Below are 288,358 nucleotides of genomic sequence, written 5' to 3'. Positions count from 1 at the left end.
AGTCTGCAAGTTGCCAGAAGTCAGTTTCCGGGACCGGGGGCGCGCGTGTAACGTCATGATGTCACGTCGCAACATGATGTCATTATGTCACATGCATGGGCACCCATAACCTGGGGCCCAAGTTGGTTCCCCTGGCTGTGGCTATGGGAGAAGCGAGACCTTCTTGGGGTGTTAATGCTGTGAACCCCTCCATTGTAGTCTCAGGTTGTAGATATGTGTAAAAAAATCCATATTATCATAAAGACACCACAGTCTCTGCTGTCCCTCATTCCAAAAGAAACACAAGCCCTGGGTTAGTGGCTGTAACCTCTGGAATATCACATCGCTCAGAGATTGGCATGATGTGCAAGAGTATTTATTCCATTGTGTGACAAAAGGAAAGGAAAAACCCATACAATAAAGTGGTAAAAAAAAATACTTCACAAGAATTCCGGTTTAAAGTAGGAGTCTCTTCTTAACGAGACAGTTGTTTGCTGTTGTGAATTAGGAGATGATCGACACAAGGCAGCTCTTCTTTATAAATGCCTCTCTCGCCATGCCAGGATCTCCTGGGAATAACATGGGCGACAAGAATGTCAGGCAAGAACTATGTAAAAGCAGAATAAAAGGCTGGGCTTTCTTATAGACTATAAAGTAGAGCCTTTTGTGCAATAGGATTGTAAATAAGCCAGATGCAGAGTAGGTAAAGGTGGTATCAAAAGAAATCTGTTTCTGCCTCATTGTCTCGATTTGCAGGCATTTGTAGCTTCAGCCCACCCATCTGAACATGTCAAGGCTGCTGTCCATGGTGACTACTTTATATTCACAACAGCCCATCCGGAAGAACAATGCGAATTTGCAACTAAGGGAATATTTCAATGGCACAATGACCCAGACTAATTGTTCTCTCTCACTCTTTCTTTTTAAATAGGTCATCTTTTAATCAAATCTGTTAGTGGCAAAGAGAAAGCAGGTGTGCAGTTATTATCACCCTGGATTTCTTTTTTATACCAGCCCCAGAAGACTCAAAAGATTTACATACTTTTACTATCAAAGTACAGGCCTGACCTCGCAAAATACAGAGGGAAAAGAGAAGTGCCAGATGAAATTTCTCTCTTGTGATGACTCACAAAGATGAGTGCATACTGTTAATGCAGGATACGGCCAACTTTTAAAGAGAAATGGGTCTTTGCTCCTAAAGTGATTTCCAATAGGCTCTCCCGTCTGTAAATGTGAATATGTGACCCAGGCAACTGTATGAAACTAAATCCCTATGTGTGTGAAGGGGGCTTGCCCCCAATTATGCTCTATCCCACCAACCTGAAAAGAGGTACCTGCAAGCATTTTTGCATGCATGCATAGGTGCCCCATATGATTTTTTTTTTTTAAAAAAATATGATTTTCAGGTTTAAACATTTCGATGATTTTACGGTCATTTTAACATTTCAAAACTTGACTTCCTTCCCCCTCTTTCTGCGGTTCCTTAAATTTATTTTTAATATTTTCTGCATATCCAATTTAACTTAATTTGTTCATTTATTCATCTACTTTTAATGTAAACTCTTATGCAGGTTGTTACAGTAATCCTGCCAGTGTTCTTATCTGTTTACAATTTGTCTGTAAAAATTCAATGAACAATTTCCATTCTTTTATAAAAAGTTTGTTATCTTGATTTCTTATTTTTTCAGTAAGTTTTGCCATTTCTGCAATATTCCAAAAGTTTTTGTATCCATTCTTCTTTTACTGGGACTTCTACTTCTTTCCATTCGGGGGCAAGTAACATTCTTGCTGCTGTAATAATAATAATAATAATAATAATAATAATAATAATAATAATATTTATTTATATCCCGCCCTCCCCAGCCGAAGCCGGGCTCAGGGCGGCTAACAGCAATAAAATAATACAACATTCTTAAATCATTTCATTATATAATTAATTCAAATCAAATTGATGGCAACCATTGGGCTAGAGTTCTGTGAAGATTGCCAAAGGAGGGAGTCAGACTGTGCCCTGGCCAAAGGCATACATGAATAAGCTTCTGTATAGTTTGGGTAGTTCTGTTCCTGTAATTTACAAAAGGAAAGCTTCTGGGTTGTTGTTTTTTACAAATGTTCTTTTAAACATATTTTTCAATTCATTATATATCATTTCCCAGTAAGCTTTAATCTTACTAAAAAGAACCCCATAGAATTGGGATACCCAATTGCACAGTGGCCACAGCCGTATGCCCAGGACTATAGCATGGGGAAAAGAGGGGTTAGTCATCTCAGACCCAATGATCATCAAGCGAGGCCTTGTTGGTGGCACTACCACTGGGGACTTCCTGGTTGATGCTGAACTGTGACAGGGCCTTTTCAGTGATGGTTCTCAGGTTGTGGGATGCCCTCCCTAGTGAGGAAGAATCTGAAAACATTCCTTTTCGCACAAGCATTTGGTGGCTGAAGAATACCGTTCCTGGTGACCCCATGATCATTGGATGGAATAACGTTTTTAACGGTAATTGCTCTTACGATGTTTGTAACTGAAACTGCTTTCAGATGTTTTTGATTGCAATTGATTTTATAAAGTTTTAACTGTTTTGAAATGTTTTCTGCTTTTGTTTTTAAACTGGTTACCCGTTTGCCACCTGGGATCCTTGGGGAGAAGGAGGGCAGGGTATAAATTCAAAAAATGGTAATACAGTGGTGCCTCGGGTTCTTAACCTGAAACTGTACTTAACCTGAAGCACCACTTTAGCTAATGGGGCCTCCCACTGCCGCTGCCCCACCGGAGCACAATTTTTGTTCTCATCCTGAAGCAAAGTTCTTAACCCGAGGTACTATTTCTGGGTTAGCAGAGTCTGTAACCTGAAGCATCTGTAACCTGAAGCGTATGTAACCTGAGGTACCACTATAATAAACTCTTCACTCCAATTGCAGCCCCCATTGGAATCACTCCCTGCCTGCTATTCACAATGGGAGGTCACATCTGAAGTACATGACACCAAATTATGTGCCAAAAGTTCGGTCCTGAGTCTATGAGGACATTTTGTGGAACTGGGCACATACACACCCCAAAATCCTAATACATCATATTGTGCCCTCACTTTCCCCTTGATCCTCACAAATGGATTTAAATGCATTTGATTTGTTACATTGTTGGTTAAAACACAGGTGTGTAATCAATTAAAAACATCTCACTTGGTTGGCAGCCCGTGGCAAACCACCTGAGAATCTTCTGTCAGTGTTCTCCTGCCTTACAGAAAGGGGACAAACACGTAGGCTGTTTGAGGGTCAGGACTTACTTTCACAACTCCCTTCTAATGAGTGTACAAAACAACCCTTTACTTATTCCTTCTACAAGGTTCAGGAACTAGAGGGGGTGTGGTTAGTAATCAGGGTCAAACATGGATTTCCTCAGCGATAACATTATGGCATCCTCCTGCGTAAGAACCGCTGTGCCCAGACTCTTGCCAACTCCACCCTCGGCCCACACCCTTGATTAATGAGTCACTCTTCCAAAAGGTATTTGCATTAGCTAACCTGTGCTTCTGATAAACCATAAAGTCACCCCTCTCAGTACTTGCTGCAAAAAGGGCAAATGCAAGGAAATTCTTAGCAGCGTTATTAATATTCTAATGGGCAATGACAAAAACATTGGAACTCAGACAAACCCCGGTTGGTTCCAGCTGTACTGTGTAATGGTGAAGAGACTCACTGACCTGACCTGCTATTCCTGCAAATTGAATAAGGATGTGTGTTTGGGGAGGGGGGCTCTGTGTTGCCAGAATCATTACTATCAGGTTCACTCCTGTTCTGGCAGCTTATAAAAGGGCCACAGGAAGCCTGCAATGCACACCAGCGCTATGCTAAACACTGAAGCAGAGAAGAGTGAGAGATTGGGGGGGGGGGATCTCCACCTTTTAGAGCCTGATGTAATATTTCCGAATCGGTGGAAAAAATGATGCAAGCAGAGATCGCCAATTGCAGCTCATGGGCTGGACGCAGTCCCATGTCCACCCTCCGCTACCGCTGCAACTTTATCTGGTCCTGGTAGTCCTGCCAAATTTTAATCAAGGTGTGGTTTAAAAATACAGCTCCACTTATAAGGAAAAGGAGCAACGTGTCCTCCTGGGTATTTCATTTGCATTTTATTGTATGGCTATTTCGTCGACATTCTGGAAAGGCAACAGACCGCTGCTGGCCATCTGCCTCCGGAAAGCATCATTCAGGAAGCAGGGTTGCATCTTGCAAATGCACACGCCCCAGATCAATCATCATTACATCTGGGGGGCATTTTTAGGGAGGGCAGACTTTAGCTGGGGGGGGGGCTGGGGGTAAGTTGTGTTACTAGGGAGCAGCACAGTTACTTTTGGATCTTAATTTCCACATCATGTGGTAGGAGTCCTATGCATTTTTATTCACAAGGAAATCCGACTGTGCTCAGCGCAGGTGGTGGTGATTTGCTCACCACTTTATACACAGCCTCTCAAAGCAACTTACAAAATGATTAGAATATGGGGAAACTTATCAAACATTTGAAACCCGAGACACAGAACAAAACATGAGAGTAATAAAAGTGTTCATCCATCAACAAAAATTAAAAGGTTGAATCCTATCCCATTGAAAGGGGAACACCAAAACAGACCAGAATCATACAATTTATCCATAGTATCTGAATGTGTGTGAGAGAGAAAGAGAGAGAGACTTGGGTTGTTTTCTGCCCCTAGACTGCTACCTGCAGAATACAGTGGTCCCAAGCAGTGGAGGTTCAATCATTATCATCATCATCTTGGGACGCGGGTGGCGCTGTGGGTTAAACCAGTGTTTCCCAACCTTGTGCCTCCAGCTGTTCTTGGACTACAATTCCCATCATCCCTTGCCACTGGTCTTGCTAGTCAGGGATGATGGGAGTTGTAGTTCAAAAACAGCTGGAGGCACAAGGTTGGGAAACACTGGGTTAAACCACAGAGCCTAGGACTTGCCGATCAGAAGGTCGGTGGTTCGAATCCCCACAACGGGGTGAGCTCCCGTTGCTCAGTCCCTGCTCCTGCCAACCTAGCAGTTCAAAAGCAAAGTGCAAGTAGATAAATAGGTACTGCTCCAGCGGGAAGGTAAACGGCGTTTCCATGTGCTGCTCTGGTTCGCCAGAAGAGGCTTAGTCATGCTGGCCACATGACCCAGAAGCTGTACACCGGCTCCCTCAGCCAATAAAGCGAGATGAGCACCGCAACCCCAGAGTCGGTCATGACTGGACCTAATGGTCAGGGGGCCCTTTACCTTTACCTTAATAATAATAATAATAATAATAATAATAATAATAATAATAATAATAATTGTACCCCGCCCACCTGACAGGGTTGCCCCAGCCACTGTTCCAGCACATACAAAAACATAATAAAACATTAAACATTAAAAACTTACGGCAACTGAGCCACTGCCCCACCAACCTGCCCATAGCCAGGTCCCTATTTGTATGCCTTCTTACTTCAATCATCCAATGGGGCAGCTATGATTGTATTTGGCTCTGGGTCCACCTATTGTTTGTCTCTCTGCGTTCTGCTCTGCTAGTCCTAAAGGGCACACGCCACCACTGCCTCCAAAAGTGCATACCCCAGAGGTAAAGTATTGAAACTTCATCCTTTTTCAGAAGCAGTTCCAAGTCTGAGCCCCTCTTAAGCTGCCTCCTACACTGATGCTTCCCTAGTAGGCTTACCAAGTTGTTGTGAGCTATCTGCCAGACTCCCAATGGAGTGTTGCTCTGGGATAATTGTCGGTAATTAAAACAGTGAGCAGCTCACAGACCCAACCAACCAAGGGTGTGCGGGTGCAAGGCCAGCATCAGCAGTGGGCCCTGCCAGGGTGGTGTGACCCCAGCTTCCTGCAGATGCCTGAGGATGCCAGGTGCTGATGTTGGTTCCATCTTCCAGCACCAGGAAACCTCAGTGTTCCATGTGCTATTTCTCCCTCGTTTTGTAGGAGCAAATGGCTCCCTGGCAATGGCTAAAGGAGACCATCCCAGCAGAACTGCTTTAATATGGAAGACGGTTTGGAAACTTCAGCTAGTGCAGAATTCAGCGGCCAGGTTGCTCACTGGAGCAAGACAGTTTGAGCATATTACACTGATCCTGGTCTGACTGCACTGGATACCAATAAGTTTCCAGGCCCAATTCAAAGTCCTGGTTTTGACCTATAAAGCCTTAAACGGCCCAGGATCACAATACCTCAAGAACCACCTCTTTCCATATGAACCTACCCAGACCCTGAGATCATCTTCCGAGGCCCTCCTTTGTGTGCCTCCTCCTCGAGAGCTCTGGAGGGTGGTAACACGAGAACAGGCCTTCTCTGCAGTGGCTCCCCTTCTGTGGAATGCTCTTCCCAGGGAAGTTTGCCTGGTGCCTTCATTATACACCATGGGTAGGCAAACTAAGGCCCGGGGGCCAGATCCGGCCCAATCACCTTTTAAATCCAGCCCACGGATGGTCCAGGAATCAGTGTGCTTTTACATGAGTAGAATATGTGCTTTTATTTAAAATGCATCTCTGGGTTTATTGTGGGGCATAGGAATTGGTTCTTTTAAATATATATATATATATAGTCTGGCCCCCCCACAAGGTCTGAGGGACAGCGGACCGGCCCCCTGCTGAAAAAGCTTGCTGACCCCTGTTATACACCTTTAGGTGCCAGGCAAAAACGTTCCTTTTTAACCAGGCCTTTGGTTGATCTGTTTGACAGCCAATACCCTTTTAAAATGCGGCTCTTTTCGGGTGGGGGAGGGTGTTATTGGGTTGTTGTTTTTATTCTGATTATATATGTTGTGATTTTTTTCTGTGAACCGCCCTGAGACCTCTGGGTATAGGGCGGTACATAAATTCAATAACTAATAATAATAAATAATATGGCAGGCATTTTACACAGTGCCTTGGGTGTTACTAGGGAGAGCGTCGTTGCATGTGGCTGCTGGGTTCACTCTCCCTGCAGTATGCAGCAGTTCCCATACCGGAATTGGATAATGGTCAACTTGTCCAAATGCTCTGTCTTTTTCAGTGGCTTGGACAGGATGCTCGGAGGAAAGGAAACACCCTCCCCCGCCCCTCTGGTGATGCACATGGCCAGCTGTACAATATTCAGCAATGCTGACTCGGGGATTTCTGCAAAAAACTTATCCTATGAGCTGTTTATAACATGTAGGACATCCCTGCCCTGGCTGAAATAAGTGAAGATGCTTCTTCTTATTCACACATCTACATATCTGTACTGTTAGGCAGGTAGCTTCCAAGAACTGGCTTGGATAGAGGGAACTAACAGTACTCAAGTTGCATAGACTGAGGTAGGCCTCTCTAAGGAGAAGAAGAAGAAGAGTTTGGATTTGATATCCTGCTTTATCACTACCCGAAGGAGTCTCAAAGCGGCTAACATTCTCCTTTCCCTTCCTCCCCCACAACAAACACTCTGTGAGGTGAGTGGGGCTGAGAGACTTCAGAGAAGTGTGACTGGCCCTAGGTCACCCAGAAGCTGCACATGGAGGAGCGAGGAAGCGAACCCGGTTCACCAGATTACAAGTCTGCCGCTTTTAACCACTACCCCACATTGGCTGCAGGAAATTGCTAACAGAACCATGAATTTCACCCATTCCAGGTCTTTTAATGAGAATATTACCTTGACTGGTCAAGGAAGCTGTGCACGTCCTAACAGTGAGGTGTGAATCAACAGCAACTGCTTCTGATAATTGGGAGTGCTGTTAACAAACAGGATTATCTTTCATAAATTTATTGCCATTCCCCCCCCCCTTGGGATCTCATTTCCAAGTACCTCTTTGGCCCGGTTCAAACCTTTTGCTTTGTTCTCTACCTTAGCTACAGTTGGGAGTGCCAGTCTAGAGGTATTGCCCACCTCCTGCAGCAGTTTTATCAACTACACTGACTGCCTGTTGACTCCTGAGTCAAATAACTGTAGAATTGTAGAGTTAGAAGGGACCACAAGGGTCATCTAGTCCAACCCTCTGCAATGCAGGAATCTTTCGCCCAACATGGGGTTTGAACTCACAACTCTGATATTAAGAGCCTCATGCTGCACTGACTGAGCTTAGTTCAAGGCATCCATTTTTACCTGTATAAGATCCTTTATAGCCTTGACTGAGCCAAGGGATTTCTAAAGTAAGGAGAACCATACAAATGCCTCATTTTACAACAAAGGGTAGTATTGTGGTAAAGCTGGAATAGAAAATAATTGTGTGATGGATCTGGAGCATTGCTCACCCCAGATTGTGTAAAAGGGTTTGGCTGTGGGTTGGTTTTTTATTTTATTTTAAGGCAAGCTTCCATTGAATGTAAAACAAAAAATAAAAATATGGATCTTTCCCGACTATAACACCTGCCTTAAGACATCACTGAAGCAGGAAGCAGAAGATGGTGCTCGAAACAAGCAGCTTTTTAACCAAAAAGTTGACAAAACTGTATCTATTTCCAGGCAATCTTCCCGAAGGAGAGGCTGTTGACAGACCAAACTGAAGTGGTAATGACAGCAGTTCATCAACTCAAAACAGACATATGAAAGCAGGAGGGTGTGTGTGTGATTTTACAACCTTTTTTTGAATAACATTATTGTTTTGTACATGGGCTTTGTTTTGTTTCTGAAAAAAACACCACAAAGTATCATGTGACTTATAATTTAGTAGCAGGGCAAACTATACAAGCCTAGACAAAGGCAAATTGATATTTGCTACATTCGTAGCACATATCTGAAAGCTTGACATGAATTTTTGGATATTTTGGCCTCCCAAGGTTAACCTAAAGACTGAGAGTTCTAATCCAAATATTATTGTTTTATTAATATTTATTAGCTGTTGATGATGCACAATGAACATTACAATGTGATGTCTTTTGACACAAAATGACATGAAAATCCTGTCTGTGGTATTTAACTGTGGTGGCTCATTTACGGGTTCATGTCACCATGTGATGCTGTGCCCATGAAATCACAAGCTTGCAGGTATGCAACCATCCACAGAATAGGTGACATGATGTATTTATATTAGTGGGTTGAATGTCTACAAGGTTTCAAAGACATTCTACCTAAAAACCAGGGTTTTGTCTGCTATAAAATCCATGGGCAGCATCCAACTAAACAGATCCACCAATGCAAGGAGTTTTAGCTGCACCACGGAAATTTCCTACCCTGTCCTCTTCCCACACACCACCTTGTTCTTTGTAAACCTGTCCTGAAGAGTTGGGGGAACCCCCAGAACAAAGATAGGGGCCATGTCAGGGGCGTGGTGGTGAGAGGAGAGGGTGAGGAAGTTCCATTGTGCAGCTGTAATTCCTTGTGCTAGCTGAATTGTTTGGCTGGATCTTGCCCGTGTCTATTCTAGACCAGGCCTGCACAGTTGCTGGAGCTCAAATCCAGAGCCTATGACTAAAGTCAACCTTAGCCACTTTTGTTTTCATGCACATGTCTCCAATTTCAGAACATTACAAAAGTGACTTGGGCATCTTTCACATGTAGCAGAAGAGACTCCTCAAGGGCAGAAATTGACCAATCAAGGAAGCTCAGTTTAACGGCACTTCCAAGCCATCACACAAATTCAGGTTATGCAATGAAAGTCGATTTGCTGCTTTTGCACAACGAACCCATTCTCCTGGAAATTCAGGATTTTTTGTGATAAGGAAAGTTATGAGAAAGTGCCCTGGAAAGTGAGGGGTGGCAATTGCTTGATGCAGAATCATATAGCTTCCCCCACAAATAAATGAGAATGAATGCTCAATGAATAGCCAATACCATCTAATCTCCCTGAAAACTTTGTGCAAAAATCAGGATGAAGGCAACCAAAGCTGAGTTCCTTATTTTCTGTGCTAATTCAAATTACATGTATTTTGAGTGTCAAACCATGTGTGAGCCCAGAAAGGATTAAAAGTAATCTTTATCTGTCTGGGGGAATCTCACAGTGTTAAGAATATCTAAATATGACTGAGCAGCAATTAGTAATTTGTTGTAAATACGATGGAACAGGGGAGCTAGGTTATGTTTTCTAAGAAACAAGTTTAAAATATGCCTTATAAATAGGACTCCTGAAAATAGAATACGGTGCCTTTAAATGGTAGTCCGTCATGTCTTGTGGGTCTAATATTACTAATCAGGAACATCACACCCTTGTAGGTCTATCTGAGCTTAGCTGATTCCTTGTAAGGCAGCTACAACAGTTAATTATTTTGATTTTATTAGTAAGCAGGCAATTAATTTGAGAAGACCCTTTAAATAAACTGATCTTGCACAAAGCAGTTGTTTGCTTTGGACTCCTAGACCAATTTTGCAGATTCCAAAAGATCTGAGACACTTAGTCTTGCGGCTAAATTATCTAAGCTGAATTTCAGAGGTACATCCATCACTAGTTTGTTTGTTCTTTCTCTAATGACAAAAACAAGGCAAAACACTGAAACACATCTGCTGTGGATATGATCTTAGAAAAGAAGACATTCCCAGGCTCTGATCCTGAGCCACTTACTTAAAAATAATTAGGTCTATTGAAGTAAAGTATGCAATTCCTTCCAATTGTTAGGATCAGAACCCCTCAGTGCCAAGCTGCCCTGGCTTTACCCTCCGCCCTTTTAACCGGATGAGGCAGCCATAAATGAAACTCCATTGCACTCTGTAGGTCTTCCCTGAATACACTGTGCTACAAGGAGAACCCCACTGATTCAGAGCAGGGCAAATGATCAGAAATACCAACGGTCAGAAACACAGAGCTGCTTCCAAAAATGGCACCAGCAGGTTTCATGCATAGCTGTCAACTTTTCCCTTTTCTTGCAAGGAATCCTATTCGGAATAAGGGAATTTCCCTTAAAAAAGGGGAAACGTTGACAGCTATGGTTTTATGTCACATGGGAGAAAGGGCAAAACCATGGCTCTCAGCTCCCATGTTTCCCAACAGTCTGCGTTAAGCATAGCACATTTCCTAGTTCTGACCCTAGCAGAAGTTTTTGCAAGTCTTTGCTTGGTTCATTGGGATTCAGCAGGCAGAAGAAAGAAAAACAAACTGTTTTCTTTTCTCCCCCCCCCCCGAACCCCTCGTGCTAAGCTCCTGTACTTTTCTTTTCTTTTTTAATGCCTGTGGAGGAACTGATCTCTCTACCAGTACAGCTCCCCTAGCAAGCGAAAGCCATTTCAAAGAAAGCATCGCAATACCCCCATTGATATCTCGGAGGCAATAAATCACACACCCTGCTCTTGTTTCATTGGAAAGCGAAAGGTGCTTGGTTTTATTAGGCCTTTGCTTGTCATCCTGACTTGTGATTTGCAGTCCACCGGCCAGACTTATTTTCCTCCCTGCTCTCCCTCCTGCCCCAAGATCACATTACATTAGACAGCAAGGTCTGCAGGGTCGCAACCCTGGCCACTGTTGCCTATTTCCCATTTCCTGTGGTCTCCGTACATGGGGATGTTTCCTCTCTTCCCCTCCCCGCTTTCATTTTCTACCTTCTGAAAGGTGGTCAGGGGGCTTTGCCTAGTCCAAGGAAACCTCGCAAGGATGCTTAATGCACATGGGCATACAAGGTTATCAGTCAGGAAGGAGAAAGGTGATGAGGAGAGGGCAAGCTCATCACTTACGCCTGCAAAATGCATTTTGAGCTCCACTTCCAATGGTCTTTCCGGTGGATGATGGGCCTTATAGCAAGGCTGCTACACATCCAGCTAAGTCTGACCAATGTGGAAGTTTTCTCAACCGGAAACGGCTACGTCATAAACCATAGAAAAGGGCAAGAAAACCAAACCAAACAGAGAAGCAAGGTGGTAACAGAAGGCCTCTGTTGTACTTGATGGGACAAATATAATTGATGGTAACTTTAAACGGCCTGCATACAGGATCTGTTCTCACCCCACACACCTGAGCGACCTTGTCAAAGTCAGGTGGGGAATGTCTGTAGCCAGAAACAGAATCTGATTCTGGTGCTTTAAAGCAGATTCTCTTACCACCACACACACCCCGACCCATTTTGGGTGAACAGCTTTAAAAGGGGCAGTGAAGTGAATTTTGTTCCCTCCTGTTTTAACCATAGCCCCTGGGTCTGTATGGAGAGTCAGAGACCTGACATCTATCTCCCTACAGTGTAATTTGCGTAAGCAAAAACTATGTAGAAGGAACTACATTCTTTTGTTGAAGGGGGGGGGGGAACCACCCAACCAGGAGGGAATGCACAGGAAGCTATTCCAGTCTTTAATCTTAACTGTGAGCAGGGGGTTGAGTGAGCATCAATAAGTCATTAAATCTTCAATTTTCTGCCCTTCCTTGAGGCTTCCCCTCATTTCCCCTGGGATTTCCTTTCAAATGCTCAAATCACTGTAGAGAAAAGAGCAGTGTGGTAGGCCTGATCTTGTCCTCGCACACAAAGCCAGTTCAGCTAGCACAGGCTCTGCAAAACTCAGCTGTTCATTTTTTCTCACATGGGGTGAAGAATTTAGCAAAGTGTTCCATCTTATAAATAATACCTCTTGACAGTGTTTCTTGCCCACACCATTTTCTGCCTTCTCCCTAACAGCCTACTCCATGAACAAAGGCTACGAAGGCCACAATCCAACCGAGTGTTGTGTGTTCCTAAACTCATAGAAGGCAACAGTCAATAGGTCCACATTTCTCTCATCTGAAGTAAAGAGAAGGTCATATTCAGAATCACTGGCAGAGGGAAGATATGGAAGATACCCCATAAGTGTTTTTATTGGGAGTGGGGCTCAAGGCAGTAGAATATTAAAATACAACTTAAATTCACAAGGGATGCCAACTGTACTGGGGACTGTACTGTTCATGCATATTATACAACAGAAGATGTGCTAGGAGCTCACGGTCAGTTGCTGGCTTCTAGAAAACTGGCTGCACCTCTCCCTCTTCTATCAGTTATCCTTGACTACAAGAGCAGACCTTTATTTTATTTTGCCTCATCTTCCAGGGCAGGGTCAGTTCCCTCCTTTCCCAATCTGAGGTGGGATTCCAGCCTCCTCTGCCCTTGAGGAGCCTCAGCTGTTCAGGTGGGCTGTCAGGTGGTCAGGGATTGCACCTCCAGAGGACAGTGGTGCAGTTAGGTAACACAGGATGCCCACAACTTATGTGAATTTAACTTGCGTGTATTCAGCTTGGCAAAGAAAAAATCTTAATGAAAAAGGAGTTGGGCATCCGGGGGGGGGGGGAAGACTTTGGCAGTTCCACCTGCTATTGCAACCAATGTGTTTTGACTATATGAGATTTTGGTTTTAGGCATGATCCCTAGAATGCAACCCCCATGTAAGTTGAAGGCTTACTGTATTCAATTCTGGATCTACTGGACTTAAGCCCCACCCCTTTCTTTAGATGGCTTCTCCACTCCCAGACCACGCCTGAAAAATGACCAGAAGGCAGTGCACATTCCATACTTTTCTTGCTTTCAAAACTGCCTTTGCTAGCCTTGGTGTTGTTTAGTCGTTTAGTCATGTCCGACTCTTCATAACCCCATGGACCAGAGCACGCCAGGCACTCCTGTCTCCACTGCCTCCCGCAGTTTGGTCAAAATCATGCTGGTAGCTTCGAGAACACTGTCCAACCATCTCGTCCTCTGTTGTCCCCTTCTCCTTGTGCCCTCCATCTTTCCCAACATCAGGGTCTTTTCCAGGGAGTCTTTTCTTCTCATGAGGTAGCCAAAGTATTGGAGCCTCAGCTTCAGGATCTGTTCTTCCAGTGCTCTCCAGATGTTTTGGGCTACAACTCCCATTAGCACTTGCCAGCACTTACTATTTTCTATAATTTCTATAGGGCTTTCTCCAAATGTTCAGAGTGCTTCACGCATATTGCCTGAATGATGCTTACAACAGCCCTTTATGGTAGTCCCATATCACCATCACCATCATATTGCATATGGGTGGGCTGAGACTGACAGGCAACGGCTTGGCTAAGGCCAGCAGGTGGGTTCATAGCTGGGGTAAGATTTGAACTAGGGCCTTCTTGGTTCACCACTCACAGTCAGTTACTTTCATTGTAGGCTTACAATCATGAATGCTGCTTTAAATTGCATCTCCATCCCTAACGAGGCCTGCAACTGATCAACCTGCATCCTTTTAAGGAAGCTGACTTTGCAAACAACAGTGTGTTAATGGATTACTGCCTGGGCAAGTGTGAACTCATGCATATTCTTCTGCAGTTAGCCAAGCTGTTAATACTCACACCATTTAAGAAAACATTCATTCAGGCATTTCAAGTAGTTAGGAGAAAGCCAGAAAGTCAGTCGACAGTTCTCTCCACCGGTGCTACAATAATCCACCGTGCAAGGCAGGGTTAAGTTTTCTCTTTCATCACATGCCAGTCACTCCAAGTGTTTCTAATGTCTGAAATCAAATCTGAGTGTCTCCTCCCAGCTAACATGATGCTGCCCCCCCCTCTTGTTGGCATTGATAGCCCATCCCCACAAGAAGCTGTCATCACATTAAGGATGTATTATTGAACTCAGCCCATAGAAGAACCAGAGGCATGTGTGTTCTGCATTAGTGAGTGTGTGTTCTCAGGTAGATTTTCACTATGCATGGTTCTCTCTTGTCCTGTGTGACCCACTGTCTGAAAGGCAGAATCATGACCACCACATAAGCATCTGACTATATTCTTATTACTCTCTCTCTGTTTTGTCAATTTCTCCTCTTTGTTTTCATACACAGGAGAGGATTACTTTTAGACCAGGGATCAGCAAACTTTTTCAGCAGGGGGCTGGTCCACTGTCCCTCAGGCCTTGTGGGGGGCTGGACTATATATTTGGGGGTGTGTGAACGAATTCCTATGCCCCACAAATAACCCAGAGATACATTTTAAATAAAATCACACATCCTGCTCATGTAAAAACACCAGGCAGGGCCCACAAATAACCCAGAGATGCATTTTAAATAAAAGGGCACATTCTAATTATGTAAAAACACGCTGATTCCTGGACCATCTGTGGGCCAGATTTAAAAGGTGATTGGGCCGGATCCTCCCCCCAGGCCTTAGTTTGCCTACCCAGTGGAGTTAAATGATTGACTCTAACACAGCACAAAGTGTGAGATGTACTGGTATGTGTGCACGCATATGCGCACAAACATATATATGGAAGAACTCGGTGTGTCTTAGTGGCCATTTCTCAGACATGGTTGCCAGAAATTATCGGCATACTGAGTTCCTCTGAAATGGAAAAAAAATAATATAAATTGTACATTTTTAAAAGATTTAAAAATCTAAAGTGTTCTATGTTGATTTTTAACAATTTTTAGAATTTATTCTAGGCAAAGCTGGAACTGAAACAGAAAATTAGGTTGTTTGATGTGGAACATGGTTCACACATGGTTTACTAGATCAAGAGCAAAAAGTGTGTCTGAACTCCTTCTCCTTTCTTCTATTGCATGTCTTAATGCAGGATTTCCTGTTTTCTGCATTGGGTAGCTGTGGTTCAGTCCGTCATCACAAATCAGGATTGCAAACCATGGGCTGATTCTTGTTTGCAAGCAAGGATTGCATGTAGTGGGAGTTGAACGTAAAATTTCCCAATGTAGACATCCCAGCAAACTGTGCTTTAACAAACTGCATTAAGGTGTGAGACAGTGGGGAGAAATGAGAGAGTATGTGGGCACAACTCTCATTCACAATTTGATAAACAAGTTTAGGTTCCTGCATTTCAGTGGGTCTACTCTGCGTAAAACTGAGTTAAATGCCACCCACAGAATATTCATCCATGTCAGATTGGCAGATGGTGGCTAGCTTATTTTTGCATTATATTTCTCCCCAACTCTCCACCCTCCTCCTGTTGTGGGTAGTTTGGCCCACTTGCTAAGTCTTTTCTAAACATTTTAATGAAATCTGAGGAGCAACATTTCAAAACCAAGGAAATTTTGAAATCATTTGGGGGAATGAACAAATGCCTCAGACCACTATTGTCAAATGGCAAGAGCTGGATAAAGGATAGAATTTCACTCTCTGCTGCTCATTTACACTAATATCCTTGGTTGAGTGAAGCATTACCATCCTGTGAACTGATCCGTGTGTGGTTCCTTCACTTTTCCCTTGGATATTAAAGTTTACACTTCCTCTTTAATGATTCCCTAAAAAAACTATTCCCTTCTCACCTCTGAAGGGGAACAGAATCCACTGTGGCAGGAATAAGAGCATCCATTTGACAAATGACCTTAGGTCAACTTAATAAACAAATGGTAAAAATTAGCTGTAATGCAGATTTTCTCACCATCTTCCTTGTACAATTAATTCGTTCTGGAGGTCCATTCTTAACCTGAAACTGTTCTTAACCTGAGGTACCACTTTAGCTAATGGGGCCTCCTGCTGCCGCAGTGCTGCCATTGCGCGATTTCTGTTCTCATCCTGAAGCAAAGTTCTTAACCTGAGGTACTATTTCTGGGTTAGCGGTGTCTGTAACCTGAAGCATCTGTAACCCAAGGTACCACTGTACTCTCCAGGCAGCCCTTTCCTTCCAAGAACTGCCTTATACTCTGAAATATACTATAGGACTGGGGTGGAAAACCTCAAGCCCAGGGACCAGATGTGGCTTCCCTGTGTGGCCCCTGCAACTCTATCCAGGACACTTTCTCCCCCCTCCAAGATCACATCCCTCACAGGCTTGGCTCACATCCTCCACCAGTGATTTTACCTGGCTTGAATGTGTCCTTGAACTGTCATAATCAAAGGCATACGTAATGACTGGCGAAAATGGCCCCTGCCAAGGGCACAGCACCCCCCATTCACCTATAAGACATTAGACTCCTCCCACAATACCTGAAGCACCCCACCACCACCACCTGGGTCAGCACTCCAGACCTGCTTTGCCTGCAGAAGGAATCTGCCAGGATCTCCTAGCATGAAAAGCTGCTACTGCTGCAGGAGGGAACAGAAAGGGGTCCTTGGAGTGGCTTCTAGGCAGGCAGTGGCATGGGCATTCCATCCAGCCCCAAGGAGGTATATTCCTCCTGTCTAGGCAACCTCACCTGCTTCTCAGATTATTATTATTTTTTGGGAGGGGGGCACCAATACAGCTCCTTGCCAAAGGTGCAAGGGACCCTAGGTATGCCTCTGGAGATAATGCCCCTTGTTACTCACCCACCCCTGTTCTAGAGAGTCTAGAACATTTAACATCTAAAGTAAATAGGGGGGGGGGGAGAGAGAGAGAGAATGGCTATACAGCAAGCCCACAACTTATACTCATTTACCTTGTCTGCATTCAGCTTTATTTTGACCGAATGTGGCAAAAATGGGGGTAAATGCCTGGTGAATATCTCCTTTGCTCTTTCTTCAACTAAAAGTGTTGGGCTTTTTTATTTTTAAAGGAATAAAATTCTCTACATGAAATAAATTCTCTACATGGCATTTCAACACCACAGGTTGCTTCATCAATATGGCTAACCATTCTGTTGTATTTTGTTTTGTTTTTGCAAGCCTAGCCAGTTGTTCTTTTTTTTTTTTTAAGGTTATTTTATCAAAGAAATGTAAGCACCTGACCAGGGTAATTTCACTACCCAGATAAACATTGACACACCAGCTGAACTCTGAGCGTGCCTCCAGTTTTAGCAATGTTATAACAGCAATCTAAGTGCATTCAGTATTTGGTAAAGTTATAAGTACCATCCAAGTTGATTATTAAATGAGGAAATGTTTAACAGGACTATTACAATTTCTATTAAGTGTTAAAGCCTAACACTGTGAGTTCTGATCCTTGAAATTGGATGGCCTTAAAAAGATAGATTTGCTGACACTCCTTTTATTCATGAGCAAGAATTTTAAGTGTGAAATTTTATAGAGAGCTGTGTTCATGGTCTAGGGATTGCTGTGCTTATATGCCCATGCCAGGGCCTTGTCTGGCTGATGCTCATTATAACTGTCATTTCCACCAACCATCACATCCTAAGAAAGCCAAGGATAGTTCACATTATAGCCAATGGGCCATGTTAACTTCCTGTTATGAGTAACTACCGATGTAGCTGCACTATACAAACAAAAGTCTACTAGTACTTCGCTCTGAGCACATCAAGCTATGGAAGCTGGAAAAGGACTACTGCCACTGCAATAACGAAGGGAAAGTCAATCACATATTGTACATTGCCTAAGTATGTAGACAAAGCAGATGTGTCATTTCTGATGCAACCATCCGTTAAGAATGAATTAAGATCACAATGAAACAAATGCCATTTGGCCTTCCAAACATGCGGTAGCGAACTATCATGTAAGCCACCAGTTCCTGGACTCTTTCCAATATTCTGAAGTCTTGTTATGATTTACTGGACACAACAATGTCAGGCAAATCTATTATCTCTCCAGTGACTGTTTATCTCAAGCCTAGTCTCCAGACCTCAGCCTTTTTTCTTTTTTTCAAGCCGTGAAGCTTTATCTTGAATTCACAGTGACTGACCTGTGTGACTCCTGAAAGAATACACTATGGTTACTTTCCAAACTATTCGCAAATAAATATATGCATATATGAAAGAATAAAGAAAACACCCTGCAGCAGGGTCTTTAAATACACACACCATTAGTAAATTCTACCCAGCAAAATAAAATCAACATGTAAGAATGTTTTCCAATTATTAAAAATGTGAGGCGTGCTTTTTCTCTTCAGTTGCAATCCTATGGCTACACAAATCCCATTGATTCAGAGGCAATTAGATATACCTAATGAAGGGCTTATCCACACTTACCTTTTGCCCTGTTCCAGGAATAGGTCCACACTTTTAACACCCCAAGGTTTTCTCGTGAAAACCCGCTCTTTAAAGCTCAATCAGAGCAAACATCAGTTTGGGTATTCCGCAGATTGACATTTGCTCTGATTGAGCTTTAAAGATTGGCGGGGGGGGGGGTTACGGGAAAAACTTCAGAGCAAAAAAGAAGGGCACTCGGACATGGACTTTTAAATAATGAACCATGCCAAGAAAGAGCAGAGAGAAGGTAAATGTGGCTATGACCTAAATGTAGGATTGCATTTAAATGTATCATTATTTAGGTGACAATCCAGCATAATTCAGCATACTTGAGCCTACTAAGTATGGAGCCAGGATAAGCCAGTTGCAATAGTATCCCATTGAAACCAGTGTGAAAAGTGTGATATGGTGGGTGGCTTTTAAATGAAAACCAATCACTTCAGATACAGCTTAGAGTAGGGACTCAAAGAGGCAAATAGTCCCTCAGTCAGCAGGGCACCAGCTTTTAACTTGAACAGCCAAAATGTACAGGTTAGATGTGTTGCTGCACAAACCACTACAGTGCATTAGTTCTGAACTTGGACCAGGGTAGGGATGGGTGAATCTGTCACTTTTGGTTTCTCTCAGTTTCTCATTTTTTCCAGTCTTAGTTCTCAAGGAGCCCTTCCTCCAAACCAGGCATGGGGAGGGTACTCCAGAGAGTCTCGCCTTCTATAGGTCTTTTTACAATAGCAGTGGTGAGCAAGAGGCCGCAGCAGTGGGCCACTGGACCACATTGCCATGTTGGTGGGCATGCTTCCTCATCTGCCTCCTGAACTACAGGACTCAGTGTGACCCACAGTAGGGTCCTCTCTGCACATATACGATAGTGTTTCATTTCTCCCTTGTTTCCTATGACTGATGCTCACTTCAACCCCAGGGGAGAAAATAGATAAAGAAATAAGTTTATTCACATCAGGAATCCTAGGTGTGTGTCCTTCTGATCTGAGCTCCTTGGAGGAATGACAGGATGTAAATATAAATAATTCCCAAAATGGGTTCTCTCTCTGTGTGTGTTAATAGAAAATAACAATTCCTTGTATAAGGGTTCAGAAACATATGTTTGTGCAAACCTTTATCAACTTCTTGCCTTCCCTGCAACTGGTCCTTCCCACAACCCTCCAAAGAGATGTCTGTGTGTGTGTGTGTGTGTGTGTGTGAACACTGTGTAGCTGAAGAGCCTTTCTTTTCTGAAGCATCCTGTTATGCAAGGACCCAAGACCTTTGGCTGCAATCCAAACCATATTGGGGCCCTCATAAGCATCTCTTTTACAGCTCAGGCTTTACCAACAGACACCGGGCCTCTGTTTCCTAACAACAGCTTTCTATAAATAAACTTTCTTGTGCAGTGATGACTATGGGTAAGTCTGTGGTGTGAGGGGGCTATAATAAATCATTGTCCCACTCAGCCTTCGGGTAGAGAGCTATAAGGGCATTATTCTCTCTCTCCTAGCATGTGGGAGGTATAATACAGGGGATATTCACTTCTCAGTGGTGTTTCATTGCATTTCTCATGTTAAAATGTTCTTAATTGCTTTGTAGACTTTGTAACAGGTACCGCAAGCAACCATATAAAAAGTAGGGCTGGCTACACTCCGTTGCCCTCAAAAACAGATAAGTAGGCTGGGCTCTGTTGTGTGTTTCAGGTTCAGTAAGGCAAAGATTTGCTTAACAAGTTCTTAAGTGAGCAGAAGCAGTGGAAGGGAGGAAGGTATATGGCAAGTAGGGCAGACCCTCCAAGTGTCTCTGTTTCCCAGGGACAGTCCTGGATTTAAAGAAGCCATTCCAGTTTCTGATTTGATCCCAGCATGTCCCACTTTTCTTTAAAGGTAAAGGGACCCCTGACCATTAGGTCCAGTCGTGACTGACTCTGGGCTTGTGGCGCTCATCTCGCTTTACTGGCCGAGGGAGCCGGTGTACAGCTTCCGGGTCATGTGGCCAGCATGACTAAGCTGCTTCTGGCGAACCAGAGCAGCGCACAGAAACGCTGTTTACCTTCCCGCCGGAGCGGTACCTATTTATCTACTTGCACTTTGAGGTGCTTTTGAACTGCTAGGTTGGCGAGAATGGGGACCGAGCAACGGGAGCTCACCCCGTCACAGGGATTCGAACCGCCGACCTTCTGATCGGCAAGCCCTAGGCCCTGTGGTTTAATCCACAGCACCACCCGCGTCCCACTCACTTTTCTTTAGGATGTCCCTATTTTCATAGGAGAAATCTTGGAGGGCATGGAATTATGCGACCCCTGAGCCAAGGAGTTAAGTAACTATACAACCTTTAGAAGACATCTCAAAGAAGCCTTGTATAGGGAAGTTTAATGTTTTATTATTATTATTATATGTTGGAAACCACCCAGAGTGGCTGGGGCCACCCAGTCAGATTGGCAGGGTATAAATAATAAAATTATTATTATGGAATAAGACATCCCTATTTTCATAAGAGAAATGTTGGAGGGTATGACGGGGGCTGTTGAGAACTGAAGAGCAGCCAAGGTCATATTCACACCATACATTTACAATACCATGATACCACTTTCAACAGTCATGTCTTAACCCAAAGAATTCTAGTTGTAGTTTGCTAAGGGTTCAGAGAGTTGTTAGGAAACCCTTACTCCCCCTCACAGAGTTACAGTTCCCAGAGTTCCTTACGAAGAGCAGCTTTCTGAGGGAAATCATGGGAACTGTAGTTTGTTGATGGTGAGAGTCCTGCTGAGAGTTCTAACAACTCTCAGCACCCTTGACAAACTACAGTACCCATGATTCTTTGGGGGAAGTGATGACTGTTTAAAATGGTATTATAGTGCTTTAAATGTATGGTGTGAATGTGGCCCAGATGCCATTTCATAGGTGAACTGTTGCATTAGTTGGGCTGGGCTCATAATCTGTATAGAAAGCAGAGGTAGGGGAGAATTTTGGTTCAGTTTATGAACCTACTAATTTGCTCTTCCCAAAATAGTATATTTGGGGTGGGTAATCTTAGGGCTGGGAGCCAAATGCAGCCATCAATGCCCCTCTGTCTGGCCCTTGGTCATGCCACTTACTGGTTTTTGTCTGGCTAGAATGTGTCTTTGAACTCTAATCATGCCTTTTACTTGTCTGGATGGAAGATAAAGGTGGTGAATGTTTGCAGAAACTAGCGTACGGTACAAAAGTTAAGTGCTAAGGGATCTGCACTGCCTGCCTTTTAGCCACCAAGTCAGTTTTAAAGTACTGCTGCTTACATACATAACCCTAAACAACTCTGGACCAGGTTACGGGGGGGGGGGGAGAGAATCTGAGCCTCCAGTGCCCAGTAACACTATTAAAATCAGCAAATAAAAAGTGACTGGTTTTGCCATGGCCTGCTGACTGTCAGCTTGTGATAACACGGAGGTGGGGTTTTTCCACTGGTGGCACCAGCACTGTGAAATGCCCTCCCTGCTGAAATATAAGACGCTCCATCTGTATTGGCATTCCGCCGGATCTTGGAGGCACAATTGTTGGCAAGCTTTCCCTTGAGCTTCAGCTTCTTGATCCAAGTGTGCGGATTGCTCTTTTAACTCTTTTATTAGTAACACTTTTGAATGGGCTTGTTTTATTGTGTATTTTCACTATGTGTTGATTTTTTAACTGGTTTTATGCTGGTAAACCACTTAGAAGTCATTAAGTGGTAAGTTCCCATTGTTCGGTCCCAGGTCCTGCCAACCTAGCAGTTCGAAATCATGTTAAAGTGCAAGTAGATAAATAGGTACCACTCCGGCAGGAAGATAAAACGGCGTTTCCATGCACTGCTCTGGTTCGCCAGAAACAGCTTAGTCATGCTGGCCACATGACCCAGAAGCTGTATGCCGGCTCCCTCGGCCAGTAAAGCGAGATGAGCGCCATAACCCCAGAGTTGTCCACAACTGGACCTAATGGTCAGGGGTCCCATTACCTTTAAGTAAGTAAGTAAGTAAGTACGGAAAGTAAGTAAGTAAAAAAAATCCCATTGTTGCTCCTGCTGCTTTTGGCTCTGGGTCCACCCACCACTAGGATGTGGCCCCAAAACATTGACCAGAAGGGAATGTGTCCCTCAGCTTACTCACTGCTGTTCTATGGTATTAGGAAGTTGGTGAGGAAAATAGACTAGAAATACAACTGTCTCTGCATATTTCTATGTGTACATTGAAGGCCAGGTGAGGCTGTGGTGAAGGGGTCTGAATGTTAGTTTTGTGACTCAGCTGTGGAAGGTATTTATGTAAGGTACAACTGGCAAAATGGACCTGCTTTGGGCTTCAGTATCTCAGAATCTATTGGGAGCTTTAGAGTGCACCGTGTCTCCCCTGGAATATTTTCAAGGTCTTCTGTACTCTTCTGAAACCTTCTTGTAAATGGTCTTAGTCACAATTGCATTACATCAAAGAATGTTTGCTATGGTTAGAAGCCTGTTTGGGTTATAACCAAGAAAAATGTAAAATTGGCATATTATGCTAATAAACGCTCTCCCACTTTAGCACACCACATTATGGGGAGGGATATAAAGTGTACTTATAGTTCAGCTTTCTACCAACCTATTCTGTCCTTAGTCAGCAGTTTGTAAAGAAAGGGGGGAAATGAACAGGATCTTCCATAAGTTTCCTTTTCTACATTACAATAAAATCTCTAAAATTTCCGTTATACAATCCTTTCTCCCATCCATTTATTTATTTAATGAATTTGTAATCTGCCTTTCAATAAGTCTTTCTAGGGCAGATCACAATGAAAAGATATAAAGTAATAAATACTGTGTACATCATGAAACAACCTATCTTAAAAAAACAAAACAAAAACAGAATCAAATCCTCAGCAGCATAATGTATATTAACATGTTTAAAAGCCTGGTGGGATCAAAAGTTATTTAAATAGGGGCGGGAATTATGCGGGAACCAGACAACAAGCCTGCATGGAAAGAAAATCCTATAAGCGGGTGTGGCAATCACACAGGGTCCCTGGACATTTCACCGTCTATTGATCCCTGTGCCACCATTTTATTTCTTGCTGTCACCACCCGGGCCCTACCTGGTGCAATACTGAGTCCAGTCAGGGTTAAATTGGAACATAAACTTTTGTTTATTTATTGCAGTTTAACAAGCGTGTGGTTTCATAAACGGTATCAGTCAATTACAATCATGGGGTGCCTATCCAGACCTATAACTTCCGCTACCTGCTCTCACTCACTAAACCACCTCTCAGATATTTACTTGTCTTCCTAGCCCCTAACTATTCCTGACACAGCTTATTTTGCTACACTAACTCAACCTACCCACAGACTCTATCCCAATTCCAACCAACCACCCAACTCCAAACAACTCCTCCCTTTGCCCCCCCCCAGCTGGTTTTATAGTCCCTCTGACTCCACCCACCTGGGTCCTGATTGGGTAACCTGTTTAACTATTTCACCTCCAGCACTCTCATGTTAACATCACCACAGGGTCCCTGTCTCAGGACCCCACCAGACTTTCTTTCTAGTGCACATTAATGATGATTTGTCCTCATACTGCTATCAGAGCAGTCACACATAATTCTGCTTTCAATACTGTTAAGCAGTATTTTTTTCCTAGGGCGACGCAGGTGTACGCATACCCCTAAACATTTTGTGAATCTAAGTTTGGCCTCAATGAGGGGCAGTATTTCAATATGAGTAGGAAAATGAGAGTACCCCTAAACATTTATGCTTCATGTCCAACCAGCACAGATCCTGTAAGTTGCTACTGAAATTCTGAAAGTTTTTTTTTTGTGTGTGTGTGTTTTTGCCACAAATGATAGAGAGAGTGGGGGAGAGTACAGTGGTACCTCGGGTTAAGTACTTAATTCATTCCAGAGGTCCGTTCTTAACCTGAAACTATTCTTAACCTGAAGCACCACTTTAGCTAATGGGGCCTCCTGCTGCCGCCACGCCACCAGAGCACGATTTCTGTTCTCATCCTGAAGCAAAGTTCTTAACCTGAAGCACTATTTCTGGGTTAGCGGAGTGTGTAACCTGAACCGTATGTAACCTGAGGTACCACTGTCTCTATACTTTAAAAAAACACAAAAAACTTTCTCCATTCTTTCAGATTTGGCTTGAAGGTAGACCCTGAGCCTGAAATAGCTGAATATTAGTGATCTCCACAGTGTTAAACAACAACAGCAGTTCTAAGTACAGTGGTACCTCAGGTTACAGACGCTTCAGGTTAAATACGCTTCAGGTTAAAGATTCCGCTAACCCAGAAATAGTACCTTGGGTTAAGAACTTTGCTTCAGGATGAGAGCAGTGCTTCAGGCAGCGGGAAGTCCCATTAGCTGAAGTGGTGCTTCAGGTTAAGAACAGTTTCAGGTTAAGAACGGACCTCCAGAACGAATTAAGTTCTTAACCCGAGGTACCACTGTATATGTGTTCTTTCACCCTGTATCCTACAGGTATTCTCAAAATGCTCAGAAACACAAGTGCAATTCTGACACGACAAGCATCTATGTAAGAACTCCTAACAGACTTTAAAGTCTTGTGCCTATTTCCCTTGTAGGTCAGTAGGCTTCTTTTCTTTTCTTTTTTGGCACCCATCTGGACCTTCTTCAGAGTGAACTCTCCCTCCTCCGTCATCCCCCGTCCCTTACACAACCATGTTTCACTGCACAATTTGTCACGGTGTGTCTGCCAGGCAGGCTGGAGGGGCACAAGAGTTGCCACGTGTGACCCTACAGTGTGACAACCTGACTGGTGGGGAGGGGAGGCGGGGAGGGTTCCAAGCGGAGTTGCTCCTGAAGTCAGTTCAAATCAATGTAATTGTTAAAGTTGAGAGGAGAGAGAGGAAGCAGGTCTCCGGCTAACACTGTGTGGCTAATGGAACCAGAAGTGATAAAGTACAACCTTGTAGCCTGCTGTGTAGCAAGTCCAGGGGAGATTAGAAAGTTATTGAGTGAGAGGACAATTAAACTGATTTGTAATTAACTCTGCAGAGAGTGAAACAGCAGAGTTAATGGAAGCCTAAAATGCCACTTGCTGTGTTTGTCCCGCTGAAATTGTTTCTGTTCCTTACCCTTCTTCCCTCCCTGCCTCATAATAACCCTGAAGGGTTGGCAAGACAGGATTTTGGGGGGTAGCTGGCTTCATTCTGGGTGGCTGCATAATTAACACCTTCATTGCTGGTGATGTTGCTTATTAAATAGATTGAAATGTGTGCTTACTAGACAACTCCTATGCACCAAATGCTTACATGAAAACAAACAGATATTACTTCTGTCGCTTCCCATGTACGTGTAAATGACCACAAACATCTCAGGCAGAAGCTCCTTCACGGCCCTTGACTCTTGATCCTTTTAACTACATTTGGCAAGGACAGAACCTAGAGCTTTCTGCATGTGCAAGGATACTTCTAATTGAGTCTTCACGATCTATTCCTGAGTGCCTAAGAAGGCTGCTGGAGTAGTGGGGTGCTGATTACAGTCTGAGGTTGGTGGGACAGTGCCCCATTCATGCTAATGGACCAGCCTCCCTCAAATAATGATCTGTTTTCCTAATACTAAGATGTGTTGTGATAAAAGTGGGAGGATTCCTTCGTATTTATGAGGCTGCAACTAGGCATTCATCAGTAAACACCCAGTTTCCAGTTGCATACTTGCCTCCAACAGACAAAGCATTTGCACAGGGGATGTGGCAGTGAGAGGGGATGCTTAACCCTTCCCGTTCTTCCTTTCCCAGTCCTTTTCTTCACTTGATCAGGAAACACAGTCTGAGAACCAGGATAGTGGGAATGTGGCCAGGATTGGGGAAAGTTGCATGAAAAGAACGAGGGGTTGGGACAATACCCAGCATCTCCATGTAGGGCTGGGAACATCCCCTGCCTGAAACCTTGGACAGTCACTGTCAGTCAGTGTAGATGAGCCAGTGGTTGGACTTGGGGCGCATCCACACCTCTGCTTGTCTCATGCCTAGGAAGGATCGGTTGGAGCAGTTTTCCACTTGCCCCATGTTTTCTAGGCATGGGTGTGAATGGTTTTGCATTTGCCCTGCTACTTTCCCCTGGAAAACATGCTCTTGATCGACGAATTGAACAGATGGGAATCTGCAGAATACCCCATTGATGTTTGGTCCAATTCAGCAGTAAACCACAGGTTTTCCTGGGGGAAAGCAGAAAGGCAAACAGAGGTGTGGAGGCAAGCCCTTGGTATAAGGCGGCTTCCTCAGTTCCTAAGCACTCCCGTTCAACCCCTGCAAATGCTCTCCCACCCCAAGAATAGTAGAGTCAGTCTTTAAATCCTTGCAGAATTTCATATTTGTGTGTTCAGGGCTAGAGAGGAGAAAGAAGCTTGTGAATAATAATATAATATAATATAATATAATATAATATAATATAATATAATAAAATATTATAATATAATATAATATAATATAATATAATATAATATAATATAATATAATATTATAATATTATAATATAATATAATATAATATAATATAATATAATATAATGATATGATATAATATAATATTTATAATAATAATAATAATAATAATAATAATAATAATAATAATAATAATATATAAAATAAAAGAATCACCTAGTGCTATTATTTGGAAATAAGCTTCCAGGTTTTTCTTCTTTTCATCTGCTCCTGATTCACTTTGTTAGAAACGTGACAAGTTTGAGTTTCACAAATGAATGTATGGTTCTCTTTAAAGCACGATTCTATCTCTGGAACAAAAAATTAGTGTGTGACTGTGATCCCTTAGATGGAAGTCAAGTGTTGCTCTTTCTGCGAGGATCTCTCCGTCCTTCCCTCCTCCCTTCCACCATTCAGCATACTCTCCACCCACCCTGTTAGCTAAAAACAAGAACCTCTCTGCCTCCTTTTTTTTTTTTTTTTACAAAGATTGCAAAGGAGTTCATTTAGTGCCACTGGGGTAAGTGGCTTCAATAATGTGGACACCTGTTCCCTGAAAAGGGAATCAAGTCCAATTTGGCACGGTTCACAAATAAGCTTCAGCAACAGCTACAAATTGCTTTTCCAAAAGCCCAAGCAGCTTTGTTTTTCAACTGCTATACACAGTCTGAAGGTTTAATGATGAGAGTACACAAGTAACATCATAAGGATAAGGGAGCTTGCTACATATACCTGCCAGGCTGTTGTTAAGGTTGCTGTTGTGTAACTGAATGATAAAGCTGCAAACAAATATGATCATAGGGCACATATTTACATTTTCTTCAGAGGACATTCCATCAGAAGCTAGAGGCTTGCTGCATGTTGACTAGATGGTGTCAATATATTAAACCCAGCTCTTTCCTGCTATCTTTTGACAGTTGTTGAGATGGACAATACACTGGACTGTGGTCAAGGAAGAAGCTGCACACCATGGATAACTTTCCTTTCTATGCAGTGGTACCTTCAAGGTCTAAATATGGCAGTCCTGTGCCTCTTTGGTTTCCGTGAGCCTCCAAAATTCCCTTACCTTCACTTTCTTGGTGCCAATTACATGTTGACAGTGCAATCCTAGCAAGTTCTATTGAATTCACTGAGGCTTACTCCCAGGTAACTGGGATGAGGATTGCAGCCCTAGTCACTCTGCCCATCCTGCCTGCCTGCAGCTGTATTCAGTCCTGGGAGCATTCCTGCTTGCTGGCTGAAGTCTTCTTGCAAACTAGTCCCATTTATCTCATGTTTGTTTTCCTCCTCCAGGATCAGGCACTTGCGTTAGTTTGGAGACCGGCAACAAACAACTTAGAAGCCCATTGGGTAACATGCCTTTGCACATCAGCTGAGATCCATTGGCCTTCCTCTCAATTAAGTGTGATTAGGATTGCTGCTTTATAAATTAAGTTAGGAAGTCCAACTCCTGCTCGTGTTTCCTTGGAGGTGTGATAATACCAACAAACCTTTCACAAACACAATACTGTTGAAGGACAGAAAATCTATATCTATTTGTCGCAAATCTGCAGCAGAAAAATTTCATGAAGTAACTAATTTGTGGAATTTAAGGCAACCGAAAGCATAGTAAAGGTAAGGGGACCCCTGACCATTAGGTCCAGTCGTGACGGACTCTGGGGCTGTGGCGCTCATCTTGCTTTATTGGCCGAGGGAGCTGGCATACAGCTTCTGGGCCATGTGGCCAGCATGACTAAGCCGCTTCTGGTGAACCAGAGCAGCACACGGAAACGCCGTTTACCTTCCTGCCGGAGCGGTACCTATTTATCTACTTGCACTTTGACGTGCTTTCGAACTGCTAGGTTGGCAGGAGCAGGGACCGAGCAACGGGAGCTCACCCCGCCGCGGGGATTCGAACCACCAACCTTCTGATCGGCAAGTCCTAGGCTCTGTGGTTTAACCCACAGTGCCACCCGCGTCCCTAACCGAAAGCATAGGGTTGTATCAAATGAAGTCGTCCAGTTAGTGCAAGAACTTCTGCCTGCACAACAGGACTTCCTCTCCCTGTTGTCTTCCCTCACTTCCTCCATCTGCTTCAGAGAATTGGAAGGCAATTTTCAGAACATATATGAAGGTGCAGGGAGAGGAGACAAGAAGAGAGGAAGTCCTGTTGCGCAAGCAGAAGTCCTTGTGCTAATGGGATGAATTTGTTGGATACAACCAAAAATCTTCTAAACGAGAAGGGAGGTATGAAGGGAGCATGGATAACTGTATCAGAACTGGCTGGCCAGAGGATTCCCCTCTCCTCATCCTTTCTAGTTCCTAAGTGGAAGTGACTGGCAGGCCCAGCTGATGTTGCTGCTGCTTGTCAGGCCTCATCCAATGCTCCTGGCAGATGTTTTAATCTACTGTTTGAAGAATGACTTCTGCACAGCTCTGCTGTTCGAACATCTGTTTCTGTTTAGATAGACAGAGGCATTTCAAACTGCACCGGCTATGCCACACACTGGGAATTGTTTAAACGGCAGCCTAAGGTTGCTTACATTACTCCATTACGGCAAGAAATGGATTTACTGCAGCAAAGCTTGACATATCTTTAAGCCCTGTAAGAAAGATAATTCATGAAAAAAGACAGTTTAACTTCCTAAATGCATCCTTTTTTTGGGGGGGGGAGCTGTTTAAAACTCTAACCTATAAAGACATCTTTAAGAGAGAGGGGTCTCAAATCTACATGTGATCAGATCACATCTAGCAGAACATTAGTTTCATTCCTAACCTTGCCTTTTCTAAATTACTAGGGCTAAAAAGAAAACCCATTTGATTATTAGCAGTGGCTTGGGGTTGACATTTTTTTCTATCTTAATAGGAATTAGCAGTGTAACACCATATGCTGTAGGGCAGGGATACTTGTTTTCTTCCTTACTAAAATTTGATATGATTCAGAACGTTGAATTAATCAGTATGTGGTGTCTCCAGATTTTTCTTGTGAGACTCAATATGAGAGCATGTATTTTGCAGAATATTCAACACTAAGCAAAATAAACAAATGGATGAATAATGAGGGTTTTTGGTTTAATTGAAAGATCATTTTGCAAGATCATCTGAACAAAACCTGTTCGGCATTCTTGAATTAATCCAAATTACATTGATGAACACTGAAAACATTTCCACATGGAATGCTCAGAAGTGTATTTGAGCCTCTAGGACACAGGGGAATGATTTGTGGCCCTCAGGTCATTGATGGTCTCTAACTCCTATCAGTCCCACAGGTGGTCAGGGATGATGGGAGTTGTAGTCCAACAACATGTGAAGCACCACAGATTAGCCACTCCTGCTCTAGGAGGGTCCCTCGAGCTATGTTAATGTGAGAAAGATTGTAGAGGAGAAATCAAGGGAGAAAAGCAGTCATATAGTTCTTCTGTTCCTAGGTCATCACAGCACTCACAGCAATCCAGAAAGGCTCTCAAAGTGACAAATAAAGTCACATGGCCAGTGAAATGTACTATTCCCAAATTATGATCTCCAATTATATAAATTGGGGTTTGGAAATGATAACCAGAAAATAAACCAAATGGAGAGATCTTATATTAAACGGTCATCAGAATAAGAAAATATGTTGGATTTAACACATTTGCTTCTTTTCTTTTTTTCTGTCATAGCAGCAAGTCAAGATGTTCTATAGGCACAGTGTAATGGGTTCTATCCAAAACTATGGCACACTCAAAGGAGACCTATTTAAATCAATGGACTTAAGTCAATGACTAACTTAAGTCCATTGATTTTGATGGGTCAGATCTGGGACAGAAAACATGTCTTCCCCAAATCGATCTCATGACAGGTGTGAAAATAAAAGCTGGACAAGACTCTATCTGAGAGCAAGATGTAATAAACAAGTTCCTTGGAGCTTCTCTACTGATGTACAGAAATCGGCAACCAATATAAGTTTTACATTCAGATTATAGTGGACGAAAGGAGAAACCCATTGAAGCATCCTACTTAAAAATGTCCCAAGGTCTTTTGTTAAAGGCCGAGAAACTTTAAAGCTGCTCTTGTCTAAAATGCCTGCAAAAATAACCAGCATTCCCCTATAGAAGAGTTAAGTTCTTTAAAAAAGAACTGGACCATATTTTGTTTTTGCATGTCAGCTTCTGCAAAAGCCATTTTGCTTATTGGACTTGTCAACCGCATTGTTTAAGGCAGCTTTCCCCAACTTAATGCTCCCCAAAAATGTTGTTTAGCCCCAACTCCCAAGAGATCCAGCGACTAGCATGGCCACTGGTTAAGGAGTTGGGGTCCAAAATATCTGGAGGACAGATTGGAAAAGGCTGGTTTGGAGAGAGAGAAAATCAAAATCAGCAGCGCCTACTTTTCACATAGCTGCTGCAATCACCATGCATGGAGGTTTTAAGCAATTACTATAGTTTACAGTCATCCCAGGCAACCCCTCTGAACGCCCAGCAACAGACTGGCTAACTTCCTCCATATCTTCCCAAGCAAATGCAGTTTCATGGATCTAATAATAAATGGTATAGCGCAATATGGTGTTTATTAGATGGCTACATTTGTTGGGGAAACACTTGGCACTGTTTGTCTGCGATATAAATATTTTACATCACTTTTGCTAACCAAGGCTGGTGTGTGTACATTAGACTGTGTACTCAGCTATCCAGCTTAAGAAGAGCAGCGGATGCAAATTGTCCAAACAATCCTCCGCTGATTTGATTGTCATCATTCATATCCTGCTTGCCCCTATGATCTCTTTTTTGTATAAATGGAGCTGGCTGGAGCACACCATGGTTCTAGATGAAGGTGTTAGTGGAGAGTTGTCCATGCTACAGAACAGATCCAGCTTGGGACAGTGCTTCAGAAAATGAAACAAACTTGCACACGACTATAGAAAACTGAGTCAGATCACTGCCCCATCCTGCTCTGTATTTTCTATACCAACCAGGAGCTGCTCACCACAATTTTAGATAGGGGTGTCACTTAAGGTCCATTCTACAGATATAGCAAAAAGCTAGGTAAATAGTGCTATACTACATCGAATTACAGGTGAGGAATCACATTTCTAAATTGTGCCCTATGCATAAAACAAATAAACCAAAAGAGTGGCCGGGGACACCCAGCCAGAAATTATTATTATTATTATTAGGCAAATAGTAAACTAGCACAGAATGGATGAGTAGGAGTAGAATCTTTTTCTTCATATGCTAGATTTTGTCTGCAACAATGTTCCACACACACCCCTTTTTACATAGGTTTTTTTAAAAATAAAAAAAATGGAACTGCCAGCTGAAAGCTGAAATAGTACAACCTAAGGAGATTGCATCTTTCCCACTCAATTCTGCTGCAAGTATAGAACATGCCTTATGTCTTCAGGGAGAAACCACATCAAGATGGAAGTGTCACACGAAAAAAGGATCTAGTTGTCTTAGCAGACCATAAGCTCTACATGAGTCAACAGTGTGATGCAGCAGCGAAGAAAAGCTAATGTTATTCTAGGCTGCATCATCAGATATATAGAGCCTTGGTCATGCTCCACCTAGAGTACCAATACACTAAAAGAATTGAATCAGTGCAAATACACTAAAAGAATCTTCCATTCCTCGGCTGTGATGAGAAAATGGAACTCAAATTTGCCTGGCCCCATGGATGGCCTTGGGGACATTGGAAATGATATGTTGGATGCATGAAGCATATTGACCCCAATACATAGCTCCACCGTCAACCATGATACTACAAGCCCTGAATGTTTGCCACATGGATATTCAGCCATTCATTTCTATTTCAAAGGTTCATGTATGCATATGTGAGTATTTTATATAAAAAGAGAGGTGTGAATAAGGCCATTTATGATAGAAAGTCACTATGTGGTAACTTCCTCCTACCATTCTCTTATTAATAAGGTTTCCCAATTCCTCTCTGCCTCAGTTCCATTGCCTTCATAGTGTGCCAAATTTGCTCTTGCACTAATATTATCCTAGGCCAGCAGCAGGGTACCTCTGGTCTTCCAGATGTTGTTGGGCTCCAACTTACATCAGCCCCAGCCAGCCTGGTCAGTGGTCAAGGATGATGGGAGCTAGATTTCAGCACTTCTGTTCCCCTGCTTTGTGCTAGAGATTCCAGAGCTGGCCTATTAGCGAGAATTTACACATGTAGTGTGTGTGCGTGTGTAAGAGAAATGACCATTACAGCCATGCACCCCAAACATAGCTTTCCTATTGCCCACACCTCAATACTTTTCAATAAAGTTCATAAACTTTATGTCTGAGTGACAAAACACCAATTCATGCTGTAACATCAAAGGACGCTTAAGCACATGTAAAGAAGAAGAAGGAAGAGGAGGAGGAGGAGGTGGTGGTGGTGGAGGAGGAAGAAAGTATAGTCCAAACTTATGGGGTTTGGAGTTGACTTGAGGCCTCCATGATCCCCACAATGATTAACCTCTGAACTGACAAAATCTGAGAAGGACTGGAGTTGGTACACAACTACATTTAACTATTTAAAGAAGGGCAAATTTCCTCATTTCGGTTTACAGGAACGAATGTAGCCCAAAGCCCAGAAACAAACATATCGGGGCTCACCTGTGAGCAGAGCTTGCCATTTTCTCTTCTACAAGCCTACCGTCAGGTCCAGGGTCAGCATTTGGCATCATCAGGCAGCTACTGGAGGCCCAGTGCCCTAACAAGGTCCACATCTGATGGCTGCCTGGCTGACCCCCTTTGGGTATCCTTTAAGCATCCCCCACCCTGTCTCTGAACTTCTTTGTTTTCTGGTTTTCCAATGTGATGCATACTAGGCAGGGCCGTCTTAAGCATATCTGGAGCCGTGGTGCAAAGAACCCTCTGGTGCCCCCCCCAACTCCAAAAGAAGGGTGGGCGTGGTGGAAAATGTCCTCTGCCTCCCCCACCACCCCGATCCCCGGCGTGGTGGCGGCGATCAAGCAGGAAAACGTGCTGGCGGACGTGCTTTCCGGTGTCAGGGTGCCCGAGAAGGCAGCCTGGGAATGCTGCACGCCGCCTTTCACCAGGAAGCAGGAGGAGGATAACGACCGGGAGCAGGGTCGTCTTTAGCAGATGCAGAGGCTTGGGAGTGAAGCTGCACGCCCGCCAGCCGTATACAGTGGTACCTCTGGTTACGTACTTAATTCATTCCGGAGGTCCATTCTTAACCTGAAACTGTTCTTAACCTGAAGCACCACTTTAGCTAATGGGGCCTCCCGCTGCCACCGCGCCGCCACCACGCGATTTCTGTTCTCATCCTGAAGCAAAGTTCTTAATCTGAGGTACTATTTCTGGGTTAGCGGAGTCTGTAACCTGAAGCGTATGTAACCTGAGGTACCACTGTAGTTGGTGGGGCGCAGCTGGCGGGTATGCAGAGAAAGGGGAGGCTGCCGGCAAAGCCGCACAGCTCTCCCACTCGCTAGGGCATCTCTGAGAGGCCGGCACCCTGGCGCAACGAACCACTAAGACCAATGGGAAAGACGGCTCTGATACTAGGTTGGGTCTAGCTGAGGCACCATTTTAATTCCCATTGTTTCCCCCATATGATGCTACACATTGTAGCTTCCCCAGATTAGCTGGTGCTCATTGCAACATGGGAATCTGCTATTTGATCCACCTCGATCAGTATTGCCTGCACAGATTGGCAGCGGCTCTCCAGGACTGCTGACAGGGTTCTGTCCTGGAGATGCCGGTGAATGAACCTGGGGACTTTTGCGTACAAAGCCGGTACCCTGGCATTCAGCTATGGCCCTTCCCTGTTTGAGTGCTTCTGCCACCAGCTACACTGGTGGGCCCACCAAGAGGTACTTTGCCTAGGGCCCTCTCAGCCCTGGAGCAGACCCTGCCTATCGTCATCTTTGGGTGAATGGGCTTTGTCAGCTGCTCTGCTTTCATACATACTGTTCCAAACGATCTCTCTGCAGGCATTCGTCTTAACACCTGTCTGTTCAAAATTTCAGCTGTAAGGAACACTATAACATCACACAGTGTCTGGGCTGCTGGTGCTGGCAAATTATATTCTGTGATCTGAAATAGGGGCATTCCTTTTGAAACAGGCAATAATGTGGCAGCTGTCTTTGTTTTCATTTGCACCACGGGAGTTTATTGAACAATTTTTTTAAAAGTATAACCCATATGTAGAATGGGGGGGGAAATCAACAAGGCTATTGTGAATGAAGATCTCTTTAAGGCTAGAACAAAATAATCAATAGCATTTATAGTCTCTGACTAAAAGCAGTTTGGGGGACTGATCTTATATTCAGGGCAGTAGGGGAAAAATTCAGATTTTTCCTTTTAAAGATTTAAACTTTTACACACTCACATAATTTCCCACTAACAGCTGAATCCTAACCCTATGCATGTACACTTATCAGGGAGTAAGCCATAGGCTTGAGATGTCAATTGTTTATCCCAGATTAGTTAAAACAGAATAGCAAATTTATTCAGGTTCACATGGAAGCAATTCTCCAGTGCTACTATTAACATTCTGTGTCCTTGCCCAATCATCTCTTATTCCTTAACAGTTTTTATCATTGTGGCCGTGAATGCAAATTGTGTTTGATATTTTATACTAGCCTTTACCTCTTTTGCCAGAAAGCAACTCTGCAAATTTTGCATTCACACAAATGGCACAGGATTGTAGCAGCTGTTGAGCTTTTTATTAACATCTAGATGGAAGGTTCTCAACTGAACTGCGTTTGACAATTCATCAGCTAGAGAATTCAGTTTGAAAAAGAAGTTGGGGGGTGTGCATAGGAGGGAGGATCTCATTCACTTACAGTGCTAGCCTTCCAAGTTAAGGCCTCTCTCGCTTGACAGCAGCAAGTGGCAAACTTAAGGAAGCAATGGGTCATGGGAAAGGTCCCATTAGATCAGTGGGAGCACACACTAAACAAATACAGCCACATGGATGCGCACATTTAAATGCTGCCCAGGGGAATATGTAGACATATGTTCAGTGTGGCTGACAGAGGAAGGCTTGGGGCCTCAAGAATGCTATGTTAAAAAAAAAATCCATCAATCAGTCTCTGGGTCTGTAGTGCAGGATGGTAAAAACAGCAAAAGAAACATGTGCTCGGTTCTCTTCACCTGCTGCTCTGTGAAAGCATCATTGCCTAAGAAATACTGTGATTTCAATTCCAGGCCATTTAGGCCATGAGGGAAAGGGGAGGGGTGGATAGGGCAGGAGGGCAGAAAAGGAGGCAAATATCACTTAGCTTTATGGAGACACCTCCCCAAGCAGGGCTAAGGCTATGCTGCTGCCTTGACCATCTTTCTTTCCTAGAGCGCTGGCAGGGTTCCTCCCACTTGAATGAAGACGCTGCCTTTTCAATGCTGAGTGGTTGAAACCAGTGTCTGGCAGCCCCAGTGTGCCAACCCAGCAGGATGGCACCAAGGCTTTATCATGCCATCTGGGCTCGGAGGCATAAGATGCAATCAAATTGAAATAATTATATCTCACAGCTGTTCATTTGTCAGGATAGAGCTTGTGCATGCAGTTGCCACCAGATTAAAAGAACAAGGAATGGATCAATAAAAATCAACGGCTGCTGGTGAGGCTGTGGTGCTGTGTAGCGCAGGACTGCTGGTTGCCCAGGGGGCTACATCAAGGTGATGGGACTTGTGACACTGGCTTGCAATGCTGTGAATAAATCCTAAGGTGATATTTGAAAGCCCTCTTAACTGCTGATTCTGTTGTGGTAAAAGTTGCATGTAACTTTTAACTTCTCATTTTCAGGTGAGGTTTTTCTGTGGAAAAACTCCAAAGCCATTAGGTCAGGGGAAAAAAGCAACGTGTTAATTTGTGATTTTTTATTATTACATTAATACAGTTATACCTTGGTTTTCGAACAGAATGCGTTTCAGAAGTCTGTTCAACTTCTAAAACGTTCAGAAACCAAGGCGTGGCTTCCTATTGGCTGCAGGACACTACTGCAGCCAATCGGAAGCTGCGGAAGCCGTGCCAGATGTTCAACTTCCGAGGCAAAGTTTGCAAACCAGAACACCTACTTCCAGGTTTACGATGTTCGAGTTCCAAGTTGCTCATGAACTAAGCTGTTCGAAAACCAAGGTACAACTGTGTTGTTGTTGTTGTTGTTATTATTATTATTATTATTATTATTATTATTATTATTATTATAACATTTCAAAACTCACTCCATTTTAAATGAGTGATTCAATGTAAGCAAAGGGAGTCATATGGGGACAAACAATCCTAATTCAAAATATACACTGATAGGGTCTGAATTAATCATCATCAACAACAAGAACAACAATAGATAGCTCGGTGGAGATGTTGACCCAACATGCAGCAGCTGTGAAAAGGGTGAATTCCATGTTAGGGATCATGAGGAAAGGGACTAAAAACAAAGCTGCCAATATCATAATGCCATTACTCAAAGCTAAGGTGAGACCACACTTAAAATACTGTGTAACATTCTGGCCACCACACCTCAAGAAGGATATTGCAGAGCTGGAAAAGGTTCAGAAAAGGGCAACAAAAATAATAAAATGGTTGGAGCAAACCCCTGTGAGGAAAGGTTATAACATTTGGGCCTTTTTAGGTTAGAAAAGAGGCAAGTAAGGTGGTGGTTAGAGATGTGATAGAGGTGTATAAATCAGTATAAGAAAAGGCATGACATGCTGAAGGATGTTATCATCAGATCCAGTTCTGTTGGTTTTCTGACCTGCCTCAAATCACATTATATATCTGGGACAGAATGAAACACTCCCATCCCCATGGCTTTAAAAAGTTGCAGATGCTCCCCACCTTGCACTGTTAAGTATAGTTTATACAACGCGCAGCCACAAAAGAGAGACAGGGTTCACACCAGGGCAAATTTCATTGGGGCCCCACTCGTACCTAGCTGCTATATCCAGTGCTGGATCTTTTTCTAGCCTCACTTCAAACCATCGTTCAATACCCACACACAAACACCGGCCTTGCATTATTATTTGTTTTAGAACCTGTGTCTTGGTGCTGGTGCCTCGGTGGCTCCTGGGGGCACTGAGCAACGGTCAAAATTCCCTTACTCACGCTGAACTACAGACCACGGCTGTAATGAAGAAGCCACCCCTGGGCCGAGTAACTATAGAAACGCCCACAATAATTACAGAGGCAGCAAAGAGGTGTACAGAAATAGATGGCAAACCGCATTTAAGAGCGTTTGATAATAAGTACCCAGGGACTGGATTCAAGGGAGGAACACACACCGCAAGCACATAGCAAGAGGTGATAATCTCCTCCCTCCTTGGTAAACGTGGTGTTTGCTGCAAAACCACTGGCAGCTGTGGTTTTACGATGTGTCCCACAGAGGAGACAAATCACAGTGGTTAAATGGTCTCGCTCCATGTTACTTATTCTTGCCCTGCGCTTGCAGAAGGGAGATATGGAAGGAGGTTATTTGAACTTACTATGCAAATTCTCTGCATAGTCCCATTTCAGTGCAGCTCTATGAAAATGTCTCATTTACCCAAACTTCAAATTGGTTGTGGATGTCTCACAAACTTTTCAGATAAGTAGGATTCATCTAGTATTTGTGCAGCTGAGAGGCTCCAGCAGCAGATACATTCCTCCTGCCAACTTCTCCCACCATAAGCTTACATTTCCATTAATTTCTTCTTCTGAACTTTCTTCTAAAAAACCAAAACAAAACAGCTGTGTATTTGACACAGCCTTCTGCTTCCTGCTCTCACAATTGTTTATCTTTTCACAAACCTCTTCTCCTCCCCTCTCCTCTCTACAGCTCCAAGGGCTATTTCTTCTCAGTCTTTCACCGTCTTTCTTTTGATGATGAAACTTCATCTGTCCTTCTTTTTGTGTGTCCTTCCTCTCCTCCTCTTCTTCCTCCTCCAAAACCTTTTAATGTTCCCTTCAATTTCTGCTTTTTCACCTTTTAAAATGCTGCTTCTCCTTATCTTCAGTTGATAAGTCCAGTTCCTATACCTCTCTGTCTAATTTCTCTCTCTCTCTCTCTCTTGCTTATTCTCTTCTTTGTTCTTTGGTTCACATTTTTAATTCGGCAGCAACTTCCAACACTTTTTCTTTAAACTTAAGCAAGATACTGTCCCACACAGTACTACAAACCAAGAACTACTTTGTCACTGGACTAATGGCCATATTCTTTCTCTTATTTCCTTTCTTTCAAAGCTCGTCAAGTGTTCAATCCACACTCCAAGTAGAACACCACATTGTGAGGAAAAATACCAGTTTCCCTTTCCTTCGACCTGAGGAGAAAAAGGAAAATAGATGGCTGCAGGGCAGGTAAAGGACCCACTTCCAATTCTCATTGCCAAATGTGTCCACTATCATGTAGCATTTGCATCATGACAGTGAATGTGAGTTTGAAATATGTATTTGCTAAGCTTACACATAGTTCTGCCCTCAGCGTCTCAGTTTTCTTTCTGAAAATTCTCTTTTTGATATATTCCATTGTAGATTTTGCCCTTTCTGTTCAAGCAAGGTTGTTCTGACAAAAGTATATAATGACCTTCTTGCTAAATTCAAAGGCCCTTATTCTGTTCTCCTGCTTCTTGATCTTTCTTCCACCTCTAGACACAGCTCACGACATAATCCTCCATTCTTCTATTCACAGCCAGGGCTTTCATGGATCTGTCTTTGCTTGATTTCATTTCTGTCTTTTTAATCTTTCTCTAAGGCTCTTTGTTAACAGTTCTCTTTCTTCTCCTCTTTCACTATCAGCCATTTCCACAGAGTGCAAATACACCAGAGTTCACCAATTCATTTCAGTGCCATACTCTTTAGTAACACCCTATGTATCGCTTGTGAACTGAGGTATAAGTTTACTGACTTGCCAAGATCTGTAATTATTTGCACAGTGTGTTCCCTTCCCTCTTTCATTTGACCTGCTGTGGTGGTGAGTTGGTGTTGCTATAAGCCTGAAGGGGATGAGACAGAGAAAGGCCTCCCCACCCCCCCAAGAGTAGGGATAGCCAATATGGTGCCCTCCAGGTGCCATTGAACTACATCTCCCACCATCCCTGAGCACTGGCCATGTTGGCTGGCACTGATGGGAGTTGTGGTCCAGCAATATCTGGAGAGCACCACATTGGCTATCCCTTACTAACAAGAATTCACAGGCCTTTCTCCCCTTATCCTGCTTTGTTCATTTAAGGTCAGGGTGGTTCCCCTCAGTCTAGGTGTTAAGGGGGCAAATGGTCCCCCAAATTCTTGATAATCACCATCAGCCTGTGTTGAGGAACACACATTTGGCTTAGCTCAGTGAAGCAGCTCAGTGAAGCAGTATGTAGGACTCAGGGATCGGAAGAGTGTCCCCACTACTCATTCTTTTATTCAAATTACGTAATTAAATGTGCTTTATTCACATTTCGACATCAACATCATGAAAGCAAGTGGTGGGTTCAGGCCTGCCTGGTGCTATCTGCATAACCCTGCCTCTCCGTCTCCATAACCCACCCATCATTTTAGCACACATAACATGGATAAAGGACATTTCAGGTTTACGTAGAGCCAACATAAATATTTGCACAGAAGCCAATTGGCTAGTTTCCCATTCAATTCTTTTAATGAAACTTTACAGTTTGGATGTTTGAGTGTTTTAAAAAACCACCCTCGAAACATGAATGTTTTAGTATGTGTTAGATTCTCTTGATTATTTTGATATGAAATTCTATAAGCTGCTATGTCTTAAAATGGTCAATGCACTGTGAAGTATCATATGTTGTCAAATGATCTTCCTAGGTTCTTTAGAAGAATATCAGGGGTTCCTCCATGAGAAAGCGAAATATAGCTTTCCCACCACTAGTCACCTTCCTCTTCAAGATGCAGTCAATGTGGAATGCTGGGCACATTCTAGGACAACTTGTGAAGCTCCAGCATTGCCCAAGGTGAACCAATTATGCACCTTAGAAAATGCCCCAGTGCAGGGTTCTGTGGGAGACAAGTCGGGTTCATTTCCTGTTGAATTGGAAACCTTGCCCTCAAGGTAGAAAGTTTGAAAACCATTGTGATGTGCCACTGAATATGAGCTATTAATAATGTCTTTTGAGAAGACATATATAAACGGTCGGATCAAATGTTAAAAGTCAAAATATCATTAAGGGCTTTCAAAACAGCAACCCTCATCTATCAAATATCCAGACAACACATGTGAACCGCCCTGAGACCTTCGGGTATAAGGCAGTATAGAAATCAAATAAATAAATAAAAATAAAGAACAATCTCAGAGTATAAGAAGCATCTGCTGGATACGGCCAATGGGACATCTCACCCACCATCCTGGTCTCATAATGGCCAACCAGATTCCTGTGTGACGTCCTTAAGCAGGATCTGGGCGCAACAGTGCTTTCCCCATCTGAGATTTCCAGTAACACAAATTCAAAGGCATCCTGCCTCTGACAATGTAAATCAACGTTATGGCCAAATGAAGTGACAATGAAGTTTTTAGACTACAACAAGGTACCCTGCCCTTAACCCTCTTCTTTCAGCTCCATAGGCACTGGGACCCTGCTGCCTTCCTCTCTGCCTCTGGTTAGCTGAAGGATGAGGAGTGGGCTTCTAGACAGGTAGTCCAACTGTCCCTATTTTCCAGGACAGTCCCAGAATTACGAAAGCTATTCCGGCTCCTGATGTGATCCTGGGATGTCCCTATTTCCCTCGCTAGTGCTGCTGCCCCAAGCTCAGGGAGGAGGATCAGCTGACACTTGTCCCAAGAAGTGACAGTAGTGAGGGAACCTCCCATGCCTCTCCATGGCCGCTGCTGCTGGCCTTCTCCCTTGGGTAGCTTGCAGTAGCTGCTGGAGAGGAGGAGTAGAGGCTCCTGCTGCCAAGGCCCGGCCCGGCCCAGGCCCAGGGCCTCCTCAGTAGTGGCGCCTGCCCTGTGGAACGCCCTCTCATCAGATGTCAAGAAAATAAACAACTATCTGACTTTTAGAAAACATCTGAAGGCCTGTTTAAGGAAGTTTTTTAATGTTTGATGTTTTATTGTATTTTTAATATTTTGTTGGAAGCCGCCCAGAGTGGCTGGGGAAACCCAGACAGATGGGCAGGGTATAAATAAATAAATTGTTATTATTGTTATTATTACTGTGTGATATGTCAGCTGTGAGGGGTAGGCAGAGGGCAGGACTGCCCTGGATGGGTAGCATGGAAGAGGAGAGCACAAGGAGTCTTGGATTGTTTTAAAAACAAAACAAAAAACAAAACACACACAAGAAGAAGAAGAAGAAGAAGAAGAAGAAGAAGAAGAAGAAGAAGAAGAAGAAGAAGAACTACTACTACTACTACTACTACTATTACTACTACTATTACTACTACTATTATTACTACTATTATTACTACTACTACTACTATTACTACTACTACTATTACTACTACCTTCTGCAACTAATCTTGCCACTTTCTAAAATATATTTCTTGGTGTGTGTTTTTCTTTCTGTGAATCTACCAAAGAACAAAATAAAATCAAGATTAAGGAGTGGAGGGCATGTGTGCTGTGTTACATTGTTGAAGTGGTGGCGGCACTTGCCTTCTTCTGATAGGAAATGCTCTGGAGGGGGGAGGGACCCAAAATGGGGGGGGGGTGTTTGAGAAGGATCAGTTGGGGGGAGTGAGAAATGTCCCTATTTTTATCTGAGGAATGTTGGAGGGTATGCTCTCTTCTCCATTTCCCCACTAGAAGTGACTGCATTTCGGCAACTGGCGTAGAGGGACACACTTGGACACACAGACAGGCAGGCAGGCAGACAGACACACACACAGAGAGAGAGAGAGAGAGAGAGAGAGAGGAGAGAGAGAGAATGAATCTGATAGGGCTCTGAGAGAGCCACAGGCTCTACTATACAGTACTTAAGGCTCTTCCTCCTTTGCCTTGCACCTTGATCTTACACATCAGCCCGTGCGAAGCAGAAAATGAAAGGAAAACTGCCTTCGATATCCCCAGCGCCAAAGTGTAAGGAGAAATGGAGGGGGTGGGTGGGATGAGGGAGCAGGCACAGACCAAAAAACACAAAACCAGCCCACAACCAAAGATTTGTCTTCAAATAGCAGCACTTAAATGCTAAGCTCCAACCCTGGCAGGTGTTTGCAATCCTTGATGAGCAGGTGCAGCAAGCGGGCCATTGGGGCTGGTGATGCCCTGCAGCCAGATTAGAGCATTCATTCAGTGAAAGAAAAGGAATGCGCAAAGCCATCGGGGAGCTGGCCAAACACCGGGTAACTCTTATGAAGAAGGCCACTGCCTGTAATGAGCCCCAAGGCCATAATAATTGGAGCCTCCACTTTTGCTCCCTGCTTTGCATCTGTCGCACTATCTCTCACAAAGAGTCAGGGCATTCAAGCTGTGCGGGAGAAGAAGAAGAAGAAGAAGAAGAAGAAGAAGAAGAAGAAGAAGAAGAAGAAGAAGAAGAAGAAGAAGAAGAAAGTGGGGAGGAAGCAGGGAGGGGGAGATGCATTTTTGCAAGACATGCCATGGAGCGGATCGGCATCACCACCACTGATGACAAACAAACAGTCCTCTAAACACTCTGCTTAAGTATAGTGCTGCTGGTCGCTCAGAAAAAAGAGAGAGCAGAACAGAGGTTTTTCGGGACAGGAACCAATAAATGGCTGCCAACCTTTTCATCTGGGTTCTGTAGTTCTGCCTTGAGGTGTAAGCATCGTAGGCACTGATGTTTACCTCTGCACCTTGTAAAGCTTCACCCTGTGATTTCTGCATATTGATGTGGTTAGGGGCAGAAGAGCAAACCAGGCTGCTATCACCCTGGTCACTTGGCAACCCTGTACTCTGACTCTGATGAATGTAGTCCCATCTGCCCCGAGGCAATGCAAATAAGTACACATTAAGCCCACATTAACTGGAACCATTGATTAATTTGTCATCTTCAAATTGAAACATATAAGCCTAAATTACAGATTTACAGCCCCATTCCCCAGTAATGTTGCTATTTGGATATATATAAAAAACCCACTATCTCAAACAGCACTGCATGTTAGCTCTGTGTCACAGGCATTTCCCAGGTTTCTAGGTTTCTAGGGCTCGTGTCTGTTCTCCCATTCTAGCCAACATACTATTAGACAAAGTGACCTTCATGCCAACATCTGCACCATACATTTGAAACACTATTATAAAACTTTAACAGTTGTGGCTTCCCCCCAGGAATCCTGCAAACTGTAGGTTTTTTAAGAGTATTGAATTGTTAATATCATCACCATCATCATTTTATTTGTATACCGCCTTTCCATAGTTAAAACAATGCTCAAGGCATGACAACATGACAAGATTTACATATTTACCAACATAACAAAAGTCAAAAACAATAAATAAAACACATCAAAAAGTACACAACCAAATGGAAAACAATTTGCACCACTTTGGAAACTCCCCATTCACCCATGCAAGGTAAAAAAGGTAGAGGACCTCTGGACCGTTAAATCCAATCAAAGGCGACTCAGGAGTTGCGGAACTCATTTCACTTTCAGGTTGAGGGAGTCGGCGTTTGTCCACAGACAGCTTTCCGGGTCATGTAGCCAGCATAACTAAACTGATTCTGGTGCAATGGAACACCGTGATGGAAGCCAGAGTGCACAGAAACGTTGTTTACCTTCCCGCGTTACCTATTTATCTACTTGCACTGGTATGCTTTCAAACTGCTAGGTTGGCAGGAGCTGGGACAGAGTAATGGGAGCTCACCCCATCATGTGGATTTGAACCGCTGACCTTCTGATCAGCAAGCCCAAGAGGCTCAGTGGTTTAGATCACAACGTCAAACATACACCCACACAAACATACTCCAACTGACAAGAACACCAACAGACACATTCACTCATCATTTACCCTCAATTTATTCATATTTGTGCCACAGTTTTAATCCACTAATATCCACCCGCTTCTGTTGACTGGCTTCCAAAGGTGAATTTCAAACAAATTGCATCCACAAACACCAGCCTGCTTCAACCATGAGACATCCAGCAGCTTCAGGATGTAAACTCTACTGGCTTCCACCCACCAACATTTGCCAGCTTCTGTGAGGTCCATCACTAGACTCCAACCAGCTTCTGACCATGGATTCCAGCAGCCTTCAAGCCACCATCCCACTCAGCAAGTGAACTTGCCTTATTATTGCCCCATAGCATCCTGCTACTGGATGATTGCCTCCTTCCATTTGCCAATGTGCTTCCTCCAAGTGGAGGAAAACTGGACACTGCTGAATGTCACAGTTGCTGCCAGCTGTATCCTGCTGGGGAACAGAAAAGGGCTTTCTCCTTGGCCTGCCTTTGTAGCCACTCACCTGCCAAGTGCTTTTGTGACATCACAAGCAGTCCTCTGCCAATGGCAACAGCTGGGGAGGCATCATCTTCCTCTCTTTAGGCCTCACAATTGTGGGTATACCTTGGCAGTGATTTAATTGTGTACTTGTTCAATACGTAAAATAATTACGGCCCACTTTTGGATGAGGGGGACATCATAAAACTGGTGTGGGGGACGTTTTCCAACACAACGCCTTCATTCCTTGCAGGGAACCTTCCAGAGTCTGTATGCCAGCGTTGGGCAGGGTCAGAGGCATGGGGAAGTGGAGCGATGAATGTGGCTCTTGTTTTTGTACTGTGGGATCCATTCCAGCTGTGCAAAAGCCAGATTTCTACTCCCTCCCTCATCTCTCAATCCAGTTGAGCAAGAAGTATCATCACGATTCAAGGAAACTTTCCAACCAGACAAAAGTATTCCAGAGTGCAAGGCAAGGCTGGCATGGAGCCAGACAGAGATGTCAAGGGGGGGCTGCATTTGGCCCACAGGGTAGAAGTTCTCTACCTCTGGCAAAAATAAAATAACTGTAGCTTGTTCAGGGAGCTGAGAGTTGTTAGGAGACACTCTTTCCTCTTACAGAGCTACGTTTCCCAGAGCTCCCTGTGAAGAGGGATTGTTAAGCCACTCTGAGAATGCAGCTGTGTGACCTAACATTTTATTAGGCAAAGTGACACCCGTGCTGATTTTTTATTTGGCTTGAAAGATCAGTTCAGAGCTGTACATATATGCCTGGAAAGACTGAAGTGACTTTTGCTTACCAGGTGTTCCATGACAGGGGCTGGAGAGGGGCAAGGGTCAGCATTGAAATCAGTGTTTTGCCTCCCTCAAGATGACAACAGTTTAAGAGTCCAGCATTTTGTGATGAGAAATATGGATTTTGCTTTATCACATCTCTGTGAAAGTGAGGTGGTAGAAAGGACACATGTAGCCTGCCAGCTGAAAGCCAACTAAAATGATCAAAAGGGGGCAGAAATAGTTGATGCGGGACCAATACGAATGTTTAATCTTGACAAAGCAATCTGGGTCAATACATGCCCTGCAAACTCTAGTGCAGCAGTCTATTCATAAGAAGAAAGCAATTATTAATATTCTCCCCTAAATCCAGTTTACAAGTCTCCTACCTTCCCACCTCTTTCTTAAAAGCAGCGATTATCATACCTCTCTGACCCTTCTTCAGCTAGTAAGCAAACAGCTTACACCAAGTGCTTGAAGGCAGCAGGTAAAAGTAAAGGTAAAGGACCTCTGGACAGTTAAGTCCAGTTCAAGGCAACTATGGGGTTGAGGTGCTCATCTCGCTTTCTGTCTGAGGGAGCCAGCATTTGTCCACAGACAGCTTTCCGGATCATGTGGCTAGCATGACTAAACCGCTTCTGACACAACAGAACACCATGACGGAAACCAGACGGAAACCAAACGGAAAAGGCCGTTTACCTTCTCGCCACAGCGGTACCTATTTATCTACTTGAACTGGTGTGCTTTTGAACTGCTAGGTTGGCAGAAGCTGGGACTGAGCAACAGGAGCTCACCCTGTCGTGGGGATTCGAACCGCCGACCTTCTGATCAGCAAGCCCAAGAGGCTCAGTGGTTTAGACCACAGCGCCACCCACAACATTTGGAAGGCAGCAGCAAGCGCAAGAGTCACACTGGTGGTTGGCTGGCTTGTTTTTTTTCAGTATGTATGTGATTGTACTAATGCCAAGAAAGAATAAATCCCTTGGCAAAGGGACAGGATCCTTGCACGCCAGACCTATCATCTCCACTGTGGTTATTAGAGGAGACATCTCATTAAGAGCTTGTAGTGAGCATCAGTAAACCATGTGCTAGTAAATAATAAATATATGGTGGTTATCTGATATGGCAATTACAAGCCCACAGCTGACGGTGGGGGCTGTTCTCTTCTGGAATATTATTTCCAAGTGCAATCTTTAGCCAGATTTCAATAGCAAAGGTTTTCATTTCCTCAGGCTCCTGGCCTTTACAGCTAATCCCATGTGCCATTCCTTTTAGATTCCCTACACTGTGCTCTCTAATATCATCTCCCCATGGAATGGGTGACAAACAGTACACTGAATACAGAGTGGACTATTTTCTGCAATCTCAGTTATGTATCTTGATACCAATATCTAAACCTCATCCCTTACATGGTCAATCCCAAACTGGGGTCTATATCTAAAAGCAATTAACAGAGAATCCTGTGTTTATTCAATGGGGATGCAAACTAAGGCCTGGGGGCCTGATCCGGCCCAATTGCTTTCTAAATCCAGCCCGTGGACGGTCCAGGAATCAGTGTGTTTTTACACGAGTAGAATGTGTGCTTTTATTTAAAATGCATCTCTGGGCTATTTGTGGGGCATAGGAATTCGTTCATTCCCCCCCCCCCAATATAGTCCTGTCCCCCACAAGGTCTGAGGGACATTGGACCGGCCCCCTGCAGAAAAAGTTTGCTGACCCCTGGTTTATTCAATTCAGTTTGCATTTAAAGCCAAATGTATCAAACTTGTACTAAAACAATATGAGATCTGAAGCAAAGTTATTCTTTGCAATTCACACTTATCTGAATTTTGTGATGCAGTTCTCCAACCAATCTTTCAAAAAAATGCATAGATTAGGGGAAGGTGAGCATTCAAATGGGTATTCTTGCATGCCACCCCAAACTCTGAGCAGTGTGAGATTCCAAGTGTTCCAGGTGCTTCACCCAGGGTCTGTGTTTCCTCTTGGAAAGGAGGCATAGTGGAGACTGTGGTGTCTTTATGATAGATAGATGTGAGCCTACGATGGAGGGGCTCACAGCATGACACTCCAAGAGGGTCTTGCTTCTCCCACAGGCACAGCCTAGGATCCAAACAGACATCAGCCATTGTGCCCTGCCTGCTGCCTTTCTGCTTCCCTGTCACATAACTCCTCCCCAAGCTTCTAATTCACATCATTTTAACTGTGTGCTCCTAATGGCCCATCCCCAGCCTTTAACACATGCTGCTTCCATAGAAATTGCATTGTCTAGCACACAACTTACCACACATGGGTCCGGAATGATATAGATGAGTCTAATACATAGGGACTGGCTATTTGCTGTTTTCAACACACCAGTCATTGATTAAATTATAACACCTATTAGACCCAGGAATTTCAGGTGTCTAGCACTCACTAACTCATAACAGTATGTTGGTGAAATGAACAAGACTCAGAACTGAAGTCCTAACCCACTTGCCAGGCATTCAGCAACATTTGATTCAATGGGACTTACTTCTGAGTAGACAAGGTTAGGACTGCAGCCTTAGTTTTGAGTCAACACAATTAGAAGGCAAAAGTGGCAGGCAGCAGGCAGGTAGGAATGCTCCTCTGCAACACAAACACATGCTGCTGGCATCAGACACATAGGAGAATTCCCAGGAGGACAGGCAAATGATTCAATTGTACACACTGGGGATTCACAGCATATTGAGTAAACCTGCAGTTCACAACCTGAGTGAAGCTAGCATGGGAAAACTGCATCAAAATGCAGTATTTCAGAAAAAGTTTTAAGATACCTGTGGGTAGTAGGCATGCTCTCTGTTCGGAATTCCAGCTGCTCCATTCCAACCTCTGTCCTTCCAGTTTTCCATGCCACCAACAGCCCGTCAACATTCAGTGGCCACTGAGCACACTGTGCTCTTTGCACTGTTTTTGGGATCCCACCCCAACCCTAAAAGGGATTGTTTGTACATCTGCAAATCTCAGGGTTCCTACTGTAGTGCTGTTTCGGCAATGTAAGAGCCAGTATTCAGAGAAGTGAGGTTGCTGTTAGACTTAGGATTGTTACGGAGTGCCAACACAGTGCAGCCAAAAGCAGACATTCAAGCCTGTATTCCCCCAGATGGTTAGCCCAGCCCTCATTATGATTTGAATGTATGCTTAGGTCTTGCATCAACACCAGGGTGCTGAAATTTTGCTGAGCTTGATGCGTCATGACCAGCCCCTATTTCACTCCAATCATAAGAAAACAGTAATTTGCATTCAAGCCAAACAATGATGCAACAAAACTCAGCTGGTAGAGCATGAGACTCTCAATTTCAGGGTTGTGGGTTTGAGCCACATGTTCGGCAAAATGACTTCTGCATTACAGGGGGTTGGACAAAGTGGCCCTTGTAGTCTCTTCCATCTCTGAAATTCCATGATTCTGTGAACCTCCTCTGGATTTGAAGGACCATGACACAATGAGAGGGTTTTTTTTTTTTTTATAAACATTTTTTATTGCTTTTTAAAAATACAGAAAAAAGAATAAAGAGTGGTTATAAGAAGATAGGGTATAAGTAACAAGTTTCCATATTCTTTTTCCATCTATTCTATAGGACTTCCCCACATCCTCCGAACCCTGCGTTCTCTGTCTTATAAAGCATCAGCAATTTGTTAACTTATTTCAAAACTTATTGTAACTTCCATTTTATCATGTTCCCTATTTTCAATTTTACTGTAGCTCAATTCTTATATATTTTGTATTAAACACAATAAAGTTGTTTCATTATTTTACCTCTGAATTCTTGTGTCTTAATTTTCATATCATTAACTTACATTTGCTGAAGCTAGAATTTCCTGAAAGGTGCATTTTTTAACATTCATACAGCTTATAATGTTTTTTCAAATAGTCCTTAAACTTTTCCCAGTCCTCCTCAGTTGTTTCTTCTCCCGCGTCTCGGATTCTGCCAGTCATTTCAGCCAGTTCCATATAGTCCATCAACTGCGATTGCCATTCCTCCAGCGTGGGTAAATCTTGTGTCTTCCAATATTTTGCAATCAGGATCCTTGCTGCTGTGGTAGCATACATAAAAAAGATTCTGTCCTTCTTAAACACTCTCTGGTCCACCATGCCCAGAAGGAAGGCCTCTGGTTTTTTAGGTAAGGTAAATCTCAGTACCTTTTTTAGTTCATTATGGATCATTTCCCAGAAGGCCTTCACTTTCGGGCAGGTCCACCAGAGATGAAAGAATGTCCCTTCCGCCTCTCCACATTTCCAACATTTGTTGTCAGACAGATGATATATCTTAGCTAACTTGACTGGGGTCATGTACCACCGGTATACCATTTTCATAATATTTTCCTTCAAGGCAGTGCAAGCCGTGAATTTCAAACCGGTGTTCCATAACCTTTCCCAGTCTGCAAACATAATGTTATGCCCCACATCCTGAGCCCATTTTATCATGGCGGATTTGACTGTCTCATCCTGTGTATTCCACTTAAGCAGCAAGTTATACATTCTCGAAAGTAGTTTACTTTTTGGCTCTAACAATTCAATCTCCAGTTTCGATTTTTCCACCTGGAATCCAACTTTTTTATCTATTTTGAATACCTCTTGAATTTGCGCATAGTGCAGCCAATCTCGTACCTTAGTTTTCAATTTCTCCAAACTTAGCAGCCTCCAATTGTCTCCAATTTTTTCAATTATTTCCCAATATTTAGGCCAATGGGCCTCCATGTTGGGTCTCTTACGTGCCTTGGCCTCCACCGGTGAGAGCCACCTCGGAGTTTTACTCTCTAATAAGTCTTTGTATTTTATCCAGACCCTCCAAATTGCTCTTCTGACAATATGGTTTTTAAACAATTTGTGCACTTTAACCTTGTCATACCACAAATATGCATGCCAACCAAACGCATTGTCAAACCCTTCCAGATCCAGGACGTCAGTGTTCTCCAATAAAATCCAATCTTTCAACCAGCAGAAGGCTGCAGATTCATAATATAACCTCAAGTCCGGCAGGGCAAATCCCCCTCTTTCTTTCACATCAGTTAATATTTTAAACTTTATTCGGGGCTTTTTGCCCTGCCAAACAAACTTAGAAATATCCTTCTGCCACTTTCCAAAACATTCCACCTTGTCCACGATCTGTAGGGCCTGAAACAAAAATAACATTTTCGGCAATACATTCATCTTTACAGCAGCTATTCGGCCTAACAAGGAAAGTTTCAATCTTGACCATATTTCCAAGTCTCTTTTGATTTCTGACCAACATTTCTCATAATTGTCTTTAAACAAATTCAAATTTTTGGAGGTCAAGTACACCCCTAGGTATTTTACTTTTTTAACCACATTCAGCTCCATTTCTTTAGAAAACTCATCTGTTTCTGTAACTGTCAAATTTTTTGCTAAAACCTTAGTTTTTTGCTTATTTAACTTAAACCCCGCCACCCGACCAAAATCAGAAATTAATTCTAACACTCTTTTAGTGCTAGAGACTGGTTCCTGAAGTGTTAATACCAAGTCATCTGCAAATGCTTTCAATTTGTATTGTTTCACTCCGACCTCGATTCCCTGAACCAACCGGTCCTTTCTAATCATATTTAGCAATACCTCCAGAACTGAAATGAACAATAGGGGGGATAGAGGGCACCCCTGGCGTGTCCCTTTTTCAATTTTAAACTCCTCTGTCACCACATTATTTACAATTAATTTAGCTTTTTGTTCTGTATAGATTGCTTCTATACCATTTTCGAACCCCCGCCCCACTCCCATCCCTTCCAAATTTTTCTTCATAAACATCCAAGAAACATTATCAAAGGCCTTCTCTGCGTCAACAAAAATCAAAACCGCTCTGGTATTCAGATTTGTTTGTAGAAGTTCCATAATGTCAATAATGTTTCTTGTATTGTCAAACAAATGCCTACCAGGGAGAAAGCCAGCCTGGTCCTTGTGAATCACTTCATTTAGTACTTTTTTAAGTCTATTTGCCAAAATATCAGCAAAAATTTTGTAATCCACATTTAGGAGTGAAATGGGGCGGTAGTTCTTAAGTTGGGTCTTTTCAGTCTCTGATTTAGGTATCAATGTGATGAAAGCTTCTTTCCACGTTTCCGGTGCCTTCCTTCCCTCCATTATCTGGTTGCAAACCTCCATCAAAGGTTGTGTCAAATAGTCCTTTAAAACTTTATAGTATTTGGAGGTTAGGCCGTCCGGACCTGGGGACTTGCCAAGTTGGAGATTTTGAATGGCACTTTCAATTTCTTGCTGTGTAATGTTACAATTCAGGTTTGTTCTCATTTCCAGGGGTATTTTTTGTAATCCATTGATTTTAAGAAATTGATCCACCTCTGAGGCTTTTTGCGGCCCTTGTGTATAAAGTTCTTTGAAGTACCTCTGGAAGCATTTTCTGATTTCCTCGGGTTTCTGAACCATTCTCCCTTCGATCTCTAGGTTTGTAACCGTATTAAGCTTTTGTCTCTTTTTCAACTGCCAGGCTAGCAGTTTCCCACACTTATTCGCCGATTCGAAGGATCTTTGTTTCATTTGTTTAATTTTCCATTCCACCTCTTGGTTTATCAATTTTGAGTATTGCGCCTGGAAAAATTTCACTTCTCTTAACACATCCTTCGACTTAGGCCTGGATCTCAATTTTTTCTCTCCTTCTCTTATTTTCTCCAATATCTTCTCCTTCTTTTCATTCCAGAGCCTTTTCTTAATCGTATTTTGTTGTATTAGAAACCCTCTCATGACTGCCTTACTTGCGTCCCAGATTGTTCTTTTTTCCACGGTGGTATTCAAATTTATCTCAAAATAGTCCTTTAAGGTTTTTTGGGCCTTCTTCACAATCTCCTGATCTCTTAATAAGGTGTCATTCATTTTCCATCTAAAGGTACCGGTTGTGTTAAGTCTCAATTCCACTTTCAAAGCATTATGGTCGGAGCAGGTTTTTGGGCAGATTTCCACTTTTCTAGTCTTAGGTGCCAGTCCTCTAGTTGTCCAGATTTGGTCGATTCGTGTCCATGTCAGATGAGCTTCAGAGAAGAAGGTCCCTTCTTTCCCTAGCGGGTTCTTAACCCTCCAAATATCAACTAAGTCCATATTGTCTGTCATTTCAAAAAAAGTTTTGGGTAGTCTGCCGTCTTTCGATATGTTAGCACTTTGTGACTTATCCATATGTACAGACACGACCCCATTCATATCACCCAGCATAATGATGTTGCTATAGTCCAAATAATCCAGCATGGTCTCGTGCAGCTTCCTGAAGAATTCCGACTTTCCCTCATTTGGAGCATATATTCCTAATATCAAAATTTTTTCTCCTTGCGTCTGTATTTCAATCGCCAAAATTCGGCCATATTCATCTTTAAATAAAAATTTCGGTGACAGGCTCTCCTTTGCATAAATCACCACTCCTCTCTTCTTAACTTTGTCCGAAGAAATAAATTCTTGGCCTAGTCTTTTGTTAATTAACACTTTTCTATGGAGCCTTGTCACATGTGTTTCCTGTAGGCAGATAACGTCCAATTGTTCCTTTTTCAAAATGTGAAAGACTTTCCTTCTTTTTTCCGGGGAGTTTCCGCCATTTATATTCCAACTAAGAAGCTGCAGAGACATCCTGAATCAGTTGACGGGTTCTACAATGGGGTATCTAAGCTTCCTCCCGATCCCGGGGGAGGTAATGCTGGTCCTGGTCCTGGTGGTATAACTCTTGGAGATGGTCCCGGTGGTGGTGGAGGCCAAGAAGCTGCGGCTCCTTTTTGCAGGTCCTCCTCGTGGTCGTGTAGGAACTTCTGCTGGTCTTCAGGTGATTTAATCTTTATTTTCCTTCCTTTGTAAGTAAATGAAAGTCCTTGTGGAAACTCCCACCTGTAAGGAATTCCGTTATGTCTCAACAATTTGGTCAAATCTATATAGGTAGTCCTAAGTTCCAAGAGATATTTGGGTATATCTCTGTAAATTTCGGCCCTTTTACCTTCTACCTCCAAAGATTTCTTAAAATGTAGGCCTAGTATCTTATCCCTTTCTTCTCTTGATCTCAGAGCAACCAAACAGTCTCTGGGCTTATCTTTCTTTACTGATTTTCCCAGTCTAAAGGCTGTCACAATTTTAAAGTCCTTTTCTTCCTCAATTTCCCAGAATTTGGTGAACAAAAGTGTCAAAAATCCCTCTAGATTATTCTGTTCCAATTCCGGGATAGCCCTTATCCTGAGATTACTATCTTTACTTTTCAGTTCAACCAATGCCAGGTAGGCTTGTTGTTCCCCTACCTGCCTTCTCAAAGGTCTTACCTCTCCTTTAATTTCATCCACCTTTAGGTTCGCCTGTTCTGCTTTTTGGTTGGCTTCCACAGCTAATTTAAAGTTTTCAGCCGTAGCTCCTTGCAATTTCTCAATTGCCTGGGTGTGCTGCGAAACCTGTTCAGTTAATTTGCCAATAGAGGATGTAGCTTGGTCAATCTTTGATGTTTGATTGTCCACTTTTTGGTTTAAGACTGCCAATTGTTCCAAAATTTGTTTTAAAACTGTTTCAGATCCTCCAGTTGCCATGTCTTCTGCAGCAGGCTGCACTAGTTCCACCTCCTGTGCTGTCAGCACAGTTGGGACAGATGATCTGCGGTGATGAGTTAAAGTTGTTTGCAAAAGTTGCCCAGATTTTTTCTCTTTTTCTTTATCTTTAGCTTTAGCTGCTCTTGTTCTCCCTGTGCCGCTCATTCCACACCTGCCTCTGTTCAAGGTCAAATGGTCTTTTGTCCCATGGGAAAAACAAGTCCCAAATATAAATAAAAAGAACCACAAAAGGTTTCAATAAAGTTCAGTTCCCATGCAACTATGTTTCCACAGTCCTATAGGGGGAGTATTTCGAAGCTTCAAAAAAGAAAGGAACTATTTTCCGCCATTGAAGTTCCTCAATTCCCCATATTGAGTTTAATAATTCCCAAACACAAAAGGAAGGTTTCCAGAACTTCTAGTCTTTTAAAATCCAGCCATAAAGTATCAATACGGGTCCATGCAACAATGTTTAATATTTGTATCTCAGTCTATGCAACAATTTCAATCTCTGCAACGATGTCATCAGTTTGACAGCAGTTTGACAGTTCTTTTCTATGCACTGGCAGCCCGGTGACGGGGTTATCTCTTTCAGCCCCGTTTAGCTCAGAAATTGGAGGATAGTTCTAAAGAATAAAAGTCTATACAACCCACAGTTCTTTCCTTTTTGTCTTCAAAATACAGAGTCTCTCAATGCACCCTTTCTTCCACTTTGACAATCCCTTTTTAAATACTTCAGCTCGTTTCCGAGCCCTTGCTTTGATCTAATTAGCAGAGTCGGGAGGCTGACTTCCTGTTACTCGCCTCCCGCTTTCGGCCGAATTTCTTCAATTTAGTTAGAAAATTTAGGACCCTTACTCACGGGTATGTTGCTCCAATTCCGATACTTTCAAGAAGAAAGGTCAGCGCTCATCAGCAGCAGCAGCGCGGCTTTGCTTCCACGAAAAGAGCGATGAACTCACAGCGCCGCTCCCCCTTTCACGTTCCGGAGCCTCTTACGAGGCTCCTTCCCCGCTTCTGGGGGGGCTCCAGGCGCCCGCCGAGTCCCACGGCCGCAGGCTCACTCTGCCTGCGGTTTTTCTTGATGGGTCTCCGCTTTGCCGCAGCGGACGACCCTTTTTCGCGGAGCCCCTCTTCACAGCGCAAAGAGGACCGCCATTGCTGTTTCGCGCCGCCTCCGGAAGTCCTACACAATGAGAGGGTTTTGAGAAAGAACAGGGGCCTCAGGCAGGCTAAAACCTGCATTATATACAGACAAAAATTATATCACTGTAACTGTTATGGCTTTTCCCCCAAAGAATCATGGGAATTATAGTTTGGTGAGGAGATTTTGCTATTAGAGATTCCTCCTTCCGCCCACCGGAAACTACAATTACCATTTTGCTTAGAAGAGAGTCTTAGAAAAGAATTATGGTCTGAATACACATGAGTTTAACACCTTGTTGATGCTAAGGAGATCTGGGCTTCATCAGTGGCTGAATGGAGGATTGCCTGGGAACCACCTTTATGTCACTATTCCATTATGGAAGAAATGCATTACATAAATGTAAGAAAATAAATCAAAAGTTTATAGCAGAGCTTTCCAAACTTTTCGTGTTGGTGACACACTTTTGAGACGTGCATCATTTCGCGACACAGTAATTCATTTTTACTAGCAAACCGGACATTAAACTAATCCCTTTCCAGCCCCAGGAGGAGCGCAGGGAGCATTCGTGTGACACACTTATACACTGCAGCTGACACACTAATGTGGACACACAGTTTGGAAAGCTCTGGTCTATAGGGTAGTTAGTCCTCTGCTGCTTCACCAGGCACTGAAGTATCAGGTTTGAAGGCAGGTTGATAAACCACTCTGTCATCATCATTACATGGGAGTCAGAGAGTTGCTCAATGTTGGTACAATAAAGTGTAAGTCCACACTTACAGTACAAGACTTGGGCACATGGCGAAGGATGTTCACTGGCCTAGTTTGCACATAATGTTAAACCATAGTTTAGCAAACTATACTAAACCATGGCTTAGTGTTATATACACATTCTGCCCAACAATTAAAGTATGGTTTGTTTACTGCCAACAAACCATGATCTGAAGCCATAGCTTGTTGCTTATTATAATAATAATTTATTATTTATACCCCACCCATCTGGCTGGGCTTCCCCAACCATTCTGGGAGGCTTCCAACAAAACATTAAAATACAATAATTCATCAGCTATTAAAAGCTTCCCTAAACAGGGCTGCCTTCCTTATAAACTTATAAGCTTATAGACTTGATAGCCTTCCTTAAGTGATTTGTTTGGCCACCCTAGCCCAGATGCTCACCAGGTCACAAAGGCATAAGTACAGCTGGTAAAGAAAAGAAAAAAAGAACGGTTGTTTGTGAGACAATTCATCGCTAATTGTGGCTTGTTAAGCAAACCCTCAGGTTAAACAAACCACGACTTAGTGTTATGCACGAACCAGATCACTGTATGCAAAGCTCCGCTTCCATTTGTTTAGTGGACATTCCAGCTCCCCAAAGTCCACATTTCAGGATTGTGAACCAGCGCACATGGGAATCTTTGAAGTCTTTACTCTAAAGTGCTCCCCCTAAGGAAGCAGGAAGTTCCATAAAAGAAATCCAAACACTTAAAACAAAGGTGGTGGCACAAGCTAATCATAAAACTGACATGGTTTGGGTTGTCACCAGCTCTCATTTCCTGTTGCTTCAGCAAGCAAATGGGAAACATTTAATGTTCCTTTTGAGGAGGTTTATATTATTTATGAACTTTGGGATGAACCTCTGGCCAGGCAAGTCTCCTTTCGTAAGCGTGGACCATCTCTTCTCTGCTTACTTGCCCTTTCAAGTTGCTTATGTGCCCTTTGAAGTGTTGTCTAAGGACAGTTTTGTTGATGAGCTTCCTACAATGTGCTCACTTTTAAATTCCTCGGAATTTTTTCAGCACTTGCTGGGAAGTTGCCATTTCCTCTACGGACACTCCCCCTACCCTGCCCTCCCTGCCCCCTGCTCCATGGTCTCTTGTCGTTGGCTTAACTAGCTGCTAGTTCTGCAGACACAGGCTTTGTCCAAGTTCTCCTCCCAGCTCTCCCAGTAACCTTTACAGGAAAAAGCATCCCATTAAATGGTAGGTGTTCACTGCTCTCCTGACCACATATTCCAAGATGTTTCCTGCCTATATTTCAGGAGCAGCCTTGAATGCCGCAACCCCCATAGGGGCCATTCTGTCAGTCCAGGCATTTAATTAGCTAATTACAACCTGCTGACATGAATACACCAAATATGGAGTTTGGAGAGCAATTTCTTTTTCTTTTCTTTTTCTTTTTCTTTTTGCAGTTCATTTATTATTAACCCCCCAGTAAACATCTGATATGCTCTTCCCTTAGGGGACAGAGTGGTAATTGGTCCCTTGAACACTAAGTTCTCTTACTAATCTGCCTGAGCTGGAACTGAGTGTCGCCATCTGTCCATATTTACACATACACCCCACCGTGCGTTTCACATTCTGGAAAAGAAAGCGAGAGGGAGAGAGAGAATGGGAAGGAGTCTCAGAGAAGTATTTTTAATTCAGTCAGGAACAGCCGCCTTTGTGTAGCACATTTCAAACATATGTGCCCAGCCCAGGAGATGATAGATGATAGATAGATAGATAGATAGATAGATAGATAGATAGATAAGATAGATAGATGATAGAGATAGATGATAGATAGATGATAGATGATAGATTATAGATAGATAGATAGATAGATAGATAGATAGATAGATAGATAGATAGAGATAGATAGATAGATAGATAGATAGATAGATGATAGATAGATAGATAGTTAGATAGATGATAGATAGATGATAGATAGATGATAGAAGATAGATAGATAGATGATAGATGGATAGATAGATAGATAGATGATAGATAGATAGATAGATAGATAGATAGATAGATAGATAGATAGATAGATAGATATAGACAGATGATATAGATAGGTAGATAGATAATATAAATAATAAAAATAATAATGACCTGGCTATAATGTAGTTTCATTTCCCTCCTCCATTTCTAGTCTTGTGAAACATGTAAATGTGGAAATGATTAAGTGCCCTAATGGCAGAATCATAGAACTGTAGAGTTGGAAGAGACCATGAGGGTAATCTACAGTAGTGCTTGCCTTGCTTTTGAAGGGAAAAGTGGGCCTTGGAAGTGTGACTTGGTCAAGGAGTGAAAATCAGGCAGACAGAATTAAAAGATTCCCATCCCAAATTAAGCCCCTTGGACAATCTGTTTGTGCATCACCTACTAGCCAATACAGCACAACTGCTTTAGTTCTGAATTGTGGGGGGGGGGGGAGAGAACTGAATTAAAATGTGGGGGATGGACTAGCCAAATCAATAATTCAGAAGGGTGGGTAAATAGCATGCAGTTCACATAATGCTACACCATTAATCAAGTCATACAATTAAACTATGGCAGCATATTGAATTTTTTAAATTATTATTAAATTGGACCACACAGTTTTAGGGGTTGCCTATCAACAAGAAAGGGAAACCCATAGCCTGCTCTTCTTCTCGTTACAGTAGTCTGAGCAACAGAAACCAGAAGCTTTTCGAGCATAATGGATATACAGTGCTACCTTGGTTCTCAAACTTAATCCATTCCGGAAGTCCGTTCCAAAACCAAAGCATTCCAAAACCAAAGCGGGCTTTCCCCTAGAAAGTAAGGCAAAATGGATTAATCCATTCCAGACTTTTCAAAACAACCCCTAAAACAGCAATTTAACATGAATTTTACTATCTAACGAGACCATTGATCCATAAAATGGAAGCAATAAACAATGTACTAAAGTCACACAATCAATCAATCAATCAATCAATCAGTAGCTCAACTGGGTTTCACACAGTCACAAAAACAAACCAAAAAAGCCACAAAAACGCAAAAGAAATAGCAAAAACAGACAGACCTCAGCGTAACACTCAAAACAGAAGTGTGGCACTCAAAACGGAAGCGTGGCACTCAAAATGGAGCACGTTCGGCTTCCAAAAAAAAGTTCACAAACCAGAACACTTACTTCTGGGTTTGCAGTGTTTGAGTTTGAGAAGGCGTTTGAGAACCAAGGTACCACTGTATGCAATACATGCTTCTAAAGTTTACTGAGCACATTATTATTAAAGGCATATAAGCTGGTACAAACGGATAATGCTGGCAGCCTTAAGAAGATCCAAGTCTAATATGTGCTGAAGGAGGCATTCAACTGCTTCATCTGTTGTCCAGCTTAACACTCAACCCACATGCACCACATTTTGTGGTGGGCGGCAAAATAATAAAATAAAATAAAAGCAATATTTCTGGGGCTGCCCTCTGGCTTCTTGGGCAATAACTAAGTCCAGGTAAGAGCTAGAAGGAAATCTGAGTGTCACCTGGTCCAACCTGCTTCTCAATGCTAGAACTTCAATACAGGATGCAATCCCCCTGGCAGATGTTCCCATTCAGCCTCTGCTTAAAGGAGACCTCACCATCTCCAGAGACAGTCTGTTACACTGCTGGGCAACAGCTCTTACAATTAGAATGTTAACCATTAGGATGCTGCTGCTGTGGTAAGTACACTTTTTTGCACAAGCTCAGAGACACTCTCCTTTCTGCTGTTGACAGACTGAGCCTGACTGACATCAAGCTTTGTGGCAAGTCTACATCAGGGGTCAGCAAACTTTTTCAGCAGGGGGCTGTTCCACTGTCCCTCAGACCTTGTGGAGGGCCGGACTATATTTTGAAAAAAAATATATGAATGAATTCCTATGCCCCACAAATAACCCAGAGATGCATTTTAAATAAAAGCACATGTTCTACTCAGGTAAAAACACGTTGATTCCCAGACCATCCACGGGCCGGATTTAGAAGGCGATTGGGCTGGATCCGGCCCCCGGGCCTTAGTTTGCCTACCCATGATCTACATAGTCAGATCTTTATTTAGTCTTCAAATAAGAGTCAGTCTTAAATGCTACAGCAATGGCCCTGCTTCTCCACCCGCCTATCCCTTAATCGAGGGCATGTGGTGCAGTGTTGCTAGCGGTATCCTAAAAGTACTTAAGCTGGTTCCACCTCTAACGGAAAAACAAATGTGTGCCCCCCCACCCCCCTCAAAGCTATTTCCTGTTGTTCCATTATAATGGTTACATTCAAACAGGTCAGTTTCTGAAAGCTGAGCTCAAGATGGCAAGGGCAGGGCTGTTTTTGTTGAGGGTTTTTTGAAAACAAAAAAACTATATATATCATGAATTAATTATTTTCTGCCATGCTTGGCTGTATCAATTACCAGATCCTCAATAGGAGAGCTGCCACAGCTCTGTTACCATGTACGCAGTAATAGCTCACTCTCCCGTTGTTCCCTTTGATCAGACACAGGTGGATGACAAGCCTAATACTTGTCTGTTGAAATAGGTGCGCATTGTTGTCAGGGTGATTATATCTAATTACGTCCCCGTTAATTATCAAACATGATTAATTATAGCAGAGCCACTTTACTTTAAAGACGGGCGCATCTTCCAGATGTCACACTGCTGCTTGCATGGCACAGTTTTCAAAGGGTATGTTGGTTTTGTTTTGTTTTTGCAGTGTACCCATCGGAGAGAAATAGAAGAACGCATGATAAACAGCAAAAGAATTCACTGTTGTTCCTTTCTACGTCTTTCCCACCATTATAGGCCACAGGGGAAGTGGGTTTTTCTAAGATTAAAAATTGCAATAAAAGACCCCTAGGTGAAACTCCTAGGCTGCCAGAATGTGCAGGGGTTTGATTTACACGAAACAGTTCGATGTTCTGCATGATCAGAAGTATTACGTAATCCAAATGTCAGTACGTTCCTGCAACGATAATTTTAGGCAAGGTGATGCTAATTTATTTTATCACTAAAATGTGTGCCTACTGCAACCATAATTTTCTACAATGCAAGTTTTTCACAATATGTACCCTTTAAGAAGCACCTTTGGCAAGGAAGGGAAGGATAGAGATTTACTAATTAATTAATTAATTCTGTCCACACAACTGAATCATCTGGCAACTGATTGGCTATGAAGCAAATTGCAGGGCTCACTGAATTATTTTTTTTTTTTGGGGGGGGGGTGTTTAATCCTTCTGTTGCTACTGCTGGTCAGAGCCAGGCCTCATTTTATTCCATTGTATTCCTCCCTACCGCAACTTTAAAAGTAGAGACATCATCTTGCCGACAAAGGTCTGTATAGTTAAAGCTATGGTTTTCCTAGTAGTGATGTATGGAAGTGAGAGCTGGACCATAAATAAGGCTGATTGCCAACGAATTGATGCTTTTGAATTATGGTGCTGGAGGAGACTCTTGAGAGTCCCATGGACTGCAAGAAGATCAAACCGATCCATTCTGAAGGAAATCAGCCCTGAGTGCTCACTGGAAGGACAGATCCTGAAGCTGAGGCTCCAATACTTTGGCCACCTCATAAGAAGAGAAGACTCCCTGGAAAAGACCCTGATGTTGAGAAAGATGGAGGGCACAAGGAGAAGGGGACGACAGAGGACAAGATGGTTGGATAGTGTTCTTGAAGCTACCAGCTTGAGTTTGACCAAACTGCGGGAGGCAGTGGAGGTTATGTTTTATGTTAGAGCCATCACAGATTGCTCACTTCAGTGGTGAAGAAGATGAGATACAGGGCCTGAACAGCTTAGAATTGTAGAGTTGGAAGGGACCAGACGGGTCATCTAGACCAATCCCCTGCAATCCAGGAATGTTTTGCCCAGTGTATGGCTCCAACCCACAACCCTGAGATCAAGAGTCTCATGCTCTACTGAAAGAAAAGCTCCTAGAAGGAAGTCTAATAACTCATTGGGGTTTATTTGGATAATCCTTGCCCTTCAGTGTTCAACTTGAAGATGCAATTATGGAGATATAGATTTTTTAAAAAAATAAATAAATAAGAGTATACGGTATCTTTCCTCTTTAAAATCAGTCATGCAATCTCACCTGGCAGGAATGGTGGTACTTACTCTGGTTAAAGGAGGAGTTTGTAGCAGTGGGCTTTGTGTTTTGGCATTAACTGTTTTTTTATAAAGCAAGAAATACAGAACTGAGGCTTAAACCAGCAGCGGATCTTCTTTTTCAGTCCAGGAGCCACATATTCTTGTGGGCAACCTTTGGGGAGGGGTGTGCGACACATGTCGGGGGCGGGAGAGGTAAAATTGGACAGAGCAACAGACACGACTCTTACCTTTGAACAGTAGGCTAGTGTCAAGAGATTTCTGCACACAGGCACACTCTGTTTCTCCCACAAGGCGAGCAAGAGGCATTCCCATAGTTCGAGGACACATTCCAGCTGGGCCAAAACTCTCAAGGAAGTTATGGAGCAGGACCAACAAGAAGGACAGTTTTGAGGGCCAGACAGACATGCTTGGGAGCCTGCAATTGGCCTCTGGATGTGAGCTTGACCTAACCCTGACTATCTTTGGACATGCGACATTATGGTGGTGGCCCAAAGGGCCACAATAAATGTGAAAATGTGTGCTCCTGGAAATCCTTGAGTGCGCTTCTAATAGAGAAGTTATGGTAACCTGTTGCTTTATGAAACTGATGATTTTGCAAGTTGCTGCCTCCAGTTGGGGCAGGAATACAGCTAATATGTGAATCACAAAGATACAGCTGAAAGCTAGAACATAATTTGCTACATGGTGCAAATGGCTACATGTAACACAGGTTCCCAACATGCATACTAACACAATGTAACAGAACGGTGGGAATCAGAACTGAATCAGCATAGATTGCCAGCGCTTATTGCGCATGTGTATTAAACATGAAATGTGGTAATGATGTATATGATTGGTGAAAATTGAAATGCTTTGTTTGAAACTTTATAAATACCACTGCCTGAACCATCGGGTGGCGTTGCAGTTTTGCAGAATGATTCAATTGTAACCCATTGCTTTTCAATAACCAATGTTGGACTCCTAAATCCTCATTTTTCTGAGTTTTATTGGCATAGACTCAGGAGATACGCCATTTTGGCTTACAACAACATGACAAATAATTTGGCAGACAGAACAACAAAGCAGGCATGGAGGAGGCCTCTTGTTTCTTGTCATCAATGTTGTCATGAGACCATTTAACAGTCATCTTCTAGCTGAAGATTTCCCGCTAAAGATGGCACACTAAGGCTGTCTGTACCTTTAAAGCACATTTGAAGTGCATTCCCCCCACCCCCGGACCTCAGAGAATTCTGGGCATTGTAGTTTACTCCTCATAAAGTTACATTTCCCAGCAGTCTTTGACAAACCACAGGCCCCAGAATTTGCTTCAAATGTGTTTGGAAGCTATAGGATGGGATTCAACTAGAGTCCCGTCTGAGGAAGGCCTGCACAAGGACTTCTGCTCGCACAGTGGGACTATCCCCTTCTCCTCCTCTTATGCCCCCTCAGCCCAATAATCGGCTCTGAAGGGGAGGAGAAGTGGACATTATTCCACCTGGCAAGCCTAAATGCTTGTCCTGGCACAATACATGCCTTAGCACAACATTGAATTCTTCTCACAACATGCATGCAGACTGAGTAAGGCATCAAACGTTAAGGGGGTATTTTGGTGAGAGTGCTGATTTCCTCCTTCCTGCAGCTTGCACATCCTACCTGAAGAAATCACACTCCAGCCCTGCCCCCACCCCCCGATAACAGTTTGGAGTACTGGAAAACTGTGATTTTCCCCACAGTGAATAATGTGCAAGCTGCCAGAAAGAGGTTTGCACCGCCCTCCATGGCACCCTGGAGGGGGTGGGGGGACATTTTGCTATTTTGCAACCACCACCAAGCGAGGCTCGTGCGTTGCACTACTTGTGCAAATGGCAGCCGACAGCAAAAGGGCCTTCCTTTATTTTCTTCTCGCTTTTGAGAGATGAAAGGCACCCAGCTTGCCACTGCCCATCAGACGCAAAACATGGCACAATGCAGAAAGATGGGGAAGGCGCCAAGTCTGCATTCAGCCTGCCTTTGGCTGGAACAAAGCTGCCTGATGCAGATGTGTATGGGGACATAAAGAAGCCAGTGATGATTCCACCGAATTAATTTCCCCCGAATGAAAACGGCAACCAAGGAGAAAAGACAAGGCAAATTACCAACACTAATCACAGTCTCTTGCTTTTGCTTTCTTCCCCTTTCTCTTGTATGATAATTATGATAATTAACAAGCTAACAAGCTCCTAGTAAAAACAGTTCCTGGTTCTCAATGTATAATTAATATTTACGTTCATAACAAGCTTCCATTTATAGTATACTTAAGAGAGAAATCCCCTCAGAGGACGCACATTACAAATGCTACTCACATGCTTGATGCATTTATTATTTTAGAAGGAGAAGAGCTGGTCTGATCTGCCAGTTTTCAGCATTTTCAAGAACACACAAACCCTTTCTCTTGATGTCATTGCATTAAAGCATTAGCATAGTTAATACATTAATTATTATTATTATTTATTAAATTTCCATACCACCCTTTATCTGAGGATCACAGGGCAGTTTACAAAATAAAAACACAAAATATAGTAAACATAACAATAACCCCCAAGGCCATCGATTGTTTATTTAGCCAAAGGCCAGGGAGAAGAGGAATGCTTTGTCCTGGCACCTAAAGATATGTAATGAAGGTGCCAGGCGAGCCTCTCTGAGGAGAGCATTCTACATATGGGGAGCCAGCAAAGCTTCTGCCCAGCTTAGAGAGGGAGGTGCGAAGCTCTGATGGGCTCAAGATCCATCCTGTCATCCTCCCAAAGCCCACCTGGCTTTCAGAAGGAGACAGGAGGGCTCCAACATCCTGTCAGAGTCCTGGCACCTCCTTCACAAAGCTTGGGAAGCTTCTGACCAGCCTAGGGAGGCCAATGTCCATGTGCGTGACATCAGGACGTCACAATGTCACATGCATGACATCACCCCACCCCCCTCGCAAGCTGGCGCCTCTGGCCCGAACTGTCCCCCTATGAAAACTTTCACTGCACACCACTGCTGACACTTCTCTATCCAATAAAAAGAAGTTATCCTACCTTTCTAAAATTGAAGTGTGGCAATCCAATGAAGCTGAATGTGGGTGGGGGAATCCAGGACAGGCAAAAATCATTCATTCATACAGAACTATGGCATTCACTGCCACAAGGTGTGAGGATGGTCACCAACTTGGATTGTGCATACGTTACCAGCTGTAAAACACAGGTAGGCCGTTCTTTTTCTCAATTCCACTGAAGCTATTTTTTTGACGGGAATGCAGTTTTTCACACAAGATAGATGTGGATTGTGGCTAACACGGGATGTAGAGTAAATGAGGTGTGTACTCAGCTTTGAAAGGCTTGGAAAGTAGGTTAGATAAGTTCATGGAGGGTAAAGCTGTCAGTGTGTACCAGCCACCCTGGCTGTACTAGTTCCTGGAGATCCGCAGTGATAGAGGGTTATTGTGGTCATGCCTTGCTCACAGGCTCCCCATGGGCATCTATTAGCCCACTGTAGGAAGCAAGGGATGCGGGTGGTGCTGTGGGTTAAACCACAGAGCCTAGGACTTGCTGATCAGAAGGTCGGTGGTTCAAATCCCCACGACGGGGTGAGCTCCTGTTGCTCTGTCCCTGCTCCTGCCAACCTAGCAGTTTGAAAGCATGTCAAAGTACAAGTAGATAAATAGGTACCGCTCCGGCAGGAAGGTAAACAGTGTTTCCGTGCACTGCTCTGGTTCGCCAGAAGCAGCTTAGTCATGCTGCCCACATGACCCGGAAGCTGTATGCCGGCTCCCTCGGCCAATAAAGCGAGATGAGCGCCGCAACCCCAGAGTTGTCTGCGACTGGACCTAATGGTCAGCCTTTACCTAGGAAGCAAGACTCTGGATCAGGGTGGGCTTTGTTCAACTCCAGCAGGGCGATTCTCATGTTCTCAAGTGATTTAAAGCAATAAGGAGAATAATATCATGGTCAAAATGGGAAGTAAAGTCCTCCTTCTAATGCTGGTTAATAACATTAGGTGAAATATCTTCTTGTGTTAAATGCTGGTATATAAATCTCAGTCTTGTCAGGAGAAAAAGGACCAGCTGTTCCTTTACTCCTTCAAAGGCATCAAGAAGTCCCCTGCCTATAGTGGGAAAGGTAATCAATAAATCAGCCCATGCAAGGCCAAGATGCTTTTTCAAGTGTGCTTTTGTGTGCGAGAAAAATGGGATTAACTTTCTTCACCAAGTGAAAGCAATACCTTTGTCTAAACGTAAGCATAATTTGTAAAGTAGACCTATGGAAAAATAACTCAGATCAGATGCAAAGCCCACCTAGTTGTGTTATTAAATGATTTGTCCTTGCTTAGAAAACGACTTTTTAATAAGAAGAAGGTAGAGCACTAACGTGCAGATAAATTCTCTGCAATGATTAAAAGGATGTTGAGAAGGGGCAGCAGGTGAACAGATGATAGTGCTGCGAGTTATGGTACTGTACACATAGTGGCGCACCATCCTAGGCAGTTTATCCAGCAGGCTATTGTGTACACAGCAAGCCAAAAAGAGAAACATTAACTAAATTGCAAGATTTGGATCATTTGTCTTATCGGCAGATGGGGGAATAGGTTATCTTTTGAGCAGGGCACACCTGCTCTCCTTTGTAAAACTGTAATCATGCCATTACAGGATGCATTGTGGTTTCTTGTTTAAACGTTCTGTGGAGCGTGCGCACACACACGGCATCATGTCAGCACAGGGCAGGGCACACACTTAGCAGTGGTGAGGAGGGAGAGGAATCTCTCTATTTAAGTTTAAGATGGGGTAAGGAAGAAGTAAACATGGTCCATTGTTTGTTTATAGGCTAGCTAGCCTTAGGGGTTCCTAAAGTGTGGTCCATCAGGGTCACTCAGTTGGTCTGTGGTGAAAAGTTTTGATATTTTGAAACACCCTTCAGCATCTAGCCTGATAAACAGGTAGAAAAATTGTTAAGTGTTCCACTGAGATCCTCAGTAATTTTAAAGTTATGGGGTAGGCAGGACTTTGGGAACCACTGGGCTGGTTCCACATCTTCCTAGGAGTAGGCCCCATTGAACTCAATAGGACTTACAACTGAGTAGACATGGTTAGGCTAGCTCTGTTTGCTATATTTTCATGGGACGAGAAAGTAGGAAGTGAAATGGAATAGCCAAGAGGGGATTTGAAGGAGTGAAGATCTCAGTGGGGTTGGGTTCGTATGGCCATATTCCCCTGTGAGGGTTTTTTTAAATTGAATATACATTCTAATTTATTTAATGGTATACTGAACTCTGATGATGCCTCTGTCTTGTCTGCATGATTGATAGAGAGGGGTGTGTCTGCATTTAGATAGTATCCTGCTATATGAAAGCAAAAATTTACATATATTTCTCTGCCCACTGGCATGTGGTCCCCAGAAGGCTGCCTAGCTGGGAACCTGGCCCTTAGGGAGAAAAAGGTTACCTGACAGCAGCCGTCCAGGATTTTAGGAGAAATCCTTTCACAGCCCTACATGGGGGTGCTGGGGATTGAACCGGGAACCTCAGGTACCCTACCACAGAGTTATGGTCATTTCCTCCCGTGAATAGGCCTCAGTCCACCACATGGAAAACATTGCCCCAGAAAAAATGTCAGTCTGCCTTCTGGTATTAGCACAATGACTGATGGTTTCGCCAGAGGCCTGGCTCAGGAAGTTATTTCAGAGATGGATACATTTTTATCAATGGTTTTATTTTCTTTTTACAGTTATAACCTACCTCCTCCCATTTGCCTGAGGCAGCTTGCAATCAATAAAACAATAAAGTGCACAATAAAAGCCAAACAGTGTCATTAGAGAGTAAGAATTCCAACAATATCTACAGCCTTTCCTCTCCCCTCCCCCTTTTTTCTTTTGCTGTTCTAACAGCTGCCTTGAGCGTATTGAAATGGCAATGTTGTATTTGTTCAGTATTGCAGTTTGACTATGGGTGCTGTTCCATTTGCTGTAATGCATCTGATGTGCAATTTTCTCCTGGAAAGGTGGTACATGAATAAATAGGTGACTGGATCTCATTCCCTTTAGAGAAGAGAAGCTTAGAAATGAAGGTCTAATGGTCCAGGCTTTGTTTTTAAAAAATCTTATAAAATAGCAAAGTTCAGAGTTTCAATTCTCCAACCTCCTAGCTAGGGTTTTCTTGATCAAGGGGCCAGTGATTAGTCTGAATTCAAATCAGCCTCCGATGGCAAGAGGACTATACAAGCACCTTACTCAATCCTAAATCTAGGGAGACAAGGCAGGGGCTGAGCCACATCTGCACATTGTAATCATTACTTATTCCCCCCACACAAGCCATTATTCATCCCATGAAATATACCCCATCCGTATTTTTTTTTTACAACATACGACTCAAGAGGCCAGAGACATGCCATCAATTTAATGGCTATCACTTCTGTAATTGTCCCTCAGCTGGCTCCCCAGAGATGTTTATCATCAGAGTCATATATATATATTTAAGACAAATAAATGGTTGAGTCTTCAGTGTTGGTTCACCCATTTGCCTCATCACAATAACATACATAATACACCCAACATGGAGGCAGAGGCTGACAATCCCAAGGACATTTATTGTTCCCCCTCATTTGCTTGCCACCCTCTGAAGAACACATTTTCATTTAAAACATGAGGGTGGCATCTTTTAATACACCCCACACCGTGACTGGCTGAAAGCAAAGTGTTATTCCAGGTGATGGTAATAATAATAATAATAATATAATTTATTATTTATACCCCACCCATCTGGCTGGGTTTCCCCAGCCACTCTGGGTGGCTCCCAACTGAATATTAAAAACAATACAGCATTAGACATTAAAAACATCCCTAAACAAGGCCGCCTTCAGTTGTCTTTTAAAAGTAAAATAGTTGCTTATTGCCTTGACATCTGCTGGGAGGGCGTTCCACAGGGCAGGCGCCACTACCGAGAAGGCCCTCTGCCTGGTGGTGGGAAGACAGAAGCACAGATAAAGCAAAACTGAAGCCTAAAAATTAATGGTGTAAACTGTTCAAAAAGTTTTCACTGGGGTTGTTTTTGTTTTTGTTTGGCTCACAACTCTGAGCGGCTCCGAGTCCCACGCTATCCCTGCATGACTTTCATTCATTCTCACAGCCTGCTTAGTCTTCATTTCATTTTACTTTTTAATAGTTTTCAAACATAAGATTCAAGGGCAGTAAAATAGCTCATCGCCGCCGTGAATTGGTCTATCAATCTGTTATTGCTTTTGATTTCATCTGATCTTCTGTACAGCAGATTGAGCAGATCTGCCACCCAAGCTCAAGGGTGGGAGGCAATGACCTTTTTCTGCTAGGACAAGAGGGAGAAATAGGCATGCTTTCTGCAAACCATGGATGATGCGAGCCAGGGCAGTCCATCACAAATACTGATGCTAAGAACAAAAACAAAACAAATACTGCTGCTTGAAGCTAGACACATCACTGTGCAACCACCACATTAGCTTGCTGTTGGGATCCAGCCGTGCTGTAAGGATTAAATAACACAATTCTGTGCTGATGAACAGCCAGCGCAAAACCAGGGATTTCCTTTGGACTAACTGCACTGAATATACAGCCAGAGTGTTTCCTAAAAATAGTATCCACTTGCAAAAATAGGGACCAATTTTTTGCTGCTTTATTTGTTGTGTTTGGGGTTTAGGAATGGAACGAGAAGCGAAAAAGAGAGACTTCGCTAGAATTTTTGAGAAGCTTTGCTGCTTATGTTACGGTGTCTCACCTGGAAGTACGGCTGGTGGGAAGCTGTGGATTGGGGCAGATTTTGGTTTCAAAGTCTGGCACTCTCCCACCTGTTACTTTCTGTTCTCCTCAATTCACTACGTCATAGCAGCAATGCCCTTCAGGAATCCCTAGGCCATGGGTAGGCAAACTAAGGCCTGGGGGCAGATCCTGCCCAATCGCCTTCTAAATTTAAGGACCTACATTGACTCCCAGTACGTTTCCGGGCACAATTCAAAGTGTTGGTGCTAATCTTTAAAGCCCTAAATGGCCTCAGTCCAGTATACCTGAAGGAGCATCTCCACCCTCATAGTTCCGCCCGGCCACTGAGGCCCAGCACCAAGGCCTTCAGGTGGTTCCCCCCTGCGAAAAGCCAAGTTACAGGTAACCAGGCAGAGGGCCTTCTCAGTAGTGGTGCCTGCCCTGTGGAACGCCCTCCCACCAGATGTCAAAGAGAACAACTACCAGACTTTTAGAAGACATCTGAAGGCAGCCCTGTTTAGGGAATCTTTTAATGTTTGACGCACTATTATATTTTAATATTTTGTTGGAAGCGACCCAGAGAGGCTGGGGAAACCCAGCCAGATGGGTGGGGTATGTATGTATGTATGTATAAATAAATAAATAATCCAGCCCACGGACCAGGAATCAGTATGTTTTTACAGTTTTTACATGAGTAGAATGTGTCCTTTTGTTTAAAATGCATCTCTGGGTTATTTGTGGGGCATAGGAATTTGTTCATTCCCCCCAAAAATATATATAGTCCGCGCCCCCCCAATGTCTGAGGGACAGTAGACCAGCTCCCTTTGAACAAGTTTGCTGACCCCTGCCCTAGGCTCAGCAGCCTAGTGCCTCAGAACCAGTCGTGCTGCCCTAAATTTGCTTTTGCTGTGGAGGAAGCCTTGGACCTATGTGAGTATTGCAGGGCTTTTTCAAAAACAAGCAACGGGAAGAGAAAACGCTTGGCCACTTCATAATCTCAAGTGGCAACACCGTGAATATTTCAGACACGTTTCTCCCTTGCACACCACATTTTTCCAGGAGGGTTTTGCCCTCAAACACCTGAGTGGTTGAAAAATGTTTTGAATTCTTAGCGCAGCTTTGGCAAAAAGGGCTCGTGTGTGGGCTTCCGTCACCTTCACATTTGTTATTTACCACCACACCTTTCCTCAGGAAAACGGTTCCTCAATGAAGGAGAGCAACCAATATCAAAACAGTGAGTTTATTTGCTTATTATCTTCTACCTGGGCACTAGCATGTTGCTTCTCCACCTGAAAGGGGAGGACAAACCCTTAGAGAACACAGGACATCAGCTGAGGAGGAAGATTCAGAATTATTATTTTTTATACCTGTGAAGGCTTCAAGAGCCTTAAAAAAAAGTGTGGGGTGGCAAAAAACCCTGGTGGGATTGCTGAAAGGAGGCATGTAATACTTGCCACAGAGATGAAGCAGGAGAGGTTTGTGTTGGAGCCAGGTGGAAGAACAACATGGCTGTGTATTCAACTGAGTTTCACTGAGAGGAAACCCACTGAAATTAATGGACACAACTAAATTAGGTCATTTAAGTTCAATAGGTCTGTGCTAAGCAAAACATAGTTGAATACCAACCATACGAGTTTGACCACGAGGGGGACAGGAGCTAGACATGTATAACTGGGTTTGTTTGCTGGGAGGTTATATGATGTGACGAATCATTATCCCACACTTCCCCTCCATGTCACTTTCCTTAATGGAAAAAGGTCTGGTCTTTGGGTGAAAGTAAATTTGTTGCACAAGGCCTCCCAGACTACTGTAATTGTGCAACCTGAATTTGATTGAATTCCACCAAAACACCGCTACCATCTGGAAGCACCCCCACTTAGCTTTGTATATTTGGGAATAGGCATGGGGGAATCTAGTATTTTAAGACAGTGGAGGGGGGGAGAGAAAAACTGCTTCATAAAGTCTGAGAAATGCTTGATTAGCACTTTGTTAGAAAATCAGATCTTGATTAAGTGAATATTAGCAAATCATCTAAGTCAGGTTGACACATTTATTTCTATTTCAGCTTTCCTCTAAATTGCCCATGGTGGTGAACATAGTTCTTCACCCCCTCCCCATTTTATTCACCAAACAACCTTGTAAGATAGTTTAAGTTGAGAGAATATTGTAGAATATAAATTTCTGGCGGGGGAAAGTAAAAAATGTTTGAGAGAGAAACATGACTTGATTTCTTCCAGCACAAGAAAACAAAAGAAATTGAACATAGTGGTATTCCATTTTAAATTTGCAGGGGGGTGGGAAACATCCCTGTGAGGAAGGTCTATAGAATGTGAAGAAGCATTTGTCACCATTTGGGCAGGAACAGATGCAAAGGTGAAAAACTGCGATGTTATTTAAGTTATGCAACACTGCCACCTTGTGCTTATTCCTGTTAATTGCAGCTGTACCTTAATAGGCAAGATATATGACAAAGCAGGATTCACAAGGCTAGCTGTCAACAGATGCTGTAGAAGAGTGAACCTTTCCTTTGGTCAACAGGAATTAAACTAATATTGAATTTTAAAAATACAAAATCAATTTTTTATATACTAATCAAACAGTGGAAAAAGCAAAGAGGGACAGCATATGTCATGTTTGCCTTCTGGTGGTACTTTGTTTCTCTCAACTCATCCACTCCAAAGGCAAGATAAAAAACAAAATCAAGGGAGTTCATTAAGAGAAATTTTAAAATGTGTCTTACACTCCTCTGAGTTGGCAGAATACATTCAAGTTATTATAAAATACATTGCAGAGCAAATGAACAGTACTGTGAAAAAGGAGGAGTCAGGCTGATTCCCAGTTCTGGCTCGGTTAACATGTTCTTGGTCCACAAAATGTGATTATTCATCCTAATGGGAAAAAGACATGGTGTGATGGCCTGGGAATCCGATTCAGAGGCTGAACCGCAGGAATCCGAGCCTGCACATGAGTCCCCGCCTCCAGGGCCGGCTGAACTGGGGCAGGGCCTTGGATCTGAAGCACCTGCACCTGTGCCGGATCCTCAGGAGCAGGCACCAGGTGATTCCACTCTAGCTCCAGAGGTGATTAAGGACACAGTGCCTACAGGTGCACCTCTCCCGGCCCTGCCAGAGGCAGGTGAGTCTCCCCCTGGGTCCAGTAACTCCCCAGCCTCTCCTGAGCTGCAGAGGCTCAGGGCAGAGAGGCGGAGGGAACTGGTTTCTCCCAGGAGGAGTGCTCGCCTTAAGGCCAGGAGAGGCGGGTCTCCTGGGGGCCGGGACCGCCCCTGGCCTCAGAGAAGATAAAGGCCAGTCAGCCCGGTCCCAGGTTGTGGGAGCAATGTCGTTGAGTACCTGCTCCTGCCCGGACCCAGACCTGACCCTCCAGTGTTCCTGTCCCCGCCCGGCTTCCTGCTTCGGACCTCGCCCCGCTCCTTGTGGACTGTTTCCAGGCTAGTGACCCAGGACCGGACTTTGACTATGTCAACGGTAACCTTCCCCCCGGGACCAGCAGACACCTCCTGCAGACTGCTGCTGGTTGTTAACTTTGGGCAATGTGAACTCGGGGCAGGTGTAGAATCTGGTCAGACATGTCCATTAACCTTAAAGTTGTAAAGGTCTAATGAGGCATTACATTCATTAGGAATTAGCCAACTGCACAAGCAACTGCTGCTTCCCTAAGAAAGTTCTGATTTTTAGCAAAGCGTTCTGCGTAAGCTCTGTCGCTTCTTCCCATTTATTTTTTTCCGGGCTTGTGTAAGTCACCAGATTCTCCGTGTACTTCAAGATCACCTTTAGAAACCTGTGTGGAAGAGGAAATACAATTATGACACCAAAAAGGAAAGCCCTTTTCAAAAACCACCAGACATTAAAATATATTGTCAAACAGATGCTTTCCCTGGAAATGCCATCATTGCATCGCTTTTGCAGTTGCAGAAAGACAATTCTGAACCACACTGCCCCCTTCCAGGGGCTGCAATTTGTAAAGGCGGGGAGGAAACACCCAGTCATGTTAAATGCAGTCACGCATTTAAAGCAACATCTTTATTCCAGGTCCTTTTGGAAGCCCGAACAACAACTAAGAGGTGTAGTGTACTGAGATACTGGTGGTACCACCTTCTTCCTGCTCCAGAATGCTGAAAGGTGTAGTGAAGAGTGCTGCCAACTCATTCTTCATATTGCAGCTGATTAAGGAATGTCAAGGATTACAAATCACTAGGTGGAAACAGTCAGATAATAATCAGTGGTTGAAAGGAGCTTTGTGTATTACTTGACTAAAGCTAGAATGTACTCACTTTAGGTAATGTTGATATCCAGGAGTGTTCTGTTCACCAGCAGTATGGACATGGATTAGTTCCAGCGTAATCAAGATTAAAATTAGTTGCAAGACTGGAGATAGAAATTTAATACTAGAAGAAGAAAAAATATTTGAAAACAAAAGCCTTAGGAACAATTAAGCCAATGAGAAAACATATTGCTATACTGTTCTTCTTGCTGTTTTTAATTCACTGCCCCATGAGGAGTCTCCAAGCAGCGTACAAATTTTAAGAAAGTAACAAATGCAATAAAAACTATAAAACTCTATAAAGCAGTGACAAGCATATAAGTTATACTTTTTATGTGGTGCTGGAAGGATGTTAATGTCAAATAGGTTAAATGGATTAAGTGAAGGTTATGTTAGCCTGCAACACCTGGATCAAGCCACTCAGCCAGGAGAGATTTTCTGCTGTTTGCTAACTGACAATCTCTCTTTCTTTCCCCTCAGATCTCTGCCTCCTTGTATCCTTTTAGTTAGGACGCAGGTGGCGCTGTGGGTTAAAGCCTCAGCGCCTAGGACTTGCCGATCAAAAGGTCGGCGGTTCGAATCCCTGCGGCAGGGTGTGCTCCCGCTGCTCGGTCCCAGCGCCTGCCAACCTAGCAGTTCGAAAGCACCTCCCGGTGCAAGTAGATAAATAGGGACCGCTTACCAGTGGGAAGGTAAACGGCGTTTCCGTGTGCTGCGCTGGCTCACCAGATGCAGCTTTGTCACGCTGGCCACGTGACCCGGAAGTGTCTCCGGACAGCGCTGGCCCCTGGCCTCTTAAGTGAGATGGGCGCACAACCCCAGAGTCTGTCAAGACTGGCCCATACGGGCAGGGGTACCTTTACCTTTACCTATCTGCCCTGGAGATACTTTCAGCATCAGTCAGAAACACAGAGAATTCTTGCAGAACGCAAGCTTCATTTATTAGCTTATCTCTGTGTTACATTTATTGTATAGGAATCTAGACTACATCAGTTGCATTTAGGCCCCATCAAAATCACGTCCCACTTTCATTTTCAGCAAGATTAAGCAAGTCTGGATGTAGTCTTTGCGATATATATATATGCACATGTGTATATGAATACAGATCTAGAATATTACACACACTCATTCTGTCTATTTCTCTCTCTCTTGTAATACTTGAGATCTGTTTAACAAATTGTTTATTTTGAAAATATTTTCAATTACATATTCACTCCCATTCCTTCAAAAGTAAAGAAGAAACCCCACCTCCTTCTCATGCGCAGATAGTTGTGCCTCTGGCGTGATCTCAGCGATTTGTTTGTCCACTGCTTGTACCTGGTTTCACAAGTGGAAATGACTTGACATGACACTTGTTGGCACTGGTTGCTTATCTGACGAAGCACCACGACAATCTCCAGGACAGATCGTGGACAAAAGAGGACATGAAGATGCTTGCTGCAGAGATCAGCCAATAACCTAAATAAAAAAATATATCATTTCTTCAGTGATCTTTTAGCTGCTGTAAAACAGAACTAATGTTCAGCCTGATTGCCATAAATGCAAGCTAATTCTAGTGCAAACTACATCCATGGGCTATAAAAAGAGGCAAACCGATTGTTTCTTACAAATTAAAGAAATTTGAAGAAATAATCACATTTGCCTCTTTTATAATAAATGGGTACTGTTTGCCATCGATGCCAGCTAATTCCACCTGCATGATCTATTCCATCTATATAATCAGATAGAATGTTGGGACTTGAAGGACATGCTAAGCTGTGGCTAATCTAAAAGGGTCATGGGAGCTTCCAATCCCCTCCTTGTGGCTATGCTGTGGAGGAGGAGAAGGAAGGGGGACCATGCAAGCTCAGGGATGCTGGGCTTATTCTTGTAATGCTAGACTGTGGTTTACTGTCATATATGAATGTAGCCAAACCATAGTTTACAATCTTTGTTTGGAGGGATCATTAAAGCCAGTTTGCTGGTCCAGTTGCTATGGCAAACCCTGACACACCAAGAAGAGTTCTTGTAAGCTCTGCATCTGAGGCATGTGCAGGAAAGGACGGAGCATGTGCTTGAAAGACTGGAGAACAGAGCATCTGAACATGGGCATTATGGCTCAAACTTATCTCATGAGGCAGTCCCTATATTTAATAGACATGGAACTCCAGAGCTGACAAAATGTATCACCACAAAGGTAAGTCATAGGACTACGGTGTATTTTCAGATTTGACAAAAAGCAGTGAAGGTGTTACAGAACTTACTTCTCAGTTATAACCTCCTCCACAGGATCACCTAGAAGTCCGATACTGCGAGACAAGTAGGGTTGTAGCTGAGATAAAATATCGGTAGTCGCAAACATACAAGGAACATCATCAGTATCTTTTTCTGACCTTAAAAACAAAAGAAAACCAAGATATTAATGACCACTCTCAGAATCTTATTTGAGAGCTCTTCAAATATATATTGCTTAGAACAAAAAGAGCTATCGAATAAATAGTAATTCTATTTTTGCGTGACCTCAAATCAACCAATATATTCTTGGGTGTGTTATCCTTGGTTATCTCCCAAATTCTAAGATGATGAAATGCTAGACTGTGATGCTGATTGAGGTGGTGGCCTGGTTTTTTGTTTTGTTTTGTTTTGTTTTGTTTTGTTTTAAAAAGGTTATACAGTCTTGCTGCTTTAACTCACTCAAGATTTCCCTACCATGGTCACAGACAGGAGTGTCTTTCAGCATGACAGGTTGGGAACTCCAAAGGTTCTAAATGTTTGGATGCATTGTCTGTTGATACAATCACTTGCTTTCACAGTGATCTGCCATGAGCCCTCAAGATAAGATGGGACAGACAACCTAAACGCATACATATATTCAAACTAACCAAATGTCTTGCTCATCAGTTACCTCCACATTTGAATCTTTGTACAGCAGTCTAGAATTATGTAAAAAGGAAGAAGGGTTTGCAAGAAAGCGTAGACTGACACCCCAACATACACCTCTAACCATAAAAAGGAGCAGGAGAAACAGGCATTACCATCCAATTTCTTGAACTTGCTCTTCAGGCATTATAGGAAGAACAGACCATGAATGAATGCTTTTTATGCACTTCAGTACCTAGAAAGTGAAAAAGAGATCTATAAATAATTCCCCTCCCTTCTGACAGAAGTAGATGAAATTTGCAGGTCTATTAGCCCAAAGGCTACAGTTTTCATTGCTCCTGCCCCCCCCCCCCCCCATTCCACATCTCCACAAAAGGTCCCCTGATCTTCAGGACTGGCTTTTTAGGTAATGTTGAGGCATACAGTATGAAGAGATCAGAAAGCCTCATTCTGAGAGTTTTGGTTCTTAGAATTCAGCCCAACGCTTTTATTTGCCATTGACTTTTTAGCAGACCTTCCTAACCTGAAGTCACATGTGATATGAATCCATTCCTGATTAAACTTCTCTGACAGTCTATAACTTTCAACTGGGCTCTTTTGGTGTTGTCAAACAGTGATTTAGCACACAAACCTATTCTGTATGCACATGTTTGAGTTTCCTACTAACTTTGACAGGACGGATGAAAGTGCATCTTCCCCCCTCCCCCGCCCCAAAATATGGAACTGTACTTTACCCATCACAGAGCTCTAATCCCCAGGACTGGGGGAAGCAATGTGCTTTAATTGCATGGTGTGGATGTGACCAATGGCTATTTTTCAGTCTATTTAAAAGCTCAAGAGAGATAAACTCACTAATGAACGACAAAGAGGATGATAAAGGCAATATACCTGCTTCTTAAGTTGGGCTATTGGATGAAATTGGGAACAATAGCAATCTGCACAGCTCATAAGTGGTTTTAGGAATGAGTGTTCCTGGTTTGAAAATAAATTAAAATTCATGGTTAAAATGTAAATATATTTTGAATTATTTTCTGTAGATAGTACTGCAATCAATTCCACTGAGGCTAACTGTACTGTACTTAACAATGGTAAGGTATTGGATGAAGTTGGATCCAGACTTGTGCTCACTGGAGTTCTGCTTTTGCTGGAGGAAATGAGGGGTGAGAAGTGACCTTTGTTGATTCCTCCTTTCCCCTGCAGACCCCTGTACCCCAGAAAAGCATGGAAGGCGATGTCAAGAATCAATGAAAACTGCTCCTCTTCCTCCAGTGAGAAGCCTTTGCTAGATCCCAGTTCTCTCCATGGATACAGGAGCCTTTCCTGTCAGAGGGAGCAAGTCTGGATCCAACCTAGGATGCTTTATATACAAAAATATATAAGAAAATAAAGGTATCAATTACTATGCACTGCCCTGGATTCTGATGAAACCTACACATGCAGATGAGTGGTTTCCAACACGAAACTACTCCTTCCTGTGGATCAACCATGTTTGGAACAAAAATGGGCATAATGCATCTGTGACTGGATCTCCCATGTTTGGTTTTGAAATAACCTTTCAAGTAGGTATGGGTGGGTTAAGATTTTGGGCAGACTAAGGCTGTTGGGAATAGTTAACCCTTTCCCTCCATTTTCCCCAATCTAAATCATCCTTTGTTTTCACTGCGGAAGGGCTAATAGCTTGGGGAGGGGCAGCATGAGTGAAAAGGGTTAAAGATCCCATATCCCAGGCCCATTTTGATCATAGATCTGTTTCAGTATTTACAGATCTAGTAATATAAGCCAGAATGAATGGATGAAGAGCAAGCTGAAAAACCCTGCATGCTAAAGAATAAAAGAAATAAAAACCATTTGACAGAAATATTAGGACGGCAGAACAGGGATGGCTCCTATCTTTCCAATGTTAAGATAGCTTACATAATGTAAGCTATCTACAGCATGGTCATCCTCAATTTGCTGCCCTCCAGATGTTTTGGAGTACAGTTCCCATCAGGCCACTGGCCTCGAATGGTAGCAGCTGTAGTCCAAAATATGTGGATGGCCCCAGGTTCGGGAAGGTTGGTCTATACTACAGCTGTAGCTCATTGGCCACAATCCAAAGAGGCCCATGCATTTCTTTAGGGAAGGCTTCCTCAAACTCGGCCCTCCAGATGTTTTTGGCCTACAACTCCCATAGTGGGACCAGTGGTCAGGGATGATGGGAACTGTAGTCTCAAAACATCTGGAGGTCCGAGTTTGAGGAAGCCTGCTTTAAGGACACAGAGGGATTGCCAAGTTTCTCTTCTGGAAGTAGCTCCTCATACAAAATCAGAATCTACTCAGGAGGGTCTCCTGACCTTCCGAAGTAACATTTTAGGGAATGTGACAGACGAGTTGTAAAAAGTGGAACCATGCATGGTACTTTGGATCCTGCTCACTCTGCCCATAAAAGAAATGCCTGTAAGTCATATGATAGAGGGATAAGATAGTCTTCAAATCCAGATTTTTCCGGATTTTGGGTATAAGGAAGCATCGGTTTAACATAAATAGGTCTTGCTGCACCAAAACTGGCCCCTACCTTGACTGCAGCTATGTCACCTTTGGAAAATCTCCACAGGAGGGTAATAGAAAATGCAAGAATCGAATTGGCTATTTCTCTCGGGAAGACATTCAAGCTGCTCTCTCCATGGCTCAGATGATCTCTGACACGTGGGCCTTCTTGGTGGTTCAAGAAATCCCAAAGAAATTCCTACAAAAAACAAGACAAGTAGTGTGAAATGTAAAAAGAAAAGAAAAAGCCCTTCTATGTAGGCAAGGTGCTTTTGATATGTAGAAAAGCGTTTCTAGATCCAATCCAGAGAGGGTGGAAATAAAACCAGAGCAAACATTTGTTTGCTTCCCTTCGACAAGAGCAAAATCCTACTGGAAGTTAAGTTTCTGATATGATGATTATGAAAATCTGCTCATTTGAGAACTCATTATTTCTCATTGTTCAATTGCTTAGAGCTGCCAGAGCACATGCCAACTTGTTTGCAGATCTGCAAATGGAGAATAGTCTCTTATACAACATTAATCCCTTTTAATATTAGGATGCAACATACAAAATCCCTGTTGAATAGTTTCAAAACCAGTATTGGTTTTGAATACCTGTCAGTATTGCTGACTTCATTATCATCATTTAATGTATTTTTTCCATACTAAAGCATTCTAATGATCTTTTAATTCTATCCATGCTGCAAATATTCAGCACTGAACTGCTTACTTCATAGAGAATATAAGTTTAGGTACTTGAGTCCTACAGTATTTAAAGAGTTACTTATACCTTAGCGCTGCATGAATTAACATAATACTGAATTAACATTATAAAAATTAACATTGTGCTCACCCAAGATTGCCCAGCCGTGTTGGAAGTGTGAGTTGCCTTATTACAAAATACCCACAAGTGCAGTCCTATGCAATGTCAACTCAGAAGTAAGCTCTACTGGCACTTATTAGTCAATAATTGAGGCCTAGAAAGCTATGGGCTTTTCATTTTAAATTCAATAAGCCAAAATCCATCATCTTACCATTGCTGATTCACCAAGAACTAAAGGAAGCTGATTGGCTTCTTCATTATGCAACTGTTTTGCTAGCATCTAGATATAAAAAATAGAATCAAATGTCAAATAACCCAAAGCACTGAAGACTGCCAGACTATTTTGTTAATATAAAGCTTTATAACTAAGACATCCTGCATTTAAAAAAATAATCTTTTTTTTTTTAATAATTAGAACGTCATTTTCTTAAAAACCTTGCTACTTCAACCAACCAACTATAGTATCATGTCTAAAGGTAAATGGTAAAGGACCCCTGGACAGTTAAGTTCAGTCAAAGGTTGCAGTGCTCATCTCACTTTCAGGCCGAGGGAGCCGGTGTTTGTCCAGACAGCTTTCTGGGTCATGTGGCCAGCAGGACTAAACCACATCTGGCACACAGAAGACCATGACAAGTGTCAGAGCGCATGGAAATGCTGTTTACCTTCCTGCCACAGCAGTACCTATTTATCTACTTGCACTGGTGTGCTTTTGAACTTCTAGGTTAGTAGGAGCTGGGACAGAGCAACAGGAGCTCACCCCATTGCGGGGATTCAAACCACCGACCTTCTGATTGGCAAGCTCAAGAGGCTCAGTGGTTTAGACCACAGTGCCATCCGCATCCCTAGTATCATGTCACGTACTCCAATGAACCACATGGTCAACTTACCTCATCGAAAGTGGTATAAAGAGAAGATGACTAGAAAAGAGAAAATAAAAATGTCACTGCTGTTTAATTTCTGGAGGGAAAATACAAGTTGATTTAAATTAAGTCATACTCTGGCAACATTCACACAATAATTTAAAGTGCTATGATACCACTTTAAACAGTTGTAGCGTCGCCCAAAGAATTCTGGGAGCTGTAGTTCATTAAGCGTGATGAGAGTTGCTGCGAGACCCCTATTCCCCTCCAAGACAATTTCCACAAGACTCTTAATAATGAACAAATCAAAATAAAATTGCTCACTATCCCAGCGCTCAGCTGATTTTTACCCTCTATTAAGGGGAAACTGTGGTTCAAGCTAACCAGAATCTGTGCACTGAGGAAGGGGCTAGGCAGGGTGTGTGATCTCATCCTTCATTCCTGGCTGCCAAACTACGGTTTATCAAGCTGGGAACTGTACAATCAAACTGGACCATTATGTGGTACCAGTTAATAACAGATGTGACTAGAGGTGGGTTTTTTTTAGAAGTGACCAACAAGGGGGGGGGGGGGGGAATTACCTCAGCCGTCATTGTAAACAATTAAAATTATTAGTAGGACTGGAATGACACTTGTAGTTTAATGTTGGACTATGGTTGTAATGGAGATTTAATAGAATTGAATTAATAGAGAAGATGCAGAAAGAAAAAAGTTAACATAAGGACCCACAAAGGTGAGGAGGGAAGTCCTTAGGAATTTATGGAATTCTCTTTTGGTTTTGGTTGTGTGACAATTGTTTGTAAATTTTAAAATCTGAAAATTAAATGGTTTTTTTAAAAAAGAAAAAGGAAAAATTACCTCAGCCGTCATTAGTCTGCTAGGACATTTATTAACTTTTGTGAAAAGCAACCTAAGTCCACTCTCCAGCTGAGGTAGTAACAGTATAACACAGTCTGCATATCTGAAAGAAATATTACAGCGAGATTTATTTCCACTACACATTTCTCTTCTTTCATGAAAATATGAACTTAACAAGCCTGATTCAGGCTGGATATTGTTGTCTCAGATATTTGAAATAAAGGCACAAGGAGCGGAAGCAGTATGCAATCACAGGGATAGGGGGTGAGTGAGTGAACAGCAGTGTTTACTCATTTCTACAGCTATTTTATGAGGGTTCCCATTCTTTGGGGGGCACATTTTCCCATAGCAAACATTTAGTGAGACCACCTTAAGACTTCCTCTTGACAAAATTCCAAATGTGTTCATCAGCCCCCAAAGACTGGGAACCCCTGCTATAGCCTTTGGTTTCAGAGAAGCCTAGAAGGCTGGGCAGTGCCGGATTTACGTATAAACTAAACAAGCTATAACTTAGGGCCCCACTCTCTTGGCCCCCCCCAAAAAAAAAATTAAAGGAAAAAACCACTGGATGTACATTTGCAAAATATAAGATAAAAAACAAATAAAATAAAAACTACAAAAGTATTTTGTGTTGTGTAGGCTCCTATGATGTAAGTAATGGGCCCTGCCTGCTAGCCTGCTCCCTTAAATATCACAGGTTTGCTCATTTCTATATATATGATGCCTGCATTCTGCATGGACTGGTTGCATGGCAACATGTGCAAATGGCTTTAGATGCCTATTAGGTCCATAAATTACCATACAGCATACATTCAACACAAAAAACAGTGACAATTTGTTGTTGACAAAGGACAGCTGGACATATAAAGGGCCCCATTAACTTCAGTAGCTTAGGGCCTCATCAAACCTAAATCCAGCTCTGAGCCTGGGGCATCCAAGCGGCTGCTTGAGGAAATGGGGAAACTCTTTGCCTCTGCACTCTGTCCCTGGGCACTCTGGACTTAAATATCAAGGGAGCATTTTTACATCAAAGTATTTCAAAGGAGACCTTGATGGTGCAGAACCCTGTGCGACCTCTTTGTGGAAAGCAAGAGCTGCTTTCATGATAGCACTGAAGCTCAGTGGTATAGCATTTGCTTCGCAGGTAGGAGGTTTGAGACTGTCCTCCGACATCCCTAGGTAGTGCTGAGAAGGGCTCTCCCTTGGAAACCCTTGAGAGCTGCTTCAGGGCAGTGTAGACATGAGAAAGCTAGATGGCCCAATCTTCTGACTCAGTAGTAGGCAGATTCCTATGTTCCCATAGTAGGGTAGTCATAGCTCTTACATATCACGTTTCATTGCTTGGGATACTTGAATGTGGCAACCGATGACAAACAGGCAAACAAAGCCTGCAAATTGAACAGATGGTGCCCAGGATCCTAAAATAAATAAATCCAGTGCTTTTTTTCCTATAAAAAAACAATGTTTAGGGGTACTCTCATTTTCCTACTCATATTGAAATACTGCCCCTCAATGAAGCCAAACTTAGGTTCACAAAATGTTTAGGGGTATGCGTACCCCTGCCTCCCCCCAGAAAAAAGCCCTGAATAAATCTGTGCTTTAACTGGTTTTATAGATATTTCAAAAAAGAAAACTAGGAAAAAATGCTACACTTCTTACCTGCATTGTCTAAATGACGATAGTGCAGTAATCCAAAAAGGCAACATTGTTCTTAATACAATATTTGATTTGATTACTAATTCATCAGCCAAGGACAACAATTCATGATTAAGATCTACAAGCAACAGAAAAGAACTTGGGGTATAAAACTTTGTCACCTTGGATGGGAGTAACAAGACGTGTTAAATTTGACCTTGGATGAAGAGGAAATTTGCTGAAGTGAATTTAAGACTGAAAAAAAGAAGAAACGAAGACAAACCATTTCTTCCTAGACCTCAACCACCAGAGAAAGATCTGTAGCCTAACAGCTTTTCAGTTAAATATGTAGAAACATTTCAAAGTTAAATGGTGAGCTCTAATATTGCTGCTCAGTGAGGCCCATAGCAAAGAAACGAGAAGTGGCACCTTACCGCTGCATTAATGATGCATATATATTAGTGAAAATAACCTACAAAAAAGCCTATTAGTGGAGTCTGCCTTTACAAAGTGCACTGAAATGCTGCTGATTTAAAAAAAACCAAACTCTTTGCAAACTGAAACAAAAATGGAGAACTGAACTTAAGAATGGAATAATGAAAAATTGAGAGGAACTGAAATAGACAGATTCATCCATCTGTAGGCTTAGATGGTTCCCAAGCTTAAATGGTCACTAGATCTTAAAAATGCATGCTAGAACAGCATGGTTTTTAAATGTCTGAGGTTTTCTTAAATCTGGACAGGACTGTGTCAGGTGCACACTGGCATTTTCCTTACAACAGATTTCTTAACACCCAGTACCCAACTTGCACCCATAAACCTGGTTTTCCACAAAGACTGAAGTCTCTGGATCTGGGCAAAACAGAAAATGTTCAAAAAGCATAATACATCCGAGTAAACCTTTACAAATGGTGAGCTGCAACAAACATGCTCACCTGGAAAAACGTGCAGCTCTTTCAAGTTGCTGAAAGATACGTAAGGTCGATGAACTAAAGTAGACTGAGTTTGCTGGAGGTAAGTCTTTAGCAGTTGTCCCAATCCTGCCGTTAAACAAAGCAGCATAGAGGAATATCTAGGCAAATTATGATATACAATAAAATTAGAAACGTCCAGAACAGGCTTTGCCAACCTAGTGCCCCTCCAGATGTTGATGGACTACAACTTCCCTTAGCCCCAGACAGCACACAGGTGGGCGAAGGCTGATCTAGAAACACACTGTTAAAACATCTCCCAAGCAATAGTGTGTAGGAAACTTAAAGAGTAAGGCTGCAATCCTGCTCTCAGTTCAGGTGCTTTGTATCTTCAATGGGATATGAGCAGCCTAATCCTCTGCAGGACAGCGGACTCATCCAGCATTCTTCCAGCGGTGCAACTGTGTTCCTGCTATGACCAGTAAGAAAGAAACAACTCACCCCACAAAAAATCCCATCCACAAATAAATAACTTGCAGCCTTACTTCACAGGAATTTCCTGGGGTGAAGCAAATCCATGCCACAGAATATTACGAAGATTGAGACCATCTGGAGATCCAACAAACACTCTGAGAACATTCATCTAATTTTAACAAAATATAAATAATAATAATAATAATAATAATAATAATAATAATAATAATTTTTTATTTATACCCCGCCCTCCCCAGCCAAGGCCGGGCTCAGAGCGGCTTACAAGCAATAATAAAAACAAGATGAATGGTTACAACTTAAAAACAAAAATAAAATACATTAAAATAATGGAACATTAAAATATTAAAATGTAGCCTCATCGCAGGAGGAGAAGGAAAAGAAAGGGGGAAAAAAGAGAGAGAGGGGGAGGGAATCAAATTGGCTCCAAGCCAAAGGCCAGGCGGAACAACTCTGTCTTACAGGCCCTGCGGAAAGAAATCAGATCCTGCAGGGCCCTGGTCTCATGAGGCAGAGCGTTCCACCAGGCCGGAACCAGAGTTGAAAAGGCCCTGGCTCTGGTCAAAGCCAATCTAACTTCCTTAGGGCCTGGGACCACTAGGGTGTTGTTATTTATGGACCTTGAGGCTCTCCGTGGGGCATACCAGGAGAGGCGGTCCCATAGGTACGAGGGTCCTAGGCCGTGAAGGGCTTTAAAGGTCAAAAGCAGCACCTTAAATCTGACCCTGTACTCCACCGGGAGCCAGTGCAGCTTGAAAAGCACTGGGTGAATATGCTCCCATGGCAGAGACCCCGTGAGGAGCCTCGCTGCAGCATTCTGTACCCGCTGGAGTTTCTGGGACAGCTTCAAGGGCAGCCCCGCATAGAGCGAATTACAGTAGTCAAGCCTGGAGATGACCGTCGCATGGATCACTGTGGCCAGGTCGGGGCGGGAAAGGTAAGGGACCAACTGCTTGATGCGGCGAAGGTGGAAAAATGTCGCCTTGGCTGTTGCTGTAACTTGCGCCTCCATGGAAAGGGAGGCATCAAGGATTACACCCAAACTCTTAACGGAAGGCAATGGCACTAATTGGGCCCCCGCAAGAGAAGGGAGTTGGTCCCTCATCCCCATGCCATCCCGACCTAGCCATATAGGAAACGGATTCAAACTTTGACATAACATCAGTGTCATGGATTGGAGGAGAGGGGCTGCTCTGGACATACAAACAGCTCTAGATTTTTAAGGACCTTGGACAGGCTATTGCTGGTGTGCATGCCGCCCCCAGAGAGCTGAATGAGACAAATAGATGCTGTCACTTTGGCCTCCAAGTGGTGGTACTACTGCAGCCTCCAATTTGCATTTGTTCCCATCTGAGCACAAAGGCATGGGGCAGCCACCAGTCTCCCTCTCACCTAAGGACTTATATGGCAGTAACAGGGCTGTAATGAGCTGGATTTTGGCCCATCATAGCACTGCTGCCGCTGCGTAACCATTGCTACTTGCTCAGTGTTGCTGTGACAAGCTGGGCTTGCAACTCATTGCAGCTGGGCCACTCCACTGTTGAAGTGGAGGCCGGTGGGTGGGGGAAACGGTAAGGCATCAGCCCTGGCAGGCCCTAGCAAATGTCAGGTGCTGATGTTGGGTTTCAGCACACCCACAGCTCCTGCCCTCTAAAACCTCTTCACTGGGCACGAAGTAGTAGAAAAGAAGAGCATCATAGGCTCCTAGAAACAATACCAGTCAAAAGGTCTGGAGCTCTCTGCATTCCATAGTAATTTAAGTAGCAAGGACACCGAGAGTCTTAAAACTCAAAATGGACAAAAATTAAAAGCTTGTGAATGAAAATAAACACCACATGCAAGACACTCACCACTGATTGCCCAAAGACTGTGGCAAGTTCCTGAGACACAAGCAAGTCTCGCAGGAGAAAAGGACAGTCTTTGCCAATTAATAAGAACACCTGGAAATCAAAACAAAAGAACACATTTTGCCTTCTCAAAACATGCAAACAAGTAAATTGTTTAAAGCATTGTGCAAAACTTTTCTCTCTTTTCTGTTTAAAAGAATAATCTCAAGTTAAGGCAACTCTGGAAAACAGTCAGTCCCTGGCGTCTCCAGGCAGGGCTGCAAATATCCCAGGTCTAAAATCCTGGAGAGCCATCGCCAGTCAACACAGACAATACTGAACTAGGTGGACCAAGGGCCTGACTCGGTCAGAGAAAGGACAAAGGGAACCTATGTAAACCTTGATTTTATCTGTCAGGAAAGAAGATGTGAATCCTACCCAAGCATCTCTAGCACCAGTCCAAGATTACTGAACATCAATGGATTAAGAACGTACGACTGATGTTCTTGACAAAGGGACAAGTAATGGAAAAGCGGGGAGGGGACATGTAATGCAATCCTAAACAGATTTACTAGTCCCACCGAAACTGGTGGAACTTATTCATTAGTAAAAATGCAATTCTGATGCTCAGTGGCTTTTGCCCAGTCCACAAGTAGTGTAGAGCAGGACTGGGTAAGGAGCATCATCATACATCATCATACATAAAGACAAGGGTCCATTAAACAGTACTTGGCTGAGGATATTCCACAGACATGCTACTTAGTTACCCAGTAGAATCATTAAAAACAAAATCTACAAACCAGGGATCCCAGGTTTTAGTTTTCCATGTCTTGCTGACAAGTTGATCAAAATGAAATTCTTGATGAAGTATGCAGGGATTTTCCATAAGCAACCAAAAGTCTCTCTTTCTTGAACACTCTTTCACACACATGCCCAGACCTTGACTACCAGGGAATGAGTTTAACAATACAGCAAAAAATAAAAACATCCCATCAATCTGAGAGTAGGACATAAAATTAGCAATAGGAGCTTTTGCTTACAGAGCAATATGAAGAAAAAGGACTGAACTGAAACTCAGGAATGTTTCTGAACAAACAAACAAAAAACAAAAAAAAACCCAGCTATTAGCACAGGAAAATAGAAAGAAAAGCAAGATGATTTTAATCTCTTAAAACTTACGAGAAGGGCTCCTTTAAGTGAGTTACTTTTTAATAATCAGAATAGTCCAGCATCCTGTTCTCAAAGTGACCAACCATTCATTGGGTGAAGATGTGGGTTCAGATAGGTAGTCATGTTGGTCTGATGCAGTCAAAATAAAAAATTAAAAAATAGTCCAGTAGCACCTTAGAGACCAACTAAGTTAGTTCTGGGTATAAGTTTTTGTGTGCATGCATGGTATCTGAAGAAGTGTGCATGCACACGAAAGCTTATACCCAGATCTAACTTGGTTGGTTTCTAAGGTGCTACTGGACTATTGTGTAAAGATGTGTTATCTTTTGCCCGTCCTGAATATCTCAACATTGGATGTCTACAAGTTCTAATGCTGTAAGTCCCCAAAGCTGAAACCTTCCTTCAAAGGGGAGTTGCTCCACCCCCTTGATCATTTTGGCTGCCCTTTCCGGAACCATTCATGGAGGCTCTGCACAGGGCAAGCAAAGGGTGTGGGGAGGAAGGGAAATGAGAGGCTAGATATCTCCTCCCTCTGCCCCACCACTGTCAGGAGCTCAGCATACACTTGAGTAGGACCCTGGCAGAGACACATGCCCGACTGGCTTGTTCTCTCCTTTCTGGTCAATTGTTCGAGAGCTTCAAAAGCTTTCTTCAGCCCGAACATCACAGCGACAGATGCCAACCGACAACGGCACACTTAGGGATCCACAGAGTTTGCACATCATGTGTAACAGATCTCGGCAACTCAGCATTTTGGCTAATCTACTTTATTTACATATAAACACACACGGAGCACTGCAACATGGCTCCCTCTCTCTCTAGCATCAGACAGCAATGAGAAAAAGAACAAAGGACAATAGTCCCACTTCACCAAACACAGTACCACAAACATCCTGTCTCCGTCACTTCCCACTCTGTGGAGTCAAAACATATACCATCATGTGATAGACAAAAATCCCATGACTGCAATCATGGAGCAGGAATTCTAACAACCACATCCCCTTTCTTCCAATGTAGCAATCCTAGCCTATTATTCAGAGTACTAAGGGAGGGAATGGGGGAAAGAGGCTGGTCCAGCATCTTCCCTCCACCCCTTGGGTTCACAGTTGCTCCTCCTCATCATGACAGCTAATGTCCCAGGCCCCACTAGCTCCTGCTTCTGGAAGACACAGTGCGATTGGCATGCACCACTGGCATACACATTGCTGCTTATCCAAGATGGTAGGATCCCTTGCTCACATAGGCAACAAGTGACATCCTTGGTTCTTTCTGCAGACACTTCTACAGGTCTGTTTTGCATGTCCCTTTAAGCCACAGTTACACTAAACTATGGTTTAAAAATGTGAATGTGCACAAAACCGCAGCTTCTTACTGTGCTGCCAGCAGCTAAGGTTTGTTCTTGGCTTATCGCTCATGGTTTCTCTGGGCAGAAACAAAGCATGAGCCCCAGTTAATATGTAAAGTTAAGCCATATCATTACTAAGCTGCCAGCAGAATAGCAGGAGAAAGGGAGGAGCGAAGCATCTGTGATTTCAGCAGTGTGTACCAGCAGGTTCACATTTAAACCAGTTTAGTTCAACTATGGTTTAGTGACATGTGAACAAGGTCACAGTAAACATCTGCAAGCAAGCATCTCACAACACTTAAATGTGGAAACCAGCTGGAAATTATATTCAATCTGCAACCTTAAAATTATCAGAGAAAGAAGGGAGACAATGTTCCTTTCAGTGCAAAAAGACCGCATTAACCTAAAGCTTGGCAAAGCCGAAGATTTTAGCACTTACATCACCCAAGGCTCGTTCCAAACATGCTGTAAGCTTCATTAAGCTCAGTGCAATGGCTGTAGCATGTGGACTCTTTATAGCGTCAAACGTTTCAAGAAATACCTACCGTTTGGGAGAAAGGAAAACCAAGGGTATCATGTGGCACAACACGTTTAAAGCGAGATAACAGAACAGCTATGTAAACTTACAAATGCAGTTTAGGTTAATAACAAAAATTCACAAGCATTTCTTTATTACCATTTCAAGTATTACAAAAGGAAAGAGTATTCCCACTCCATAAAGAATAAATTATTTGTATCCTAGCTTAATCTACCCTTTGGAGTTCCCACGCCTTGAAAATTAAACAGGCACCAACACAGTTGAGTTTTTGGCACCTACTGAAGACCTTCCTCTTTTAAGGACCTTTTGAGACAAGATCTTTCCCAGTCTGTATTTGTATTGAGATGTTTTTAAGATGTTATTTACTGCCCTTTGAGAAAGAGGGCAAGATCTAAATTAAATAAATTATCTGTAAATCTCATGTGGAGAGCTACTAAGTTCCACTACAGCAGGCTTCCTCAACCTTGGCCCTCCAGATGTTTTGAGACTACAATTCCCATCATCCCTGACCACTGGTCCTGCTAGCTAGGGATCATGGGAGTTGTAGGCCAAAAAATCTGGAGGGCCAAGGTTGAGGAAGCCTGCACCAAAGCACCACCACAAAAGAGAGTCCAAAAATACATGCAGCTGTGTTGGTCCATGCACATACACACAAGAGGGACAGAAAAAGAGAGGTAAGTAAGAGTCTCTATCTAGCCCTCTGGACTCTTATGTCATACCTCTGAGCAGTTTGTCCACTGGAACCAGATCACAAACTGGCCTTCAAATTGCTCCCTGGTAAGGGATTGTAGATGTGAGTGAAGAGATTCACACAAAGGTCCTAAAGATCTCACACTTTTTACATAATCCACAGTTTGATCTGAAAAACAAAAAAGGAGTGCCTGGTCAAGGAGAGCATCAATAAACTCATGTTCTTATGAAGTATGAACATCCAAAATAAAAGTTTTCCCCTGAATAATTAGTCTCTTCCTTTAAATTCCTGGGAGTTTACCTTAGTGAAGACCTCTCTTGGAAAAATAATATAACTCAGGTGGTTAGGAAGGCCCAACAGAGACTCCATTTTCTCAGGGTCTTGCAAAAGAGCAATGTTAAACAACAATTGATGACCTCCTTCCACAACAGAAACTGTCCTCTCATATTGCATCACAGTGTGGTACGTTGGCTTGACAGCCACGGACAGAAAGTCTTTACAGAGGGTGGTGAACACAGCACATGATATCATGGGCTGTCCCCTGAGCCCGGTAGATGACATTGCAAGGAATCGTTGCCTTTGAAGAGCAAGAAAAATTCTCAGGGATGATTCACACCCCAGCCAGCACCTCTTTAATCTTCTACCCTCGGGCAGGAGATATAGAAGCAGTCATACCAACAGGCTAAAAAACAGTTTCTATCTGTGGGCTGTTAGGCTGCTGAACGGAAAATACTGACTTTGAGGGTTGGTGTGTTGTAAGATTGAGTGTTTGTGGGGGGAGAGGGAGGCTCGGTTAATTTCACTGTACACAGGTTGTACATTGACAATAAAGGTATTATTATTATTATTATTATTATTAATTTTCTAAAGCAGCATCTGTGTAAAAGGAGGACATATTTGTTTGCTATGGTTATATTAACCCTTAATTCCATTAAATTAGCCCAAAATGATTGCCTGAAAACATGTAGATAAGCTCTAGGATCTGCAGTGCAATCCTCTGCATGTGTTTAATTCAAAAGTAAGTTTCACTGTGTCTAATGGGGCCTACACCACAAAACTGTACTTAGGAATTGCAACCTTAGCTAACCAATCCACACACCATTTTAACGCATACCTGGTTCTCCATACTGTATGCGTTCTGTGATTGTTCTCCAGTGTATCTCACCTTTGTCGGACACAATGCTACTAATAGAAAGGTTTGCTTTTATCTCAAATCCAGCTTCACAAACCATATAGTGCACTGTAGGGGAAAGGCAAGTAGAGACTGGATCAACAAGCAGCATCTGAAATGAGAAGTGAAAAATAGTGAAAGTAGTATAAAACAACACAACTACTGTAGTACTCTCTTAAATAGACCCACAACAGGCACAGCTACAACACACCGTAGAACATCAGTATTGTAAATATAAGTTTTTTAAATTGGCATATGGCCAAAATTGCTGCCTTCAGGGGCGGCTAATCTGTGGTCCTCCTGAACTTGTTGCATCCCAACTCCCATCAGCCCCAGCCAGCATGGCAAGTAGTCAAAAATGATGAGAGTTGTAGTCCAGCAATATATGACGGGACAAAGGTTGGCTATCCTACTTTATACCACATTTATGTACTGTCAAACCTCAGCTCCTGAACGCCTCCGTTTTGGAACGTTTCGGCTCCTGAACGCCAAAAACCCAGAAGTGTTCCCGTTTTCGAACATTTTTCAGAAGCCAAACGTCCAACATGGTTTCTGCTTGAGTGCAGGAAGCTCCTGCAGCCAATCGGAAGCCATGCCTCAGTTCTCGAACATTTCAGAAGCCAAATGGGCTTCTGGAACGGATTATGTTTGACAACCAAGGTTTGACTGTACCAACTGTATATGACCACCTTAGAGCACAGTGGGGTTGTCATTCTCCCTGGTTTGTTTGACAGCTCTTGCCGCCGGCTGTTCCAATTCATTTCTGTCTGTGTACGCAGCAGTGGGTGTTGATGGAGCCGAAATCTCTTTACCCTATGCAACTGTTCACAACTTGACTAGAGACTGGATTAGGAACAGCTTAAGAACTGCAGTCGGGACACGGATGGTGCTGTGGGTTAAACCACAGAGCCTAGGACTTGCCGATCAGAAGGTCAAATCCCCATGACGGGGTGAGCTCCCGTTGATCGGTCCCTGCTCCTGCCAACCTAGCAGTTCAAAAGCACGTCAAAGTGCAAGTAGATAAATAGGTACTGCTCTGGCGGGAAGGTAAACGGCGTTTCCGTGCGCTGCTCTGGTTCGCCAGAAGCGACTTAGTCCTGCTGGCCACATGACCCGGAAGCTGAACGCCGGCTCCCTCGGCCAATAAAGCGAGATGAGCCCCGCAACTCCAGAGTCGTCCACGACTGGACCTAATGGTCAGGGGTCCCTTTACCTTTACCTTTAAGAACTGCAGTCAGTCAGTCAGTCAGTCAGTGTGAAGCTGGTTTGAGAAACAACACATCAAACAGTAGCATTTTATAATGAAGTACAAGATGCAGACGCATTTTGCGTAACGTGAGCATGTATTAAAAGTCCAGCCCTGGAAATGCGGTGAGCCACATTTGTGACCCTGGCTTACATCAGCCCTGCAGTGCAGTCCAGTATTATGAGCCCTGCTTTGTAGGAGTCTGTGCTTGGTGTATGTGTGTGTGAACAGCCACCTACTATGCTGATCTCCACACCTGTCAGAAGAAAGCAACTCTGCAGGCAGAGGCAGCTATATACGCCCTCGCCCCTCAGGTGGAGCGCTACAGGTTGCAGCAAGGGGATCGCGAGTTAAATATCCGCCCTCCCGCCCTTGCGCTCTCTTCCCGGACGGAGGGTACGACTCTTCATTTTCTAGCTCTACACACTTACCTCCATTCCTTTCAGCTTCTCTTAGCTCCCGGTCGCTTCTGTCGCGGTTGGTGACGTCACCGAGGAAAGGGAAACCCTTCGAGTAACGCTCGTCCTATCAGGCGGTTTGGTCGGAAAGCTTGTGAGCGGCTGCCGCCCTCCGCCCCGCCCCGTTTTGCCTGAGCGAATACGGACAAAGCCATGGACAAACACAGGAAAAGGCTGAGTAGTACCCCTTCTCACCACTCGGGGGCGTCGAGGAAGCATAGTGAACTGAGTCGGGTAAGCGGCGGGGAGCGCGGCTATCCAAAGTGCGCATGCGCCCTGATTGGTTGAGCTTTCCCGGGCGGAACGTTCTGCCCTGTTCCGCACAATGAGCTTTCCTTGCACTTTCCCTACTGCCATATTTATTGATTGCATTGATTGATCGATTGATCTCACTTTTCGTACATAGTTTTCCTCAGTAAGCCCTGAGATCATCCAGTGAGCTTCATGGCTAAGTGGTGATTTGAGTCCTGATCGACCCACACGCTAACACGTGTTTATTGTGGCGTCAGTGAGATGCTAGCTAGCAGTATTGAGACGCCACAGGTTCTGTCTTTCATGCAACGTGCAGCTTCCCTATACACGACTGCCTTTAGATGGCTCGGGGGTTGGATAATTCCATACCCTCCAACATTTCTCTGATGAGTTTGACCAAACTGCGGGAGGCAGTGGAAGACAAGAGTGCCTGGCGTGCTCTGGTCCATGGGGTCACGAAGAGTCAGACACGACTAAACGACTAAACAACAACAAGGAAAAGCAGGTCATTCCGGGATCAAATCAGAAGCTGAAATGGCTTCTGTAAATACACGATTGTCCCTGGCAAATTAGAGACACTTGGAGGGTCTGGGTGTGCATGCAGCCTCAGTCTACCTCTGCCTGCTACAAACAAAGCTCCCCATTGATTTCAGTGTTGAAAACTGTGGATAAATATGAACATAAACTTTCGCTAAGAAGTTAAGAGTTGACAGTGAATGCCAACTGGACAATTTTGTTACCTTGCCTTATTATTTGATAATGCTTATAACTTTATTATTATTATTATTATTTTGAAGCCTAAAAGTGTGATAACGTGATTCCTAAATTAATTACGGGGCATTCCAGCCTTCACAGATTGGGAGACACAGAGCTTCGAGCCATGAGATTCCAGGTTTTGACCCAGATGATGAGTCTATTACAGATATGACAAGAAATGAGCTCTTGGCGTTCAAGGCTAGTTTTGCAAGACCAAAATATGCGAACACATACAGAATGGAACCCTATAGAAAATGTGAGGCTCATGTAATAAGGAAGAAAGCTGAAGAGATCTTAAAGGTAGAGTTAAGATTTGTTATGACGCACTGGTTCTGCTTCTAAACTTTATACACGGTATACAAACTCACTACTAGCAGTTGCTCAATGCCTCAAAATTTATTTGAGCATGCAAACTGGTGTATAATAGACTATTGTTTACTATAGTAAAGGTATCAGTCTCAGTTTTTTTATTATCTGTTAATATGATGCATTTTGATTTTAAGGAACAATTCAAATGGTCTTGGTTTATGTACAACCTTTGTACTCAAAGAGAATATTTACATGAATTTGAAAACCAGGGCAGGTTACAAAATGCCCTCTTCTGGGCCACCACCACCAGAACTTCTGAGGGCTGTGGAACTACCAAGAGACTTCCCTCTGCTGATCTTAATACCTGAAAGGGTGCAGGAGGTGGTAGTGGACTTTTCCATTTAAAATAAAAGTCTTTGTGCATAAAAATCTGAAGTACACCTTCTAGGAAGAACACTTTGCTTAAGATAGTTTCACTGACTGAGCTAAACAAAATATTTGAATACTGTGTTTGCAAAAATGTACAATATTTAGGATGTGAGTGTTCACTTATGAATATTACAAAAAGAATTTGTAAAATTCATTAGCAGGAGAACTATTGTTATATATATTTGTTAAAGTGAGTGTAAAATTTCAACAGAGGTGTTTTTTATATGAATACCGGCAACTCTGTGTTTAATTCTCAATAGAGCAAACTTCAAGATTTTAAATATGGTGGTCAGAATGGCTCCCTGATATGTATAAGTCTCACCGAAGATTTATTAGCAGCTGTCAAGGATTTGAACTATGACCGTTACAAGTATGTGGTCCAAGTATTTCTTGTGGAAAAGACTGGTCAGTCAATAAATGTGAGTAAAGAAATACACTTGTAACAACCCCTTCCCAAAACCTAACTGCTTAAGAAATCCTTCATTCCTCTGCACCGTAGCTGTGTCGAATAGTGCATCTCAGACGAGAGCTCATCAGGACTACCTGTCTCCTTATGCTCCCTTATGCTCAGGTATTCTGATCACCTTTGGTGTTCCTCCCCCCCCCCCCATGGACACGGGTGGCACTGTGGGTTAAACCACAGAGCCTAGGACTTGCTGATCGGAAGGTTGGCGGTTCGAATCCCTGCGACAGGGTGAGCTCCCGTTGCTCGGTCCCTGCTCCTGCCAACCTAGCAGTTCAAAAGCATGTCAAAGTGCAAGTAGATAAATAGGTACTGCTCCGGCGGGAAGGTAAACGGCGTTTCTGTGCACTGCTCTGGTTCGCCAGAAGCGGCTTAGTCTTGCTGGCCACATGACCAAGCTGTACGCCGGCTCCCTTGGCCAATAAAGCGAGATGAGCGCCGCAACCCCAGAGTCGGGCACGACTGGACCTAATTGTCAGGGGTCCCTTTACCTTTACTATTCTGATCACCTTTGGTGTTCCTCCCCCCCCCCCATGCCCCGATGGCTTTTACCAGGCACTGAGCCTTTCGTGCAGCAGGCTCTGCCTTGTGGGGCTCTTGCCAATAGAGGTTCAGCAGGAGTCATTTTTGCTTGCTTGTAGATGTCTTCTAAAAATTGTATAATTCAGACAGGCCTTTCAAACCCAAGGCTCATTGCCAAGCAGCTCTTACTGATGTGCTTGGCATTTATATTGAAATACTGTGGTTTTTGGTTTGCATACCGCCTTGTAATATTCTATATGAATGTGTGGTTTGTAAAGAAATAAACAATAAACATAAGATAAGTGTTTTTTATAAAATTGCCACCATTTCACCAAAAGAATCAAAGTGGTTTACATCACATACACACACCAAAAACCACCTAAAACATTTAAAACAGATCACCTGTTGATATGCTCTAGTTATATAGAAATATTAAGTTACTTTACTTGATTAGTAAAGCCCATCTAGTCCAGCATTTCGTTTCCAATAGGAGCTAGCTAGATGTATCTGGGAGTTTGCATTCAGATGGTGGCCAGTCTCTGCTGCTTGCTCATTAGTAGCCCCCAGGAATTTGTATTGTATATATTTTAAAGCCATCCCCACATCTTGCAGCGATTCTAGAAATAAATTCCATTCATTACATGCTATATGGAAAAATACTTCCACATTACAGGAGGAAAACATCTCCATGGTCACATCCGTACCATACACATGGTTTCCTGCAGAGATAAACCAGTGTTCCCAGGATTCTTTGGGGGAAGTGATGTGATCTAAATGCATGGTGTGGCTGGGACCCACATCCACCCTCTGTACTGTTACTCTTTCCATAAACGTCTATCAATGTGTCTTTCCCCTGTGTTTTTCTAAATTACCCTAACGTAACTGTGTGATATGTGCCCTTTCCTTTATCTAATTTGTTACAGCAGAAGCTATGAGCCAGAGGTGCACATTGGATCAATTCTTCAAGTTAATGTAAGGCCCATTAGGGCAAATGATTGTATATGGAAACCAAGACATTCATGTATTTTGAGTGCATGTTGCAAAATAATTCCATGAATCTGTGATCAGAATTTAAGATTGTTTGGGCTATTAAAACTACTTTAGCTTGATTTTGGAAATGTATATTAATGCCCATCTGCAAGTGAAATTATTCAAGATCCCTTCTGAAATGCTGGTGCTTGTAATTCACAGATAATTTTGTAAAAAAAAAAAAAAAATTGTCCGTAAAGGAGTTGATCCTTTGTGCAAGATCTCCTGCTGCAAGAAAGGTATTTGTTTTCAAATTTTTGTTGAGCTAATTGGTCAATTATTTTCTCTTTCCCCCACTCTAGATTGCCAGCAGATGGGTCTGGAATGTTGCAAGGGACACCTGGGTTCAAGCTCAACATGAAACTGAGGATTTTGTTATAATAGCTCTGATCATTGCTTGCTATTATGAGTGACTTATCGCAAACAACCACTGTAATAAGAGAACACTCCTGTGGCTCTATACAATCATATGCTATATTTTGCTCAAATAAATGTCATATTGGTTATTCCCCACCCTCCAGACATGCTGCTTGAGTGACTTTAATTCACAGGAGGGTGTTATAACAACTTGGATACTGTTGCATGTCACCCCAATCTCTTGAGTGGTACAAGATTCCAGGGGTTCCAGGCACTTACCCAGGGTTTGATTTCTTTGGCATGAGAGATAGCATGCACTGTGGTGTCTTTATGATATATAGTTTATTTACACATCTATACAACCTGAGCCTAAGATGGAGGGGCTCACAGCACTCACACCCCAAAAGGTCTTGCTTCTCCCAGTCACAGCCTTGGCTTCCAGCAGAAATAGATAGATAGATAGATTCTTTATTGTCATTACACAAGTGCAACATTGCACAAGTGCAACGAAATTGGATAAAATCAAAAATCAAGCATGGATGTGTTGTCTTCTGCCTGCTCCTAGCTCTCAGCTCACAAACAACTGCCCTGGTTACTGTTGTGCACTTTTTATGCTGACTCCTCTTGCATGGTTTGTATACATTTTTCGATTTTTAAAAAAAACCTATTTATGTTCTTCATTTGCTTTATTGTGCAATTTGTCGTGAGAAATGACTGTAACTATCCCATGCACCTATACGGTGCAAACCACTATAGTAGACAAAGAGTCTGAACTGGTGCCAAATTAGTCACATATTTAACTAATATTGCTTTCTAGGCTTATGCTAGAAAACATTTCATAGGTTTTTAAGGTGCCAAAATACTTTTTGTTGCTTTTGCTGCAACAAAGTAACATGAAAGTGTGTCAAGAGTTATGCACAGGAATATGTCATTTTAAAAATTTATACAAATGTTTATATACAACTTGGATAGAAACTATACAGCAAATATAAAATCATAAGGACCTGGCCAACGACATCAAAATACCTGGAGACCCTAGAAATGGTCTCTAGAAATATGGACACAAGATTTTCCATGGGGAGGGCATTCCATGTTGTAGGACCGGCCGCACTAAATGCTTGATTTCCAGTCGATACCATGAGTGCCCCATCCACTCTGGTGACACTAAACAGCATACCTCCTGCAAATCTCTGTCATTGAGCTGGGATATAAGGGCCAATTTTTGCCACCTGTCCAATATAACAACATAAAATAAGTAGGTTCCTGAGAAATGAGGGGCTGTCGAAATAGAATTCCCTGCACCACCTTCTCTCCCCTGGCCAGTCCTCCAGAAAAAGCTCCCCCAAAAGTTGGGGGCCCCTTCCAGATGGTGGGGGTCGTGGCTGGGTGGGAGGTGTGAGAAAGGGAAGGAGGGAACTCCTACGCCAGAATTGGGCCATAGCAAGCCAGGATTGTACACATGTATTTCTGGATCCAAACTAACAACATCAACAACAGTTTGGAGAAAAGGGTTGTAAGTGCTAAGGAAGCAGTGAAATAAAATCAATGCAAACATTGGGACGAGGGAGATCCTAACTATGGGGTTGGACTATGGGGTTGGCTCCCTTCCAACTTTACAATTCTGTGATTCTAAGATTCAACTCTGCACCCTTGTCCAATAACCAACGGCAGAGGCGGCCAAGGGAGCGTATCTGCTTCACAGGCTCCGCCCCCAAGAGCCAAGAGAACGGGGGCGAGGCTGCTGTCACGACGGCGGCTGCGCTACCACCTCCAAGCGGGCAGGTGGCGCTGTCCTTCGGCGCGGCAGGACTCCAGGAAAAAAACGGAGGGGGGGCGGGGACAAAGAGCCTTTCTAGCCGCGCCAGTCCGTCCGTGGCCGGCGGCGGCGGCGTTGTTGGTGGTGATGGCGGCCGTCCTGTCCCCGCGGGTGTGTGACAGCGACCCGGCCACGCCTGGAGCCCAGTCTCTCAAGGTGAGCGGGGCAGCAATAGCAGGAGGAGGCGGCCGTCCTCTCTCAGGCGACTCGGCCTGCCGGGGCGGGAGAATAAACAAATAAATAACGGGCGACCTCCGGCGAGAAAAGGCAGGTTGTGAAGGACTCTCGGCAGGGACCTACCGAGCGGCCCTATTGCCTCGGCCGCCTCCCCGCCCCCGGGCTCATCCCTGAGGAAACGAAAGGAGCCTCCGCCCCTGCCGTTGCCTTGGAGACGAGGCTCCCAAAAGCCTCCGCGCCCCCGCCCCCCCCTCCAAGGCTGATGGGCAGGAGCGCTTTCCTTGAAGTTGCCGCTTCGCTCTCCCCTTCGCTTTGTGTTTATTTCGCCCCTGCAGAGGGGAATCCAGTGGTTCTTGTATCCAGGATCCCATTGGATCTGAAGCTGCTCGGTTCCTTCATCATCCTTTTCGTGAGCCTATAGGCTGTACTGTTGCTGGGACTAAAAGTTGATGCTGCGCATATGACTACATCACTAGGGATGGGGAACCTGCGATCCTCCGAATGGCGTTGGGCTCCCATCATTCCTGACCATTGGCCAAGCTGGCTGGGGCTAATGGAAGGCGGAGTCCCAACAACACGTGGAGGGCCACAGGTTCCCTGCCCACCCTTGGTCTATCCGCATTACAACCCCTCCGTGACATTTACATTTCGCTCGCAAGATGTTCTGATGGAAGATTGTGTGTGTGTGTGTGTGTGTGTGTGTGTGTGTGTGTGTGAAAAAGTGGACATATATTGCAAAGGATCTACGGCAGTGGCATAGAGCGCACCCTCCACCATAGGATCCTTCTGTGGGATTCCTGTTAGGATTCCGCGGCGGCAGTGTCAAAATAGGTTTTGCCTTCAACAGTATCGCAAATCCAGTGCTTTATTTTCCCCTACAGGAGTGAATGGCCGTGTTCACTTAGAAGAAATTAAAGGGTCTTTGGGGGGACACCATGGGGTGGCAGATAAATTTGCTTCTGGTGGTAACCCCTCCTCCCCACTTCAAGCACCCAACCTACCTGTTCATCTGCATAGCCCTATCCTGAGTTTTGTTTCTTGGTCTCTCTAGTGTTGGTAATTCACTTTCATATATATAGTAGATTCTCTTGTTGCTGTCTTTCCCATATGGTTATCTACCTCGGCAAGCCTGTTTACTGGAAGTAAGTCCCACTAATGGGATTCTTTTCCAGCTTGTATATTTAGGATTTTAGTCTTACTGAAACATCATATAGCATTCCCTTTGGGGGCAGCATGATACTTTCAGAATATTTTCAGCTTCTGCAAATAATTATATCTCACACTGTCAGTGATATATGCTGTAGTCTGATCCCATAAAATGCATTTAATCCAAGAAGTCCCTCTTACCCCAGCATCCCTTGTTATATTATCACAGATTCTTGAACAGTGGTTTCCAAACTTCTTTCCCTACTTGAAAATTGCTGGTGGGCTTGGCAGACCACATAATGATTTTTCTGTTTCTTGCAGTGATTGTAATTCCATAGAATACAAATTGTAATACAAATAACATATAAATTGTTGGACTTGGAGAGCATTTCAAAACTGAATTCTGAACTTTTAAAATTGTGTTTCAGTTGTTTAATCTATTACTATTTTCATAGTTTTGTACTGTACTTTAATATTTGGTTTCGTCTTTGTGAGCTAGCTAGAGAGCATCTGTTATGGCTTTACAAATTCAGTAAATAAATAAAACAAATAATCAGATCCTAAACTAATTAAAGCAGAAGCCAGGAAACCTTTTTCTCTCTTTGCCAAGGGCTTCATTTCAAGGGTGGGGTGGTGGTGGTAATCTGTTGGAAACCACTTTCTGGTGATGGGTAGGGCCACCCTGCCTCTCTCCACCATCCCAGCTTCAGGAACTGCTGCTTCAAATTGCTCAGGGCCATGAAGTGGCAGTTCTCAGTTGAGCTTGCTTCCTGAACATTTCTGTCAGAAAAAGGGAGAGGAAGCATCAGGAGACACCCACTGATGTAGGCCAGGGAGGAGGGGTTGAGGCTGTGGAGAGGATGCAGACTGGATGGGGATGTATGCCATGGGCAGGTCCTCAATCTTGATTTAGGGTCTTAAAATCCAGAATAATTATATTCTAGGTCTCTGATGAATATGTGTTGTAAGTCCTGGGAGCTCTGTTTTTCAACATTTGTCACATTGCTCTTTATGTAGGATGATACAGAAGAGAATTCAAACGATGGCAGCCAACCATCAAAAAGACGACGCATGGGCTCAGGGGACAGTTCCCGAAGTTGTGAAACTTCAAGTCAGGACCTTAGGTATTATCATGCATTATGATTTTTTCTTCTCTAGATGCATATGGTATCTAACTTTTCCCAATATGTTCCAGATTGTTTAAATAGAGATAGGAAATATATGTCTGACCCTCACTTGTTTACCCTCAAGCTAGTTAGGGTAACTCCAATGAACTACAGCTCTGAAATTTTGTACTCGTGGAGTCAGAGATGGTCACGATAGGAATTTGAAAATAGATTGTAAGTACTTTTCTTTCTCAAAAAGGTACACTGGAACTGTGCCTCTTATTATTTAGTTGCCTCACTCTACCTAGAAAGTCGAAATTTGGGGTTTTCTTTTTTTTATAAAAAGAAGCAGCATATTATAGGACACCATTACTAACCCGCAAATGGGGCATTTTAACATCTAACAGTTGGAACATAGTCCATGAAATAAAGGGCAGTTTTTAAAATTTATATTCTAAAAATAAAAATTCCACCTGAAGCGTGTCCAGGTGGTTAACAATTTAAGTAAATAAACAAATAATCCTTCTATGGAGCAAGTGAAATGGTATGTGGGATACAATGATGGACGGTGGACTGCAGGGTTATTGGTTTGCTTGTTTTTTTGTTCTTGTTTTCATTATGTATTTCATTTTTATCTTGTAGTTTTATGTTGTGAACTGCTCTGAGATCTATGGGTGAAGGACGTATAATTAAATTATTATAAATTTAAGAAGTAATTAATTAATTAATTAAATACTGATTGTTTCAAGCTTGATCTTTATGTGTTTAGCTTTAGCTACTTTCCAGCTGAAAACCTGATAGAGTACAAATGGCCACCTGATGAAACTGGAGAATACTATATGCTTCAAGAGCAAGTCAGTGAATACTTGGGCGTGACCTCCTTTAAGCGAAAATATCCAGGTATTAATGTTAGAAATCCTTATGTGAAGTGTTACAAATCAAATGTGCATCCATGAGGATGTATGAATGTGTTTTCATCTAGGACTATTGAGGCTCCTATTATTTTGCTCTTGACTACAGAATTCCTCAGCTTCCTTTGGGAATGTATTATATGAGAATGGCACATTTGGTTTTTGTCTCTTTTTTCATTGATATCTATGAAAACATGATTGACATTTTAAAATGTTATTTTTGTGATTTTTGTCTGTGTCTTGAGTGCCTGACTTGGGGTACTTTGAAAAGATGAGGCTTTAAAGCAATTCTGTTCATTTTTTAAACCCTTTAATAAAAAAAGAATTGAAATAATATTTTATTCGTTATCCACAGTAATGAACATTTCAGTTGTTTGGTTTCCGCAGATTGTTGCTGGTAGTCTTGAGCCAGTTACTGTCATTCAACCTCAGGTTCCCTCTGTGTCAATAAGGGAACAATGAGGACATTCCTCTCAACATGACTGTGAGCATGAAGGATAAACAGCAACAAAGGAAGCAAAAGTGATTGTAATTCCTGTGCAATTGTGGAATCACACATCTACTTTATGATCAGATGTGGGAGTACCACGTATTCTTGGAACTTGTGCATTCTGCTGCATAGATGATGGATGGGTCCATGCTTCATACTTTGCAGAAAAAGCACAACAAATAAATGGGCAAGTCACTTACATCTCTTCTGTTGCAACTTGTTTGAATGCCTGTAGCTACCTTTAATTTGAGCAGGGGGCTTATTACAGCACATTCTCATTTTTTGTGTATAAGTAGACTTACCCCTGTTTTTGACTTGGTGAAAAGGTGGGCTAGGGGAAGCAGTGGTGACTTCCCTTCCCCCGGCCCAACATGCTTGTCAGGTTTGGTAAAGGCAAAAAGCATAATATTCCCTGCATGGGTTATCTTATTATTGTTTCCTGTGACTGAAGCAGTAACTTTCTATTATAAGTACCTGAGTGAAATTTAACTACAACACAGCTATATTTATTTTGTACTTTTGGAGAGGTTGCAAAAATCCTTTACACTTTCTTTTTTACTACTTTTCCTCCCTTTTCCTGGAGATTTAGAAAGACGAGATCTATCTCACAAAGAGAAACTCTACCTCAGAGAGTTAAACGTCATTACAGAAACACAGTGTACCTTAGGTAAGGACAAAAAGGGCATTTTTTCCTTTTAAAAAAATGAAGTATGTAAACATTTCCAAGAGAGTAAAATGTAGGAGAGATTATTCAGTTTTTACTTTTTTAGCAATAAACTTGTGAAGATGTGGAAACTGTTATTCAAAAGATTATTACTTCATTGCTCCTTAAAGTGGATTGGGAATAAACTGAAAATATGTAATATGTTTATTTATTAATTTATGTAACTGCTTAAGACCAGTAGTTTACAAAGCAGTTTACAAACTATAAAAATCAGTTACGCTAATATAAAATGTAAAAATCCATAATTAAAATAGACAATAAAACAATACAGCATTTGGAGCAGGAGATGTCAGAACTTGATTCCGAAATTCTGTGGGGTGAATCATTGTGCAGTTGTCACACACACTTTGCACTGCACTGATGCTCTAAGTTAGGATGGCTACAAATCTTTAAAAAGAACTAAAACCCCCAAAGCCCTTAATTATTTTGTAATGAAATTGCACAAGTGACTTTTTGATGTAACTTAGGTCTCACAGCCTTACGCAGTGATGAAGTAATTGATCTGATGATTAAAGAATACCCGGCGAAACATGCTGAGTACTCTGTCATACTTCAAGAAAAAGAACGCCAACGAATAACCGATCACTATAAAGAGTATTCTGTAAGTTCTGTCTCCAAATTTATTTGTGAAGATGTTTACAATCTTGGAACGTATTAAATGTCTATTGGGATAGATAGCTTCTGCAGCTTGTGAACTAATGGGAAAAAAATCTGTTTCAGCAAATGCAACAGCAGAACACACAGAAAGTTGAAGCAAGTAAAGTTCCAGAATACATTAAGAAAGCTGCCAAGAAAGCTGCCGAGTTCAACAGCAACTTAAACCGGGAACGAATGGAAGAAAGAAGGGCCTATTTTGATTTACAGACACATGTAGGATGGCTTAACTTTTTTGCTCAAATGACTATAGGTAGCTTCTTGTTACCTATAGTAAAGATGCCAGATTGGGGGAGGGGGAGGGGGGAGGTGTTGGAAAATATAGCATTTTATTTAAACCTCAGTAGATATTTTTCAGGAGAGAGAATACAGTTGGAAGTTATTTATCCAGTTTTTTTCTTGATTGAGCAGGGAACTGCCTTTCTCAGATCTTGCCACTGCCCTCTGGAGTAGCCCAATAGTCACCACTGGTTTACAACAGTGAAACATTATTTTGATTGGGTTTTGAATTACTCCAGACTGAAATCACTGTGAGCTCACCCTCTTTTACTCTTGATGCTTTGAGATGCACAACAAGGTTTTGCCATCCCTATATTGCTTCACTTCCAGTACAACTGCTCCCTTTTTGTTTATAAAAAGAAATATGAAAATGGAATAATCAGTGTTTCAGATCACAAATGCATTTTAGCAATATTCATTCTTTATGTTTTATTTTGTATTCTGTTCTGATGGAAAAGATAAGGAATTTTATTTTATTTTATGGGAGCACATAGGAAAACTGCCACTTCAGGTGTGTTTCTTGAACGTTAATTCTGTACACAGAGTGGGGAACTTGGACCATGTTCTTTTGCCTCTCCCTGCCCCTCAGCCACAGTGTAAAGCGATTAGGAGTATGGATCTGCTTGCCCTAATCCCCTCTTAGGCTGATTGATGCAATTACACAGCAAAATTCTGGGATGTGGAATGGAGGGTCACACTACAGATATTCCTACACAATATGCATATGCCATACCATTGTGATCCAGAAAACACATAAATATATGTAGATACATGCAGCCTAGGTCACATTATTTAACATGTACCTGGGGGTGCACGCAATACTAATGCTTCACCATCTGTACAGAATTTTTAATCAGTAGCTGCGTGATCCACTCCTTGGGATGTGATCCACTCCTTGGGGTATGGAAGATCTGGTAATTTTATCCAATCTATTGGAACTGAATCTCAGGTTACATGATGCATTATGCATTAGGGCGAGTTGGCCACAGAAATTTCATAGTTCCAATGAATCTAGCTAAATGATCATTTGGAAAAGCAAGCCACTTCATTAAATGTAGGAAATGAGCTCCTTATTTTTTCTGTTAACAATCCAGGTTATCCAGGTGCCTCAAGGAAAATATAAAATCTTACCTACAGAAAGGACAAAGGTTAGTCCTTATCCAGTGTCTCTCATACCAGGCCAGTTTCAGGAGTACTATAAAAGGTAATTGTAAAAATAATGAAATAACATTTGTTCTGCTGTAGCTGATTGTTTTATTTCTTGAAAGCATTTTACTGTGCTGTTCAGCCAGTGGGGAGGAAAGGCTGTCAGAGCAGCTTGCAAATATCAGTAATGAAACAGTCCCTGCCTTTAGGCTTGTAATCTAAAAGTCGCAACACAAAAGGAAAAGTTCTTGCAAAAGTGGCGGGAAAAGCAAACAAGCACTAATTCTTTATTGCTTTAGGAAAATGTAGCTTGTAGAAATAAAAACCCCCAAATATATATAAGGGAATGACATACTTTTAAAGGGCAAGCTTGGCAAACCTGGCTTAGTTACCTCTCTATATAAATATAAAATAACTAAATATAAGAATTGCCTTGTTCAGCATGTACTTTAGATTGGATTCAGAAGATCAGGATTTTAACAAATGAGAAAACATTCCTGTGTCACTCCAAATTGCATGGCAATGGTGTACAGTACGTAGGGTCTACAAAACATATCTCTTTATATACAGTGCTTTCACACATTTTACTTGCAGGAATTCTGTTATACACGCGGTTGCCATCCTGGGGATGGTTGCAGTGGAGGAGGGGGAGAGACTAAGGTAGAAGGGCAGAGAGGCTGACAGAGGCAGAAGACACCTGAAAGATGAGCAGGGAAGCAGATGGAGGAAGAAGAAACCCTGGCTCCCTGGGTTGTGGAATGGAGCAGAGGTGGACAGAGAGAGATGTAGGCAGAATAAAAATGCTGGAGTGGATCTGAGATGAAGTTGCAGCTTCTGCCTGCCTCTTGCCCTGTCTACCTTTCCTCTCCCTTCTGCAGCGGAGGAAACCAGGTTTCTTCTTCCTTTTTCTGCCTCTACCGCTTCCCTGCTTATCTTTCCTCCAAGGGAGCAAGATTTCTTCTTCCCCCATATGCCTTCACTGCTTCCTTGCTGTTTCTTCCTCTGGCAGTGGAGACACAGGGAGGTCCTGCATGTGTGGGCTCCCCCACTTCCAGCCAGAAGCTTTTGACTATGTGGCGATTTTGCATATGCATGAAATCGAACTGTATATACAATTGTTTTATTGTTACCTTTCAGATACAAATTTATTCATCATAGTTGAATCACTGAAAAGTAGATTTTGAAGTCCAAGCTGTTTGTATTATCCCTTATTGCCATACAGTGTATACATAGTGTATCAAAAGATGGTACTGAAAATAATTACTTTTTCACTTCAGGTACTCTCCAGATGAGCTTCGATATTTGCCGCTCAATACAGCTCTTTATGAGCCTCCCTTAGATCCAGAGCTGCCTGCACTGGATAGTGATGGAGATTCTGATGATGCAGAAGAGCGTGGTGATGAAAAGAGGAAAATCAAAGGCAATTCGGTGAGCTAAAGCAGTGTTTGCCTATGTATGTGTGCTTTCATATATAGCTAGATAAACAAAAACTTCAGAAAATACAGAGGATAAATACCCTATTATCATCCAAGTGTTTTGTAAGAATAAAGCACTAGAGATATTTTTGAATTGTATTCTTGTCTATATACCTATTGTTGTTTCTGGTTGAGGTCTAATCATTTAACCTTGTGCCATTCTTAAGACTTGTTAAATGTGATCCCTAGCACTCCATCAACAGAGCGCTGGATTGAAGGGCCAGGCTATTAGTTATTTCATTGGGTACCTCTGTGGTGAATAACTGCCCTATTCTTCAGAGTAAAGAAAGCGAAGTTTGACGTTTAGAAAGAGATCATTTTTTCCTTTGTCCACTCCAAGCAAACCAATAAAATGATGGTGCTTTTGTTATAGGACAACTCATCTGGCAATGTGTCTGAAGGTGAATGCCCCCCTGAAAACCAGGAGGAACCTATTCAGGGAAGACAAAAAACAAGAGAGAAAAACTCTACACCAAGAAAAGAGGGTTCCAAACGATCTGTATCCAAGTCAGTTCCTGGGTACAAGGTAGAAGAAAAAAGCCCCTGACTCAGCTTCTTTACTGACCAGCCTCTCTCCCTGAAACATTTAACTTTGTTTTTTCAAAAATATGGAACTTCTGCTTACTATACTTGGCTAGCTGCTCTCCTGTTATGCATTCCTGTTCGCTTCTTTACTTCCTGTTGCTTTATTTTACTTGGGGCCTTACTGTTTGTTACCCTGGCTGTGGAGTGGCTTCTATTTTCTATACTTAAATTGGTTCCTAAGCAACTGCAGCATGAAACCCCATTATAAATGAAGTTCCCCCTCTCGTTTTGCAGGGTGGGGGGGGTGTTCTGTTCTTTTATTGTCATTATAAGGTAGATGGTTACATATCAAATATCCCGTTGGGGTTGAATTAAAATACCTTGCTCATGTGTGGACTGGACTGTAAAAATGTTGCAAAAACTTTGCACATATATTTTCTTAACTCTTTACAGGTCAAAAGCATTTTAATTGTTTAGAAAGTGATTTGGTAATAGTAATCTTAACATTTCTCTAGAATGTAGGATGCTGGGAACCTAGATTTGATTTGAGCAGCACTGCACTGTTGTTTGCAGGGGGAAATATTCAGTTAACCTTGTAAGAAACCATTTAGACAATACGTTTTCACCCTTACCTCTATGGGCAGTGAGGGTCAGGAGCTGCTCTTGGGACTCACATGCTTCCTCTGTGCCCCTTCTCCTAATTGTGTGAATAATGACTAAACTTGAAGGTCTCCACTTTTGAATGTGAGCATCTCCCTAACCTTGCCAGTATATAGATATCCGACTCTGTAATTTAGAAAATGGTTCCGTATCATAGGGTAGGGGAGATTGTGGACTAAAAAATGGGATCTCCTGCTGCAGTCACATTGTGTGTTCAATTATGGGGGGTGGGGTAGAGAGAAAGTATGCGATCCTGAGATTGCCTGTGATATCATTGCACAGAAAGTTGAGTGGGGAAGCGGTAGTATCTGAACAGGTCCAGAATCTCAGAACCTTATCTTAAACTTGTCATGTTTGAACAGTGATGATTACATCCAGTTTTGTAATTATCAACGGATGGATTTCAGTTTAGGATTAAAAGTATTTTTCATATTTCAGCGGAAATTCATATTTAGTGTTAAGGAAAATAAAAAGCAAGCTATTTGGTTTCCATTGAAACCAAGGGGATATTTGCTTTATACTATAGTTGGAAGAAGATAAGGCATGTGGATTAGAAAGGGTACAGGAAGAAAGTTAAGGATGGTAATTCTGAGCTGCCAGCATGATTGTTAAACAATATCTAGCCTGAGAAGTTGTGTAGCACAAGTAACCTAATTTTAAAGTTCTGCAAACTGTTACCAAACTGCATCATTTATTTTAATTGCTTATTCCCCCGCCCCCCCAAATCAAACTGTTCACTTTCCAGTTTGCATTGCGCAGCTTCTGTTGGAAAAGACTTGCAGGAATATTGTTTTAACAGGATAAATACCTTTAGACTATATTACAGAAATGTTATATGTCATCTATATCTCATTTCAGGAATAATTTTACATGATGCAAATAAGAGATTTAAACTTTTGCAGAACATGTCTATTTTTACATATTTGCATTGCAAAATGTTTACTTTATTGCAGACTTAAACTCATGCCAGTAATGTAATTTTATGAAATCCAAAGATGAAGCTTGAAAGGCTTAGTAGCATTTTTGAACTTTTAAGTATTATGTGAACAAAGTCCATAAGATTCAGCAAATGTTTGGCTAGCCTTTCATTGTGAAGGGATAGCATAAAGAAGTGATTGGCGAGGCTTGTGACTGCTAAAGATAAAACTATCTTTTTTCAGTACTTGGATTCAAAAATGGATCCCAGTGATTGCTGGTCACTGGTTCAAAAGCATATTCTAGTAAGTCTAGATGAATCACAGGAAAGCTCTATGCAAGATCTCCTGTTGTGAATGCTTATTGTGCTCTTGCTGCTGCCATTCATTTCAATGGTGCTGCTGTTGGAGTCTTTCCTGGTGCATTGGACCCCAAGAAGATAGCAGAAACTACTTTGAAAACACAATGATGCCAACAACCCACCCACTCTCCCCCACAGTTTATGGCTATTCTCACTATAACTTACACTTCCCCAAATGTAAGGCCAGGATGATTTTAAACACATGATAGATTTTATGGAGCTTATTAAAACATGACAGATAGATAGAGAACTATCTATAACAGGTATTTCTTTTATACATTATGTGCTGAAAATGGGACTTCAACTAATGTCCCAGGAATATATAATGATTTTATTATGCAACATGCACTATCCATTTATCATCCTTTACCAGTCTTTAAATTACAATATTCACTCTAAAACTAAAATTCAAGCTTAAGAAGATTTACAATATCCAGGCATACTATTGTTATGCTACAGAAAGCAAATGTTAAGAGTTTTTCTCCTTTTAACTTCTGTTTAACTTTTACTATTTTTAAACTATTGAAACATTTTTTTCCTCCTCATGATATACCATTCCTTTATAGCCATTAATTTTTACTGCAATTGATGAAGGACTGGCTGTTATAATTGCACATGCAGTATTCTTTTCTCAGAATAAGGGAGATTTGCACATATGTTGAGCATGTAGCAAGAGACTGACTTGCCCTTTCCCCCATCCCAGAATTTTTCAATTTACATTCCGTTACTATGAAAACAGGAAGAACTTATTTTCCGGCAAAGTAATTTTCGGAAACATGGTGTGCTTGTAAACTATTTTTGATTTAGCTACAGTTTAGCTGCTGAAATTCCATTGGTCTTGTTCAAGTGTCACATTTCTGGTCCAAGAAACCATGGTTTTGGAGTGGGAGCAAGCAAAGAGTTTGAGCTCTCCATCTTCCCCATCCGTCATCTGCCAAACCTGGAAACTGTAGTTTAACCCACCAGGAAAACTTCATGGAATCTGCAAAGCATTGAAATAAATGCACTTAATTTATTTCTGTGGATCCATTCCTGGTATGACTAGGTCAGATATAATCCCAAGGGGTGATAGTCAACTAAGTTTTACTCACAGCAACCTTTTGAAATTAATGGACCTAATCTTGTCATGTTCGTTAATTTCAATGAGTCTACTCTGAGTAAGATTTAGTTAGATTAAACCCTGGACCAGGGATGCTACATATGAACCAGGCCAGTGTTTTCAATGGGATTTAATCAGCTTGTGTCTGGATTGCAGCCTTTGTCATAAAACCAATTTTGGGAGCAGCAAGCCAGGAACTCTTTTTTCCCCTCATCTCTTTTGTCGAGTGGAATATGATTAGGAGAACAGTAGGTCAAACAGTGTTTTCCAATGTTCCCGCAAAGCCATTTTTATTTTTCTGTTTTCACTTAAAATTGCTTTGAAATGTGAACAGGCTTTCCCTTCTATTTCATTTTGATAGGGGAACACTCCAATGTCTTTGGAGGGTCTTTAACTAGCACGCTGTGACTGTTTCACTCCTAGTTTTGTGGAACTAGGACTAGGGGGAAACGTTATTAATAACTGCACCTTCACCAGTGTTTTCGCATTTAAGTATCATAGTATTAACTGCACATACCACAGCACAGATCTAGTGACTCAAAGGTTGTTCTGCTTTGGGTGACTGAAAGAGAGGTTGCTACTGTGTACCACTTCAGTAGAATATACATACGGTAAAGAGAATTAGAGAAGTGCACTTGCTGTTTTGTTTTATATTGATATAACTTAAAACACAAACATTACTCATAGAATGTAGCAATACAAGAGGGAGATCACTGCAGGAATGAGGTTTAATATTTTGTTGGTAGGCGCAGGGTATAAAAAGGTATAACAGTAGGAGTAGAATAGGTAATAGAAAATTTTTATATGTATGTTTTCTCTTTCGTGGTATTTATTATTTTGTAGAGACATTTGTGAATGTTAGTCTCCTTTTATCATTCAATTATATTTATGTATAAAACAGGTGGACTATGCTTTTTTAAAAAATAAATAAGCAAAAAATTATTCATGAATGCTTCTGTCATCTTTTGGAAAACAAGCTGTTTATAAATGCCTTGTGGGTATTTAAACAAACCTCTGGAGGCCAGGCTAGTTAAAGTGCTCTGAAGCCCTAGTTTAATTTAGATATTCAAATATTCTAGGAAATCAGACTAAGGATTATTAGTATGTACTTCTCTGCAGTTTAGAAATTATTAGGAAATACTGGGTTAAAATTTTAAAAAAATCAGTGTTAAGGTTTGATTTTTCACTTTTATTTTGCTTATACAGTAAGTTCTACAGAACCTACAGTGGTACCTCGGGTTAAGTACTTAATTCGTTCCGGAGGTCCGTTCTTAACCTGAAACTGTTCGTAACCTGAAGCACCACTTTAGCTAATGGGGCTTCCCGCTGCCGTCACGCCACCAGAGCACGATTTCTGTTCTCATCCTGAAGCAAAGTTCTTAACCCGAGGTACTATTTCTGGGTTAGCGGAGTCTGTAACCTGAAGCGTATGTAACCCGAAGCGTATGTAACCCGAAGTACCACTGTAGATTTCTGCATTTGATAAGCAAAGTTTTTATAAACCAGTACTTTTCATTACTTAACAGCAATCAGAACACCTCAAATCTATGCTGCTTCTCTCAGCAGAACCAAAACAATACTGACAGGGATGTGTATTTAGCAAGGGTAGCTGTTAACATTTCATTGTCCGAATGTTTAGAAAACTAGCATGAGAGACCATTCCACATTAATTTGTTTAAAGCTCCACCTCCTTTCCTTATTGGCTTTGCAAAGTTCTACCTGCTCACACTTCTCACTCTTTCAAAGCTGGGGATATGTTCAGATGTTTTGGTGCTTGTTTTGCTAAGCAAATATGGTTCTTCTTCAAAGCAAAAACTTCTAGTTATACCAAATATGCAAGTTCACACCTGGAGGTTCCCATTCTGCTAGCGTAACATGACAAGGTGTTTCAGGTATAGATACATACAGTATCTCTTAATGCCAGCAGAAGCTACCCTTGTATGTAGACAACAATTAATACTGTATGCAAACTCAATTGCATAAGGGATAGAATTGGTAACTACCCTGTTCAAGGGTGGTATGAGCTAGAGTTCCATCTCTTTGTCACATAACGACAAAGAATAACAGGGGACAGTGTTTTGCACATTGAAAGTGCAGACAATTGTCAGGACGAACCAAACTGGCTGCAGTCTGTGGGACTAAGTTGGCTATATATTTATAACCTGCTCTCTGTTTCTGATCTTATATTTGCTAGCGACGGGGTCAGATCTTGTTTCACATGCCCATAGCTAAGTGTCCAATTGCAGCTTGCTTCATTTCGGCATTGGCTTCAACTGATAAACATGAGATAACCTAGCAGGCTTCAATCAGCAAGACTCAGCTGTGCTGGGAAACATTTCTGCCTATGGCTTTGCTGAAGTTCAAGTCTCTAGATTCAAGATCTGCCTTTCAGGAGCGAAAATACTAGGCTGGCTGGGTCATTTGTTTGAGTTGATGTTAAGACAGCACCTTTATACTACTATGAATTATTCTATACTGTATAGTGAATCATCTCACTGGTCTTAATAACATTGTTGCCAGTGGCTCTTTGCAAGACTTTAGCATTAAGGCAACACACAACACTATGAACTGCTAATTAATTCAGTTCAGAATGTTTTGCCAAATCTCTTTGTAGAAGGCAAAAAGCATCATATATGATTTAGCATATATATTTTATATTTATAGTTCAAATAATATGAATTGCATTTCAAGAGACGTTCCCACATTACTGATTTTCATGCATCATGTGCAGACTATAGACAATCTGTAATATTATTAGAAATTATCAACATTTTTCTTTGTAAAATTCATATTCATTGTGTAATTTGATCATTTGATTGACATTTTTAAATGAAAGAGTTTTAATTACATACGCTTTCTTTGGCTGGGATACATTTTGTAAACTATACATGTACATGTTTTGAATAGTGTGTTCATTTCTGTATCCAGTATAATCAATGCTTGCCAATTTTTAATCATTCCCTTTGATCCACACCACTCACAAGGTTCATTAATTTATAAAGGTTAAAATAAGTACATTTTTTTAAAAAAACGAAAACCTGTTCTCAATTCTTCTGGAATGAATTTATAGCCCTCTTCTACCCTTCCAGCCAAAGGCCATTCCAAATGCTATATGTGGAATTTGTCTGAAGGGTAAGGAGTCCAACAAGAAAGGGAAGGCTGAAGCACTAATACACTGCTCCCAGTGTGATAACAGTGGTAAGTAACAGAATCTGCTTTGAATAAATCTCTAAATATTTAAAGTGATGACCCATTTTAAAGAACAACCTGCAATGCAGAATCAAACTAATGCTTTTGCAATTTTTAAAAAAAGTTAATTTAGCATATCTAACATGCCGAAATGAACTCAAAATGTTCTGTGAAATAAACCATTTTAATTATTCTCATTCAAGATGCTTCATTTGACCATTCTAGTAACGTTGCTGGTTTTGATCTAGGCCACCCATCCTGTCTGGATATGTCTGCAGAGCTTGTTGCAATAATTAAGACCTACCCTTGGCAATGTATGGAGTGTAAAACATGCATTATATGTGGGCAACCTCACCATGAGGAAGAAATGATGTTCTGTGATGTGTGTGACCGTGGCTATCATACGTTTTGTGTGGGGCTTGGTGCTATTCCAACAGGTAATTATATAAGTTATTCTTGTTCAGAGATTGAATCAAGATCCAAGATTAATGAAGCACAATCTTGCTTCACTCCTTTCAGAAAAGCTCAGATCTCAACATTTTGTATGTCATTTGTATCTATTTTAGTGAAATCTTGGAGGCAGCTATTTCTTACACACTTCATTTACTCTCTCAATTCTTGTTCATAAAAAGTGTTTGCAATTTAGGATTTAACAGTATGATAATAAACATTGAAAGAAGTAAAAAGATTGGAGATGGGAAGTCGGATGTCAGAAACTTAACTAGAGAGAAGCTGACATCTGATGAAAATTATTCCCAATGGGTTTGGCAGTGCTGTTGTTTCATTGAACTGACACCTTCTCTTCCCCCCTCCTCCAATCCCACACCCAGTGTGTAGTTTAAGTTTATGTGACTTTAATCAAGTAGAAATGGTCAGTGTTGTAAGCCACTGAAAGCTTTTCAGAAACACATCGTAAATCAAACAGGTTTTTGAAGCTAGCGAAAAATGTAGGTGGTTCTTTATCAAACAGCAGATGTTATACCCATTCAGGCATGTAATTATACTTAACAAACTGTTTTCTTCATTGGACAAAGGACATTAAAGCTAACCCAATCCCACTGTGCCTCATTCACCATTTTGCTCTTTTCCTATAGCACACTGAATGAGTACCTACCTAAATTTACCTAGGGAAAATAATTAAGTAGGGTACTGCTGTCCCTACTTTCAAGCTTACTGAAATGAACAATAATGTGCTGTTTCAGTCTCAGAGGGAATCATTCTCAGTGTTGGAGCATGAATATTAAGTGATGCACTGACATTTAAGTAAACAAACTGAAGAGGCTCAGCACATACTTCTTGAACAATTCACATGACTTGAGTGTCACCGGTATATCCAACCCTGAATAGCTTTCAGCATATCATATAAAGAATTGAGAAGCAAGCACAGTTTCTTCCCACCACTGCATCTGTTTACCTGCCTGTGGGGAAGGAGGAAAAAATCTTCAAGGTCCCTGAAATTTAAGTTGCATGAAATTCAAAAATAACAGCCAAATTAAAAGCAAGTTTCATTGGGACACAGTACCAAGAAAGTGGACATATGATTGCAATCTTATTAACATTTGTGTCCTTCCGTACTCTGCTCCCCAAAAGCACTTGAAGTGAGTGACGATTTTATAGTAGCAGATGTTTGCTCTACTGTTAACTGACAATTCTAATTTTGTAGGTCGCTGGATTTGTGACTGTTGCGAAAGACAACCTCCAATACCCAGAGGCAGAGGAAGAAGAGGGAAGAACAGCAAAGAAGGCTAAAATCAATATTTACACTCTTTATATATAACTGCACAAAAACAAGTGCTAAGCTTGGTGCTATTTACCTACCACTCTGTATAAGGAAAAATACCACTCAAAATGTTTTTCACCAAATAAAGTTTTTAATTTTAGGAGGACAGGGAAGGATACATTCTATTCCAGTAGTTTTGCTTGAAAATCCCATGCAAAGGGAAAGTGCCCAGTTGAAATTCTGTAAATCTATCAATTGTTTCATGGATACAGTGCTGCTGCATAGCAGTCATTGCACAACAGACTTTATTTATTGCATAGCAATCAATTGTGTTCTCTGTACAGCTCAAAGAAAAGGACTGAATCACTAGTTGGCAATTACTGTTTTCTGATGGGAGTTGCCTTTAAGCAGAGTACTAATGCCTGACAAGAAAAAAAAATCCATCAAGTGGTACAAATCTCCTATGATATAATGAATTTAGGTTTACAGCAAAAAATCATGTAGACCTTATATTGGTCATGCCAAATTATGTCTGTTAAATCAATGCTTCTCCCTTCAAACCACAAGAAAAGGAGGATAATTCATATTTTCTTTTTTAGGATCTTATATCGTATGAAAGCAGCCTTAGTTAAATGGCTTTCATGTTCCAAAAGCTGCTAGCATTTTAAAAATGGTATTTGCTCCTAGTGTATTCATACAGAAGAGGTTAAAGTATTTATAATTGAAATGTGCTGAAATACTGTATGGAAATTAGTCTTTTTACTATTCTTAAAATCTTTGTATAGAAAATCAGTTTTATTCAAAGTCACAGTGAACTGTAATATTCATATTTGACCCTGATCAGTTAAGAGAAAACTTATACAAATACTGTGCCTGTTGCAGTGTACCTGTGGGAAAAGTTTACAATACAAAATTAGTTATGGCTTTATTTCCCCCTCCCTGGCAAAGAAAGTATCAGTTAGTACTAATGCTCACATAATAGCATTCATTCAATTGTCTATATTGTTCACATGTGAAGACCAGTTGTCTAGCTCTGAATCTAAAACAGAATTTCAAGTATTAATTTTAATATTCCAATTAGTATAGTCCAGAAGACTGATTCTTCATCCTGAGACTCATCTTCTCTTGCATGAAACTGCTTCTGGTTCAAATCTGTATCTTCTGGATTGTAGGAGCCACCACCAAATGGAGATTCCACAACTGTTTGATCATAGTACACTTTCATTTCAAATTCACTTTCCAGATGAGAGGGATGGCCATAAATCCCTATTCCCACTGGACGGCGGAAGTGCGCTGGCACATAAACGACATCTTGACCACAAGTTACTGACTGCAATTCATAATCATCAAAACTGGGGTGAAGGGTCACATCAGATACGTACAAGTCTGCATCCCCTTTTAAACTCTGCATCTGAAGCACTATCTTCCCTTCGTGATTTAACCTTAAGTAGCTGTAGTTTCCAGCACCAATCTGACCTTGAACCACATGAAGGAGAATCCATTCTTCAGGTATGTCTTCTTCCTCATTATAAGCAGTTGCTATTAGAAGTCCTTGAAAAGCAAGCAGTATTACTAGGACCCTCTTGCAGTAGACTGCCATAACACCTGTGTTGGATATAGAAAAATCTTGTTCTGTCACTTGAAATTATACTGTCAAATAATAAGATTCCGTTTCTCCGAGAGTAGCTATGAATATTTGTAGACGGTCAACATACTGTCACATTGTAAGCTGTAATAATTTGTGCTCTCTTAGCAATCACTACTACTCTCACATAACAGTTTGCACAGGTACACCAATGCAAGACAGTCGGTAAAGTTAACAAGGTAATCCAAATGGCACAAAGAGCCAAGCTACACATAATGCAAATATACTAAATACAACACAGTGAGCAATCTTAACTGCAGCCAGCACAGTGCAATCAACACCTCATCCAAAGCCCTGCCACTCATGGAAAGGTAGTAGGAGGAGCAGGAAAAACTCTGCTATGCCAGCCAGAAGCACACATCGCAACCAGGTCTGATACTGTAAGGTACAGTGGTGCCCCGCAAGACGAATGCCTCGCTAAACGAAAAACCCGCAAGACGAAAGGGTTTTCCAATTTTTAGCGGCTTCGCAAGACGAATTTCCCTATGGGCTTGCTTCACAAGACGAAAGCCCATAGGGAAATATCCGGGGACAGCGGGGAAGCGCAGCGCGCCTTCTCCTCTGTTCCCGGACCTGTCCTGAAGGCTTGCGGTGGGAGGTCCGGGAACAGAGTAGAAGGCGCGCAGCGCTTCTCCTCTGTTCCCGGGGTTTGCGGTGGGAGGAGGGTTTTTCCTCCCCACCGCCAACATTCAGAACAGCATTCTGAATGTTGGCGGTGGGGAGGAAAGCCCTCCTCCCACCGCAAGCCTTCAGGACAGGTCTGGGAACAGAGGGGAAGGCGCGCAGCGTCCCCACCGCCAACATTCAGAAGGCTGTTCTGAAGGCTGGCGGTGGGAAGAAAAGCCCTTCTCCCCCGCCAGCCTTCAGAAGAGTTCCCCGCAGGGCTCTCCAAGCTGCGGATAGCAGCCTGCTGCCCCTATCCACAACTTGGAGAGCCCTGCGGGGAAGTCCTGCAGGGCTCCCCAAGCTGCGAATGTCTGCCCAGCGCGAGGGGCGCTCTGAAGAAGAGCGCCCCTCGCGTGGGGCAGCAGGCTGCTATCCGCAGCTTGGAGAGCCCTGCAGGGAAGTCGTGCAGGGCTCCCCAAGCTGCAGATGTCTGCCCCACGCGAGGGGCGCTCTGCTTCAGAGCGCCCTGCGCGCTGGGCAGCAGGCTGCTATCCGCAGCCTAGGCAGCCCTGCGGGAACTCTTCTGAAGGCTGGCGGCGGGAGAAGGGCTTTTCTTCCCACCGCCAGCCTTCAGAAGGCTGTTCTGAAGGCTGGCGGTGGGGAGAAAAGTCCTCCCCCCGTCAGCCTTCAGAGGAGGTCCGGGGACAAACTGTCCCCGGACCTGGTCTGAAGGCGGTCTCCCTAGGAACGCATTAATTGATTTTCAATGCATTCCTATGGGAAACCATGCTTCGCAAGACGAAAAACTCGCAAGAAGAAAAAACTTGCGGAACGAATTAATTTCGTCTTGCGAGGCACCACTGTAATGGCAGTGGGTGTGGTTCAGAATTCATTGGATTCTAGGCTGGCTCAGTCTCTTTCTCTCTCTCCCCTCCCACTGCCCCAGAGCCCTATTTTGCAGCCTCTGCATTAACTCTGAAGCTACCATGAGTGCAGAGAATACTACACAAGATATTGATCAGGTTTTGCATTGGTGTCATAGGCTAGTCCTACATAAAGGCTAAAACCCATTAAATTCTGAATAGCAAAAATACATGCCAATGTTATGAGAAGCACAAAAAGTGGGAAATAAGGACACAGGCCAGAATACTACAAGTATACAACAGCTTCAATAAGAAACAAAATTGCCTTTCATCATGAGGTCCCAGCCAGGCAGTTTATGAAAACGCCCCAAGTCATACAATAAATCCACAAAACTAACCAATAACACAATTAACAAAACGGCAGCACAGGACAGCAACATAGTAGGTGGGAAGTCCTCCACTTGGCTAAAAGGCCTGGATAAAGAAGTGCATCTTGACCAAAAATCCCAAAGCATATAATGATGCCACAAGACACACCTTGGTGAGGAAGTTATTCCACAACCTGGAGGCTACACCTGGCCAGGTCGATGTGGGAGCTGGCAGGCACTCCTTCAGATCTTTGGGGCCCAAGTCAAAAAGGCTTTTCAACACCAGCACATGCAGTGGGTAGGAGCTGTCATTCTGACACCATTGTTGCTGCTGCTTATCCGGACAAGAGCCCCTCGAGGTCACCAGCCCCCCAACCCTGTCCAGAGAAGCAGCAGCAACACCGGTTGTCACTGGCAGCTCCGCAACTCTGCCCCACCACACCCATGTTTTGGCACCTTCAACTGGGCACGACAACCTGTGCAAATCTTCCCCGAGGCGGACGAAGTCCGGGACGCCCACCAGCAGCCTCGCTTTCCCTGGAAAGAGTTGCACCCAGTCTCGAAAGAGAAGCAGAGACAGCGGTGCTTCGACCCCACCTGTGGAACTCTGTACACAAATCTACCCGAACTTTCCGATTCCGAAAAGGAATTCGGTCGGGGGGGGGGCAAGAAAGAGAGAGAGAAGGGAGGCATTGTGGGCGGGAATCTCAAGGGGCGGGGAGAACGTGGAGCTCACTTTTAAGAGAAGACTTTGCCCCCCCCCGCCGCCTCCCTCGCATTCTGCCTCCCTCACATATCTCTCGGGGGGTCGGGAGGAAGAGCCCCCCTTCTTCCCCGGCCTTTAGCTGTCCCAGAAGCAGCGGGGCGAGGGGGGGGGAGTAAACGAAAAGCTTCCCCGCCCCCTACACTCAGGCGCTGCTGCTGCAAAAAGTGCCAAGCTGAGGAAGGGGAAGCCCACTGACTGCTGAAGCGTCCTCCCCACCGCCGACCTCCCCACCCGAGCCCGCCGCCGAGCCCGCGCTCACCCTAGCGCCGCACCCCAGCTCACTCCGCTCGCCCACCGCCCACCATCGAAGAGGCCGCCGGAGCCTCTGACAGAGAGTCGAGCGCAGCTCCGCCCGCCTGCCCGCGCGCGCGCGAGACGCACGCAGCGATGTAACACCGCGAGATTTGAGGCTGGAAACTCCCCGGCCTATTTCTAGATTTGCTGGTTTTCGTTCCGCCGAGACTGGCAAGTGGGGCGGGGCAAGTGAAAGGAGGGGGAGCGCGACGTTGCCTCTTGCTGTCGCCATGGCAACCGGGCCCCGAAGGGACGCAACGTGGGTGGATTCAGCTGTGCGGGATTCTTTCAAAAATATGTGAAACCTTGAGAATAGCCCGTGCGCTGTGTGTTTTATTTATTTATAAAAGTATTTATACGCCGCTGTTAGTAACAATGAAAATCAGAGCTGTTTACCACAATTATACGTAAAACTACATAATAAATGCCTTATACAAATGCAACCCGTTTAGATACATGTGATTTGTTTCCGATGTGCTTGGCACCACGGGCTTCTGCCATTAGCTGGCGACTTTATTTTTTCTCAAACACAGAAATCGCATTGCTGTTGCAAAGAAAGCAAGAACTAATAGCAGGCCTGGGCCAGGATGAAAAAGACCAGTGAAATACATCACGTCCGGTATAAGAGCATAAACAACTTTTAGACGAAAGCAAAAGTCTTCCCACATACTACCAGCAATGCAAAAAAAAAAAAAGGGGGGGGGGAAGTTATCCAAAAGCAGTAACAAAAACGTTAAGGGATGTCATGATTCAGTAGTGGGACTTCAAACTGACAATGTTGCACAGAAAAACTTTATTAAAAACTTTAATATGAAACCTTAATAACTACAACCCAGAGACCCATATTCAGTATGTCCCCATGTCAGGTATATTTTTATTTGCACTGCATCTCCATGGCAGATGACTGCAAGTCACAAGAGACCCAGCAAGACTTAGGGATAACTTTTGCTAGAGAGTATGGTGCAATCTGCTTTCTACATAAGAGCATTAAAGCACTTAAGTGATTGTGACTGCTAAGTGGGTATTTGAGAGCAAGAAGACTGTTAATAGACCAGCTCCTAGCCATCATGAGATGGGAAAAGAGCCCACAAAGATTCCAGGGTCCAGCTCTGCTTTCAAAATATTTGTCTCTGGAGTTACTGTAGTCTACCATTGGCAGGAATGTTCTTGGTAATACCTTTTACCTGCCAGCCATTTTGGGTGCTCCTCATCTGGTTCTCATTTTTTCATTCCTTGGTAAATATGTTAGCAGTTGCAGTGCCCAACTCCACCCCTTATAGCGGGGGCAAATGCATGCAATTGCAAATATGTAAGCACTGCTAGAAGTGAACTGATTTAGAATGGGCTCTTTCCATAAATTTTAAATCAGTACACATTATTGGAAGAGGGAAGCCACATGTTGTTCCAATTTTATGGTGTATAAATGCTCACAATATAAGACTTGAATATTCTTTCCTTGGCATATATGGTTTCTGTTAGAAAAGGTTGGTCCTTTGTTTTTGTAGGTAATCAGATTTGGAAGATTAATTTAGACATGAAAAACACAACATTTGGGCTGCTTCGTATTAGATTCCATGACTTAAAAGTGCAGTGCTGCACTCAATTACTAAAAGTATGCAAGTTAATTGAAATCAATAGGATGTATACTGTAATCGTAAACGTAGTTGTCCTGAGCCAACCAATGGAATCCAATGTAAATAAACAGGTGTTGCACATACGATCTGCTACATCCAGTACGTTTAAAATGTCTTATTGGGAGTGGGGGCACCCCACTTCCAGCCATCCCAAACACAATCTCATGAATTATTATAAAAGCGTCTGTATTTCTTTGTGGCAATTTATACACAGAGAACCACAGGAGGCAACAGAAACCTATACACCAAGAATTAATTGGCACTGTTTATCCCTAGCCGGAATTAAGATTGCCAGAAGAAATATCAACAACCTCAGATATGCAGATGACACAACCTTGATGGCAGAAAGTGAGGAGGAATTAAAGAACGTTTTATTGAGGGTGAAAGAGGAAAGCGCAAAATATGGTTTGAAGCTCAACATCAAAAAAACGAAGATCATGGCCACTGGTCCCATCACCTCCTGGCAAATAGAAGGGGAAGAAATGGAGGCAGTGAGAGATTTTACTTTCTTGGGCTCCATGATCACTGCAGATGGTGACAGCAGCCACGAAATTAAAAGACGCCTGCTTCCTGGAAGAAAAGCAATGACAAACCTAGACAGCAAATTAAAAAGTAGAGACATCACATTGCCAACAAAGGTCCAAATAGTAAAAGCTATGGTTTTCCCAGTAGTGATGTATGGAAGTGAGAGCTGGACCATAAAGAAGCCTGATTGCCAAAGAATTGATGCTTTTGAATTATGGTGCTGGAGGAGACTCTTGAGAGTCCCATGGACTGCAAGAACATCAAACCTATCCATTCTGAAGGAAATCAGCCCTGAGAGCTCACTGGAAGGACAGACCGTGAAGCTGAGGCTCCAATACTTTGGCCACCTCATGAGAAGAGAAGACTCCCTGGGAAAGACCCTGATGTTGGGAAAGATGGAGGGCACAAGGGGATGACAGAGGACGAGATGGTTGGTCAGTGTTCTCGAAACTACCAGCATGAGTTTGACCAAACTGCGGGAGGCAGTGGAAGACAGGAGTGCCTGGCGGGCTCTGGTCCATGGGGTCACGAAGAGTCGGACATGACTAAACAACAACAACATCCATTCACTTAAGATGTAGTGCACAGCTTTCTGTTGCCTCATGTGGCTCTCTGGGTCAGAAATACAGATTTAAATGGAATGATTCATATAAAGCTCTCAACCCTGTTAGTCTAGCACTGCTAGGCTGCAACCTGAAGAACAAATGTTTATCTGATCTCAAGTGAGAAACAAGTCAGCCATAGCTGCTCTCGCAGCTCCCTGCACCCTTGGTTGCTTGTATGACTTCCCTATCTGCATGCAGTTATAGCTGTTCACTCTGATGGCTATGGAGAGTGAAACCGATACAAGTGAAGAAACGAGTAGGCACAGATGCAGCTCTTGCCTGGCAGCTGGCAGTGGATCTAAAACAGTGGTTTTCCATGTTGCCACTCTGCAACTGTACACCCCCCCCCCACTTTGCAGTGGAACTAATGAACGCACTTTCCTTAATTTTAAAAAGTTTGACATTAGAGTGGGTAAGAAATTTAGCAGTACGATGGGTATTTCTAATTTGTTCTCACTGTGTACATAAAATGATACAGTGTTGAGTTCATCTGGGCATACTCCAAATAAATGTGAACAGGATTGCAGCCATGGTCGAAAGTCGGCCTCTTAATGTCTCTCCCACCCCGGCGCGGGAGATGCAAAATCTGCAGGAGCCTTGCTACAAGGGGCGGGCAGGCGCGCGCGCGCGGTCACCTAATCTCCGTTCATTTGACAACTTCAGAGCGAGGACGACGCGAAGGCGGCGGCTGGAATTGGCCTCGCGGCCTCGCCGTAGGCGTCACTGTAACCTAGGAAACCAGACAGTTCCCGGCACTAGACCGTTCGCTGGGGAAGGATTAGAACCACCTCCTCCCTGGCCCCTCACTTCCGAGGGCAGGCGGGTGTCTCCACAGCAGCCGCGGACGGCGAAGACAGGCGCGGACCAAGGCTGTACCCGGCTGGTGGTTGTGAGGCAGAGACGGAGTGCGAGTTTCCCCTTCTCCGCTAATCGCCTGTGTCCGCAAGGGCTAGGAAGGGGCAAGCCCCGCCCCCTGCTCTCCGAGAAGAAAATCACTGAACGTCCCTCTCGCGGCGCCTTGGCTGACGTAAGTATTCCTGCGGGAGGCCACGCCCCCAACGGTTTCGCGGCGGAATCCAGCAACGGCCAAGTAACAGAGCCTCAGAGCGCAGTTTGCGTTCTGACCCCTCGCAGGGCAGTCGACGCTCCTGTTTCCTCCACAGCAGGAGGGCCATGGGCTGCTCCACTTCAGGGAAGGGGGCCGCTGCGACCATTTCACCGAGGGCTTCCCCCTTCCAGTTCTCACACCACGAGCCACGGTGAAGGACTCCGCGGCCAGGTTTAAAAGGACGCCGGAATCCCCAAGTATTTGCTCGAGCCTTTACGGCTCTGTATTATTTGTTGACACTTAGACAGTGCCGGATTTATGTATAAGCTAAATAAGCTATAGTTTAGGGCCCCACTCTCTTGGGGGTCCCCCAAAAAATTAAAGGGAAAAAAACCCTGGATGTACATTTCGAAAATATAAGATAAAAAGTGGTAACTCTGTACTGTTATGTTATGGATGTTTGTATGTGATGCCAATAAAAGGTTTGATGATAATGATGATGAAATAAAATAAAACCTACATACAGCAACAGTGTTTTGTGTTGTGTAGGCTCCTATGATGTAAGTCACGGGCCCTGCCTGCTAGCTCGCTCACTAAAATATCACTGGTTTGCTCATTTCTATATATAGGATGCCTGCATTCTGCATGGACTGGTTGCATGGCAACATGTGCAAATGGCTTTAGATACCTTATAGGTCCATAAATTACCATATAGCATATATTCAACACAAAAAAACAGTGACAATTTGTTGTTGACAAAGGACAGCTGGACATATAAAGGGCCCCATTACTGTCAGTAATTTAGGGCCTCATCAAATCTAAATCCGGCCCTGCACTTAGTCTTAGACCTTTCCTTCAAGGAGCTCTAGGTGGGGTGTACATTTCTCTCCCCACCAGCCCACTGTGTCTCCACAACAACCCCACAACAAGGTAGGTCAGGCTGAGAAACTGACTGGTGCAAGGTCACCCGGGCCTGTGAACTTCATGGCTGAGTGGAGAATTCGAACTCGAGTCTGCCAGGCCTTTGTCTCTCTCAGCAGCAGTCTCTTGCTGTACAGCAGTACTGCCCAATGGTAGCTGTCGGCAATTCTTCTTGCTTCCCGCTCCCATATATAAAGGAGAAAAAGAAAACAAAGTGAAAACTGGAAATAATTTATTTCACCATTATAAAATGCAGAGTCTCTTTCTTATTTAGGACCTTTGGGTGTGAGGAGATATTTGTGGAGCCCTGATTGAAAAACATTGACTTGGGGTGAGTGCAGCTGTGATGGTGCCCTCTAACTCCCGTCATCCCAGACCATTGGGCATGCTGACTAGAGCTAATGGGAGTTGGAGCCATTGACACCTGCAAACTAGACAGATGGAGAGAGAAGGAAGCCCCTCTCCTGCACTGTTTCTGCTGCTGAAATTCCTTACAGCACAGTGATCCGTGATTCCCTTGCCAGCACTTCCAGAGAAAATCCTGCCCCTGCTCACACACTTGTCTGCTTGAGACTTACCAGCCACCCTGGGAAGCAAATACTGTTCTGTCCTCCCATATAAAGCTGATGCCAAAATAATTTAGTACAGCACTGCACTGAACAAGCTTGAATTCTTGTAGGACGCTGGCACTGAAGATAAAATTTAAAAAGACTGAATTCTTTCACTTATAAGAGAATTGTTGCCTGTCTGGCAATGCTGACGGAAAGCCTTTGTTGTCAGCTTTTGCTATGTTGTTGCCAACAAGAGACTTGAAACTGTCTAATCCTCTTTGTTTTTTAGAAGTTTAATCACCAGCAGTTCTCTTTTCACAGTTACCCATCTTTGGCAACAAAGCTCAGCTTGTCTATGTTTTGTTTCAAAATAAAAAATGGGCAAAAATGGAATGCACAACTGAAGTTCCGGCATTCTGTGTTCATCCAGTTGTGTATGATTGGATGAAGACTATGGTCTTTCAAGAAAGGAAAACAAACCAGAAAACGAAACAGTCATGGTGATGTGGCAGTCCTAAACATTACACTCTTGGAAATGGATAAAGTTTGACTGTCTTGAGACATCACAGTACTTTAACTGGAACTGGTAAGCAGCAGTGTTTGATGTAAAGATTTGCATTGTAAATTATCAGCTGGTCAGCAGTACCTGCAACCCCTGACCTGAAGACAAACACTTCATTTGCCTATATGGTTTGAAATCAAATTGGGCAAAATTTCATTTCTTTTGGGGGGTTTTGCAGACCAGGTTGAAATAGGTGGGTGCATTCGAGCACTCCTTTCTGCTCGGTCTCCCTTGCTGATGACTGAGCAACTCTGCTGGCAGAACTGGGCACAGGATACCTAAATCCTCCCAAAGCTAACCCTCCCCCCTCCCGGCTCATGGCAGATGGTGGGTCTGAATTCTTCTCTGCAAAGTCATGCCTATGCGTTCTGTGAGGCTTTGCCCTTGTCTTGCTCTTGCATATTTATTATCCTTTAATAAAGGGGTCAATAATTTTGTGATGATTTAGCCATGTTGTCCTATTAAATATCATAAATATTTTACTTCAACATCACAAATACTTTAAAATATTATAAATGTAGCTGCTATCCAATGAATGAGACATTTCTGATTAAATGCTAATTTGGTGTCTATTTCAGCTGTCCAATGGAAAGCCCTGTGGACCTCTGTTTTGCTGAAGAAGGATGTAGCAGCAGCATTGTTCTTGAAAAACAAGTTTTTAGATCCAAAGTGCCAGAATCACATGTCCAGCTTGCTTGTAGCATGCATTACTGTGCTTTTCCTTTGAATGGGAATGAGCTTTGTATTTTGAATACTACTGATGATCCTGACCGCCAGGTTGAAAACTTAGTTCTTTCTGAGGATTTAGTTTATGTTCAAGAATCCGTAAGATTGGCATGTAAGATGTATATTAACAAGAACAACAACAGTGTTCCAAAGAATGCAATCCACTGTGCAGTGCTCCTGGGCAAATTCTTTGAAAATGAATGGAAACAGTGCTTAGGAGACAATATAGTATATGAGCCAGAAGGGGTGGTCACTACATCTGGGGTGACAAAGCAAGGGCAGCCTTTATTTGATAGCCATATTTGATACTCATAAAATTAGCATCCTCGTTGGTCCTCAGTAATGAGTAGCTTTCCCTGAAAAAGCTAAGCCTTTAAAAATGGGCAGATATTTGCTAGTTGGTTATTAGACTGGAGGCATTTTAGCTGTATGTTTATATTTTTATATATGTTTGAAATGTTTGTATTTAAATTCTATAAATCACTCTGAGATCAAGAGATAGTTTGTATAACTAAAATGAATATTTTGGAAGAAACTGATTGATTAGCTGCGTATTTTATATCTATTTCAAATTACCAAATACTCTTTTGTCAGCCATTACACTTATTAGGGCATCACCATTCAATTACTGCATTGGCATTTGGGAGCAAAGACAATCCACTCCTCATTTGCTCCGCTTCACGCGACTACGTAATAGTGTGGAATCTGGATGAATGCATGAAGAAGTTTTTACAAGGTGAACACTTTGTGATAAAAATTCAGTGGGCGGGATTCTCCTAACCAGCCTCGATTTATGCTTGTGAAATTGAGCTTATCAAGAGGGAAGATTCCATGGTTGTAGGAGATGCTGAGTGAAGGTTTTGTTGAGTTTTAAACTTCTAATTTCTGTTAGTTTTGTCTTTTTCTGTATTACAGAAGGGGGAAAAGAACAATGGTACAGAGGGGTTTTTTGTATATTTTTGGCTGTAATTCTGTCCATTTACTTGAGAGTAGGTAGGGTTTACTTCTGAGTAGAATTGTATAGATTGCAATCCTAAACTCACTTACCTGGAAGTAAACTCTATTGAATTAGGTGGGACTTATTTCTAAGCAGACATGGTTAGGACTGCAGCCTACGTTGCTTCAGAAATCAGTATGTTGATTAGCCTGCTTAAAAATATATATGATGTTGTTTGCTATTAAAAATAACTAGCTTTCACATAACTATTGAAGTTTTAGTTTTGTCAAATAGTCATAATAATTTAGCGTTATTTTTCAAATATTGCAGGGGTAATGCCAGAAGGCATTGTTATAGGAACACTTTTGGGAATGGTGCTTTATGTGCGATTTAGTCCAGATGATGAGACTGTGGCAGTATGTGCTGGCAATCGGATATACATGCTAAATGCAAAGGTGAGAGCCTATGTTGTCAAACATACCACAGTTGATATTGAAATATAGCTATCTGTGCCATCAAAGAAGTAGAAATCATTTGAAAGCAACTTGTATTCTGGTCCATCAAGTAGCTGTATTTTTCACAAGTGATGGACAAGTACATTACTTGAACTTCTCACATTTATTGGGATCAGACACTACCAATTTTATTTTGAAATTTATCTGTTTTTCTTCTGGGATCAATTGCAGGATGAGGCTATACTTGCTGAATTGGAGGGTCACCTGGCTCCAGTGACTGCTGCTGAGTTTTGCCCTTGGGAAAAAAATAAACTTATATCAGTTTCTGAAGACAGAAGTTTTAAGGCAAGGAAATTCTCTTTTTGTTTTTTTAAAAATATTTTTATTTTGGCTCAGGTTATGAGGCTTAGTATGATGTTAAGACAAAAGGTAAAAGTAAAGGTACCCCTGCCCGTACGGCCCAGTCGTGTCCGACTCTGGGGTTGCGTGCTCATCTCGCTCTAGAGGCTGTGAGCCGGCACTGTCCGAAGATACTTCCGGGTCATGTGGCCAGCATGACTAAGCCGCTTCTGGCGAAACCAGGGCAGTGCACAGAAATGCCGTTTACCTTCCTGCCAGAGCGGTACCTATTTATCTACTCGCACTTTGACGTGCTTTCAAACTGCTAGGTGGGCAGGAGCTGGGACCGAACGATGGGAGCTCACACCGCCGCGGGGATTCAAACCGCTGACCATACGATCGGCAAGTCCTACGCACTGAGGTTTTACCCACAGCGCCACCCGCGTCCCCTAAGACAAAAGGAGAAGCACTCAAATATTAAAACATATAGTGCTAATGTGCTTTGTTTTACTATAAAGAATATTCTAATTGGAAGAAGGAAAATAAAGACTGGGTATACTATATAATCTTCAAATCTGCTTTCCATGATCAGTTATTAAAACTGAATGCTACTGTTCAGTCATAATTAAATTTTCTGTATTGCTTGGTCTGTGGGGTTCTGTTCCCATCCCATGAAATCAACAGAAAAATCAAATGGCTTTTATAAAGTATTACATTGGTTACATTCATTATTATATTTAACATTTAATGCAGTATTGTTTTTAACATTTGATTGGAAGCCGCCCAGAGTGGCTGGGGAAACTCAGCCAGATGGGCGGGGTATAAATAAATTGTTGTTGTTGTTGTTGTTATTATTATTATATAAACTGACATTTATATGTTATCATGTTTTCCCCCAAAAGGTATGGGACTATTGTACTGGACTGTTAATATATCAGTCAGCAGTAATAACAGGTATGCTTTTAAAAATATCAACCAACCTCCTTTTCATATAGAATAATACTAGACATAAGAGATGAGCATTTTATTCCATTCCAATATCATTATTTGGATGAAAACAATAAAGCACTATTTGGATGAAAACAACAAAATAAATGGTTAGAACAATACAATGCAATATACATTCAGTTCCATATCATTACTCCCATTCTCCATGCTACTCCCAGTGACAGCAGTAATTGTACTTAGTTGCCATGACCCAGAGTCTTCACGTATATTTTCGTGCATATGTAGAATTTCTCCATTCCAAAGTGCCATCCTGTTAATTTCAGTGGAGGCAGCAGATCTCAAAGGAAAACACTGAATTGCATCTGCTACCTACATAGAAATGAATGGGACAGATGTTGCAGCTATGTGTGCTATGGAGTTCCTGTATCCATAAAATATCATTATATTGGGACGCAAAATTATATTGAGTATTAATTATTTTTTGTTTCTGTGTTTTATTGTTGTATTGATTTGATAGTGAAGATTTTCTGTTTAGGCCCACTGGTTCCTTATTTCTTTTTCTTTCCCATATTGTGCTTCTGGTCTGCCTCTTTTTCTCCAGCATTTCCTCTTCTGAGTCTCTTCATTGATGAAGAAAATAAACAGATGATCACTGGATGTGCAGATGGACAGGTAAGAAGCATTCTGGGAATTTGACATGTTGTAATCTGAGTTTTATACCCCTGTTTTCACCTACATCCTTATGTTCATGCCTCCTCTCACCTCCCTTTGTGCAACCTGCTTTGCACACATATTATCCACATGATAAGTTTCTGCCTCTTCCTCCCCACACACATTTTGAGTACTAAGCACCACTTCCAACTTCTGCATCCCTGCTTTACTCAAACATTTGCTGTTATTTACAGCTGCCATTTTACTGTGTGTCCCTCTATCCCTGCTTTACTCAAACCTCTGGTTTTTAAGAGTGCCATTTTACTCTGTGTCCCTCCATCCCTGCTTTGCTCAAATCTCTGCTGTTTAAAACTGCCATTTTTCTCTCTTCCTCTACACCCCAGCTTTACTTAAACTTCTGCTGTTTCTCCCTCCCTTTTTGCTCCTATGTCATGGCCATTGCTGTTGTGCAACCTAACTTCTCTTTCGCTCTGTTCTCCTCCCTAGACATTATGCAAATCCTAAATTGTGATGAGGCATTACAGATCCTTCAGTGGGATCTACACAATCTATATAGCAGTCTTCCTCAACCTCGGCCCTCCAGATATTTTGAGACTACAGTTCCCTGACCACTGGTCCTGCTAGCTAGGGATCATGGGAGTTGTAGGCCAAAAACATCTGGAGGACCAAGGTTGAGGAAGCCTGGTATATAGGAAGAAATCTAGCCCAAATCAAAGACAGTCAACTTGATTGCCTGAAAAAAAGTTGGTTGCCAAAATACTATTTCCTGAACAAGTTGGAGAATATGGAAATTTATGTTTGAGATGCACTTTATTATATTTATAGGTTTTGGTATTTGGCCACACCACTGAATTAAGATGATAATACCAGAAACATTTACTTATTAAAAGAGAAGTGCAGAAAGCTATTTTATAGTTTTATTCTCTCTTTCAGCTTTGGATCTTCAGCTTGAGTAGTGGGCATCAGTATCGCTGTGTGGTACATATAAATATAAAGAAAGAGAGAGAGAAGTTTTACAACAAAATAAGGAAATCCAAACAATTGGGTAACATGATGCTTCTGGAAAACATTTTAAAATATTACTAGTTAGCCAATGACATGGTTAAAAACGTATTTTTCATATAGAGACTTTTTATGAATCTGGATTAACTTTATATCCAGATGTCATTGGCATTGATAATACAGGCACACAAATCAGGAGGGCCTCCAAAATAGAGAGCTCAGAAAGACTGATCTTGAAGGAGGCCTTTACTTATAATGTGAATATGTGTGAACTTTGTCAGCTCCAAAGAAGGCATGTTCAATTGACAGTATGATACCATCTCCTGCTGTGTGCTGTGATAGATAGTACTACACAGAAATTGTCTTATACTAGTTGAGAATTGTATTATCAAAGCTAATTTGGAGCTGTGTTTTGCTAGCACAAGTTTCCCAGGCTAGACAGCTCTGCCAGATGAGTTATATAGCAGCAGTGCATAGCTATGAACTTAGCTTATTGCTTCTAGCTTTCATTAAATGTCTTAAGCAACTTGTTTCTAGTTTAATAGGCATTGCCTGTTTTCCCTAGATGAGATTCAGAATCCTTCTAAGGCATATACTTCAAATAATTTAAGGGAAGAAGAAACAGTTGAAACTACCTTTCCGGTTCTCAGAATTGAACTCTGTGACAAGTCGATAAATGTAGGTGATGAAGAACACAGGTAAGTGCACTAAGTTTTCATTCACTGCTTGATAATTGTATGTCATGTAAAAGGGAATAATAAGAAGAATTAGAAAATCATATAAAGGTATTTTGTGTAGGTAATATTTTATAGTAGGTGATGACTTTTTAATGCTGTATTACAGCCTTGCTGTAATAACCTGAAGACATTGTACGGAGGACATGCATGCCATTTTAATAATGTGTAGTGTCAAACCCTTGAATAAGCAAATTACAAATAAAATTGCACACTTAAAGCATCATAACTCCTAACCTTAAATTTCTATCTTCATGTCAGTGTTCATTTATATCTATGCAGCTGATGAGCCACGTAAAACCACTGTTTCCCCCTAACCTCCCTCCTTCATCATCTTGGCACTGCACCTTTCTTTTTAAACATAAATATAAACATACTTTAAAGTGCAGGCTATAGCTTAGTAGTAGTAGAACATCTGCTTTGCATGCAGAAGGTCCTAGGTTCAATCATCAATATCTTGAGATAGGATTGGGAGATACCCTTTCTGAAATCCTAAATGTTCCTACATGAAAGGAAGAACACATGTTCATGTGTGCTTATTATCCAGCTCACATCATGAGTTATCTGTATAAAAGCTATAAAACTTAAAAATACCTCATTGTATCTATAATGAACAGAATGCCAGATTTTTATTTTTATTTTAAAGTAGATACTCTATTTCTCTTTTTATTTTCAATTAGTTTGCCTACTGTGAATGCCCGATGCTTGTGGATAGGAAGCTCTACTGGCTTATTCATAATTAACATGGCAAATTTTGAGTTGGAAGCTGTTTTACATTACAGAGGTATGATAATTTATTGTTACAGCTTGGTGTGATTTACATATGGAAAGTCCATCACTGCATAAGTGGAGTTCCATTTGCACAACAGATATTCTCCTTTCTCTGCTCCCTCTGTGTGCTCCTCAAAGTCTGCCCCTTTGGAGCAGATTTTGCTGATGGACAGAGAGCTGCAGGGGACAGGAAAGGAGGGAGAAGTTCTGTTGCGCAAACATCAACCCAAGGCTCATTGTTCATGTGTGACTGTCTTGTTTCTGTTTCTACTAGCTAGTTAGAATTACAGAGGTGTGCTTGTCTGCTAGCAGGTTTGACTTGTTATTGCACTGGAAGTTTATGCGTTGGCATTAGGTTGATGAAATCAGTGGAATTATATTGACTAACCATACATATGATGAAAGATTTGTAGCCAGGATTTAATTGAATGTGCAACTTTTCTATATTAGCAAAGGGGAAAAAAATGTTTTACAACATTGGGTTTTTTGTGTGTAAAGATTTCAGTGCCCTCAGCATTCAGTTTGCTGGATCATGTGCTTTAATGAGGAAGGCAATCAATGGCAAGGTGAGTACAGTGTTGAAATTATTTTTAAATATTAATTTTTTATTGTTTATAGCACAGTTTATTCTTCCTTGAAACTGAAAATTTAGAGGAACCTTAAATTTTGGGGGAAAGCAAACCTCACATTAGATAAGGTTATGATGTCTCTCCAAAGAATATTTTTTTTGAGAATGTAGTGGGCAGTGATGGAGAATATAGCAGTAGTAATGCAATTGTTCACAGAAGTCATGAAAAAAATCCTACACTGAAATACTAATACAAAAAAGAATTATGCTGTTGGTTTATATCACTAGCTCAGTTGTGTTAGTGCTAATCAGCTACAGTTCTCCCAGACCTAAGGCATAAATATTTTCCAATTTTGCTATCCAAAGTATCTGGGATTCTCTGCCTTTGAGCATTATTTAGCTGTCAATCCACATTTTTCCTATTTGAGTTAGTCTACACCACAAGTTTGTACATGCAGAGCAACTTTGATCTTTCTTGTTCATACCAGTAGGCATTCCTTTTTGTGTTTGTCCTTGCCTTCTCATTTGTTGATTTTATTATGCTAATAAAGTACCTACAGGGCATGCATGTATACAGTTGCACATGGAACTTTATTTTTTATCTTTCAGAAAACACTTCCCCAACCAAGAAATGTGCAAAAGCACAGAGTCAGACAGTTGTGAATTTGCTTGTGTAGTTTTCTAGTTTTGTGCAAATACGAGAGATAAAAAATAATATATCGTATTTTTCGCCCTATAGGACACACTTTTCCCCCTCGAAAAATGAAGGGGAAATGTGTGTGCGTCCCATGGGGCGAATGCAGGCTTTCACTGAAGCCTGGAGAGTGAGAGGGGTCGGTGCGCACTGACCCCTCTCGCTCTCCAGGCTTCAGGAAGCTAGCCACAAGCCTTAGGAGTTCTGCGGGAGTTCCCGTTGGGCTCCCAAGGCTTGCGGATAGCAGCCTGCATCCCGAAGCCTGGGGCGCGCTGCACAACGCACCCCGGGCTTTGTGCAAATATCGGGCAGCCCCACAAGCTTGGGGGACAGCGGGGAGGCGGAGCGCCACCATCCCGCTATTCCCCGACCTGGTTTGGAGGCTGGCAGTGGGGAGAAGCGCGCTTCTCCCCAGCGCCAGCCCCACAAGCTCGGGGGACAGCGGGGAGGCGGAGCGCTGCCATCCCACTGTTCCCCGACCTGGTTTGGAGGCTGGCGCTGGGGAGAAGCACGCTTCTCCCCACCGCCAGCCCCACAAGCTCGGGGGACAGATATCCGCAATCCTGGGGAGACCGGTGTGACTTCCCGCCGGGCTCCCTAGGCTTGCGGATAGCAGCCTATTCTGGGGGCTGGGGTCGGGGGAAGCTCAGGCATCCCCCGCCCCAGCCCCGCGCCTGGGGGAGAAATAATTTCCCCCCTTTATTCCCCCCCCCAAATAGGTGCGTCCTATGGGCCGGTGCGCCCCATGGTGCGAAAAAAACAGTATGTATAAGGCTACAGTCTTCCGTTCAGGGGTGCCCTGGAAATAGGGGTACAATTGGAAAAGAAATGAAAGAATTGAGGAAGTAGTAGGCTTGGATAGGCTTGAAAAAGGGAGTAGTAGACAGGGATTGAGCCATCCACCCAGAAACATCGAAAAAAATAGTATGTGACCTAAAATTTGTTGTTCAGTTCCCCCAATTCGTCAGATTATCCCCATATCAGGTAAACCTCAGTTTACAGGGGGGAAGCATCAAGACTGGTGCTGTTGGAGAGTAATGTCATGTGGACTGTGCAGATTAAATGGGAAGGCAAACAGCTGCAAACACACAGTGAACTCTGGTGTAGACAAGTCTCAAGTAAAATGAATGCAGAGCTTCAAACACACATGCATGACACTGAAATAGCCCGTGTCTTACTAATTCTAATGGCTTGGATCCAAAAGTCTCCTGTGTGAGGATTCATGATTTTCACCAATTTCCCCACCCTTCTGCATCCCTGCACACTGCATCCCACATTGTCCCAAAGGGATTCCTACCCCAAAGGAGTGGATTTTAGAGGTGTTGAGGGGGATGCACAGAAAGGGGAGATGGGAAAGTCCTGTTCCATGAGCCAAACTCCGCCCACAGACATTAGGTTACAAACCACTGATTACTGTTTACTATGTTGGCATTATTTTGGTTTGAAGGGAGAAATGCTTCATGGACATGTCTCTGCAGGTGTTCTGTTTGCTAACTTCAATGTTTGAGAATAGAATTGCCTTACTGGAGATTAATGTTGCTGCCCTGTTGAGATCCCAGCAGAGTGAACTCCATTTAAGTGGAAGTGAGAAAGGCCTTTCTGTAGTTGCCAGGTAATGAATCATTAAGTCACTTGGTTTTATTTGAATCTCTACCAGTTCCACCATACAGCTTGGATCTGTAACAGGTTAGAAGATAAAACTGTTAGATATAGGGTACATTCAGATGTGGGGATTGTAGCATTAGTGCTTCTATTCCAGATGCTAATGTTCCTTTTACATGGCATTACCTGCTGCATAATGAAAATGTGACTTTTTGATTGATATATACCACCATGTTGTGCTAATTTTAAATGGTGGGAAAGGACGGGATACTCGAATATTGCCCCAGATTTTATCAAGTGATATTGCAACACAAAGCTCCTGTGATTTTCTGGGTTGATGGGTTGTAATCATCAGTTTCAAGTACAGTACAGTGGTGCCTCGGGTTACATACACTTCAGGTTACATACGCTTCAGGTTACACACTCCGCTAACCCAGAAATAGTGCTTCAGGTTAAGAACTTTGCTTCAGGATGAGAACAGAAATCGTTCTCTGGTGGCAGGGCAGCAGCAGGAGGCCCCAGTAGCTAAAGTGGTGCTTCAGGTTAAGAACAGTTTCAGGTTATGAAATATACTCAGAGTCGCAAAGTGATTTCATGCTCTTTATTCAGCTCATAGTGGTGAGGAGGAATGAATGAAAGTCCCCTCAAAGTATCTGTTTATATACATTATTTACACAATGGGCTGCACATGATTGGCTAATTCCGGAATTCTACTGTAAGCCAATCAGGTTGTGGATTCACTTCTATCTGGAGCATGATTGGGTGGTTCCTGCCAACCAATCATACTGCTGCATTGTTCTAGGACCAATCAGACTGCTGCATTCTGAATCCTATTGTTCTAGGACCAATCAGACTGCTGCCTTTTGGATCCTATTGTTCTAGGACCAATCAGACTGCTGCAGTTTGGATCCTATTCAACTCAGTACATAACAGGTTAAGGACGGACCTCCGGAACAAATTAAGTACTTAACTCGAGGTACCACTGTATTGATCTTCAAGCTCATGAGAGGAGCTGATCTTTTTGGAAATCAGTGTTTCTAGCAGTGCCACAAAGTCACTAGTACTGCTCTTTCATAAATGGTTTATATATATATTAGTCTTCTGATTTGTTTGATCTGTTGTTGTTGTTGCTGTTGTTGTTAACCCACCCTTACTCTAAGATCCCAGTGTGGGTTACAAGAATTGAAGCCCAGTGTTAAAAACAATTTAAAACAGCATACAATTACAAAATCACGGTGGGTCCTAAAAATGCACGTCTCCTGCGTCCAAAGCCCGGGTTAGGAAGTGTGTCTCTTCTTAGGTGCTCTCTTCTGCCAACCTCTCCTTTGTGCCTGAAGAAAGAAAAAAGCCAACTTGTAAGTAAAAAAGGTAAGTTTGGTAAACTTTCAACTAGTTTGGCACTTATTTATAAATAGCTATTCTTTGTTTGGGGTGAAGAAGCATCCAAAAGGGATGGGTTAAGATCCAGTATCACCTGGGAACACAGCTGGCGTCAGATTAGGTATCTGGGGTGGTAACCAGCCATCTTTTGTCTGTCTGTTTTTTCTGGGGCTGTGTTATTCTTTCTGTTCTGTTTTTATTGCTGACTTTGTTAGCTGGTTTGAGGTTTTTGGACTGAAGAATTGGATTAAATATTAATTTATAAATAAACGTTTTGGTAGAAGATACTTCCAGGTAAATTGATGTAAGATCAGATTATTCCACTATAGGTAAAGGTAAAGGTACCCCTGCCCGTACGGGCCAGTCTTGCCAGACTCTGGGGTTGTGCGCCCATCTCACTCAAGAGGCCAGGGGCCAGCGCTGTCCGGAGACACTTCTGGGTCACGTGGCCAGCGTGACATCGCTGCTCTGGCGAGCCAGAGCCGCACACGGAAACGCCGTTTACCTTCCCGCTGGTAAGCGGTCCCTATTTATCTACTTGCACCCGGAGGTGCTTTCGAACTGCTAGGTTGGCAGGCGCTGGGACCGAGCAGCGGGAGCGCACCCCGCCGCAGGGATTCGAACCGCCGATCGGCAAGTCCTAGGCGCTGAGGCTTTAACCCACAGCGCCACCTGTATCCAGCACTAATTTCTGGATGCAAGATCATGTACATGTGGAGTTCTACTTGATGCAAGATTTTTCCTAGTCATTGATGGTACCTGCCTCTAAAACCTCCTCCGTCTTGAGATCAGGCTGACCCACACATTATTTTTGCTCAGTTGAAACTTTAAAACCTATTTGTTCCTGTAGGCTTCTGGAACATCATGGGGAGGGCATCTTATGTATAATGTAATACTGACATTATACAATATGATATTTAGTTTTGTTTTTTATATTATTTTTATTATTAGTCACTGTGGACATTAGAGGAAGGGCAGTGTATAAGAAATCAAATAATACCAATGCTCTCTGCGCTGGAGACCAAATAAATACGTATGGAAAACATTCACCTCAATTGAAGCAGTGAGAGAGGCTACACAAATAGGAACTGTAGATTTGCATTACTGCATTACACGGCGTTTCCGTGTGCAGCTCTGGCTCGCCAGATGCAGCTTTGTCACGCTGGCCACGTGACCCGGAAGTGTCTCCGGACAGCGCTGGCCCCTGGCCTCTTAAGTGAGATGGGCGCACAACCCCAGAGTCTGTCAAGACTGGCCCGTATGGGCAGGGGTACCTTTACCTTTACCTTATCTCTGGAACTCAGGCCTGTTGCACAGAGCATCTTGTTTGTTCAAATAATTATGCTTTTAAAAGACAGAATTATATAGCAGAAGTTCAACATCTTAAAAGCTGAAACAAAGTAACCTGAACTTCCTGGGTTTCCATATTTGTAACTGTGGTTGTTAAACGTATTTATTTATTGTTTCTTAGTTGTAATAATTAACTATTTTATAATTACAACTATATAGTTTTAATTATAACTATTTATTTATTTATTTTTGTATGTATTTTTAAACTCAGGTACAAAAAGCCCAATAAAAGACCAGCCGCTGGTCTTCCATAATAAAATCAAGTCCTCAGGTTACACGTCAGCGCCACAGTGAGTACATATTATTGTTGGAGCCAGCCATCACAAGTGGCACTTGTTTAGTATAAAAGACACAGAAGCCAGCAATATTTCCATAGTAAGAGAGAGCAGCTCATTCAGACTTCTTCTCCTCTCCGATCACTTTTTATTGTCCTTTGTTCTGTCCAGCTGCATGGCTATTTGCCAATCTCATGTTACCTACATCCGGCCAAGCTTTTATTGCACCCCATCGCCATATAGGGTCATTACATTCCAATACATTGTAAAGCTCAGAGTGCTGGTCACGAGGTCCGGAGGTACCCTGCAGCATTTACAAACCTCTGCCATGGCTTTATGACTCCCACATATTATGTAATTATTTTTAGTGTTTTAAGATTGATTTTTAAATTTTATTGTAGAAAGAGAAGCTGCATGAATGTCACAGCATATTTGGCATATGTAAAATGGGCTAAAGAGTAAAAAATATTAATCTGACACTATTAAAACTAAGGTTTAATGAAATGCTTGTTCAGGAAACTGGCACATTCACAAATAAATTAAAATTGTAAGTCTAAAATTATGCAATTTTAGCAAAATCTGCATAGCTTGGTCTACAAATATCACTATTTTTCATAATTTATTTGGATTTCTTAGTGATGGGGTGGGGCCAGGAAGTATGTAGTTCACTGAAACCTTTCTGTCAGCTATTGGAAATCTCCGTCTTCTGAGATTCTTGCGCTCTTTCTGCATCCCTTCAGAATCACAGCATGGCTTTATATGAGTTAGTGGCTATATGTGTATTGCCAGCCTGATTGTCCGTGTAACTTAGATTTTGATATTCCTATACTGAGGCAGTTATTTCTGATTGCTTATTTAATGGGTTTGAATGCAAGAATTCCCTTCCTCTGAAAGAAGAAGCTTCCTCTTGAGGAAGAGAACTTTTGGATTCAGCTCACTGTTGTAACAGTAACACCAAAATGTTACAATCATTTCATAATCCATAGAAAATGAAGTTACTGGACATTTACATTGTATTCACTTGTCTCTAGTGAGTTAGGAAAACATTACCTGATGTATTTGCACGTTTACAAACCTATACCTTAAATGCAAAGAGACATTTCTTGTCAGGTCTTGTTTGGCCCTATGAACTATTGCCCACTGTTTTCCACTGCAGAATGACCATGTTCTCTCCAAAGACCAATGCAAAGCAAAACAATCTAGAACTGAAGTGCAAGAGAAGTTGCAAACGGTAAGCAATAAAACTGACATGTCTGAACAAATGCATTAATGACACTGAAGCAGAACTAGTATTATCCTGCATTACACAGTGGGGGGGGAGAGATTCCAAATAAAAGAGGCATTAAAATTATTTTAGCAGTATGTAACTTCTATTACACCAACACTTGTGAATGAGAAAATATTGTAAATTTAATGGTAATACATTTAAGTGTACATCACAGTTTGTACTTTTATCTTTTTAAATGTTCTCTTGTTTCTTTACCGTTGAAGACGAAATAAGGAAGACTATCCACATGTCAACATTCCTCCAAACAAATCTGAGAGACAGATTATCGTAGCTGATAAGCCAACTTCTATATGCTGTATTCAATATTCAGGTACAGAAAAATGTTCATGCATTACGTTAGATGTCTGCAGCATTCACCTGCTAAACATCATTTTTACGTACATAGGGCTCATTAAGGTTCATTCAGACAGCAAGCCTGCCTTGATTTTCAGCATTGACTACACAATCCTGTACATGTCTACACAGAAATACATCCCATTGACTTCTGAGGAATTCTTTAAATGCAGTGTATATATAACTACAATATTTTTTTAAAAAATGATTTGGTATATTCATGGTTTAGAATTATCAGATTAAGTTCCTATACTCCTTATTCTTACAGGGGATGGAGAGTTGTTGGCTTGTGGCTTGGCTGACAAAACTTTGCTGGCATTCAATTCAAATCTTACAGGAACACCAACAGTTTATTCAGGTAAATTAATTACAGCCTTTTTCAGTCTTAGGTCTTCTATTTACTTCCTATTAGTGCAAGATACAGCATTTTAAGCAAATGTTGTTTTTACTATGCTATCTGTTATTAGCGCCAGTACTGTATATTATTGCTATGATTTCTTTTTCATTTTAGAACCTTGAAGCCCACCATGCTGGGTTTCATTTCCACTAATTTGCCTATTTTGTCTTATATTGCTAAACCTGATTAAATCACTGAAAAGGTTTGAAGGGAGCTTACAGGGGCTGTGTAAGCAGAATTTCCTTAGAGGTGTGGGCTTCTCTACAGGTGGTAGCAGCACAGCTGCTCTCTTTTTTATTTTTGCACAAATTTTCCAACATAACAACTCCAAAGCAACATAACAAATCTTTGGCTATCACAGCCTAATACTTCCTTCAACCCCTTCTAATGGTTTTCTAAACCTCATTCTGATTTTGAATTTTATTACTATGCTTATTGCTATCAATCCAATCTTACACCAGCTAATCTTAATGCTTTTCCCAATAATTTATAAAGTCCTCCTTACAAAACTTCTTGTAACCCTACAAGCGATGTTAAGTAATGACAATTGTCTTCCAGATACAACATAAATTTCTTCAAGTCCTTTAGGAAAATCTGGTCCTGCTGGTTTTGAATTTTCCCTGTTAGTCTCGCCAGCTCGGCGGCAGCAGAGCTGCTCTCAGTGCCTGCCTACCAGACTACCATACCCTCTGCTGCCACCTCCTGTCATTCCAAAAGCTTGGGAACAGTGCCTTGTCTAAGGCATCCCATGGGGAAATTGTGGCTGCCCCCCAAAGGCTGCCAGTGGAGTCCCCACCTTAACCTAGAATGCCTTGGAATGTCACCACCTCCAGGGGGTCCTGGGAAGAACGATAATGGCTGTTGGTTAGCAATGCCCCAAAGAAGGTCTCCCACTGCTTCCAGTAGGTTTACCCCATCTCAAAAATCCCCCCCTGAAAACTCACTGAAACCCGTTGTTCATAGCTTATGGAGATTGGTTGTGACAAAAATGGAGAATCAGCGTATAAATTTATAAATGAAATGCATACATGTATATTGCAAATTTAAATTCAGTGCACCAGGGGGCAGTCTAGGACTTTAAAATACTATATCTTTAACATTAACAGTTTTCATCTTTGTGAATGATATGTGCTGGGTTATGACAATGGGATGTTAGAACGGCTCTTTTAACACTTTGAATTTGTTTACAGTTTATAGGATTGAAAAATGAAGTGGCCACACTGAACTGAAGTTGCTAAATTAATGTTCTACAATACCAGTCTTCCCTTTGTAAAGAGAGAAGTTTATTTCTTCCATAAGTGTTGATGAAACTTGCAGTTCAGTTACAACTCTGATTTGCATGTGAAGCACAATAAAGGGCATCATTTAACACTGTAGTAACAACAAGTTTAGGCTAACCATGCTTTTATACTGCTTCCAACTTGCAGTATATTTATATCAGAATGCCTGGCTAAAACAAACTGTAGTTGGAAGCAATCTTTATACTTGAAATAAAATGTAGGGAATATATTCCTGTTCATCATGGTAAAATTCCAACTGCGCTGTATATTCTGTTAAACATATTACTGACGTGTATAAAGTAAAACATTCAGAGACTTCTCTGATTCTAAAGCTAGACTTCTGAAAAAACAAGAACAAGTGTGTCACAAATTCATACTTTTGCTATGTTTATTTATATCTCTGCCTCAGAATTCTTCATAATAATAAATTGTTTTTAAATAGAGCAGGTGGGCAGAATCAGGCTATTCTTGTTTCTTTCCCCAGATCCTAGGCTGTAGAGATGTTTTAAGTGGGGTTGGGAAATTCCATTTTCTTGGTTTCTCAGGTGTCACATTTTCCATAAGAATGTCTGGCCATACTGGGAAATTCTGGGATGTGTAATTGCCTTGAGAAATTTTCAAGAAGGGCAAACAAACAAAAAATTGTTTATGTGTAGTAATGCTTGTTTCATTATAAATCAGCTCAGAGTGCAATTGCATAAATGGAAAAATACATAGATACTAGCTATTTAACTTCAGTTTCCATGCCTGTTAAACCAGGCATCCTAGTGGATTCAGAAAGAAGCATTATGCCATTGCATATTTTACTGATTGCATTACAGTACTAGAAATTGATTGCCCTAGATAATAGGAAATTTATATAACTATTTGGTTAACGGCATGTTGTGATCAGTCTTGGATTTGCTAATGGCCTCTCCTCTGGACAAGCATGTTTTGCCAAATAAAGTTCTACAAGAAAGACAGTATCAGGACATGAGAATTAACAAAATGAAGAATGAGCAAGTCATCTCTTCTCACTAAAATATTTAGCTTACAGGGGAAAATGTAGCCTGTATGTGGCCTGAGGATACCTAAGCCTATAAGAAGGAGGAATTCAAGTTGGAGGGTGAAACTGTACACTGCAACAAAAAGAAAAGGGATTTATTGGTAAGGCCGATGAATCCCTACTTTGCTCTTCCTGCTCTGCTGAACAATCTCTGTAATTGGCACTTCTGAAGCAGTTCAGTTGTCCAGGATGGGAATTTTGACAAATAAGGGAGATGGCTAACTCCACACTGATTCCAGGTCTCCCTAAGTCCACCTCAGCAGGAAGAAGAATAGGTATCTTATTAGTTAATAGAAAATCCATTATAGTGGTACCTCGGGTTACATACGCTTCAGGTTACAGACTCTGCTAACCCAGAAATAGTACCTCAGGTTAAGAACTTTGCTTCAGGATGAGAACAGAAATCGTGCTCCGGGGGCGCGGCAGCAGCGGGAGGCCCCATTAGCTAAAGTGGTGCTTCAGGTTAAGAACAGCTTCAGGTTAAGAACGGACCTCTGGAACGAATTAAGTACTTAACCTGAGGTACCACTGTATTTTCCTTTGTGGATTGAAATTTTAATTTAATTATTTAAAACCCCTCTTTGTATCTCCACATACATTATTATATATAAGAATTTTCTTAGATGAACAATGATCTTTCTGGGGGGGAAAGTCTTCTGTTTTATTAGGAATGTATGACAGACCTGTTTTCTAAAAACATTTTTTCTTTATTTTTTTAGGGCATGATGGTGCCATTAACTCAGTTGGTTGGAGCCATGACAACAACTGGCTTGTTTCATCTTCTGAAGACAGAACATTAAGGATCTGGTCAGTCAGCAGTGCAGAACCTGCTTTATGTCTGGTAATAAACATCTCATGCCAGTTAGATAGATTTGGGGTACTGTTCTCTATGACGCCTGTTCTCTATGACCCCAAAATCATTTGGAATGTATTTCCAATTGCCACCTTAGTAATTGTGAAGAAAATTCTAGGATAGTTTAACACTTCTAGTTAGCAATAGTGATGGCACTGAAATTATCAAGCACATAAAACTGTGTGTTCTGTAATTCATGAGCACTTTATGACTTGAGTGCCACTCACCTCAAAGTTCTCTGGTATTTCAAAATGGTTGCTAAATTGTTACAATGCTCCACTTCCATCATGGGCCATTGCCTGGAATGGAGAAAGAGGTGTGTGTGTGCGTGCGTAGTCTACACACAAAGGTAAATTTTAGATTTGTTAAGATTTGTCCATGTTTGCTTCTGACCCCACCCAATGCTCGCTTGTGGCTCCATAAAAGTTGCCAAGAAGGGAATGTAGCCCTCATGCTGAAAAAGAGTTCTCCTCCTCTAATATAGAGAATGCAAAGAAGAAGAAATTGATTGTGTGTGTCAAAGAGGTTGAGGAGAGATTGGCATTCAGGACATTGTAATTTTTGTGATGTGATGTTATTGTGGGAAAGAGCACTGAAGTCAGACTAGATTCTTTGTAAATGACTGGATTTTCAGAGTGACATTGTATTTTCTTAGGGCTTTAGGCCTTGACTAATTTAATAGTAATTATAAAGAAATGGACAACAGTGTAAGATGAAGCAAGATTTGTAATTTAGAGAAATCACCTGTTAGTCAGAAAATTAACAAAAGAAGTAACCTGACAGTGTGCCATAAAGAAACCATCTGTATTTTTCTGACGGAAAATAATACAGTATACATAGTTAATTATATATATTTTACTTTTAGGGAAAGGAAATGTTTCATAAATCCATTCGATCAGCACAGTTTTATTATATAGATACATTTATATTGTTGTCTTGTGGAGCAGAGTTTCACATGTTAAGATGCTACCTTGATACCAGCAAGGATGAGATGAAACGGTAGGTAAAGTCTTACGATTCTTAGAAATACCAAGAATTCTTTAGATCCTGTAAGAAACCTAAACAAAGTAATGAAAGAGGAAAAAATAAAACTGCAGTCCTATGGATAGTTACTTTGCAGAATGTGCTATGGAATAGAGTGGCACTTTTTAATATACATGCATCAGATTTTGCTATTAATGTTACATTTGCATCAGAAAATAAAAACAGGAATATTGTTAGCATGAAAATTGCCTCTGGTCACATTCAATTCTATTGCAGTTAATCTCATTGTACCTCAGATTTAATTCTGCCCAACACTACCTTGGAATCATTACTGTCTTTTCGACATCTTTTGCTAAAGTATTATTTCTAGGGCTGTAAATTGTAGTACAGGCCTATGCATGTGTACTCAAAAGTAAACCCCACTGTGTTCAACGGGGCATAATTCTAGATGTATTGGGTTGCAGCCTTGATCAGTTTGATCAACAAAAGTTATAGTTTAGGATGGGAGAACCTTTTTCAACTCTATGGTCACATTCCCATCTGGGGGCTACACGACAGTAATGAGTGAGGCCAAAGGCAAAAGTGGGTGGATCATCAATGAATATAAACATTACCTTTGCACAGTGGGCAAGTTTCTACACACAGCCTCACCCCCCCCCCCTGTGCCTTCCATCTAGGAAACCAAGGACACATTCCAGCCATGTAGAAACAGTTGATTGAGGCTGTGAAGCTAGGCTGGTAAAAGATGTGCTCTGCAGAAAGAAATAGCTTGGGAGGAGGTGTGGCTTGGAGAGATTCCCAAGGGCCAGAAAAAGAGACCTTGAGGGCTGCATTTGAGTGCTGGGTCTGACGTTCCCCACCCTGCTTTAGTTAATGATTTGATCAATTGTAATCCTGAGAGCAAATTTTAATTATTGTGGTTGAGAGTTCCGGGAACACTTGTCTGTTTTTGAGGCTAATTTGGTGTTGCTGTGTTAATGTAACAAGGAATGAAAAAGAAGGTATTAAAGATGGCCTTGCCTTTCATCAGTGAACATTACCTTATAATGTAAAAAAAAAAAAGCTATCTCACAGTTCCTTCCAAATGTGTTGATTTCTTCCAAACAGTTTACAGGCAGATGCTTAATCAGATAAAATTCTTTAATCAGTGGACAGTAATGAAACACTTTTCATCAGGGTATAGATCCAGTAGCAGTTGGATGTGAGGAATTTTAAATATACAAACAAGTTAATACACACATACATCAACCAAAGTTACACAAGTTTAAATCTCATTGATTTCAGATGTCTAAGATGTTTATTGGGGGGGGGGGGGTTATGCTATTAATAACTACTAGGATCACATTTTTTCTTTCACTTAACAAATCAACTGATTTCATTGCCTGTGCTTAGTTCCTTTACTGGATTTAATTCAGTGCTGAATGCCAAACAAACAATAGCACACAAAAGGAGAGAGGGGGAAAAATTAAAACACCCACAAATTATCCTGACAGCCAAGTTTGATATAAGTAAAGAAACACAAAAGAAAGAGTTTAATTCGTCCTTTCTTTATTTCGATTTCCCACTAGTTTTGCTTGTTATGTACCATTGCGCTATTACTCCCATTTCACCTAATTCTTCACTCAGTTCTTTGATGAGTCAGATTTGGAAAAATGCTTGTATGGAAAAGATTCAGTGCAACTATAGACAGAAACATCAGGAATGTGTTAGATCTCTTAATTAGAAGAACATGTTAACACAGTCTAAATTATCCACTCACTTCTTCCTTCCCTCCTTAAAAACTGTGGTGTTTGATCTCTGATGCCATAGTCACACATGCAAGTTTGCTGCATTTGGACCAAGAGTTCAAGCATTTCTTCCTTCTTTTCCCAGTAATAGGAATAGACAGAAATACAAAAGAAAATTAACTGATGCAGTGCTTTGAGATGTACACTAGATTTAAATTTCATAACAAAAAATTATGTAAAATATTTTTACATAGGCATCTTTTACTTTATGTTTGTAAGTATAAGAACTGTTTATAAGATACCTGTTAAAAACTTCATTGTTTATTTCATTGTTTTTATTATTTGATGTTATTTATATATTTCTGTAGATACCGAAATAAGAGCATTTGTAAATCAGTACAGAAATTCCCCATGGCATCTACAGTGGAAATTACCAGCCTTTCAGCAGTCAATGAATTCTATTCTTGTATCCTCTTATCAGTTATTACCTATGTTCAGCATTCAGTCAGAAGCACTTAATTTGGAACAATTGTCATTAGCCTCTTAACATGATTACTAAGCTGCTACATGTGTTTTAGTCTGTAGCTTATTGTTGATTTTAATTAGTTTTGAATGTTTTTTAAATAAAAAATATGTCTTTTATTGATAAATTTTAATGTTTTATGTTTTTGTGTAAACTGCTTTGAGGTTTTATTACAATCAATTGGTATATAAATTTGGTAAATATAAATAAATAAAATTAGTCCCATTTAGTTATGTGGAACTTTTGCACAAGTAAGCATGCATAGGCTTGCACCCTTAGCTAACTTCAGTTCTTTAATATAATGATATGATAGATTTATCTTTTAATATCATAAAAAGCAAAGCCATTAGCTTTAGGTAAAGGTAAAGGTACCCCTGCCCGTACGGGCCAGTCTTGACAGACTCTGGGGTTGTGCGCCCATCTCACTCAAGAGGCCAGGGGCCAGCGCTGTCCAGAGACACTTCCGGGTCACGTGGCCAGCGTGACATCGCTGCTCTGGCGAGCCAGAGCCGCACACGGAAACGCCGTTTACCTTCCCGCTGGTAAGCGGTCCCTATTTATCTACTTGCACCCGGAGGTGCTTTTGAACTGCTAGGTTGGCAGGCGCTGGGACCGAGCAGCGGGAGCGCACCCCGCCGCAGGGATTCGAACCGCCGACCTTTCGATCGGCAAGTCCTAGGCGCTGAGGCTTTAACCCACAGCGCCACCTGCGTCCCCGCCATTAGCTTTACTATGCTGCTATTATCATGCTGTAAAATCATTAGTGGTATAAATTTGGAAACATGCATTATGATGATGCACCTTTGTCATTGGTGCTATTTCTACCAGTGTGTTGAACAACACTGGCTAGTAAAGTCAGGCAAAACTGCTTAATTTAAATGTAGTGTGCATTTTGCTTGCATATGAAAGAGATGTACATACATATACACAGCTTAACAGAACTTTAACTTACAGCGATAACAGATATTGTACTGGCAGCTGGTAGCAATCGAGCACTAGAAGTCTTTGACCTCAATGTGGGTTGTAGTGCAGCAGTGATAGCGGATGTTCATTCTAGATCAGTTCACCAGATTTGCCAAAACAAGGTAAGCCTAAGATCTCTTAATAATTTTAATTAAAGCTTATATTCTAAATGGTGATGAGCATGAAAGACTCCTGTTCATAATGGCACTCCCTTTCTTGGAAAGATTTAGAATTTTACATGTCTAATAAATTGGATAGGGAAGCATCAAGCTCTACTTCTCAACCCACATCGTTTTCTAGCTTGTTGCTACAGTGTTGTTGTTGTTTAGTCGTTTAGTTGTGTCCGACTCTTTGTGACCCCATGGAACCAGAGCATGCCAGGCACTCCTGTCTTCCACTGCCTCCTGCAGTTTGGTCAAACTCATTCTGGTAACTTCGAGAACACTGTCCAACCATCTCGTCCTCTGTTGTCGCCTTCTCCTTGTGCCCTCCATCTTTCCCAACATCAGGGTCTTTTCCAGGGAGTCTTCTCTTCTCATGAGGTGGCCAGAGTATTGGAGCCTCAGCTTTCAGTGAGCACTCAGGGCTGATTTCCTTAAGAATGGATAGGTTTGATCTTCTTGCAGTCCATGGGACTCTCAAGAGTCTCCTCCAGCACCATAATTCAAAAGCATCAATTTTTTGGCGATCAGCCTTCTTTATGGTTGCTACAGTAGTTCATCTGAATTACTCTCTACTGTGAAGACCATAGTTATGAAAAAGGAAAGCAACACCATGACTCAGTATGGGAAATGTTTTGTGAGTTGGAGAACTGGTGCTAACTTGCATATTCTATTTGAATATGGGTAGCCAAGCATATAGCGGCATAGTCAGTGTGGTGCTGTATGATTTGGCATCTGCTTTGCCAAATGTTCTGTTGTGCTCTCAGACACCCAAAAGCCAGATGCATAAGCAGCGTTGCAACATGTTTTACACATATGTTCCAGAACATTAAGAATTAAATAAGGATAGTTTTGAGTGCCTATTGAATGTGGTCCAGATATCCCATTTATGAATGCTCTTATGATTGTGTGTGCACGTTGAGGGATACTATGCTGAAAAATTAAGAGTGCAGTTCAAGTTCTGAAAGCCAGCGGTAGGAAGTGAGAGGCCTCAAAACATGGTGTTTCAGGCAGGGCACCATCAGCTTTAGATCTGCTGGATCCAAAGCTCACCAGCTATGCCAGCCTTGGGTTGGCATAGTGAGGCAAATGCCCCCCCCCCATTAACTATGCTTGGTGTGAGGTATACAGTGATATATCTGTTGCTCCACTCTATTTCACTTCACTACTGCACAGCCCTAGTTAGGATTGTTTGGGTAAACCATTTTGGAAATCCCTTTCAGATGTGCCACCACAGGGACTGTTGTGTTCTGCTGTTTACACACATCTGGCGCACATATGCTTCACTGGATTTCAGCCACCATCTTCAGTCCCTTGAGATGTAACTCATACCACACCATACTCAGTTGGCATGCTTTACTTCAGTATGCTTCTGACAAGTAACTTGCAAACATTGATTTGTACCCTGATATTTATATTTACTTGGAAGTAAATTTCAGTTAAGCATATTTCTAAATATTTGATGCTTAGATCAGAATCTTAGTTAAAAGATTTTTTAAATGCTGGATTGGCATCATTAGATCTAAAACAACATTGCTATTATAAAAAATGGTCTGTCAGCAGTTCCATTTTAATCCCAATTTTCTTCTTGTATTTATAAAACGAATATAAAAATTCACTCTTGGCTAAAGCTTGGTAGTCAGAAGGGGGAAATGTTCCCAAATTTAATCTAAATAGATTCCACCTTCTAAGTTTCAGTAGTGCAAAACAGTTCCTGTGGTTTCCGATATTTCTTGTTAATCTATAAATCAAGGTTTTAAATGCAGTTTTGAAAGCTAAGTATTCTGTAATCTAGACTTTATTTTTTATTTCAATGGCATGAAACTAGATCATTCTCTTAGATGTCTGCTACAGAGATAATTTTAACAGAACAAACTCCATTAAAAAGTTGCATAATCAGTCACATGGAGGAAAGTAAGTCCAAACAGCAGCTTTTTCTGCTGTTGCCACCCATGTCTCCTGCTCCTGTCACATTAGTGGTATGCATGTGAGTATGCAGGTTCAGAACAGTTTGACATGGTGGGTAAAGTTTGGCTTGGCAAGGATATATCGTGGAACCACATCCTGGTTTACATGTGGTATTAGTAGGAAGCGTCTATCCTCATCAATTTGAGCTAGTTGTCCTTAGCTTTTCCATGTTTGGTTGCTTCACTGGTTATGCTTTCCCCACAGTTAAGGAACTGCAAGCTTTTTTAATGTTTGGAGTTACAGATAGGTAGCCGTGTTGGTCTGCCATAGTCAAAACAAAAAAAATTCCTTCCAGTAGCACCTTAAAGACCAACTAAGTCAGTTCTTGGTATGAGCTTTCGTGTGCATGCATGTGTATCTGAAGAAGCTTTTTTAATGTTTGGAGTTACAGATAGGTAGCCGTGTTGGTCTGCCATAGTCAAAACAAAAAAAAATTCCTTCCAGTAGCACCTTAAAGACCAACTAAGTCAGTTCTTGGTATGAGCTTTCGTGTGCATGCATGTGTATCTGAAGAAGTGTGCATGCACACGAAAGCTCATACCAAGAACTGACTTAGTTGGTCTTTAAGGTGCTACTGGAAGGAATTTTTCTTGTTTTAATGTTTGGAGTTCTGTTAATATATGTCCGCTTTCAGGTTATGAACATAGAAACTGTTCAGCAAGATGACACATGGAAGGGAGAGGGAGAACTCATTTTTGCAAGGTTTCCAAATATTACATACCATTGAGGAAAGTGTTTGAAGTTGCCCTGAGGGTCACTTCACACTTCACTGTGGCTATGCCAGATCTCCTGCAGGAAAGTGTGAAAGGAAGATGCACATTTCTTCAACTTGATACTTGTGTACTGATATTTATGTGTCTGCCTTTATGATTTATGGTTATTTTTTTTACAATCTTTCCCAGTCTGCATCTGCATTAGAATTGTTTTTGGAGATTTTAATTGTTGTTGTTGGTTTTTTTCTTTTGTGCTTGCTGCCCTGGGCTCCTTTGGAAGGGTAGGATAGATATTTAATCATAATAAGAGCTAAAAAAAATACTAGGGAATAATGGAATAAATCCAGTACAGCCATAAACATTGTTTACACTCTGAATCAGCACTTCGGGTCCTACTTAATACTAGATATGGGATCGATTGAACTTTTATGCTTGTAGTTCAGTTTGCAATATGCAATGGAATTTGCATGGGGCCATTGGTAATCCTGTGTAAAATGCTCTTGGCATCTCATTAATGATGGTTGCCAGGTTCTGCGATACGTAGAACATAAGTTGTGGTGTTCAATCACTGGAGAGTAAAGTAAATGTCTTACATGACTGCCTAATATATTTGCTTGGGATGTTTTGGACTACAACTCCCATCAGCCCCAGACAGCATGGCCAGTGATAGTATAAGTTGTATTTTAAAACACCTGGACAGCACTAGGTTGGGGAAGGTTGTTCTAGAGAAACAACCCTGTAGAGGAAAGCTTCATAGGAAATAGAATGGTATTGCAAAAGCTATAGCAGCTTGATGAGCTGATTATGTGCAAGATTCTGATATAAGTGTTTAATGAAAGAAATGAAAAGAAAACCTCCCTATTAACACTTATTCAGAAACAATTATGCACAAAGATGTCTCTGTATAAAAAGTAAACTGACTTTTTATATTGACTTGCTATGTCCATAGACCCTGATTTAACCTTGGACTTGAAGTAATTTACAGTCATGGTGGTATTTTTTTTTCTAAACAAAGGGTTGCTTCTCCACTTCAATCCTGGGCAGATGACAATTCACTGCATTTTCTAATTTGCCAAGTTGTTTCAGCAATATATACAAGAAGTTTGGGGATTACAGACACGTTGTGATATTGTAGTTGTTCCTCATGCCCAGTTTTGTCTTCCTGCTGTGCTTAAGCTCATTGGTTAAGCTACAGACAGCAGTCCGTCCTCAGTTCTGAATGTCTTTTCTTTTGTGGTTTTAAAGCAGTTCCTTAGAATGACTTTAGCATAGGTTTTGTGGTTTTCTGAGAGCCTGGTCTGGTATAACACTTAACTTTACTAAACTTCTGCAGTATTATTTGTAATACATCGATGCTTTGACTTCTTCTGGCTTTTCTTTTTCCTCTGTCAGCAAAGTGACTTCAAGTTATTTAAGTCGAGCACATTTTGAAACTGTGGACACACATTCATATGGGGAGAGAAATTGGAGCTTGTTTTTATGGAAAATTGAAGATTACAATCCTAAATCAACTTTTGCCGTTTTGTAACATACATTAAAACTTTTAAGTAAAATGCTTAGTGGTAAAACTCTATGGCCACACTCCAGCAAGTCCCTTCAGATGGAAAAGCTTTGGAAAGCTGCTGTTAGAGGGATAAAAAAGATGAAATCCCACCGAAAGCAAAAGTGATATTTCTCTGGATCATAGCCTATAACAACTACATCTTGATGAGATAGATGAAATGCTGACTTTTACATCATATTAGTATGTCAGACAATCTCTTTTATGTAAAATTATCAAATCAGCCTGTAGTTAATAAATCATTCATTTTTAATGCAACATGATGCCCCAATTTAACTTGTATGGTATCATTACGTATAAAATCCATAATTATTTTGTTGTTGGGCACAAAGGCCATGATCCAGCACAGTTGTAAAGTGCACTCTTAAGCTTGTTGTTATCGGTGGGCTTCAGCATACTTCAGTCTGTGTTGGACTACGGATACCAACAGAATTTGGTGGTAAGGGGACACCTAGCTACTTTAAATGAATTAAAATTTCCAGGGATTGATGAGCTACACCCAAGGGTACTAAAGGAGCTTGCAGATATAATCCCAGAGAGTCTGTCTACCATTTTTGAGATTCATTGAAGAACAGGTGATGTCCTTGCAGACTGGAGGTGAGTAAATGTTGTCCCCATCTTCAAAAAAGGGGGGGGAGTAGACCCAGGTAACTACTGACTAGTCAGTTTGATGTCGATACCAGGAATATCCTAGAACAGATAATTAAACAGGCGGTCTGTGATAACTTAGAAAAGGATGCTTTGATTACTAAGACTCAGCATGGGTTTCTCAAAAACAAGTCATACCGGACAATTCTCTTTTTTTTTTTTTAATAGAATTACAAGCTTGGTGGGTCAGGGGAATGCTGTGGACGTAGTATACCTTGATTTCAGTTTAGCTTTTGACAAAGTCCTCCATGGTTTTCTTATGTAGTAGCTGGGTTGGACAAGGTAACTGTCACATGGATTTGTAGCTGGTTGACTGACCAAACCCAAAGAGTGCTCACTAATGGTTCCTCATCATCCTGGAAGAAAGTAACAAGTGGGGTGCTGCAGGGATTTGTCCTGGGCCAACAACTTGGAGGAAAGAATTGAGGGGTGCTCATCCACTTTGCGGATGACACCAAACTAGGAGGTCGCTAATGCTGCAGAAGACAGAATGTCTAAAGGGCTGTCACGTGTTAGATGGAGCAAGCTTGTTTTCTCTTGCTCTGGTTGTGGACTCTACTTCCTAGGAGGGTTTAAAGCAGAACTTGGATGGCCATCGGTTATGGATGCTTATCTGAGATTCCTATGTTGTAGGGCGTCCATTCCAACACCGCAATTCTATGATTCTATAATCCTCCAATGCTGCTTATGTATATATGGCTCACAGCTAACAGCTTGCACAATACTATTCAATGTCTCTGAGGCTGAACAGGAATATAAATCTAGGTTTCCCAGTTCAAAGCCCAACATTAGCCAAGGAATCACACTGTCTCTTAAATTAAAGTAACTATCATAAATATAATTGCTGGCTCTTCCTTACCAGTCACTTAGAGGAAGTCATTTCTTCATTCTACAGCAGACAGAGAGAAGGGAAGAACACCCCTCCTCCTGTCTGTGTTGAGACCAGCTGTCTTTGAGTCTATCTAAACTGTCATTTGCGTGGACAGGCGGAGTCCCCAGATCCCGAGTGGTCCCCCCCGTCATGTGGAATAACGACTCAAGACAACGTGCTATGGGATTAAATTGGCCACAACTTTATTAAATTTCAAATGTGGGTAGACCTTGGCTCAGGCATTGGGCGTTCTCCCTCCCTAGTCCCCAGCCGGGGACCTAGGGAGCATCAGGGTTATCCAGTGTGTGTGTGTGGGGGTGGGCCGGCTCTGGAGAACATATGTTCAAGCAGAGATAGCCGCCCCCGTTACGCCGCCGCAGGGGAGAGCAATGACGACCTTTCGGCGTACGGCCAAAGCCTCCCTTCAAAAACCCCTTTAACGGGGAACCTTGGTATCGCCGCCGCAAAGAGGAAGATGGACTAAAGGATTCCGCCCAAGGCCTGATACCGCCAAAGTTGTGACGTTTTGCTACGGGAAAGGCGAAACCTGCCAATGCAGGGAAATTCCTTTCCGGCCCTTTAACAGCGACCTTATCGTAGCAGCGCCCGCATACCTGTGGAGACAGGTTAACCTGCAAAACCTATGAAGAAAAGTTAACCTGCAAAAGAAGACATTAACTGAGGGTGGGTAGGGTGGGAGAAGCTCTGGAGCCAAGTGAGGATTACCAATTAAGATCCACCCTCTATTGTGTGGGCAGGTAATCCCTCCCCCTACCTGGCCTGGTTTCCCTGGCAACGCTTCCCCCAGGTGGGATTGGACAACTCACTGGCGTAGGCGGGGACCTCCAGGTATCCCACCTGAGGGAAGGCAAAGCCTATGCTGATGGGGCCACTCCAGATCCAGGGCTGCACGCGTCCCCGCAAAGGGCGCCCCCCGTTTTAAGTGGGGAGCGGTCATTAGTTGCAACCATTCCATCAGGCTACATGAACTGTTAACTTCCCAGTTGCTCATTACAGAAACTATAACATTAAGAATTGGTACCTAAGTTTACTTTTTTCCTCTTCCCTACTCGTCCCCTTCTCTCTTTTGCATTGTGTCTTTTAGATTGGAAATATGAGAGCGGGAAGTGCCTTGTTTTTAATAGTTATGTAAGCCACTCTAAGAGCCTTTTTGGCTGAACAACAGGATAAAAATGCTCTAAATAAATTTAAAAAATGTAACTAAATATTAGCAATTGCCACAAACTATTTGAGATTCTCTGTCTGAAGTTGTGCTTGTTGATGCATATTTGATTGGTAACCTCATTCTAAAAATGTGCATATACCTTTAGCAGGAAATGGTAGTATAGTTTTAGTTCTCATGTTAAAACTAAGGACTAAGCTGCGTCGATTGTAACTATGTTAGAGACATGCTTTTAACTATGTTAGGGACATGCATTTGACTCTTATCCATGTTAAGCATAGAATCTTCTGCAGAAAAATAACAAGGGGCTTTTATTGTTCTAGCTGTGACTTTCACGCTAAGTATTATCTTATGCATCAAGATACATATGGCTGGAATATGGATTCAGCAGTAGCTTTGAGTGTCAGATAATATCTAATGCACAGGTAGTCAACCTTTTTATACCTACCGCCCACTAATGCATCTTTCTTGATGGTAAAATTTCCTTACCGCCCACCAGTGCTCGATGGAAGGAGGATTCAGCTTGTGCCATAGAACCCCCTACTGCCCACCTAGAATCCTGAAACGCCCACTAGTGGGCGGTAGGGACCAGGTTGACAACCCATGATGTAATGTATGCTGAAGAATTAAGACACCAGTTTGCCATCTTGGAATAATTATGCACAGAGTAAGATATGCTATCTTATCTATCCTTCCACTGATGTATGATAAAAGTGCAGGATATTATTTATGCAGAGATAACTTTGTCTGCTGCTGAAACCAAACATCATCCAGTAAAGAGCCTTACAATTACTTCGAAATAACATTGATTCCAAAGCTGTTGAAGATGCAGCTGCCATTGTGATGAATATATCTTTCAGGTGGTTAATAGAGCAACAATGCCTGGTGAAAGAGGACAGCTTTTTTCACTACAGGGATCTGAAACACATATACCCATCTCTGTTTTATGAAGAGAATCTTGGAGGTTGCTTTTCATGATTGTTTTTGACACAGAAAAGGTTCATGAAGAGGCGTAGCCTTGCAATCTGTGTTTTAGTTGTGATCCCTGCATTGCAGGGAGTTGCATTAGATGACCCTTGGAGTTCCTTCAAACTCTGCAGTTCTATGTTTGTTTGAAATCTGGAGCTAATTTGGGGCAATAACATTTAATAACAGCCCTTTGGGTAGACCTTTCCTTGACAGTTACTGATGTCATGAGTTTTAACTTTTTTATATTATATGTGTCAGAGCTGCCCTAGGTCCCAGCTCACAAAGGACCAACGCCAGTTCTTGTTATATACAAAAGTCTTTATTGAAGTTCGGTTTCGATTTCAAAGCCGCGGCGCGCAGCTCTACGTCTTGGACTCTAGACCGCTGAAGCTCCGTCTGAATCTCCTCCCCCCAGGCACCAGTTTAAGACTCTAGCCCTGCTCCACCTCTTCCTCTGCTCTTTCCTCCTCTGGGTCCGCCTGCCCGCTGGGGTCTTGCCCTTTCTGGACTCTTCTGACGCTGAGTCCCCTGAGTCTTCCCCCTCCCTCCGGCGGGCTTTAGGACCTGGTTCCCAATCCGGGTTTTCTGCTGTGCCGCGCGCCTGTACATTTGAACTTGGCGCCCGCGCCCAGCCGGCAACCTTCCTCCTGACCGTTACACTGCTCCTGTCACTGCTTCCCCCTTCGGGGGGGGGGCTAGCTGGGCCTGACCTCCCCTCCGTTCCCTCACTCTCCAACAGAGGCGTGGTCAGCCCTGACTCATCTTCTCTCCCTGCTGGAGGAGATGCTGGCCCTGATGCATGGGACTCTTCCCCCCCACTCTGGTGAGGGAGCTGGCCCTGATCTCTCGCTGCTGCTTTGGGAGTCCCCGCTGGCCCCTTGCTTCTGGTGCGTCTCCCCTGGGACCCCCCTTGCCCTGGCCATCGGCGCCCCCTTCTGGGAATCTTCTGATTCGCTGGAGAAGCTCATGGAATCTCTCGGGCCACTGTCATACTCCCCTACGCTGCCCTCCGATTCTTCCCCTTCGCTCTCCTGTGCCTCTGCTCCTGAGCCCCTGACAATATGGTTATTATATGGTTTTATGTTTTGTTGTTGTAAGCTGCTTTGTTTCTTGTGAGGAGCAGTATACATTTTTAAAAAATAAATAACTGGCAAATATCACTTGAAGGAACATCTTTGTTTTTCTGGTATTGGAGAGGGAAAATTTGTGGACCATTTTCTTTCACAACAATCCCACAGCAGAACTCCATCTGGAAGAGCCACTGGAATTCTGATACTTTAATGTTTAATTGATGACTAGGACTTAACCTCATTGTACACAATGAGACTTAATTCTGAGTAGACACAAATAGAATTGCACTGTAAATGAGATCAATAGGAATTCAGAGAATATTTGTATGAAATGGCTATAAACTATTAATGGCAAGGGCTTACAGTTACTTCTTTGTAAGAAAACACAACATTGGTAATACCGGATCTTATTTCTTCTAATATTTATATGACCTTTACCAGGAAGGAAAATATCCCTTTGTCAATGCCAACTATTGGAAGACATCTTAATTCTCATTGCCAATAATTTCCACATTTGGTATACTGGGAATAACCTCTTAGTTTCTTCCTAATGATTTTCCTACCTACACTTTACTTCAGCATTTTCTGTGTTTTAATGTGTTAATGTGAATGAATTTGTTTATTTTGCTTGTGACATAAGACCTCTAATTTGGTGATTCAAGCAACAAGCCTTCTCAGAAGCTGTTGCTGCAGTAATTGAAAGCTGTTGCAAACAAGTGAAATTGTTCAGCCTTTGCTAAGATGCCTATACAATTTTTAGTGCAATTTCCTTAATGGATGTTATCTCTTGCGTAGGATTCAGCAATTTTAAACTAATGTTTTGCAGGGATCAGCTTTTAGCAGTCAGCAATATGAAGCGTACAATCTTTTCTTAACAACAGCCATTGGTGATGGCATCAAGCTCTGGGATTTGAGAACACTGAGGTAACAACAGTTTATTTGTCTGAGCCTGTGCACAAATGCTAACTGTGACAAAAGTGGTTGGATTGTCACCAGGCATTATGAATCTAGGATAATCTCTGTTTTTGTGAACAGCAAAGCCCATTCCTCCCCTAATGTTCAATTTATATGTCTCTTTTTCTATCATGTTTATGTGAATTCTTTTTAACATTTATGTGTCTGCATATGCCTAGATATGTACTGATGATTCTGCAAATTTACATTTTGCATAGAATAACAGTTACAGTCCAAAGCACCAGTAGACTCTGTAATATATAGAATCAGATTCTATTTTTACTCTAAACCATCCTATTCCGACCTGAAACCTTCCAGATGTTTTGGACTATAGCTTCCATCTGTCCTGACCATTGACCATGCTGGTTGGAGCTAATGGAGTCCAAAACATCTAGAGGATGTCAGATTGAGGAAGGTTGCTGGGCAGAGCAATCCCAACCAGTCAATTATGCCAGAAGGCAGAAGTGCTAGTATACGTTCTTTGTAAATTTAAACTGCATCCTAATGGCTCCTCACCACCTGGGAGAGATTAAAGGTAAAGGATAAAGGGACCCCTGACCAGTAGGTCCAATCGTGACCGACTCTGGGGTTGTGGCGCTCATCTCGCTTTACTGGCCGAGGGAGCCGGCGTACAGCTTCTGGGTCATGTGGCCATCATGACTAAGTCGCTTCTGGCGAACCAGAGCAGTGCACGAAAACGGCGTTTTCCTTCCCGCCGGAGTGGTACCTATTTATCTACTTGCACTTTGACGTGCTTTCGAACTGCTAGGTTGGCAGGAGCTGGGACCGAGCAACGGGAGCTCACCCCGTCATGGGGATTCGAACTGCCGACCTTCTGATCAGCAAGTCCTAGGCTCTGTGGTTTAACCCACAGTGCCACCTGCGTCCCTAACAGAATGTCCTTTTGTGGCATATCCTGCTACTCCACACGCCTAGTTGAATTGACCTTCAGCTGGTGTAAGTGGCTTACCCTGGTATATCTCCTTACACTGGCTGAGAGAAAACCTTCTTGCCATAAGGTAAGAAGGCAAAAGTTATGCCAGTGTAAAGGGCAAACACAGTGCTTGTTAAGAGTGGGAAATGCGAGTGTCACAGCCAGGAAGTGTTACGCTGCATCCTAAATCCATTCATTGGATGTTCGGTGTACACCGTCAAAAATGCAAGTATAACTGACATTTAAGCCACGAGAGTCAATGGAAGGGCAGAAAACGCAGATTTACACTCCTCCTCCCCCAGTCCCTTCCCCAGCCAGGAGCAGTTAAGATACAGCTTACCGTATTTTTCGCTCTATAAGACGGACCAGACCATAAGACGCACCTAGTTTTAGAGGAGGAGAACAAGAAGAAAAAATTCTCTCCCTCTCTGCGCAGCGCCTCTCCAGCAAAGTGGGAGGAGAAATGGAAGGGGCTCCATTTCTCCTGCCGCTTCGCTGAAGGGGCGCTGCGCAGCTTTCCCTCTCTGCACAGTGCCTCTCCAGCGAAGTGAAGTCAGAACAGCAAGAGGGATCGCTGTGCAGCGAAAGCAGCAATCCCTCTTGCTGTTCTGGCTTTTGGGATAGCCGTGCCAAGCCTCTTCAGGGCAGGGGGAGCGTTCCTCCCATTGCCCTGAAGAGGCTTTGCGTGGCTATCCCTGAAACCAGAACAGCAAGAAGGATTGGTTCACACCGATCCCTCTTGCTCTCCTGGTTTCAGCGATAGCTGTGCAGCCTGCATCCGCTCCATAAGACGCACACACATTCCCCCTTACTTTTTAGGAGGGGAAAAGTGTGTCTTATAGAGCGAAAAATACGGTAATTTACACAAGAGGTGTTGGTGTGTATATGTTACATTTCTTCAACATTTTAGAATATCAATTTTCCTGTTGTAAATAGCCCTGTGGTTTATGCAGTGGGTGATATATAAATAACTTAAATAAGTAAATAAATCTGCCTCTTGGTAGATTAGGATTGCTCTGTCCAAATGCAGGAACATTTTTAATACAGGTGCACTTAACCAGGGAGATGGTTTAAGTCACATTTTAAAATCTATATATATTTAAGAGCACATGTGGCAGTGAATCCTATTCTAAAGCAACGGAACTTTGGAATGAAGTAATGAAACATACCCTTTTAATCTTGAAAACCTTTTTCATCTTATCTGACTTGAAAAACATTTCATATGCAGATTAGAGCAGAAGAACAGAAAAAACATATATGGGGAAAACAGTGTTAATTATTGAATTGTAGAAGATGTAGAAGTGAAGTGTGTTTGAAAAACTGCTTTGGAAGAATGTGGGGGCCAGCTTAATATCAGTTGATCTTTTGGTTATTGTTTTATAATTTAATCTTATCTTTTTTTAGAGAGTTTGTAAGAACGTGCCAAAATATAAAGGTTTATTACCCCTACCAAATGTCAAAAAGTAATAAAATGAGATACTTTGGGGGTTGGACTCTGTTACATCCTTATGTTTTTGCAATCAACTGGTCTAACTACAATTCATGAAAAATGAAAAATTGGAAAGTTTTTCACAGGTTACTTATCTGCTGCCACCTTTTCAAACATTAATTTAAGTAAAGCAGTTGAATGGTAAAATAGTTAAAAGTAAAATCTGGGTAAGCAGTTTAACTGTATTGTAGCTAATGGCCTTGCTGTATGATGTGTTATTAATGTTGTCAGGTCTTTTTTTCTAAGAGTCTTTCTTTCCACTCCTGTTTTTTGTTTTCTCCTCCCTTATTTCTGTTTCCACACTGTCTCTTTCAGTGGCATTAGTTGATTTGATGTGATATCATAATGAGATTGTGTTAGCTGGTGGGTTATATCCCCAGCTGTCATTGACTTAGTGGGCTTAATATCCACTGTATGCTTAGAGGGCTTGTAGAGACTTTAGACCCTGAATTATAATTCTATAAATTCTGTGGGCCTTCAGTGTGAAAATACTAATTTCCACTAGCCCATCTTTTAGTGTACACCATGGACTGTTGAATGAAATATTCAGAGGTTGTGAACCTTCTTCTAATGCATGATTAAACATTGAAGCAATTTGTTTATTTTTTAAAAAAGAAGTTGTGCTTTATTTATTTAATTAAACCCTTTCTGAAGGTGTGAACGTCATTACAAAGGTCATAGTAGCCGCTGTCATCCTTGTGGAATCGCTGTTTCTCCTTGTGGACAATTCATTGCCTGTGGATCTGAAGATAAATGTGTATGTATTAGTAGTTTATTTCTAGTGTATATATGCTATTGTAAATACAGAAAGTTTTGTGATCTCTTATAGCTTTTTGAACTTACAGGAATTTGGAATTGTTGACCTTTTAATTGATATTTTTTTTACCTGAACTAAATTCAAGAATTCCATCACATCTGTGTGTTTATTTGGATTTTGGAACTTGTTGCATATTTCATAAGTTAGCTATGCTATTTTATTATTTCATGGCAAAGATACATCTGTTTATATGAAACTACACCTATGTCTGGTAAATCCAGGTGTGAGTCTGGGGAGTAGGTAGAAAGATGAAGACCAGCACTAAGGGAAATTGAAATTTGAATACTGTGAAAACATAGGCTGCCATTTCAGCTTTCCATGCAGGGAATGGGAAAGGAATTTTAAAGCAAGTTTTGAAGCTTTTTCCTAATATATACAAGACTATAGTGTAAAAAATAAAATAGAAAACAGCACATGAAAAGATAAGATACTGTGGCTTAGGCTATACATGTTCCTGAAGACTGCTCTGGAGTATGTGCTCTGGAGTATGGGAAGGGGTTGGGATACCGTTATGAGGAAACTGAGCCAGGCCCAAATTGGCAAGATACCTATTTTAGTATTTATGTAATTAGGAGGAATGTTCTGTGGTTTTCCTCGGTATATTTGGGGAACAATAATGCAATTGAGGATGCTCCTCAAGGTGGTGATGGCTGATAATTCACTTCTACCTCTTTTAGGCTGGACCATGCACTACATCCTGAGCTTTGCCTCTTGTAATTACTGTTTGCCAAACCAGATTAAGTGGGAATAACCTCCTGTTCACCCAATATGGATTTTATTATGTTTTTCTGTGCAGAAGGGTCTCGCTCCCATCTCCCCATCAATTCTGTTGGCCAACAGTGATATTTTTCTTGACTCTAAATAGTGGAATCCAGAAACAAATCTGTTATATAAGCTTCCTCTTTTCTGTTAAGCTTGCAACGATTGTTTTTGCGACATACGCAGTTCCATTTAGAAAGTTTAGTGCTTCACCTCTTCTTTTAAAGAAATGTGTAATGAATAAGAAGCCAAAAGAAGCAATAAAAGTAGCATTATTAATCATAAACTGCCTTCCACAAGTGTTGGATGGGGAAGAATATGTGTTTGCTGCGCTGCTTAAAAACAAAATGGAAACCATATTCCCTCTTGATTCTGGGACAGGTTACTGTAAACAAGAGTTTCAGGTGCTTTGCCTCCTGTTTCCTCCTTGTAAAAATAGTTTGGGGAGCTATGAACTAAGAGTTCTTCATTCTCCAAACCATTCCTGAGGAAACCTCACCGCTCTACCACCCATTCACTTTGGGAGGCTACAGGGGGCTGCAGCCAAGAAGAGGGGTGTAAAAGTGCTGTTCTATTTGCAGTTTGTTGAATCCAAGCTAGTATTTTAATTTTAGTGTTGTAGCCTTAGCTCTATGAATGTTGTGAATTATAAAAGTACCTTTGAAGAATTCAGGAAAATAAGTGTTTCATGGGGAGAAGGGTTGGAGAATAAAATTACAGCAGAATCCTAACCATGCCTACACAGAAGTAAGCCCTACTGAATTCAATGGGGCTGACTCCCAAGATAAGTGTAGTTAGAATTGCCACCTTAGTTACTAGTTGGTTAATTAGATGCCACCTTTCTCTAAGGTGAAAGTATACAAAGGATTCCCAGGTGGTCTCCCATCTGAGCACTGACCAAACTCAGACCTATTTAACTTCACCATGGTAGTTATTATTATTATTTATTTCATTTATAAATTGCTTCCTGAAGTGATTTACTGTTGTCTCATGTGCCTTCAGACCATACTCTAGGAGTTAAGTTGACGGAGTGCTTGTGTCTGGTTCCAAAATTTACACACACTTAAATAATGGATAGGAGCATTCTGGATGACCTTCACCTTGCCCTGGGACCTGAGAGGTCATCCATGACAAGCATAGTGATGTTAAATTCTCGAGAATATTCTCACCTCACGCAGACTGTTAATATCCTATTTTTTTGGCCAGAGGAATGAGAATTATTAATATTACAGAGAATAAAAGTAATGCTTAGAAGAAGCCAAAAAGAATAAATATGTCCAGCATGAAGTGCAAATATTTATCATGAACACTGAAAACTAGGATATGAACGTATACTCCTAAAAGTATGCCTTGTTTCTTGATTGTTTCATTGGAGTTTTAGGCCAGAATAGTATGTGATAACTATGGCTTCAAATACTGGTTGTCACCAAACACCGGTAAAAAGGGAACTTAGGAGTGATTTCAAGTGGGAAAATGGCAAGCCAAGGAGTGCTGAACCTTTTCTTTGCTTGCTGCTTTTCCTCTGGCAGTGTCATGGTGGCCCCTGAATTCCGTGAGGACCCTGCCCTTCCAGTGACCCAAGATTTGGGTGAGCAAGCCTTTGGGAATGACTCCCCCCCAGGTTGGCTTCTAGGAGATGCCCTGGAAGAACCTTCAGGGTAGGTTCTTGACCCACCCCTGGCAGATGATTCCCCAGTCAAGTCAAGGGAAGGTTGAGTCACCCCCTTCCAATCCTCAATAGAAATGGTGCTAGGAGGTCTAAGCCCAGGCAGCTGTTGGTCAACAGAGTGCAAACCTGAGAGTCTAGTGTCACTGCTTGACTTGAGAAAAGGATTTCTTGAGAGTAATGGCATTCCTCAGTAGAAAGGGCTTTTAGAACAGACTTGAGTATGTGCATCTGGTGTTGGTTATGTAATATTCCTTCAGCTCTTGCTCCTGGAATCTTCTGACTGTCTTCTAGCTGCCACCCTCTAAATCTTGTGCTTGAGCTCTGCTTTATACTACTTGGTGCTATCATGTTTTGGACCTGAGTCTGCAATGGACTCTGTTGTGTAGTCTTGCCCTACTCCAGCTACACCGGCAGAAGTTGGAAAGGCAGCCTGTTTCCCCTGCTGCTTTGACAACCTTCTGTTTTCCAATTGAAATCACACATATACACATGATTTACATTAGTTTGGCAGGAACCACTGTTTGAAGAACTGCCACTGTAATGCAGTTAGGATTGGAGATGGCATAATCCTTAACCATTGTTAAGGCCAGGGATGAGAATTGATTCCATGAAGATAGGTGGCATGTGATTCCATAACCTGCTTCTGATCCCTTAACCATGATGTAAGCATTGGGGTGCTGCATTCTGTTGGTAGGCCAATAGAATTATTAAACAAAATTCCATGTTTGTGGTCTGAGATTCATCTGACTGGGTTGAAGTTGCCATTTAGTTTCTTCTAAAGTGACATGTTTTTGTATTGCACAAGTAAAACATTTAAGAAAGTGCTTCAATGACATTGAAGCAGTGCTTCAGTAACATTTCCTGACTGTGTGTATGTTTTTCAAAAATTCATAGTTAAAATGCCCATCAATCATCCTCTAAGGCAGTGATGGCCAAACTTGGCCCTCCAGCTGTTTTGGGACTACAATTCCCATCATCCCTGACCACTGGTTCTGTTAGCTAGGGATGATGGGAGTTGTAGTCCCAAAACAGCTGGAAGGCCAAGTTTGGCCATCACTGCTCTAAGGTTTCTGACTGCACATGCAAAAAGGAGCTTCAAGTCTGTATTCAGCGATACACAGTGTCATTCTATGTGTTTACCCCATCTTCAGCCTCTTGTTACAATGTTATAGAAAATTAAACTAGAAAATGGATGGTAACTGGGCACATCTTCAACATATGTGGTATTATAATGTCCCTGCTCAGCTCACAGAGATATTGTGTTTCATTATCTACTTTAAAAAATATATATCTAGAAAGAATTTATATCTTGGTGCTACTTTCTTGTAGCCCTAATATAACGACACCAGCAAATTCTCCTTTGAACTTAATTGATTTTGAAAATGTGCTGAGAACAATCTGTACATTTCCAATAAAAGGAAACAGAAGTAGGTGTGAGGTTACATACTCAGGAAGGCCATATGGATGTGAATAGTAGAAGTAAACTATTTTTACTTCTAGCTGAACTGGGGCAAAGATGAAAAGGAAATATCAGTAGTTTCTGAATCAGTCATTTTTATTATTAGGAATAGGGTTAAATATGAAAAAGTGAATTTACTTTGGCTTTAGTAAACCAGATTTATATGCACATGTGAATTTTCACTATTTGTCCATTTCCTTCATGGCTCTTTTCCTCTCTTTATAACCTGAAGTTTTAAGGAAATGTGTAACTTCTACCACTAAATCACATACCTGATGGATTTTCAGAGTAACTGCTATTCATTTAGTATTTTTCCAGAAAATTTTGTATTTCAGAATTTCCTACTGGTTAGTAATGATTGTAGAACAACATGTGATTTTATCATTGGTTGTAAATCACTTTGAGTGGTCTTTTTTTTTATAGCAGGAAGTGATACATAAATTTCATAAACCTAAACCTAACTTAAAGCTATGAACTATGCCGAGCAGGGCACCCAAGATGAACAGGTCATAGTGGAGAGTTTTGACCAAATGTGATCCACCTGGAGGAGGAACCGGCAAGCCACTCCAGTATCCCTGCCAAGAAAACTCCATGGACAAAGACAATAGGCATATAAAAGATATGACGCTGGAAGGTGAGCCCCTCAGGTCGGAAGGCGTCCAACATGCTACTGGGGAAGAGCGGAGGGCAAGTACAAGTAGATCCAGAGCTGATGAAGCGGCTGGGCCAAAGCCGAAAGGACGCTCAGTTGTGGATATGCCTGGAAGCGAAAGGAAAGTCCAATGCTGTAAAGAAAAATATTGCATAGGAACCTGGAATGTAAGAACCATGAACCTGGGTAAGTTGGAGGTGGTCAAAAATGAGATGGCAAGAATAAATATTGACATCCTGGGCATCAGTGAACTAAAATGGACGGGAATGGGTGAATTCAGTTCAGATGACCATCATATCTACTACTGTGGGCAAGAAACCCGTAAAAGAAATGGAGTGGCCCTCATAGTCAACAAAAGAGTGGCGAAAGCTGTACTGGGATGCAATCTCAAAAATGATAGAATGATCTCGATACGAATCCAAGGCAGACCTTTTAACATCACAGCAATCCAAGTTTATGCACCAACTACTTGTGCTGAAGAAACTGAAATTGACCAATTCTATGAAGACTTACAAGACCTTATAGAAGTGACACCAAAGAAGGATGTTCTTCTCATTATAGGGGATTGGAATGCTAAAGTAGGGAGTCAAGAGATAAAAGGAACAACTGGCAAGTTTGGCCTTGGAGATCAAAACGAAGCAGGGCAAAGGCTAATAGAGTTCTGTCAAGAGAACAAGCTGGTCATCACAAACACGCTTTTCCAACAACACAAGAGACGACTCTACACATGGACATCACCAGATGGGCAGCATCGAAATCAGATTGATTATATTCTCTGCAGCCAAAGATGGAGAAGCTCTATACAGTCAGCAAAAACAAGACCTGGAGCTGACTGTGGCTCAGATCATCAGCTTCTTATAGCAAAATTCAAGCTTAAACTGAAGAAAGTAGGAAAAACCACTGGGCCGGTAAGATACAATCTAAGTCAAATCCCTTATGAATACACAGTGGAAGTGAGGAACAGGTTTAAGGATTTAGATTTGGTGGACAGAATGCCTGAAGAACTATGGATGGAGGCTCGTAACATTATACAGGAGGCAGCAATGAAAACCATCCCAACGAAAAGGAAATGCAAGAAAGCAAAGTGGCTGTCCAATGAGGCCTTACAAATAGCGGGGGAGAGAAGGCAAGCAAAATGCGAGGGAGATGGTGAAAGATACAGGAAATTGAATGCAGATTTCCAAAGAATAGCAAGGAGAGACAAGAAGACCTTCTTAAACAAGCAATGCAAAGAAATAGAGGAAAGCAATAGAATGGGAAGAACCAGAGATCTGTTCAAGAAAATTGGAGCTATGAAAGGAACATTTCATACAAAGATTTCCATAATAAAGGACAAAAGTGGAAAGGACCTAACAGAAGCAGAAGACATCAAGAAGAGGTGGCAAGAATACACAGAGGAATTATACCAGAAAGAAATGGATGTCTCGTATACCCCAGGTAGTGTGGTTGCTGACCTTGAGCCAGACATCCTGGAAAGTGAAGTCAAATGGGCCTTAGAAAGCACTGCAAATAACAAGGCCAGTGGAAGTGATGGTATTCCAGCTGAACTATTTAAAATTTTAAAAGATGATGCTGTTAAGGGGCTACACTCAATATGCCAGCAAGTTTGGAAAACTCAGCAGTGGCCAGAAGATTGGAGAAGATCAGTCTACATCCCAATCCCAAAGAAGGGCAGTGCCAAAGAATGCTCCAACTACCGCACAATTGCACTCATTTCACACGCTAGCAAGGTTATGCTTAAAATTCTACAAGGAAGGCTCAAGCAGTATATGGACCGAGAACTCCCAGAAGTGCAAGCTGGATTTAGAAGAGGCAGAGGAACCAGAGACCAAATTGCAAACATGCGCTGGATTATGGAGAAAGCTAGAGAGTTCCAGAAAGATATCTACTTCTGCTTCATTGACTATGCAAAAGCCTTTGACTGTGTCGACCACGACAAACTATGGCAAGTTCTTAAAGAAATGGGAGTGCCAGATCACCTCATCTGTCTCCTGAGAAATCTCTATGTGGGACAAGAAGCTACAGTTAGAACTGGATATGGAACAACTGATTGGTTCAAAATTGGGAAAGGAGTACGACAAGGCTGTATTTTGTCTCCCTGCTTATTTAACTTATATGCAGAATTCATCATGCGAAAGGCTGGGCTGGATGAATCCCTAGCCGGAATTAAGATTGCCGGAAGAAATATCAACAACCTCAGATATGCAGATGACACAACCTTGATGGCAGAAAGTGAGGAGGAATTAAATAACCTTTTAATGAGGGTGAAAGAGGAGAGCGCAAAATATGGTCTGAAGCTCAACATCAAAAAAACGAAGATCATGGCCACTGGTCCCATCACCTCCTGGCAAATAGAAGGGGAAGAAATGGAGGTAGTGAGAGATTTTACTTTCTTGGGCTCAATGATCACTGCAGATGGTGACAGCAGCCACGAAATTAAAAGACGCCTGCTTCTTGGGAGAAGGGCAATGACAGGCCTAGACAGCATCTTGAGAAGTAGAGACATCACCTTGCCAACAAAGGTTCGTATAGTTAAAGCTATGGTTTTCCCAGTAGTGATGTATGGAAGTGAGAGCTGGACCATAAAGAAGGCTGATCGCCGAAGAATTGATGCTTTTGAATTATGGTGCTGGAGGAGACTCTTGAGAGTCCCATGGACTGCAAGAAGATCAAACCTCTCCATACTGAAGGAAATCAACCCTGAGTGCTCACTGGAAGGACAGATTGTGAAGCTGAGGCTCCAGTACTTTGGCCACCTCATGAGAAGAGAAGACTCCCTGGAAAAGACCCTGATGTTGGGAAAGATGGAGGGCACAAGGAGAAGGGGACGGCAGAGGACGAGATGGTTGGATAGTGTTTTCGAGGTTACCAGCATGAGTTTGACCAAACTGCGGGAGGCAGTGGAGGACAGAGGTGCCTGGCGTTCTCTGGTCCATGGGGTCACGAAGAGTCGGACACGACTAAGCGACTAAACAACAACAACAACTTAAAGTAGTATGAATGCAATTGAAATCTAATAAAACTAATCAAGAGGTGGGGGCAGAAAGCAGTAAATGACTGCTACTACTGAGTGGAAACCAAGAGGAAGGAGAGCCTCATGATCTTACTAGTGGTTATCTGTTGTGCATGGCCCAAACAACCCCACGTAGGTGGAATTTTCTTCAATGCACTTGGTCTCACAAGGCCTTTGAAAAGGCTTTGCACTTCTCAGCACTGACACAAGTTGATGATAAGCCGTCTACTGCATTTGGATGCATAAAAAGATAGAGTATAAAAATACTTGATGAATGTCTTCCTCTAATACTGTGTGTGTGTGTGGCAGCAGCGTGTGAAGCCAGTAACTTGTTCTTTCTGAAAAGAAGCTAGCACCATATTTCTAGCCTCAAGGAATTACATGTGTAATGTGTTTTAGACCGAGCTGCCCAAAGTATCAATTGAAAGTCCACCTAAAGGTATGGATATATCAGCGAGACTATGCAACTGCACTGACCATCAGTTTACCTGTAGATGGAATTCTATATGATAGTTTTTTACCTATATAATTCCCTGAAGGACTGGATCCTCCTTTGTGTTACCTACTGAAGTGTATGTGGGTTCCCATGAAGCGAGACACAGTGATAACAGCAAGAAACTTTTTTTTTTAAAGTAATATTTATTAAGAGTTTAAAGATTACAAAAAGAAGAAAAAAAGTTAAACAAAGCAATACAATACAATACAATACAATACAATACATGAAAAACAAAAAAACACTACTTATCTTGACAAAACAGAAACAAAAACAAAAACAATTAAAAACACATCCAATATTTCCATATCTTATCTTTCATTTACTTGTTTCAACGACCCCCTCACACCTCCCTTCTTTGTATTCTAGTTCAGTTAGCTATTTCAGCAAATCCTTTCCATCTTTCTCAATTTTTATCCTATAATTTATCTTAACACAATCTAACCTTACTTTTTTCCCCTTTGACCCATTAACAATCTATTTTTACTTAATTCTTTATAACATTTCTGCTAAAGCCATATAACTTCATTCCAGTATCCTTCTAACATTCATTAATTTTACAATGTTTCTGTAAATAGTCTTTAAATTTTTTCCAATCTTCTTCCACCGACTCTTCTCCCTGGTCTCGGATTCTGCCAGTCATTTCCGCCAGTTCCATGTAGTCCATCAACTTCATCTGCCATTCTTCCCGGGTGGGTAAATCTTGTGTCTTCCAATGCTTTGCGATAAGTATTCTTGCATAAGGAAAGTTCTATTCTTCAACAGCAAGAAACTTTATTGAAGTAACAGAACTGAACAACGGGGGCAAAGCAACTGCTTATATACTCTGAAGGCCTGGGCCACTCCTACTCTCAACGTGATTGGCTGTCTAAATTCCCAAGCTGCGAATCACAACTCAGAGTTTAAGAGCCAATGGCAGTAGCCTAAATCCTGAAATGTTCTGTGATTGGATATCATGTATCAAATGAGAACACAAGGGCTCAGAATCCTTAGTGCAGACTTAAGCTCAGGCAAACACAGACGACTGAATCCATAACACCTACACTGAAGGTACGACTCCTTGTTAACTAGTTGCGCTTCTTATCCATGAGAGGCTACTAATAGTGCTCTCTCAGCTTATCGGTGAAAACCATGTCATTGTAAAAAAAAAAAAAAGATGGAAAAGCAGTTTAATATTTTTGGAGTTACTTGAGATATTACTAACATTACAGTTATATTTATATATTGTAAATATATTGTAACTTAAAGTGTGATGAAAAAGAGTTTTTTTTTGTAAATAGTTTTCATTCTGATCAAACTTAAATTTGATTCAGTGATTGAAATTTATATAATGATTTTTTTTTACACTACTGAACCCTGCTTGTTTTTTTTTTTTTTTTTGAAAATGCAAATTACATTAGGTGCTTCTGACAGCTTTAATTGTGTGTTATTTCTTTCAGGCATATATATATGAGATGCATTCAAGCACTTATTCCTATAAGTTGACTGGACACACAGAGTCTGTCATCAATGTGGCTTTTAACCCTTCATCTCCTCAGGTATTTTTCTTTGTTTCTCATTTATGAATTTTAATTTTTAATTGCTTTCAGTATTAATCAGATACTGATTTCCCCCCACTGCTTTTCCCTATGTCGTCGTATTTTCTGTTATTAATATCATTAAGGGTCAATTATATTTGCCTTATTTATTAATGTTTGTGGAATGACTTTCCCACTGAAGTGCATCTTTCTCCAATTTTATATTCATTTAGCTGTCAGGTAAAAACCACACCTTTTGTCAGGTTTTAAGAGTCTAAGTTATGTCAGTTTCATGGTGCAGCTAATTACATTCTTTATATATTTAATCAGATTTATTTTGAATGCTTTGCACCACCTTGTCCCTATTCCTCACAGTAAGCAACAATGACTACTTGCCAGGAAGCTAACATACCAGCTCCATTCCACCCAGCACGCCACTTCTGGTGCCTTATAACATTTCTGAAAATACAATCATTTCACAATTTAATATAACTGATTATTTGTAAGAAATGTTACTGTATTTCAGATAAAGTTATAGTCGTACCTTAGAAGTCAAACAGAATCTGTTCTGGAAGTCCGTTCGACTTTCAAAACATTTGAAAACCAAATTGTGGCTTCTGATTGGCTGCAGCCAATCAGAAGACACGGAACCCCGTCGGAGGTTTGGGTTCCAAAAGAATGTTCACAAACCGGAACAATCACTTCTGGGTTTGCAGCGTTCGGGAGCCAAAACGTCTGAGTTCCAGGGCGTTTGGGATCCAAGGTATGACTGTACTTTAATTGAATATATCCTGACTGATTGCCAAGTAGGCATTGTAATATGAATGTTTTAAAGGGACTCTTTCATTGTTTATTTTAATTAATTAAATTAATTTATTAAGAATCTTTATATTGTATAAACTTGTGTAATTTTTTTAAGCTTGTAGACTGCTTAGAAGCCTATCAGTTGATAAATAAATAAATAAATAAATAAATAAATAAATAAATAAATGTAATAATATTTGTCATTAGGGAAAGGATTTTTGAATTCTGCTGTCATTTAAGTGGGTCATTTTAGCTAGTGTAACTTTGGAAATCCCCCCCCCCTTTCAGTTACAGTTGCACTTCAGTTACAGACAGAGGATGTTTTATATTGAATTTTGCTGTGGAGGTACCTACCCACTGGCCAATAGGGAAATTTACATCCAATACAAGTTTCCTAGACAGCAGAATTTTTAGGGCTGAAATCATCAGAATTTATTTATAATTGGATATAAGTAGTATTGGATGGGTCTAAAAATACGAGTTACTGAATTTTTACTGGCTACTAGGAAAAGCTTGTTTTCCCTGGTGACAACATCTGGAGAACTCAAGTTTAGAAGAAAGACATATATGAAAACATTGTTCTTCTTTGGTTCTTTGCCACCTGTTCACTTAATCATCAGTAGCATGTAATTTTCCACAAGCAAGCTATGTTTTGTAGTGATAGGGGAAAATCATTTTTCTTTTCATCATTCACCAAATTTTGGCTTTGACTTGGCATTAAATTAGGTTATTCCTCTGTGGCTTGCTGTGTGCTTTCCATCATGTGAAAGATTGCAAGATTCTTTACTAAAAGACAAGCATCCTGATTCTCAAAGTTGTATTGTGATTGCAATAATGCATTAGTTGTGAGGCAGAAAGCTCTTAAAGACAGAGATTTACATGTGGTTTCTTCACAGCTGACCTAAACTGGGTAGATTGGAGATATGGAATCTCTAAGTCACCTTTATGATATAATGGTTTCCAAGAAGTAGAATTTATCAAGTAGAAATGGAGTACCGTTTTGCACGTGGCAAGTAGAGAGATGGAAGTAAAAGGAAGCATTGCTGTTTATAATAGAAAACACAGGGAAGAACAGGGGTGAAAACAGCATTAATTGAAATGTCCTCTTAATATAAGAGAAGTAGCCAAGACACATTTTGGGATATACAGATTCACCCATTTTTTAAAAGATAAAATAGGGGTGTGCATTGCATTTAGACAAATTCCGAATCTTGAGCTGAATTGGATTGATAAGACAGTATTTAGGAGCTGCATGACCTGAAGCAGGATCCCTCTGAATTGCCACAAATAGAATCAGGGACATCTGAAGCAATTCAGGCCAGTTTGGAGATTTCAGTGTTTAAAAAACTGCATGCCGTGTTGAAATGTTTCCTCCCAAGCTTGTCATATAAGAAAAGACATGCGGGGTGAGAGGAAGGAGGGAGAGCTGGGGTGTTTAGCTTTGTAACTGACATATCTAGCTTTTAATCAGGTGGAATGATTTTACCAGGACTCTCGAATAAGAATGCTTTGGGGAATGATTTTTGTTATCTTTAATATTTGTGTACGCTTGACATTTTGTCTCAGAGGCTTTAAGCATGCTAAGACATCAGAAGCAATAACTAAAGTGTAATAAACATTTCTGTTTTGACTAGACAGCATAGAATAATTTAAATCATCTTATTTATTAAAGGAAATATGATCAGAAGACTAGATGATGTAAAAATTGAATACTGCTTCTTTCAGAAATTACTACTTACTTCTTTCAGAAATAACTGCTTACTAATAATGGCATCATTTATGTCACCACAAAATCTTTCCCTTTGTCATTGTGATTTCAACCTTTCTGGATGATACTTATTTAAGCTGCGACTAAACCAAGGGCAATATGACATCAATAGTGTGTGCCATTTGGAGTCTTTCAACCATATTTGTACTGAGTAAATCTTTGTACATGGTGGATTTATTAGTTTCTGCAGTACTAAGTCACATAACACTGCGATTTAGAACATTGAGTTTGTTCCTTTTCACTTTTATTAGCAAACAATTTGTGAACGTTCTCCAAAGCCAATTACTGTCTGTATTTTTCAAATGAAGGAGATTGCAGATAATTAACTTCTGCTTCATTCTTTTTCACTGCTATTTTTCAGATAGTGTGAAGAAGTGTGCATGCACACGAAAGGTCATACCAAGAACTAACTTAGTTGGTCTTTAAGGTGCTACTGGAAGGAATTTTTTTTGTTTTGACTACTGCTCCCATGTTCCCTTGGTATTTGTTCTGTGGCAAAGAGCTACCCAGAGCATCACAAACAGAGAGGGGAGGGGGAACCCCCCTTATCTACCCTCCCACAATCACCACTTGACAGGAAGAAAGAGAAGTAGGGCAGATGTTTGAAGGGCTAACAGGGAAGGCTTTTGTTGCTGGTGAAGGATGATGTGGGGGAGAACTAGACATGAATCTCCAGCTTGGAATTTCATCTGAGCTGGAGAAGAATTCAAGGGTTTTTTTAAAAAAAATCTTCTTGTCTGAAGCAGGCTTCTGTGAATCCCAAAGTTCATACCTGAGCTTGACTTGGAAGAACTTTACTAGCATCTCTAGACGTCATATAATGTAAACTTAATTGAAGATTAACAACTGGGCAAAGTTACAATGTAGAAGATAGGAAAATAGAGGGGTCTTGAAACAAATTCTCATCTCTAGACTATATTATTTATGTGCAGCTTGTGAGGTAGCACACATACAATTTTTGCATGCAATATTCTACCTTGAAAATAAACATCAGGAAGCAGTTTTCCTCGCAAATCTTATAAAAATGAAACCGTTCAACATAAAAGCATTGATGCCAAACCCTGCTGCATCTTTCCAAAAACAATTGGGTTGGCTGTTTATCTCTCAAGCCGGATTGTACTTTTATTGGAGAGAATCAGCTCTCAACAGTGTTGAAATGTTGTGTTTTCTTTTCTGCCAGATGTTCTAACTTTATATGCCAGTTATAACATAATAGCAAATAAGAGGGGGAAAGCTCAATGTAAGCCCATGTATGTGTATTTGGAAATATGTTCCTCTATATGCAATCAAATTTATTCCCAGAAAGGCATACAGATTTTCAGATTTTAAATTGAAGTCTTTTAAAACCAACTATGATGATATTGGTGACAATGGACAAAATTCTACATATTCATAAACATTTTGAGATAAATTTAGGGTACATCATGTTCCTTGTATCCAAGATCAGCTCATGTAGACAGAATTCCACTTTAAGCCACAATTAATAAATACATTCTTTCAGCAGAAATTCATTACAACCTTTTTAGGTTGCATTTCTTCATCTAGCATCTCTGAGTGTTCCCACGGTTGATGTATCTGTTCTTTTAGCCACACAGAGCTAGTAGCAGGTAGGTAGTTGGGTGTGTGGTTTAGATTAGGAAATAGGAAATAGCACAGGAGGAAAAGACTAAACACACCCCACATCTGGTGCTACTTCCCCCAATTAAATTAGCAGACCCAGGAGTGATATGGATCACTGATCTCCCATATCCCATCTAGTGGTCCTTATGGGGACCTCAAATCAGGTATTTCAATATATGCAAAGATTCTGCCAGGAGTTTGAAAGATGACAGAAATTCTTTGAAAGAACCTTACGTTAAAGAGTTTCAGGGAACAAAATAATGACACCTGCTGAATTTTGCCCCTCTTGGTGATTCTTAAAGGGATAGAAGCCTTAGGTTATGTTACATCATATCAACTGTCCTAGTTCCATGTCTACAAATGTTAATTATCTCCCTCCAAAGGGAAAACAACATTTTTTCTGTGACATAACACTGTGAAGTAGATCAGGTAGCGAGATTTCTAAAACTATGAAGTAAGCTTCATAAGCAATGCAGATTTAAGTTTTGTGCACCACCAGAGATGTATTTATGGGAGGGCAAATGGGACAATTGCCCAGGGCAATAAATTTGAGGGGGTGGCATTTGCAACACCAGCAGGGTACCTGGACTCTTATCTTTCATTTAAGAAGAAGAAATAAATAAATGTGTAAGCCTAATTCCACCCCCCTCTATGAAATTAATAGCTTGACTCTGTTTGTAAACACTGTTACAAAATCTTTTGAATAAATACATTTTTGTGGTTATATAAAAATAAAAGAAACTTAATTGAAACTATGATGAATTTGTTAGAATATTTTGTACTATTCCAGGCACCAAAAATCTTTTTGAAAACAATGTCAACAGATCATAAAATGTTCAATAAAAACATGTGTTCTTATAGTCATAAGCATTTCTGCTAAGCATTTTCCCAGGCATCCTTGCAAGATTATGCTCTCACCTTTTGGTACTCATACAAAATGACAGGTAGTCAATGGAATATTCCTTCACTGAAGAGCTGAATCAAATTTTATAGAAAAATCTGTATAAAAAAGCTAGCCAGCTGTCTGGAAGACAGATATAAAGATTACATGGCCATTTGGATAAGGAAAAGGTTAGTGGAAATCGGAAAGTTTCAAACCTGCTGATCTAATGGATGAAAGTCTGAGGCTGTAACTCTATGCACACTTATTTGGGAATAAATCTTATTAAGCTCATTGGGCTTCTGAGTAGACATGTATAGAACTGTAGTATTAATTTGAATTGAGTTTTTAGATTGCATGTCTTTATGAAAAAACTTTTTTTCTTTATGAGATTACTGTCCAGGCTTTTTGCCAGGCTACTTTTATGTCTTAAAATGCAATTTCAGCATCACACCTCCCAGTAGGGACTGGCACAGCACTTACCCAGATTTTAGGACTATTATTCTTTTTATTAGTATCTCCTTCCCGGTCACTTTCTTTTAAAGCAGTTCATTAGTTACTTCCTGTTCCCTCACTGTGGCTGGCGGTCAAATTCGGTGTGGCTGAAATATGAAAGTAGGTATGGTGAGAACTGCAGTTTTCAAGCCTGTGTTTCAAATGACTCACCAGCTATTCGTACTCGTTTAAATCATTTTCTACTACTCATTATGATATTAAATTCAGTAAAATAAACTTAGCTTCATGTTTAAAGAATGTGAGTGGTGGTGTGTTGGTGGCAGTCTCTGGGCTGCACTGTATTCCACTTCCAGGCTGACCAGATGTAAACATGGCTGGGCTAGATGTAGAGCACTGGAGTGGTAGCAGCTCAGGGAACGCAATCCCATGTGCAGTGTGGCAGTATAAGAAATGGCCATCAGTTGTGGGTGAGCAGAGTGGCTTAGCTCATTACAGGGGATGGAGAGACAGATTTGTTGAGAGCTGAGGGGCTTAAGGTGCTACAAAGGAAGGGAGAGATCAGTAAAGAAAGTCAGAAGCAGCAGGTGACCTGCTGAGCAGGGGAAGTACAGTCTGGGCACCAAAAACCCATGTTAAAGAAGATCTGGAGGAGAATTTGAATGAAAGCTGTAACTTCTGACTCCCTGGGGAACCAAGGACCCACCAGAAGGATCCTGAAGAAAGTGTTTGTTCATTATAATACCACTGGCCTTGATTAGATATTATTTGGATGTGGGCTGAGTTTGAAATTTTAGATGTCACCTATCTTAGTGGCTATTGACCCAGGAATATACTTGTGGGAAGTATATGACAGTTATATTTTCCTTTTGCAAAATCAGTATATTGATTTTGTACCTGTTCCTGCCTGTACAAAAAACCCCGACTTCTTTGCAATTTTGCATTTTTTGTTTGAGACAACATACTGAATTTTTGTTGTGAATGTTCATTGTGCTACAGTGTGGCCCAGTGAACACTGTTATGATACTTGAAGTAGAGATGTAGTGTGAAAAAAGCCTTTAAAAATTGCAACCAATCTTGGGCCAATCCTCAAAAAGTGTTGTAGATATAGCCTTGTGTGCCATTCCTTCTACCTTCCCTTCAAACAAAAGAAAGAAAGAGAAAGGGAGAAAGAGAAAGAAAAGCATAAACTTGCAGAATTGAGGTTTATCTAGCATTTGAGTGATCCTCAAGTCCTGGACATATAAGACAAGTTGCTGGCTTTGATATGACATTCTGTGCTGAAAACCTTCATTTTCTGTTGGGATCATTTTCACTGCTGCATAATTCCATGAAAATGGCAACCTACAGACTCATTTTTCATATTCATATATAATTCCCCAGAGTTTCATGATATGGCAACCATTGTTCAAAATGGCATTTTACAGGCAGAATCCGAGACCTGGGAGAAGAGGCTGTGGAGGAGGACTGGAAGAAATTTAAGGACTATTTACAAAAATACTGTAAATTGTATGAGTGTTAAGAAAGATGTAAGATTATTAATAATATGGCACCATTAAGATAGTTAAAAGGAGTATGAAGATAAATGAAAATATAAGAAAAGACAAATTTTGGATAAATATTATGCTAAAATTAAGCTTTTAAGGTTTGGGTAAAACTATCTAAAATTAGGGACACAATATTGGAAATTATAATATAAGAATTGAAACAAGATGATAAATTGCTGGGTAAAGTTCGAAAACTTAGAACGCAGGAACAAGAGATGTGAGGAAGTCCAAAGAAGTGAAGAAAATGTGGATATTGAAAAAAGTATATGTTATTTTGTTTGCTTTTTTTGTTGTATTGAGAAAACCTTTAATAAAAAATTAAAAAACAAAAACAAAATGGCATTTTACACATGAATAAAATAACACGAAACACCAGACATACATGTGTTTCAAAAGCTATTTAGCCCCCCCCCCCCATGTTTAGTTTAAGACCTCTTCGAGAAAATAGACAATAGATTAATGATCTTTTATTGAGTTGACAGTTTTGCTTTTTCCTTTGGCACATAGAGAATTTTTTTTAATGTTAGGAACAAAATCAGATATGCTTAAGACAACAAAACCTACTTTGGTTCAGCATGTTACGTAGGTCACAGAAACACATGCTCCCTGCCCCTTCAACAAACGAAAATAAAAATCTGAACATTTTAACTTTTTCTTTTTTGAATTTGTTATCATTAAAAAAAACTGTTGAGATGTTGGCTAACTTTTTTTTACATGTAACAGTTCTTTTGACAAACATAGCACCAAAATGTGCAACTTATTTTTTTTACAAACAAACAAACCTTAGTGAAGTGTCATTTGCTTCACATCAAACCTTTTGTAAAGTCATAAAACGTGTTTAGCTCATCCCCCCAGGCCACAAAAAACAACTTGTAGTAAGAGAACTAATTAGAAGAGAAAATGCTTCTGAAAAGAAGAGTGATATTGGAGCTTCTAGCAGAAAGATGGGGGCTGTGGAAACTACTGACACTGTACAGTGTTTCTGCAGAAGGGATAATGTATCTTGCCAGCTGTCAGGAAAAAGAAAGAAACCAAAACTATGAAAAACAGAAAAACGGGGGAAGGGAGAAAGTACATAAACAACTCCCGGTATACAGGTTAAAAGAAGAACATGACATATATAGTAATGAGCATCCCAAAACCCCTTCGGGATTTGAAAAGTTTGTGAACTACATCCAGAGGTGGTTGAGTTAATCTCTAGTAAGGATGATCAAGTTTTCTACTGTGTTTATTGTGAGAACTTAAGTCTTCTTTTGGCAGCACGCAAATTTGAAGACAGAACAAAGAAAATTAAAGAACCGATTGAATTGATTGTGTGTGATAAAAACTCAACAGACTATAGGATGCAGAGATTCCAAAGTTGGAACTTGGATAAACTACGCAATATTGAATAGAAGATTCTGGTAAATCAGTGGAATGAAGATAAATTGGAGCTGCAGTCTGTTACCTGGAGTGAAATAGAACAAATGCTGTTTAGTCAAACGAGAAAAATATTGAAGCATGCATACAATATATATAGACAAGCAAAAGAGCTTCAGAGCCAAAAGGAAAAAATTGTGGCAAAGTGAACTGATTCTGCAAACTGACTTTGCAGAGAATTATTACATAAAGTATCAGAATGAAGCAATGCAGGCTCATTGGACTGCAGAACAAGGAACTTCTGTAATAATTTACACTGCTGTGATTTATTATAGGCAAGTCACTGATGAAGAAGTGCAGGTACAGATGTATGCTGTCCTTGATGCAACTGAGCATTTCTCTTTCACTGAAATTCTTCCAATGCGAAACATGGCATTGAAATTAGACCCATTATTCTATGGACTGATACCACTTTAAGAACAGGTATTCCACAGTGACTTCATCATTTACAAATCCTGGAACTTAAGTAAATCTTCCCATGGCAGAGGACCACATGATGGAGTTACCAAAAGAACTGTATGGGACAGAGTTTTGAGAGGACAGGCAGTGATGCACAATGGATTTGATCCTCCCCCTTAAACTTGGAAAAACTTCAAGCATGTTTGCTCATCATTGAGGAAAACAGAGGAACATAAAAAGACCTCAGTGAGGTGTTTGAAATGTAAATCCCATGAAAGGCATACAATCAGCAAAATGTGTTGTCAACATGGAGTGATTTAGAGTATGCCATTATCAAAACACAGTAGATCAGGCATAGGCAAACTCAGCCCTCCAAATGTTTTGGGACTACAACTCCCATCATCCCTGACCACTGGTCCTGTTAGCTAGGGATGGTAGGGGTTATAGTCCCAAAACATCTGGAGGGCCGAGTTTGCCTATGCCTGCAGTAGATTATGCCCCAATGGGAAATGTAAGTATCCTGAAAGAAAGCACAGAATCAGAAACAGCCGCTAAAGTACTGGCTTCAGTTGGCAACTTTGTTATTGTTGCATTTGAGACAAGGAAATTGAAGGGAAAATGATAAATGTTGTGTTGAAAAGAAAACAAATCGTTAGGGTGTTGCCACAGGCAAGTATGAATTCAAGTAGATATTACAACTTCCTACAAAGACCTGGTGCTGACTTGCAATTTATGAATGTCTAGTTATGTCTAGTTATGTGTCGTATGCACAGATTCTTGCCTTGGAGTCATTTTATTTGTATTTATCTGTCAGTGAACAATTATGTTGGTCACATTGTGTTGCTAAAGGGTCATTCACTCATGCCAGTGTACTGCAGCAATTCAGGCAATTTGCAGCACAATTGTATGCAATTACTTCTACTTTGAAGTAAATCCTACTGTGTTAAATGGGACATACTTCGGAGTAAGTGTATATGGGATTGCAGCCTTTCTTGGTTTTTCTCCTATTTAATTGTGAACTTTCAGAAACTCTTAGATCGAGGCTCGTTTTATATATGAATATTTGGCCTAACGTTTGTGAATAATGACTCAACATCAAAACTTTTTGTTTATACTGCAGAATATGATACTCTCTTCAGTGAAGAAAACTGCTGGTCTGGCAGACGTGCTTGGCTTTTCTTCACTGTCTTACCAGGACTTACATAAACTTCAATAGGCTTGTTTAGCATGCATCCTTTTGTAATTAAAGTGCAATGGATTATAATTGGTAGACTTATACATATATCATACGTCTAGAATTAGAATGTTAGCTTTATTCTTTTAGTCTAGTTCAGGGTTTCCCAAACTTGAGACTTACACTGTTTTTGGACTACAACCCCCATCATCCCTAGCTAGCAGAACCAGTGGTCAGGGATGATGGGAATTGCTGTCCAAAAACGGCTGGAGACCCAAGTTTGGAAAGCCCTGTTCCAGTTTATAATTCCCAGCTACTTAGTTAATCAGACTTTCTAGCTGTACTTCTGTTGTGTATTTTGGTTTCATTTTATGCTGCCTTCTTTTCTAATAAGTCCACCTCATTTAAAATTAATGTCTGACTGAAACCTTGATACTAAATCCAGTATTAGTCACTTGCTGTTGAGTAATTTAGTGACTCTGATGCTCAGGGAGCAGAGAGCTGTGTTTTTTCTCTCTTGCTCCTTTAGAATCAGAGGGTGTCCAGTAAAGGTCTGGGAGCCTCCTGACCCAAGATGGTTGGGCAGAAAGAGTGCTGGCAGTGTCCTTTGCAGGGCTGGTGACAGACCCTGAATATCTGGACCCTGGGTTTTGGATACCAGTCCTTGACAGTCACAGCCAAGAGTGCCCTTTGCACCTATATCTAGGCACCAGCTGTGTAGTTTCCTAAAAGATAAGCTTCTTGGGGTTGCAAAACCTTTATGTTATGACATTTTCTCCAAATTACCTGTTGGCTAAGATGGTTCATTAGTAGGACCAAAGGAGTTTCAGTTGCCAAATTAATCCTGAAACCCTACGGGAAATGGTCTCCTCATTAACAGAACTGGGGCCACACACAGAGATGTTGACTGTTCTAATAGGTTCATTCTGTGTCTCCCAGCAAGTTTGTCACTTAGGGAAGAGAAGGATCAAGGATTTCATTGGCTGGCTGAAAAGTTTTAAGTCTTCTTCACCACCTGAAGCTGTACTAATTGAGACTTTTTCACACAACTGCAGTTGATAGATGCTAAGACTCGTATATACAGTTCCAAGGCATCTATTATACAAAAGGCAGTTTGGAATAATTATAGCTCAGCACTGCTAAACATAGTTTGTTTTTTCTTCCTGGAACAGTACCCTTTCCTCATAAATTCAATATTTTTGTGGGCTGTATATGATGATAGTTTGGCTGCTGACTCTGCCATGATTTGCAAAATATTTTCCTTTAAGGAAGGTGGATGGCTCAGTAATAACATGATTTTTTATGATGTGGGCACAATGAGGCAGACAGAAACATCTAAGAATATATGTCCAGCAGCAGTAACATCTATGTGAACTCACACATTAGAAATATAAACTGCAGAAACATATGTAGCATAGTTATTTGTTCATTCACTTAATCTCTAAGCCATTTTTTCCAGTAAGAACCCCAGGTGAGTGTAGCAGATCCAGTGAAACAAAAATAAATTATTTTAAGACAACTTAGTGACTCCATCCAGAAGAGTGGAACCACCATGCCCTAGAGAAATTATACCACCTACCATTAGCTTCTCATCCTGTCCAGATTAATCTTCTTGGGTACAACAGCATTCTCCTGATCTGTGATTCCTAGCAACTGGCATTCAGAGCCTGCCTCCTGTCTCTGACAATGGAGCGCAGCCCTCCTGGCCAGTAGCCACCTATAGTCCTCTTCTCCTCCGTGAATTTCTCTAATCCTCTTTTAAAGCTATCTAGGTTGGTTTGGGATGGGAAAAGCAGTTACTAACATGCTTCTCTTTCCACCTCCACTAGTTCGGTTGTTTTCAGAGGCAAAAACACTTTCCTTGAATTTCTCTCTCTCCCTCCCCCCCCCCATCCCTTCACACCTCAGCATTAGGTAATCCTAAAAGCATACCAACGCAAGTAGATAAATAGTTACCACTGAGACAGAAAGGCAAATGGTGTTTCCTTGTGCTCTGGCTTCCATCAGGTTGTCCCGTTGAGCCAGAAGCAGTTTAGTCCTGCTAGCCACATGACCCAGAAAGCTGTCTGTGGACAAACACCGGCTCCCTCGGCCTGAAAGCGAAGTTGAGCGCCACACTCCATAGTCAAATTTGACTGGACTTAACCATCCAGGAGTCCTTTACCTTACTTTACCATACTAGGTCATCACCACAGAAATATTTTTTATGGGAAGGCAAATTTCAGGATAGATCAATCCTACTGTAAGGGAAGGGGAGAGTCTAAGGCAGAGGAATCACCATATCCAAACTCGGCCAGGTTTACATGGGCCAAAGCAAAATCATGGGTGGGGGCAGATCTTACCTGGCTATTTACAGTAATCTCTCTTTTGATTTCCAAATTTTCCTGCCATTGAGTCCTATGGGAGGGAAATTCACTACTCCATATCCATGACTGGTAGATAGATTTTTGCTGTTTTGCGGGTGTGCCAATGGCACAAGGGAGCTTTGGATTTTGAAGATCTAAAGTCTCCCTCAATCCCCTGGCATGCCTCTTTTTCCTCCCTTATACATCTGACATTAGAAGAGGGATGGCTGTAGATGTTTCTGTGGTCACATCAAGGAGGCCTCCAGTGGTGGACCTCCCCCTCTATGAACAGAGGGAAAGATCCACTGTGTCCTATGGCTCCTTGAATGCCCGTTAATCAACTATGTATTAAGGATATCCACCTATTTTTATATAAGTGACAAAGTTTAGCCATATAAAACCATATATATTTGTCCCCATCTGCTGCTGGGTGTAAGTTATTTGAGACCTTAAAATCTGAAAACATACAGCAAGCTATATTAAGGAGATTATGCATTTTTTTAGTTGTTTGCTTAGCATGGGGCTGAATCATTTTGATTACTTTGGAAGCATAGCAAGATTCCGTTTTTGTTGCTTGACTGCTAGAGATGACACTGCTTTCATTGACAGTGTTCATTTATTTTTGTAAGGCAGCAAAAATGCTAGTGCTGCTTATAACAGGCTCTGTGTCTTCCTTGGCTAATATATGAAGTCATTCTTAGTGGTTTACAGGAGCACATTTTGCTTGACAATTTAGGGGTGCTGTTCTAACATTATCCATCCTCAAGCTGTCAAGTGCTCTGTAATATTTTAGTCATATGTGAATCTTAGCTTGTTGTCAAATGGCTCAAAGGATTTTAGTTGATTAATAATTCTTACTTTGAAATGAGTAATCACTCAAAATATATTTGCGTTTTACTCAAATTACAATATTTGTTGTATTTTTCATGCTGAAAGAAATATAGTTTACCATATACTAACAATGGCTATCACTCATTCTTAGATGGAAATGCCATCTTTAATATTTTTCTTCGATATTATCATAACAAAAATAGATGAGCTGGCTTTTCTGAGAAGCAAGCAGTTATAATTTCAGTCTTTATGCTGGCCCAGCACATTTATTTCCAACAGTGTGCACACATAGAGTACATCCATTTGGTGCCTATTTCTCCATCCTTTCAAGATTCTATCCCCATTTTACAGATAGGCAGATAAGGGCATAAAATAGCAAGTTCATTTGAAAATCCAGGTCAGATCAAGCTTCAGGAGCAAGAGGCCCGGTATTTTGGTCTAACCACCATTTCACCCTGCTTTTCAGCAGAATTATCCTTTCCTAGAATGACAACATTTTCTCGAGCTTATGTAAGTCTTGAGCAAAAGCATAGAAACTTATTTTCTTCACATTAGTGCAGATTATTGTGGTTTGCTGTACCAATCTTACTCTATCTCAATATGCACTTTTCAATCTATATTTTCACCAAGTGGCAGTTTCAAAATCCAAATGTCTGTCATCATACATTGAAGAAAGTTTCTGCTTTAATAGATGCTGCTAAAAGGCAACCGCTAAGTATCACTAGGATTTGCAAAAAGTGTCCAGAGAAGTAGCCTGATGTCTGATCATAAAAATGTTTCTATTCAGCAAGAATACCTCTGTCTGATGGAACTGTCTCAAAGTTTTGCTAAGGTCTGATCCTGATTTGCCACATTCTTTCTAAATGAAAACTGCCTCAGAATGTGATTTGTGTAGTAGCCCTAAGCAATATAACCATACTTCTGGAATTACATATAATCACAAAAGTCCTTACTGTTTAAGCAATTAAGTCATAACAATTTTAGAATGACACAAAAGTTGGATCTCAAGGAGTTCACCATTTATCTAGGTTTCATCTGGTATCCAGGCAAAGGCTATCAAGGGACAGTATTTGTGAAAGTTTGAAATTATATATCATCTCTGTAGCCTCCCCTTCTTAGAAATATTTTTCCTCAGTTTTTCCCATTACTTGGGAGATAATATCAGGTTGAGAATGATGTCATATTAACAGCGTGAGACAGAAGTGCTCTCTTACCAAAAGAGGAGAAGACATATTAGAGTTCTTTTAAGCTCATCTTTTTTTAAAAAACACACCTTAATTTGAGTCCACACTCTTTCAGCCATGTGAATTTTGAATACATATTATAGACTCACAAATGGCTATTACAAATGTGAGTGGCAAACCATTATACATTTTCATTGTTTCCATTACATATTTTTAAACTCTTTGCACCACAAGTCAGAACGGGAGAATCACAATTATTGCGTAGTACAGAGGAAGGCAAATTTCTGTGGTGAGAAAAAATTAGAGTGGGCAAAATACCTGAAGTAATTTACATACCTCAAGATGTCTGTTAGGCTACACTTATATGAATGCATATACCACACAAGAAGCTTACTGATCGTAACAGAAGATAGCATAGCAAGCAAATTATGATGACTGCATTAACCACAATGTCCTCTGGAGCCTAATTTATACTAGCTGGGAGATGGCAATTGGTTATGGCGATGAGAACAATATTGTGATAGGAAATGGCTTAGGCTGCAATCAGTCCACTTATCAGGAACCAAGCCCATCAAATTCATTAGGACTTACTTAAGGGTAGGCATGGTTAGACTTGCAGTGTTAGGTGCTAATGTAAGTTATCTTAAGAAAGTTCATGGAGAGTTTCCTGCCCCCTGCTTGCAGTCATCTGTGCCCCCCTGCAAATCTCTCTAGAGAATTGGAGGCCCTCCTGAACAGTGAGGGATGTCCAGTTAGCCTCTTACCACAGGAGTCTCCATCCCACATTTCCCCTCCCAAACCTTTTTATGTTGGAAGCTTTTTATGGGAGGCACAGATGTCTGCAGGGGTAAAAAGCAGGTGAGAAACATTAACTTTCTTAAGTAAATTTATCTTGAGACTCGAGTCACTGCTTATTCTGAATGGGGAGCTGTATTAAACTACTGTAGCAAAAGTTGCCAAGAAGTCCCAAGGCACCTTTAAAACCTAACAGATTTATTATAGCTGGGGACACCTTTGTCAGATACATACTCTCAATTTGCAGATATGCTTGTGCATGTATATGTCAGGGTAAAGTGAGCTGAATAACAAATGAGCATAACAACCAGCCATTGGGTGCATTCGCCATGCATCATGGCGAACGTATACATAATCTGTCTGCAAAGAGGGAATTATGCACATTTCCCAGCCAATGCTTTCCAACAGGCCTGGGGGAGTTGTACACTCCCCAGGCAATATGTATAATCTCCACTGATTCTGGAGAATACCAGGGTGGCATTCAGTGTCGCAGTGGTTTTCACTCTGGGGCTCTTTAAATGATAGTCGGGGTGTTGCAGGCAATACTGGCCTCTGTCCCTCTTTCCTTCCCTCCCTGCTCTGATGCCCTCTTGTGTCTCTGCCTCCTTAGCTGTTTGTTGCAGTAGCCCCAGCTACAAGCCCCCAGGCAAATGGTGCCTCTGGGGCTGGCCAGGGGGTGTTGGTTGCCAAGAGCTAAGGCGGCTTCAGAGTAAGCAAGTAAGCAGGCATGGGAATCCAGCCAGCCAGTCCGCCAACCCTTGCTGTTGGGAATGGTCAGACCTCCCAGGCCTCTGTGGGGCAGTGTGAGGAGGCATCTCTCTTTGGAGCAGGGAGGGGGCAGCTCAGAGACCAGGGGTGCCCAGAGGACTCCCAAGGAGAGGGGAGAGGAGAGGAGGGAACACTCCACAAGCGAGGGTGTTCGAAAAAGGGTGAGAGCCTGTCAACTCTGCAGGCAAAGAGTGATATAGCTGGGCTCCTGAGCCCCACAGGGAGCTGTGGACTTTAAAAGGTTGAAAACCTCTGCACTAAGGTGATCATTCTGTCAGCACAAGCATTTCTGCTTGCCAGATATAGCAGTCCCCCCCATGCTGTTTTGTGGGTTCTCTCACCCCCCCAAGTCAATTTGGGGATGCAAGGGGAGAGAAAGGAAAGCCCTGTTGTGTTGATGGAACTTGTTGTGTTTCTCCTTCTAGCACAACTATTTACTTGAATCTGGCCCACAATATCTTGACTGCATTTTATGCATTCTCCAGGCAATATTCATAATCTCCAAGAGACATCAGGTAGCATACATATCTGAACAGAGTTTTCTACATTCTCTAGGCATAATGCAGAATCTTTGGATCAGGTTTCCTGTAGAGTGTCTGAGAGCTGATTTTTTTTAAAAAAAAAAGTTAAAAGGAGATACTTTTTCCTTTCAAGAAAATCAACCATCTCTCATGCACTATACAGTGGTACCTTGGGTTACATACACTTCACGTTACATACGCTTCAGGTTACAGACTCCGCTAATCCAGAAATAGTACCTCGGGTTAAGAACTTTGCTTCAGGATGAGAGCAGAAATCGTGTGATGGAGGCCCAGCAGCAGCAGGAGGTCCCATTAGCTAAAGTGGTGCTTTAGGTTAAAAACGGTTTCAGGTTAAGAACAGACCTCTGGAACGAATTAAGTTCTTAACCCGAGGTACCACTGTACAGGCAACACCTTCCGGGGTCTCTGACTTCCTAGAATACTGCACAATTTGCAGCAAGAACACTCGCACACCCTCAGCTACCTTATAACTTTAAACACAAACAATTTCCATAGCCCAAATAACCTTTTACTACCACCATATTTTATTGGATTTGCCTTAAATGCAACTGAATATAATCTGCAATGCATGAAAGTGATTCTTTAAACAAAAAAAAATAAATGAACCAAAGGAAATAATATATAGCATAAAGAAAGCAGGAACCTTGAGAAACATCAAAAGGAAATGAAGCATTAACCAAAACTCTTAACAGAGCAATTACTCACAGAACACCATTCCATAATGGAGCTGAAATGGTTATTAGATAGTTGTGGGGATGATGCAGCCAGCTATCAGATATTTTCAGTCGTCTCCTTCACAAGCAATGTTCCACATATCACCTACCATTGCTAATCCTCCACTCCCCACTGTAAATAATAATAATAATAATAATAATAATAATAATAATAATAATAATTTATACCCTGCCCTCCCTGACCAGGCCCGAGCTCAGGGTGGCTAACATCAAAGTATGATACATTAAAAACATAAATCAAACAATCAATTAAAATACATCTTAAAATCAAATTTGGAGCAGAATAAAATCAGATGGCAACCATCTTGCTCCTCCCTCTGCTTGTTTATGCCTTGTTCCCTCTTTCCTCTACCATCTCCAGTAGAGCAAGCTGCTGTTCAGCCCTCAGCCCTTCAAGGAATGCAGAGAACAGTATTGTTTACATCTGGATCTGTGCAGGTGCACATTGAAACGAAGCATCCCTGCTCCAAAACAAATATGAGCGTCGTTAATATTCCCATTCAGTGGATAGAAAGTTGAGTGTAACCTCCCTTCCCACAGATCCACTGTAACATCTTAAGATGGAGCAGGGCCTAAGTAGTTCTGCAGGAGGAAGTCACTTCCACCCAAACAGCAATTCTGCAGTGTGCTGCTGCTTCGTGTGATGTAAACAGCAGTAGTAAAATGCAGTTGTCAAAGAAGTTGACATGAAGCTAGCATGAGAATTTCTGGACTGGTGAGTTGGAAGTAGTGTTATCAACACTAGCAGGGGTGAGCATTGTGATGCAAGAAGCAATAATACAGATATATATTAAAAGTCCATTCATCTCTCAGGCTACTTGTTTGGGCAGAGAGTAGCTGAACAAAACAATAGTATTCTTCAATAGTTGTAGGGTAGAAAGGAGAGATAAAGGAAAGTGAGTTAAATAAAAACCTTGATGCACCACTCTGCCACTCCCTTTTTGCAACTCTGTTTGTATGCATTTCCTTTATGTTTGGATTTTCAGCAGAGGGCACTATACCATAATGAATATCATGGAGCTATAATGGCCGTTACTATAACTGATGGGTGAGATACAAGCCTTCATAAGTTTTTTTTAAAAAACAACAACACCCACCCACCCAGAAATATGAGAAACAATGCACTTTTTCCTGAAGTAAATTTCAAAACTTTGTCATTATGTGCCCTGTGCAAAGATGGAGTTTAAAATGAAAGTATTATAAGTGATACTGCACATTCTGTAATTTAAGATGCATCATTCAGACCATGAGACTTTGTAAAAGGTTCACCACTGTCTAACAGCCGCAAATAGGACTCATGCTTTCTTTGTCGGGTCTCAGATGCTGCAATAGAAGCAGGCGTTTTCAGTTGTGGTCCACAAGCCCCATGCCGTTAATATGCACCCGGTGACTTTTTGCTGCAGCTATTTTATTGTTTTATGAAAAGTGTTAATAAGAAAAACTCATTGCAAAATACGCACCCATTGACTGTGAACAGATAAAATCAGAAACAACTGAAAACTCAACATCTGTGCAACAACTGATGTGATGGTTGGAGCAGCTTCAGCAGCTCCTGAGCCTGTGCTGATTTGAAAAAGAACAGGATGCCACTGGCACAGGATTCCAACTTCTGGCCAGGCTTATGTTCAGCTGTGAGACAGAATAAGTTGCATTTCCGGGCTAGGAGCTTGCACAACTGCTCTGCTCAACAGCATTAGCCTTTACAAATATTTTTTTTTATATAATTTTTTTTATTGGTTTTCCAACACAAATTAAAAACAAAACAATACACAATACATAGACAAACAAACATATAAACACGTATAATTTCAAAACCTCTTTTTCATAAACCTTACTTCCCAGACTTCCCCTGGCCTCCCCTTTTCTGCATCCCTGTTTTAAAATTTCTTCAGCAACCCCTCACTTCAATTAACTAATTACTCATTTTCTTTTTTGCCTTCTTCTCTTACTTAATCAATTACAGCTGTAATTCTATATTTTCCTTTCCCTTGACATTTTAGCACTCATTAATTTTACAACAGTTCTTGAGATATACTTTAAATTTCTTCCAATCTTCTTCCACCGTCTCTTTTCCTTGGTTACGGATTCTGCCAGTCATCTTAGCCTTTACAAATATTGTGTAATACAGTGCCATGTGGAATGCCAGATAACCCCGGGGCTTGCCCAAGCTTGGCTGCTTAAAATGACCTGCAGGTGTGTTGGGGGCGGGGAGGGCTACATCAGCACAAGCAGATTGCATCACAACTGTTTATTTACCCATCACTCCATGGGGTCAATACTCCCATTGCTCCTTGTGTTCTGCTTTTCATTAGCCTCATGGGACAATGAAAAATACTTATTTTTTCCCCCACTTGATGTTGCTATTGCCGTTAATTCTAGAAAACAGTCACATACATGTAGAAGTAAATGTTATCCTTTTCCTTCTTTTTTTTTACCAGAATATTTGAACTGAAATGTGAATTAATTCAAAATGTACTCAAACTCATTTTCTCAACCCTTTGTATAACAGCTGCCAGTGTATGGAGTGAAAAATACCAAAGAATTAGAATTGGCTTTTTAGTAACTTTCATGATCCATGCAAGTGCAAGCCAATTAATTGTTCCAAAGACATATTTGGAATTTGCGTGGACAGGCGGAGTCCCCAGATCCCGAGCGGTCCCCCCCGTCATGTGGAATAACGACTCAAGACAACGTGCTATGGGATTAAATTGGCCACAACTTTATTAAATTTCAAATGTGGGTAGACCTTGGCTTAGGCATTGGGCGTTCTCCCTCCCCAGTCCCCAGCCGGGGACCTAGGGAGCTTCAGGGTTATCCAGTGTGTGTGTGTGGGGGGGGGATGGGCCGGCTCTGGAGAACATATGTTCAAGCAGAGATAGCCGCCCCTGTTACGCCACCGCCGCAGGGGAGAGCAATGACGACCTTTCGGCGTACGGCCAAAGCCTCCCTTCAAAAACCCCTTTAACGGGGAACCTTGGTATCGCCGCCGCAAAGAGGAAGATGGACTAAAGGATTCCGCCCAAGGCCTGATACCGCCAAAGTTGTGACGTTTTGCTACGGGAAAGGCGAAACCTGCCAATGCAGGGAAATTCCTTTCCGGCCCTTTAACAGCGACCTTAACGTAGCAGCGCCCGCATACCTGTGAAGATAAGTTAACCTGCAAAACCTATGAAGAAAAGTTAACCTGTAAAAGAAGACATTAACTGAGGGTGGTTAGGGTGGGAGCAGCTCTGGAGCCAAGTGAGGATTCCCAGGTAAGATCCTCCCTCTATTGTGTAGGCAGGTAATTCCTCCCCTACCTGGCCTGGTCTCCTTGGCAACGCTTCCCCCAGGTGGGATTGGACAACTGACTGAGGTAGGCGGAGACCTCCAGGTATCCCACCTGAGGGAAGGCAAAGCCAAGCCTATGCTGATGGGGCCGCTCCAGATCTAGGGCTGTGCGCGTCTACGCAAAGGGCGCCCCCCGTTTTAAGCGGGGAGTGGTCATTGCTTCATTGTACTGTTTTTCTTATTCTTTTATAATTGCTAAAAATAAAAAACTTTTTTCAGGCTTTTAAAATGGATTTTCTGTTATTTCCATTTTGAAGGTTCTCAGCTTATAAGTACTTATATGGCAAACAGCAGCAGCATCAACAACCCCCAACCAATCTCCACATACAGCATAACATTTGGTTCATTTATATGTCAGAAACCACCTAAATACCATGGGGAGATGGAGTGGAGGGCTGCAGGGGAAGCAGAAATAGGAGAAAATAACCTCTTGTTCTCTTACAGTATTGTTCACTTTGTTGGATCAAAAGCTGTTCTGCAAGCAGAAGGGCATTACAGGATTTCTAATTCATCACAGTTCTTTATCTTGGTAGTAATAATTGGCATTTACACCACAGGAACCAACTAAAATGAATTCTAAATAAAAGTAGACTTTCCAAGCAAACATGGACATAATACATGAAAAGTAAATTCCAGACGCCTTTTAAATTTTTATAATGAGATTTAATAAGGTAGCTAGGCCTTTGGTCAACCATTATTCAACGCAAAGCATTCTATGCCAATCATGTGTTTTCTGTTTTGAATTACAGCTCACCACAGCCACCCTGGATGGCAAACTGCAATTGTTCCTACCGGATTGTCAGCCTTGACTTCCTTGGCTCTGCTACTTTAAGAATAAGGCTCCCCGACAGAAAGGAGATATTTGGTTACTGGGCAAGTTACAGCATTTTTCTGTTTCAAATATAGGCTTCCAGATTATGTCTGCCCTGGGATTTGCTCCAAGGTCTACTCTGCTGGAAAAACATTTTGTATAAGGGTACAGAGTCCTTTCTGCCACTTTCCTTGCAGAGCATTATTACATTCAGGTTACCTTGGACTGCAGCTTTGGAAGTGCTACAGAATAGGTAGATGTATAATATTATGTTGGGTTGTTTCCCATTATTAATAGCTCTAGCCATCCTAGTGCTATTTGTCTGGAAATATCAAGTAAGATTTAAGAAAGCTGGTGTCCAGCAGCATATATACACTTTTTGCTGTAGTTTGTTGGGATTTCAATAGTTATCTCCACAACCAGACATTTAGCAAATAAACCTTTGTACCATTATTGGCTAAACCCTTGTGCCCAATAATAAAGTGATATTCTAGTCATTTGTGTCCTTGCCTGTTGATTCAACGTGAGGGGAAATATGAGGTTCTGAGCATTACTGAGACATACAAGCAAAGGTTTACTATAGTTCAGACACCAGTGGATATGATACCAAACATCTTTCAAGACTAAATGTTATGTGGTCCTTTTCTCCTTGTCATGTATAAAGACTCTGGAAGACAAATCACACTGGATTTCTGGCTCCTTAAGGACCAGTACGGAAAATGTGGTTTGCACTATTTCACAATAGGTTGCTAAATATGTCACTGTGGTATATTCAACTTTTACATGAATTCTTTCATCTAATTTTGAAGAGCATTTTGAGGATAATCTTTAAAAAGCTGTGCACACTGAGTACGGTCTGACTAAGTCATACTCAGAGTAGATTCAATGAAATAAATGTCATTCTTAGAACTATTTCCCAAAAGAAAACCCAATTCTAATAAGAAAGTCAGTACCAGTAAGAAGTCCAACCCATCCAAAAGTCATCTTGTTCAATCCATCTTTAATTCACTGGGGCAATACTATGACTGTGCTTAACTATCCCACTGAAATAAAAGTAACTTTGAAAAGTATTTCTTTTTGGTAGAATTGAATCCATGGTTTCTGCATTCTTTGCAAGTTCCTTTGACCCCACTTCAGGCCCCATTTACCCAGAGCAGTTTACTATGAGTGTATGTGTTATCTACACACTAGGGATGCTGCAGTAATCCAACAGGATAGATTTTTATCTAGATGTTATAATTCCATTGGTGCAAACCATTTTAAAATTATGCTTAATTCTATATTATTTGCCTTCTAGTTGTGGGGCAAATGGGTAGGTGTGTGCACAAATTCTTCAGAAGGGTTGTCAGAGGATGAAATAGTGGTTAAATGCTGAAAGTTGTGTGGCTAGTTTGGGGAAGGTTGAAGAACCCAAATGTGTAGCAAAACTGAAGATCCCAGTGACAACAGTGGGGAGCTAGATGGCATTATTATACCCCGCCCATCTGACTGGGTTGCCCCAGCCGCTCTGGGTGCCTGGTATTTCGGCAGTACCAATCATGCTGATTGTTCTGGAAAGCAAGGGTAGTAAACGTGGTTCCTAAAGTTTCTATTGATATCAGCGACTATGGTGCAGATAAACACATCCTGACAAAATAACAAGACAGTTATTGCATACCAGTGTTTGAACCATTGCATAATAACCAAAGGAACATTTGGTTGCTACATTTTTTACATCCAGGAAACTGTCAGAATGATTTGTAATGAAGTTCTTATCATCGGATGTTCACTCTAGGATTGGTATCCGTCAGCTGTTGCTCTTACAGCTGGGAACACTTGTCAGGTGGCAGGCTTCACTGTTTTGAGACAAATCAATAGTCTATAGTAGCTCAGCAGAGCAATGCAGATACAGGGTAGACAGAGCTGGTTTTTCTCAAGAGAGTTATAAAAGCATATTACTGATAATGTAAAACAAGTAGCTGAAGCTTCGAGGAGCTGTGTAATAGTGACTCATTCTGAATCACACAATCTAATGATTCTGACCCTTTATGTACACCAATCAAAGTCAAACATCTGGTTCTGTGCTTCAGATAATTTGTGGCATTTCATAAGCCTATCTTTGTTGAAAGAGCAGTTTCCAGTCATATTATTGGGGACGCAGGTGGCGCTGTGGGTTAAAGCCTCAGCGCCTAGGACTTGCCGATCGAAAGGTCGGCAGTTCGAATCCCTGCGGCGGGGTGCGCTCCCGCTGCTCGGTCCCAGCGCCTGCCAACCTAGCAGTTCGAAAGCACCTCCGGGTGCAAGTAGATAAATAGGGACCGCTTACCAGCGGGAAGGTAAACGGCGTTTCCGTGTGCGGCTCTGGCTCGCCAGAGCAGCGATGTCACGCTGGCCACGTGACCCGGAAGTGTCTCCGGACAGCGCTGGCCCCTGGCCTCTTGAGTGAGATGGGCGCACAACCCCAGAGTCTGTCAAGACTGGCCCGTATGGGCAGGGGTACCTTTACCTTTACCTTTATACTAGGCTTATTCAGTGTTACATTAAAAATGCCCACATGTCTTTGAATTCTGCTGAGAAGGGAAGTTTTAGTTCACTTAAAGGTGAATTTTTGGCTTTGGAACTTCCTCTATGGACAATATGAATTTTTCTTATGCTTGCTGATCACATAAGGGCAATCTGGTGTGAATTGACACTCAGCCAAATGCACGATTGTGGCCCTTTTCCCTTTAAAGTGGAATAGCAATTGTGGATATAGACTACACAGGTTGGATCCAGAGTTTGTTTTCGCAGGTGGTAGTATCCTCTGAGAAGAGTTCTACTCAGACTCAGGATGCTTCTGTCAGTGGAAAGGATAGGAGAGGTGATTTTTACTAATTTCTTTTTCCTCTGCCAACTGCTACTTCCTGTGCTGTTCTGGAGAAAGCAAACTTTGGATCCAGCCCATATTGATTGCACGAACCGTTGACTCATCCCAGAGAGTCTTCTTGCCACATTTCCTACAGCTTCACAATAGCTATGAGTAGAGCCAGGGTGTCTGAAAAAATTTATCGTCTCTTATAGGGAGGGTTGTTGACAGGTTCTGGTCTACCCATAATTCATCTGTTGCTGTCGATTTTGTTCCTTTTCAGTTGTTACATTTTTGATATTTAATCGCAGACCACCCTGAAGATCTCAGTGTGGGATTCAAATAAAAATGTGAACCCACTCATTTTGGTGCTCTTCATGAGAGACCCTGCTCCAGATTCCCCTGCCATCAGAGATTTAGACAGGTGGTGACCAAAGACAGGACCTTTTTTGGTTGTGGCACTCTAATTGTGGAAAGAGGTGTTGTGCCTATGCTACTTTCCACCAGATGCCAAATAATAAATTTCCTGGCTGCCTTTTCTTTAGTTGAGTTTTACACCCATTGATTGTATTCCAAATTTTTTGCTGTATGGTGGTTGTTTTTATAAAGAAATGTTTTATGACTTGATGATTTATCAATTTATGTTTTTAATGCTTTTTTGGATAATTAATAGGAATGTTGGGATATAAATGTATGAACATATAAAATATAATAAGAAGGAAAATTTAGCTTGTGTGCCACTACACTCTATATGTGATTGCTGCTGACAGTGAACCAGCTGTAAATCATTACTTTTAATGCCACCTTGAAGTTCATCAGTGAATCTTTTTTGTGCAATATGGCTGCTCTGGTCCCTGTAAGATGGGAGAGAGATTGGTGCATTGTCTAAAGCGGGGAGGTGTTCCCTAGCTTCAGGAAATGGCAAGGAATTGCCATACTCAGTTTCTGGCTAAAATGGGGGAAGCAAAGAGACAATCCTGCTCCACTGGTGGCTTTCCTTTTTTTGAGAGTGTGTGGAAATGCTGCTAAGCTCAAGTAAAAACAAGCAACCATCCAGTCATTTGCTGCTGTATCTAGACAGATCAGGTCCTGGAAAAAGAAAGGGAGCTTTTCCTGCTAGTATTGCTGAAGATGAATGACTTTCTGTTTCCCAATGCTGAACATTGGCATGTCCTAGAACACAGAAAATTGAAATTTACGTTAAGTACACATTTAACTTTTTTCATTATAACTACAACTAAAAGCACAAACTACATGGTTTTAGAACAGTTCAGGTCATGCTGTTTCAAAGTAAATTAATACAGCAAAAGGTAGATGCAGTAGATAATAGTTAATACTGGTGAGGGAGGGAGATTACCAATGGGGAAGAAATTTGGTTCAGCCAATTTACACTTTCCAAACTGAAACACAAATCAAAACACAGGTATCCTTCAGAACTCATTTCTTCAAATTTTATGATGCAGTCCTCCAGCAAAAAGAAAATGTAGAAAAAAGTGCATATTAGGGATAGCATGTACAAAAACAAATATATAAATGAAAGCAACATACAAAATACATTAGGGGCAATCACTTGTAAAATGTGTATATTAGACTATTTTGTCTAATAAAATTAAATATTAGGAGCCATATGCACTAAAATGCTGACAATTTTTTGTGATGACATTTTAATACAAAAAAAATCACAAACTGTTGCAGAAATTTGGTAAACTGGATTTAAGATTGGAAAAGTGAAAGCTGAAGAAAAAATAATTGATAGGTTCACCCATCCTGAGTGCAGCTTAAACCCTGTTTCTTCCTTTGAATATAAGGGTGTTAGAAGCAAGTGCCTATGTCTGCCTGTGAAATATTCAGTAGTTTCCAATGTGGTGGGCAGAGCTGCCGAGCTGCACTTCTGACACCAGTGTTGCTAAACTTGCCTGGATGGGGCTGAGATGGGGCAGAGCATCAGCAAGGAGACAACTCATTCCAGCACTCCTACCAACTGCAGCTCTTCTCCTCCACCATACTGGACACTACTAGAAATACTGTATGATGCACAATTGCCTTTTCCACAGATATTGTGCATTGCCTAACCTTGTGTATCTATTTGATAATAAGGACAAAATAAAACTCAATGCAAAGTACTATGTCTATCATGAATCAACAATTTATTGAATAACTGGCAATTAACTGACAGCAATTTATTTTTCTGGCTCCTGGGAAGGCTTGTTTCTTAAATATGGTAGCTTCGCAGTTGTCACTGTGGTTCTGTAATGAAATGTTTTCCGAGGAAAGCTTGAGTTGATTTGTATGTTGCACTAATAATTTGTTTCATGTCTCCTTCCTTTCCTATACTTATTCAGGGCCACTGGTGGTATGGCTCTAGCTGCAGTGTTCAAACATTTGACTTCCACCACTGGAATTTTCCTTTGCTAAGGTCTGATCCTGATTGAAAATCATCATTTCAATTTATGACCGAGATATATGTGACAGTGGCATACCTGTCTCTTTTAAAGAGAGCCTGCCCAAGCCAGACATCAAATAAGTAGTAGAGGTCCACTTCTAAGGACAAAAGGCAGTACAAAGTTCTTGTTGGTTCTTTTTTTTAAATACACCATGTTGAAAGTTGCTTAAGGACCATAGTAGCTTGGATTGGCATTTTTCTCATCATTCAGTTTCTCATCATTCAAGTTGCTGCTCATTGGAACCATTAGCATGGAATGCAAGGATACCAACTGCAGGTGGAGCCAGAACAAATGACTGGCAGAGCCTAAGCCAGTGACAGGCAGAGCTAACTAATTCTGGTTTTTTTTTTATTATTATATATATATATTTATTAAGATTTTTAAACATAAATGCAAAAATAATGAACAATGTAACATATATCATAACATAATTTCTTAACTTCTTTGGACTCCCTCACGTCTCCCGCTCCCACTTGCATCGTTGTCAATTCTTGCCCGCAATTTATCATCTTGTTTACATTCTTGTGTCCCATTCATTTAGAATATAATCTAATAATTCTCCCAAAGGTTTATGATTTTTCCTCAATCTCACTTATCATCCTAATTGCATCTAATTTAGTGGTGCTCAATTATTTATGATCTAGCCTCCATCTTAGCATTCAACCAAATTACAGTGCTTTTTTAAATAAATCTTAAATTTCTTCCAATCTTCTTCAACCTTCTCTTCTCCCAGGTCTCGGATTCTGCCGGTCATCTCGGCTAGTTCCATATAGTCTATCAGTTGCATCTGCCACTCTTCCAGTGTGGGTAGATCTTGAGTTTTCCAGTGCTTAGCGATAAGTATCCTTGCTGCCGTTGTTGCATACATAAAAAATGTTCGATCCTTCTTTAACACCTTCTGGTCGACAATACCCAAAAGGAAGGCCTCTGGTTTCTTAGTGAAGGTATACTTAAATAGCTTTTTCAGCTCATTATATATCATTTCCCAGAAGGCCTTCACTCAAGGGCAAGTCCACCAGAGGTGAAAGAATGTTCCATCATTTTCTTTACATTTCCAACATTTGTTATCAGACAAATGGTATATTTTGGCAAGTTTAACTGGGGTCATGTACCATCTATATATCATTTTCATTACATTTTCCTTCAAAGCATTACATGCAGTGAAGTTCAGCCCGTTGGTCCACAACCTTTCCCAGTCCTCAAACATAATATTATGCCCTATGTCCTGTGCCCACTTTATCATAGCCGGTTTAACCATTTCATCTTGTGTATTCCATTTTAACAGCAAGTTATACATTCTTGAAAGTACCTTAGTCTTAGGTTCTAACAGTTCTGTTTCCTCTGAGATGTAAGTTCTTGCACCTCCACTGTGTGCTGTGCAGTCAGTGCTCAGAGAGTGCCTGCTCCAGTGCTTAGCGATGAGTATCCTTGCTGCCGTTGTTGCATAACTAATTCTGGTTTTGTTCCTACATAGAGTTCTATAAAGGCAAATACTCAGAGTGAATTGGAATAGCTCAGAAATCAAGCTTCTTCAGAAAATGTACCCCTAATACAAGTGTAATCCAGACCTCCTTTGAAGTTCAACCCAGGCTTGTATTAATACAAGGGTAATCCAGCCCTCCTACTAATTATCCACTCTATTTCCAAGCAAACTTAACTTTGCAAAGGGGCCAGGTGTTTCCCTGCTCTCCCACCCCCTCTGACTTCCCTCTTCTCCCGCCCCCTTAAAATAAATGATTGGTTAAGCACTTAAAAGCTGAATTTGCACAAGATACACGCAGTCAACTGTATAATTTTTTATGTGAAGCAACCAGAACTGTGCACAGTATTCCAAATGTAACCACATCATAGATTTGTATAATAATACAGTGGTACCTCAGGTTGCATACGCTTCAGGTTACATATGCTTCAGGTTACAGACTCTGCTAACCCAGAAATAGTGCTTCAGGTTAAGAACTTTGCTTCAGGATGAGAACAGAAATCATGCTCCGGTGGCGCGGCAGCAGCAGGAGGCCCCATTAGCTAAAGTGGTGCTTCAGGTTAAGAACAGTTTCAGGTTAAGAACGGACCTCCGGAACGAATTAAGTACTTAACCCCAGGTACCACTGTATTATGATACTGGCAGTTTTCTTTTCAATTCCTTTGCTGATTATTCCTAATATGGGATTCACTTTTTTCACTGCTGCTGCACAGTGAAATACCCATTGCATCCCAAGAGGAAAAGATGCTCTTCAAAAGTGAAGCCTATATGGCGTATCTGTCACTAGGAAGTCCTCCCCTCTTGCATGAGAAAGCTTGCCTGGTAAGATAGCAGGCTGGGGTTGGCAGAAAGGGTGGAGGCAACCTCACTGTGACTTGGTTTCTCCAAGGTGTCTGAGAGAAAACTCCAAAAGACCTGAATTCCCCTCAATTATTTTCAAAGATAAACCCAATTAATTACCAGGCAAGTTATTCTTGCACAATGATTCTCAGAACAATTAAATTAGCAGAGGAAAGACTGTAGCCTTTTAAAGAAAGGAATGCTTAATTCCTGTCTGCTTCTACTAATGAAGGATAAATTGTTTCAAGTTGTTTCTAAGACACTTAATAAAAATAGTGGAGAAGTGTGGGAGAATTAGCCTTGTTTCAATTTTGAAATGGCACAGAACCTCCATGTTCTGAACATTGCTTGAATTCCAGTTCTGGTTAATTCTTTTTCTTTGCCAGTCAGCCTTTTATAAGGCAAGCGAACACTGGTAGCCTGATCTCATAAATGTATAGCGGGAAACAAAACAAAAACAATTTTACAGCTAGCTGGGAAGACCACAGAGTCCCCACAGTTCCAGTTGCTGAGTTGATCTTTAAAGTTTGTGTGAGGTCAAGTGTGATGCTAGAGCCAAGTAAGCCTTGGATGCTTCAGGGCCCAGAAAAAGGCCCACCCATGGAATAGTTTCACCTCGTGACAGATGGAAGTACAGTAAGTGGTAGGCTGAATTCTCACAATATTTCATAGTTCATGTTAACTGTCCCCTTGATAGAAAAAAAGTGCCACTCTTGAAATGGTAATGGTGATTGTCTTGAGACCTGCTTTCAAGCAGGCTGGGCCCTACCATTTGGTAGAGTGAGACAACCGCCTCATACACAGCAGATGAAGGGAGCGGGGACACCGCACGATTTCTGTTCTCATCCTGAAGCAAAGTTCTTAATCCAAGGTACTATTTCTGGGTGGAGTCTGTAACCTGAAGCGTCTGTATCCCGAGGTACCACTGTATTGAAATAAGGACCAAGGACCAGCTGTTGGTGCAATCAGCTTTTGCATTTGGAATGGTGAAGGCACCAGCTTATCCTTTGGGTTGCAAAATGCCTTGGACCATTTTCAGCTCCTCAAAGGAGATAGAGGTGGCTCTTAGAAAGAGATACAAGGGAGAAAAATACATCCTAGCAAAGCATCCTTGACACCAGTGGGGTGAAATGCAAGTTGGAGAATTAACACTAAACACATTGTTCCTTTTCAAAGATAAAAATGGAATCCTTGGAAAGAGGAACTAGAAGAGAGAAAGGAGCCAACTTTACCAGACACAATGCTTGTTTTGCAAGCGTACAATGAGAAGCATCTCTAGGATGCAATAAATGTGCATTAAGCTCTTTATGGTTTTCTACCCACTGGTGAGTTCTTCTGTCAGTCCTAGGCTCTGTGGTTTAACCCACAGCGCCACCCGCGTCCCTCCAAGAACCCAATTAGGACCTGCCTAAAGGGACTCCAACAGGTGTGAAGCTGGTTGGAGGAACAATGCAGTAGCATTTTATAACAAAGCACAGAATACATATGCATTTGGAATAACATTGTATGAACAGGGATGGAAAAACCCAGCACTGGAAATGCAGTGAGTGCAAAGTAAAAGGGAATGTGAACATAGCCTTACATTCCCAAGCAGGAAGAAAAACAGGAGAGCTCTTGTAACTGAATGACATTGACTTGGGTAACCAGTAGGGGTGTTGCTAAGTACATTAGGAATAGGTCCCTGAGGCAGCTTAAATACATTTATGGAGTGCCTCTGGGCAAATTCAGATGGTAGGTGGCTAGAATTGCACTTTGCAGAATGCCCAAAGTGTAAGCAAATTTATATATAAAAACAGAAATAAAAAATTTTGGGGGCTCCTTGGGCCATCCCTTGAGTATGCCCTGATGACCAGCTGAACAGGCCTGATTCATGTTAAACTTACTGCTCGTTTCTTTTGTAGCAAACAGAATTATTTCCCAATCATTTCTGTGCAACTTGGGAAGAAAATCTCCTCTAACCACCTTCCACTCTCTTAAAAATTATTGACTGTCTCCAGCCCTTTGCAGAGCTCTGAGCACTGTAATTAGGAACAGGACAGAAGATTATATGCATTCCAATGATGTGTCATGAGAACATGTATTTTGGGTGGAGGCAGCTATGTGGAGTGAAAAATCTGTGTAATGAGAAGAAACCAAAAGGGAATAAACCAGATGAAAACCTGCAAGCTCTATACATTTTTGGACATTTACACACAGGCCACTGTTATGCATTACACCCACCTAGCTTCAACCTGGACACTATTTAAAAGGCAATAAATTACATGAAAAGCAAGTGGACTGGCAGTCAAACTTTAAAGGGAGTGTGATTAATAAATACATCAGACACAGTTCCCAGAAAGTCAGACACTGCACTGAAACCCATTATCACACACTCAAGTCCTCACTTACTCACTTCAGTGGTGCTGGAGCATCTTAAAACATCACCACAATGAAGGCTGCTTGTCAGTAGCATTGGCCCACCCTGATGTGTTAACTTTGCCAGCAAGTGAATGGGACCCTGCAGGCCAAGTGGGTGACAGCCATGTAGAAGAGACCCATTTGATTGGTTGCCTCATATGTGTGGTCCAGTTGCCATTGGTTAGTGGAGTGGCACGCTGCAGCAAATGAGGCTTCTCTGCCACAGGAGTAGCATATATATAGATTTTCATCCATCTCATTTTACTGAATGTATACAAGCATTTGGGGCTGGGAGATGCACTGTGTCAAATCTTTTCTGTCCTCATCCCAACCTTACAATGCCTAAGATAGTAACGTCACACACCAAATGTAACAGACCTGTAGATAGGACTCATGAACAGAAAACAGATGCATCATCTGTACCTTTGTTACCCATGAAAATCTTTCAATAAAAACTATTTTAAAAAATCCTTTCCAGTTTTTTCCTAGTATGGAAGAAGTAATGCATTGTTCCCAGGGCCCATTTGGCCTCATGCTTCCCATTCCTTTTATGAGAACAAAAAAAGGGGGAGGGACTCAAATGCTATTATTTATCAAATTTACACCCCACCCTACCTTCCAAAGGAGCCCAGGGGGGCAAATTTCTCTGTGTGAGAATTATGTCTAGTTGTTGTTGTTGTTTAGTCGTTTAGTCGTGTCCGACTCTTCGTGACCCCATAGACCAAAGCACGCCAGGCACTCCTGCCTTCCACTGCCTCCCGCAGTTTGGTCAAACTCATGCTGGTAGCTTCGCAAACACCATCCAACCATCTCGGCCTCTGTTTTCCCCTTCTCCTTGTGCCCTCCATCTTTCCCAACATCAGGGTCTTTTCCAGGGAGTCTTCTCTTCTCATGAGGTGGCCAAAGTACTGGAGCCTCAGCTTCACGATCTGTCCTTCCAGTGAGAACTCAGGGCTGATTTCCTTAAGAATGGATCGGTTTTATCTTCTTGCAGTCCATGGGACTCTCAAGAGTCTCCTCCAGCACCATAATTCAAAAGTATCAATTCTTCGGTGATCAGCCTTCTTTATGGTCCAGCTTTCACTTCCATACATCACTACTGGGAAAACCATAGCTTTTACTATACGGACCTTTGTTGGCAAGGTGATGTCCCTACTTTTTAAGATGCTGTCTAGGTTTGTCATTGCTTTTCTCCCAAGAAACAGGCATCTTTTAATTTCGTGACTTCTGCCACCATCTGCAGTGATCATGGAGCCCAAGAAAGTAAAATCTCTCACCGCCTCCGTTTCTTCCCCTTCTATTTGCCAGGAGGTGATGGGACCAGTGGCCATGTCTAGTTACTGTTCAGCAAATGAAGAGTGGTGCAACAGTTGTCAAGGATCATGTTTGGTACTTGGTGATCAAGTAATCTTTGTATTAAAAAAGCTATGACAATGGTTGAGCAGTATTGTGTACTACAACACACCTACCAGCCAGGAAGAGGCTGAGAACAATGGGAGGGGGGAAGACAGAGAACCAAAATGAAGCTGCAATGTAGCCACGAAGTGATGGGTTGGCTCTATCATCCAAAAGCGGACTAAGGTTGCAATCCTAATCCCACTTACCTGGGAGTAAGCCCCATTGAATTCAATAGGATTTACTTCTGAGTAAATGTAGTTAATATAGTGCTGCAAAACCCGTAGCACTATCAAGAAAGCGGAGGGGGCATGTAATACTGCTACTGTATTTGATTTCCATTGTCATGGTGGCAAACATAGCTGCAAAATTAAGACTTGCCTTTTCATTTTCGGCTCAGTTTTATTTCTGGAATTGAAAAAGCAGTGAAAAAGAGCCTTTGCTGTGTTTCCCAGGTTCATTACTGGCTCCCTCCAGCTATTGGAAAACAAATGAAGTAGAAAGCAAGCCAAAGGACAGCCCTGGAGGCAGTTCCACGGACAGACAGAAACAGCCCAGAAGCTACAAATAATCCCAGATGTACCTGGCGTTAAAGATTTTATGGAACTAAAAATAAACTTGTGATCATATTAATTCATGTTTACTAGGCTTGGTGTTTTCTTTCCTTGATAAATAAACAAAATATGCAGAAGTAATTAAGTAAAGGTGCATCCACCATAAACTGGAGGTTTATCAAAGCATAACAGCACCCCATATTTCTTTCATGCCTTAATGAAGGAATCAGAGCAGCTTTTCCAGTGGACACAGCTTAGTGGGTGGCTGAAAACAATAGCCTGGAATCCCAGAAAAGAGAATTAAGATGGGTTTGATTATCAGTGTTTTGCTTTGGAGTCAAACTTTTCTTTTTTCTTTTGCTTCTGGGACACAAAGCCAAATGTATTAGTCATTAGAGCAATCAGACATAAAAGTAGCATATCCTTGGCCACACTGTGAAATGGATCCAATTTGTCATTTGTTTCCTTCCACTCCACTCTTCCATGGTATGTTTCTTGCATGGGCAACTGAAGAAAATCAAACTGAAGAGATTTAATAAAATCTATCGTGAGAGGGAGTGCTGAGCTCCTCTTCTTCTCTCTTTGGCAATCACTCATAGCCAAGTAAGATTCTTCCATGAATATGGTCTTAATGGTGTATCCATAAATTACTGTGGAGGCCAATTCTGGATCCACACGTCCTTCCACAGTGGGGACATAGGTTTCCAGGCAGGAGTTGATGCTCAGAATCTGCCAAATGTATCTTCCTCTTAGCTTCTTTCTCCCTTTCATCTTGAGTTTGTGCTTCAAAGTCCATGATGCCTTTGGTAGAGACAATTTTCCAACTTGAATGCTCGCAGGCCAGTATTTCCCAATTATCCGTGCTTCTACTGCATTATTAAAGATTTGCCTTGAGAGCATCTTTAAACCTCTTTTGTTGTCCACCGGCATGTCACTTTCCATTCTTAAGTTGGGAATAGAGTTGTTGCTTTGGAAGACGATAAAGGTAAATGACCCCTGGACAGTTGAGTCCAGTCATAGGCAACTATGGGGTGTGGTGCTCATTTCCCTTTAGGCCAAGGGAGCCGGTGTTTGTCCACATACAGCTTTCCAGGTCACGTGGCCAGCATGACTAAACCGCTTCTGGTGCAGTGACCAGTTTAACGATGTCGATGTTGACGATTCATTGCTTTGACTCATTGCTGAGCTCCTGTACTAATGGTGGCCTGATAAAGTGAAATGTTCTCCTCTTTGTGGATCTGGGAGAGGAATGGTGTCTGAAATAGTCTGTGAATTCAGCATTGTGGGCTTGATTCTGTGGAATTCCTCCAAATAAGATTAGATGGGACCTCCGTGCAGAGCACCGGCCCTTTCTAACCCAGCAGGCATTTTAAGGAAGTTTTCTTTTTTTTTATGATCAATTTAAATTGATCTTATCCAGTGTATGCTTTCTGTAATTTTTATGTACTTCACTTAGAAATGGGTCTTACTCCAAGGTAAGTGGACATGGGGTTTTACCCTAAAATGCTTTGAAACAGCTAAGTATTATTAAGATTGCTGTAACATTTATGTGAGAAATACTTGCTGTAAATCTAGGGAACAGAGTTAATACTTTCGCCAATATAAACAGGAATCTGAAAGTGAATTTGTCAAGGATGCGCTCATGAAAAAGGCAACGTATTCACCATAAGAAAACCATTTGCTGACAAGCACCTCTCATAGGAACCCTTATTTAGACAGATGGGTTTTTAAAGAGCTGGGCTCAACAAAACTTCTTGGCCATAAAACATGCAAAGAAATGATTCCCACCCATTTTAAAATTATATTAAGCACAATAGTGACTTTCACTTAGAGTCTGATAGATGGAAGTGCTCGTTAGCCACACTCACCCTGGAATGGAAATTGAAAATATAAATTCAGAAATGTACCATATGCAAACAACACCCACTTTATTCATCAAAATTAAACTGTAAACACACATCTCAGGAATGAGGAGTGAATGTCCTACATCTCATAACATGCAGGAAGCTTTCCTCAAGCATCTGGTTTGCCTTCCTCCACCTCCTGCTTTATCCCCCCCACAAATGCAGCAGCTATTCATGAGTCCCTCCTCATGTCCCTCTGGCAATGTCTCCACAACTGCATCTGCAGCAAGAGGCACTTTAAGACAGAGATGAGGAACTGGTGGCCCTCCAGATGTTGTGGGACTCTGACTCCCATCAGGCCCACCCATAATAGCTAAGGGAGGGGTGGAGGAGCAACATCTGGAGAGCCCCTCAATCTTTCCCCCCAGTTCTGCTTTAAGAGTTAACTGTGATTTGTTCACACCCCTCCCTGAAGGTGAGCAGCTTTTTGAAATCAACAGCTTTTGTCTGTTGGAATCTTTACAGTATTAAGAAGAGAGAGAAGAGGAACTCCTTAGGCCTTATAAGTAGACTAAGCTGAAACAAACGAGCTTTCTTGCTGCAGTCTTTGCTTTAATGGAAGTTTCATGGGTGATTCATCCCTTTGGTTGCTTCTTGAGACCCATCTGTACCTTGTGGTTTTTTTGTTTGGTTTTGCAGGGTACAGCTTGTGCACTAGAAAGTCTGTTCAGGAACCTGGAGGTACACATGGATGTCAGGACTGGGACCAGTGTTCATGATTCTGACCTTTTACCACCTCACATTTGCCTTTCCTCACTCTGAAAGGCAGCATGTTGGAGCCTCCTCTGCTAATTGCTTGACACCAAGGACAGCAATTGTTCCGTTTTGGGTGTGTGCGCTTTACGTTCTTAACCTTACGCTATAATTGTGTGCTTAGCAGAGGTTTTCATTATTGGATTACATTTATTATCTGAAATATTTATAGCTTGCTTTCTGAATTTAGTGTGGTTTCCACAGGGAAATAAATGATAATGACTACTTTAACCTCCACCAGAAGGTTTGCTCCCCTCTGCATTCTGCATAATGTTCCAGGCTTCAGACAATCAACCCTTCCTTCTCATGAACTCATTTCTTTTCAAAATCTTATCGTTAGCAAGTTCTTCTTTTGAAAATATATTCTTTCTTACTGTCAAAAATTTTGCTCTACACTTGCTTATTGTAATGTTCTTTTTTCTAGTCGTCCTTTACTTCTAAAATCGCTGGCGTCTTTTGGTTTATAATATCTGCATCCAAACATGGCGGGCAGTGCAGGGGCACGTACCTAACCTCCCATCGCCAGCATCACTACAGCTTACTGAGAGGAGGAATGGAATGCCCCTCCCTGTCTCCATCCCAGTAACTTGCAGAGGTTAGGTAAATACTACAGCCCTTTGAACTGCTAGTGTCCATAGCACATCTCCTCTTCTTTGCCCATTAATCAAATAAAAAACAATAAGGCCATGTTTCTCCCCTTCTTTTCTCATGGCATTAGCTTCGGCTCCCTATCATATCAATTTAATTTTACTTCCTTATTTTCAGTGCAACATTTAACATGGGAGCAGAGGGTTCATCTGCTGGAAATATGCAGAAGTGTATTGTGATCACAAGATAGGTAACATCCAATAATGATCTCCTTGATGCCTTATTTGGGGCCTGTGTAGGGACTTGAATCTGCTTACATTATGCCTTTTAGGCTGCATCCTTTAAGGCAGTGATGGCCAAACTTGACCTTCCAGCTGTTTTGAGACTACAACTCCCATCATCCCTAGCTAACAGGACCAGTGGTCAGGGATGATGGGAATTGCAGTCCCAAAACAGCCGGGGGGCCATGTTTGGCCACCACTGCTTTAAGGGGTTAGCTTTATTGTATTAAATGAATACAGCGCAGTATGTCTTATAATGGACTGTGTGAGCTTACATGTCAAAGATAAGACTTGCATTGTATGTGAGCAATATCAGTCTTGACTGATTGCCTAGCTAGATGGTGAACTCATGGATCAGCGGCTTCAAAGCCACGGGAATGACAGTGGCTAGTACTGATAGCGAGGAAGGCAGCTTGCCAACCCTTTGACCATTGGTACATGGCTGACTGCCATGTTCCCAGGCACCAAAGTATAAATATGAGAGCCTGGAGCGCTGTTATAGGCAGACAGAGATCCCAACATGGATGGAGGTCCCAGACTTGAGTTGGAGAGAGTTATGGAGGCCCCAACCCCAAGAGCAATCATTTGTGGTGTAATCTCTGAATGAATGAAGTGGTCTGGGAAGGTTTATGCTATGTTAGTGCTTGAATGTTAAGTAGTGTGCCTTACTGACTATATATGTGAATGTTTAAATACTACTCGTTTAGCAAATAAAGCCTGTAAACCTCACCCCAAAGCATGCTAATTGCCTCTGGATCCAAAAGAACAACTGGTCTGAGTAGAACAGCTCCTTGGGAGACAAGCTATTATCTTCTTGTGCCTCCTATCACGTTCCCCCTCATTTACTGTTTTGCTAGACTAAAATGTTCTAAATGTGGCTCGGAGCCAAGCATTTATGAAGGCAGATGGGTTGTCAGAAACAGAATCCTTCTCAGAGCAGCATGTCTTGCCTTGGTGAAACAGCAGTATTCAAATCCTGTGATGTGCATGTTCTCTCCCTTGTTCTACTCTCTGTAGGCACAAAATTTTCCGATGGATATCTTCAAATGGAGAATAATCAGATGATGGGTATGCCTGCGTAATTCAGCCCTGCATCTTCTCCATCTGTTAAGTATGACCCAACTGGAAAATTGGAGCAAATCTTAGGGATTGCTTTCTTTCTTTCTTTTTTTAAAAAAAGAATGCTTTCCCTTGCTGTGCGTAGTTTCATTTGTTATAGATTGTGGCAGGAGAACATTACACTGAGGAATCTGTCTCTCCCTTATGTATAATATGCAGATAAAATATAAGTTTGTTTTAGTTTCGTTGGTTACTTGGAAAGTGGTTCCCAGTCATGTCGTTGATTCGACACAAGCTTCCATCTGATCATATCCCTCCCCATCCTCGATTCAGTTAGTGATTCTGATAGCAGCATACAGTTGGGAGCACTTAGTGGGTTTCTCAATCATGCACACATAAAAAGCCTGCCTTTCGTAACTCTGGAATTCCCCTTTTCATTCTGCATTGCCTTTCACTGAAATCTTCTTTCTTGACACATTGCTGTTTGGTTGCACATCCATGTTTGCCTTAAAGGAAACATATTTTTATTGTTCTGCTATCATGATTTAAGCCACATGCTGATTTTCTGGGCTATGGATGGCATCTGCAGCTTTGTGTGACGTTGCCTGAACCAGAGAAGTTCAGTCTAACTGAATTAAACTCTGCTTAATATAATCTCCCAGGAAAACAATAAAGAACAGGAGAGTAGTAGCTATTTATCTACATAGCCTTACATCTATATCTGTGTGCATGGCATGGCCAACAGAATGGCCAGAATAGTAATCTTTTCCGCGATTTGTATTTTTTTTATTGGGATAACATGTAAACTCTGCTACAGATGACATTTTTATACAGCATTTATCCTGATCTGCTTGCACATATTTTATGCAGACTATGTTCAGTTTTTTACTTTGCATTCCTTAGGTAATACTTTATTCGGCTATAAGCCCACAAAGTAAAACAAATCAATAGATAAAATAGCATTTTACAATCTAAAATATCAACTAAAATATTTCAACGCATAATCTCCTTCACATTACTTACAATCTCTAGATGTACCGTGTTATGGCCTTGAAGATAAAGATGGTGCATAGAGTTTACTGGATTTTTAATAGTCATGCAGCATTCCATGAAGTCTTTTATATGAAAGAACTGAAATCAGGAATCTAGCAACCTGTAATGTTCTATAAGAGTCAATGTCCTGGAGTAGATAAGCTAGATGTAATTCAGGTGGTTTAGCAGCAATTTCCAGAATGATTGAACTCAGGATCCTTGATCGGGGAACAATGTATAAGGGGCAATTAAACAAGATATGATAGAGGGATTCTATTGATTTGTTGTCACATGCGCATAAAACAGAGGTTTTACCGTTAGAAAATCTATTGCTCAGCACATTTGAGGGGAACACATTAAATCACTTTGCATTCGTTCTGATTTGTTTGTGGGTTATATATTTGTTTCCCCGTTATTCAGCCACCTCACACTTTTCAATACAACTTCCCATCACTTTCTAAACTGCAGAAACAGAGAGACGTGGGGGCAGTTCCTCCTACACCTTCACTGTTTGTCCTGAGGAGATAAAGAAGCCAAGAAGTCCAGGCCAGGGAGCATATTTTTACATCGGCTCCCATTTGGCCTGAGAGAATTCTTGTCACTCTACATTTTATATGACACATTTGTTTTAAAACAGTACATTTCCATGGATGTCTAGGCAAAAATGCAGTATATAAATCCTGTAAATAAAACCATGTACCACAAAGACGCAGGTGGCGCTGTGGGTTAAAGCCTCAGCGCCTAGGACTTGCTGATCGAAAGGTCGGCGGTTCGAATCCCTGCGGCGGGGTGCGCTCCCGCTGCTCGGTCCCAGCGCCTGCCAACCTAGCAGTTCGAAAGCACCTCCGGGTGCAAGTAGATAAATAGGGACCGCTTACCAGCGGGAAGGTAAACGGCGTTTCCGTGTGCGGCTCTGGCTCGCCAGAGCAGCGATGTCACGCTGGCCACATGACCCGGAAGTGTCTCCGGACAGCGCTGGCCCCTGGCCTCTTAAGTGAGATGGGCGCACAACCCCAGAGTCTGTCAAGACTGGCCCGTACGGGCAAGGGTACCTTTACCTTTACCTACCACAAAGACACTAGTGTCTCCCATGAACTTCATTCCATGAAAATCTAAACTGAGTTGTGTGCTGGTACCCCTGAAATCTCTCACCACTTGGAAATTGGTGTGGGTGTAACGATGCTGTCTTGGCTACATAAGAACTGGCACTCAGATAATGAGTTATCTATAAGTATATTGTTGCACGTCACCCCAATCTCCGAGCGGTGTGAGATTCCAGAGGATCCTGAGGCTTGTCCAGGGTTTGGTTTCCTTGGAATGATGGACAGCGGAAACTGTGGTGTCTTTAGGATATATGGTTGATTTATACATACTGTATATACAACCCAAGCCTATGATGGAAGGGCTCACAGCACCAACACCCCCAAAAGGTCTTGCTTCTCCCATAGCCATAGTCTTGTGTCAAGAGTCCAGGTTCCCAGCTGGATAACACAGTAAGCGTGGATAATTAAAAAAGAGGATTTATTGCAAAAACAAACAGATAACTCTGGACGGCTCTAACAAAGCCTCCAGCATCATTACTCAAGATGATCCTTCTGAAGACAGCTTCCGGTGTCTACAGAAGATATTGAACTTTCACACCTCACGTCTCTTGTTTTGCTTCCTGTCCAACAGCTCACCCATTCGCCAACTCATTGGATCATCTCTAGTCTCTTTCTTTACCAATAAACTCTCTCTGTGTCCATTCACTCCTGTTTGAGCTCCGTGAAAGCTTTTGCTGTGTTCCATCCCGCTCTCAGCTACTGTCTTATCAGCCGGCCCATCAAGGTCAGTCTGAGCTGCCAGCTCTCCTGTGTCTGGCTAACTTCAAAGCCTCTCTGTTCCTGGCTGCTTTCTGCCATTGACTGCAAACTTTCACTTGGAGCTGGCTCATTCCTGACACCTTGGATCCCAACAGATATTAGGCATGGTTTTGTCTCTCAGTTTCTGAATTATGCTTCGGTTGGGTATTACATATCTATTGATGTTTAGGCATGGAGCACTTTACTCACAGAGTCCTATCTCTCTTTACCCTTTTGCCAAAAAGCTGTATACCCTCTTGCTTATTCTTTCTACGTGTTGCCCATGAATTACACATTGAAGTGATCTTCCCTAAAGAGATTTCTGTACGTGGCTGAATGTTTTCAAAGAGCTCCAGAAATATATTTCCTAGTATTTTCACACGATTCTTTCTTTCTTTCTTTCTTTCTTTCTTTCTTTCTTTCTTTCTTTCAGTACAAAGGTCTGAGTAATCAAATTAAGATTCAAGATTTTTGCAAATGTCAGACATAGTTGGAACTGAATGACCTTTTTCAAAAGTTCTCTATCAATGTGTCATTCCCAGGCAGCGGCTGCTGCTGATTAGATATCATGTGACGGCATGTAGCATATGGAACACAGTGCAGCACAATAAATCAAAAAAGAGGAATGAGTGTCTTTTGGGCGGAAATGCTTGGCTCCAAGGATGAGATGCCAATTTGTTTTTTCTATGATTAGTTCATTTGATTCAAAACTAGTACCGATCAACAGTTAATTACTTGGGACCAAGGACAACATCAAATTGTCAGCTGTCAATATATATATTATGAGAAGAACAATCTGATTAAATCCAATTTCTAAAAGAGACATGTTCACGTCTCTGCCCTAGCATGCTAAAAAATTCAGATTATGAAGGGAGATAATGAACCACCCTCAGATTACAATAAGGTGAACCTATGCAATCTGTGCAAGCAAAATAATTTACTAAGCAACATAACTGACCTCTGTCATTCACATACCCTGCCACATAGAATATCTTCATTTTTGCCCCGTTTAAAAAATAAAATCCAATCATCTAGTTTGGTTGTAGCTACCAGTGGTAGAGCATGTGCTTTGACTGTGAAGGCCGCAGGTTCAATCCCAAACATTCCCAGATCGACCTGGGAATGTCTCTGTTCTGCCAATCAGTGTGGACGTTATGGAGCAAGATGTCTCAATGGTCTAATTCAGTTTAAGGCAGGGTCATGTATTTCTGTGCCTACACTCTTCCCATCCCTCTTGCTTATGGCACATTCAAGTAATATATGATTGTTATTTCTTATCTTCCTTATTCACGCTTCATATTCAGTATTAGGGTAGATAATGGGTGGAAGAAACCACCTGGCATTACTAAACAATGGCTGCGTTTCTAAGCACATGTACTTTGAGAGTAAGTCCCACTGGACTACTGGGACTTACTTCTGAGTAAAGAAGAATATGGATTAGGGGCAGCTCATCCTGTTTCACCACCTGAGAGCCTGGACAAATGGGGGGCCACATGAAAAAGTGTTAAAACTAAATGGCACTATAATAGCACTTGTATAGAATGGCACTACAGTGGAACTACCGTACTTCTAATATAGAAAAAATAAAATGGTCTGAGTCGAGTAAGTGAGTTTGTTTGTTTGTTTGTTTACTTTCTAGCTGGCTCCAGGTTTCTGGGGGCCCTTGGGTGCAGGATCCCACCCCCTTGACCCCTCAAACCACATTACTTCTCTACTCTTTATCCCACCCCTTAGCTTTTCCTCTTTGCTTCTTTACATTCTCACATACAGTGGTACCTCAGGTTAAGTACCTAATTCCTTCCGGAAACCTGAAACTGTTCTTAACCTGAAACACTATTTCTGGGTTAGCAGAGTCTGTAACCTGAAGCATATGTAACCTGAAGCGTATGTAACCCGCGGTACCACTGTATAATATAATGGCACTATAATAGCAAAATGGCACTATAATAGGTAAAGGTAAAGGTACCCCTGCCCGTACGGGCCAGTCTTGACAGACTCTGGGGTTGTGCGCCCATCTCACTCAAGAGGCCAGGGGCCAGCGCTGTCCGAAGACACTTCCGGGTCACGTGGCCAGCATGACATCGCTGCTCTGGCGAGCCAGAGCTGCACACGGAAACGCCGTTTACCTTCCCGCCAGTAAGCGGTCCCTATTTATCTACTTGCACCTGGGGGTGCTTTCGAACTGCTAGGTTGGCAGGCGCTGGGACCGAGCAACGGGAGCGCACCCCGCAGCGGGGATTCGAACCACCGACCTTTCGATCGGCAAGCCCTAGGCGCTGAGGCTTTAACCCACAGCGCCACCCGCGTCCCTGGCACTATAATAGCAACATATTTTTAGAACTAGGCTGCAGGTCGATCACGAAGAACAGCAGCATCTTTTGCACAGTCTAGGAAAGCAACATCCAAGCCAGCAAAATACTTTCCAGGTTATGAACGTTTTTAAAACTGTCAAGGGGAATGTCCTAGCCTTCTCAGCAATGAAGATGCAATGAATTCCAGCAAATCTCTCTTTAAAAAAAGAAGAAGAAGCAAAGGGGAAAAGATTTTCCAGGCATTAATTCAGAACAAGAGGGGTCTCATTTCCAAGATCCCACTGTGTTGAGGAGCTCTTCCATGTCTATCTGGATCCCATTGGAAGGAAAGGCAGAGAGCGCTTTCCAAATTCTCTTGGCTCCAAGGCCTTGAGTAAGGCTTCTCTTGATAACAACAATAAGGTGACACTAGGTGGATGGAGAAAGGTGCCAACATTTGGTTTCTCCTCGTAGCATAAACATCTGAGGCTAGTTGCTGGAGATTTGTTCTCCATAAAGCCTCTATGGAAAAATACTACAGAGATTTAGTGAGCCATGTAGAAGCCTATAAATTGTTGTTCGGCTTCATTGGTTTGATTCTTAATCTTCTTGATTTCCCAAGGATAGCAGAGAAGGAGAACACTTTGTCTCGAGAAGCTTGCAGGACTAGTTGATTAATTAAATGATAAATGTAATTTCTGCGTGAGTAAAATAATTATTCTGAACTAAAAAGCATACCTCCTTCACTTTTAGGTGTCTTTGTATGTATAAGAACATAAGACATATAGGATCAGACCAGAGACCTGCCTAGTTCAACATTTCCCTCCTGCAATGGCCAACTGCATCCTACAGGGCATGAGCAAAACAGCAGTCCCTCACACACAATCTCCATCTACTGGTATTCAGATGGAGGTAATACATAGCCATCATGACAAGTAGCCATTGACAGCCTTCTCCTCCATGAATTTATCAAATTGTCTTTTAAAGGTGGTCAAACTGGTGATATTCACAACATCTTTGTGTGTGTGTGTTTTGTGTGTGTGTAGATCAGTGGTACCACACACATCCTTTGCATGTAGAAGGTTCCAGTTTAACTCTCCATGTGGGGCTGGGAAAGACCCCTTTCTGAAAACCTGCCAGTCTTTCAGTTTTGCTCAGTTCTGAACTGGGTAGACTAATGGTCTGACTTAGGGCCTGTCCACACTTCCACTTGTCCGAGAGGTTTTTCATTTGCCCAGGAAAACCCGCTGTTTACCACTGAATCGGAACAAACATCGATCCACAGAAAACCTGATTGATGTTTGTTCTGATTCAGCTCTAAACAACGGGTTTTCCCAGGGGAAAGTGGCCAGACAAGCAGAAGTGTGATTGAGCCCTTGGTATAAAGCAGCTTCCCATGATCCTCTATGTGTATGTTGTAGCAAGCACCATCTTAGAAGAAGTTCCTCTTAGGTTTATGAGGGGGGAAAGGAATATGTCTTTTAAGATGGTGCTTAATTACTTCTTTTTAAAAAATTGTAAATTATTAAATCTTGAGAGAAGGCTTAAGGAAGACAAATTATTCTAAAAATAAAATGTTAAATAGAAGTACAGTGGTACCTCGGGTTACATACGCTTCAGGTTACATACGCTTCAGGTTACAGACTCTGCTAACCCAGAAATAGTACCTTGGGTTAAGAACTTTGCTTCAGGATGAGAACAGAAATTGTGCTCTGGCGGCGCAGCAGCAGCAGCAGGAGACCCCATTAGCTAAAGTGGTGCTTCAGGTTAAGAACAGTTTCAGGTTAAGAATGGACCTCTGGAATGAATTAAGTACTTAACCTGAGGTACCACTGTATATTTACAAGCATCAGTAATGCTTTACGCACTCAGCAGCTCACATAGTTTATCATTGACAGACATCATACATGACTTCTTAATGCTTACTCTTCTTTCCAAACTTGTAAGGCAGCTAACTGAATTATTTTCATTCCCTTTGTTACCTTTAGCACCCCCACTTCCATTTTGTTTTGTTTCTGTAACCATCTACACTGGCTAAAACAGTCATGCTCCAGAAACATTGAATGAGTACAGGCTTCCAGCCTCTGAATTCCAAGCCAAGACCCAGCTGTATGTCATAACTCGAGGAGAACATGTTTATCTTTTCTCCCACTAACAATCTGCAATGAAATCAGATGCTTGGCAGGAGGGGAAGGGGAGGAGGGCTTTGACGCCTCCTCCCGCCCCCCCCCCCAGTTGAATGACAGCTTCAAGTTAGCTATCATTCTTTAATAAGATAGATAATAATGCAGTACTAAAACGATGCTTTGGCACTGCATCTTGGGGCCTTCATCCCACCAATTGACAACCAGACCCACTAGCTGGTGTCCAGTAATAGCAGTGTAACGAAGGTGGGGTCTTTGGCAGGGGGAAAAAACATCCATTCCTTTCTGTCAGAGGTTGTTTGGGGCATATTTTTTCTTGATCTTTCTCATTAACAGAAAGCAGTCCCCATGCTGGCATACCACAATCACCTCATTAGGCAACATAGCTGGCAGCATGTTGCGTACCCTCTAACATTTCTCTGATGAAAATACGGCCGTCCTATTCCATAATGATGATGATGATGATGATGATACTACTACTACTACTACTAATTTTATTTATACCCTGCCCATCTGACTGGGTTGCCCCAGCCATTCTGGGTGGCTTCCAACATATATAGAAACATAATAAAAAATAAATATTAAAAAATACCCTATACAGAGCTGCCTTCAGATGTCTTCTAAAGGTTGTAATTTACTTATCTCCTTGGTTCGGGGGTCACATAATTACATACCCTCCAACATTTCTCTGACGGAAATAGAGATGTGACGTCCTAAGGAAAGGTGGGACATTTCAGGATCAAATCAGAAATCAAGATGGCTTCTGTAAATCCAGGACTGTCCTTGGAAAATAGGGACACTTGGAGGGTCTGCATGTTCAAGGCTGAGGTAATGCTGGGCCGAGCATAGCATGCAGATTCAGGAGTTTGCTAGGGTATTTTATTTTGAGTACTTTAGTCCTTGCACCCAGAAAGTTTAAGAACACATTACTGCTTACACTGAGTGGCAACAGCTCTCTCGGATTTCAGCCAGCAGAAATTTGAAATCTAGCCAACCACGTCCTAGTACAGCACTGTAACTACTGTACTCCATAGCATCAGCGCTCATCCTCAGCCACTATATTACACAGTGATGATAAAGGGCAGATCTAGCCAAATGCCATGTTGGTTCCCCAAACATAAAGCTTCATTTCTCCGCATGATCTAAAGAGCTGCTGCTTTTCAACTGCAATTTGTGGCTGTGCTCCTTATATTGTTGGTGAACATTTTCCTTAATGTTTGGGACTCAAAATCTGGCCACAAACGAGGCGCTGAAAACACATGTTAGCATCAGGTATGGAGCTAAATTCATCCTAAAATGAATAAATGTTCACAGAGTGTGCTAAAGGAAACAAAAACATTTTATTCTGTGATTTATGTGGCCCATCATAAAACCACAGTTTGCGAGATATTCAGCGAGAGGACATTTCAATCGTTTTCTTTCATCCTGGCATAAACAAGGGTGTTATATTCCAAATGGATATAAACCACCAAACTCCCTGACATTCCAGCTATGACAAGTAATTGTTGTTAGACTGGCTGGGGCTCCAACACTGACTTCCCTGTAGTTGGAAACCTATTTCTTCAACAAGGCGAGCGGGAGGGGTGGGGGGACTCCACTACCATTTTGGGCTTCCCACAGGCAACTAGTTGGCCATGGTGAGAACAGGATGTGAGACAAGATGGGCCACCGGCCTCATCCAACAGTCTCTTCTTAGGTTCCCTCACTCATGGGAGGCACTTTGATCTCCATGACATCATTTAATGCCATGTATTAAAAGACCTACTGGGCATTGGTTCGCTCAGGGCAGGACTTTGCAGAAGTCCAGGGCCCACCTTCACTTGAAAACACATCCCTATACAGGCCTGCCTTCAGATGGCTCCTAAAGACCCCTTGGCCCAGGGGTCGCATAACTCCATACACAACCAACATTTCCCTGATGAAGATACGGACTTTCTAAGGAAAAGCGGGACATTCTGGGATCAAACCAGAAACTGGGATGGCTTCTGTAAATCCGGAACTGTCCCTGGAAAAGAGGGACACTTGGAGGGTCTGGAATCATAAACAACATATATGATTATCTTTTAGTGAAGGTAAAGGGACCCCTGACCATTAGGTCCAGTCGTGACCGACTCTGGGGTTGCGGCGCTCATCTCGCTTTATTGAACGATGGAGCCGGCGTACAGCTTCCAGGTCATGTGGCCAGCATGATTAAGCTGCTTCTGGCAAACTAGAGTAGCGCACGGAAATGCAGTTTACCTTCCCGCCAAAGCGGTACCTATTTATTTACTTGCACTTTGACATGCTTTCGAACTGCTAGGTTGGCAGGAGCTGGGACCGAGCAACGGGAGCTCACCCCGTCACGGGGATTCGAACTGCCGACCTTCTGATCGGCAAGTCCTAGGCTCTGTAGTTTAACCCACAGCGCCTTGACTATCTTTTAGGATAACATTAACTGTTAGTGATGTCCCTAGTGCTTTACTACTATCCATTACTATTTTTCTAGAAAAAGAGATGTCAGAACATCACATGAACACCTCCCTTGTTCTCTCATAATGGCAATGGCACTCACCTGAGAGGTGCAGGAACTGAGATCCGGTGAGTTCCAGCTGAAAAAAAGACCTGTTACTATGTAATTAGATTTTGATTCATCTTTTATCAGAATATTTAACGCCTCCTATAAACATTTCTTATTTGTATTTGTCTTCCTCTGATGCAACAATTCTTCCAGTTTTTATATAGAAGGCAATAAATTCTTCTTGTTTTGGTTTTGTACTATGGCCCAATCCTTATTTTTGGCTTTGTAGTGACTTTTAAAACCAAATGTTTCTTGTACGAGTTTTTCCTCCCCAACCAAAGCACTCTGGGGTTGACGATGTGGCACCCTTGGTCTTCCCCTGGTGCCTACAAAGTGACTGAGCCCCCCCTTCACTGCCCCCTTGGTTATGAAGATTTGAGGATGGCTACCTTTTTTAAAAAAAGACATAGAGCTGAAGGAGGAAGTTGGAAGACTGACATAATTTTCAACTTCCTCTTGCAGCTCCTACAGGTATGTGCTCTTCAAGTCTCAGATTAATTCTACTGAGGCCAACCTCTGCACAAAGCCTTTGGGAAAGTTCTTAATTAATAAATTAATAAAAGCAATGTATGTGCACAAGCACTTTTTGCCTGTCTCTCAGTGGTGGTGAACAGTAACATTGTCTTCTCTGAAAAGATGAAGAGATAACATGCTTGATGTTTTGAAATAACCTTCATATTATTCATAATCATAGATGTCAACATTTCCCTTTTTTAAAGGGAAATTCCCTTATTCAGAATAAAATTCCTCACAAGAAAAGGGAAAAGTTGACAGCTATGTTCATAATTATTCCCAATCTAAGACTGTTCAGCTAAGTAAATATTTCATTTATTAGTTACCCTGCCAAAGAGATTGGGAATATACAAATCAGGACATAATAGGGCTTTTCACTCATTTCTAACCCCGTGTATTATATTGAATGCAAGGAGAGAGAAGTGGAAAAGGCACCACATTTGCAAGAAAACCATCACTAAGTCTCATACTGTGTGAAGCCTAGGAGGAATTTCCTTGGCTATTGAAGACATGTGCATATAATGAATCCCATTAACTCTGTATCCAGTTTGGTAACATCAAATATAAACCACTTTTAAGCTAATTTTCAAAACAGTTTGCCATGACGTCCCCCCACAAAGAATGCTGGGAAAGTTAGTGTAGTGAAGGCGTTGAGAATTATTGTTAGGAATATCCTTAGTCATTCCTAATGCCTTCGCAGAACTATAAATTCCAGAGTTGCTTGGTAGGGAGATATGGCAGTTTGATACTGCGGGAGCTTCCAGATATGTATTTGTTGTGGGATCAGTGCTCCTCATTCCTGTAGCATCCCCAGAATGCCATTCCCATCAGAATGCCAGCCTATATTCTACCGCCCCTATTTAATCAAAACCTACCTTTTCTGCAGGGACGCTGGTGGCGCTGTGGTCTAAACCACAGAGCCTAGGGCTTGCTGATCAGAAGGTTGGTGGTTCGAATCCCTGCGACAGGGTGAACTCCTGTTGCTCGGTCCTTGCTCCTGCCAACCTAGCAGTTCAAAAGCATGTCAAATTGCAAGTAGATAAATAGGTACTGCTCTGGCGGGAAGGTAAACAGCATTTCCGTGCACTGCTCTGGTTCACCAGAAGCGGCTTAGTCATGCTGGCCACATGACCCGGAAGCTGTACGCTGGCTCCCTCGGCCAGTAAAGTGAGATAAATGCTGCAACCCCAGAGTCGTCCGCGACTGGACCTAACACTCAGGGGTCCCTTTACCTTTACCTTTTCTGCAGAAAATCTGCTAAGTTTAAAAAAGTTTTTTGCTGAAAACCCATTTGTGATATTTGAATGGTCCATTTCAGTATTAGACCCCCCAAATGGAAGCAAAGAGGGTTATATTTGTAAGGCTATGTATACACTATACCTTTGGAGTTCATTCAAAGCACATTCTTTCCCTCAAATAATTCAAATCCCTCAAATAATTCTGGACACTGTAGTTTGCCCCTCAGAGCTACAATTCCCAGCAACAAACTACAGTACCCAGAATTATTTGAGGGAAAGAATGTGCTTGAAATGGTCTTTAAATGTATAGTATATACACAGCCTAAGACACAGTTATAATAACTGTGTTGTACACCACATCAGTGGAGGAATTGGTTTTTAAGCTCAGCTTTAACTTATATCATAGCTTATATCATAACTTTAATCTGAGAGGGCATTGGTTCAATGCAGTTGGTTTGGTGCTTTAATCACCTTAGCTGTCATCCCACATTGCTAAAGTGTTGATCTGGAGAGGTAAGCAGAACCTAAGAAAATTGAATAACCGGAATGTAAAGTCTTCTGAAACGAAATGAAAAGATAGGTTTGTATACTCAAGGATGAAATTGATAAGGCTAACTTAAACAAATGCATAACGGAATTTGCAGCTGCAGTAAAGACTGCTGAACTCACATGTTTGTGGCAAACATTTTCTTGCAACTTAAGATTTAATAAAGATGTGTCAGTAGGATAATAATAGGAGGGCTATTACTGTGGGCCAGTACATGTGGCCTGACATGTGCATCCCATATGAGCTGCACAGGGAGGAAGCAGCTCTGACAGCCTCCTCTATGATAGCCATCCTTCAAACTGCAGTCGGATCTGCTGATCAGATGAGAAGGGGTTCCTTATAACAGGCACCATCATGTTTGTGTCACCTAAAGAGAGCCACTCTCTAAAAACCTCACAAGACAATAGCTAGGACAAGATTGTATCATGATTTCCTGTCATACCTGAATCCTTATTCATGGCAGAGTGTAATAAAGAACATGGGCTCTTAATACATATTTGCACCCCTTTAAAGACATAGCTGTCAAGTGTCCCTTATTTGAAGGGACAGTCCCTTATTCCAGTGCCATGTCCCGCATCCCTTATTGATGGATGTCCCTTAAATGTCCCTTAAATGATGTTCCTTAAATTTCAAAGGAAGCAGCTCCTCTCCCTCCCTCCCTGCCGGCCAGGGAGGAGGGAGGCTCCAACTGTGTTGCTTGGCTGTGTTGCTCACCCAATAAGAAGTCTAAGAATGGCTGGGGGGTGGAGCTTGCATGCCTTGTGCTGATCAAATCGGCTGCGTTGCCTGGGGACTCGCCTTTGCTCAGCGCTTCCCAGCGGAGAGGTGACGGTGGTTTTCCTTGAGGCTTTGTTTGGCTGCTGGCTGGGCTTTCTGCCTTTGGCTCAGAGGGGCTCAGAAGTTGAACATACCTGTCCTGAGTACTCAGATCAGAATCGGATGGATACGTCATCAACGGTCCACTCACCTTTGCCGGCGAAAAGGTCTGTCTGGAGCGGGGGCACATGGTGGGGGAAAAGGAAAGGAGATCTCGTGGGAGGGGGGGCTTTTGAATTTGTTTTGGAGGCTCCTTCAATTGACTTATGGGAGAAAATTGAGCTGGTTGACTAAAATGGTGGGTGACTGGTGATCTCGTGGCGAGGGGGGGAGGCTGTGTGTGTGTGTGGCTAGTTAATGCAAGCTGAGGTGGTTTTTGAATGCTGGATGCCATTTTGTTGCACGTGCTGCTGCAAATTTTGCAGTGCAAAGCCAGGCCGGGGAGCCATCTTAAGTTGAGGCTGCATAGGCCTTGTGGTGCATGTGATTCAGATTCTATTCAGTTGAACCTCTGGTTACAAAGTTGGTTGGACAGTGTTCTTGAAGCTACCAGCATGAGTTTGACCAGACTGCAGGAGGACAGGAAGACTGGAGTGCCTGGAACAGGTGGGGCTGCAGGTCCCTTATTTTGGCTGCTGATCCCTTATTTTCAAGGCTGCTGGTCCCTTATTTTCAAATCTGTAAGTTGACAGCTATGCTTTAAAAATTATTTGGCATCCTATTACCATCACAAAATGCAGATGATGTCTGTAGCCACTGCAGCCCTGCATATTACTATTGTTGTTTTTTCAAATCACAAATGGACACCTGAGGTTGAGAGAAGGCCACAGATGATTCAATGGCACATCCCATCAGCCCCAGCCAGCATGGCCAATGGCCTGGGCTGATGGGAATTGTAGTCTACCAACAACTGCTGGGCAGCAGGTTAGTCATTACTGCTTTAAAGCTATATGTTCTGATCATATCATATCATATCATATCATATCATATCATAATATAATAATGGCATATTATAGCCTCTTTGTACAGGAAGCACAATGAGCCCCCCTGGAACCTCTCAGATAGATACATTATAATGCGTGTTCCAATTTGTCAGGGGCCTCATGCTATAGCTTACTTAGCATAACGGCAAATTGTACCGGACTTGAGTACTTCAGCTATTTTGGACCAATGATGTGCCTTCCCCAGATGTTGGCTCAGAACAACCATTTCCTTCAAGCAATTTATCATTTCAGATGTCACCATCACCCTCAAACCAAAATTATCCTATTACCTTAGCACACAAGCTGGCTTAACCATACCCATCAAAGGGGAATCCAGCAAAACACTCACTGCAACTATGATGGGATGCACGTGCCCTTGGTTGGTAGACTTCTGTGTTATTATTTCAAATGACTGGGCCAGCATCCACTTCAGACCACTTGAAGTTGGTCTTCAGTAAAACACGGTAATTCTAGTAACCATATATTATGGAGGATGAATATTGAACAGACAGCCATGCAGGATGGAAAATACCCCATGAGTGTATTGTGGTTTTTCTTCATCTGCGTTATTTTCCTTTAGTGCTTGTATGCGTATGCAATTCCTATCCGTAGAGGGAATGTGCTGTTCTTTCTTTTGCTGGCAAAAATAGTTTAAACTTCTATGATGCAGGCAGGCTTGCCTGATTTGACTCTGTGTCCAATCTGTTTCACATCGCAGTCCAAAGGATAACCTAGAATGTTGTGGTGTAGCCGCTGCCACCACCTACACCATTGCTGCTTGCTGCTACTGTTGTTCAAGGTCAGTTGGGTGCAACTGCACTTACCTTGGTCTTCAATTTTCACTCTATAACCATTCATGGAAGCTTATTAGAGCTTATCGTCCCCCCAGAGCACTGGAAGACACCAAGAAGTAATCTGACTTTGAGAAAACCAACCTACTGGCTCTCCCAAAAGAAAATCTTTAAATAGGTTGGCTGTCAACAGTGGTGGAGCAAGCCGATCAGGTGTCTCGGGAGGCGCGCGTGGCCTGTGCCCAGGGGCAGGGCCAGCCGCCTGCGGGACGGGGCGAGCTGGGGCAGGATGCTCCGTAGGGCCTCCTAGGAGTCTGCCTGCCTCCTCTCACTCAGCCACCCTACAGCTGAGGGGGAGGCAGCGGGTGAACCATTTGGGGCAGCAAGGAGCCTGCGGGCGCCCAAGCCACTGCGTCACTCCCAGGAGAAACGCGTGGCTTGGGCATGCTGCAGGCCTCGTGGTGAGTGCATTTTGTCACCCCCTGCAGTGGGGACACCTGGGGAAGCCTGCCCCCACTTCACCCTCCTTCCTCTGTCCCTGGCTGTTAACTATCCCTCACCAATTATACCCTCAATAGAGAAGGCAGATCTTAATACCCCAGAGCCATAGGGAAATGAAACAGGAAAGGACATACCCCCAGCAGTAGAGCTCCAGCTTTGCATGCAGGGAGATCCAGGTTCAAATCCCATGATCTCCAGCTAGAACTGGAAATGTCCAGTTTGAAACCCTGGAGCCACTGGCAGTCCGTGTAGACAAGCTAAGCTAGATAGACCAGTGTAATCCACATTCCTATGTTCTGAAGGAACAGGGTAGTAAATGTCAAAGATCACACCAGGGGAACTAACCCTTCAGGATCCCTGAATGCCCAAGGAACCAGAACAAATTTTACAAGATGTCCTTCAAACACAGATCCCTTTCTTAATCCCAGAGAAGTTCTTTGTAAACACAGGTGTTCGCAAGGGATAATTCCAGAAATCACGGAATTGTAGAGTTCAAAGGGACCACAAGGGTCATCTAGTCCAGCGTCCTGCAATGCAGGAATATTATCCCCAATGTGAGGCTCGAATCCACAACCCTGAGATTCAGTCTCATGCTCTACTGACTGAGCTAATGGTACCATCTCCAATTCCTCCAATACTCCATCCCTCTGGCTCGACTTTGGTACTCCCTTCCTTAGAGATGTTAGATTGGCTCCCTCCTTGTTGTCCTTCCGCCAACAGGTTCATTCTAACAAACTTTTGGGAACTGATTGCTTTAAATGACAAGCTCTGAGTTAGTGGGGAGAGACAAATGAGTTCTGAGGTGTGCTTTTTTGTTTTTAGGATTTCAGTTAGCAGAGAGACAGAGGGCCATGGATGATTTCTGCTTGCATCCTAGATATGGATTAGGTAACAACCTTTTGCAGTATAATGCTGTGAGCCCCTCCATCACAGGCTCAGGTTGTATATACGGGTAAATAAACCATATATTATAAAGGCACCACAGTTTCCGTTGTGCCTCACTTCCAAAGGAGTGCCTGGACCTCTGGAATCTTGCATCACTCAGAGATTGGGGGGACATGTAACAATAGAATGATGCTAGGTTTTTTAACATCCCAATTTGCATTGCATTAAACCATACATTTATTTGTTCTCTGGTCTTATTTATCTGGTTTTGTACTTTTACAAGTTTCTACCACTGTTATAAAAGCCGAGGACATTTTTGGCTTGGACATGATTTGACGGCATTTGAAATAATTCTAAGATAAAACACTACACATTGTAACAAGACCTTTTTTTTTTTTAAAAAAACCTTTTTAAAAAACCCAAACACAAAAATAGTACATTAACTATAAACTGAGAGTGGGGGAGTATATACTTTCAATAGTTGACCTTAAGTGACTGTAGATCAACTGGTATGAAGTAAGAAAATAAAATGTCTCCTCCGACTATGGTAAATAATTTATTTAGGAAAATTCCTAAGCATTTCCTTTTTCTCTTTGATTTATGCAACATTCATTTCTTTAAATAGTTTCTCTTCTTTATTTGTGCTTATGTTGGCTTACGTCCTTCTCAGTAGATTTTATCATTTTTAAGAGCAGTGCTAACAGAGATGAGCAAGTTGGAAAGTGCGCCGAGACTATTTTTGGAGAGTTCACAGTGTGGTGTAGTGGTTAAGAGCGGTAGTCTCCTAATCCTGGGTAACCGGGTTCGTGTCTCCGCTCCTCCACATGCAGCTGCTGGGTGACCTTGGGCCAGTCACACTTCTGTGAAGTCTCTCAGCCCCACTCACCTCACAGAGTGTTTGTTGTGGGGGAGGAAGGGAAAGGAGACTGTTAGCCGCTTTGGGACTCCTTAAGGGGAGTGAAAGGCGGGATATCAAATCCAAACTCTTCTTCTTCTTCTTCTTAAGTCCTCTCCAGTCGATTCAGCTGGTAACAGCTCAGGCCAGAAGGAGGGAAGGAATCATCTGGATCTGCAAAGGGCTTCAGTGTTCATGAAACTCAAGGGGGCAAACAGCTGATAAACGAAACCAAGGGTTCAATTTCTGGCTCAACAGCATCATCAAGCAGAGCAACAGTGTGAATCTGGAGAAAGCTGGTCGTGATTAGGTTTCACTGAAGTAAATGGGACAAATTAACTGCAGTTTTTATTTCTACATTCCTTCTCAAGAATTATACCAGCAGCATTTGATGTTACTGCAATGGGCAATGAAGCCCAGAAGAGATGGAAGGCAACTAAAAGGTATTCTAGTCCACTCCTGCTGATGCAGGAAATCCACTACTACAGCATCCCTGATAGGTGGCCATTCAACCTTTGCTTAAAAATGTCTAAAGAGACCATCTGCTCCACTGCCGAACAGCTTGTATCACACTTTAAAACAAGTCTCTAAGGATGTATCTTCTATAATTAGAATAAATTTACTTTTATCCAACAGTTTCTTTTCTTGCTGATCTTATGTTACTGGAATGATCTGTTGAAATATGCACCCCAGTTTGCACTAGATGGCGCTGCATCATATTTTGACATGGGTCACATTGCTAAAACAGAGTTTGGTTATTCTCTTTGTGAGATAACCATTTCACATGGTTTTACATGCAACGTAGTTCAAATTTAGCTTAATATTGAGCAGAGGAGCATCAACAAGTATATTCTGAAGAGAAGATGGAGGTGGGGGGAGCACTTGGTTTGAGAACAGAGCACACAATCACATAAAGTCAAATCTGTGAGATTCGAGATCATTGTAGTTTAGATGTCCTCTGCTATACCGCTTGATAGATGCTCTCTTACTTACCCTGAGTGACCTCAAGTCATTTCATAGACCAGGGAATGGGAGCCTGAGTCCCTCCAGAAGTTGTTGGACTCCAAATCCCATCATCTCCAGCTGACACAGAATCATAGAATTATAGAGTTGGAAGGGATGTGGGTGGCGCTGTGGGTTAAACCACAGAGCCTAGGACTTGCCGGTCAGCGGTTCGAATCCCCATGATGGGGTGAGCTCCCATTGCTCGGTCCCTGCTCCTGCTAACCTAGCAGTTCAAAAGCACGTCAAAGTGCAAGTAGATAAATAGGTACTGCTCCAGTGGGAAGATAAACGGCATCTCCGTGCGCTGCTCTGGTTCGCCAGAAGTGGCTTAGTCATGCTGGCCACATGACCAAAAAGCTGTACGCCGGCTCCCTCGGCCAATAAAGCGAGATGAGTGCCACAACCCCAGAGTCGGCCACGACTGGACCTAATGGTCAGGGGTCCCTTTACCTTTACCTTTACCTTAAGGGACTATGAGGATCATCTGGTCCAATCCCCATGGCTGATGGTCAGGGATGAGAGGAATTGTGGTTTAGAAACATCTTTTGGGTCATAGTTTCTGATGTGGACTTAGTAGGCCTGCAGGTAAAGGTAAAGGGACCCCTGACCATTAGGTCCAGTCATGACCGACTGTGGGGTTGCGGCGCTCATCTCGCTCTATGGGCCGAGGGAGCCGGCGTTTGTCCGCAGGCAGCTTCCGGGTCATGTGGCCAGGATGACTAAGCTGCTTCTGGCGAACCAGAGCAGTGCACGAAAACGCCGTTTACCTTTCCGCCCAGAGCGGTTCCTATTTATCTACTTGCACTTTGACGTGCTATCGAACTGCTAGGTTGGTAGGAGCAGGGACTGAGCAACAGGAGCTCACCCCATCACAGGGATTCAAACTGCCAACCTTCTGATCTGCAAGTCCTAGGCTCTGTGGTTTAACCCACAGCGCCACCTGTGTCCCAGGCCTGCAGGTACTTATTGGCAAATACAGCTGTTTCAGTGCAGTACAAATAGCAAAGGAGTACAACATAAAAGAAACTGAACAAGAGATGTTGGAACTACAATGTGAGACAGCTGGCGACTGTGATAGACTGCCTCCTTGTCACTTCTCTTCCCTGGCTAACTAACCATAGCTACATACGTAAGCACAGCGCACCAAATAACATATTATTGTTTGACTGCTAAGGGGACAAGAAAAGGAGAGTCTCCCTTGTCCACACATTTACAGTATTGCTGAGCCTTACATTGAAGGAGGCAAGTTATGATCAAAGAGTAGCTTTCAGGAGAAAGTGTTTTGTTCTTGCTTAAATAAATGTTGTGGCCTTCTGATTCTTAATTACTGGATCATTCTGAAGAGTTGTCAACCATGGACAACCCAGTGATTGTGATGATGCACATGTGAAGTCAGTGCGGGCTTCAGATTTGGGCGCAAGGGTCTCAATGGGTTCCCATTGTGCTATTCCACTCCCTTTCAGAGAGAGCTAATTGGGCAGGTGAGCAAGACAAGAGATGGTGGTAGTTGTGCAAAAGTCACCACTTGCCCTGGGAAAGAGAGGAGAGGGGAGTGAGTGATGGCAGCCATTGGATGTACTACCAACCTTACTGTATGCTTGTGAAACATGGACCACTTTATAAATGCTATCTCCAACTCCTCGAAAGATTCCTTCAATGGTTTCTCTGGAAAAAAAAAATACATATCACTTGGGAAGACAGGCAAACTAATGCCAGTGTACTGGAAGAAGCAAAGATCACCAGTGTGAAAGCAATGATTCAACATCAACTTCATTGGACTGGTGATGTTGTTCAGATACCTTATTATTGCCTCCAAAAGCAACAACTCTATTCCAAACTTAAAAATGGAAAGCGCAATGTTGGTGGTCAACAAATTAGGTTTAAAGACTCTCTAATCTAATTTAGACAAATCTTTAAAAATGTAGTCTAAACACCGACAATTGGGAAACACTGGCCTGTGAGTGCTCCAATTAAATACCATCCTTTACCAAAGGTGCCATGGACTTTGAAGATGCTTGAACTCAGGATGAAACTTGCTAAGAGGAAGGCACATTTGGCAAACCTTCACCATGATCAACTCTTGCCCAGAAACCTGTGTCCCCGACTGAAGGACGTGTGGATCCAGAACTGGCCCCCACAGTCACTTACGGACTCACTGTTAAGACCGTGTTCATTTTCACGGAAGACAATCTAATTCAGCTACCAGTGATCACCAAAGAGAGATAGTAGTTGTACAAAAGTCGCCACCTGCCTTGGGAAACAGAGGAGAGGGCAGCGAGTGATGGCAGCCATTGGATGGGCGAGCAGGCAAACAATCTGCAGTGATGATAGCAAGTGGCTGCAAGGGACTGTGGGCGATGGTGGGCCCTTTCATAGCACTTGGACCTTGGCATCTGCCCAAAAAGGCCAACCCCTTATGCCACCCCTTTCGTGAAGCTCTGCATGTGCCAAGGACTTCATAATTTCTACTATGAGCAGGGAAGAGTGGAAATGTTCCCAGCACTCAAGGGAAATTCATTTCCTTTATGTAGAGGACTTTGCATCATGTGGCCCATCATAAAACCACAGTTTGCGAGATGTTCAGCAAGAGGACATTTCAATCGTTTTCTTTCATCCTGGCATAAACAAGAATTATGTACTCTTCAATAAGGGGTATCTGGTGAGCCTAGCAGAGCCATTTAGGAGCCCAGCTGTCTGAAATTCAGTTTGTTGTCCCCTTTCAGTGGGGCACACTGGTAGAGATGGTAGAGATATAACTTTATACCCACTTCTTTCTCTACGGTGGTTTCCTTGCCCTTGGAGTCTGCCAGACTGCAAAATCTCTCTCTATACAAATGTATATATTGTATACATTTAGCAATACGTAATCGGTTGCATACTGTGCTATATACGGTAACATATATTTTACTAGGGATTTATTTTCTTGTTTTATTATTTTATGGTCTGACAGCATGAAGCAATCAGAGTAAACGTGCTCTTAGAGCCAGACTCTAAATGAATCAAATGATTTCCCCTCCTAGAGGAAGTGGTTTCTCTGTACAATACTACTTCAAGAAAATCTCCTTTAAGCTATCACCACTCATTTCTATTTTTCAGGATGCCTTATCGTTCCTTCTCAGGCTCAGCTGCTCTTTAGAGGACAGTGTCTCAAGGTTGCTTCAGACTCCTCTGTTTCCCTACATAGGAAGCACATTGTGTGGGTAAGAATATACACACAAATGTGTGTGCAGATTAACATGTGCCAACGCTCAAGGAGTAACTTATCTGTTGAAGTTTGCAATGCAAGAGTCAGTACACTGGGTAAAAGTCTTGACTTGAATGGAAACAGGATAAACACCTGGTTTTGTGAGGGGCCATTTTAAGGCACTAACCTGAACATCAACTAACAGTACAAACATCCTCCTAAGGCCCTGTGCCAGTCACTTCTTATATCTTTGCACCTCTTTCCCAGTCCCTTGCCCAACTTCATGCCATAACCCTCTGTATCCTTACTTTTCTTGCACTTGGAACTTTCTTCAATTAGGCCCCGAGTAAGGTCTTTCAGTCAGCCAAACCAGCTTCTCTCACAGCAGCCGCACCATGTTTTTCAAAATTATACTGCAACTGACCTTTTTGGTGATGAGCACAGAATCCCAAGGAGCTCTGCTTCCCCCCTACATTTACAAACATTCCAACATTTCTCCAATGAAAATAGGGACGTCCCATTCACAATGATAATTTTACTATTTATACCCCACACATCTTACTGGGTTGCCCCAGCCACTCTGGGCAGCTTCCAACACGTAGAAAAACACAATTAAACATTAAAGAAACCTTCCGTATACGGGATTGCCTTCAGACGGCTAGGGGTCAGATAACTCCATACCCTCCAACATTTCTCCAATGAAAATAGGGACGTCCTAAGGAAAAGCGGGATCAAATCAGAAACCAGGACGGCTTCTCTAAATCAGGGATGTCCCTGGAAAATAGGGACACTTGGCGGGTCTGCACTTAAAGCACATGGCTTCCCCCAGTGAGTCCTGGAAACTGTAATTTACTCTCCACAGAGCTACAATGCTTGGCACCCCTGACAAACTACATTTCCCAGAATCCTTTGGAGAAAGCCATGAGCTTTAAATGTATGGTGCAGATGCGGCCTCTGTAAAGGTTTGTATTAAGTAAGAGAGAATTCTTCTTCCTTTGCCTTTCACACCATGGCACCCATTTGCTCCCCATTGCCAGATATGAACCTTCATTTCTAATTCCCCTTCTTCCAGTTCTGCCCACCCCAATTCCCACACACAACAAACAAGCTCTTTCCTCTAGAATAAAGCAGCAGAGTTACCCTTTGTGAATATTTTATCCAGAGTACAAAGTTATGGGCTATCAGGAGACAGTGTATAAGGCGCCATCCAACCTTCTTTGGGACTCCACTCTGGATTTGTGTAGGGTTTTCCCCTTAGCCAGTGAGCCAGTGTGGTGTAGTGGTTAAGAGCAGTAGTCACGTAACCTGGGGAACCGGGTTCGCGTCTCCGCTCCTCCACATGCAGCTGCTGGGTGACCTTGGGCCAGTCACACTTCTCTGAAGTCTCTCAGCCCCACTCACCTCACAGAGTGTTTGTTGTGGGGGAGGAAGGGAAAGGAGAATGTTAGCCACTTTGAGACTCCTTAAAAGGGAGTGAAAGGCGGGATATCAAATCCAAACTACTCTTCTTCTTCTTCTTCTTCTTCTTCTTCTTCTTCTTCCCCTTTCTTCTCATGCAAGGCAGCAGAAGTTTAGGATCAGAGGTTTCCTTCTGCACTACCTTCGCAGGTTGATGAGCCCCATCTGCCCCTCACTTCCCTCGAGAGCCAGTTTGGTGTAGTGGTTAAGAGCGGTAGACTCGTAATCTGGTGAACAGGGTTCGCTTTCCCGCTCCTCCACATGCAGCTGCTGGGTGACCTTGGGCTAGTCGCACTTCTCTGAAGTCTCTCAGCCTCACTCACCTCACAGAGTGTTTGTTGTGGGGGAGGAAGGGAAAGGAGAATGTTAGCCGCTTTGAGACTCCTTTGGGTAGTGATAAAGCAGGATATCAAACTCTTCTTCTTCTACAGCACGTGCAGAAACTGCCTTCTTGATTTTTGGACCCACTGTGGGTCTAACAGTAGAAGTTGTTTTTATGGTGGAGTAGACAGCTTCAGGAAGGGTGCAGATGGCACTATGGTGTAAACCACTGAGCCTCTTGGGCTTGCTAATCAGAAGGTCGGCAGTTCGAATCCCCACGACGGAGTGAGCTGCCATTGCTCTGTCCCAACTCCTGCCAACCTAGCAGTTCAAAAGCACACCTGTCCAAATAGATAAATGTGGTGGGAAGGTAAACAGTGTTTCCATGCACTCTGGCTTCCATCACGGTGTTCCTTGTGCCAGAAGTGGTTTAGTCATGCTGGCCACGTAACCCGGAAAGTTATCTATGGATAAATGCCAGCTCCCTGGGCCTGAAAGCAAGATGAACACCACACTCCATAGTTGCCTTTGACTGGACTTAACCGTACAGCAGCCTTTTACCTTTACCTTACATTTACATGTGAGGGATGTGCAGTGGCATCCTGCATTCCAGATCTGGCATTGAGGTTGGAAAAGATAATTTCTGAGGTCCCTTTCAACCTTACGATTCTATAAAGTATTTCTGAGGAAGAAGAAGAACTCACACACACTATTTACCATGGCAGGAAATGGACCAGTCTCCTTATGTGTTGAGTAGCTCCCCTGTTTCTTTCTCTTGGAGTGGAGGGAGGGTGGGGATGAGCTGAAGACTGCTTTATACTGCCCTGTGAGACTGCTGTGTTAGCAAGGCAGAGAGGCAAGTAAAGGCCAGCAAAAATCTTTACCATGGGAATCTTATCCTGTAGCTCACAGACAGAACGGAGTCCCTGCTACAACTTCCTCACTCCAGGGACTGTAGCTGTCTTAGCAGAACAAGCGCCTGTGTTCTCTCAGACACGGTCTTCGCTTTCAAATGCAAAGGCTGCAGCAGGAAAAGGGAATCTGATGCAATTGTGCTGCAGCTCCCAGCTTCTGAGCGTGAACTCCCCCCCCCCCACCAAAGGACAAGGGAATCTGCATGTAGCATCTGTTGTTGAGCTGTAAGACTCACGAAGAAGAGTGCTAGCAGAAAATCACCCTTTGTACCCAGGGACCCCAAGCCAAGGCTCCTCCTCCTCCTCCTCCACAGCTATTCTAAATCAGGAACTGAAAACTTGCTCGCTGGCCTGTCTGGTTTGAAGACTCAGCCGCGAGGAAGCTCTCCTAAAAGGGTGAGAGCGACTTAGAGCTCTGTGGCTTCATGCTCTTGAAATGACAAGCCCCAAAGAGTTGTTTCCCCACTGTTGCCAAAATAAAAAAAATGGTGCAACCCAAAGCAGGGACTTACAAAAAAAGATTCTCATCTCTTTCCAAACTGAAAGTGCATTTCGAGATGTAACCATGGACTGAAACAGAGGGGACACACTTCTGTGCAAATGTTCCATGCACTTCCTGTGATGTTTGAATGCGCCCACCCCATATGCTGTACACTGAGTCAGACCCCTGGTGTGGAGAAAGCGACTTTTCCCTGCTTCTCTCATAATACTAAAACCACGAGATCATCCAATGCAGCAGAATGGTCATTGGGAGATTTGGGACTGAGAAAAGGAAGGACTTCTTTACACTACGGGGATTTGCTGGCACAAGATGTAGTGACTGGTGAAAGCCAGCAACTTGAACAGCTTTAAAATGAGCTTAGACAAATTCATAGAGGAAAACGCTATCCCCATGGCTCCTAGAAACGATGGCTGTATATTACCTCTAGTATCAGAGACAGCATGTGAATACCAGCAGTTGGGGAACACGGTAAGTAGAGGTCTCTTGCTTTCGTATCCTGTTTGTGGACTTTCTCAAATGCACCAGTGGAAACAGAATGCCAGACAAAATGGGTCTTTAGTCTGATCTAGTACAGAATTTCATCTGCATTTATGTTTTGTTTTTGTTTTTTTTTAAATATTTTTTAAGTTTTCCATTTTAACGATCCAATAAAATCCACATTAAAAATATTCTTAATTATAACACAATCACAAAGACCAGATTTTATGCCAATTATTATATCTTTGGTTGACTTCCCATGCTCTGAAGTTCTGGAAGTGATGATCACACATAGTACTGCATTCCTTAAACAGTATAGATATATTTAGTTCACTATTTTCTACATTGGCAATGGGTCCCTGGCAGGGATGGAGAAGTGGGTTCAGTCAGAGGGCTGGATCCAGAATTGGTCTGCCTCCACAGGCCATGCAGACTGGTGGGCACAGATGCCCACCTGTCAGTCAACTGTTATGTGATTCAGTCTTAAACCCATGGCTGCAAAGATTCTTCCTCTGCAACCATTAGTTGAATACAAAAATAATTCAAGCCCCAGCTTCTTTCTTTGCAGCTGAGGCTTGAATTGCAGCTGCAAATGAAAAAGCAGGATCTTTCTTTCCAGCTTTAGTTTGTTTTCGTTTTATTTTATAACAACAACAACAACAACAATTTATTATTTATACTCCACCCATCTGGCTGGGTTTTCCCAGCCACTCTGGGCGGCTTCCAACAAAATATTAAAATACAAAGGTTTATTAAACATTAAAAGCTTCCCTAAACAGGGCTGTCTTCAAATGTCTTCTAAGAGTCTGGTAGTTGTTTTTCTCCTTGACATCAGGTGGGAGGGTGTTCCACAGGGTGGGTGCCACTACCGAGAAGGCCCTCTGCCTGGTTCCCTGTAATTTGGCTTCTTGCAGCAAGGGAACTGCCAGAAGGCCCTCGGCACTGGACCTCAGTGTCTGGGCAGAATGATGGTGGTGGAGACGCTCCTTCAGGTATACTGGAACGAGGCCGTTTAGGGCTTTAAAGGTCAGCACGACACTTTGAATTGTGCTCGGAAACGTACTGGGAGCCAATGTAGGTCTTTCAAGACTGGTGTTATGTGGTCTTGGTGGCTGCTCCCAGTCACCAGTCTAGCTGCCACATTCTGGATTAGTTGTAGTTTCCTGGTCACCTTCAAAGGTAGCCCAACATAGAGCGCATTGCAGAAGTCCAAGCGAGAGATAACTAGAGAATGTACCACTCTGGCGAGACAGTCTGCGGGCAGGTAGGGTCTCAGCCTGTGTACCAGATGGAGCTGATAAACAGCTGCCCTGGACACAGAATTAACCTGTGCCTCCATGGACAGCTGTGAGTCCAAAATGACTCCCAGGCTGCGCACCTGGTCCTACAGGGGCACAGTTACCCCATTCAGGACCAGGGAGTCCTCTACACCTGCCTGCCTTCTGTCTTGTCAGGATTCAGTCTCAATCTGTTAGCTGCAGTGGCGTAGCGTGGGGGGTGCAGGGGGGGCCGGCCGCACCAGGCGCAACATCTGGGGGTTAGGGTTAGGGGGCGCAAATCCACGGGTTAGGGGGCGCAAATTACTTGCCTTGCCCCGGGTGCTGACAACCCACGCTACGCCAATGGTTAGCTGCCATCCATCCTCCAACTGCCTCCAGACACTCACACAGGACCTTCACTGGTTCTGATTTGAAAGAGAGGTAGAGCTGGGTATCATCCGCATACTGATGAACACCCAGCCCATACCCCCTGATGATCTCTCCCAGCGGCTTCATGTAGATGTTGAAAAGCATGGGGGAGAGGACACAGCCCTGAGGCACCCCACAAGTGAGAGCCTAGGGGTCTGAACACTCAACCTCCCCCACTTTCTGAACACGGCCCAGGAGGAAGGAGCTGAAACACTGTATAACAGTGCCCCCAGCTGCCAGCCCCTCTAGACGGTCCAGAAGGATATTATGGTTGATGGTGTCAAAAGCCGCTGAGAGATCCAGCAGAACTAGGAAACAGCTCTCACCTTTGTCCCTAGCCCATCGGAGATCATTGACCAGTGTGACCAAGGCAGTTTCAGTCCCATGATGAGGCCTGAATCCCAACTAGAAGGGATCCAAATGGTCCGCTTCTTCCAGGTGTGCCTGGAGTTGTTCAGCAACCACCCGCTCAATCACCTTGCCCATGAATGGAGGATTTGAGACTGGGCGATAGTTGGCCATATTGGCAGCATCTAAAGATGGTTTTTTAAGAAGTGGTTTGATAACTGCCTCTTTCAGCGGGTCTGGGAAGGCTCCCTCATGGTATCTGAAGAAGTGTGCATGCACACAAAAACTTATACCCAGACCAAACATTCATTCATTCATTTTAACCTTCAGGTGTCAGAGACTGAGCATTTTGCACGCAAACATGTACTCTGCCCCTGAACTCTGCCCTCTGAGTACACCACCCCAGACCACTGATTGCTATCATTCTGACACTACATATGAATCGACCCGATGCATGTGGTTAGGACATGTTTAAACATAACTGAAAGTGTTTGGAATGTTTACATACTCCTAGCCTATGCTGCATCTGTCTGAGCTCTACGAGGAGGAAGAGCCAAATGGCAAACTGTTTAAGCATTCCCAAATACAACCCAGCCATTTTTAATCACAGGAGCACAAACCAACTCTTTTGTTGTTGTTGGCAATATCATGGTTCAAATTACACAAATGGCTTGCTATATATAGCAGCCACTCTGCACGGCTGGCAGTGTGGATGCATTGGGCCTTAAGTCTTTTGCAAAAAAAATCCTTCCAGTAGCACCTTAAAGACCAACTAAGTTAGTTCTTGGTATGAGCTTTTGTGTGCATGCACACTTCTTCAGATACACTGAAACAGAAGTTACCAGACCCTTCTATGTAGTGAGAAGGTGGGGAGGGGTATTACTCAGAAGGGTGGTAGGAATGGGTGATTGGCAGATAGCTGTGATGAGCCTGTTGACGACTCTTAACGACTGCAATAGGTCTTACAGGAAAAAGCAAGGGGTGAGAAGGTGAAAAATGGCTTTGTCATGTATAATGAGATAAGAATCCAAGGTCTTTGTTCAGACCAGGTCTCTCCATGGTTTTAAGTTTGGTAATAAGTTGCAATTCAGCAGCTTCTCTTTCCAGTCTATTTCTGAAATTCCTTTGTAGTAAAACAGCTACTTTGAGATCTTGTATAGAATGTCCTGGGAGATTGAAGTGTTCTCCTACTGGTTTCTCTGTATCTGAAGAAGTGTGCATGCACACGAAAGCTCATACCAAGAACTAACTTAGTTGGTCTTTAAGGTGCTACTGGAAGGAATTTTTTTGTTTTGACTATGGCAGACCAACACGGCTACCTATCTGTAACTGGAACTATGGAAGTCTTTTGCAGATAAGCATAAGAACATGCAGGAGGCAGTGGAAGACAGGAGTGCCTGGCGTGCTCTCGTCTGTGGGGTCACAAAGAGTCGGACACGACTAAACGACTAAACAACAACAACAACAAGAACATGAGAACAGCTTGCTAGATCAGGTCACTAGCTCATCTAGTCCAGCGTCCTGTTCTCAGATATCTGTGTGAAGCCTGCATTAGATGTACATTGCTGACCTGGGAACCTGGGAAGCCCCCATGTCAGGAGCTTACTACCTTCCCAAAAGCACACTTCTGAGACAGTTTACAGATTGTGATGGGGAAAAATAATTGGACATTTCTTTACATCAGTGGTGCAAGGCAATGCAGCCAACAGGAGTCTTGCTTCCCTTCTTATACCGAAGAGACATGGAACAGAAGCCAAACATGAGGAAACTGGGTTTATCCCCCCCCCCCCCAGCATCAACTGTCCCATAAAGGGAGCATATAAATTTTGACCCACTTACCAGGGGAATAAGGAGATGGGGGTGATAGAAAATCCAGTATAGGTAGTTTAAAACTACCCAGCTGGCCACTCCACCAGGAGAGGTGAATCATTCCTGAGGCTCTGGTTTAATTCAAAATTCTGAGAATTGTGCATTACTTGATAAGTTGACACATCAACATTCCTTGGAGAATCTGTTAGGATTCAAAGTGTGTCACTTTTGCTGCAATGGACAAATATGTCCTTGCCCCCGGAATCCAATATTATAACTCACAGCCATATAAAATCCTCCACTGAAAATGAGTGCATTTGAGGTGACATTGGGCAATGTGAAAGTGGTGATTTAAGCTTTGTGATGTCTTCATACATGAAGCGGGACATCTCTTGATGCTGCATTCAACACAGAGAACATGCATCCCTCATAAGTGTATAGCAACTGTTCAGTTAATGAAAATGGAAATGTTATTGAGTGAAGGGAATGGGCGTGTGGGTGTGAATGGGACTTTTCTGGCAAAAGGTGTTGTCAAATTGGAATTATTGGTTAACCTGAGAAACAGTGTTACTCAGATATCATGAACAAGGAATTCTAAATTCTTTTTTTTACAAATGAGCACAACTCAAGTTATTTTGGCCAACTGGCAACAAACTGCAATGTTTGCAGGGGAGCTCTTGCTGCATTGTTGGTGCTTTGACCAAGCAAGCACAACTAGGTGCTGCAATTTTTACTTATATTTAAAATATCGCTTACCAATAAAGCTGAAACTGACAGAAAGAATTGTGAAGCCTGGAGAACATTTCAAAAATTGGACAGAAGGATATGCATGCAGCATTTTGCTACAGAGGAAAGGAGCAGCTTTAGTTAGCCCCATCCCAACAGTCCCCTCACTTAAAAAAAAATAATCCCCTTAATTTTGTCTTGTCAATAAATGAAACATCAAAAAGTACAACTGAACAAAAAGCAAAGTGAACAATTTCCACATAAATCATTACAAAGATTTTTTTAAAATCAATAACAATTAATACCAATAACAGCAACATCTCCCTGCAAACAACCCCCCCCCCCAAGCAATATGTAGTCCAAGAGTCTGTTCAGCAGCTTCAGCTTTTGTAGCTGGAGTCAGTCAGGACCCCAACCTCCCAGGCCAGGTGGAAAAAGGATGGAGCAGGTCTTATAGGACTAACGGTCGAGATGGCCTCTGGCCTATTCAGCAGCCTCAGGTTTTGTAGTTGGAGTCTGTCAGGGCCCTACCCTCCCAGGCCAGGTGGAAAAAGGACTCACAACCAAGATGGCCAGAGACCAGGCAACAATTCAAAGTGCTGGTTTTGACCTATAAAGCCTTAAATGGCTCAGAACTGCAATACCTCAAAGACCGCCTCTTTCCTTCAGGTATAAGGTAAAGGTAAAGGTACCCCTGCCCGTACGGGCCAGTCTTGACAGACTCTGGGGTTGTGCGCCCATCTCACTCAAGAGGCCAGGGGCCAGCGCTGTCCGAAGACACTTCAGGGTCACGTGGCCAGCGTGACATCGCTGCTCTGGCGAGCCAGAGCTGCACACGGAAACGCCGTTTACCTTCCCGCCAGTAAGCGGTCCCTATTTATCTACTTGCACCTGGGGGTGCTTTCGAACTGCTAGGTTGGCAGGCGCTGGGACCGAGCAACGGGAGCGCACCCCGCAGCGAGGATTCGAACCACCGACCTTTCGATCGGCAAGCCCTAGGTGCTGAGGCTTTAACCCACAGCGCCACCTGCGTCCCTTCAGGTATAGGGCGGTATATAAATTCAATGAATGAATGAATGACCCCTCAACCTCAGTGCTATTGCTATTGGGTTTTTAACAGCAAATAGCTAAGCAAATAATGGGAGGCCTCTTGGAAGACAACCCCTCCACCAAACCACTTCCCTCCTCCTGTTCAGGCTGCTAATGTTGCAGCAGCAGCAGCAGCCCCAATACTGTTGTAAGCCTCTGGTGTTGAGAAGCCAATCCCAGGTCTGTGGGTCTGGTTATATTTAGACCTCTGTTTCACTATCTTGAGGGAACAGCACTTCCTCTCTTCTGCAAAAGGTAATGTCTGAGGATCAGGAAAAGTAATTTCAGATGTCACATTAAACCATGACTTCCAACCGCTCCCCCCCCCCCCCCACTTCTGCTTAAAAAATATATCTGAAAAAACGAAACATTTTTTATATTATTTGTTCTGAATTTTTATGCAAGTGGAGGGTGTTGGAGTGTGTGTGTGTGTGTGTGTGTGTGTGTGTGTGTGGTGTTTTAAGAATATAAAACGGACCCCAGTCAAACGATTTACCATGAGTTACCTTATTTGAAAAGAGCGCAAATTGGCAGGCATTCGTTCAACGCACAGCCACACCAACCTTTGGGCAGTCATGCAGTTGTTGAAGGCATGCCAACCTTTCCATTATAACAACCACCCTGTCTTCTCGTTTTCAAGGGGTCGCAAGCTTGGCTGCATCTTTCTTTCTTTCTTTCTTTCTTTCTTTCTTTCTTTCTTTCTTTCCTTCTTTCCTTCTTTCCTTCTTTCTTTCCTCCAGACTCAAAACTTGGCATTGGAGTGTCCCATCCCAGGTGAGAGAGAGAGAGAAAGAGAGAATATGAATGAGCCAATTTTTGGTTATATATATATATATATATATGCTTTCGTAGATTTTCACGGGTACAGGAATGCAGGTTTTGGTGTCCTCGGGTGTCTTCCCGTGTAAAAGTTGGGGTGTCTAGGCGACGTTTCGACGAGGTCTCACTCGTCATCTTCAGGCTGGTGCTTTCGGCTTCTTGTTACTGGAACAGAGCGGGATCTCAATGTTTGAGTTCCTATAAATACTGTAGAGGGGGTGTGGTGTCTAGCCTCCAATGTTCTGGGCAGGAACAAAAGAAGAAAAGGCACACTAGCCTGGGAACTTCCTCTCTGCCCAGAACATTGGAGGCTAGACACCACACCCCCTCTACAGTATTTATAGGAACTCAAACATTGAGATCCCGCTCTGTTCCAGTAACAAGAAGCCGAAAGCACCAGCCTGAAGATGACGAGTGAGACCTCGTCGAAACGTCGCCTAGACACCCCAACTTTTACACGGGAAGACACCCGAGGACACCAAAACCTGCATATATATATATATATATATATATATATATATATATATATATGTTTTAATGCATGAGCCAGCTAATTGGGGTATATGGTAGCTTTTTGTGGCTGGGGTGGGGTGGGGTTGTGACATCAAATTGTAAACATAAGTAGGTTATTAAGTGCCCCCCTTTTTTGCAGGGCTGCATGCTTTTGCTAGCTACACAAAAAGCATATATTTAGAAGATCCTCCCTGCCCAACATAGAGCCATACCTATTGAATTCTACCTGTTGTGTTGCTGTGAAAGGCCCAGAAACCCTGCCATTGAAAAATGGCCAACCTATTCACAGTTGAAAGAATTACTTTGCTGCATCTTTGTGTTCATTATAAGAACCGGGGAGTGGGGACTGTATAAAACTTTAATCTGTTCATAGAAAATAATTTGGAAATCTCAGTTTTCGTGCTCTCAGTTCTCTTGGTAATCAGGAACTCCTAGGAATATTCCTTTTTTGAGAGTCTTGTTTTCCTACCTATGGGAGTGTCCCCAGATCTCATCTCCAACTATCTGGCCTACTGGGTTGTGTTAGGGAGCTTTCAGAGGGGAGTTTATTGTGGAATTGGTGCTGAGATGTTTCACAGTGTTCACATAACACTGTTCTCAAATGCCAGACCATTTTTATTTTGTTTTACATTTAATCTGGATTCCCCCTCAATTCAGATTCCCCCTTTTGGTAGGAAACGTAAGTATAAAAACAGCCCATTACAGTGGTACCTCGGGTTAAGTACTTAATTCGTTCCGGAGGTCTGTACTTAACCTGAAACTGTTCTTAACCTGAAGCACCACTTTAGCTAATGGGGTCTCCTGCTGCTGCCACGCCGCCAGAGCACAATTTCTGTTCTCATCCTGAAGCAAAGTTCTTAACCTGAGGCAGTATTTCTGGGTTAGTGAAGGCTGTAACCTGAAGTGTATTTAACCTGAAGCGGATGTAACCTGAGGTTACCACTGTAAATACCAGCACATTTCAGGAGTGAGCAATTCGTTGTGTGTGACATTTTAGCGGCTAATTTCTATGGCCACATGATTACTTGGGCTTGCTCCTCCCCTCCATAGCCCGGCCATTTTGGTTATGGTAACCCCAACACCAAAATAAAATATAGGACTCTTTATTGCCCTTGTGCAAGATCACAGTATTATTTTTATTTTGTAAAGCAACAAATGGAAATAGATATCATCACCCATGCAGACACACCCAAGTACAAACCTCCATTTCCCCTATTGTGAAACATGATAAATAAGGGTTGGTAATATTTGCTCTTGTGCACTGCCAGGGATTATTATTATTTTTAAAGAAAGGTGCCATTGCCCTGGTACAGATATATTTGCATGCATGCCTGGAATGGGGAAAGGTAGTGGGGGTGGGTGGCTCAGGGGGAGGAGAGGGGGAAAGCCCATTGCACAATGCAGTGGCATAGCGTTGGGGGTGCAGGGGGGCCAGCCGCACCGGGCGCAACATCTGGGGGTTAGGGTTAGGGGGCGCAAATGCACGGGTTAGGGGGTGCAAATGCACGGGTTAGGGGTGCAAATTACTTGCCTTGCCCCGGGTGCTGACAACCAACGCTACGCCACTGGCACAATGTTAGGGGAATCCCAGCCACAATTTCTACAAGCCAGTGTCAAACACTGTCTGTGGACAAGCTGAACTTGTTGTTCTGCAACTTTGTTACTATTAAACTGTCACATTATAATGTGGAGAACTTAACTCTGTATCATGACAAATATCTCTCTCTCTCTCTCTCTCTCTCTCTCTCTGGATTTAGCACTCTTGAGAAGGGGAGGGAAACCATGGATATAGATTTCTTTATACAGTACAGTGGTACCTCGGGTTACATACGCTTCAGGTTACATATGCTTCGGGTTACAGTCTCTGCTAACCCAGAAATAGTACCTCGGGTTAAGAATTTTGCTTCAGGATGAGAACAGAAATCGTGCTCCGGCAGTGCGGAAGCAGCGGGAGGCCCCATTAGCTAAAGTGGTGCTTCAGGTTAAGAACAGTTTCAGGTTAAGAACGGACCTTCGGAACGAATTTAGTACATCACCAGAGGCACCACTGTACTTGCTTCTTCATTTCCAATCCTTTACATTTTTTATTCATCATCACAGATATTTTCAAGCTTACATTTAAAACCACAAGGGCGCGCACATATATATATGCCTCCACAGTCACTTATGGACTCATTGTTAAGACTGTGTTCATGGAAGACAATCTTTCTCTGCTACGAGTGATTGCAAAATAATAGATGAGTGTGCAACCCCAGAGTTGTCCACGACTGGACCTAACAGTCAGGGATACTATATATATATATATATATATATATATATGCAGGTTTTGGTGTCCTCGGGTGTCTTCCCGTGTAAAAGTTGGGGTGTCTAGGCGACGTTTCGACGAGGTCTCACTCGTCATCTTCAGGCTGGTGCTTTCGGCTTCTTGTTACTGGAACAGAGCGGGATCTCAATGTTTGAGTTCCTATAAATACTGTAGAGGGGGTGTGTGTGTATATATGTGTGTGTGTGTGTGTGTGTGTGTGTGTGTGTAGATGAAAGTTGAGATTTTTCAGGATGAGATCCATAAAAGGCTCCCAGAGGCCATAGGTTATTCAGTTGAGAACAGAACAGACTAGACATTTGAATAAACTGTTTAATACATTATTTGCAGAGTTAGAGAAAGTGTGTATGAAGTCATAGAATCTCATAATAATAGATGACCCTCTGTCATCTAGTCCAACCCCCTTAATGCAGGAATCTCAACCCATACACATACACATACACATACACTGTACCCAAATCATACACATCTTTATTCTCTTTGGGCTTTTAGCTTCTCCCCCCTCCCCCCGCTCTCTCTGTGTATGTATGCAAGTGCACTTTACTATGTATGTTCATGTGGACACAATTGTCTGCATGTTTTAATGTGTGTGACTATATCTACCACTTCATGGCATCCTGCATATGTGAGTGAATGTACAGGTGTGTGTGAATGTGCTGACATACGTGCACACATATTAATGTGAACATGTGCATATATGTGCATATGACTGCGATGTATGAACATGAATATGTACATGCCTTATGTGGTTATGTTTATGTTGGTGAATGTGCTTCTGCATTTGCTGATGGCAATTTCAACTGGAGAAGACATCTGCTGATCTGATTTGGTCTGCAGCTAGCCAGCTCTCAGCCAGTGCACTAGAATCTCTCTCTCCCCCCCTTCTGCCAAGTTTCTTCCTTGAATTATGAAGGCTCAGTTGTCCTTTATCCCAGAGCCTGGTCACCTAATTCTGGCTCTGTGTAGTTTTACAAGAAAGCCTGAACGTGCCTTTTAGGTGTTATATCGGCCCTAAACAAAGCAAGGATGTCACTTTACGACAAGTAAGGATAAAAATGAAGAAGTAAGACATCCTAATTACAAAAGGGTGGGGAGAAGGATAAAGGAATGGACCTACTGACTTTGTGCTGCTGTTCCAAAGGTCAGAGTAACAAGTGTTGAAATCTATTAAGTGTTTGCCAGAAATATTCCCGTAGGAAGAGCAGTGAATACCAGCTCTTTATATCATTAATTGCCATTGTGGTTCTCAAACCTTTGTAGTTTAAAAATGCTATAACTGGAACTGGACAGAATGACTTTGGAGCTGCACCACAAAGAACCAAGTAAATCAAATAAATGTTTTATGTCACCTGCTAATGCTTTCCCGTAGCCTCACAGTTTCCATAATTGTCTGGTTCGTGTGAGGAAAAAGAGCCCCCTTCTTCCATTCACACGGCTTGCACACTTGCCAGTTGGCATTAGACGACAGCTGTTTCATATTTTGCTTAAGAATATCATAAAAAGCAAAAGGTCTAATGTAGTATGCACCAAAACGTGTTGTTCCACATTACTAAAAGTCATGAATTGAATTGGAGGAAAACCTCCTTTTCCAAATGTTATTCCACAAGACATTCAAGCCCGATCACTTTCGAGAGGCAGGACTTATTAGTAGATTCATAAAGGAAATGGCTATGATAGTGGGAAGTGGAAAGGTCAGCCTTTGTTATTCACTAGTTATATGGCACCCAGAATAGTTGTAAGCACCTTGTAAAGTTATAATGGAATCTGCACAGAATGCATTTGAGAGGTGGAGTGGACTGGGAGATTTAAGATTTCTGAAGCATAACACCCACGTGCATATGTATGAAAAGAAACACATTCCTTTTCAAAAGTAATCCTCCATTGTATGGATTGGAAGGGGGGGCACTTGCAAATTTCTGAGACCAAAACTTCAAAGCGTAACCCAAGAATGCCCGTTATTGATAGCCAGAGCTCTCAAAGTGCTTCCTCCCATCTTTCTATACCTGTTGCTTCTTAAACAATCCTTCCTACTATTTTCCATTAAACCACTGGGTAGCCCTCAATGGGGAAGTTGTCTTAGCTTCCCCCAATCTGTCCCACCTACAGTATCACTTCAATTTGAGGGCTTGCTTGGAAGGAGGCAGAAATCTGAAAAGCTTCCTAGCGAATTGACACTGAATCCTCCCCTGGTTTTGTTCACTGATTATTTTTCTCATAGCCAGCACTTGTTTTGCTCAGTATTCACTCTTCAGCACCAAGCAAGAGGGTGTGTCCTATTAGAAACTATAAGTTAAAGCGCACCATCAATGTAGAACATAGAATATGACATGTGAACATAAGAAGGGCCCACAGAGTTTAGACAAAGACCCAAATGTGTTCAGCATCCTCTACTCACATTGACCAACCAGATGCCCATGGGAATGTCCTGCAAGCAACGCTGAGCACGCTATATTGTAAAAAGGAATGTTTTATGTATCATTAGTACAGAAATTTAAAAGGCACGGAGCTTCAGGAAAATGATTGTGCCCATCAGCTAGAATATGTAAGAAATGAAACCCAGAGAATGTTGGGTGGGGTGGCAGTGTTCTAGGCTAGCCCTGCAACTCCAAGTAAGCAAAGTCCAGCTCCTCCCTGCAAGAACTGTGATTGGGGTGTGATCATTCTAGACCTCCTGCCTGTCCTCACTTTGCTGTTCTCCTTATATGCTGTTGCAGTTACTAATTGCAACAGTTTGGAGACCGGCTTTCTGAGAGACTGCTTGAGCTACAGATCAGCACCAATCACTACCAATGAACTCAAGACAAACCAATCTACTCTGTAGTGATTTGTAGCTGCTTCAACCCAACAAGGACAGGGCACAAATCAGCACAAATTGGATCAATTTGGTTTGGGATTTGGCTAAATCCAATACACAGCCCAACCTAATATATGCCTTAAACTGATAGGCAATCTGGGTATTAAAACAGAAAATGTCTTCAAAGGCCGTCTCCTTTCCCTAATACTTTGCAGTAAAGGTTTCGATAACAGCATTTTTGTATATGCAGCCTGCCGTTTCTCCATGTAATTTTGACTTTATATCTACAAATATATTTTGCACAGGGAATGAAAATTAGGTTGCTAAAGAAGAAAGCTAAGACGTACCTGTTTGATAGGAAGTTTGATTCACAATTTTAAAGCGGGGGAAATGATTGGAGTTTACAGACAACCTCAGGCAGAAACCTATAAAAATGCTCATTGTTTTCTTCATCTGGTCTGGTCTATAGTAGTGTCATGAACTGGCAGGACAATGAGGATAAGGAGTAGGAGCCCGGGGAGCTGTGTAGCCAGGACTGGGACACACTGGGGCAAGCTGGTAATGGGGAAGGAGAGGCGGGTGTGCTAAGCACTCACAGGGTGACTCATCACCATAGCCAGAGGGGCCCCTATCTCCATGAACACAATGGGCTCTGAGACATAGGGAGCGGTGGACGGTGTTACAATATTGAAGCCATGCTGCTGCAAAGTCTTAGCTTGAGAAGTAAACATGATGGGAATGTTGGGACTGCCCGTGGGAAACAGAGGAACAGTCAATTCACAGTGCAAAGCACTGGAATTAGCTCAGAGTGTAATAGGAGCTCTTCCGTTTGTTCCTGTCCAGGAAGTGCAGGAAGTGTTTGTCTCTACACTGCTGGAGTTTGAAGAGAGCAGTCATGTTTTTTGTAACTCTGCAAAGACAGAAATAAAAGCATGTAAATACATTTCTGTCTATCTCTTTCCCCTGCCAGGGGGGGCAGGAAAGAGGGTGTGTGTTCTTCTCACGTTTGAGAAGAATCGCCTATCGAGACCTTGCCTGCGCTTGCTGGGGAATGCAGCCAGGGAGGTCAACAGGGAATCAAGCCGGGTGCCTGGGATTGTTGCCAGTTTCTCTTGATATGGCTTGAATTCCCGACAGACGGGGTGCTCCATGAGCCTGAGGCAGGCAGGGCTCAGAGCCCAGCTCCCTAGCTGGCCAGGTGGGGCTTGCTAGCTCTGGGAGGAGGTGTGTGATTCCTCAGCTGAACTAGGCTTGGGACAGGTGAGGGTCACATGCCTCATCAAGCCCAGATGCTGCAATCAGCATGCAAAGTATAAAAGGGAAGCAGAGCTGAGGGGCTGTGTCTGTTCAACTGCCCCTATTGATAGACCTTAGCTTGGATGCTCCAGGATCTCTGTGGGACTGTAATTCAGACATGTGGATTGACCCTGAACCAGGGACTTGACATACTGACTTCCTGTCAGGTAGGCCAGAGGTTCAGGACCACTAATTTATACCATGATTTATCAATGATGAAACAGTGCATCCATTAAAAAGCAACTTTTTGATAACTCTTCACTAATTTATTGAGAATAGTATGGAAGTGAGAGCTGGACCATAAAGAAGGCTGATTGCCGAAGAATTGATGCTTTTGAATTATGGTGCTGGAGGAGACTCTTGAGAGTCCCATGGACTAAAAGAACATCAAACCTATCCATTCTGAAGGAAATCAGCTCTGAGTGCTCACTGGAAGGACAGATCCTGAAGCTGAGGCTCCAATCCTTTGGCCAACTCATGAGAAGAGAAGACTCCCTGGGAAAGACCCTGATGCTTGGAAAGACTGAGGGCAAAAAGGAGAAAGGGGACGACAGAGGACGAGATGGTTGGACAGTGTTCTCAAAGCTACCAGCATTAGTTTGACCAAACTGTGGGAGGCAGTGGAAGACAGGAGTGCCTGGCGTGCTCTGGTCCATGGGCTCACAAAGAGTCGGACACGACTAAATGACTAAACAACAACAACAATCAAGTTTTAAATAATAATAATAATAATGGTTTTCTTTAGTGGTTTTCTACAACCAAGTTGGTTCAGTTGTTTTAAGAAAAGGGAAGAAGCTAACAATCACATTACCAGGAACGCTGTACAAATCAGGAGCAAATAGTTTTGACTGATTCACATGCTTGGGAAGAATAAGGCAGGCATTTCATCTGAGTTCTATTATATGTAAAAGAGAGCTGCTCAAGGATTTTGCAGAATGAATTTGTCTTGAATTTGGAGTATGTGTAGACCAACAGTATTTATTTTTTTTTACCACCCACTGTGGTGGATAAATAGAACCTTTGAAATACCAATGATGGTTTAATGTCTGGATAAGATATAAGGACTTGCTTGAAAATAAAACCCCAAGGTGGTTGTCACCAATGGAAGCAAAGGCTCAGAAAAAGCTCAATATGGAGGCCAAATGGCCAAAATATTGGGAAATTTTGGAACAAGAGGGAGACAGATTAAAACTTCAGAGTTTTGAAAAACTAAAAAATAGAGTGCGAGATTGGCTTCATTATTACCAAATAATGGAAGCATATAATTTGAACAAAAAAAATGGCTTCCAGGTGGAAAAATCAAAATTGGAAACAGAACTGTTAGATCCCAAAATTAAGAATTTATCAAGAATGGATAACTTGCTGTTGAAATGGAATACTCAGGATGAAACGCTGAAATCAGCTATGATTAAATGGGCGCAAGATGTTGGACACAATATTATGATGGCTGACTGGGAACAGTTATGGACCACAGGTATTAAGTTCACGGCATGTAATGCCTTAAGAGGGAATATAATGAAAATGATCTACAGGTGGTACATGACACCAGTCAAGCTTGCAAAAATTTATCATTTGCCCGATAATAATTGTTGGAAATGCAAAGAGACTGAAGGTACATTTTTTCACCTTTGGTGGTCATGCCCAAGGATTAAGGCTTTCTGGGAGATGATCTATAATGAAATGAAAAAGGTATTTAAATATACCTTTCTGAAGAAACCAGAGGCCTTTCTCCTGGGCATGGTAAGCCAATTGGTGTTAAAGAAGGATAGAACCTTCTTTATGTATGCTACAACAGCAGCAAGAATACTTATTGCAAAGTACTGGAAGATGCAAGATCTACCCACCCGGGAAGAATGGCAGATGAAGGTGATGGAGTACATGGAACTGGCAGAAATGACTGGCAGAATCCGAGACCAGGGAGAAGAGCCGGTGGAGGAGATTGGAGGAAATTTAAAGACTATTTACAGAAAGATTGTAAAATTAATGAATGTTAGAATGATGTTGGAATGAATTTATGTGATTTTAGCAGAAATGTTACAAAAGTTTAGGAAAAAACAGACTGTTAATTGGTGAAAGGAGGGAAAGTAAAGTTACAGGACAAAAAATTACAGGACAAAAATTGGAAAAAATGGGAAGGATTTGCTGAAATAGCTAACCGAACAAGAATACAAAAAAGGGAGGTGTGAGGAGGTCAAGGAAACAAGTAAAAGAAAGATAAGTTATAGGAAGGTTTGATGTGTTTTTTAATTGTTTTTATTTTTCTTATTTTTCTTATTTTTCTTTTTTCTTATTTTTTCTTATTGTGATGTGTTGTTTTGTTTTTGTTTAATTTGGTGTCTCTTTTCTAATTTTGTAACCTTTAAAATTTTAATAAATATTATTATTTTTTTTTTTTAATGAAATACCAATGATGAAGTTGGTTCTCTTTGTAGGTCATTTCCAGACAGCCTGTTTATTCCTCATTCGTCCTGATTTGTTTGCAAAAAGTTTGTGGGGAGGCTATATGACCTCTGTTGTTTATTGAGCATTCACAAAGAGCATTGCTTTACGGGGTGGCAATATGACATGTCAAACAGTTGTTATCCCATGCTTTCCAGTGCATTTGCCCAATAATTTGCAAAAAGTCAATGGCTTTGATGGTGGGTGGTGAGGAATGAAAGGTTTGTTGTGCAAGAGTTCCAAACCCACTTTAACTACACAACCTGAATTTGTCAGTGTGCAGTTGAATTCCACTCATAAAGTGGTCACACAGTCCCTCTCTTTTCCCATTTATGCTGCTGCTTTCTACATGTCCATTTTGAGGATGGCATTCTCCAGCTTTTTCATCCACTTCTTCAGAAGAAAATGTCGCACAGGAAAATGGTGGAAGAAACAGATGAGAAAATTGGCCAAGGGCATGTGTAGATGAGGGCTGGGGGAAAACTGACCTGCCTGGGGGAGCAGATAACAATCTCCCCTATGCTTCACAGTTCAAGGTTGGTGGGACTGCCCATGTGTCAATCACCTGATGTGACATTGCCATGGTTCTGTCATTGCACCATGCTTCAGAATAAAACCTTACCTTACTCCAGAATATGTACTCTTGGCATTGAAATTGTTCCCCATTATATTGCAAGTGGGGGGTGGGAATTGTCTTACACAGCACTGTTACTGCGGTCTAGGTTTCTGAGTCTCTAGCTGGGATTTGTGCCAAATCTATTGGTGAAAGTCCAATGTATCCAGAGGACAAAATGCACATCTTTTCAAGATGAGGAAAAAACATAAGTGGGCAAGGTTTATTGGTCTATGGAAGTGTGAAGCAGAAACCCAGTTCATGTAGGGCTCTTCTAGACAAACTGAACATTCATCCTGATTTGTTTTCACAATGTCCACTGGTTATTGAGCACTCCTTCCGATTCAATTGTGCAGGAATTACTTGTCAAGTTATGATTCTCCCACACTTTCTAGTGCATTTTCCTGATGGCAAAAGGCTGTTTTTTAATTTTATTTATTTGTTGGCAGGGAGAGCAGGTGTGTTGCGCAAGTTTGCAAGAGTGCCAAACTCACTTTCATCACGCAACCCTAATTAGCCAGTGCATGATTGACTCTCACCCACAAAATGGCAACAGCCTGGAAGGGACTGTAATTTTCCTCCTTCAAGGGCAACAACTGTAATGTTACAGGATTCATTCTGAAGTGCTTAATTCCTTAACCAGCTCTGCCACCCACACAAATGGCATTTCATGCACAGCTTATAACCTAACACCAGACTTGCCCTATTAATTTAAAAATATAGAATTCAGTTTCTTTGCCATGTGTTCCATCACTTCACTTCTGAGCACCAGGTTACAGCTGAGGCAATTTAGAATCTCAGAATCTTATTTCATACTGAATATCCCAAATTTCAACCTTAGAAGGCAGCATCAGTCAAGAGGGATGGCAAACTCAAGGTGGTGCAATCCTAAACGTAAAGAGACCTCTGACTGTTAGGTCCAGTCGTGACCGACTCTAGGGCTGCGGCGCTCATCTCGCTTTACAGGCTGAGGGAGCCGGCGTACAGCTTCCGGGTCATGTGGCCAGCATGACTAAGCTCCTTCTGGCAAACCAGAGCAGTGGACAGAAACACCGTTTACCTTCCCGCTGGAGCGGTACCTATTTTTCTACTTGCACTGCTGTGCTTTCCAACTGCTAGTTTGGCAGGAGCAGGGACCGAACAACAGGAGCTCACCCCGTCACAGGGATTTGAACCGCCGACCTTCTGGTCGGCAAGCCCTAGGCTCTGTGGTTTAGACCACAGCACCACCCGCAATCCTAAGTGCATGTAATTAAAAGTAAACCCAATTGACTTACTCCTGGGTGATGGTGGCAAAGGTTACAGCCCTTTTCTCAGTTCCAGCAAAGTGGTGTAAATCACCCAGTGTTGCCTTCATTGGGAGCAGAGGTTGCCAGTGGCGTAGGAAGGGGGGGTGCCATGGGGAGGCGGGGTAACAAAATGGCAAAAATATGTGTTTTAAAAATGTGGCAGACTCCTTCATCAGAGCCTGGCTCTGCATCAGAAGGTACTGTGCCTTGGCTGTAGTGCTTGTGCCCGGCGCAGCTCTGCCCTGAACCAGGGGAGAAGAGCAGGCGTGTGGGCGGCAGTGCTGCTGCCCACCTTCCTTGGCCGCAGCACGCCCAGCAGCAGCAGCTCTTCTGACCTGGTGGTAGAGAGCAGCCCTCCTCAGCCATGGCAAGGTGCATCCGGCTGCAGCAGCTCCATTGCTGGGTCAGGTTTGACCTGGTGGCAGAGAGCATGAGGGTCAGCGGCAATACTGCTGCCCACCTTCCTTGGCGTTGGTGCCTTGCACCCAGCTGTAGTAGCTCCGCCACCAGGTCATGTCTGACCCAGTAGCAGAGAGCAGGGGGGGAGTGAACAGCAGCTTCCCCGCCCCTCTCCTACCCTGAACTGTGGCGCATGGGAGGGCACCCTTTGCACCCCGCCCTCCTTGGGGGCATGTCCCATGCACCCGCCTTGGACATATGCTCCGCCACTAGAGGTCACATCACAATTATTTGCATTTCTCAGAACCACATTTCTCATCAGTAACATCACATGATGGTACCAAGCAATGATTCTTCAACATCAACTTCGTTGGACTGGTCATGTTGTGCGGATGCCTGATGTTCGTCTTCCAAAGCAACTGCTCTATTCCACACTTAAAAATGGAAAGCGTAATGCTGGTGGTCAACAAATGAGGTTTAAAGACTGTCTCAAGGCAAATCTAAAAAAAGTAGTATAAAAACTGACAACTGGGAAACACTGGCCTGCGAGCGCTCCAGTTGGAGAACAGCCTTTACCAAAGGTGTCATGGGCTTTGAAGACACTCATATTCAGGATGCAAGGGAGAAGCATGCTAGCAGGAAGGCACGCTTGGCAAATCCACACCATGATCAACTCCTGCCTGGAAACCAATGTCCCTACTGTGGAAGAATGTGTAGGTCCAGCATTGGCCTCCACAGTCACTTACGGACTCATTGTTAAAACTGTGTTTATGGAAGACAATCTTACTCTGCTACGAGTGATCACCAAAGATGATGAAGAAAAGCTTCTTAGCATGTCAGAATGCAGATGGGGATTGTATAACTGACTTTGAATAGCTGGATTGTTAGGCAGAAATAGTCAAGTCTTATTTTCTGACTGATGTACTAGCTTTCTGTGTGTGGTTCAAGTATTCAAGTCAAGCATTCAGCCCCACAACTGCATTCTGAAGTGACACAATCCAATGAAGGATGTATCATGTGATACTTCTGAATGTGGAATTTATATTTTTAAGGGAATGCTATTAAGCTTTATCGTGTGCATGCCCACATGTGACAACCAGACAAGAAGACTTCCAAGAAAACCTGTTTAGTAGCTGGAGTGCCAGTAGAAACCATTTCTTTATGCCAAGAAACAGTGGGAATGACAGAATTTCATGATAGGAGGAACTATTTTTGAAATTTAATAGCAACATAATAGTATCATCTTCAGGAACAGAGAAAAGATTATATACAGAAACAGAGTGAAGTGTCAGCAGTTTGCTGGAGTATGTAACAAATTAGATATGCCTTGGTGTTCATTTCAAGACAGATTATTTTTTTACAATGAAATCAGTCTATTAATTGGAATATATTCAACAGAATATGTCTTTTTAAAAGAACTACTTCTAATATAGAAAAAATAAAATGGTTCAGAGGCCACAGCCTCTGAGTCAAGTAAGTGGGTTTGTTTGTTTACTTTCTAGCTGGCTCCAGGTTTCTGGAGGCCCTTGGGCGCAGGATCCCACCCTCTTGACCCCGCAAACCACATTTACATTCTCACATATTCCTTTTCTTTCTTTTCTTCCCCTCACCTTCCTTTGCTTCCTTTCCGCTATTGGTGTTGTCTTTTTTTGTCTCCTGATCACCTTCCTTCTCCTTTTGCTCACTTTCTTCTGCCTAGTGTCACCTTCCCTGCCATTTTATTTCATCCCTTGGTAGCTCTTGCCCCCTTCTTTTGTCAGCTTGACAGAAATAAAAATGAACAAGAAGTCTGGGGGAAATTCATCAGTCTCAGAACCTAATGTAGCTGGCAGTTCCCTGTTGACCCTGTGTGGGGTGTAGTTTGAGTTAATTTCCCAGATTCTCCCACACTGAAGTAATGTGTAGTTGTGGTTCTATTAAAAAGTATTTTTAATTTTTTTAAAATTTGTGTAAAAATTTTACTTATTTTTTTTTAAAAGCTATTCAACCATTTCCATTCCAAATCAACATTTAAATATTGAAGTTACAGTCCTATGCACACTTACATGAGAGTTGCTTATTAATTTAATTATGGTTAACTAAGGTTCTCCTTAGGGGACGCAGGTGGCGCTGTGGGTTAAAGCCTCAGCGACTAGGACTTGCCGATCGAAAGGTCGGCGGTTCGAATCCCTGCGGCGGGGTGCGCTCCCGTTGCTCGGTCCCAGCGCCTGACAACCTAGCAGTTCGAAAGCACCTCCGGGTGCAAGTAGATAAATAGGGACCGCTTACCAGCGGGAAGGTAAACGGCGTTTCCGTGTGCGGCTCTGGCTCGCCAGAGCAGCGATGTCACACTGGCCACGTGACCCAGAAGTGTCTCCGGACAGCGCTGGCCCCTGGCCTCTTAAGTGAGATGGGCGCACAACCCCAGAGTCTGTCAAGACTGGCCCGTACGGGCAGGGGTACCTTTACCTTTACCTTAAGGTTCTTCTTTCCTGGCGAACTGTCTCTCCTCTCCCTTCCTGACTGTTCTCCCCCTTTTTCTCTCACCTTCTGTGGAAGCATTTCCCTCTCTCTCAAAACCACCTATTTCCTTGCACTCTCCTTGCCTTATATGTAATGCACAAAAAACAAATCTGCAAAAGTGTTAGTATATATTTTGTGTAACATATACATTTTTCAAAGCCGTTTGTCTCAATGTAGGGCATTTTTTGTGTTATTTTTCACAAATACAGACATTCACATGCACACATCACATTGGTGTATACATTTTGGTACACATTCATTGTTTGCAGAACTACATTGCAAATTTCAGAGAAGTGCAAATTTCAAAGGATGCCTGTGTTTTGGTTCGCATATTGTTTTAGAAGGTGTGAATTAGGGAAGTTCATCATTCAGCGGCAGCTGAGTCAAATTTCATAATTCAATGGCAGCTGAGTCAAATTTCTGCCCCATTGCTACCTGGAGGAACTGTGTGTGTGTGTGTGAGAGAGAGAGACAGACAGACAGACAGACAGACAGACAGACACAGACAGATTGAGGGAAAATAAGCCACTTTTCCTCAGCCAACACCACTCTCTCTCCTGGCCTACAATACTCTGCTCTGTGGAATCCCCAGCAGCTGGAGGAGAAGCACACACACACACACACACACACACACACACACTGCAAATCCACCCTGTGTGTGCATGTGTATCAGGGGAAGAGAATAATGCATCTGTACTGTCAGTAGATGACAGTTTGTGTCAGACTCCAATGGAGGAACATAGCACCCTCCTTGTCCCTGATTCCTTTCCTTGCACTTTCCTTCTCATGTTTTCCTGGATTCACTTGCCAAGTTATTAAGCCAAGGTCTCAGTACAACAGTCTGGTCTGCGGCCCCTGCAGCAGCTGCTGCTGCTGGTGTTCAGTCCCTTCTCCTACCAGAATACAGGAGGAAAGGCCAAACTCTCTCTCAGACTTTGGCAAACACCCCTTGTTTTGTTTTGTTTTGTTTGGTATTCTTCTTTCACAAAGATGTTGCTGCTGACTCCTGTAGCTTCTGTTAACAAGCAACCCACTCTTCAACTCCAAGAAAAATATGTCCTTTTGGGGAAACCCCCCCACTCTACTACCCCCTCTAGAAAACTTCCATCTTATCTGAGTAGAAACATTCCGTTATTACTTAGCAGGGAATGGAATGGGCTCTGCTCAGGGATATTTCCGTGTATTCTCACTCCACAGGTTTTGTGGTTGAGTTCTGGCAATGAAAATAAATGTGGAGACCATGTCTTGGGGCAGATTTGCATCTCCCAGAGGTAATCAAAGACCTATCCCACTTCCCCCAGTGCCACATTTTATGTAAATGCACCCACAGAAGAATGGGACAAAAAATCTTCACCACTTAACTGAATTCTGCTGCTTTCATTGACACAATTACAAGCTGCCTTTGCTGCACTTTGCACCTTCTTGTATTATTATTGTGTATTTATCACACTAGTTTCAGTTTTCCAGCTACTGTAACAGCAACTGTGGGATAAATACCAGCCTCATATAACCAGCATGTTAGCTCTAGTTAATGCATGAAGGGGTTAAGACCACAGAGTAAGAAGTCCTGCCAGACCTAACTAGGTCACGCCCCTTCACCTTGGGAGGATAGGATACCATTGTTCATTCTCTTCCACCATGTGAATCTGATCAGAAAGTATGTCTGTGCTAGATGCTCCATTCTTAGACCACATGCTTTAGCCAGCAATCTTTGTGTTTCTATACAAATAATTTAGAAACATTTTATGACTTTTTGAAACCAAGTGTTACTGCCTGTCTTGCTGCTGTATTGAAAAGCACATTTGACTTTTAAAGAACTTGTAAGTAAACCATTTTTATCATACCAAACATGTGGTTTCTTTCAGTGCTATAGGAAGAAGTGTGAACTTTGGGAAGAAACTTAGAAGGGGAAATTAAAATGTTTAACAGCCTATATTTCCATATTTACTTAGCTGCATATTTTGTGATTTTAAGGCTCTGCTGGGGCTCCCTCACCAGAGTGCACTTGCCACAAACCTGAATCTTGGCATCCAGTCTTTTAAACCAATTACTAACAAACATCAAAATACAAACCGTAACAACACATAGAGAATGAATACAAAGATACATTAAAAGTAAAATCAGTCAAAACAATATAAAACAACAGAATCACCAAATGCACAGCAAACATTTGTGATCTTCCTGCTTCTTGAAATAGATGTGACTTTGTATTAGGCGGCTCTATTTCTTCATCCCCAGTATTCCTAAAGCAACATTAGCACCCTGGAAGGTCAAAGCAGTTCCTCATCATCTATGTTCTGAACTGTTTAGTGACTCTGATGAGCATCTCCAAACTCAATTGATCCTTTTTCACTCCTCCTGCCTGAGACCGAGCCAATCAGGTTCAGAGTCTGCTTCCAGGTGTATGCGGTGCCACTGAGCATCCAGACAGCATCCTCTTAGGCCACAGCAAACTAAAAGATGGCTCAGAGATGTAGTAGCACTACTTGGCTTATCTGCCACTTACATAATTTGTACTGGTAATTGGTAAATGAGGAAAGTCAGTTAAATGGAAGCAGAATTTAGTAGTATGAATTAATGAATGCTAGCATACCTGCTAATGCTTCTCACAACAGATCAGACACTGTACCTGTGGGCTTCTAGTTGTTATTGGAACTCCAAGGCCCATCAGTTTCAATGAGGATGGCCAGTGGTCAAGAGTGCTGGTAACTTTAGTCCAACAACAGTTGGAGGGTCACAGATTCCCCATCCTTGCTGTGTAGCAGAAATGCTAGTAAAGTCTTTAAATATATATATATATATATATATAATGCATTTGGAAGTCTATATATCTCAAAAAGCCTGGAGTACAAGACAGATGATAGTGGAAAGGTGAGTAGTGTGACTCTTTAAAGAAGAATGTCTTGACATGGTTATATTTTTGGAAGAACTGCATCATACATTGCAAGATACCATCTCACCGCAGAGGATTAGGTGTTCTAACTTAGGTTGTATGATGCAATGCAGCTTTTCGTATGAAGGAAAGTATGCTAGTTTTGTAATAAGTGGCAAAATCAAGCAGTATGTCTATCCTGGGATATTTTATAGCCACTTTTGAGACAATACCATATAAAGACATTCCTGTAATGCTGGTGTCAATACACTTCCTTATGGTGCTTTCATATGTGTGTCTACTTGGGTTCAATGGGCCTTGCTTCCTTATAGTGCAATCCTATAAAGTCTATACAAAGCTACCTTTTGCAGACAAGAGTAAAATGTCCAAGTAGGTGTGTATAGGATTATGGTACAATCCTATACATTGTACACAAAGCTATGTTTTGCAAACAAGAGCAGAAAAATAGAGAAGTTCTGTTTCTTCACACTCAGACCTTTTTCTGCCCTCCCTTTCAAGGGCAGGGATGGAGGAAGTGAGCAGTGCTTCAAAACTCTGAATGTGGGGCTGCCAGTGTCCTGTGAAGTGCTTCCCAAGCGGTAACTCCATGATTTTGTGAGGGGGCCCTCCCACCTGCCAATCATGTGGCATCATAATGACAGTATGTGATTGGTAGGTATGTAGCCCCACCCAACTTTCAAATTTGGCTCATGTGGCTGATCCTGATACGGTTCTGGCCTGTAGAGCCAAAATGGTCCCTCACCCCTGTCATACATGAATACTTAGAAGCAAGCCCCGCTGAGTTTAGTAGGACTTACTCCCACATAACTGTGTGCAAGTTTGCAGTCTTGCTATGTTTTTTTCCATCTGCAGCTATCCGTGTGGCTAGCTAGGTAAGCATATATTTGTTTCACATGGCTGTTACCAGATAAATTTCTGCCCATCTAACCTGAGTAGTCTTGTCTACTAGTCTTGACTAGCAATGGCTGTCTGACCTTTCACTCCCATTCACTGCTGGATGTGTTTATTATGTGTTTACTTTCCTTTGTACATGTGGATGATATCTCTTTCCCCACACCCCACTGAGGTGGCTATGACTTTCCTCTGGCTATGACTTTCAGAGCCAGTGTCACCCTGAACACCAGTTGCTGGCATTGACAAGTCAGGGAAGTGCTGTTGCACTCAGATCTTAGAATCATAGAATCATAGAGTTGGAAGAGACCACAAGGGTCATCGAGTCCAACCCCCTGCCAAGCAGGAAACACCATCAGAGCACTCCTGACATATGGTTGTCAAGCCTCTGCTTAAAGACCTCCAAAGAAGGAGACTCCACCACACTCCTTGGCAGCAAATTCCACTGTCGAACAGCTCTTACTGTCCGGAAGTTCTTCCTAATGTTTAGGTGGAATCTTCTTTCTTGTAGTTTGGATCCATTGCTCCGTGTCCGCTTCTCTGGAGCAGCAGAAAACAACCTTTCTCCCTCCTCTATGTGACATCCTTTTATATATTTGAACATGGCTATCATATCACCCCTTAACCTCCTCTTCTCCAGGCTCATCTTGCTTGTGAGCTTCTCATGGGTTGGCCACTGTGAAGCAAGGATGCTGAGCTCAAGGGGCCCTTGGCCTTAACCAGCAGCCACTGCTTAGAGGCATGAGGAAGCCATTGGGGGTGGTAGGATTTCCATATGTGCAGCACAGCTTATGTATCATCTGCTTGAATTGCTCAGTTGGCAAAGCATGAGACTCTTAAACTCAGGGCCATGGGTTGGAGTCCCATGTTGGGCAAAATATTTCTGCATTGCTGGGAATTGGACTACATGATCCTCATGGTCCCTTCCAACTCTACAATTCTATGATCTATGACCCTTGAGCAGTTTCTGTATTGGGGTGAATGGGTCTTATTTTATTTGGATATGCCTATTAAATATGCCTATTTAATAGGCAAAAGTCTCTGAAAAGGAATGCTGAGCTTTAAACATGTGTTTTAATAATTAGTCACCATTTCAAGATGAAGAAAAAGGCTCTAAATCAAGACATTTTATCTTGGAATGCTCCCTAACTACCTATGTCCATTTCCTTTAAGTCCTGCCACTGTGTTTCAGAGATAAAATCCATTCTGAATTCCTAGAAGCCAAATTAGAGAGTGATACATCATAGGCCGTTTCATCTTGCAGCTGTTTAAGAACTTTTTTCTTCTTCAATATGCTTTACAGCCCTAGACTGTCTGGGTTGGGAAACTTCCAGCTATATTTTTCCAGCTGTAGAGATCCCTTGCTCCTCATCTTTAGATTTATGTCGCTTGCGATAATGCTATCTACCCTAAAGTCAGCTGCCGTCTAACCTTCTCTTTTCAGTTTTTACTGAATCAAAAGCTCTGAGGGGAACCAAATCCCTGGTGCTAAGTATATGGATTTCCTCATTCCTACATTTGACAAGGTTTGTCACATTAAGGAACAACAGCACAGCAATGCTGAAATGAGTCGTGCTCTTTCGATTGTTTTACAAGACCCACTGAAGAGCTTCATATGTACCCTCATCAATGCACAGAACTCCTCTTTCAGGGGACTTTCCTACTCCCTTGAAAAGAGAGGTGTGTGTAGGCATGGGAACTCCCATGCTTTTGAGGAACAACTGGTCTATACTGCTGAGCGCGCTTTTGATAGCCTGTATATACATTCCTCTATCATTGACGGCTTGATCTATCACATTGAAATCCTGCCATTCCAACAGAGAGCTCAGAGGGTTCTAAAATTCATAACAAAAAAATTCCTTCCAATAGCACCTTAAAGACCAACTAAGTTAGTTCTTGGTATGAGCTTTCGTGTGCATGCACACTTCTTCAGATACCTGAACCTTGGTATCTGAAGAAGTGTGCATGCACACGAAAGCTCATACCAAGAACTAACTTAGTTGGTCTTTAAGGTGCTACTGGAAGGATTTTTTTTGTTTTGACTATGGCAGACCAACACGGCTACCTATCTGTAACTAAAATTCATAGTGGGTTGTCAATGGCTACTAGCCATGGTGGCTATGCTCTGCCTCCTGAGCTGGAGGCAGCAATGCTGTTGAGTACCATTTACTGGAAACCAGGGGTGGGGAGTGTGCTGTTCTGCTCAGATCCTGCTTGCAGAGTTCCCACCGGCATCTGGTTGGCCACTGTGAGAACAGGATGCTGGACCAAATGGGCCATTGGCCTGAACCAGCAAGGCCCATCTTACATTCTTATCCTCGCAACAAATACATTTTAATGTTATTTTTATCACAGAAATGTTTGCTGCCCTGAACTCCCTTTGGGAGGAAGGGTGGGGTAGAAATGGAGTGAATAAATAGTGACTGGGCAAGACCGTCACGACTCATCTGCAGTGCACATTTTTATTCTATTTTGACTGATGTCACTGGTTCGTATTCAGAAAACTGAGCAGGGATATGAACTCGGAATACAAACCTCTTCAGTTCATAATGCTCAGCTGCGTTATGAATCAAGCATTATTCACCACCACCAACCAATCCTTCTCTGGCTTGAATTTACTACGTTTCTGAGTGGTGGCAGGGGTGTTGAGGAAATGTGGCTGGAGGTGCTTCTGTTTCATTCCTCCCTCTCCCCCTTCCTCCTTCCCCTCAAATGCTGTTGGCAGTGTCCCAGGAGCCAGAGATCTGAAAGCAGCTTTAACCGGCACTACATGGTAACAAAAAGATTTTAAACTGCTCAGAAGCTGTGGAGAAAAGCTTAACACTGGGAGCTGCTGTTTTGGCCAAGTGTCTACATGAGGAGCAACATAGCAGAAAATAGCAGATATTTTCACAATCACAGGCACAGACACACCCGAGTAACAACCTATTTATCTTTCATCCAGTGTTGAGGAAAATAAAATCACAAAAAGTTGGGGAGTGTTTCTATTTCAATCAGATTTCCTATGTATGAGGTGGGCAGGTGGTTTATAATGCAAGCCCCAGGTAATATTTATGTCTGTGGTGCCAGATACAGTGGTACCTCAGGTTACAGATTTTTCAGGTTACATACACTTCAGGTTACAGACTCCACTAACCCAGAAATAGTACCTTGGGTTAAGAACTTTGCTTCAGGATGAGAACAGAAATCGCACAGTGATGGAGCGGTGGCAGTAGCGGGAGGCCCTATTAGCTAATGTGGTGCTTCAGGTTAAGAACAGTTTCAGGTTAAGAACAGACCTCCAGAACGAATTAAGTTCTTAACCCAAAAGAGAGCCTGTCACCAAAATTTTTATTTAAAGATGAGCAAGGAAGAATTTTGGCAATTGAGATACAAAACCAAGGAGAAAAGTTTTTGATATTAGGAATCTATGCGCCAAATGAGGGGAAATCGGAATTTTATAAGAAGCTGCATGAGATAATGCTGGACTATCTGAACTATGACAACATCATCATGATGGGAGACATGAATGGGGTGGCATCAACCAATATGGATAAGTCACATAGTCAAAATGTGACAAAAGATGGCAGACTACCTAAAACATTTTTTGAACTGACTGACAATATGGACTTGATTGACATTTGGAGAACAAAGAACCCCCTGGGAAGAGAAGGAACATTCTTTTCTGAAGCCCAACTGACATGGACAAGAATCGACCAAATATGGATAACTAGAGGTCTGGCACCTAAGACTAGAAAAGTGAAAATCTGCCCAAAGACCTGCTCCGACCATAATGCCGTAAAGATGGATATGAGACTAACTCCAACCGGCTCCTTCAGATGGAAGATGAATGACAATTTGTTTAGAGATCAGGAGATTACTAAAAAGGCCCAAAAGGCTTTGAAGGACTATTTTGAGATAAATTTGAACACTACGGTGGAAAAAAGAATCATCTGGGACGCAAGTAAAGCGGTTATGAGGGGGTTCCTGATACAACAGAACACTATAAAGAAAAGAACACAGAATGAGAAAAAGGACAAGATCTTGGAGAAAATTAAAGATTGTGAGAAGAAGTTAAGATCGAGACCGAAGTCAAAAGAGATTTTGAGAGAAATTAAACTTTACCAAGCACAATATTCTAAATTGATAAATCAGGAAGTGGAGTGGAAAGTTAAGCTAATGAAACAAAGATCATTTGAATCGGCAAATAAATGTGGGAAACTGTTAGCATGGCAGTTGAAAAAGAGACAAAAATTAAATACGGTCACAAATCTAGAGACTGAAGGAAGAAATATTCAGAATCCAATGGAGATCAGAAAGTGTTTCCAGAGATATTTCAAACAATTATACACTCAAGGGCTGCAAAATGAGGTTGAGATAGAACAATTTTTGACAAGGAATGGTCTACCAAAGCTGTCTCTAGAAAATAGAACAATCCTGAACTACAAAATAACACAAGAGATTGAAGAAGCCATTCAGAATATGCAATTGGGCAAATCTCCAGGGCCAGTTGGGCTTACCTCCAAATATTATAAGACATTGAAAGACTATCTGATACATCCATTAATGGAGGTTTGCAATGAAATTATGGAGGGGAAGAAGGCACCGGAGTCGTGGAAAGAAGCTTTCATCACATTGATACCTAAACTAGAAACTGAAAAGACACAACTTAAGAATTACCGCCCCATCTCCCTCCTAAATGTGGATTACAAAATATTTGCAGACATTTTAGCAAGCAGATTTTAAAAAGTTTTAAATGAAGTAATTCACAAGGACCAGGCAGGCTTTCTCCCAGGTAGACATTTGTTTGCTAACACAAGGAACATTATTGACATTTTGGAGCTTTTGCAAACAAATATTAATACAAAAGCAGTGTTAATATTCATAGATGCGGAGAAGGCCTTTGATAACATTTCATGGAAGTTTATGAAGAAAAACTTGGAAGGGATGGGAGTAGGACGGGGATTTGAGAATGGGATAGAGGCAATTTACTCAGAACAAAAGGCTAAATTGATAGTGAACAATGTGGTGACGGAAGAGTTCAAAATTGAAAAAGGAACACGACAAGGTTGCCCTATCTCCCCTTTGTTATTTATTTCGGTCCTGGAGGTGCTCTTGAATATGATTAGAGGAGACCGGTTGGTGGAAGGAATTCAGGTTGGAGCGAAACAGTATAAACTTAAAGCATTTGCAGATGACCTAGTTTTGACCCTACAGGAGCCAGAATCTAGCACGAAAAGGGTATTACAATTGATTCAGGAGTTTGGTCGGGTGGCGGGATTTAAACTCAACAAGCAGAAAACTAAGGTATTGGAAAAAAAATTAACACCTTCAGAATCAGAAAGGTTTCAGAAAGAGACAGAGTTAAACGTGGTTAAAAAAGTAAGATACCTAGGGGTAAACATAACAGCGAAAAACATGAGTCTGTTTAAGGGTAACTATGAAAAGTGTTGGTCTGAAATTAAAAGGGATTTAGAAGTTTGGTCAAGATTGAAACTAATGTATTGCCAAAAATGCTGTTTTTGTTCCAGACTTTACAGATTGTGGATAAAATGGAGTGTTTTGGGAGGTGGCAAAGAGATATTTCTAAATTTGTCTGGCAGGGCAAAAAGCCCACAATTAAGTTTAAGATATTAACTGATGCTAAAGAAAGAGGGGGCTTTGCCCTGCCAGACTTAAGGTTGTATTATGAATCAGCAGCTTTCTGCTGGTTGAAAGACTGGCTGCTTCTTGAAAACACTGATGTTTTGGATCTGGAAGGTTTTAACAATGCTTATGGATGGCATGCATATTTGTAGTATGACAAGGTTAAAAGTCATAAGGCTTTCAAGAACCATATTGTCAGGAAAGCAGTGTTTAATGTCTGGACAAAATATAAAGACTTACTGGAAAACAAGACCCCAAGGTGGTTATCACCAATGGAAGCTAAGGCCCGGAAAAGACTCAATATGGAGGCCAAATGGCCGAAATATTGGGAAATAATAGAAAAAGATGGAGATAATTGGAGGCTACAGAGTTTGGAGAAACTAAAAGATAAAGTGCGAGATTGGCTACATTATGCTCAGATTAAAGAGGTTTTTAAGTTGGATAAAAAGATAGGATTCCAGGTGGAAAAATCGAAGTTGGAAACGGAATTGTTAGAACCTAAGACTAAGGTACTTTCAAGAATGTATAACTTGCTGTTAAAATGGAATACACAAGATGAAATGGTCAAATCAGCTATGATAAAATGGGCACAGGACATTGGGTATAATATCATGTTTGCTGACTGGGAAAGGTTATGGAGCACCGGTTTGAAGTTCACGGCATGTAATGCTTTGAAAGAAAATATTATGAAAATGATATATAGGTGGTACATGACCCCAGTCAAGCTTGCAAAAATATACCATTTGTCTGATAATAAGTGTTGGAAATGTAAAGAAACTGAAGGAACGTTCTTTCACCTCTGGTGGACTTGCCCTAGAGTTAAGGCTTTCTGGGAAATGATATATAATGAGTTGAAAAAGGTATTTAAGTATACCTTCCCTAAGAAACCAGAGGCCTTTCTTTTAGGCATCGTTGGCCAGAGGGTGTTAAAGAAGGACCGGACATTTTTTATGTATGCAACAACAGCAGCAAGGATACTTGTCGCCAAGCATTGGAAAACCCAAGATTTGCCCACACTGGAAGAATGGCAGATGCAACTGATAGACTATATGGAGCTAGCAGAAATGACTGGCAGAATCCGAGACCTGGGAGAAGAGGCTGTGGAGGAGGACTGGAAGAAATGTAAGGACTATTTACAAAAATATTGTAAATTGTATGAGTGTTAAGAAAGATGTAAGATTATTAACAATATGGCACCATCAAGTTAGTTAAAAGGAATATGAAGATAAATGAAAATTTAAGAAAAGACAAATTTTGGATAAATATTATGCTAAAATTAAGCTTTTAAGGTTTGGGTAAAATTATCTAAAACTAGGGACACAATATTGGAAATTATAATATAAGAATTGAAACAAGGTGATAAATTGCTGGGTAAAGTTCGAAAAACTTGGAACGCAGGAACGAGAGATGTGAGGAAGTCCAAAGAAGTGAAGAAAATATGGTTATTGTAAAGTTGTTGTTTTTTTATTGTATTAAGAAAATATTTAATAAATATCTTATATATATATAAAAAAGTTCTTAACCCAAGGTACTACTGTAAAGTGTTCTATACAATACTCAAAGGCCCAGAGCTAGAAGACACTCAGAGGAGGCAGAATATTTCTGTGCAATAATTTGTCCCTGCATATTGAATAAACAAAGTTTTTGTTGTTTGTAATTTTGGGACAGGGACGCAGGTGGCGCTGTGGGTTAAAGCCTCAGCGCCTAGGACTTGCCGATCGAAAGGTCGGCGGTTCGAATCCCTGCGGCGGGGTGCGCTCCCGCTGCTCGGTCCCAGCGCCTGCCAACCTAGCAGTTCGAAAGCACCTCCGGGTGCAAGTAGATAAATAGGGACCGCTTACCAGCGGGAAGGTAAACGGCGTTTCCGTGTGCGGCTCTGGCTCGCCAGATGCAGCTTTGTCACGCTGGCCACGTGACCCGGAAGTGTCTCCGGACAGCGCTGGCCCCTGGCCTCTTAAGTGAGATGGGCGCACAACCCCAGAGTCTGTCAAGATTGGCCCGTACGGGCAGGGGTACCTTTACCTTTACCTTTACCTAATTTTGGGACAGCCCTATGGTTTTCAAGGCAGCTATGAAGTCCTCAGGCACCTAATGGATGCTTGCCTTGGCATGGATGTTGAAGTCCCTCAAAACAATTACAACAATTTAAGAAGGATTCACAAGCTGGAACATGTGCAGAGAAGGGAAACCAAGATGATTAAGTGTGTGGAAGTCAAGCCTTATGAGGAGGGAATTGGTTGTGCTTAGCCTGGAAAAGACTGAGGGGAAATATGATAGCCATCTTCAAATAGCTAAAGGACCGTCACATGGAAGATGAGCAAGCTTGTTTTCTCCTGCTCTGGAGGGTAGGTTCTGAACCAATGGCTTCATGTTACAAGAAAGGAGATTCTGACTAAACATCAGGAAGGGCTTTGTGGTGGTGAGAACTGTTCAGTGGTGGAATTGTCTCTCTTGGAGGATGGTGGACTTTCCTTCATTGGAGGATTTTAAGCAGAGGTTGGATTGCCCTCTGTCATGGATGCTTTAGTTGAGATTCCTGCATTGCAGAGAGTTGGACTAGATGAATGGTCTCTTCCAACCCCACAGTTCTCTGAACACATAATTGATGAATTTGAACTGTGGAGGGTGGATTAGATAATCTTCCCAAGTTACCATGTTCTTTCTCCAGTGGGAAAACAGCTTCCATTCCATGATACACTCTGCACTTAAATACATTTCACAATAACCTCAAGTGACTCTTGAAAAATATATTATTCAAAAATACTTTGTTACAAGCATGTTCTTATCTTTGCCTAACTAGAGAAATCTGATGCTTCTTTCTAAAGAGATTGGTTGGCTTTAGAATTCAGTACAACAGTCCAAAGTCATCATGAGATAGTGTCCAAAGAAAATCTATTGGACTGTTTCTTTTCAGCATTTTTGGCACATTTCGTTTTCTTACAGTCTTCACTGTGATCAAAGTTGCTTGTGAAAGCAAAAATGAAATGAAACTTGAAAACAATCTTGCGTTAAAAAATACAAGCTAGCATCAAATATCCGTACTGCAATGCTCACTCCTATTCTCTGAGCGGTGATAATTCCAGGGGCATAGTGCATACCCAGGTTCTGTTTGTTTTCCCTTTTTTGTGGCAGATGGTTTTATTTACCCACATAGGCAGGTGAGCATAGGTGGAGACAAAGCTTAACTTCAACAGGTTTCTTAAAGTTCACACCTTCCCATCAGATTCCTTGGGGGACACAACCAGCCCTCCAAATGCTGTAAGCTTTCAGTGACTAAAACTCAGCCCTCTTCTCTGACTCTGTGTGACTGCAAAATTGCCAGGCTATTATTCTCTTTCACATGAACAGACACCTCAGCAGCATCACTTCCAACTGAGAGAAAAAGAAAGAGATGCCCTCTTTTGCCATACTGGTGCTCCCTTCCTGAAGCATCTCCAGCCACTTAGTTCTATGGCAACATACTGCCCCTGGCTTACATAACAAAGGGGATCCTTAACATATCCAGCAAAGCTATTTACCTAAGAAAAGAAACTACTTTGACATTTTAGAAGTTATCCAGATCCCAGTCTTGCAAGTACAGAATCACAGGGTTGGTGGGGGATGCTGAAGAGGTATTTAGTCCAACCCCAATCCCATAGTACTATTGGTACTAGAATGCATAACTGATTGAGTGTGAAGGTGATGGCAATGATCAGGTCTCCGGCAGTGATTGGCAGCGATTTCCCTGAGGTAACAGCAGAGGCGCTGACTTGGGCCCCAGGTTATGGGTGCCCAATGGTGCCCGTGATGTAGTGTGACATCATGTTGCGTCGGCACAGAAGCAGCGCTTCCAAGGCCTCGAGGGGTCTTGGAGGTTATGTCCGAGGCCTCGCACGACCTCCAGTGCAACTTCCAGGTTTCTATCAGGTCACATTCAGAGGCCTGGCAGGGCCTTGGACGTCGCTTCTGAGACCTCACGGGGTTTTGGAGCTCACGTCTGAAGCCTTGCAAGACCTCCGACATAAGTTCTGGTTTCTACTGCAAGTCGTGTTTGGAGGCCTGGCAGGGTCTCTGCCTTCGTCTGTGAGGTCGCATTGGGGCTCCACCATGACTTCTGGTAGAAACCAGAAGTCACGTTGGAGCCCTGCATTGTGGGTGCCCTGGCCCCCTACAGTCAGCACCTATGGGTCACAGTTGGTCTGGCCACGTAGTGGGTTTCTGGCTGCCATTTCCTTAAATGGTTTGATCCTATAGAAAGGCAAGGTAGATAGATGGGCCTACAAAAGTGGTGAAGTAGTCACATGACCAGGAGTGTCGGGGATTAGGAAGCTGAAGTCCGAATCAACCAAAACTTTGGTTGCAGAATTCTAGTCTTGAGAGAAGGGCCATGTCTTAATGGTTGAACCTCTGTTTTTCAGGCAGAAGATTCCAGCTTCAACCACTAGCATCTCGAGGTAGGGCTAGAGATTCCTTGGAGCCACAGCCAATCACTGTAGACCATACTGAGCTAGATGGACCAGTAGTTTGACCACTTGTAAGGCAGCTTTGTATGTTCCTGTGAATGTAACCAAGAATGAAACCCCTTCATACTTAATTTGCTACTCCCTGGATTATACACAACTGTGATTTATGGCAGAGAAAGGAAACTACAATACATCCTAACCTTAAGAACAGTAAATCGCTTTAATTGCATATAGAGAGGGTCACACGCCTCTGTGTTTGAGGGATCAGTGTGATCCACATCCAAACTCTGGTCAGTCAAATTTAAGGGCGTTGAGTGCTAACATTTTATCTGGGTCTCATCTGTCTCTTAACCCAAGTGCTAAAAACATCAACCTGTCAACAGATAACAATAAAAACTTACATCTATTCCACTGAAAACCTAAGGAGGACTTAAGGGATTTTGGTTAATAGACATCTGTGAGAACATTGAGATCAGACTGCATGCCATCTGATGATTAGAACTAATAAAATAATATAAAATGATTGCTCTAGGAATAATGGAAGAACATTAAATTACTCACCACATTGAGGAGGATATCTATAAACTGGAACACAGTTTAAGAAGGTTACCAACAAACAGGGACATATCCAGAGGAGAATGGAAGGGTGGTGAGGGGCCTGCAGACCAAACTGTGGGAGGAAAGGTTGCAGGAGTTGGATATGTTTAGCCTGGAGTTAAGAAGAGAGATGATAGCCAACTTTAGGTACTTGAAGAACTGCCATGTGTATAGAAGACATTGTTTTCTGTTTCACCCTGTGTTCATTGCATGAAGCAGTGTTTTTTTTTCTGCTGCAGTTCATCTTCTGACAACAAAATACATTATGCCTCTCACTGTAGCTTACATAAGTTATGCTTTCATTATGTTTTTATTATTTATTAAAGTTGTATACCTCTCTGCATCCTGCAGGTACAGGGCAGTGGTGGTGGGGGACCTCCATCCCTGGGTGGCAGCTTTCAAATTCCCTTGCCTTCTCCTTTTTGACCTCAGGCTGCCAAACCATGCCCGACAGAGATGGAACCAAGGGGCTCATGTGCCCACCCTGTCTGAAATAGAAATATTGTGAATTGATTTATTATTATTTTTACCCTCCCTTCACCCTGAAGTCCCATAGCAGGTCACAGCATTCAGACACAATATTACCTGCCTGATACCTGGTGTCACATGTGTGTGGCAAGTAGGTGTAGTTGGCAGAAAACAGCCCCGAGGGTCAAACCAGGACCTGCACAGGGCTGGATTTGACCCACAGTTTGCAGGTTTCCTACCCCCTTGATGTAGATGCTGTATGTTATCACACTGTATGCTTTTAATTTTCAATCTGCCCCAATCCTTTGGGAAAGGGTAGAATATAAATCTAAACAAATGATGAATGTGGTTTGTGAAAAGCTCCCTCTCTGATCATACTACTCTGTTTAGAATCTCTGCAATCCCTGAGAGAACTAAATATTTCCCTTCTTAAAGAGAACTGACTTGTCACGCAGGTCAAAGCTCTCACTATGACCTCTTACTCCCCAGCTCAATAGATCTACCCTGTAGCTCTGTAACCTCCCCTAAGATACAAAGCTTTCTTGGATCTGTTTCACTCCAGGCAACAGACTCCAAACTTACATTTTTCACTGCCCCCCCTACTGCTTGACTCTCCCATATTTTTTATACAGTGGCCACTGAGACTTGCACACTGTTCACCCCTGGCTTTTCAATGGCATCTATTTCCAGGTTGTTGAGACCATACTCCCATGAAACAACATCAGGACCGATTCCTGCAGAGTCTATCTCCAGCGTTGCACAATCCCTAGCAGTAGTTCTTAGTCATGTGCTTTACTGCACATTTGCGTATTGGTACCTGCCTCTTCCAATGTTCCTATATTGGAATTGTTTGCAGGTATACAAAGTGTGGCATAGCATGAAACAGCTCCTTCAAAGGGCACTTGTAACACAACTGTTCCCCTTACAAAGAGAGCGCAGCAGAATGCAGCTCTGCCACAACATGACATAATCTTACCATGCAGTTCCAGAGATGTAAGGCAAATGGATGATATGCTGTCTGATACTCTTGGGCTAAGCTATAGCCAGGAAAATTGACTCCAGGTCAGCAACGCATTGCAAAGTGTATTAATCATTTGCAAAGGTCCAATCAAATATTTTCTCTCTGTGTCATCACTTAGGTTAACTGCAGACCTGTGTGGGATCATCTTCATTCTGGTTTCCATTGACAGACTGGTCTATTACATAAATTTTAGGTGTTTTTTTGGCTGCCTTCTGGAAAAGATTGTATCAGCTTACGGCGCTGGACTCAGTTTTGGCTCCATGACATTGAGAAGGCGCTATATGGCTTTTAAATTAACACATGGAAGCATTTGATCTGGGATTGGAATATTAATTTGTGGAAGGCTCATATGTAAGAAACAGTTTTGGGTGTTTGTAATCAGTGTATTTTGTCACTCAGTTCTCAGTAAATCAGTAGCATTCTAAAACTGTGAAGCACCGGCAATTATGTCTGGCATCATTGATGTTTGGCAATCTTAAACCATCATTCAATATACTCCTTACATTGTAAGATCAGCCTTGAGTTAGGGGGTTTCAAAGGCAAGAAAAGCTAAATAGAAATGTGTGTTTTTTCCAGATATCACCCCAATTTTATTTTAGCACCTTTCTAATGTAGGCCGTATCAGGTGCTGCTGGCATGATATCGCTCATCCTCATATAATGCAAATAATGAATCAATTGATTCTGGGGGTGAAGTGAAGAAAAAGGAGGAGACAATGAGTGACTATTCACAGCTCTCCTGACTGGCACATCTGAGACCATCATAACTGGTACCAAAAGTGTATTGAAAATGTAAAATGTTCATTACAGTGGTACCTCAGGTTACAGACACTTCAGATTACAGATGCTTCAGGTTACAGACTCCACTACTCCAGAAATAGTACCTCGGGTTAAGAACTTTGCTTCAGGTTGAGAACAAAAATCACACAATGGTGGCGCGGTGGCAGTGGGAGGCCCCATTAGCTAAAGTGGTACCTCAGGTTAAGAACAGTTTCAGGTTAAGAACGGAACTCCAAAACAAATTAAGTTCTTAACTCAAGGTACCACTGTACTAACTTTCAAATAAAGGTACAGATTGTATTGTGGCATTTCAAACTCCCTCCCACTGTGCTTTTTTTAGGGCCAGTGTGATCCCAATTAAAGTGCAGGAGGGATGAAACACTATAGATCCACAATGTATTTTGGATCTAAGAGCCCAGTCACGGTGAAAACTCATACTTAACAACACCATTATGTTGCTACAGTAGTTAAAGTAAGGAGGTGTTAGCCATATAGTATTATTTTTATATTCGTACCCTCATGAGCTGAAGGCATGAGTTCATGATTATCAGGACTGTGCAAGAAATTAATATGAGGGTCCTTAGAAACCTCAGTGCATATGCGCTACTGTATTATATAGGACAATTTTGTTTCATATAGTTTTTCATTAATTTGGAGTGATCACCAAATTCATCTTTGTTTCTTCAAAATTATTACTTTATTGGGGCGTACGTGACGCCGTGAAGTGCTTTCTACCAACACAGATAGGAGAGGATTGTGTGTGTTTATAATATGGAAGATGTGCATTTTGGTATTGGAGGGGCGCACGGAACCTTGCAAAAGCTAAATTAAAAGGGGGACATATATAGCTGCATTATACTGAGTCAGGTCATTGATGCCTCTATCTCAATATTGTCAATGATTGGCAGCAGCTTTCCATGGTTTCAGACAGGAGTCCCTCCCACCTTCACTGGAGATGTTGGGGGCTGAATCTGATGGCCCACCACTGAGACGTAGGAGGAGGAAAGAGATGACGGAATGAAAGGTGATTCCAAAGGCCCTGTGGCTGATTTTCCTGCAACACAATCAAACTTATTAAAATGGGAATAAAAAGCATCTGTCTAATCATCTTGTTGTTCCATCCTTGACACAATGATGCAATGCAATCTTTCACAATTATGAACTGGACTTTGCAGGCAGTCAACATTTCCTTCTTTCTAAGTCTGGGCAAGACAATGTGTCCCTGATCAGAAATATTGCATTACCTCAACCAATTTCTTTTTGTCTCTTTGCATTCCTGAGAAGATTTTCTAGGACCTTTCAAGCTGTGTTTCAGGCTGTGCTTTGTCTGATGGTCTTCGCCAGGAGTATGTATGTCCAGTCTTGGTGACCGCTTTGTGCCATTTGATACCACTGGCCGCCAAATCCTTCTTGAGCCACTGCAAAGACTTTGGAGTCCTAGAGCTTGTGCTTGAGTAGTTGTTCTGGTCTTACGTAACTGGGCTTTCTCAGAAAGTGGTGTTAGGTTCTGTCCCCTGAGAATTATCATATGGGACGCCTCTGCATTTTATTCCACCACTGCATAGGAATATCGGGAAGCTGCTTTACACTAGGTCAGGCTGTTTGTCCATCAAGCCTTTTGCTGTCTTCTCTGATTGGCAGAAGCTTTCCAAGTCTCCAGCAAAAATCTCTCTCATTACCTGACCCCTTTAACAGGAAATGCTACAAACTGGACCCAGGAACTTCAGTACTCCAAGCACATGCTCAGTCCCTGAGCTGTGGTCCTTCCTCTAACACAGGGTTTCCCAAACTTGGGTCTCCAACTAGTTTTGGACTACAACTTCCATCACCCCTAGCTAGCAGGATCAGTGGTCAAGAATGATGGGAACTGTAGTCCAAAAACAACCGAAAACCCATGTTTGGGAAACCCTTCTTTAACATAAATTCTGCTCAACATGTATATGAAGCAGCTGAGAAATATTGTCCTTAGATTTGCTGTGCATGCCTATGACACCCAGATCTATTTCTCCCAACCCACCCAACAAATACAGTCATAGTAATTCTAACCATGAGCTTATGCACCAATAGTGGGCTAACAAATGGAAATGGAATCCAAAGGAACAGCAGTCTGGTGGCCCATTTCATAGACTCATAGAATTGTAGAGTTGGAAGCGTCTCTAAGGCATCTAGTCCAATCCCTGGCAATGCAGGAATCTCAGCTAAAACATCCATGACAGATAACCATCCAAGACTTGTTCTTGGGGAATGCAGTTTACCTGTGCTTGATATGGTCACACTTTCTTGGGAGAGCACATTCATAATCTGGGTTACTCTTGGATCCAGCTTTGTTTCTTGAAGCACAAGTAGCAATGGTAGCCAAGAATATATTTTTATCAGTTTACTGCCTGCACCCCTTCCTGGAGGATAGGAATAAGGACACCATCATCCATGCCCTGTTAACCCAGCAAACTGACTATGGCAGGAGGGGTGAACCTTTGGCCCTCCGGATATTGCTGAACTACAACTCCCATCAGTCTTAGCAAGCATGGTCAATGGTCAGGGGTGATATGACTCAGCAGCACATGGGGGAGAACAAAGGTTTCCCACACCTGAATTATAGTAATATTTTGAAGAAGGTTTCGAAGCTGCAACAACCATACCAAAGTGCATAAAAATTGTGAACTAAAAGGTCAGTTCAGTAATTCCACGAAGATGATTTACAGCTTTTCTGCAGTGAGCTATCAGTTAATGCAGTTAAGTGATAAGTCCAGATTACGATCTACCACCAGCCAGTCCACCAGCACTTTAATTTATTGCTGGCTCTTTATGTCACTTCTGAGAACTGGTGGGATCCGCCAATGTTCGGAAGTACCTGGCATATGAAACAGAGCAGGTGTGTTTTGCTTGGATGTTTCTGGAAGCTTCCATAGCAATCAAACAGCCATACATTAAAAATAAAGAACATTATGCGATTTCTGTAAAGTGCTCCTGCCTCAAGAGGCAATTGATAAAAGAGATCCCAATACCTTAGAACAGATGTGGTTGGATGAACTCTCCTGGAATATTTGTACTGTTTTCAGTCAGCCTACTTCCTACCCCACAATGAAAGGTCAACCATGCCTTGAAAATGCCTGGCATTTTGCAGACAACTATCCTGAAAGACTATGGACATTTGGTGCACGATCACTTAAACCAAATGCTTACATAATGACATAAAATATCTGTAAAAGTTAAATAATTTATTGACCAAGTGGCTATAAAGCACACTGGCTGCGGTTGAAAAGTTGAAATTGTATCTTCGGGGGAAAGATCAGATGTGGGCTTTCTCTGCTTCTAAGGCTCAAAAGAACTCAGAATTTAAGCTCAGCTATTCAGCCTATATCATAAGTCTTTGGAGTAAGATAATAATGTCAACTTACGAAACAGATCAAATTAGCAACACCCACGGGGTTTTTTTGTAGCTGGTTTGCAATGTGGCAGTAAAGAATGGGTGTAATGATGACTTCATTGTTACTTTCTCATGGAAATTCAGATCCTGTTACGAGGACTGTTTGTGTCCCGGATGGCATGTAAAAGTAAAATACCATGTTTAATAAATAAAACATTTCTTTATGAGGGATGATAAGGCGCTGACAAGAGTAGTGAGCAATACAGGCAGTGATTTACTGCTGAGCCTTGAAAATTCCATTTGTTTATCTTTAGCAATGTCAGCATTGGCTAAATATATTACTTCTCTAGTGTAGAATCCCCAACAGCCTTTTCTTCCTTTAAAATTATAGTTTTGACTACGTGACAGCTCATAAATAATTTTGAACTATTTCCCCCTGTTTTGCACAAGTCAAAAACATTTTCCCTATAAAACTCAAATTGCAACTAAATACCGACTTTTCTCTCGCCTTGTTCACTCTTTTGGGACACTCTGTGGATACAACTCATTTGAGACCCATTTAGGTAAAAAAGGTAAAGGACCCCTGACAGTTAAGTCCAGTCGCAAATGACTCTGGGGTTGCCGGCGTTTCTCCACAGACAGTTTTTCCGGGTCATGTGATGAAACCAGAGCAGCGCACGGAAACACTGTTTACCTTCCCACCTGAGAGGTACCTATTTATCTACTTGCACTTTGGCATGTTTTTGAACTGCTAGGTTGGCAGGAGCAGGGCCCGAGCAACGGGAGCTCACCCCGTCACGGGGATTCGAACTGCCGACCTTCCAATTGGCAAGCCCTAGGCTCAGTGGTTTAGACTCATTTCGGAGTTGCCACCAAACCCTTGAAACGCATCATGTTGAAAGCTCTTGTTATTTTTCAACAAAATGTTCTTGTGGAAGGATAAACCAGACAAAATGTTCCTTTTGGGGAAGTATCTAGGAATCATGTGCTCATCTGATGTACCTTAACCTGAGCCAAATTATTGGTTCATCTAGACCAGTGAGGGGCAATTTGTTGTCATAGAATCATAGACCTGGAAGATCTTGTTAGACTCCAGGTTCCATTGGCTTCAGCCAGCATGTCCTTTGGCCAGGGAAGATGGGAGTTGTAGTCCAAGAACATCTGGAGTGCTGCAGGTCACCAGTCTCTGGCTGAAAGGATCCTGAAGGGAAGTCACCTTGGAAACGATCACAAAGCAGAAGTGGAAGTTATTTCTTCTTACCTGAATGAGGAGTTTCTTTGGGCTGTATCAGATTCCACTTACAGTGGTACCTCGGGTTACATACGCTTCAGGTTATGGACGCTTCAGGTTACAGACTCGGCTAACCCAGAAATAGTACCTCAGGTTAAGAACTTTGCTTCAGGATGAGAACAGAAATCTTGCTCCGGCAGCGCGGCAGCAGCAGGAGGCCTCATTAGCTAAAGTGGTGCTTCAGGTTAAGAACAGTTTCAGGTTAAGAACGGACCTCCGGAACGAATTAAGTACTTAACCTGAGGTACCACTGTATTCCTGATTTGGCTTGCTTTCCATATTAAATATGTTTTGGAAGACAGGTCAAATGATATTACACTGGCTGTGGAAAAGTTTCTTTCAGAGGTTATAATAAACAAAGATCATTATGCCCTAGATAGAACAAAATGACTGCCTTGGTTTCTTCCATCTGTCTGTCTGGTCGTTTTAACTGTATCTAGTTCTGAAATTGTTTTGTGGGTCTTTGGACCACAATAAAGTTTGAATTGGCTCATATATGTGGAGACGAAACAATAATATATCTGCCCACCAATGTGACTGCCCTGCTGATGACACTACAGTTCTGGGCACCACAGTTCAAGAAGGACACTGACAAACTGGAACGTGTCCAGAGGAGGGCAACCACAATGGTCAAAGGCCTGGAAACGAAGCCTTATGAGGAACGGCTAAGGGAGCTGGGCATGTTTAGCCTGGAGAAGAGGAGGTTAAGGGGTGATATGATAGCCATGGTCAAATATATAAAAGGATGTCACATAGAGGAGGGGGAGGGAGAAAGGTTGTTTTCTGCTGCTCCAGAGAAGAGGACACGGAGCAATGGATCCAAACTACAAGAAAGAAGATTCCACCTAAACATTAGGAAGAACTTCCTGACAGTAAGAGCTGTTTGACAGTGGAATTTGCTGCCAAGGAGTGTGGTGGAGTCTCCTTCTTTGGAGGTCTTTAAGCAGAGGCTTGACAACCATATGTCGGGAGTGCTCTGATGGTGTTTCCTGCTTGGCAGGGGGTTGGACTCGATGGTCCTTGTGGTCTCTTCCAACTCTATGATTCTATGACACACCACAATATCCACACAAGGGCATAACATTCAAACATGGCCAACGTGAGTAAAATCATTCAATAGATTTCCCAGATAAAATCACAATACATGTGATTGGGTATACATGTATTGGATTTTATGCACATAAGCTGCATTGAACATTATGATCCTGTATGGGATGCAGAAGGCAAGGATGGTTCTGAGTGGGTAGGGAGGACGAATGCTCTCTCATTCTGATTTGCGTGTGTGTGCCACATCAAAGACAGATATCATTTTACAATCCAACACTCTCACTCCTTTTTGTGCTAGATCTTTCTGAAAAATATGAACTCATTATTCTGAAGGCAATAAGTGATGATTGCCTCTGATGAGAAAATGCATGCTATACCCAGAATGCACTATGCAAGCTCTTGGGATTCTTCTGAAAATAAACAAACCCTTAGCACATTTTGAGGGTTGACTCATTTTTTTTATATAAGTCTTTGTTCTGTTGATTGGTGCCCTTTTCTTCTTCCACTCTCAGAAAGAATGCTACTGCCAGATCTGGTCAGTTCCTTACACTGAGAAATTCCTGAAATTGTAAAGCATAACATATGATGCTACATGCATCAATGTTTTGTGGAGTAGTTATTTCTTAGAAGTGAATGTTTTGGAAACCCAGTGCTGCAATCTTAAACTTTACAGTTGAGGCTTTTCACATAGGAGTAGGCTCTGACTTTTTGTATTCATTGTTTTGTCAAACCTGAAGAATTAAAACTCCCTTCTGTCAGATAAAAGTCTGATTCATGCAGTGATTCCGCCTCCATTTCCACTGCAGGTGTACATAAACTGGGACTTAAATGGCACTGTTGGGAGGCAACTGTCCATCCAAGACTGGAGTAATGAATGCAGGGAAATGTCAGATCCCTCCAAGGGCTGAAATAAGGGAACTAAGGAAGAAAAACCTACTCATTAAAATGCCTCTCATTAAAGGTTCATTTCTTGCTAGTGGGTAGATAGATTACACACACACACTTACCAAATATAGTTCTCCCTTTGGAGAAGTGAAAAAATGTATGTTTAAAATTAATAAGGGCTGTAATGCAGTAATAGGAAGTACTGTAAATATGCCTTGCAGTCCCATTTCATAAGTTGCAGGGCAAATAAGCATGGATTGATGACTGTGCTGTCAGTGCACCCCTGTTTTCTACTGGTGAGGATTTTGTAGCAGTGTTTTATCAGGTCTTGGCAATGCAAGGAAAGCTTCTGCTGGGTGCAACAAATGACTTGCAGTGGAGCAACCATTAAAACATATACCATGGGGCTGTGGGAAGCCAAACCAGATGCCAGACCTGGAGAGTGCACCAGTCCTAAATAATAATAATAATAATAATAATAATAATAATAATAATAATAATTTTTATTATTTATACCCTACCCATCTGGCTGGGTTTCCTCAGCCACTCTGAGCAGCTCCCCACAGAAGATTAGAAACACTGTAAAACATCAAACATTAAAAACTCCCCTTCAGATGTCTTCTAAAAGTTTATTTCCTTGACATCTGATGGGAGCACGTTCCACAGGGTGGGCGCCACAACCGAGAAGGCCCTCTGCCTGGTTCCCTGTAACCTCACTTCTCACAGTGAGGGAACCGCCAGAAGGCCCTCGCAGCTTCTCAGTCATAGGAGCTGACATTACCTATTCCTACTCATTTTAAAATGCAAGAGGACTCTGAAGATTGAGCACAAACTGTCTCCAGTAGCTTACTTGGCTAGGACCTAGCCTCAGACTTTGAGGTGTCCATTTCAAGCCTGGGAAGAGCTGGCCTGTTTCTCACCGAGTTTGTAATATATATATATATATATATATATATATATATATATATATATATGCAGGTTTTGGTGTCCTCGGGTGTCTTCCCGTGTAAAAGTTGGGGTGTCTAGGCGACGTTTCGACGAGGTCTCACTCGTCATCTTCAGGCTGGTGCTTTCGGCTTCTTGTTACTGGAACAGAGCGGGATCTCAATGTTTGAGTTCCTATAAATACTGTAGAGGGGGTGTGGTGTCTAGCCTCCAATGTTCTGGGCAGAGAGGAAGTTCCCAGGCTAGTGTGCCTTTTCTTCTTTTGTTCCTTAATTACTTGAGAGATACCTTGAGTGATTTCTTGAGTGATATCCTGAGTACCACTTAGGTGGGTCATTAGGTGTGGATTAGTTGCTAAAGTCTTTGTGTCTTGACCTCTTGAACTTTGTGAAGAGTTTTCCTGAGAAGATGGCTGTATTGCACTTAGTTGTGCTTTGGCTTGGCTTCGTGTATAGGGGCGAGCTGTGGTTTTGTGGCTTGTGTCAGCCAGATCTGTGTAGGGATTGCAGGGGGGTGCAGCATCCGGAGGTGCCACCATGGATTGGCTACTGGATGGTGTCAGTAATTCATCTGTGGAGAGGGTCTGGGTTTGGGTCTGGTGTGGTTGATTGGTGTTGGCGTTCTGTGTGCCTCTGGATCTGGTGTCAGTTTTTGTGGAGAGGGCTAATTTCCAGATGTCTGGCAAGCGGGATGTGTCGTCACGCTTGTTCATGTTGTGAGGGTGTTTCTCTATCTCGATGGCTTCCATGATTATTCTCTTGTGGTGATGTTCCGTGTTAAAGAGCAATTTGGAATCTGCAAAATTAATTTCGTGTCCTGTTTCTTTCATGTGTTGGAAAAGAGAGGAAGTTTTTTCTTCTTTTTTGACGGCATTCTTGTGTTCTGCGATACGTGCATTTATTCGTCTGTACATTGGACAAACAAACAGACGAATAAATGCACGTATCGCAGAACACAAGAATGCCGTCAAAAAAGAAGAAAAAACTTCCTCTCTTTTCCAACACATGAAAGAAACAGGACACGAAATTAATTTTGCAGATTCCAAATTGCTCTTTAACACGGAACATCACCACAAGAGAATAATCATGGAAGCCATCGAGATAGAGAAACACCCTCACAACATGAACAAGCGTGACGACACATCCCGCTTGCCAGACATCTGGAAATTAGCCCTCTCCACAAAAACTGACACCAGATCCAGAGGCACACAGAACGCCAACACCAATCAACCACACCAGACCCAAACCCAGACCCTCTCCACAGATGAATTACTGACACCATCCAGTAGCCAATCCATGGTGGCACCTCCGGATGCTGCACCTCCCTGCAATCCCTACACAGATCTGGCTGACACAAGCCACAAAACCACAGCTCGCCCCTATACACGAAGCCAAGCCAAAGCACAACTAAGTGCAATACAGCCATCTTCTCAGGAAAACTCTTCACAAAGTTCAAGAGGTCAAGACACAAAGACTTTAGCAACTAATCCACACCTAATGACCCACCTAAGTGGTACTCAGGATATCACTCAAGAAATCACTCAAGGTATCTCTCAAGTAATTAAGGAACAAAAGAAGAAAAGGCACACTAGCCTGGGAACTTCCTCTCTGCCCAGAACATTGGAGGCTAGACACCACACCCCCTCTACAGTATTTATAGGAACTCAAACATTGAGATCCCGCTCTGTTCCAGTAACAAGAAGCCGAAAGCACCAGCCTGAAGATGACGAGTGAGACCTCGTCGAAACGTCGCCTAGACACCCCAACTTTTACACGGGAAGACACCCGAGGACACCAAAACCTGCATTCCTGTACCCGTGAAAATCTACGAAAGCAAATATATATATATATATATATATCTCCTCAATAAAGGGGAGGGGGCATTCCATCAAGGATACCCCCCGTTTGCAGTCTGAAATGGTATTGCCAAGAGACAGGTCCCCCACTTCAGTGACACAACTTGGCCTTCGGCACCTGGTTTCCTTGGCTCTACTTACCACATAAGCTGTGATAGGTGGGGACTTCACAAATGGGAGGAGAGGAGGCTTAAATCTCCCTTGTGGATATTCAGAAGTCATCAGGAATGGAGGAAAGTCAAAGCAGCCAAACACATCCATGCCTTGCAGCTATTAAAGGTACAGAAGCTCAGACCAAATGAGAAGTTGGCAGCTCTCCTCACAGCTGCTGCGGGTGTTGGAAGGAGCTACGTTGTGCGCTGTTCTTCAGTGGAGCAACCATTCGTATTACTTTCTAGCAATTTGAGAGTGGGGTGGGTTTCCCCATAACATTTCACATTTAAGATATCAATGGGTCTCTGCCCCCACCCCCATCCCTTCTGCAGTTCTTATAGACATATTTTTACCTCCTTGGGGAGTCTCAAGAGTTACTTTCCAACTGACGGCAAAACAGAACTTCTTTTTTTTCACTTTGGGGAAAAGTCTATAACGGAGTCTGCACTGGCCAAAGCAAGATCAGGTGCTGTGAATTAGAAGAGCGGAGAAAAGGAATGGAAATGATGATTTACACTCAGAAAAGCTGCACACTTTTTTCCAGACTTAGGAATGCTAAGCAATAAACGCCTGAGTGGGAAAGTTGGTTTTGAGAACATTTTCTCCAGAATCTGCCGAATAAAAAAAATAATGCCTATTTTGGCTCTTGAAAATTTTCATACCAAGCCAAAAATATTTGTTTCAGGATCACTCTTTTCCATATTTTCTTTTTATTGCTCACCTCAAATGCTACTTGTACTTGCTGGTTAAGCAGTTTTCATTGTACAATCTGACTTTCTGCCCACTGCAAGGGAGCAGTTAAAATCGAACAGGCAAGGGCCGGGCGAATGTGACACATCACTCCATCCTAAGAAAACATCTGCTCCGTTCGCCTGCATTTTTTGCATTTCTTATCTGCCTGCTGCAGAGAGCTGTTTATGTATTTCCTGGAAGCCCATGAAGTCTGTCTGTATAATAATAATAAATAACTAAACTGTAAATCAGTAAAAAAAAAATTCCTTAAATAATGTTCACTTTCCCCCAGCTCAGGTTGTGGCTCTACTTCATGGACATGAAAGGAAATAAATGAAATAGATAAAGCACTTCTCTTGTGGCTTTTACTTATTTATTCCACATACTTATATACCACTTTGTGCTAAAATAGTCTTTAGGTGGTTTATGAAAGAAACAAATACTATGGGAGGAATTCAGTGTCTCACTAAGGAGTTCAGTCTGTAAGTACAAGCAGTTCTGTTTGCCTGATGGAATGATCTCCCATCTCCTCCCTGCTGCCATCGGAGGGTTCTCCCATCCTCACAGAGAAATGGGGGGGAGGGGTTATGGGGAGCACATGGAGGGAGGAGGGAATGCTCTGTTGCACTAGTGAAAGTCCTTGCAAGTGGGACCTGATAGTTGCTTCCAGCTGTATATATGGAACAATAAAACAGAAAAAAACAACAGTAGAATGCAATACAAAACTGTAAAATTTCCCCCAAGTAAAAAAAGAATAGTAATACATTTTGAAAACCATCAAGAATTAGGGATCCTTTCTGTATTCACCCTCCCTCTGACCTCCTTCTTCTTCTTTCTTCTTTGGTGATCACACATAGCCGAGTAAGATTGTCTTCCATAAACACGGTTTTAACAATGAGTCCGTAAGTGACTGTGGAGGCCAATTCTGGATCATCTTGACTCAGTTGCTCAGATTAGCACATTTAAGAGATATTGGGTAGCTTGCACAGTTGTGCTCTTCTAGTTGTTTGCACAAACATTACAACTTGCCTGATGGAAAGATCTCCTTCCATACATTCTGTTCTAGGGGTTCTCCAGCTGCTCGCACCCCCAATAAGATGCCTGTGAATAGTGTATGATGAAAATGGATCTAGGATGGTTCTTCCCAGTAGGCCCCCTAATGTGAAGAAAAACCTTCTGAGAGGGAACCTGGTACTATTCCCTCCTACCATCTTCCCCCTGCCCTCTTCCTGGTTCTGTTGTCTTGTTCACACAGCCAGTCTAGTGAAGGTTTTTCCTTATAATGACCCATTGGGTCTGGCAGGCCAGAGCTGAACGCAGATGTCAAAAAGTGGACTTTGGAGGAACATTTTTCTTGCTCCCTCAACTCTACCTACCTGTGAACTGTAATAACTAATGGCTATTGTGAAAGCATCTTCCAAGATCTAAAAGTCGAGGACCTATGTCTGGCCCCCAAAAGCTTGACTCAGAGTTTCAGGAAAATTTCTATCAGCATTCCAGAAATTTATTAAGCCAGTCTGTCAACTATGGACCTAAAACTTTCTTCATTACATTATGCACAAGCAGGGGAAGGACTTCTGGAATCTTTTTCTTTTTTTTTAGGCAGGGAGAATAGCAGTAAAAATCCCACCTGTTGCCTTGGCAAGTCACTGTTAGCTAGAACAAGCAGCACTGGGATTGGCTGGGCTCAGGGTGAAGCATTACTGTTTTGCTGTATCTCTCAGTAGTTTCCCCCCATCCTCACTGTTGTGTGTGATGTGCGCTTCAACAGGGTTGTGGAATGAGATAACCAAGTCTTTTTAAACAAATTAGGCAGGGGAAGGTAGAGTGTTTGCTGAGGAAGAGGTCCAGACAACGAGAAAATCTCAGTGATGCAGTTTATATACGGAACAATATGGAAAAGATGCTTTTTGCCTCAGTCAGTATTGGTATGAATGTCAATGGAAAGAACAGAATGGAGGGTTTCCAAGTCTGCACAAGCGAAATAGACAGCTCTGATATATTGCACAATATTGCTCCAAAACTTTGAGAGGTATTTGTTGGGATTATACTACATACCGATTGGGCTGAGGTAGAATAGCAGATCTATCCAAAAATGATGTTGCTTTTTCCATGAGCCAGAGAATTATCTTCCATGAATAGTGCATCACAAAAGAAAACCTGGCCAAAGGCATTTCTCTTCTTAGAACGAGCTATTTATTCTTTCTGCTTTCCATGCTTCTCTTTCTTGTAACAGATTCAATTTATAATCTGTCCAGTGCCTTGGTCTCCATTAAGAATTGCTGGTTTGGACTTCTGTTCTCAAAATTAATTTTTAAGCTACTTAAAGGCTAGAACTTCCAGAAGGCTTTGTAACATGGATGGCATGTCAGATGGAGAGTCTTCTGAATCCGAAATGAAAAGCAATACCATAAACATAGAGAATTAATTTAAATTAGTATAAATATCAAGAAACAGAATTCTGTATTCTCTGAAATAGGGCTTTGCCCCCAAAGTGGCGTGGGTGTATGTATACCGGTACATACATACAGTATGTAGGAAAGTAGGGAAAATATTATCTCTATAATATATCTATACCACTTGTATTCATTTTACATTATTCTCCGCCTTGGAAAGTTTGTTTAAAAAATAAGAACTAGACTGGTGGGCTAGTGCTGGCAGACGAGCCCAAAGCTTCTGCTCCACTAGAGCATACACAAAACTAAAATGTTTTGCTTCTTCTTGAAGAAAACACATAGCAGTCCAATCCTAACCATACCTTATCAGAAGTAAGTCCTTTTGAATTCAGTGAAGCTTACTCCCAGGTAAATGGGAGGATGATTTCAGTCGAAACTAGGAACATAAACAATGTGCAATGCAAGCCTTACAATGTAGATATTATTGCAATGTATATACTTTGCTGCATAAATGCCTGCTTAACGTTATAAACAGGGCAGATCTAGCGAAATATAGTATGTATTGAACTTGTGCATGTTGTAAACCACATTGTGATCCTTGGATGACGAGCAGTATGGAAATTTAATAAACAAACAAGCTTGTAACCTTGCCACCGGTCGTGTCCCAATTCCTAATATTTTTAGTCAGGAAGTGCTCAGGTTGTAATATGAATGAATGAATGAATGAATGTTAGCTACACATTTATATCCCAAATAAAGGTTGCCTAGTGTTATATCCCAGAATAAAGTTCCTGAGATGTAAGTTCTTGTACCTCCACTGTGTGCTGTGCAGTCAGTGCTCAGAGAGTGCCTGCTCCTAGGTGTATAGGAGGGTGCAGGGTGGAGCTGGGGCCAGGGCCAGTGAGGGACCTTTCTGAGCTCTTGGGCCCTTGTCCAGCGCCCTGGCTAGTCCACTGCAGGAGCCGGCCCTGCAGACAGATGAAAATGCAACAGAAACCTCTGGCAGGCCTTTGTGTTGTGGAAATTCTGGAAAGCGTTTTTGGCTGTCGCTGCACACTTACACAAACTTCCGTAATGCAGAAGCTGGATGAGACACCGAAATCAAATTCCTCAGCAAACTGGTTTTCCAAGCAGACCAGAGGTTTGACCTTCTCCCATTAATGCCACAAATCATCAGCTGAGATATATTCCCGGCCTTGTGACTCACACATCATTCCATGACAGGGATTTCTACACGCCAAACACTTTTTCATGAAAACAATGACTTCAGATGGCATTTGGGTTGCTACATTTATTGGCAGGATTTGTCTGCCACATTTGATAGATTGTGAATGGGGGCGGGCGGGCGGGAGGTGCTAATCCATAACAGACTGGGTAGCACCATTACTGAGGAATGAATGCTCCTGGGTTCTGTGCATGTCTTTCGATTTGCTGTGCATCTGTTTATTTCACTCCCAGATTTGACTTTATTTGTGCCCAAATGGAAATATAAGCTTCGTTATACAAACAGCCAACCCAGCTCCAGTCCTAACAACTGGGGATGCCAGGATAAAGAACCCCACACATATAAGCAAGGAAAGGGAAACACACTTTCTGTAAAGGATAACTGTGGTCTTGCTCCCCTTTGTTATATGTGATTACTGGATCTAGCCAGAATTTATTGTGGCATGCCACTCTAATCTCATAGCAATGTGGTTCCAGGGGTTCGATGTACTTATCAAGGGTTTGTGTTGCCTTTGGAATGAGGTACAGTAGAGACTGTGGTGTTGGCCTTTTGGCTAAGATCAAGTGTAGTATCTGTTCTTATCAGTTTATAAGATATGGTTTATTTACACATATTTACAACCTGAGCCTACGATGGAGGGGTTCACAGCATTAACACCCCAAGAGGGTCTTACATCTGCCATAACAGCAGAATCCATACTATGGATACCATATTTTTCCGTCTATAAGATGCCCCCATGTATAAGAGGCCCCCTATTTTTGCGGACTCAGATTTAAGAAAATGGGGGAAGACAATACCCGTGTATAAGACACCCCCTAATTTTTGACATTATTTTTTAGGGGAAAAAACTAGTCTTATACACGGAAAAATATGGTAATTGTTGATTTATGGTTCTAACTGGCTGGACTTCATATCTATCTGTCTCTCTGTCTATCTATCTATCTATCATCTCTTTCTCTCTCTCTCTCTCTCTCTCTCTCTCTCTTTCTCGTTCTCCTGTGTTCATGCACAACTTTATTACTGCAATTTCACAGCCTGTTTAAAACACATTTGCATGTTATCAGTCGCTTTCTTGGGACAGTGAATGAATCCAATATAGGAAAGTTTATTGGAGTTTCTGGTTCCCTAAGGGAAGGTCACAATGTGAATATTTGCAGAAATTGAACAGAGGTGAACTTATTGCCTGCCGGAGTCTCCAGCCCTTACTCCATGGCCTCATCAAACCTCTGCGTTACTTTCTTTTCATTTTTTTGTAACTTTATTATCATTTATTGGACTGAATTTACAGATTACAACCTGGCACATGTCACTACTGATCTGGTTGTTTCATATATTTTGACCTGCCAGCTAGTAAAGTAAGTGTGTGTTCACGCACACACATTTTAGCATATCAGTGTTGGCTCTTGTTTTAAAAAGAAAGAGGCTGGGACATAGGTGATGTCATCAAGGGAGTGTATCATTGGTTTCTCTCAAATGTATAGTCACAGTAGAATATCGAATAAATGGACACGCATTGTCGTATCACCAAAATGGGTGGGTGGAATTATGTCACACATCATAAGCTTAATTTCCTTGGCATATAGTATGTGGGTAGTAACAGAAGCAATAAATTTGCTAAAAGATTTATTTTTATTTTTTGGAAGAAAGAAACCTTTGATAGTCTCTTGATTGATCTGAAGCCAGTAAGAGAGGGAGTGGGGATACCATGTGAAGTCAGTTTTAAGAAACCAAGAATAGACAGCAATTTGCTAGAGCTGTCATGTATGTCCTCCTCAAAGCATAGTAAAGACCCTACAAAACAGAGATCTCATACCTGAAGTTACTAAAATTTAGCAGGAAAAGGCTGCTGTTTGATCATGGCAACCCTGAGTGACAGCACGGAAGCTGGACCTGTGACGTGTGAGTGAAACTTTTTGCTTTCTTGTAAGGTCCTTGGTGAGTGAGGAAAAGTAGCAAGCAGGGGCAACCCAGTTCCTTCCATATGTTTTCGATTACAGTTCTCATTGGCTGAAGGCTGAAGTAGGCACCTATGGCAATGTTATCATGATAAGAGTTCCAGCACCTCATGAAGGCCTTGTATGTCCTGCTCAACGCACACAAGCTCAGAGCATTACATCAATAGATCAACAACAGTGAAGGAAAGCACTGGAAATTTGGATTTCCAAAATAAAGCCAGAGACAGAACATCCCAAAATCCACAGCTTGGGCCCTTATTTTTATATACATGATGGATAGGACAAAATTTGAACCCCCCTCAGGTTTGAAAATGATGGTGCTTTAAAAAATCTGAAGCAGCTTTCCACAAAATGGGAGCAGTTATCAATTATTCTAATTGAACACAGCCTGTTGTCTTCTTAGCAGGGGGAAGAATCATGCAGCAAAGGCACCATAAGTGTACGGCCTTGGATGATGGAAGGGCCTCCAGATGAAACTTAAAATACAGCTTGGAACCCACAGCAAGAAAACAATATACGGTAGGTTCCATCCAGGATTCTCCATGCTCAAATGCAAAGTGAGCTCTCTTAGCAGGAGACCGTTCTTCACGATTTTCTAAATGTTTTGGAATTGTTGACCTCTTCAGCAGAGCATATATGGGGATAAAATAATGACAAATCCCCAAATACGCTGAACAGGTGCTGAAGAAAATATTCTAGGATTTATAATGCAAAGCGTCTTTCATTTTTACTCCTGAGGCAAATCCAGTTCTC

At 42.2% G+C, this 288,358-nt stretch overlaps 5 protein-coding genes across 20 annotated transcripts; 3 read left to right on the top strand and 2 right to left on the bottom strand.

Annotated features, from left to right (window-relative positions):
- Positions 1-72,461: 72,461 nt before the first annotated feature.
- ERMARD (ER membrane associated RNA degradation) lies at positions 72,462-93,996 on the bottom strand. Of its 4 annotated transcripts, none has more exons than XM_083732417.1 (19): positions 93,903-93,996; positions 92,169-92,337; positions 91,083-91,222; positions 90,265-90,366; positions 87,335-87,424; positions 85,538-85,635; positions 85,017-85,153; positions 84,106-84,220; positions 82,447-82,549; positions 81,616-81,645; positions 80,940-81,008; positions 79,952-80,122; positions 78,286-78,369; positions 77,553-77,632; positions 76,782-76,910; positions 75,787-75,996; positions 74,549-74,662; positions 73,783-74,055; positions 72,462-73,174 (listed from the first exon to the last, which is right to left on the bottom strand). In XM_083732417.1, exons 1-18 carry the CDS (start codon positions 93,906-93,908, stop codon positions 73,893-73,895), a joined length of 2,010 nt encoding a protein of 669 aa, XP_083588543.1. In that variant the 5' UTR covers positions 93,909-93,996; the 3' UTR covers positions 72,462-73,174; positions 73,783-73,892. The 4 variants fall into 4 exon arrangements, with proteins under 4 accessions (XP_083588543.1, XP_083588544.1, XP_083588545.1 ...); XM_083732418.1 differs by lacking the exon at positions 93,903-93,996 and adding an exon at positions 93,728-93,844; XM_083732419.1 differs by lacking the exon at positions 74,549-74,662.
- A 26-nt stretch (positions 93,997-94,022) lies between these two features.
- DYNLT2 (dynein light chain Tctex-type 2) lies at positions 94,023-98,206 on the top strand. The gene is made up of 4 exons (XM_083732844.1): positions 94,023-94,163; positions 95,028-95,237; positions 95,936-96,094; positions 97,992-98,206. Exons 1-4 carry the CDS (start codon positions 94,083-94,085, stop codon positions 98,100-98,102), a joined length of 561 nt encoding a protein of 186 aa, XP_083588970.1. The 5' UTR covers positions 94,023-94,082; the 3' UTR covers positions 98,103-98,206.
- A 1,652-nt stretch (positions 98,207-99,858) lies between these two features.
- On the top strand, positions 99,859-116,602 carry PHF10 (PHD finger protein 10). 2 transcript variants are annotated; one of them, XM_083732554.1, is made up of 12 exons: positions 99,859-100,018; positions 102,203-102,309; positions 103,061-103,191; positions 104,282-104,359; positions 104,884-105,017; positions 105,137-105,286; positions 106,444-106,553; positions 107,773-107,923; positions 108,344-108,496; positions 114,620-114,728; positions 114,968-115,156; positions 116,383-116,602. In XM_083732554.1, exons 1-12 carry the CDS (start codon positions 99,950-99,952, stop codon positions 116,466-116,468), a joined length of 1,467 nt encoding a protein of 488 aa, XP_083588680.1. In that variant the 5' UTR covers positions 99,859-99,949; the 3' UTR covers positions 116,469-116,602. The 2 variants fall into 2 exon arrangements, with proteins under 2 accessions (XP_083588680.1, XP_083588679.1); XM_083732553.1 differs by having other exon boundaries at positions 104,276-104,359.
- LOC310841528 (UPF0669 protein C6orf120 homolog) lies at positions 116,571-121,228 on the bottom strand. Of its 5 annotated transcripts, none has more exons than XM_083732777.1 (2): positions 120,919-121,228; positions 116,571-118,044 (listed from the first exon to the last, which is right to left on the bottom strand). In XM_083732777.1, exons 1-2 carry the CDS (start codon positions 121,211-121,213, stop codon positions 117,479-117,481), a joined length of 861 nt encoding a protein of 286 aa, XP_083588903.1. In that variant the 5' UTR covers positions 121,214-121,228; the 3' UTR covers positions 116,571-117,478. The 5 variants fall into 5 exon arrangements, with proteins under 5 accessions (XP_083588903.1, XP_083588904.1, XP_083588906.1 ...); XM_083732778.1 differs by having other exon boundaries at positions 120,947-121,067; XM_083732780.1 differs by having other exon boundaries at positions 120,960-121,020.
- A 3,241-nt stretch (positions 121,229-124,469) lies between these two features.
- WDR27 (WD repeat domain 27) lies at positions 124,470-193,474 on the top strand. 8 transcript variants are annotated; one of them, XM_083732305.1, is made up of 26 exons: positions 124,470-124,772; positions 126,587-126,851; positions 127,406-127,604; positions 128,148-128,289; positions 128,821-128,945; positions 129,177-129,290; positions 130,187-130,238; positions 130,834-130,904; positions 131,838-131,949; positions 132,472-132,604; positions 133,321-133,424; positions 133,910-133,977; positions 136,152-136,285; positions 137,576-137,643; positions 139,217-139,295; positions 140,437-140,511; positions 140,772-140,878; positions 141,170-141,259; positions 144,343-144,464; positions 145,342-145,475; positions 147,556-147,653; positions 148,674-148,795; positions 158,644-158,741; positions 161,849-161,951; positions 171,496-171,594; positions 192,916-193,474. In XM_083732305.1, the coding sequence occupies exons 3-26, from the start codon at positions 127,413-127,415 to the stop codon at positions 192,973-192,975; spliced, it is 2,502 nt and encodes an 833-aa protein (XP_083588431.1). In that variant the 5' UTR covers positions 124,470-124,772; positions 126,587-126,851; positions 127,406-127,412; the 3' UTR covers positions 192,976-193,474. The 8 variants fall into 8 exon arrangements, 6 of the variants coding, with proteins under 6 accessions (XP_083588431.1, XP_083588429.1, XP_083588434.1 ...); XM_083732303.1 differs by having other exon boundaries at positions 148,665-148,795; XM_083732304.1 differs by lacking the exon at positions 124,470-124,772 and adding an exon at positions 124,831-125,050 and having other exon boundaries at positions 148,665-148,795.
- The last annotated feature ends 94,884 nt before the right edge of the window (positions 193,475-288,358 follow it).

Source organism: Podarcis gaigeae, assembly GCF_964106915.1.
Source record: "Podarcis gaigeae genome assembly, chromosome: 3".
Taxonomy (NCBI): domain Eukaryota; kingdom Metazoa; phylum Chordata; class Lepidosauria; order Squamata; family Lacertidae; genus Podarcis; species Podarcis gaigeae.
This window is presented reverse-complemented; position numbering and strand designations above follow the sequence as displayed.

Excerpts from the sequence above, each read along its gene's own strand:
- ERMARD (XM_083732417.1), bottom strand. Across the intron at positions 87,425-90,264 it reads TGGAACGAGCCTTGGGTGAT|GTGTTCTTATTAATTGGCAA; the intron begins GTAAGTGCTAAA and ends TTTGATTTCCAG. Across the intron at positions 82,550-84,105 it reads TCGTCATTTAGACAATGCAG|ATATGCAGACTGTGTTATAC; the intron begins GTAAGAAGTGTA and ends TATTTCTTTCAG.
- DYNLT2 (XM_083732844.1), top strand. The coding sequence starts at position 94,083 with ATGGACAAACACAGGAAAAGGCTGAGTAGTACCCCTTCTCACCACTCG. Across the intron at positions 94,164-95,027 it reads AGCATAGTGAACTGAGTCGG|CCTTCACAGATTGGGAGACA; the intron begins GTAAGCGGCGGG and ends GGGGCATTCCAG. Across the intron at positions 96,095-97,991 it reads AGACTGGTCAGTCAATAAAT|ATTGCCAGCAGATGGGTCTG; the intron begins GTGAGTAAAGAA and ends CCCCCACTCTAG.
- PHF10 (XM_083732553.1), top strand. The coding sequence starts at position 99,950 with ATGGCGGCCGTCCTGTCCCCGCGGGTGTGTGACAGCGACCCGGCCACG. Across the intron at positions 105,018-105,136 it reads ATCACTATAAAGAGTATTCT|CAAATGCAACAGCAGAACAC; the intron begins GTAAGTTCTGTC and ends AATCTGTTTCAG. Across the intron at positions 115,157-116,382 it reads GCTTGGTGCTATTCCAACAG|GTCGCTGGATTTGTGACTGT; the intron begins GTAATTATATAA and ends CTAATTTTGTAG.
- LOC310841528 (XM_083732777.1), bottom strand. The coding sequence starts at position 121,213 with ATGGCGACAGCAAGAGGCAACGTCGCGCTCCCCCTCCTTTCACTTGCC. Across the intron at positions 118,045-120,918 it reads GGGCTCGGCGGCGGGCTCGG|GTGTTATGGCAGTCTACTGC; the intron begins GTGGGGAGGTCG and ends TATCCAACACAG.
- WDR27 (XM_083732303.1), top strand. The coding sequence starts at position 127,413 with ATGGAAAGCCCTGTGGACCTCTGTTTTGCTGAAGAAGGATGTAGCAGC. Across the intron at positions 128,290-128,820 it reads CATGAAGAAGTTTTTACAAG|GGGTAATGCCAGAAGGCATT; the intron begins GTGAACACTTTG and ends CAAATATTGCAG. Across the intron at positions 171,595-192,915 it reads TTAACCCTTCATCTCCTCAG|CTCACCACAGCCACCCTGGA; the intron begins GTATTTTTCTTT and ends TTTGAATTACAG.